The 288,358-nt window shown below is 38.3% G+C and overlaps 1 long non-coding RNA gene across 1 annotated transcript; it reads right to left on the bottom strand.

Annotated features, from left to right (window-relative positions):
• Positions 1–73,970: 73,970 nt before the first annotated feature.
• On the bottom strand, positions 73,971–261,291 carry LOC139075409 (uncharacterized). Its single transcript, XR_011525788.1, has 3 exons — positions 261,179–261,291; positions 169,810–169,908; positions 73,971–74,093 (listed from the first exon to the last, which is right to left on the bottom strand). It is a non-coding gene; the product is annotated as an uncharacterized lncRNA (long non-coding RNA).
• Positions 261,292–288,358: the final 27,067 nt, after the last annotated feature.

The following is a 288,358-nucleotide window of genomic DNA, read 5'->3' as shown; positions in this document are numbered from 1 at the left end:
GAACACATGTATTGTTTTAAATACAGCAGATGCTTCTGTGTGAGGCGTGGTTTTCCATCCTCTGCTTCACTCATGAGGCAGTTAGAACAGGGCAGTGCTGCAGCCTAGCTGTGCATCCCAAAGAGGAATACAGCCCAGAAAAAGTGAACGATGCATCCGCTACCCAGAATGTCTGCCTCTAAGTGCAGTGTGAGGTGGAGAAGACCTGAGCAAGGACATTCATTAGGAGATTCCTATACACGAAATGCACTCCTACACATGAAAGGGAGGAAAGGGCGCCCTTGATTTGTGTTTATGAGATTGCAAATCATTCTTCCAGAAAATATAGGAAGACTCTCCCTCGGATATATAATATAAATGCCAAAGTCAATTAACTCCATTAAAAGCATATGAATAAAAACTGAAAAATGCAGACATCTGTATCGATCTAAATCTGAGTTTACCTGGAGATATATATATATATCAGGTAAATTCCTCCTAAGACAAAAATAGGCAAAAAGAAAGAGATGCAAAATGTCATACTTGCATAGAATTGCTTTCATCAGGATTCAATTCTCACACCTAAAGAATGAGCCAAACTATTTTATCTTTGGAAAGACCAAGGTTAAATTATGAGGATCTTAATATTTTCTTTATCAAAAATATTTTTAATCATAATTGAATTCTCCTTTTCTCTAGTTTTATAGGTGGAACTTCTTTCTTTATTTCACTTCATGCAGAAAAGATACAAAAAAGAAAAAGAAAATTACCTATGTAAGCTTAGTATAAAGGTTAAAACATATACATTTTGATTCATCGTAAATGGTTGATTTTCCTTTGTTTTTAAATACTTTTGGATTTCGTGCTTTGCGGTAATTTTGAATATCAAATTCATCTTTTAAGATGAGCCAAGTTGAGCAGCCTGTGGCCTAAAAAATGATCAACTATACATATTTTAAAGTACCATTTTTCCTATCATAAAGCCACAAACATCTGCACTGATTACAATTAAAAACAGTGTAAAAGATTATTACTCCAATTATAGCTCCTTGTTCTCATCAAAATTCAGGACTGTCCTCAGACGGCAACATGTACGATGCCCATATGCTTTTTTCTCTGAAACGAAATTTTCCTGAGATTTTTTTTCCTGTGTCTTTAAAACAATGAATATGTGTAGTTGTACTCAATTTATCTGTATCAGAAAAATGACATTTTATTGAGACATATTTTCGAAACTCTTTGGAAGTTTATCTTTCTTTTCTGTATATGTGAATCTACTTAGAAGAAATGTGAAAAAGCATATTATGCTCCCCAACAAAAAAGTTTCTAGCTGAATGACATTTTAAGGAACACTACTCTTTATGGTTATCAATATTATCGACATTGAAAAGTGTAGAAAAGCTGCTGGATTTGAAATATGTATACATTAAACTAGTACAGATATTACGTTAAAAATTGGACGACTATTTCTCAGAATTTTATAAGTAGCTTCTTTTTACATATGGGAATAAAACTGAAGTAATATGTAATAATAATTGTATGTAAAAAGAAAATGTAAAAATTGAGTATAATTTTTAAGGTCGTTCAGGTAAGAAATTATATAAGAAAATCACTTTAAAAAATCATTAAACAGTTGAACAATAAACATATATACGTATACACATATATATCAGTAAATATGTCTTGTTTAGGATCTAATATTGCCATTTAAGGAGGAAAATTAGGGAAAATATTTAGTATTTTATGTCACATGAGTTTTCCCCCATAGTTGTCTAAAATCTATAAGTAAGGAGACAGGTGAAAACCCAGACTTGACCTCTCTTTAAGCACATTTATACTAAAATTTAGTACAAAGTGAAGAAATTAAAGAACATTCTGCTTGGTTTAGCATTTAAAAAAAGCGTCCTTACTTTAAAATATCTGCTCATGGTCTAAATTAAATGGTGGAAACACAAATGTTCAAAAAGAGCACAACTAAGGCAAATACATCCTATCAATCAGACAGATGTTAAATTCATCTTTTATGAATTTCTGTTTTTTCATAACTGAATCTTTGAAAGTGAATGCTATAACACATATGCCAAAAATAAGGAAAATAACCAATACAATTATTTTCCCACTGCAATATTACTGAAAAGGTAGGAAACGTTAAACTTCTACACTTCTTCAACAGGTACTAAATTCATTTACTAAATCCTTTCAAGTAGGGATGTTTTATGGAAAATATTTATGAGCCATTGAACACTATGCATATAAACAAAGTTACAACTTGAATTTCTTAATGATTTTTAACCACAGTAAAACATATATGATTCTTATGCCATGAGGTCTTCAAAATTCCTGTCTTATCTATATAATGCTTCAGCTCTTTTCAATAACAGCCCCTTTCATGGTTACTTAAAAACTTCAATCCTTGGTCCATGACTAAAACTATGCAGATGCTTGTTTATACAAATTTAGAAATCAGCTTCTTTGCATCATTAGAAAGCATCTATAACTCATCAGTGAAAACGCTATAAATCTAATCTTTTCACATTATCCAAGAAGGCAACTCTACATTCCCAGAGTAGAATGGCTTATATCTGGAGGTACAATAAATGTAATATTAAAAAGTGAATGAATGAGATCAAAAGGGAGAATTCCTATGCCTATGGAATAAATCTCAGATAGGAAAGACAGAGATGTGTGATTTTGGTTAGGTGCACTGGATACCAGTTGAAGATTGACTTGTTAGAGAAAGTTCAAGCACACATTCTATTCACACACATAGTGTGGACAAGGCCATTTGCATGACATTTTGCAAGGATAACAATGGAAAGCTGTATTTCTGAGAGCCACAAAAATACCTTAGCTTGTAAACAATACCTTTACAATTTGATGCTCCAAGTGCTGCTTGCTGGCAGAGCTCCGAGGAGTGGGGATGGAAGAGTGTCAGTGTAACTACTTCAGGTGTTTCCAAGAAGGTGGTTCTTTGACTTTATCACCTCTCATTATCTCAATATTAGAGCGCTGAACGGGACATTTTGTTGGAAAAGAAAGAAAGCCTGATAGACACAGGCCCAAAAATTTTTTTAAAAAAGCTTCGTCTTTGAGAAACTGAAAATCAAAACAGGAAATTTAAAGAGAAGTGGGGCAGAAATAATGGGATAGAATAGAATGTTAAGGAAAAGAAAGGAAAAAGAACCCTAATTTTTCGACTATATCCACCCAAACCAAAATGGCACCAAAAATTTAAAGCCGGTTATTTAAACTGCCAGGATGCCTTAACCTAAAATCTTTATGTTTTTCAAGCAAAATAACTCCTTGTTGCCTGAATTCTCTGAATAATTATGACAATTCTTCTCTTTCATTTGCCTTGTAGACGCTAAATACAAACAGGAAGGGTTCCTTGAGATCAGAGGGTGCTCGAGAGACTTCTCAGAAAGCCACTAGATGGCATGAGAGCACTGCACTGGGCCCGCTCAGCCAACGGAAGCCGCAACGTCCAGGCGTTTATTCTCCCGCCGAGAGTTCAGTGTTTAGTCAAGTAAGATGCATTTTCTTTCAGAGAAATCTTTCTGTGTCGCATGACACTTTTCAGGACACAAAGGGGATGTTCCACCCTTCCCCCCAACACACTCAGAAAATGTCGAATTAAATTTGGAATAGTAAAAATCATTTCAGTATTTACTGGGGCTTCCTGAGAACTTTACCTTTCAGCTCTTGAGGGGATAGTCTGCTATTTGTTATGCAGCCTTCCTTAATAGGTGGTTAGAGGGGGAAAGAAGTCCCTTCAGCATTCTCCCTGTGCGCAAACATCGGCAGACAAAGTTTGCATATTCTCAGTCATCTTTTCCTTTTCCCTGATTTTTTTTTCATCAAAAATTCTCTTTGTCTTTCTTCATCTGATATTGTGGGGTCCCTCATTAAGGATCGTAATATGAAAAGCTGGATTTAAAACTGCTGTTAGAATGGCGGTTGTCCTCTTTTAATATTCTTTACCAGAAAAGCAAAAGGAAATGTCTTTGTTCTTGCCGTTCAAATGCAATGTTTTTGCTTCATTTAATGTTTCTGCCTGATCACGAGGCACCTTCTAATCCACCCTCCAAACTGTGGGATCTACTTTTATAGCGGGTGGGTGTATTTCCAGCTCCCCAGTATATGCATAACGCGTAGAGCTCCCTGTGCCTCCGCAACAGGAACAATTACCATATTCCTGCGGATCTTATCACCATCTCTCTTCACGAAATGTCCATTGTAAAAGCTGTTTTGATCTTTTGGATAAGTGCCTTAATTTAAAATAATAGCAAAAAGGTAAAATTAGGCCTCTATGCTCAGCAGCGCATGAATGACAAATCTGTTGTAGTTTGGGGTATATTTTAAAAGATTCCTTTTAAAACCTCTTATAGCAAATTTACATATGATCAAAAATTATATTACACATTGGCAAACTGAACTGCATAATTTATTTCATGTGCTACTGATATAGCTATGTTTATACATATGATGGGTTTTACTGTTTTGATATATCATCTCAGTTCAAAATCTAAAAGATTTCTAAAAGCATGTTTTTAAATTTTGAGCTACCCTTGAAAAGTTTTTTTTAAATATATATAGTGTCTCAGAGTAAGATTATCATTTTTCAAGTACCTTCTTAGCTCTGATTTCAATGAATTTATGAAAACCAGAGATTGTATGAGGACATTCAATTAAAACATTTGGAAAAATGAGGATTTAAAAAATGTAATCACTTCTCTTTAATATACAAATATCAGACACCAAATGAACAACTTGGTAAAACTTGCTGCATTGGCAATGTTATATCTTGTTTCCACCCTGTGTGGTTCTGGTTTGTAGGACCGTAAGTTAATCTGTTATGTGAGTAGGTCCACGGGATGAATCCTGGGAGTCATCTTCTGATTGGCTCTAATATTATATATCACTTAAAATCGTCACTTCTCCCAAACTCCATTATTATTATACAATAAGTTGCTATAAAATGGATTAGATAGATAGATGGATAAGCTAAGATCTCTTGAAATAGGAGCCTTGTGTGAACAACTCATTTCTTTCCTTAGACATTTTGTGTAATTCATCGTTGGTCATAAGGGATATAACACAAGACTAATGCTTTAATACTTAAAAGTGAGCGATTTTATATACGAATCTAAAACAATTTTTGGAAGTTTAATTTCAACTGATTATGAATGGTCACTAAGGTTTTTTTTTTGTGCCATCTGACTAACACCAGTGGGGCATAAAGTCACTTTATGCTTAAAAATCCACCTGGAAGTCTATGTATGTGTTATAGACACTGCCCGCTCATTCTATTTGATCACTTGCTGTGAAATAATAGCTCTTCACTGGTTCTAAGAGGGGTATTGCCTCCATAATGATTGCAATGAATTATCTCAATGAAAACCTTTCTTTAAATTATTTTTTAAAATTTGATTCCCATATGAATAAATCACTAAATTATTTCCATAAAGTGGAAAATGGAGACACTTCCAAGTATTCATGGTAGAGGAATGGTAGGTGTAAGCGACACAGATTAACATTTTGTTTTGTTCTTTTTACATTCATATATTCAAAGAGTTTGATAAAACATATCATTTTACACAAAAACAACTGGGAAAAAGAAGAACTTTGAAAATGCTTTTGTAGACACAATAAGTCAAGCAGAAAAGCCTACATTCAAATATATTTTAGGTCGCATCAAGCAGACTTAAGTAATATTTGCAATGATTAGTAATGCATTATATTCTCATTTGTCATTGATTTTCTGTACTATCAGTATTTCTAAATATAGAAGAAAATCTATTGATCAGAATCTCACTTAAACGATAAAAGGTTTGTTTCTGTTTTTTTTCTAAGAGAGGCTTTGTTCCTTTCATATTGTTGGCTTATCTAGCTAACCAATTAATTGAATATCAAATTATTTAATAATTGAATATCACATTCATTCTGTGAAAATAAATTGCACGTATTAAATAGCAGAGTAGTGATTACATAGAAATAAGCTCCTCTGCTGCTCTCGCTTAGTGATTTTTTGTTTCATGCTTGTGGTGAAGATTCTACAAGCCATTGTATACCCTTAAGAAAAACTAAAGAGACCCACTAATAATTCGGAAACTGTTAATAAAATAAATATACTTCTTTGGGGAGAAAAACTCCACAGACCTATCCCCTTGTGATTTGGAGTATTAACTTTGAATTACACTTTTTATATGAAAATCTTAAGTTGAACAAATTAGGAAGAAAAAAAACTTAAAGAAGTCCATAGAAAGCATCTAGGCCATAGTCAACAAGGCAGCCACTGGAGGTGACTAAATCTTATATCTCTTTAGCATGCAAAATATAGAAGAAATGATTAAAAATTTGCCATTCATTTGGGGGAAGAATGCTATGTATTTGTTGGCTATTTCATTTACTTCCTTCACAGGAACATAAATGGTTAAGTTATCTATCCTAAAAATCAAGGCAACTACTTTATCAATATATTAATTCTAGTTTCGAAGTGTTTTCACAGTGTCTTCCCACAATGCACTGCCCTAAGCATTTAACCTGGGGCACTACCAAACCCAAAACGAGCGCCCCCATCTCTATCTCCTAGGCAATCTCTCCAGCCTCAGAACTTTTAATTTTTCACCAGTCTTCAACTAGAGGACCACGTTTCCACTTCTACTGAGTACAATACCCAACAAATAAAACAAAACAAAATAAAATAAAATAAAACCGTAGACATTTAAATACGCTTAATATTGGACCCTTATTATCTGATTACACCAAGAATAATATGTCACTTTCCTCCTTCTCTGATTTGCTGCTTGAGTGAATTGTTTACAAAACATGTAACATTCTGAAATGAACCGGGGAGAGGGGAGAAAGAGAGAGAGAGAGAAAGAGAGATAAACAGAGAGAAAGAGAAGGTGAAGGAGAGAAGGAGGAAGAAAGAAAGGATTCAGATAAACCAGAATCTAGAAATCTGAGCAGGAAATGCAATATGAGGGCCTAGCCTCCTTTCAAAGTTTCACTCAAGTCAACAACAATATACAACTTTATAAAACTCTTCTTTCTGCCTCTGTCTCTGTCTCTCTTTCTCTCTCTCACATGGACACATGTGCACACACACAGTCACACAGGCCTCTACCCCAAACTGAAATAAAGGGCGATGTGTGTTGCTAATCCTCATGAGCGACCATTTGCACCTGGCATTGGCAATGGTAACAAAAAGCCGACCGCTTTCCCAAAGCTATTTTCTACGTTGCAGTTCATTAAAATGCCACTGACAAGGGGCTCACGTGAAACAAAACGTGTCCTGTTCCCGAAGGAGAACGCAGGTAACCAGAACCAAAACAAGCCCTTGTCTCAGTTTGACTAAACTCCAAATGTATAAGTATGAAGCTGCTGCTGAATGGGCTCAGACGAGATGGAAGAACAGCCTGAAGCACAGAAACATTATGTGAAAAAGAATATGAGCAATTAATCTGATAGAATGTTTGAAGTACCATACATTTTGAAGATGTTTTTCCAATCTTCTTCATCAGTCCTCCCGATTTTCATCGTTTGTTGAATGGTCACACGATTGGGCAAGTACATAACCCATGAATATACTGCTGTGGATCACTTTTGTCATTGTCCAGAGAGAGTGAGAAATGAACATACTTGCCAACAACTTCTTCAGAAATCCAATGGCTTCAGTAGAATTAGAATTCAAGACAGCAAAAACCTGAGTACCCAATTTAATCCTTTAACCATTAGGCCACACTCTCTTTCAAAATCGTTCATAGAAACAACATTGCCCTTTTTGTACAGCTGTAGATGCCCTATTGATCTGTATCACATACCATTTAACACTGGATGATTTGGCTAGGAAAAGCAATGTTCACTGTTGCATGGCAAATCACACGACAATGCTGAGACCGGCCGTAGAGGCAGGAAAACAGCATAGGGAATGGGGAAACAAACCACCACAAAGAGCAAACCTCACCTGCTGGTTTTTCACAGCTATTTTTTACTCTACAAGAAAGCAAAGTAGTGGAGGGCAACTGTATTAAAAGTAAAACTATTTCTGCCTAATGCAGATGTGGATCATGGGAACGGAAACCTAATAAACCAACAGCTGAAGGCCACGTTATTGCCCTATCCGCCTCCCCTAGCTCATTTAGAAAATGACATGTTTTTCTTCACAATGTTTTTCCCCTCCTCTCTCTTTAGTGGCAGTAATGCTGAATGCTCTTGACATAATTCTTCGTTCACCCCTGACAGTCATTTTTTTGAATACTATCCCAGTAATAAAACACCTGACCTTGAGTCTTTCAAATGGCCATTGGCTAGGGTTACCCCAATTAGCTAGGCTCATTTGGAAGTATCCAGAGGAGTCAGGTGTCTTACTCTTCGCTAAACTCAGCATTATGAGAGAATACATCGTTTTATTCAGGTCAATTTATTTTTCGAGTGGATTTCTTTATTCTTGTATGATCTAAACATAGCAAAATAACAGGTTTAAAAAATAATCTACAAGTATGTAGAATTCCGATGCCAAATATTTCTGCCTTGGATGTCAAAAAGGACAGCACTTCTAGTTCCCTGAGAGTTGCTTTTCAATATTTAAAGGTAATTGAAAGAATTATGTGTACAAGCATCAATGAAGAGCTATTTTATTTACATACAAGGTAACTATACGTCTGCATAACTTAAAGAAAATACATATGCACTTGGGTGCAGAGCACACATCTGTGAATATTGCTGTGTCTGAGTCAATATATTTTTTGGGTATAGATCTACTAAATCAGCTCTTTATTAAAAACTCCTTAGGTCGGTAAGAAAATGTGTACCTCCAGAGATAAAAGTGTGTTTATTACATATTTGTGTGTTAATTAAATGTAAGATTTTGCCTCAGGAATAAAATTGGATGTTACTGTCAACAGTAACATTGAGGTTTCTCAGAGAATTTTGGCTAAGGAATATGAGCATTTTCAACATAAATGAGATGTTCAAACATAAATGAGATTTCAAACACAAATGAGATGTAAGAGAAATCAAAAGAGTATATTTAAATTATACGTTAAAGAAAGGCCCATTAATTTTTTAATTATTACAAACTAAAATGCATCTTTGTATATCTGATATAGCAGTCTCTTTGCTCCCTTTATTTTGTATTTAATATTTATCACTAGGCACAGGACTTCTCAGCAAGAGGATACGTTTTCTTCACAAATCTTTTAGAATTTGTGTGTGCTATGAAATTTTATCAGTGGTCACATTTTTATTCTTTCACAAAAAGGGTAAACCATGAGGTTTCTTGATAGACAATACTTGGAATGGAGTATGAAGTCAACACAACAAAGGTGGACAAATAATGCAAACCGAAATGCGTGTGTGTGTCTTCCAAAGGCTATGAGCCTCCTTTTGACATTCAAGCGACTCAGTAAGGAGGGAAAGAGAAATTGAATTTAGCTGATGCAAATGAAATTAAAACTAAATTGGTTGTCACATCAAACTGATGTTAACTATGTAAATGTTTTCTGTTTATGAAACTAGAGTTTAGAGTCTATAATGTTTCAAAAATAAGAATCTTTCCATGTTCATTTAAAATGAAAATTAAAAGACAAGTTGTAAAATTATTTAAAATCTTTGCCACCTACCTCTGTAATATTTAAGGGACTATAAACCATGAAAACTATGGACATAGAGTATTGAGATAAACATACACATACAGAGACACATCAGTACACATGCATGCTTTTCTGGCCAGGCGGTATCCCATTACATCATTGCTTCATATGCATTCATTCTCTTCAATATTGTTGGCTGTTTCAGGTTAACTACCAAAATCATTTGCCTGAGAAGCGAGATTTAATTGTCTTACAACTACCTCTGTGAGGTACAATAGGGATTACAAGTACCCATTGATTATACTATTGGGTAGAATAAGGGACTCTTATTCTTGCATTTCTCATTCATTTTGTCATTGCATTCTCTTTGAAAGAGACCAAATGGGTCCCAGCAGGTGAAAGCAAAGAAACCTGAAAGGCCCCCTTTGATGAATGACAATACCACAACCCCCTTCCCCCCCTGCATTTTTGGAGATTATAAAACCTTATTAAATCATGCCCTGTTAGATATTGATTGAGAGGGAGCTAAACTAAAACCAACAATAGCAGCATGGATCAGAGAACACTGCTTTCATCAATGGGCACTAAACACAGCTAAGCTTTCCAATCCTTTTTTTGGGGGGGGAGGGGAAGGGGCTTTTTTTTTTTTAACTATTTACTTTTGTTTAAACCATTATCCCAGAAAGTCATACAATTATAGCAGCTTTGTCAGTCAAGAATAGATCTTGGTTGTCTAGCACTTCATCGTTTTGAATGTAGCAGTGTATTGCACAAACAATATTATACTTGGTTAAGATTCAGGATTATTATTATGATTATTTGGGGGGGTGCAATTCTGGGTAATTATCATAATTATTCTTGACTCTGGGACCCCTTTGATGACAAGCCTGCTTTAAAGTAAACCACTTGGACATAACAACCCAAGATATCTGAAAAGAGGCTGCTGCCAGAATCAGAGTTGAAAACTCACCCACATTTTAAGGCTATCTTGATTATCAGGCTGTTTGCGTTCCTGGGCTGTCTTTCCCGCCATCTGTGAGCGCCACAGCAAACAACCCCTTTATGACAATCACCTCAGTATAACTCAAATATGGCTGCTTGAGAGGAGACTTCTGTAATAAGACTCGGTGCTAATTAACTGTCAGCTTTTTTTTTTAATCAGCAGAGTGCATTTCAGAAAGTAAAGACATTCCACCAAAAACTCCTAAACAAGAATTAAGCTTATGTCCTAGGCTGCAGCAACCTCTCCTGTTTTCAGGCCTTACTCTGAGTAAATCTGTTTGCTTTAAATATTTCTTGTGTGATAAAGATTTTCATTTTTCTTGCCAGTTAACTACAGGTAATAACATTTTCTCCTCCCTCTAGATAGCTACTTGATTCAATAACTTCAACCAAAAAAAAAGGAAGAAAAGAAAAAGGAAAGGGAAGGAAGGAAGGAAGGGAGAAGGAAGGAAAGAAGGAGAAAGAAAATATGCAGGTGTAAAGCCAACACTTTTGTGTTAGAAATAGTGGTTACACAGTTCAAAAAAAAGCAGCCGTTAGTGTTGCTATCGAAAACAATCATGGTTAAAAGGACCAGATACTAAAATGTTTAGTTTGCTTTCAAAGGTAAGTAATTTTCAGTTCAAGAGAAATAATTATTTGTGGAAATAGCATTATATGCCATGAAAATGACATTTGAAAAAGAAATCTCTAGCAACTATCATTGTCTTAAGAAGAATATAGAAATCAAGGCTTGTATAAAATAGAAACAGAAATTTAAATATCAAATTTATCTTGGTGAATTCTTTTCTCCTTGATGGATAAAAACAGTAGTAGCCACTTGAAAATAAAGCATTAATAATAATGTTTCTTTTTAAAAATAAAGCATAAGAATGAATGCAGAGGTTCTATTTTGTTGTTAAAATCCACCTCTGAATCATGGATTTCCAAAACATACACAGGAAATAAAGTTTTTAAGTTGGACACAATAAACATAGAGAATGAGGACATTATGAAATTATTTTTAGGAAAAATTTTATTTGTTTATATTGCATAACTTATTTTTACACAATTTTCAAAGTTTTAAATTGCATTTATAAATTAGATTTTATTATTGAATGACATAAATGTCACTCAAAACTTGATCTTATTGCTGATCAATATTTTCCATTTGTGGAGTCTCCCGGGTTTGTTAGCTTAAACTTTGAAATTAGGCATTACATTCCTTTAACATTTTTAAATATTTGGCATCAGATATTACAATTTATAAATCTTATTTTTGTATTTTTATTTCGACACTTTTCTAATGACATACTCTAAAAATTTTAAAGTTTTACGTATGCCTAATACTTTTGAAACAATATATTCGATTATTATTTTAAAGCACTTTGAACAGAACAGTTAACAAAAAGTTGCCAAGCTATATGTTGGATAATTGTCTCTTTTTAAAGCATGAGGATGTGCATGCATTTTTAAAAATGCTGCAAGCCAGTTTAAAAGCTTTAAATTTTCATATGCTACCTAATATAGATAATTAAATGACAAAATCTGTTGCTAATTTTATTTTCACTAGATTTGATTTTTTTTCTAAGTGAGTGTTACCTGTTAATTTTATACTGATTAGTTCAGTTCCTTTGCTGATTTGTGTTTGCTAAAAGAAACCTGAGAATTATTCTCATAATGTACGATACATTTTTAATTCAGTCATCAATTGGCGATTGTAGATTGCCCTCTATCTTAGGCAAGTAGCTAGAATGTAAAATAACTGACCCTTTAAGTTGTAATAATAGTATTTTTTTAAGTGTCCTTGAAGTACATTTTCTATTTTTTAAAATGCTAGAATTTTACCTCTTCTTTAAGTTGTTTGGGAAAACTATATTGAAACAATTCTATTTAATCATAAACCATTGTAGTAAGAAAAATATCAAAATTTTGCTCAGGATGCTGTCATATGTGAGAAGAATAATACTTGAGGTTTACCAAATAGTCATATCGTTATGTACTTGGAGGTGCCTTTCCTGAATTCTTTCTCTTCCATCACATTTAAAGATTGCAAACAAGTTAGAAATTATTTTGGTTTCAGCACTAAATTATAATAATTCCAATCCTTATCACTTTCCTTAAAATTGAAATTTAATTCTGTTTTCTCATTTTATTATGTGACTTTTTGTGGTCAAATTACATATATGGTCTCTTAGTAAGTTCTGCCATCTCTGTCTAGAATTTCGTATGCTTACATCTTCACAAACATTGTGCCCCACTTGTTACTTATTTAGCAGTTTTAACAATACTGCAAAATTACTTCAATTTTTATTAGAACTATAGTGAAAAAAAGTGACATATTTTGCCTAATTTTTTAAAACTACTGAGAATACAGAAAGCAGCCTGTATGACAGAAGTTTACTCTTCTTGTATGATCACATATATCTTTCTTTTTCTTAAATGACTCATTTATCGAAGTGCTAAAGAAAAATAAAGAGATTTTTCTCTCATATCTTCTAAACACTCTCCTAAAGGAAACCAAGCTGCGGGATTATAGTGATATATATATATGAAGCATTATTCCCTTCTACACTAGAAAAACATTGCCTCAAACAGTCCCATGCATCTGACATAAAAATAAAAATTAAATAAACTTTTCAAATTGAATAGCTATACTGAAAATATCCTGAATGCTATTAGAATGTAGTCCACAAAATAGTTTCTGTTGGATTCAATATGATTTATTTTTTCTAATGACAGGTGTCATGCTCACTTTATTATTTAGTGGGGGCAGGGCAAATTTTCATTTAAGTTGAAGTAATATTGATACTAAGAGAAATATTAGTTCAATGAAATAGATATTGGATTTTTAAAATTGAGTTGGTGGTAACATTTTAATACTTTATTTTCAGACATGTCTCACTTGTGATAATGTTTATTTGTGATGGATTCATGGGAACGAATTTTGACAAAATGTTTCAATTGTCATTTCTGAAGTTGGTAAGTACCCAGTATAGTGCTTTCTACACATAAGGATTCTCCTCTTTCAGAATCTTACATTTTCTCTATATTTTACTTTTGAAAAATTTATGAAAATTTAATTTCCCAGGACAGGAAATTTTGCAGTATTTTTCACATAGAACTTTGTAAAAGTGTGAGATTGCTTAACTTTGTTCCCGGAGTTTTCATGAGAAGATATCTGGATGGACTTGGCTATAGTTTCCCTAAGATTCATTGGGGTGAAAATAGACTATCAGTAGGATTCTCTCCAGTTTCATCAGAATATCCAAAAGATGTTTGTAGCTCGAAGCTAAAGGCCTTTTGGTTCATGCTCAGCTCATAGTAGTGAAGAACATGCATTAATTTCTCATTCAGCACAGGGAAATTGGAAACATCTGTTAAGACAATTCTTAGAAACCAAACTCCTTCTTAGAGGGAAAATCTGAGAAGAAAAGTCAAATCTCCTTACTTTCAGGCTAAATGTTAATGTCCCAGGTCCCACTGGGGGATTTCACAGGAAAATCAGTGAGCAATTCTTCTTTTGTCTCTTTTTACAAAGTATGACCACCATGAAGCAACGAGATATTTTGGATGGTCTTCTTGACAGCAGTTACCCTGAGAGTCTACACACGTTTCATTGAAGCCAGTGCCCTCCCCTCTCCCCATTGCTCAAACCATTTAGCAAACTCTTTGGAATTGCCTTCAAAGTAAGATTATTAGCTGCTAGAAAAATATTCTTATGTTATAATCATACTTCATTTTTAAACCCAAAGCAAAGACATCTATGTTCACCACGCTTAACTCCATATAAGTTTCCCAAAGTCAATTTTCATTTATTGGACAAAGATTTTCCATTATAAAAAAATGTTCAAAGGAGTGGGCAGTGGCATCTGAAGGCAGTTATCAAAAGAGGACATCCAATACTGGGTTTGAACAATGGTAGTATCATTGAAATGAATGTTTAACACCTGGCAAGATGACCACTTTGAAACATGTGATTTTGATAAATGTTTGGTTATATTAATCAAAATAATCACACTGCCCTGGAGTCATATCCCCGGTATCTGCCTGTCTCTCCTTTACAAGATCACAATCTCTTGCAGCTCTGCATGAAACACGACTTGAAAACTTACACTTCATAGTCACAGTCCCTTTGGATATAGGCCTTCTGAGTGACAAGGCTTCTTTGTTTATGTCCACAATAGATAAAATTTAAGACAAATCTTAACATATAGACTAATACTTAATATATTGTTCAGATAACATTGATTCACCACACATGTGAATTCAGTTGTTAATTCAGGTAAGTTTAAATTAAAGAAAAATATTGGGTCCAAAAAGACACAAATTTAGAATCCAGTTACGTGGACATTTAGTTAACATATCAATATATATGCACACATTTAAATTTGGTTTTTTTAAAGTAAAGTATATGCACCAGTTCTTCAACGTTTTCAAAGGATTTGAAAAAAATCATTGGATGATTTTAGTAACAGTTGTTTTATATATGCATTTTCTTTAAAAATTGAGTAATGTTTTCAATTATGTACAATTCTGTATTGCCAAATCTTGAGTTTCTGATTTTATTTTATAGTTAATTACCCTATTGTCAATAAAGACATATATTTATGATACACATTTTTCCCTTCTGAAAATTCTGTTACTGTCTTGTGAGTGCAATTTGCCACAGTAAGGGAGCTACATGATGTATTTGGTATGTAAGAATTCCTGGTCACGCCTGACAATGTAGGCGGACTCTAGAATCTTTGACTGTGCATGCTTGGTGTGTCTTGCCATTATAAACGAATTATTCCAGTAGAAAAAATGAAAGTGAATTCAGGTTTCTCTATCTTCATTCAGCACTGGAGTCTTCTCAGTGTTAACCTTGGTGCAGCTTAAGTTTCAGAAATGTCTACCACCTCTGCCTCTAGAAGATGGGCATCTTCTAGAAGGGAAATCATAAACGTCATGACCAAGAGACCCTGTACTAAACACGTGATAGGAACTTCTTCACTCTCTGATTGATGAATGTGTTGTCTTTTGTGTGGCCAATTCATTTTTTCTTATATGTCATTATGTTATTAAGGATTTTTAAGTTTGACTACAGGTTTTCATTCAATCACTGTTTTTCTCTATTAGAAGAAATCATTGTTTTTTTATTTGTGATGCTCTGAAATTATTCTTAGAGATTATTTTTTTACTAGCAAGTTAGTACCCAGTATTTTATTTGTATATTATATCATGGTTTAGAACTTAGAAATTAGTTCCTCCAAGCTTTGTTTCTTAAGCAATAGGAGTTTTAGTGAGCTCCTCCTCCAGTTTTGACTGCAAAAGACCATGCCACCTCTTGGGTCATTTTATTTCTCTTTTGACGTAGGTAAGAATCTAATGCTGAATCTTTTTAATAGCTTAGGAAAAAAATCATAAACTCTATTTCCGATTACTGCAATTTATTTCTGTGACATATTCAGTTTAGAAAAAGAAAGTTGGATCATTTGAGAAAAAAGTTCAACATCAAAATAAGATAGATCTGGATAACTGCTTTCTTAAAATACTGACATAACAGGAACACTGACTTAGTAATTAAGACAAAATTGGAGAATAACGAGTGGGAATTTGGGGACATATTTTCCTTAGGATACTGGAACTTCCCTGAAGGCAGTTATCCCGAAGCTTACAGATGTCACCTTCCCCAGCCTCTCTGGTTCCTTCTGCTGGTGTGTAGAGAACAATTTCTTAAGCTTCTGACAGGTCTGGTCTTTCTGCCTCCCCATTTTTGGCTTCCTTTACTTTTTCCTTCTTATTCATTTGTTTGTTTGTTGTTTGTTTTTACTATAGTTTAGCAATTGTTAATCATCAGTGTATTAAAGTATAGCTTGTATTGTATGCTGGTATTGGGTTGGTTCTTAGAGCCATGGGCTGGACTATCTTTCTGATATTGTGGCCCCAAAGCTCCTATTTCTAGTACAGTAAGAGATTTTCACCTCCAACATCTAGCATCTGTGATTAGTTCTCAGCTTCTACCACGTGGAGGGCACCTCAATATGGCTTTCTTCATGGGTAGTAGATTCTAAATTTCTGGAGGGCAGAGAGCCTTCCATTTACTTTTTCTCTTAATTATGTTTTATGACTAGGGAAATTTTGTTTTGCATATAGTAGGTGCTAGAGAACTTTATTGGAGGCCTCATCTGTCATTAATACTTCCATTGAAGTGAAACTTGTATAGCGTGTGAGGGAATCCAATAAAAGATATCCACTGGACACAAGACAGTTTCTTGCAGAGTCAGCTGATGAAAATTTTTCCTGTTTTGGTTCTAAGAGTATTTCTCTGAAATATTCAGAGTCTTCTAGACTCTGAAGCCTTCCTTTCTCCAGAGACAGAGTCATTTGATTGTGCCTATTACTCCCTGGTCTAGTTGAGAGGGCCAATCTGGACCAGCAGGCAGAAAGAGGTCTGGATTTATGAAGCTTTAGCCTGTCCTTCTGGGGAGTTACAGTCACCCCTACCAGCTCTGATCTTCTACCTCGGTTGAGTCAGGTGGCTCTGCCTTATTTCTCTGTCTGGGTAAATATCTCTGTCATTTCCCATATAATAGTTTGTTTGTTTGTTTTTCCAAAACCAGACCCTTCCTTGCTCTTATTAATGCCCCTTGAGGCTGGAGTCAGTCTTTGAACAATTGTGAGAATTTACCTCATGCAAATGGACCGTATACACTTTCAAGATAAAAGCCAAGATATGGAATTCCCTGTCAGATTTCCCCTGCCTGCCTTTGGAGACCATGCTCCCCCTTTGCTGGATTCCCTGTCCTGGGCTCCTCTTATTAATAGAGACCATTGCCACTTTGCAGATCCTCTGGGTCTGTGCCACGTCCTCCAGAGAAGGCTTCGGGGTTTGTGTTGTCGGTGCCCACCCCGTGGCTATCTGGTGCAGATAAAGATCTACTGCTAAGCGGGGGCCCTGCGAATCTGCTCTGTTTTGCCACTGTTATTGTTAGCCTGGTCGTGTCTGCGTATGTCTGCATTGATGCTGCTTGTGCTTCTATTACGCCTAAACTTAAGGCATTTGTGAACACAATATGGGAGCTTAAAAAGTTCTGATCCCACTTGCACCCCAGTCTAGTAACAGGCAGAATGATAGCAAGAACCCCAATGAGTAATAGCCAACTGGCTTTCTTAAAATAACGATCCCAGTACCAGGATCATACAGTCGATTTGAAAATTATTCCATATCTTGACTTTATGTCTAGACATGTTGAAGCAGTTCGGAGCAACAGAAATGCTGGCTTTCTGTCTCTTTATGCCTCCATGCCCGAACGTATAAAATGGTTTTTAAAAATGTAGAGGTTATTTTTTTAAAGAAATGAGGCACAAAACACATCTTTATATGCCAATCATTGATTATGTTACCCATAATAACTTTAAGCACCTGGACATTTGAGAGCAATTTACATCAAACCGGTGCTTTTCTGGAGAAACATTTACCATCTGCATAATGTAGGATGGTATTTCCAGTTAATATCTACTTCATATCTGGGGTACGTAGTAAGAATGAGAAAGATGTTGCTTATGAAAGGCCTGTTTCTTGACAGTATATGAATAGTGTAACCATTAGTTTGTGTTCCATTGAAATGATCAATAGAGAGCCAACTTTTTCCTACTTATAATTGCCAACAACAGAAATGATGGAAATTATTATTTCCGTTTGAAAATAAAACCTACTTCTGCAGTTCTATGATTCTGATTCCTTCATGTTAGATAATGAATGCTTCCAATTACAACACATAAGAAGGACCATTTTATACCTTATGTTTTCAAATAAAGTTTGCATTTGATCCAATTTGGACCTTAGCAAGAAAATACAGATGTTAGATATTTTTCCAGTGGGACAGTGTTTGATCACAGGCTTCAAAGCAATTTTATATGACATAGGAAATTATTACACAAAATGGCAAGATATTAAGCTATCAATGGCTCAGACAATTTTTGTTGACCAAATACTAGTAACACCTGATTCTCTGCATCCATGACTGCCACCTGAAGCTAAGTTTTCATCCATCACTCTTGATCTTGGACAAATGCAGGGCATGATATGTAAGCCAGTCCCACATCAGCTTCGTGAATGTTTTCCAAGATGGTAAACTAACAACAGTGTGTGTTTTGTGACGAGCAGAGTCCTGCTTACTCACTTCATTGTGACATTTCTTGAAATAGTTTTAAACGGAAAACATCTGGTGAAAAAATAGTCAAGCTGCCAGCGTCCATCTGCTTTGGTTCCCAGTTCATTTATTTTTACGGATTTTACATTTTGGCCAATTAACATATTTGGTTCACAATGTTCTCTTTTTTGTTCAAGAGGATGCCTGTACCCATTGTAGCTTCTCTGGCACTCACGCTCCAAATGAGAGCAGCTGGTAGGGGATCACCACAGCAACTCACCAATTCCAAGAATTGTCAGGACGCATTAGCTCATCCTGAAGGTTCAAGTCAGTTCACCCCTTCCCCAGGAGGAAAAAAACCCAACAGAATTCCTTTTCCTTGAATTGCTGATATGCGAAAATAGGAAGTTAAGAACAACTGAGCCTTCTGGTTCGTGCTGTGATTTAAGAAAAGGAAATAGTTTCCTCAGGAAAATCACACACTATTGTGTTTTCGCATTGCAGGTTAGGAAACAAAGAGATTAGACTGTTTTTTCAGAGGCAAATGGGAGAGTAAAGGGATACAGCTCTCGTTTCTATGCTCTAGCCCCTTTATAGAGAAAAGAACTTGTGTGATTTTGTGAATGATAACATATATTTAAATCCTATTCTCATTGGCGCTGACATCCACACTTCCAGTTTTTGTATTTAATTTCTGTGTTTTTGTCCAAAAATCTGTTTTGAAAATCAGTTAGTTGTTAATATAATATAATTAGAATAATTTATTAGTTTGTTACAAATGCCGTGGAGTGTAGTTTTCAAGTTTGGGCGTTTGAATTCATTTTAGAAAAATTTTAGAAAATATAGCTATCAAATTCAGCTATGTACTCTAGTTGTTTTAAAGGGTTAACTGTGTACCAAAAAACTGTCCTCTACTTTGTATTTTTTTCATCAGTCATTAACATAAAGCCATGCTGTGATTTTCTCCTTTATGACTTTCTTTAAATAGATGCACCAAAAGAAATGCTACGTGAGTCAGTCAGTCGAAAGCCTTCTTGCCTGTTCCATAATTAAATAATGCCATTCTTAAAGAGAGAAAAATATCTATTTTAGGAATTTGCTCTTAAGGAATAAAAAAACCTTTCATTCGAACAAAATGCAATCAATGCAAAAAATGGCAGTTTGAGATTTTATTATATGAATGATTATCTCAATTTTCCTTTTCATTTTCTTCATGTAAAACTGGTTTTTCTCATCAATTTACTTCAAAATCCTGAATAAAACATAGCCTATTTTATTTTCCTAATCTCTAAATAAAGATAATACTGATCATATAGACTATTCTGAGGAACAAAATGTTAATGATATCAATTTATTTTAATTAAAGTAAAGCAGCTCTTTGAAATAATGATATTCAAATATCAATTGTTTTGTACTCCAAGTCATGCTTTTGTCTTGCCTTTCAATTATTTGGTCTGTTTTTTGGTAAAAATTAAGAGTCCCTGATGATTTATTGGATGCAAAGATTTAATGTAATAGAAATGTCTAGATAGCATTAAACTTTTAGGTGACTGACTCAAAATTTTTAGTTGTATTTATATCTTAAAAGTTTATTTAAAAATAAATATTTACAACTGTTTTTAAGCAAGAGACAAAACACAAGAAAAAGCTATAGAGGGCAACACTTTAATAGGAAAAGTTGAGCGAGCCTTATTCGTGTGGCAGTTATTGGTTTGTCCTGATCTTTTCTGTCTTATATTCAAACTTGTCTTTTCAAACTCTCCCTCACCTGTGTTATCCGGCTCTCTTAGATCGTACACATGAACAGTTATTCAGGAGTGTTGTGTTGATACCGTCACCATTTAGTGAAGGATTAAGGTGGGATAGAAAAAGAGCTGCAGTAATCCCCATAATTAAAAAATCAGACTCTGTCTCCTTCTTACCAACCCTGACTGTGTCATCGAAATAGCATGAGCACCTCCCCCTCCCACCCCAGCTAGTCTCCCTTTCTTGACTCTACTGGGAAGTTACAAGAAAAGAATGCAAGGGAGGATATTTTAAAAAGAAAATGAGAAGATGAAGCAGAGCAGTGAATTAAGGCAAAAGATGGGAGGTTGTTTCTCGAATACTTCTTACCCACTTGAAGTGTGGGGAGTGGGTTTGGGACAACCAAAAGCAGAATTAAAAGATGGCTTTGTTATTGTGGCTATAGTGATCACCAGGGCTTGAAGTCAGACCACATGGTTTCCAGTCCTGCAACTATCGCTCTAGCTCTGCCCTCTCAAGCAAATTACCTATCCTCATCTGTAAACTAGGGACAATATTAGTCCGACCTCAGAGAGCTGTGAGGATTAAATGAGATAATGTGTAGAAAGTACCTATCAGAGCATATTCAGTGAATGCCACTATTATTACTGTACCTTCACTCATCAAGAATTGCACTGATCACAAAATTATAGACCTAAAATTATTATTTTCCCCAAGCACCTGAGTTACCAGACCTGGACTGGCTCCCCAAGTAAAAGCCAGTCTTTGTCATGTTTCAATGGCGACTCACTCTCAAAAGACAACAATAAACCAAACCAGATATATTGCTGGGGCCAAGGTAAGTCTGTCAAGCTAAGGTAACAGTGGGAGCCATCTGTTGACAACACTTCTTATCTTTATTCCTATCAGAGACACCCCCCCACACACAGGCCTTCAGGAACTATATGATTTTCTTGGAGAAAGGGGCTTTAGCTTTAACCAATTTCCAATGATGTGCAGAATGTTAATAAATTTGACTAACATCTTTACTTCAAATTAATTAGAAAGGGAAATTAGCTATGTTACCATATCCAATAGCCAGGCATCAGTCCCAATTGGTACAGACACCAGGGCTTCTCTGACCACAGGCAAGGTTCCCACGTTGATTCTGGAAACCCTAGATTCCTGCTAAGCAGGTGAATACGGGTGATCTGCTCTCTTCTGAATGGGGTTGATCTTCGAATATTTATTTTTTCCTCAAATAACCCTTTTTACCCCAAGGATTGTTATGGTTCTCCCCAGCCGGATGTGTTCAAATCTGCCCTTGGGGCTGCATTCACAGATCAGCATCTCCAGGCCTCGAAGGGCTTTTAAACTCCTTGGCTAAGGAGTTTTGGAGTTCCCTTGATAAAGGAGTGTTATGGGTCCCCACCTGTCTTAGGTCTGTGTGCCTCAGGCGAAGTCCAGATGCTCCAACTGTGAAACCTCATGGGCAATGAGACTTGCTAGTCCCACCACAGGTACAAAGAAGTATACGGCAGACGACCCAAATGCATGAACTGACAACTTTAAGAAACAGCTAGTATAATTTAATCTATAATTATTACTTGAGATTCAGAGAAAGGTTTCCCCATTTGCCACCTGCATTTTGATCCTGCAAAAATTGTCATATAGTTTTCCAAGCGCTTGATCCTAAAGTAAGAGCAGTCGTGTCTAAATTTACACATTTTGGAATTATTCACAGATAACACCTCAAAAATTCTATTTTGTAACCAACTGATATGCAAGAATCCCTAGAATCTTTGGTATAATCTCTTCAAAGTCATTCTCTTTCTCTCAAAATAAGGATGTTCTCTTTTTGAAAAAATCTGAAGAGAAATTAAACTCCCACATGGCTCAAATCAAATCAAGTACTATAACCAAGAGATTCAAACAAATTCTGAATTAGCGAATTCATTTTACCATTATCAGTGATCACCACGTAAAATGCAACAGCGAACTCAGTACCTAGACTAGTTTATTTTCTTAAATATGTTTTTGTTATAACTCACATATTTTTTGGTAGTGTTATAGAAGTATTGATTAAAAAGTATTTCCATGCTTTAATATAATATATAAGATACTAATATTACATATTCATGTGACTATTTTCTATAAATAAACATGCGCAAATAAAAGCACTATCTTGAATATGTATGTATATTTTTTAAATACGTGAGATTTTATCAAAACATAAGAAAAATACATACTATCTGGGATACAACAAAGCAAGTGGCATGAGGGAACTATTTCTTGAGCTCCCATTTAGATATTAAAAACATAAAATGAGAGGCTGACTTAGAGTACATCAATCTCTCGTCATTCACCACCTCCGGGACCACAATCTCATTCCTATTTTTCAATTTGGTTTCACTGAACTGAACTGGGGCATTTTTTAACTGAGTGAGTGGTTTGTGGGATCTACAATTTATTACAACCAGGTGAATTATGAAATTTGGATTCTTTAAGACATGAAAAAGTTCAGTTAATCCTCTTCTTCACTTTTTGTTATTAATAGTGCTTGACACAATAAGAACTAGCCTACACTTCCATGTTATTTTCTCTTGCGAGTCTTCAGCTCCTACTGTTATGTCTGTCTTGTCAGCTAATTAAACACATAAACCTGTGAGGAAGCTACTGTTAAATCCACGCTGCTTATAAAGATGATTTCTCAATAGGCCTAATGTCAAAATTGTTTGAGGTGCACTGTGTAACCTCTTCAGGAAGAAAAATACACGTTCTTGGGGCTGGCCCCGTGGCTGAGTGGTTAAGTTCACTCTCTTTGCTTTGGCGGCCCAGGGTTTCGCCAGTTTGGATCCTGGGCACGTACATGGCACCGCTCATCAGGCCATGCTGAGGCAGTGTCTCACATACACAACCAGAGGGACCTACAACTAGAATACACAACTATGTACTGGGGGGGCGGGGAGGAGGAGGAGGAGGAGAAGAAGAAGAAGAAGAAAAAAGAAGACTGGAAACAGATGTTAGCTCAGGTGCCAATCTTTAAAAAAAAAAAAATACATCTAGTCACTAGCTGCCAACCAACTTTCATTATTGATTCAAACTGGACACAGGTATTTAATCACTTACCACAAACATCTGTGGGAAAAAGCTTGAACTTTACAGAACAGGTTAGATAATCCCCTAAAATATTATATATCCAAAAGATGTGTGCATAGTTTTTGTTGTTGTTGTTGAGGAAGGTTAGCTAACATCTGTGCCAATTTTTCTCCACTTTATATGTGGGTCACTGCCACAGCATGGCTGACAATTGGTGTAGGTCTATGCCCAGGATCTGAACCCACAAACCTGGGCCGCTAAAACAAAGCACACTGAACTTAACCACTACATCAGTGGGTCAGCCCCAATGTGTAATTTCTTTAAATGAGCATTGACTTATTAGGTAAAATTGAAGCAGAAAATAGATATGCATTCAAATCATTTCTTTAACATAAAAATACTTGTTTTTCATGTCTTTCCAAAAAGCAGTTGTGGTTAGTTTCATGCCCTAACTTTATTAACAGTGTCCTTTGTGGCTATGCTATTTAAATCAATCTATCTGTTCTCAATATAATAAAGTATAATTAGTATGTACAGAAATATTTACTGTCTGCTATAAATATAATTAATTAGACTTAGTACACAGAAATTTTTTTTGCATGCTATAAATCACTTTTGATTTCAACAAATGGTACTACACAAACCTTAGTAAACTAAATGCCATTTGACTTATCATTGCTAAATAATTGAATAAAGAGAAGAGCTAGGTAAATGGTGTGGAAAAAATATCTAACATCACTCCTATCAAAATGAAAGTTGTTTTGAAAATGAAACACAATTTCAGTTTTTGTAGCTAGCGCAATCATTTTCTTACCTTTATTTCAGTAAAGCACTTTCCCCCTACGATCTACACACATACACAATCTACAGTGTAAGTGCCCTTGTGATGTCTCAATTCCAGCAGATGATGTTTTCCTTTTAATTGTCTAGCTTTATTTTTGGACATAGAACAATTGATTCTACATGTCATTAACCAAGCTCAAAGCACTTTGGCATGCATTATTATACAATATCATGAATTTAGGAGGTGCCTGAAGGGTTAATTACTAGGAGGTAAAATTGCTCTTGTTGATACAAATAACAGATCCATCATTGAAAATTGCAAGCATACAGTATTATGTTTTGGATCTTTGGGCATCAGATCCATGGAGTTCTTTTCATAATAACTCTTTTTTTTTTTTTAGCTAAATAATACATCCTGAATATGCTTAAATGTAGATTGGAAAGTTTTCAGATCTGAGGCAAAGAGTGAATCCTTCATTTTTTTGTATTGGATATAGTTAAAATGCTGTTAAGGAATTCTAAGTTTTGAGTTTTCTTTTTCAATATCTTGGACCTTTGGGAGATGCAGTATTCTTTTTCTATTGAAATTCCCACCATGTCTCATGCAAAGTAGTGAACTACACCCTCTAAGATCTCAATACATTCTATAGGGGTGGTTATTAACAAAAGAAATCACTCCCCAGACATACATAATATGGACAATCATAGAGAAATAAGGGGGATCTCCTTGTTTGTAATGCATTTCATAGTAGATACTTTCACTGTTCAACAGTTTTACCTTCCAACTTGATCTGATTTTTAGGTGATCATGGGATTTTCCCACTTCTATTACTGACCTATATTACCTGGTACATTATAAGAATAAAGTGTGACTTGACTAGAGTCTGTTAATAGACACTTAATACTCCCAGATGAGCTGTGAGAGACTTGCCCCTGAAGTTTACCTGAGGCAGGTTTGCAGAATTACAACTTAATACAGCTAGCAAAAACCTGGATTCCTAGGTAAGTATTAGGAAAACTAGCTCTTTTCTAATACTAATGCTCCCACACCTCTCTGTGCTATTATCCAAGTTTTGGTTCCATCCAAGGAAATAAAAGGAAATAAGACCAGTTAGAAGTGCCGAGGTGCCTAGAGAAAAGATTCCCTTGGGTTCTCACAATATTATGAAGAAATCTTCTAAGCTGAACACCCTCTGTGACTCACTTTCTTGAAGAAAATACTCTGTATGACTCCTGTAGTTAGAATCAGGCCACTTCCCAGTTATTCTCACTTGCCTATTTTCCATCGTGGTCCTCAGCCCCAATTACTTACATTTATATCTGTTGATAGAAAACTCCTAATTTCCTAAATTCTCAGTAATTTAACAGTCATTAGAGACTACTTGGGTTAAATTAATAGGAAACTCCGGAGATTAGGTATAAGTTACTGCTATTTAAAAGCAAACAACAAATTGTCTCTTGCATACACGTATATCTTTCCTCGAGAAAATCTGTTTTACGTATTATTTATGATATTTAAGTATTCACTAAATGCAACCACTGAGTGACATGATTTGAATGCATTATTTCATTGAGTCTCATAACAACCCAATACGGTAGAGAATAACCATTGTCCTCATTTTTGCAGAAGAGGAAATTGACCCGCTAAATTTTACCTGTGGATTAACCCCCAATAGAACCATCTAGAAGGCATTGATGAAACTAGAATCTCTCAGGAACAAACCAGCTCCCCAGAGGATTTTGATGCATACTAGGTTAAGAACCACCAATGTAATGGATTTTAAATATCATTGCTTATTGTATATCTACACATATCTTTACACTAATTCAATACATATTTATATTCACCTGTATTATCACCATTGAAAGCTGAGTAAATAGTGCTCATCTTGTGATTTTTTTAAAGCCAATGCATCATTACAGGTGATTCAATATTTTCCTTGAGAAAATCAATGATATCCAGACCAGTCTTTGATTCATAAGGCATTCCACAAGGCTAAGAGGCACAGATATGTTTCTATGAATGCTTCACTCTAGTGGAAAGCCACTCATTTTTTTGTGGCTAGGGCAAAAATTTTTTATCCAGAAAAAGTTATTTTGTTTAATTTCTATGGAACCTTCCATGTTTTAGACACTATAGTAGACCCCAGGAATACATGTTGATAAGAACAATCACTAGGAGGAACAGGTTGAGCCCAGTGGACTCCCTGAGTTGAGAATATGTGTCTGAGAATCTGGGAAGGAGATCCAGCAAAGGAGGTACAAAGGGCAGAATATCGGAGAGAACAAAGTTCCAAGGAGAAAGTACTCCAAAAATCTGCAGAGGGGCCCCCTTGAGTGTTCATCAGGGTACTGATCACTACATGCATGTAAAGAAACTACCCAAGGCCCAGGAAAGAATTACCTGAAAGGATTAGAGGAAGAAACATCCAGTACTCACAGGGACAGAAATAGTGCCAGTCCCCACCAGGCAAACTGGAAAACTTTGTAATCCATGAGGCATTGAGTAGAAGCGCTTGCCTCAGTAGTAGGGAAAAAAGAGCCTGGTCTTGTGTCACAAATCTTAAGACCCAAAGGGGCCAAAATTTGTCCCAAGTATCTCAACTGCAGGCAACAGCAAAGCTCAAGAAAACTTATAAGAAAACAAAAACATCCAGCCTCAACAAGGTCAAATTCATACTATCTGGATCTGATTAAAAATTTCCAGATATGCAAAGAAGTAGGCAAATATGATCCATAATAAGGAGAAAAACAAACCAATCCAAACTGACCAAGAACTGACACAGATGTTAGAATTACGAGACAGACGTTAAGTAGTTACTATGACTGTGTTCCATGTACTCAATAGTTAGAGGAAAAGTTGAACAAGTTAAGTACAGACATGGAAAATACAAAGAAGACACAAATTGAACTTATAAAGAGGAAAACTACAATCTGTGCAATTAAATACGCACTGGATGGAGTAACAGCAGATTATACACTGCAGAGGGAAAAATTAGTGTGCTTAAAGACATAGCAACAGAAACTATCCAAATTGAATAGAGAAAAAATGTTTAACAGACCATTGGTGGCCTCTGGGGAAAAATTAAAGCAGCCTAATAAGAATGTAATTGGAATTCTCAAAGCAGAGGAGGGAAATGAGAAATAATATTAAAAGAAATAATAGTTGGAAACGTTCCAACTTTGATGAAAACCATAAACCAGCAGATTTAAGAAGCTCGATGAACCCCAAGCACAAGAAACATGAGGAAAACTATACCAAGGCACATCATAATCAAACTGCTCAAAATCAGCGATGAAGAACCAAAGAGAAAAGATACATTATGTACAGAGAAACAAACACAAGGATGACAGATTTTTTGTCAGAAACAACCTACGTAAGAAGAGAGTGGAGCACTATCTTTAAAGTACTGAGAAAGATTTTAAAAAATATTGATCTAGGATTCTACACCCAGAGAAACTGTCTTTCAAAAAAGAAGGTGGAATAAAGATTGTTTTCAGACATAAAAAAGATGAAAAATTTCATTATCAGTAGATATGCACTATAAGAAACATTAAAAGGGGTCTTTCAGACAGAAGGAAAAGGGTTTCAAGACCTAGAAAGCAAAAACTAATAGAACTACAAGAAGAAATAGAATAATTGATAATTATAGTCAGAAATTTAAACATCCTGCTGTTAATAACTGTAAGATAAGTAGACAGAAAATCAATAGGGATTTGGAAGACTTAAAAAATACTATCAACCAACTTAAGAGACACTTATAAAACACCTCACTCAACAACAGCAGAATACACATTTTTTTTTCAAATGAGCACAGAACATTTACCAAGATGGATCATTCTCTGGGCCGTAAGACAAGTCTCAATAAATTTTTAAAAATTCAAATCAAAGTATGTTCTCTAACCACAGTGGAATTAAGTTAGGCATCAATAACTAAAAGATATCTGCAAAATCCCCAAATATTTGAAAACGAAATAACATACTTTGAACAAAACATGGGCCAAAGAATAAATCAAAAGGAAAATTGGACAGCATTTCTCACAATAAAAACAGAAACATATCAAAATTTGCGGGATGCAGATAAAACAGTTGGCAAATTACAGCCCATGGGCCAAATTCTGCCCATAAGCTACTTTTGTGAATGAAGTTTCATTGGAACATGGCCACACTAATTTTTCGCATAATCTCTAAGACTGCTTAAGCTTCAGCATCAGAGTTGAGTAACTGAGGCTGAGACCATGGGAACTGCAATGCCAAAATGCTTACTATCTGGTATTTTTACAGAAAAGATTTGCTGAACGCTGACTTAGAGGAATGTATAGCATTAAATGTCTATATTGGAAAAGGAGAAAGGTCTCAAATGAATGAACTTGGTTTGGATGTTAAGAAACTAGAGCAAATAAAACCTAAAGTCAGGAGAAGAAAGAAAATTTTAAAAGATCAGGCAGGAAATTAGTAAAATAGAAAACACAAAAGAACAGAGAAAATCAAAGAAACCAAAATCTGGTTTTGTTAGAAGGTGAATAAAATTGATAAACCTTTACCTAGACTATTCAGTATAAAAAGAAAAAGACGCAAATTACCAAGACTGTGCAAGACAGAGGTGATATCACTGTAGAATCCACAGATATTAGAAAGGACACTAAGGGAATATTGTGAACAACCTAGATTAAATGGGTAAATTCCTTGAAAGTCACAAACCACCAAAGGTCACAAAAAATATAGATAAAATGAATAGTGCAATGTCTAGCAAAGATATTTAATTTTAGAGTCAAAAGCTTTCTGACAAAGAAAACTACAGGCTTAAATCTATATCTATCATATGAACCAGCCATTCTACTCCTAGGTATTTTCCCAAAAGAATTGAATGCGTATTTCTATATAAAAGTGAATACATGAATGCTCATAGCAGCTTTATTTATAATAGACAAAAACTGGAAACAATCCAAATATCCATAACAGCTCAATGGATGAACAAACTGTGGTATATCCATACAACAGTGTAATGCTCAGCAATAACAAAGAAGGCCCTGTTGTTAAATGCAGCAACATGGATGAATCTCAAAATAATTATGCTGAGTGAAAGAAAACAGATTTTTAAAAAGCATATGTTGAATGATTTCACTTATACAAAATTCAAAAAATGCAAAGTAATCTATAGAGACAGAAAGCAGATCAGTGGTTGCCTGGAGATGGGGTTTAGAAGGGGAGGGCAGGAGTGGGAGGGATGGGTGACAAAGGGGCATCAGGAAACTGCAGGAGGTAATAGATACGTTCATTAACTTGATTGAGGTGAGGTGAAGACATATATCAAAACTTATGAAATTGTACAACTTAAATATATGCAATTAATGTATGCCAACTATACCTCTTGTTTGGGAAAAAAAAAAATAAAAACAGAAAGAAAAATTCCTGGCCTCCAAGTGCTCATAGCTAAATGATAGATGGACTCAGAAATAGACAATCTCAGTAACTGGTGGCAAAGTGGTACCATAGCACTGTGCACAGATGCTATGCAGAACAGGGGAGGGTTCTGCCTGAAATCTCCGAGAGGGGATTCTGTAGGAGGCCTCTGAACTGTGTGGGCAGTTATATCTCTGGAAATGACACAAACTTCTCACATCCCTCCTTCCCTTCTTTCTGGGCACGTCCTCACACCAAACCTCTCCCAACTTCAAATCCCCTTCCAACACATTTCCTTCTACATATGTAGGTTTCAAAGAGTCAAGTGTGAGTTAATGTACATCAATAAGATTTTTTTAAGAAAAGAAATAGCTAATTCAGTGTCTCTAGCAAAGAAACAAACAGAAATCCCCTGAGAGTGACTTTATTTTCCGCAGAAGAAGGATCGTGTGAATAAACCCATATACTGGCCTATGGACTAGAAATCCTCATGGAGTAACTCATTTGCAACAGGAATGCTGATGTATCGTAGTGGATTTATACTACCATTGCTCTAGAAAACAAGAGTGTGTCTACAACTGCTGGTTCGGACCGCAAAAACCAACTGTCAAGTGCAATGGCAGGGGATGGAGCGTACCCTGGTAGGTAGAGTATCCCTAGGAGGAAAAAGCAAAACAAAATTTGGACTGGAAAGTCAAAAAATGAGATTCTTTCCTTGATTTTGCCAATATCTTGTTTTTCGTATCCCAGTTTCTTCTCCAGGACTTAGTTAAGCATCTGATCCTGGAGAAAGAACTCCATATAATGGAGTTTCACATTCAACTTTATTGAAAAAATCCATTTGCTGAATATCTAAGCATAGAAAATCCTTACTCCTTCTGGATTTCTAGCTTGAATGAGGCTAAAGAATTATAACAGAAAGAGACATGGCTGGTCATAACTGTATCCATTTGCTATCAAAATATTGCTGAGGAAGATGATCACTATTTTACTTTTTAAATTTTTTTTAATCATAAAGGCAATATACGTTTAACATATAGTATTAGGGAGTATATAGTATATAAAATCAGCAACAGTTTTGTAGCCCAGAAATGACCATTGTTAACATTTTCATTTATGCTGTATTGGTCACTTCTGTTGCATCCATTAAGTTATTTATACAAAATTGGAATCATACAATACATATGTGTGCACATACATATGTATTTTTGAAAGACATATAGCATTCCATCATATAGCTATACCAAAATTAATTTTTTTAGTTTTCTATTATTGACTATGTTATTTCCAATTTTTTATTATTAATAATAATGCTAAATTAAACATCTTTGTAGATAAATCTTAGTGTGTATCTCTAATTGTTTTCTTAGGATAAACCTCTAGACGTGAAATTCCTGGATTATCAGTTGTCAATTGACAACTGTTGTGTAGGTATATTTCTAGATTTTTCTATTCTGTTTCATTAATTTATACGCCTATCCTCATAACAACACGATTTTGTCTTAATTGCTTTAGCATTATAATAAGTCTTGAAATAAGTAGTACAAATTGTTTCTTCAATCTTGTTTGGCCAATCTAGGTCCTTTGGATTTTTCTGTGTGTGTTAGAATAGACTTTGTGTTTTCTTTTTTAAAAAACTGTTGGAATTTCATTGAGATTGCTTTGGCTCTATGGATCAGTTTGGGAATATTGATATCTTAATATTGATTCTTTCAATTCATGAACACCATATATCTCTCCACTTATTTAGGTCTTTAATTTTTTTCATCAATGCTTTGTAGTTTTCAATGAACAGATCTTACACTCTTTTCGTTAAATTTATCCCTAAATGTTTCATGTATTTCGAAGTTTTTGTAAATGGTATGTCTTAGGTTATAAATCTACATATGTTATAGATATATGGATTGAGCCCATGACTGTTTTCATTTGCAGCATACTTCAACCAAATGAACTAATTGACAAAAAAAGAAATAAAAATAAAAGAGTCATACAGCAGATAGCACCCTAAATTGCTGTTATTATTAGCCAGCATATGTGCCAAATCAAATGGACAGTAGAATCCTCTAGAAGATATATATAAGTAGAAATGGAAGTGCTATCTTTCTGCTTTGGCTATGGTTTGGAGTTTCTCATCTTTAAAAAAAGTAATCAGTATAAAGTCCTTGACGTATAGCTGTTGGGTCAGAGATTATACACATTTTAAATTTTAATAACTATAACCCACTAGTACAGATGTATGTAGTGGGATGTTCTTCGTAGTGTTGGTTAAAACTGAAAAAAGTGAAACAACACAAAGGTGTGCCTAGAAAGGTTTGTTTAAATTATCTTGGGCAGAATTCAGTGCTTTAAATACCTGTTTTTCATCAAAAGAAGTATTTTACAGAAGCTAGATGTTAATTCCAATGACGTAGTATTGTTTAAAATATTATGGCAACTCAGAATTTGTAGAAGATGGACTTAGATTCCATTGAGGACAAGAGTGGTCCTTTGAGGATGGATTGGAATTGTGCTAAAACCAAAAATCATTCAGAGTCAAAACTGGCAAAATACACAGATTGAAAGATCAATCTAGGTAAGCCACTGGGTCAAAAATGTATGAATTTTTTTGCCCAGTGTGTGAACTGGCTTTGAAGAGAGTTCTATTAGTGATTATAAAAGATTTGAACTGACATTGCACAGGTTGCCCAGAACTAAGAAATATCTCATGAAGTGTTGTGTATCAGAAAGAGGACTAGACTAAGAAAAGGTAAATCCAGATTTTGTTTCCAACTCTGACAGCATCTACCTGCATGAACCTGGCATAAGGCATTATGTGAGCCTATCTGAGAGCCATTTTCCCTAACGGAAAAATAGTCAATTCGATGCACCAGGGCCCAGTCTGGTTCCTCATCAGAATCCCTTTTGTCACAAATATCTGGACTACACCCTGCAGATTCTGATTCAATAACTCTAAGGTAGGTGAGTCCCTGGAATTAGCATTTTTAATGTCCTATATGTTTTAATGTTTTGTGGCAACAAGTCTATGGACAGGCTTCAGGGATTATTGGAATAAATAATCTTTAGGATTCTTGCTAATTCTAAAGTGCTATGATTCTGTAAAGGCAATGAAAAAAATGGATTCTGCATCCCTTCTAATCAGTTTTTAGTGATCAAAGTTGCTGCTGATTAGAGTAAAAGAAGATTCATTGCAAATTAAGAAATAATTATTGAAATAATGAAAATAAGAGTCCTTAATATCAAGTAGTTGGTACAAGCAGCAATGAATAAAAGAAGATTCCATTGTTCCCCGCTCTAAAATTCTTAAGAATATTGACAATTTCCCATTCCTTCCTTTAGGGAAGAAGAAGAAAAAAAAAGATGAATTTATTCGGAATTCTATGTACTTTGCCCTTTAGAACTAGATGGTGTTACTGAAAGTAATATGGATCCAAGCACATTACAATATATAAATATCAGAACCTGAATATAAATGTGCAGTGCATCTTTGGCCTTTGGGATATTAAAATGCTTGATGAGCCATGGACCACCCTAAGTGGGGGAAAAAAAGGTAGCCCCTCTAAGTTATGTTATGAACCCACAGGGAAAGAACAATGTCTTATTTGATGTCCTCTATAGCACTTAGCATACGTTGAAGTTCAGTAGCCATCCAATAAAAAACATTAATAATACTTAGGATCATGAATTGTTATGCTGAAAACTAGTACTTCAGAAATAGGTAATGAATATTTCACAGTGAAGCAGATATAACTTTGATACCGCACAATATTTTATATATAATCGCATTCATAAACCATTTTGTATGTCTTATTTGTTTTTATTTGTACTTCATGTTATGTAATTAAGTCATTTAATCTGTAATATGAGTTTTCACAAGGCACTTCCCTGCACACAAACATACATACACACACACACAGAAACCTACTCTTTTCTTAAAGATTGCTCCACTTCTTTTTTCTCTTTCCTTTGATCATCCTAAATGATTTTACCAAATGTATCTCCCACCTCTTGTCCCATTGGTCATTCTTTTACAGGCTGATAAATCTCTTCGTCCCCAGGTCACATTGAATCATTTTCAATATCTTGACAGTGACCATCACATTTCCATCTCTCTTTCGCAAAATAGTTTCATTATCTCCTGTCTACTTTGATCTCCAAGCCAGTCCCCATGGACATTTATCCTTTCCCTGGCATGGAGCTTCTCATAAACCAGCATTCTATCAAGGACAGCCTTACTTTCCAAGCTTCTTCATTCCTTTTATTCAAGGCTTACCTCCCTCAAGAAAACTTCCTCAATTTGGAGAAGTAAATGCCGTCAAATTTGTGCCACTGCTGTCTCTCATAGAATTAGTGCACTCTCACAGAATTAGTGTATCATAGAGCCTTCCGTTGGTGTAATAATGACATGGGATATGACTAGATTTATTATTACATTGAGAGCCTACTTTGTATAGGACATCATCAGAATCTGAGGATAGCAAGATGTAAAACACAATCTTTGACAAAAAAGGAGTTTAAATCTATTTGGAGGTATATAACAAGGGATGGATAACAATCCTACAGAACATGGGCTGAGTCCAAATTAGTAGAATAGACAGAAATGTACAGTAGAGTCAAAATTTACTCACTACAACTTAAAAATACTGCACTGTACACGCACACAAACACACACACCTCTTTTCTTTAGCCGATTTCATCGTGTTCTTGTGCTTCTGTTTTCACTCAGCAGCAAAAATGTTTTTAAACATTAATTTACTAATTTAATGTAAATCAGTTTTCCTGATTTCATGTTAGGTGAAGGCTGTCGGGGAGGTTACTATGCAGATTGTGTGCTTTTTATTCTTCTTCTCTTCATTTATTTCCCCAGTGATATCAGGTCGTAGAAGGTCTTGCAATCCCAGCAGAGGGGCTCAGGTTTTCACGTGAAGGTCTCTGCTGGCTCTCTCTGACCCACAGCTGAGCTTATCACTTCCGGTTTGGAGGACTTGGCCCCTCTCCTGCGGCAGTGACCAAGAGCAACACTGCCCTGGAGTGGGCAATGCCTCACAATTGGTTCTGGAGAGCCGGTTGTCTTCCCACTGACCAGGCTTCCACTTTGACTCTTGATGACACAGCTGATACCCTGAGATTCATCAAAGTCCTCCTTCTATCCCCCACTAAGATGCTCCCTTGAGAATTCTTGAGGTCCTTTCACCCCAAGGTGATCCCTTTATAGGCACAGTGACTCAATGTCAAATACCTTTTGCTTATCCTATGGTGTCACAGAGGAAATTCTGGGTAGTAATTACATGTTCCATGGGGCCTGGACAGCCAAGAGAGGGACAAGGGGGAGGGACAAGGGGAGAAAAGAGAGGGAGGCTCACCAGGAAGAACAGGGAGTTTAATTTGATTATTGTGGGACTGGAGGAAGGAAGTTACAAGACTTAAGTTGGGGCCACATTGTAAACACCCCTGTATGCCTTGCTAAGGAGTTTAGACTTTATCCTAAATCCCATGATTTCCAACAAGAAAGTACATCCACCCGCAGAGATATAAGGGGAAATGAAAGCTCAGGAGTGGAAACTATAGATTGTCAATGGTGAGATCAGAGACCAGAGGCTGAAGAGACAGGGACAGGGGGATCTGTTCCAGGACAGGACCAAATCAGCTTTGCTCAGTGTTGTATCATCACTACTGAAACAAAGTAGAGACTAAAAAAATTTTTCTCGAATGAATGAATGATGGAAGTAAAATTTAATCAAAAGTCCTAAAGAGATGGCTTTTTCAGGCTTTCTTTGGGAAACTGGGCTCTAGATTCAGAGAACCAGTGAACTTTTTGGGAATATGAATAGATTCAGACATGTTAAAGATTTATGACATTTTTAGTGTAAAAAAGTCACATCCTGTAATATTTGAGTTTTCTTGAGTAAGGACCTGAATGGTCACGGCACTAAGGACCCGAGGCTTTATTCAGCTTGTAGTTTAAGTCCGTTGGGAGATGCTTCGAATTGTCTGCTGTCAGTTAGCACATACAAGCTGCTGAAGCCACTTCAGAATACAGCTGCCTTGCTCAGTGATGGCAGCAGCCCCCTTGTACCCTAAAGTCTAATTTTAATCGTGTAAGTGGCGCTTTCCAAAATGAGAGGGTGCAGATTAGTCCCTCCACTACCCATGAAGTCCTGTCAGCCTCACTGTCAGCAGTGTTCATGCTGAGGGATCGCAGCTTGAAACCTTATGAAACGCTTTGGTTATTTTAGTAACACAAGGCACAAGATCATCTAATTTCATCTGAATCTATTTTGAGGCTTAATCATTAAATTTCAAACATTAAAAACATCCAGGGAAAAATGTATGTGAATCTCAGTGTCTTCATATAATCACTGGGGTACTGAGTCATGGTAGTGCAGGTTTATTTTGCAAATCCTTTCCAAAACACACAGAACTCTCTTTCTGCCACCAAATGCCTGGTATTTTATATACATCATTTTACTTCATCGTCACAACATAGTAGCTATTATTAACTCAATTTTACAAGTAAGGAAGACAAGGAAACAGCCTCAGAAAGTTTAAATAACCTATCCAAAGTCATTCTTTTAAAAAGCTGGGAAGGCCTACCTCATGCCAAAGTCCTTGGCCTGCCTGTCACAGCCTCTAAGACAACCCCCAGGGTCACTGTTTTGGCAGGTCTGATCTCCTGGAGAAGTCTTTAAATGGCCCATTCTTGTTCACTTATTGTTATGAGCACTGCTGTTTTTCTGCCCTGAGTATCTACACCCATTGTTCTATTCTGTTATAAAGAGGTGGATATGAAAATGCTTCAGGATAAGAGGAGATGTGCAGAGGAATAGAATTGAAATGTGGCTTCTTTTTCTTGTGTCAAAAGAGCAAGAATTGGAGGGTGCAATATTGCATTTGAGTACTTTTCTTAATGATTCAGCAGACTTCTGGTTTTCCCCTCAGACCTGAATGTCTGCTTCAAGTGTCAAGTGTTAAGATTTTTGTTGTTCCTGTTTTATGGGATCAAAGTGATTCACAAATACGGGTCGATCTTCTCCAAGCTCTTTCAAGTTGTTGCTGTTTTAAAAACCACTGATTTGCAGTGGGTACAAATAAATAAACAAAATAGGATTCAATTTAAGGAAAAGGAAACAGGCTAATAAAACTCACACAAAAATCACCTTTTTCAGAGTTGAGTTAGAAACTTCTCTGCTGGGCTGAACTCTCTGTAAGAGCTAATAGATATGTAGGGGCTAAGGGCCCACCAAATAAAATATGTGGAGGGTCTTTTACCCTGACAAAGTCTTCTGTGTGCAGTTATCTTGGGACATTCCTATCTTAATCAGAGAACGTATGTTTCTTCCAGGCAAAAAAAATCAACAGCTCTTAAGTTGGATGGATAATTTATTGGAGAAAATCAGGGATAGACCGTAGAGCCTGACAAGGCTCTGACTAGGATAGAAACAGAACGTCCATCCAGAACTAAAGTGCTCTCTCTCCCTGCTCCTCTCCTTCTTTTTCTCTGTTTCTTATCCACATGGGCCAAACAGAGTCATTACAGGTCTGGTTTAAGCCACTTTACAGCTCAGGAATCCATCAGACGCACTAGGTTCCTCACAGACCATTTCCAAACACCAGGGAGAAGGAATCTGATTGGTCCAGACCTGGACCAATCAGCTGTGAGTAAGTGGGCAGGGCCGGAACCAGCCGCTCTGAGAAGGAGCTTGACTCTCTCAGATTTGGGTATCAGAGCCCTTGCCCGAGAGCCTGAGGGGCTCTTCCGTTTCCCAGCAGGCAGAGTCCATCAGGTTAATTACTCAGGAAGTGCATTCTGTTTGTAGTATGCCGTAATTAACTTCTGATGCCCAGAAAGACTAGTTTTACCATCATGTGTATACAAATCCCTCACAACCACTACACAGTAAAAGGATTCATTTCGGCTTAGTTCTTCAAATGGTACACGTTCCTTCAATCCACTCCCGTCACCACCACACATACACCATCTCCCCATCCTCCCTTCCCTTCGGCTGTCACCTCCCCTGCAGCATACATCAGAGACAACTGTAAACACAAAGAACCTATTATTGGCCTGATAGCAAAGAGGATAACAATATCCCCCGTAGCTTTCTTCGAAAGGATGTTGTTGACAATGAATATACTACTGTTTGTTGAGTGCTTTGAGTTTCTCAGAAGACAGTCGCTGTATAAATAGAAGGTATTATTACTGTTATTACCAAGTTTAACATTCGGTTAATAGTGGGAAAGTTCTTCTCCAGTCCTAACTGTAAACTATAGCTGTAAATTTTTCCCTTCTTCTTTAAAGCTGTTCCAGAGGCTCTGAACAATGATACTAAAGTAACAATTCAAGTACATCACTGTGCCTAATGAATAACAGCACTCTTGATTAATGGCACTTGCTCTACATCACACTGACAGAAGTATGAAGTGTTAAAAAAATGGCGCTTCTGCCTACTGTGATTTTTTTCTCTATTAAAAAAAACAGGCATCATTAGATCTGAATATTTTTTTAGAGCTAGATTTTTTTTATACCTTTTCCTCTATTCAACCGCAGCCGTATTTTTCATTCGACAAACACGCTGCTTTTGTCTCATGCTGGTGCTTGCTGTCAGAATGTTATAACTCAAGATATGTGTGGTAGGACGATCTGCCAAGCACCTTGGCAATCAGCAAGCCTGCTGCTGGCCGAGCATTAGCCCTGTGCCCAGGGTGGAAAAGGAGGAGAGTCGCGGGGGGAAGGAGGGCAAGCATTGCTGAAAGGCACACGCCGGTCACAGCTGACAAGGAACAGCCAGGTGCTGGCAATATCTATCACGCAGCCATTGGTGAATTGCAGGTGACTAGAGGCATACTTCACGGCGCTGTATCAGAGTTTATGTATTTTACTAACCTTATTTCATTGGGTTGAAGCTATACAGTTTTACGAGCCCCCCAATCCTCTACTAGTTGGAAATAAATTCCTTCTTGGCTGTATATCATTGGATGACATTGGCTGTTGGCCCATCTCTCTGGGCCAATGCTCTGCCTGTATTTCTTCCTTTTCTTTCAACCCCGGGATAGAGTGCAGGGGTGTGGAGGGAGTGTTTCTGTATGACATGCGGCGCAGTGGCGGGGGGAGCTTGTAGTTCAAGGTGAGGGAGGGGCAGCAACCCGAATGCCAGCTTTAGCCTCCTGTTACATCCCATCTTGCAAATTGTTCAATACACTGGCGATCTGAATGGTTAGCACGATTGTCAGCTATCTCTGCGCTCCAGCTTTTCTCTCTCCTGGCAGGAACATCTGGGACACACACTTTACAAACAGTAATAATAACCCTACTTTAGCTTTCACATTTTTGCAGTTGTTATTATGTCATCATGGTAAATGACCATAATTGACCCCTACAATGAAATGTTGCCAACATTCATATGAATAAAACTGCAATCGCACAGGCTAGCAGGCATGTGCTTTGCAAATAAAAATTTTGCTGAATAGCTGAAATCTCAGGTTCGTTTGGGGACCTGAGTGTTTCTGAATTGTAATAGAAAACGATTTGTTTCTGAAACAAGAGTGCCGCATACAGGAACCTAAATAGGAGGTCAGGGGTAAGTAAGTGTTAAAGGGAGCTTTCAGGATTTGCAGGAGCTCTTGTGTCTTTGGAGGCTGATTTAGATACAGAGTGATGAGTCATGAGACTCCACCTGAGCCCAGAGAGCTTGTAATTCTGTTTCTCTTCTAAAGGGCACACACACACACACACACACTATTTATACAGACACATACACACACACGCACACACTAGTGCAAAAGTCCACCATCTACACCATCCCAAAGTTAGCATTGACCTTTCCTGACCTTCTCCAGAACTGATAGGCAGTAAGAATATAACAAAATAGTGAGGCGAGAAGTGACAATGCCAAAACACGTATCAATTCTCTGACTATAACTGTGCATTTTAATATTGTGCTCAGGATGCAATTTCAGCTAAATTAGACTTGACAATTTTCAGCTGATTTGGTTGAGAAATCAGGATCATTTCAAGATGGTTGTTTCAATAACTGAGTGAATGGGTGAATAAATGAATGAAGTCTATCTGCTCCTATTTCCTAAGGAACCTATTTCATCACAGAATGCCTATTTTTTATTGGACTTTTTTTTTTCTCCAACTGGGCGTGTTGCTCTAAAATAGAACACAACCCAATGCAGAAAGCAGGGACCTTGAAATTAGCTTTATACAGATTTATGTAATCTAAAGAAACCTTGCTGGTTCCATCACTGTCATCCAGGTCCTGTTATAATTACTCACACAGGATTTTGAAAACTGCCCCAAAATCTTCTCTTAATTCCCTCATGTTCCAGAAACAAGCTTCTCTCCTGTTCTGCTCTTCTGCTTAGCGAGAACACCTTTGGGGAGAATAACATCATTGTAGGTATGGAAATTAAGGAAGATCATCAACTTCTCATTACAAACAAAAGATCATGGAAATTGTTCAACTATTCCTATGATTTCAAATTATAGGGAAATTGAGAAAGAACTTTGCCTGAACTGTTTCTAGCTTTTTAGATTAACTATTTGTAAGAGTAAGTTTCCTGTGGTATGAAGAGTTATCTCCCCAGGATGACCTGGGCAACCACAAAACCGAAGACAATTGCCTTTGGACCACTTCCACCTTCCTAAAAACTCTCCTGTTTCCTAGGTCCCCAATTGATCAGTGCCTCCATTTGGTCAGTGGCCCTTCAGTGTGGGTGAAAGACCCACAGTGTCCACCATGCCTCTGTATAACCCTCCCCACCCTACCCCCCACCCCCACAAGCAGATTTGCTCCCTTACTCCTACCTCTCTCTCAGCCCAATCAAAATTCCCACTACACTAGTGTGGCAAGGCTAGATATTACCGAAAACTTACCAGTCTCATGTTTTTTTCCGGGACTGTGACAACCTGTAATCTTACTAGTAAATATTTTTAATTTTTAAAAGCAGATTTTAACCCAAATGAATCTCTTGTTTGTTAAATGGATAGACAGAGATATTTTGTTCAGAGCAGACTTGCCTACAGGACTCCCCTGATTCTGCTCTGGCAGCCTGATACCTTATTTCTGAAAAATTCCCTGACTTGGATTTGAATCTCAAAGCTCAAATTAAAGTATGTTAATCTTCTTCTTAGCTTTCCTCTAAGGTGAATTAAAACCAAACAGAATAAAGGCAGAGGTACTTAACTTTTTCTAAATTGCATTTATTGTTTCTCTTTCTCTTCCTATTTTACCAGAACAGAAGGGCTAGGAAAGGAGAGGCCAGACAACCATTCGCTGATTTCGCTGACTTACTGTTGACCAAGCAAGGCCTGAATCATCTCCAGCTGGACTGGTTCACCATTGTGGGCAACAGAGGTGTTCCCCATGGAATTTGCAAGTGGAGAGAAGTATGTGAAACTGCTGCTTATGTTGAATTTTTTGAAGTTTGTAGATTCCATTGTTAGCTCAATGTGGTGTGGTTTTGACCGGGAAAGTATTAGCCATGAGCCTGAACTGTGGTCATCTCTCTTTCCAGTGGAAAAGAGTCTACTTTCCCCTCATCTGACCATGGGCTATCTTGTCCACCTTCTCTGTGCTCTAAGTCTCTTTCCTTGACCAGTAGTTCTTGCTTGATAGCTAAGTCACTACAATATTCAAATATGCAAAGAAAATTAAGCTTTTCTTTTTATGTGTTTAAAAGATGCTCAGTAACCCAAATGGCTACTGTATTTTTGAAATGTGGGTCATTTTATATAGTTGAGTTCATCTTACTTGAACACCTACCCTGTAAGTTATATATGTGAGAAATAGTATGTCTTACTATTTTCCAGTTTGACAATAGTCATTTGACTGTTTTCATTTCAAAACAGTCTATTTGGGAGTAATGCTCCGCTTCAGAGTTCTTTTGCCCCTGAATTATCCCAGGATAGCACTGGGGTATTTGGGAGGTGGATTATGTTCCTTTGTGGAAGTTTGGGAAGGGGGAGAAGTAATGGATTTGATTCAGAGTGCTTTATGCTGTACTCTGGACCCTGGAAGGATTTAGTTAAGGGTGACTGATCCAGGATAGTCTGGTTGAGTTTGTAGGGCCCTTTGCAATATCTGCTGAGGCATATGAAACGTCACGTTCCCATGGCTGATATTCATGGTCCTATTCATTTGCATCTAGTCTCAAATACCCTATACTACCCTATATAACCCCTTCTTTCAAGGCTATACCTCTGTTGGTTCAATGGTCAACTCATTGTATGACCATTCTTCTGGATTATCTACTTGCTATGTGCAGCCATGAGAAACCTGGAGGGTTATCTCATGTCTATTTAAATAAATATGCCTTCTGCTATGCTTTAGGTTGAAAATGGTTCTGGGATAAGCATTGGCTTCATCCTCTGGCCACTTTTAAGAAAAGAGGCCACTATCACAGATAAACTAAGATTCCTTCATTTCTCTCTGGATATCTCTACCTTCCCACCTTCATTCAATGCTATTCCCCAAGTTTGGCCCTGAGTGGGAAGTCTGGATGCATATGTCCGCCTGCATGCTTGGACTTCTTAGTCTTTCCAATTCCCCTTGCATCTGAAGTTTGGATTTTTACTATGTAGTAGGATCTTCCCATACATCACATTCATTGCACACGGTAAAGCTGGGAGCTCAATGAATTTAGAAAAAAAATTTTTCTCCTACGACTTTTATGGCTTTTAAGATTGTTTCCTAACTAGGTGCTGAAAAGTTCTACCTCGGTAGAGAAAACCTGAATTTTGGTTGTTTATATCTCCTCATGTTCTCCCTATTTCATGACTAATATTTCCAGATAAAAATAAATGTTTCTGGATGACTAGAAGGAAACTCCTGTATGTGAAAATGCAAAAGAGGAAAGAAAAGTGCAGTGATATTTTAAAACAATATTATTCTTGTTACATATGCTTAACATTTCTAGCTAACACCTTCTCTGCCATCATCTTAAGTGGCTTTTAGAGGTGATATTCTTATAAAATGTTATAATGAATGAGAATTTTCCCCAAAACCTCTCTCATTGTTAGTGAGTTAGAGGACTACTTGATACTTTTGTCTTATCGCGAGGATGTGAGTTCCCAAAGTGCTGGGAACATGTCTTGTTCATATGTGAATCCTCAGGATCTAGCATAAACATTAGTCATTGGTTGAAATGAATTCAAATTTTATTAAGTACCTCTGAAAATTAAAGTGAATGCTTTCCCTAGCCTGATAGTCAGTTTGAGATAGTTATTATTTCTAAAGAATTCAAAAATATATATTTTTTGTTTCTCTATATGTCCTCAACCATCTCATTTGGACTCATGGATTTAACACATTGATCCATTAATGATGCACAAATTGTATCTCAGCACAGATGTCTTCCTTAAAGTCCAGGATTTATATCCAATGGGCTACTTGAACTCTCCATATGATTGTCCAAGATAACTAACCTTTCCCTTCACTCCTGCTCCTCCCACAGTCTTCCCCATCTGCCCTTCTACCTTTTCAGCTTAGAAACCATGTAATCATCCTTGATTCCTCTTTCTCACACCACAAGTCCAATCCATCAGAAAATCCCATCTCTTTATCTTCAAATAATATTAAAAATCCACCTGGCAGAACCTAATAGATCTTTGCCACTGTTGTCTTGGTCCAAGGCACCATCATCTCTCACCTAGATTATTGCTATTGCCTCCTAATTTGTCTTCCTGCTTTTAATCATGTAGTATATTATCAATTAGATCATGTCCCTTAGAGAAAAAGCCTCTATCAAAGTGCCTATAAGGCCCTAAATGAGCTGAACTTTTGCTGCTTCCACTCTCTCTCTTACCTTTCAATCTTCTGCTTTTTCTACTCTAGTCTTCTTGTCCCCTTGATACATACTTGGTAAGCATGGTGCCACTTCAGGGACATTGCACTTCCTGTCCCCTTTACTTGGAATGACCTTCCCTCGGGTATCCAAATGGCTACTCCCTCAACTCCTTCAGGTATCTGATTAAATGTCCATCAACGAGGGCTTTGCCTAACCACTCTAAAATAACACTGCCCCTGACACTCCCTAATCCTCTTTTCTACTTTATTTTTTTCCATAGCACTTATAATCATCAAAATATTATAGTTTTACATAATTGCTTATGAGATGTTTCCCCTCCCTAGAAAAGAATTTACATTAGGATGAAAAAATTTTTATTTTTATCTTTTTTATTCACAACTGTATCTCTAGCACCCAGAACAATAATTGGCACATGGTAAGTGTTCAATGACGACTTGTTGGGTAGATAGAAGTATGGATGTATGGATCAATAGATTAATGCATAAATGGACAGATAGATGAATAGAAAGGTGGATAACTTTCCAGATGGGACCAGAGCACTATGGAGTACTAGTATTAATTGTTTTTTGCCAGCAGAGTCTATTGGCATCTGTGAGGTAATTTTCTGGAGGTATTCTGAACTAGAGAGGGAATATTTTAAATAAACTCCTACCTCTTTATTCATTGAGTATTTACTAACTACCATAACTTGAAGGTTCAGCAATCAACAGGATAGACATGATCCTTGGCATGAAGGAGCTTACATTTGGAGGTATCTTCCAAGATTAGAAATATCTTCCAAAGTACTCCAAGATATTAACAGAGTTAATATTGTTTTAAAATATTACTGCACATTTCCTCTTTTGTATTTTCATATACAGGATACAAAACCTTAGAAGCAGTGAGACTAGTTAGGAGCAATGGCAATAATCCAGGTGGGAGATGATGGTGCCTTGGACCCAAACAAGAGCGATGGAGATGTAACTAGATTCTGCCAGGCGGATTTTGAATATTACTTGCAGATAAAGGGATGAGATTTTCTGATGGATTGGATTTGAGGTGTGAGGAAGAGGAATGAAAGGTGATTACACAGTTTCTAAGCTGAAAAGGTAGAAGGATAGATGGGGAAGACTGTGGGAGGAGCAGGAGTCAAGGGAGAAGGTTAGTTGTCCAGTCTTGAACAATGCTTAGGACCTTCCAAGGTCAGGGTAAGACACAAATTGGGTCCTTGATTTAATAGCTCAGATACGTTTTCAACAAATCTCCAGCAAATGATGTCATAATATTGACAATAATAATAACAACAGTCAATACTCATAGATCATTTATTATGTGCCAGGCACTATTCTAGTCACTGATGAAAATGCCCAGCCAGAAACATTTCCTTCTGCTGAGTGTGGTCATTACTAAGTTGGAGCCAACGGGATGTGAGTGAAAATGATGTATATGAATTCTGAATTATCTCTGACTTGAAGACAGCCTGCGTTTCCTGGATTTGGGCTCTTATTTCCACTAAGCAGGACTGTTTATGAGACAGCAACCCAAACCCTAACTTTGTAAATGATGACGGAGCCACAAGATGAAAGGAATCCAAGTTCCTAAAAGTTGGTGGAGCACAGCTACCTACCATTCTAAGCAGGCCTGTTATATCAGAGATAAATAAATTTCTGTTTTTGTAAGATTGTTGGGGGGCTGGCCCTGTGGCCAAGTGGTTAAGCTCACGGGCTCCACTGTGGTGGCCCAGGGTTTTGCAGGTTTGGATCCTGGGTGTGGACATGGCACCGCTCATCAGGCAATGTTGAGGCAGCGTCCCACATGCCACAACTAGAAGGACCTGCAACTAAGATATACAACTATGTACTGGGGGGATTTGGGGATAAAAAGCAGAAAAAAAAAAAGAAGATTGGCAACAGTTGTTAGCTCAGGTGCCAATTTTTAAAAAAAGAAGATTGTTGGACCTCCTTTTTTATAGGAACATAGCATTCCCTCTAATTAATATGCAGTTTTCTGAGGTGAAATGATAGTAGCATTAACCAGGCACACATAGAATTTTATTTTTATATTCATTTCTACAATTATAAAAGAGTAAATTCCTTTATTGCATCTGGACTGCTGTCCGTCCATCAGATCTTTACTCCAACCTCCTTCCTCCACTGCTACCCAAGCTGGAAGAAAGGTGATATTAAAGGTGATATGATCAGTTGTGGGCGCAGTAGATGACACATGATGTATCCAATATATTCTAATAATTATCACTATTGGACACTGTTTCACCACTCAATTTCTAGAGCAAAACAACATTTCCCAATTTTTCCATTAATTCTCAATCTCTCATCCCGACTCTGAAAAGTGGACTAGAGTTTGCCACTCAGCTCTTATCTCACTTACCAATAAAGGTTATCTTTGCTTCATTAGACACTTGGCAGCTTTCTCTCTCTGTTCCTCTTGTGCTATGTTGCAAAGAACAACCTGTAATAAGTTGCTCCCACTTCACCACCAAAAATAAAATCTTTTTTTAAAATTAAATACTTTCATTTCAACTGTGATAATGCCAAATTTGGCACAAACCTGTGATAATTTAACAGTTTCAATCTCAAAATCTCCCCAAAACATTGGATTCAAATGAGTGTTTAAAATCCAGGCAATGTTTTGCTAGGGAAAACATTCATATGTTAGAAAACCCTAACAATTAGGGATCTAGATCCCACCCTTCCTGTCTCTACTGCTATCACCCCACCCCAGCTCTCAGCAACCGGTCTTTCCATGACTTTTCATAGCGCTCATGTGTTAGCATCATTCATTTGGAACTCAACATGTGATTATCATTATAGTTTACCTTTTTGAATGCAGGTTCTGCCTCCACATTTAGCTTGTAAGACAGGCACCCTGGCATAGAATCTGATGTAGCCCCAGCTTCTATCACAGCCACTGCGTGGACAGAGAGGGCTCGGTAAGAGTGGGCTGCTGTTGATAAATGTAAATACTGTTCATCTCATGGAGCCTAGTGTCTCCAGGAAGCAGGATTGGGAAGGGAAATTTGAAAGCAAAGGGGAACACTATTCTCCACTGAACACACACACATACGTATACATATTATTTAGTGATTAATAAAGGTTAAGGGGGCCCACAATTGTTTTTTTCTGATGGACCGGTATTTAAGCTTATGCTGCCCCCTCAGGACGTCTTTTGAATTGTAGTTCTCAATTTAACAGGCAGTACTTGAATTAAATGATCTCAAGAATATGAGATCAGAGGACAGATATCTAATATCTAACAAGGTATGGGGAGTATTTTATAAGAATATTATCGTGGCTAAGGTTCTCACTTCTACCTGTGTTCAGGTGGAAAAATATTTTAAAGCTTCTTTCCCATGTACTTTGCTCATTCTTAATTATCAGGTTTACCATTGTTTGTTTATATCTTTCTTTGGTTTACTTTGTCAAAAGTTTACTTTATGGTATACATCTCTGAAAATATAGGGAATGAAATACCACAATTATCTCACAATCCAGAAAGGACGTGAACCAACATAACATTCCTAACAGATGTCAATTTTATATAAATATCATTGTAGAGGCAGAAGTCAGGATAATTCAGGCAAAACAAAAATAAGTCTGCAATTAAAAACCCATCTGAAGGGCGCTTTTCCCTTTTGATGTAGTGGTTCAGAGCAATCTCTTTCAAGTTAATTTCATAATTCATCAGAAAAGCAATATAGCAAATGGGTTAAGGAAACAGGCTATGGAACCAGACTGCTTGGGTTTGAATCCCAGGTCTATCGTGTACCAGCTGTTAGAACTAGAGCACATCATTTCTCTGTGCTTCTGTTTCTTCAACCGGAAAAATCAAAAGGGAATAGCATCTATCTCACAGGGTGGTTCTGAGGATCATGTAAGTGAACGCATGCACAAGGGGTGCACGTGGACTGACATGGTAAGTATTCAGAGGATATTAGCCATTATTTGGGGATAACAAGTATTCTAGATGTGTCAAGTGCTGAAATCACCATTTGACTTTTCATTTTCTGATGAGAGGGTGTAAACCAACATTTTTGCCATATTTGAAGATTTAATTCCCTCTTGTCATCTCCAAGTGAGTTCCACCATAAGAAAAAAATGACCTCAATAGATAAAGATGTACTGGAAGATAGAAAAAAATCTGCAGAGATTCTTCCTTTTACAAAAGTATTATCCAAGGGTTTAAAAAGAGTATTCATTCTTAATATTGTGTCATACTGCCTACACCTTCATAGTCTTTAGGAGGATTGAATCCAGGGATAACCCTCTGATTAATTCTAGAAAAAGTGGTCTTTCCTATTGTGGTGTCATCTCCCCCTCACTAGGGATCTATCCTGGGTCCCAATTCCACTGTCTCAGAGACCATCCATGCTTGAAGAATGCCCACTAAGATGTTAATTTGGTGTTACTTCTTCTAGTCTCATTTTAGTAGAAAACATCTAAAAGGAAAAACACTGGGCTGGTTTAGGGGTACCTACTGTTTCATCCACTTATCACAAACCACATTTCTTTCTTATGACAACTACTTTCCCTCCTACTCCACTCACATTTCCCATGTCCTCTATGATCTTGCCTTCTGACCCAGGAGTTGGCACTCGGCCTTGGCTAGACCAATATCCCATCCTTCATATTTAAAACTTGGGGCAGAGAGAGGCAGAGCAGTTTCTCTCCTGGATTAAACATATAAGATAGTAAACCTGGGAAGCAGTGGTGGCCACATTTATATTATACAGAGAAAGCCAGCCTACCAGAAGAAAGAAGAATGACACTGATATATAGCAACTAGAGACAGAAAGAATTTGGGAAACATTAGAGATGCTGATTCCACAAGACTTATTTGGAGGAGTGGTGAGGAACGGGGCCCAAGCAGTTTTCCTGCCCTTCCCACAGCTGTTTTTAGCAGCTCTCTGGAGTCCAGAAGACACCTCTCAAGCTTCCCTTCAGAATCCTTCTGTTCTAACTTCTTTGGCGGCCATACTGTGGCCACTGGTTCGATGCAGGCTTCCATCAACTTCTTGAAGGTACATTTAGATGGCATCTCATGGAAGGCCCAAACTCTCTACTTCTTGCTTCCTACCTGGGGACTTCCGTGATGCCACAGTGTGGGAATCTGCTCCATACTCCTGTGTGCACAATATGGGAGTCTGAGGACTTAGTGCCCATGGAGCCACCACTGACCAATGGAAGCCAATGGATAAAGTCTTTCTCCTCTTGTCCCAGGCTTATTTCATAAGGGTCTCAGAGAGGTTGAGCACCAGTCACCTGATCCCCTGATGCAAGTTAGGGCGGCCACCTTAATAACTCTTCCTTCAATTGACTTTTCCTCTTTCCTTGTTTCTCTCCCTCTGCCCTGTACCCCTGTTCCCTGGCATCATATTCCCATATAAACTCTAAGGAGCCCTTTGTGTCAGGCTCTGCTTTTGAGGGAACCCAGGCTAAGACACCCAGTATTCTTTCAGCAAATTTCCCTTGGGTTAGATTTCAGTCATAACTAATTGTTATGGGTTAAAAAAGACTTAATTTCTAGTCCCAGCTAAATAGCTAACACACTAACTATGACTTTGGAGAAACTGACTAGTCCATACTTCAGTTTATTCATCTATAAAATGGTGGAATTCGACTCATTTTTAAGATTCATTTCATCCCTAGGATTCTGTGATTTGAAGACAAGGGCTCATGTCTCAGAGAAATAAATCTTTAGTGGTAGCAGTGCAAACACTGGGACAGTCAGTTCTTCCTGTATTTCTGGTCCCTCAGTGCTCATGTCCCTGGCAACACCATGGTAGAATTAGCCCTTGATTTTCATGTGTCCCCTAATCCAGGACAGCACGGAGGAACTGGTGATGGTGGTTACATGTAGGGGTGGAGTTTATAAATTATTTCCCTAGCATATCTGAATCTGTCAACTGCTCCAAACGAATCTTTGGGTTATTGTTGGTCTTAACTTAATTATAGTATTATTAAAAAATTAATTTATGAAAGAGAAAATCTATGAGAAGTTTTTGGAAGTCTCTTTCATCTGTGAAAATTTGAGTCTCATAGGATCCTGGAAGTTTCCTGCAACTTCTCTTGGTTTCAAGATTCTCAAACTTGAGATATTGACTTTAGTCCATTTCCCTGTCTTCCTCTTTCCTCACACTTGAGACTCTTTCCTCGGGACCTTCAGTTATTAAAGTGCACACATTCTCTGGTGACTCTTGATTAAGTATCCGAGGCAACATTGTCATCTTTAAAACTCTGTACTGTGAATTAACAGCTGACTTTCATGTCTTTGGTGAGGGCTGGTTACTCCTCCAATTCTTCCTTCCACTTTGATATCTCTCCAAAGATACAGCCAGGAGAAGTAAAGAGAGCAAAAAATTATATGGTTAAAACAAAACTATTCTAAAAAATCCTACATATTTGGTATTGAAGAAAAAATAAGGGTTAATGGTCTAAAAAAATCAAAATAACTGGAGATACCACTAAGAGCAAATTTCCAAAAGCCACTTCCCAAGCCACTTCGAAGGGTAAGAGTATTCAAAAGGCAATGAGAATTGACACGGGAAAATCATAGCAAGGAACTGAGGTTGGGCAGTAGAGGACATATTTAGTTCTCCCTAGTGTATCTGGGCAGAGGAAAGGGGAGATGGTGGCATATTTAAGAGTAGGATGAGAGAATGACTTACAGTAAAGAGTTTCTAGATGATCAAGGTTTTTAGACAACAACAAATTCCAAATTCGTTGCTTGACCCACCTAAAACCAGGGAGGTTTATAAAATCCTTTACACTTAGTGGCATTAGGAAGGCAGTGATTTGTGGCAAATATTTTTGTGGAGACCGTTTTGTTAAAGGGATATTACATTGCCAAGTTTTGCATCAATTTGTGCAGTAGAAGATAAAAACAGCTATGACCAGAAAAATTAAAATGCAGTTGAGAAATGTGTTTGCTTTAGAAACTAAGCTGATTAACCACAAAAATAGAGACAAAGAAACTTTTGCAAAGCATATGTCAGCTCTGATTTTTTTAAAACGGCTTTGAGATCTAGAAGAAGATCAAAGGAAAATGCAATAGAACCTACTGCTGCATAAGGCCTGTGCTGGCTTTCCCAATAAGCAGACTAGTCGCTCGTCTCAACAAAGCAGGGAGGTGGGGAATGAAATCAAAAAGAGGCAAGTTCCTCTTTGATGAATGTATCCAGAATTTTGCAAACTGAAAAATATCTATAAGGAAACGCTGTTCCTTTCTACACCACTTTAAGTAGTATCCTTTTGAAAACTAAACTTTCATTTTGAATTACATATGAAGATGGGGGTAGGGCCCAGTCTCTCCACTGGTGGCTCCTGTGAGGCCCTTCCCAGGGCCAACATGGAATCCCAAGGAACATACTGAAACCTCTGAACTGGAGAGAAGATGGAATCAAAGTGGCTCCAACCCAATCCGGTACCCAATTCTGTCCAAGCTAGCATTGCCTTTGACAACAAGTGAGGGCTCCACTTTCTGGAACATTACTTTTTGTTGTTGTTGTTGCTTTTGATTTCTTGTTTTTTATTGTGGTGAGAACATTTAACATGAGCTTTATCCTCTAAAATCTTTAAGTGTATAATATAGTATTATTAACTATAGGCACAATGTTGTACAGCAGCTTTCTAAGACTTTTATCTTGCATAACAAATTTGTGCCCATTGAATAGGAACTCACCATTATATTTTGCCAGTTTACAGTAGATGATGAAAATGGAGAGGTATTTTCTACTGAAATATTTTCTGTGATTATGGGACAAAAAAGTGATAATTTCTACATGTAGAAACAATTGAGGACTTGATCATTCTTTGCTCTGATAACTATAGCCATAAAAACTAAAAATTAACCAATTATGGAAACTTGGCGACTCAGTACATTTTTTTTCCATTGCCTCTATTCTCCTATTCCCACCCAAGAATTTTTCAAATAATCTTTTCCCTTTAAGGAAACAACTGGTGGAATATATCCGGAGGCCTTCCTATTTTCCTATAGAACACTAGGCATTTCCCCTCAGGAGAAAGAATAGCGGGGCTGGTGCATCCAATTCAGTATGACTAATACTGTGTTCTTTTACTGCTGAGTTTAGTTCCCAAGAAATCCTTTTATGTGCTAGTTTGGAGCAACTGCAACTATCTCATTCCTCTTGGTGATTGCTCTCTTGACTTCCTGTTGAGTTACGCATCAGCTATAAATTGTTCTTCACCAGAAAGGTGATCTTTTAAAACAAGAATTTTCCTTTAAGTTATTGAAATAATTATAGGAAATGGTTAAAAGGCATTAATAACATTTCAGAGGAGTTTACATCATGTACTCTACAAAACAAATGGTCATTCCAAAGGCCGAAAGATCGAGTACTAAAATTCCAATGACGTTCTGGGCCTGAACTAAATCCTCTGAGAAATAAGGAGACTGGCTTATTCTACAGCCCACAAAATTTATCACACTCCAGGGTGTAAAGCAAGGCAAAGAACTTTATTTTCTATGTTATGTATTTCAGTAAATATGTCTGTGTCCCTAAAAGGATATTAGTTTTAAGGCCCTAAAGACAGAGCTCCCTAAGACTTTGACATTTCAGGATGGTTGCGACTTGCCTATACAGGCAGAACAAAATCTGTTACTTCATCAGTTTCCCAGATTTACATTAAAAGCATTTGTAATAACATTTATAAAGTAGACATATAGATGTTGCAATACGAAAGTCATGTCTCTTATTTCCTTTTCTTTCTTATTGGGAAGAGAGACTTCAAGAAGTAAGAAATGGGGCTCCTCTTGAAAGAAATTTGATTAAGATAAGCCTTGGAATTCTATTTATTGTGTAAGCTCCCCTACTCCTGCTTCAGTGTCAGTTCAGAAACTTGGTGTGAGAAGGAGGTGGTTAAATATGAAAGAATCCATCCTGCTTTTTCTGAAGCCCCTGCTGTCATTGTTCAGCAATTCAATTTGAATCTTGTCCTGAGAAACAAGGCGAGAGCTGGCTGGAAAAAGTGACCAGGCATTATCCGCTCTGCTGGATAAGGGGAGAGAACCGCAGCGAGCCAACGCTCCTGCCATTCAGAATTGAGGTGGGACCTCCTGGGGGTTCCAGTTTTAGACTATAACTCTTTGGGCAATTAGAAAATCTCTGAGCATCTGTCTCCCCTGGCATTTAGGTAAATTAATAATATTAAGCATTTCTAAAATAAGAAGTGGGTTATACGATATGCCAATGTACCACCAGCATAATTTGCTCAGTTCCCTTTTCCCCAAAGGAGCCTCATCAAGGTACAGTCCTACAGCATTAATGCTTAAGAGCTCATAGCCCTGGAATATCTATTTCCCACAGATTCAAGACAATGAAACTTCATTATCATGCCCCCTTATTTAACTCCAAAGCCCAGGACAACGATTTGTTTTAATGTCCCACTCTAAACCTCCTGCAGCAATATTTTTTCAGGTAATAGCTTCCATTCATAATGCTAACAGCTCTTGAATTCTCCAGTCGATTCGGCTGTTAGGATCTCTCTTTCTTTGACTTCCTAAGCTTGACACCTTGCCATACGCAGTCCAAACTAATTGTTTTTTAAAAACCACTATTGTTACATGTGGCATTTGGGGTGATTAGATAATTCTTAAATCAACAGGAGCTTTGCTCTCAAGGTATATTTCTTCCGAGTTTTCCATAAACAAGAATAAAAGAATCTTTTTAAAGTTTCCAAAAATTTAAGTAAAACTCTTCTTATATATGATTGTTAAGTAAAACTCTTCTTATATATGATTGATAAGATTTTCAGTTCCTGGAAGAGAAAGTTATTTATTTATCACTTCAAGACTCTTAAGTTTCCCATAAGGTTCCTTTACTGCCTGAAATTTATGGAAGACAAAACCTAAAATTCTTTCCTGACGTAGATCAGATAACCTTATATATGTTTAATTTGTGCAACCTTGGGAGTGCAGTAAAATAGAATGACTCTGAGGATGTTAGGATGACCTGGATTTGATTCTCAAGTCACTACTTACAAGCTATTTGCCCTTGGGAAATTTTTCTCATCTGAAAAATGGGGTAATATGACCTAACTCACAAGTTTGCTATGAAGATTAAAGATTTTAACAGGCATTTTTAGTTGTATCTCTGGAATTCATTAATCATTTCCCCCTTGCCAATGCAGTGATTTCTAGGCAGGGCCTGTGTGGTTCCAGGGAAGATGATCCTACCCTCTGGCATGTGGTCTAAACTAAGCAATCAACATCTAGCTCCCGCTCACACAGATCGTTTCATGGGTGTTTTCAACTAAGAGGAATCTCAGGACTTTTGTTGAATAAGTCACAACAAAGAAACTCTCTTTCCAGCTAGACAAGAAACAGAAAGTATGTGGCTTTGGGTACTGTCAGCAAACATCTTAGGTCTACACAGAAGCCAAGCAAAGGGGTGAATGGTCAAGCCTTACCTGATGTCAACCCAACCTCTGGACCGCCCTGTCACATAACGTAATAAATTCTCTTTGTTTAAGCCGGTTTGAGGAAGATTTTCTTTTGATTACTTTTTAGCCAATGTGTTAAACATACATGGGATGTGAGTAAATGTGATTTTATGTTGTTTCCTATAATCCCTGGACATATTATTTAGTGGGTAGAAATTTTTCCCCATGACACTGAATGAAAACTCAAGAGGACCCCTGATTCCTCTGCTCACACTCAGGTAATAGAAAATCCTATAGTCATTTTAAGTCATAAAACAGTCTCATTTAGAAATGTTAACTCTCAAAAGTTCAAGATACTAAGCAAACCTTCAATCTTCATTACAAAGGAAGCCTTCTCCTCTCTCCAGCCTGTGATTGGCAAGCCACCTGCCTTCTCCACTAACCTCTTCCTCACCTCATTAGCTGCTCTCATTTTCTCTTCTGGGTCACAGGTAATGGGAGGAGAAGGATCAAGGGAAAGAATGGAATGGCTCTTATTTGGCTGATGGGTGGTAAATCGTATTTTGGCTTCCCACTCTCTCGGCCAGACATATGTTGAAAGTGGACTCTTTCTTTTGCGGCACATCCCTGAGCTCTTCAGAAGCCCCACTGACCATCTCTGACCACAGCCTCCATGACCCATGAAAGACACAATTTCTTTGGCTCACCCTTCGCCATCCCTCATCACTTCTGTTTCACCGGCCTTCCACATCACAGAGATTTCACTGTTGGGACTCCCTCCTCCTGTGGTAGGAGCCTTATCAACCCTATTTGAAATAATTTTTTAGGGTTTTAACATCACCCATAAGTATGAAAAGGTTGTAGGAATATAAACTCATATTTGGAAGCATTCATCTGCCACCAATTTGTAATTTCTTTAAAAAATCATGAAGATAGTCAAACATCACAGCAAGTCTAAGTGGCCTGAAAATTAATTAAAAAAATAAATAAATAAAACCATGATTGAGAGAACAAGTAACCAAAACTAAAAACTGATCTAACTGTTTAAAGACTCGTGAAACGTGGAAAATCTGATTCCGATGGTTCACCCAAATTAGCAATACACGAAAAAACTGCTAGCTGGGACTATTCATTTTTAACTAGATTGTAGTTTCAATTTGCTTTTGATGAAATCCCCTGGGACCACCCATGGACTGAAGATGGCTCTGTGACGTATGGCCTCCATCTCAAGCTCTCCCTGCCTTCACAAAGCTCCTATTGGACCTGAGCTTCAACTTATTCTGTAGCTTTACCCTCCCTTGAGACGTACCTTCTTCTGGGCCACTACCTGCACAAGTAGTTATGGAAGCCTTAGTTATTTCCCCAAACTTGTGCTGTTGTATACAGCAAACTCTCAGCAAAGCTCTATTATTTTATCTCAAATTTCTCCAGTCCAACGCTACAATTTTCAACTACCAATGTCAATATTTCCTTGATTCTATTTGAATATCAGGTTATTCCTGAATGGTATTTTCAATTTTTTCTTTCGGCTCCGTAACTTTCTTTTGGACACCAAAAGTGTGGCATCTTGGCTCACATTCATTTTCACCATGTAGCTTAATGGATTTCAGCATTGGATCCAGGAGCTGAAACATTCTTGGAGGCAGGTACACAAAAGCTAACAGCTCCCTTGTTTTGTGAGTCTTATTGTGATATAAAGGCCAAAGTAAGTCAAATATGGTCAATATTCTTAATTATTTGTCATATGCATTAATATCCCATCCCACGTAAAATATTCATTCCTCTACCTCCTAGTTTTAGCTAATTTGAAGGTAGGATAGGGTGCAAAGTGTAGATTCAGATTTTCCACAGGTGATTCCTTTCTAATCACAAGTGTGTATAACTTTCCTGTCCAAAGGACTAGGGAGGAAAGGGAACTAAATGCTAGCTTTTCCCCAAGGACTTTACATTTTTAGAAAAATCCTTGCTGAAGTCTTATTATTGCCCTGCACTTTGTAGACTTCCTTGTCCCTTATCCCACAGCTCCCTTCTCACCAAAGAAGCCTTCTCAAAGAAATATCCATGAAATCCACCAGCATTCCAGAGTCATCCTTCCCCTCTCTCTGTCACCGCAGCCACATCTTGCTCCCTTGGCAGATTTCACAAAGGGCTGCACACCAGGAGAGGGAAAGGTAAGGAAGTGTGTTTGTCTTATGGGGGCAATCACATTTCAAACGTGTCTACGATTCCAATAAATGAAAAGAATGGTGAAACCATAACAAAGCTAAATAAAAAGAAACATTAAACTGTAAAATGAATAAAAACTGCCATTAGGGGTAACCTAAACAGTCTGTGTGTAGTTTCTCGGAATGACAAGTAGACAATAAACATTAAATGTTGTCAAGTAGCTTCAACAAAAAGTGTTCCCATGCATGAGCAAAGGGAGCTGTGCTGTCACTGACGCCAGATCGCGAGAGCTTTGCAGGCAGTCATACTGCCGTCCACCTGCCCGATTGGCCTTTTTTGCCTCCTTCAGTAAGGTTGGCAGGAATTCTCTCTCTCTAATTGAATATCCAGTGGCCTTTACTCTCTTTTCGGCTGTTTACTTAACGCTTGAATGAATTGTTGGAAAACTAGTTCCCATCTAGATTATTTCAGTGGCAGAACTTTTTCAAAGTCAGAGAATGCAGTAACAGCATTCATAATAAAAATGGAACTCTCTTTCCACTCTACAGTGACAGAGTCATGCAAAAAGAAATACCTAGGTGATTTCTGATTTCCTCCTTTCCATGAATCAGCAGCTCCAAACTCCAGTGCCCGCTGGAACCAGGCAACTTACATAAATGACTGAAGCCACTGGGTGTAAGACAGAGTGTGCGGAGGTGGGGCCTTAGAATGGTGGACAGTGCACACCTGTCCCAGGGGTCCAACCGTTCTCAACCTGTAAAATCTGTGCTGCCCAAACAAAACATATCCCTTGGCTGAATTCAGCCCAGAGACTAGATGTCACAGGCCATTTTTAATTTTGATATAATCAAATTAAAATTAACCAGAAGAGCAATTAAGAAAGCCAATATTCTACCAGCCAGAGTTTTGGTTAAAAGTCCAAGTCAAAAGATAAGTCTCCTTTATCTTAAAGGAGATAAAGATCTCCCTACTTTCTGCTTATTTCCCCCAAAATAAAGCAAACAATAATTGATAATAAAATCCCCAAGTGTTTTGCTGACAAAACCACATATTTGAAAAAATATGCTCTCATTTAGTTGTGAGTTTTACAGTAACTCCAATTATATGTTGCTCCCGTGCACTAGTCCTTTTGATTCAAAAAACAGACCTATGCAGATAAAAAGGAAAATAATAATAATCTACATATTTTGTGCACTTTGAACATCTGGGCTGGTAAGAAAGTTCTCCACCTTCATCTTTTAGTGAATGAAATATTCATTTGCTCCACGAGGAAACAAATGTGAAATAATGTCTTTGTCATAACCTGAGCATTCTGCGTTGACTTCAGCTGTGTACACTGATCTTAGTACCAGGTACCTAGCAAATAAAACAGTGCCCAGGTCTAAAGATGTATGTCTTCCAAATGAAGAAGGAGAGAGTTCTAATGAGCTAGTTTTCTGTCATAGGTCACAGACTATTCACGTATGTTACCTCTTTTCATTACAATAATTTGGTTATTATAATGATTCTCTGAACATGGTTATTATCTACATTGACAAGGGGACTGAGGTTCAGGGAGATCAAATGATGTGACAGAGAAGGCTCTAAAACTCAACCTCAGCCACACAGGCTTTTATTTTCCTTAAACTATACTGATTTCCTAAGTTTGAAGGAAAAGTATTGTGCTTGTGACACTTCTTCAATATTTGGGTTCCCATCGTCTGTTAATGTTATTTGTAAATAAAAAATTGTGGTCACTGTCACTGTAGTAAGTCCAGACTCATATAGAAACACTTAAACATAGCATAACTAGCAAGCCAAGAGACATACCACTCTCACTTTCCTGATGCCCCTTTGGCAGATGTTAATCAGTAGTTGTGGAAGAGAGGGCAGTAGGCCACTGAGTAGAAGGGAAAACAGAGGCTGGTGTCCAGATGATGAAGTAGGCACAGAAGGGTCCATGTGGACTGATAGGAAAAAGCGGTGGCTGATTGTCAGAGAAGCTGCCAGCCTTCCTCCTTCCCAGGGGTTCAGGTGGACAGTAGTAGGAAAAACTGCACAAGGTGTGAAACTCCTCCTTGCAAAATCCTTGCACTTCAGCTGTTGGCCTAAGAAAACTGCAACCATGCTCATGGGAACCCAAATCCTCAGCAGGAAAACTCAGTTGCCACTTTATAGATAGGAAACATTAACAAAGAGAACTTTTCAATGATTTCTGACTTTTGTCTCACTGTCTTTCATATTTCTGCCTTGCCTGTCCTTTCTTTCTCCTCTTTTAGACTCAAATGCTCTATTTTGTTTCATATTTTTTTACAACATGAATTTTAGTTTCATTTCATCTATTTCTTATTTTTTATTGCAGTAACATTGGTTTATAACATTATATAAATTTCAGGAGTACAACATTATATTTCGAGTCCTGTGCAGCTTACATCACATTCACCAACCAAAGACTAATTACCATCCATCACCGCACACATGTGCCTGATCACCCCCTCATCCTTCTCCCTCCCTTGCTTCCCCTCTGGTAACCACCAATCCAATCTCTGTCTCTATGTGTTTGTTTGTTGTTGTTGGGATTGTGTATCCTTCTATTTATGAGTGAGATCATGAGGTATTTGACTTTCTCCCTCTGACTTATTTCACTTAGCGTAATACCCTAGAAGTCCATCTATGTTGTCACAAATGGCCAGATTTCGTCGTTTTTTACGGCTGAGTTGTATTCCATTGTGCATATATACCACATCTTCTTTATGCATTCATCCCTTGATGGGCACAAAGGTTGCTTCCAAGTCTTGGCTATTTTGAATAATTCTGTGATGGACATAGGGGTGCATGTATCTTTACGCATTCATGTTTTCACGTTCTTTGGATAAACATCCAGCAGTGGAATAACTGGATCATATGGTAGTCCTATTCTTAATTTTTTGAGGAATCTCCGTACTGTTTTCCAAAGTGGCTGCACCCGTTTACACTCCTACCAACAGTGTATAAGTTTCCCTTCTCTCCACATCCTCTCCAACGCTTGTTAAATAAGTGTTAATGTCTTGTTAATTATAACCATTCTGACAGGAGCAAGGTGATATCTCACTGTAGTTTTTATTTGCATTTCCCTGATAGTTAAAGACATTGAACATCTTTTCATGTGCCATCTGTGTACCTTCTTTGGAGAAATGTCTGTTCAGATCTTTCGTCCATTTTTTAATTGGGTTGATAGGGGTTTTTTTGTTAGATATATGAGTTCTTATGTATTTTGGATATTAACCCCTTATCAGATATATGGTTTGCAAATATCTTATCCCAACTGTTAGGTTGTCTTTTCATTTGTTGGTGGTTTCCTTTGCTGTACAGAAGATTTTTAGTTTTATGTAGTACCACTTGTTTATTTTTTCTATTGTTTCCCTTGCCTGGTCAGACACAGTACTTGAAAATATGCTGCTAAGACCACTGTCGAAGAGCGTACTGCCTATGCTTTCTTCTGGAAGTTTTATGGTTTCAGGCCTTACATTCAAGTCTTTAATCTATTTTGAGTTAATTTTTGTGTGTAGTGTAAGGTATTGGTCTACTTTCATTATTTTGCATGTGCCTGTCCAGTTTCCCAACACCATTTATTGAAGAGACTTTCCTTTCTCCATTGTATGTTCTTTGCTCCCTTGTCAAAAATTAGCTGTCCGTAGATGGTGTGGGTTTATTTCTGGGCTCTCAATTCTCTTCCGTTGACCTGTGTGGCTGTTTTTGTGTCAGTACCATGCTGTTTTGATCACTACAGCTTTGTAGTATAGTTTGAAATCAAGGAGTGTGATACCTCCAGCTTTGTTCTTTTTCTCAGGAATCCTTTGGCTGTTTGGAGTCTTCTGTTGTTCCATATGAATTTTAGGATTCTTTGTTCTATTTCTGTGAAAATGCTGTTGGAACTTTGGTAAGGATTGCATTGAATCTGTAGATTGCTTTAGGAAGTATGGACATTTTAACTATGTTAATTATTCCAATCCAAGAGCATGAAACATCTTTCCATTTCTTTGTGTCTTCTATTTCTTTCAACAATGTTTTATAGTTTTCAGGGTACAGATCTTTCAACTCTTTGGTTAAGTGTACTCCTATGTATTTTATTCTTTTTGTTGCAATTGTAAATGGGATTGTATTCTTAATTTCTCTTGCTGCTACTTCATTGTTAGTGTTTCTATACTGATTTTTATATGTTGATTTTGTGTCCTGCAACTTTACTGTATTCATTTATTATTTCTCAAAGTTTCTTGGTGGATTCTTTAGGGTTTTCTGTATACAAAGTCATATCATCTGCGAATAGTGGCAGTTTCACTTCTTCCTTTCCAATTTGGATCCTTTTTATTTCCTTTTCTTGCCTGATTAATCTTGCTAGGACTTCTAATACTATGTTACGTAAGAGTGGTGAAAGTGGGCATCCTTCTCTGGTTCCTGTTCTTAGAGGGATAGCTTTCAGTTTTTCTCCACTAAGAATGATATTAGCTGTGGGTTTGTCATATATGTCCTTTATTAGGTTGAGGAATTTTCCTTCTATACCCATTTTATTTAGAGTTTTTATCGTAAATGGATGCTGTATCTTGTCAAATGCTTTCTCTGTATCTATTGAGATGATCATGCAAATTTTATTCTTCATTTAGTGAATGTGGTGTATCAAGTTGATTGATTTGCAGATGTTGAACCATCCCTGCATTCCTGGAATAAATCCCACTTGATCATGGTGTATGATCTTTTTAATTTATTGTTGCATTCGATTTGCTAGTATTTTGTTGAGGACTTTTGCATTGATGTTTATAAGTGATACTGGCTTGTAATTTTCATTTTTGTGTTGTCCTTGTCTGGTTTTTGTATCAGGATAATGTTAGCTTCATAGAATGAGTGAGGAAGCTTCCCTTCCTCTTCAATTTTTTGGAAGAGTTTGAGAAAGATAGATATTAAGTCTTCTTTCAATGTTTTGTGGAATTCACCAGTGAAGTGGTCTTGTCCTGGACTTTTATTTTTTAGGAGATTTTGATTACTGTTTCGATCTCCTTACTGGTGATTGGTCTAATCAAATTCTCTATTTCTTCTTGATTCCATTTTGGAATGTTGCATGATTCTAAGAATTTATCCATTTCTTCTAGATTATCCAATTTGTTGGCATACAGCTTTTCATACTATTCTCTTACAATCTTTTGTAGTTCTGAGGTGTCCATTACAATTTCTTTTCTTTCATTTCTGATTTTATTTATCTGAATCTTCTCTCTTTTTTTCTTGGAGAGTCTAGCTAAAGGTTTGTCAATTTTATTTGTCTTTTCAAAGAACCAGCTTTTAGTTTTATTGATTTTTTTCTGGGTTTTTTTAGTCTCTATTTCATTTATTTCTGCTCTTTTATCATTTCCTTCCTTTTACTGATTTGGAGCTTTGCTTGTTCTTATTTTCCAGTTCCTCTAGGTGCACTGTTAGATGGTTTATTTGAGATTTTTCTTGTTTGTTGAGGCAAGCCTGTGTTTCTGTAAACTTCCCTCTCAGAACTGCTTTTGCCGTATCTCATAAAATTTGGCATGTTCTATTTTCATTTTCATTCGTCTCTAGGTATTTTTTTTATTTCTCCTTTGATTTCTTCATTGACTCAATTGCAATTCAGTAGCATTTTGTTTAATCTCCACATATATGTGGCTTTTCTGATTTTCTCCCCATAGTTGACTTCTAGTTTCATACCTTTGTGGTCAGAAAAGATGCTTGGTATTATATCAATCTTCTTAAATTTATTGAGACTTGTTTTGTGGCCTAACATGTGATCACTCCTGGAGAATGTTCCATGTGCCTTTGAAAAGAATGTGTGTTCTGTGGTTTTTGGATGGTATATTCTGTATAGATGTACTAAATCCATCTGGTCTAATGTGTTGTTTAAGGCCAATGTTTCCTTACTGATTTTCTGTTTGGATGATCTATCCATTGGTGTAAGTGGAGTGTTAAAGTTCCTTACTATTATTCTCTTGCTGTCTATTTTTCCATTTATGTCTGTTAATAATGGCTTTATATATTTAGGTGCTCCTACATTGGGTACATAGATATTTAAAAGTGTTATATCCTCTTGTTGAATTGTTCCCTTTATCATTATGTAGTGCCTTTCTTTGTCTCTTGTTACAGTTTTTGTTTTGAAGTCTATTTTGTTTGATATAAGTATTGCTACCTCAGCTTTCTTTTCTTTGCCATTTGCATAGAGTATCTTTTTCTATCCCTTCACTTTCAATTTGTGAGTGTCTTTAGGTCTGAAGTGTGTCTCTTCTATGCAGCATATATATGGGTCTTGTCTTTTTTTTCCTATGATCCACCCTCTGCCTTTTGATAGGAGCATTTAGTCCATTGACATTTAAAGCAGCTATTGATAAGTATGTACTTATTGCCATTTTGTTACTTTTTTTCTGGGTGTTTTAGTAGTTCTTCTCTGTTCCTTTTTTCTTTTCTTGCTCCCTTCCTTTGTGGTTTGATGGCTTTCTTTAATATTATGTTTGGGTTCCTTTCTCTTCATTTCTTGTGTATTTATTATAGGTTTCTGGTTTGCGATTACCATGAGGTTCATATATAATAACCTACATATATGGCAATCTATATTAAGCTGATGGTCTCTTTAGTTTGACCTCTTTCTAAAAGTTCTACTCTTTTACTCCCCTCCTCCCACATTTTATATTTTTGGTATCATGTCTAACCTCTTCTTTCATGTGTGTGTGTATCAGTTACCCTCTTATCATGGAAACAGATAATTTTAGTACTTTTGTCTTTCAACCTTCATATTGTCTTCACAGGTGGTTGATCTGCTACCTTTACTGTTTTTTTGCCTTTACCAGTGATTTTATTGATTTTTTTCAGATAATTTTCTTGTTCTTATTTGTGGTCTTCTCTTTGCCTCTTACATAAGTCCCTTTAGCATTTCTTGTAAGACTGGCTCCTTGGTAATATACTCCTTTAATTTTTGCTTGTCTGGGAAACTCTTTATCTCTGTTTCCATTCTGGATGATAACCTTTCTGGGTAGGGTATTCTTGGCTATAGGTTTTTTCCTTTCAGCACTTTAAATATATTGTGCCACTCCCTTCTGGCCTGTAAGGTTTCTGCTGAGAAGTCAGCTGATAGCCTTATGGGGTTTCCTTTGTTTGTAACTTTTTGCCTCTTTCTTGTGGCTTTTAGGATTCTCTCTTTATATTTAATTCTTGATGTGTTATTATTATGTGTCTTGATGTGGGCCTCTTTGGGTTTATCTTGTTTGGTGCTCTCTGTGCTTCCTGTACCTGGATGTCTGTTTCCTTCCTTAGGTTAGGAAAGTTTTCAGCTATTATTTCTTCAAATAGATTCTCTGTGCCTTTGTCTCTCTCTTCTCCTTCTTGGACTCCTATAATACAAATGTAAGTGTGCTTAATGTTGTCCCAGAGGTCCCTTAGACTGTTCTTGTTCTCTTTAATTCTTTTTTCTTTTATCTGTTCAGCTTGGGTGATTTCCTCTAGTCTTTCATCCAGCTTGCTGATCTGTTCTTCTGTATCTTGTACTCTGCCATTGAGCCCCTCTAGTGTCTTTTTCATTTCCAGTATTGTATTCTTAATTTCTTATTGATTTCTTTTTATACTTTCTAATTCTTTGTTGAAGTTCTTACTGAGTTCATCCATTCTTCTCCCAAGATCAGTGAGCATCCTTATGAATTTTTTGTTTGAACTCTTTGTCAGGCAGATTGTTTATTTCTGTTTCATTTAGTTCTTTTTCTGAGGTTTTGTCCTGTTCCCTTACTAGGAAGATATTCCTTTTCCTCCTCATTTTGCCTCTTTCTCTGTGCTTATATCTGTGTTTTAGGTAGCTCAGCTACCTTTCCTGATCTTGGAGAGGTGACCTTATATAAGAGATGCCTCATGAGGCCCTGCAATTTTCTTCCCTCTCATCATCAGTTCCAAGTGTTCCAGGAGTGACCACTGTGTGGGCTACATGTGTCCTTCTGCTATAGCAGAGTTGCTCTTGTTGCAAGTACCCAGGCAAGCTAGGCTGTCCCCTTGGCCAGCTGGCTGTAATGCACAGCTTTATGTGGCTGCTATGTACCCTTCAGTCACTTGATCAGGCATAGGGAGCCCCAACACAGTTGGCTGCGAGGTCTAATAGCACATTTCTGTTGCAGTTTTTCTGTTAAGTAAGTAGGCCCCCAGTGTGACTGGTTGCTAGTCTCAGGGGCTTACAATTGCTGCAGGCCTCCAGCCTGCAAGGTTGTTATCAGCTCTCTCAGGATTGCAGCTGAATGAAGCTTGCCCCAGGCAAGGGAGCACCCAAATATTTCAGGCTTTGGAACGTAGGGCCAATCTCTTATGTGACTGTTTGAGAAGCACAAGTCTTCTGCTGCTGACAAACCCCACTGTCTATACATACATCATCAACAAGGCCCTGCTCCATGCACATGCCCCGACCCCCAGAAGTGGACCCAGTCACCCTGCTGCAGAGGCCCCACACACTCCACCAATGCCTCACACACTCAACCTGCTCCTTTTGCATGCCTGCTCTGCAGAGGTGGACCCACTCACCTGGCTGCAGAGGATCCAGGCACCCAGCCTATGCAGGCCGACAAGTTGCCCAAGGGCTTGGTGTTGGGTGGGACCAGTCCTTAGGGTGGGCTGCCTGTCCTGGCTGAGCTGGATTAAATCAGTGTTCTAGTAGGTGGGGCAGACCCTGGGCTAATAGGCCAGGAGAAGAATTCCAACAGTGTCTGCCAGTGTCCGGGTCAGCACGCCTGTATTAGGTCACAATAATGGCTGCTGCCAATGTCTCAGTCCCTAGAGAGGTCTCACTTCTCACCAAAATGCACCCAAAGCCTATCAGGTGAGTCTCTTTTCACCAAAGGACTGTGCACCTTTCTTTCTGGTTATTTTAGGTTGCTTTTTGAAATGGGAGAATTTGTGCATGGGCCTTTCAGGAACTGGCTTTTTTCCCCTCATGTCTGATAGCTTTTCTGGGGTTATTCCCTGTTGTAGTTAATAGCCAGCAAAGCCAGGTATTCTGACACTCATCTAGATTGTACTGAGTCCAACAGCTGCTTATTGACTGGTATGCTCCCCCACTCAGATTCTTCACTCTTCCAGGGAAGGCTGTGTACCTTAGGATTGCTCCCAGTCAGCCATGAAGCACCATGGCTTGGGAAGGTGGCATTTTTTTCTCTCCAGAAAGGAATTTATGCCTCTTCCGCCTCAGTCAGCACTGTCCCTTGTTGTGAGGGTTCTTTTTATTCAGTTTTCAGTTCTCTCTCAGGGGTAATTGTTCCAAGGGTGGTTGTAAATTTGCTGTGTCTGTGGGAGGAGGTGAGTTCAGAGTCCACATATGCCACTATCTTGACACCAACTCCTCATTTCATCTATTTCATTACGTTTAAAATTCTAAACTTGTACAGGTTAAACTGTTTATTAGTATTCTTGAAAGATATTTTTAATAGAATCTCTTGGACAAAAAGCACTCTAAATGTCATAAATACATGCTATTTCTGAGTGGCTAACACATGAGTTTTGGAGTAATATGGAATTTGATTCACAGCCTATTTCTGACACTTCTAAGTCCAAGCTCTTGCCATTTGGTAGCCATGAGACCTTAGTTACAGAAACTTCCTGTGTCTCCTCTCTAATGTGGCAATAAAAAATAATAAAAATTTTCTGAGCACTTAAATTTAGAATGTAAAGCACTTAGGACAATGCCTGGGAGCACATAGTAAATTTCTGTAAAATGTTTGTTATTATTACTGCTAATATCTGTGTAGCTTTATGCAAGTTACTCAAACTTTCTAAGATTCCATTCTTTAATCTGAAAATTGGAACAAAAGTACTTTCTTCATAGGTATGTTGTAAATTCTGACTGCTGTAATCTATGTAAAGCAGAATTTCTGTCAAACGTGTTCATGTAGACTCTACACCCTATAAGTGATATATTTCCCTTGAAAATCCCAAATCTTGACCTCCTCATCTCTGAAGATCTTCACCTCCACATTACCTCATCAGCTTTCTTTTACACTCAACCAGTGGACCTGGTCAACACGTGGAAGAGAAGAATCTCTACCGTTTTAGATTCTAACATCCCTACTCTCTGATCACAGCTTACCTTGCCCTGTCATTGCTCTGTTTGGTAAAACCCTGATGTTGATCAACTTGCCAGCCTTCCTGCCCTCACACTGAGGCAGCCAAGTGCCTACAGAGAGAGCCACAAAATGGCAAAGATTGGTGCCATCAAAAGGTTATAATTTCCCACTAATTGGGATCTTAACAGTCCCTGGCAATCTTGTTGTTCTCCTAGTCAGTGCTCTCTCTTATGCCTTTTGGTGATTATTCAAATCATCTCCACCTTCCTCAAAACTTTCTCTTTGCCCTTAGACTATAACTTACTTAACAAAACAGTAGCCGTTTCCAAGCAGGAACTCAACTAGGATGAGCACAGGTAAGTGGACAGGGTCTCAAGTAATTTTCTAGGGAAGGTGACATATCCATGTTCTCCTTCTTCACTTGGCGATCCCTTCCCCAGGACCTGGAATCTACAACCTGAGCTCTTGCTATCTCTCAGATGTGACCTCTATCCCTTCCTGTCATGGAGGAAATGCTGTTCCTCATCTAAGAATAAAGAAAGCTAACCTCTCCAGCTGGACTCTCAACCCCTTTTTTCTTCTTTCTCCTCAAGGACTTTGCTCTACTCCTTACTTGTCTCTTCTTACTACTGACTCTCTCCCAACAGAACTAAAATATGCTCAGTTTTCCCTGATGTTAATGGGATAAAAGCCTTTCTTTTGCAAATTAAAGATTTCTACAAATTCTGATCCTCTTCAATCACTGAGTCCTGCTAACTTTACTTCATTAGAAGCTCTAGATTTCCATCAATGTGTCCATCCTCATTGTAACTGTATTTCATCATTATCTCTACCTAAATTACAGCTTGTAAACTTTCTTCCACTCTGGTCTTCCTGCTCCCAGATTTGTGTCTCTATAAAATATTCTTTGCCTTCTAATGAAAATAATACTTTCAACTAAAAATATGGACATATCACTCCCTGTTTTAGAATCCCATAATGACTCTCCATTGTCCACAGAATCAAGACCAAATGTCTTAGCATGCCAAGCCAGTCTTTCTTTCTATTGCCTCTGGTTATTTTACTAGCCTCATCACTCACCACCCCACCCTCACACTTTTGGCTTCAGTGGGACTCAGCCATTTGCAGCTTCCTGAATATGCCATGTGCTCTTTTGCCTCAGGATCTCTGTACTTGCTGTTCACCTTGCCTAAATGCCACTTTGTCCTCCCAACCTGTCTAGGTCCAACTTGTCTTTCTGTTCTCAGCTTAAACCTTACCTCCTCTAGGAAGCCTTCACTGACTTCCTATGACTGAGTTAGATACGCCTATGTTCTCTGTAAACCTGTAAAACTTCCAGGATTATGTTCTCTGACACGGTATTACACAACAGTGCAACTGCCTGTCAACTTTCCTGAGTCCCCGTTAGACTCTGAACAACTTGAGGACACAGATAGTGACTTGTGCATTGCTGTAGCCCTAGTGTGCTGAATGGTCCTGAGCACACAGCAAGTGCTCAATATACTAGTTGATTTGAATTGAATTTCTTGTCTAGAGATCTGGGCCTCGTATAGTCTGAGTTGTAAGTCTGCTTCACCTCTGTGTCTGAGTCCCTTTCCTTATAATTGATTAGGAAGATGGTCCCTGGGAGTGGGTCTATATCTTACCCTTGCCAGTTTGTTTCTCTAGGCCTTGAATCTTATCCAACACCACCATTCGTTTAGCTAGAGCCATACTCCCTACTGACAAGCTTTTTTTGGTGTTAGCTACTGGTCTCTGCATTTCCAATGCCATTCAGGGTAGAGGAATAAATTATGGATGCCAAACACAAATGGATCTGGATGTTAAGCCCATTCCAGCATTTGCTTCCTCTGTGAATTTGGGTAAATATCTTGGCTTCTCTGAGCCTCAATTTCTGACCACATGAAATAGGAGTAAGAAAATTTATAAGTTGCTGGGAGGGTAAAAATGACACGGATATGTCCACTGCCTAATTCAGTGATTCAATAAATACCAATTTCCTTCATCTCTGCCCTTCCTCCTGCTGGATTCTCCTCAGCAGCATATGCAATCCTGAAGAGATCCACTGTACTTTTCTCTAAATCTCTAAGTTCTCAGATTTCACCACTTACCTGTCCTTCCCACTATCCGTTGTTCTCATAATCTTTGGATTCTACATTCCACATACCAAACTGGTTCTGACGTGTACATCCCCGCCTCAGCAAGTGGGTCTAGAACTAGGTCCTGACCCTCAAAATTCCTGATTCTTCAATAGTTAGTAAACGTATAACTGAGTTAAACTGAGGTATGTACTTAATAAACTTTATCTTCAACATTCACTTCAAAGAGAGTAAAGGATACCTTTGGTTGTTGGCATTCTGCACTACACCAGTTAGTGCATTCTTTCACAAACCACAGAAACTCGGACTGTTGTGATTTAAATAAGTGAAGGTTAGCTTTTCTTAAATAAAAAGGAGTCCAAAGGTAGACAGTGCCAGGCTGGGGTCGCTCCTTAGCATTGAATTAACACTGCCATCCGGATTCCAAGTCGTCTTTGTCATCTCAGCGTGTTGTTCATGTGCTGGTCAATTCATGATTGCAATGTGGCTGCAGCACTCAAGATACCACAAGCATGTAATGAGCAGAAAGAGAGGAAAGAGGCAAATGGCAAATGGAAAGCAGGAGCTCACACAGAAACCTCTCGCCAAACAAGCTTCTACTAACATCTCAGTGGCCTTTTCTCACTTGGGCACCTGCAATGTGAAGTGCAGGTGGCTAAGATAAAAGGAGTAATGGGTGAGCATTGGGCAGGCTAGTTAACAGTGTGCAAAAGCCACCTGCAATACTTCAAGAAAATAATATGAGGGGAGAGGACCTTCAGAACGACAAAGTAAGAAGCTCGTCAGACTTTCTCCATAAGAAAACAAGAATTTAATTGGTGAAAATTAAAAACCAAACCAAAAGATGTGTTTAAAGTCTCCGGAAATTGTCCTAAAGGCATACAACAAATGAAGAAACGTTCATTAAAGAAAATCTACCAGTCTCAGTAAGAACAGCCGTGGCATCTGAGCCACAACTCTTCCATTTACCCACTCGTCCCAAGCTCCATGTTCAGGAAGTCTACACTGGGCATGTGCAGCTAAGACAGGAGTCCTGTCTCCTCCAAGCAACCCGTGAGGGGCTACATTTTAACCCCAGGAGAAACAGGCTGCCAATTTTCATACGCCCTGCCCCATGTTGCAGAAGCTCTATTCCAGGTAGACATAAAAGAGAGAACTGGTCCCCCAGCCCACACTTTTAGGAGTTAATTGGAAACTCCACTCCAGGTTGGTATCAAACCCCATAAAATCATCTTATCCTCTTAATGGGCCTCTGAATTTGCAGAAATGCTCAGGACACAAATATAGCCTGAAACAGTTTTCTGAGACTGAGTGATGTAATCCAGTGATCTAAAGTTTCCTCTTGCTTAAATATGGGAATTATGGTTCACATGGCCATGAGTCCAGCTAACGGTGATTAGTCATCCCTACATCAGCGCCCTTTATGTGTCCTCTGAGTCCTCCTATGAATGAGACATATATCAGATAAAATTTTATTGGTTCCTAAATCATGCCCTTTACTCTTTAGCATTTTTGTTGTCGATGCTGGATACGAGAAGTGGCCAAGGACATGAGAAATGCCATGGGAGGAAAGAGCTCCATGGAGTGGGAATAATGGGATTACTTTTCATTATTCTTGGAAATTATCCTTTTTTCAACCCACTTCATCATTTCTTTAGTCAACATGTCCTCACATTATGTAAAAGAAGGAAACATAACTTCATGAAAGGCAAGTGAGAAATTCATAAACAAGTGTTTTTAAAAAGATTAGAAGTATAGTGTTTAATAGACATACACAGCTACTCTCTTTCCTTCAGCAATTGCTTTCCTCTACACACAAGGCTTGAAAATCTCATTTCTGCTCCCTTTTATTCCATTATTATAACTTTTCATCATTCTTTGGTATTCAGTGCCACTATTGGTAAGTAAACATAGATGTCCTAAAAAGTTCACCAACACTGTAAATTGCTGCATCACTGGTTGAGTATGTTATGTCCCAGTTTATGTTTGTTGTAGTCCTCATTAAAATTAAGTGAGGCAAAGTTGTGCTCTGTCATAGCCAACCTACTCTGTAAGTAAAAGCAAGGAAGTGTCAACATACAGAGCATGTTTAGTGAGTATGAGCATGGGAACTAAAGCAGATTTCTCATATAAAGGGTAGAACCAATAAAGTTCTAAAGGGAGATTTGGCCATAGTATAAAGAACCTTGATTGTCAGGGTCAGGAACACAGTTTATTTTGTAAATCAGTGCTTCATTAAAATGACTTATTTGGGATCTTAAAAATTATGGATACTGGCAAGGCTAACAATTACCTGGTATTCAGGGCCATTCTATCTTTTTTGCAGCCAGTGTCCATACTGATTGGTCAGTAAAGTGTTGTCTGATTGGTTGGTGTTCTGTCATATCACTTGTCAAATTCTTTGAGTATCACCCCTCAATGCTTGGGCCCTCCCCCTAGAGTCTCTTTTATTTGGTCTGGGTGAGACTTGGACGTAGAATGCTCTAAAAACTCCCCAGATGATTCTCCTATGAAGGCAGGGCTGGAAAACACTGTTGTAGATCAGTGGAAGCCATTGAAGGTTTTCCAACATAGCAGTGACATGATGAATACATAGTTTTAAAGGAATAATTAATCTGGAATGTGTTGAAGGAGTGATGAAATTGAGACAGAGAAGTTACTCATTCATTAATTTGATAAGCAATTATTATGTGTAGTTCTGGGCACTGACCTATTGTGCCAACAGAGTTGAAGAAACGGGAAAGGTAGTGCCAGAAAGAAGGGATGGACTTTGCAGGTAGCAAGATCGAACAGGCAGTACTATAGGCAGTCAGGAAAGGAGAGGAGTCAAAGGAGACTCCGAAGTTTCCCTCCTAATTAATGGAAGGAATATGTAAGAAAAACAAGAAGCAGAGACAAGTCCAGGGAAGTGATGAATTCAGTTTAAAACACATTAGACTTGAGATAATGGGAGATCATCCAAGAAGAAATGTCTAGCAGGCCTTTGAGGGAGCGTTAGCTGGAATTTTGAAGGCTGAGGTGTAGATTTCAGTCATCCAGATAGGGATAGCAATTGAAACCACTAAGCGACTAAGATGAAATATGAGGGGTTATAAAGCAAATAGAATAAGGGCTAAGTACTAAGGTTTAGAAAAGGGATGAGGAAGACACAGAAGGAGAATCTAGACTGGGTAGAGTCAGGGAAATTAAGGGAGAGAGATTTTTACATGTTGAGAAAAGTCAATGAAAATTCAACTGAAGAGACCATCGTATAGCCCTACAAGGAGCCTCAGATTTACTTCAAAACTCAAATAGTGGCATCAGAAGTCAAGCATGTATGTTTGATCTATACTTAATATTAAATATACAGATATGATCACCAAAGATTAGTTTCTGTTATATAGCTTTACTGGCATCAGAATGATACTGACTCTAATTCAATTCTTCTTGGCTAAATATGCACTGAGAAGTTGACAAGATAGCCAAGGTTTACTATTGGATGACAAATAAAATTTGGACAAATTTAATATAAATTTGGCATAATTGGCATAAACCATAACCAGTCAAGAAATAAGAACACATGCCAACTAGCCTGGCATCAAAATTCAAGAATGAGATTGCTGGTTTTCATCAAGGGCTAAAGGCCCACTGCATATCTAAAACACTGAGTTTCAGATGACAATAGTTTTCTAATAGCAGTTACTCATGGAAATCAGGGAACAATATGATTGCCTATCTAATTCCTAACTCCACCTAGATTAACAAATCTGTAGACTGAACCACTCTGGATATTCCTTTTCTCAACTTAATCCATGGTGGTGTAGACACAAGGTGAACCAGACAGAACCCCAGAAGACAGAGTTTCTGGCACCAGTTCTGTCTTAACTTGTGGGATTCTTTGTGCCCAGTTTCTTTGCTTGTAAATGTATTTTAAATATGCGAAATAAATTAGAAAGTAACTCAGAGGAAAGGCCATCTTTTTCATTTCAGCCCATGAAAATCTACTTTAGCTTTGGTAGCTATAGGTTTCTTTTGTCCCTGGTATCTTTTAGTATTTTATTGGTCTTTTCTTAAACATTTTCTTTTGAGTTACTGTGACTAGTTTTGCAGAGAGGACTGGAAGAAAAGACATTAACTGACTGTATTAAATTATATTCAATAAAGTTTATTGAGCACTTACTTTAGGCTCAGTTTCACAGGAGATGTAAAAGAAGCATCTGCCCCTGTCCTTGGTAAGCTATATTACACATATATAGTGGTATTATCTATATGGTATATATATTAAATATATATATATATTTGGGAAGAATGAGATCAATATACAAGCAAATATTAACTTAACAAATCAGTGTATGATTAAGGACTCAAAAAATGGCAACTACCATAAGAGATACAGTTGATTAAAAAAAAGAGAGAGCCCAAAGCATTCTAGAAAGGCATCATAGAGAATTTGATCTTGACACTGAAAGATGAGTATGTTTTGAATAAAAAGGAGAAGGAAAGACAGAGCAAAGAAGAAGAACCAAATAAGCAAAGGAGTAGAGCCTGAAAAGGGCTGGGGGAATTCTGAGCAGACCCTTCTGGAAGGTCAACCTAAACCCCGTCCCAGGGATTCTCATGTTAGTTAGATTTCTGGTTCTTGCCTCCTACCGTTTCTGACCTCGTAAAGAATTTTAAGAGGGCAGAAGGCCATGAGTAGAGAATAAGAGAGGTGAATGAGCGTGACTCGCACTGTGGTATAGCGGCTCCTCCTTTCCTTATTAGGCATTGGTACGGTGTCATTCTCACCAGGTGTTATGCATGGTTTTAAGAACGTTCACAGGTTAGCTCATTTAATCTTCATAAAAGCCACATAATACAGGCAGCATTTTAATTTCCATTTTACAGAGGAGAAAACAGAGGCACAAAGAGGTTAAGTAACTTGTGCAAGGTGACACAGCTTAGTAAGCAAGGGAGCTGGAATTTGAGCCCAGATATTCTGGCTTCAGAACCCTGGCTCCCATGTAGGATGGAGTCATATTAGAGCAGGCTTCGAAACACAAATGTAGGAGCTGGCGGTTTACTCTGGGAGCACAGGGAAATCCTTGAAGGTTTTGACATTTCTAAAACATGATAAAATTAATCTGGCACTGGTGTGTGGCGTTGACTACAGAGGAAACTGCTGCTACATTATTTTTCTCTCTTTTTTCTAAAGTGCAGTTTCAAATGTGCAATGTAGTTGACAGACGTGAATCTGACCCCCAGTTCTGGTTTAGCTGAGGGACTCTGGCCTTTGAATGGTGCTTGTCTCCTTGTTCCAATGTTTGACGTTCAACCGTGGAAACATAACACAAGTGCAAGGTAGTGATTAGTCGAGTTTAGTTTCTCTGGATGGCTTAAAGCACTCACACTAAAGCTTCTTCCAGGGGACTCTTGCCTCTTGTCTGTCTGCCTGCCCTCTTCTCGGCTTACACAAAGTGCTGTTTTTCCCCAGCTGCCATTGCCTTTTCAAGCTGAGCATGCATGCCACACTTCCATGAGGCAATGTGGGCAACTGATCAAGAAAGGTCTTGGTTCATCCAATTAAAAATTGCTCAATAAACATAAAAATTCAAGCACTCAAAGACTAAAATCAAATCCCTGGTGGGTTGTTGATAGACTTGTTATTAAAGGTTTGCCAAGCTTTACTAAGACTGATAACAGGAAACTGCAAGTCTCTTCAAACTATTCTGTAAACATTTGGATAGGGCTGAGATGAGGAATACGGAGTACATGCATTTCACTGACCTGTTCTTTCTAGCTGGCTTTCATGTTACAAAATCAGCAACACATGTCGGCAGATCCAATTGACCTTCAAGCCAGAGTTTGAATATCTTAGGTGTATGCCACCTCATCTCTGGCTTTGATCTGCTGTAAGAACGAGAAATATAATTATTAGCACATTGTTCTGTGCAGCTGACAGAGCATCTGGTATTTTAGAAATGCTTTTGAGATGCCTAAATTGATTTGAAAGTCGGTTGTAAGGGAGCATGGAAAAGATACAACATCTTCACAGCATTGGTAATTAAGAGAAATCAGAAGCAAGTTTGATCAGCACAAAGTTAGAGCTGAAAATAAAATACCTAAGGATGATTAAGGAAAAAAGTTAAAAAACTATAGCACATAAGGCTCCCTATGTATGATTAGTCAACTCTCTTCCTGATATAGACAATTTAATTACATTTCCTTGTTGCAGCATCGCCATCCACCTGACCATGGTGACTGAATTTCCATCGTGAACTATTATGTCTGAGTTTCCATTATAAACAGTAATTTTTGAGGTTTAAAATCTCAGTCATTTAAAACTACTTCAGATTTTAACTTGGCATATGGGCTGTTAGTCCAGCTGCCATTATGGAAAAGAAAAAAAAGTATTTGAAGTCTTTCAAGACAGTTCTGAATAAAAAAATAAAAAAGTATACAATTTTCATGCTTCTTTTGTCAATCTCTAGTTTAAAAGAAATGTGCAAAAGAGTTAGTCTAAAAATGTTTCAATACTGGTTTTGATCCAAATGAATGAAAAATATCTCTATTCATTTGAATGGGGATTACTGTCATAACAAATATTTAAAAGGAGAGAAAAAGTGCACTGTTCTTTCAAAAAAGAAGACAAAATACCTGTAAAATGTCAGTTAGAAATGTGGGTTTTGATCCATTTCCCAGCATAGGAATAGTTCCTAGTGTATTTCTAATATGACTAATGATTTCTTTCGGCAATTTTACATTCATCTTTAGAAGTTTTAGGAGTAAATCTCAAAAATTTCCACTAAATGTAAAATTCTGGAATCTCATGTATGTTCCATTCTTTATGTAACCTTCTTTTTCATTGATGATGTAGTTATTGACAAATTGATGCACATTTCTGACTTGGTTATTCTTAAGGACCGTTCATTTTCTGTTACGAAAATAGTGCCAAGTCCAACATCACACTACTACTCATCTTGCTTTGTAAAGCATTTCCATGTCTGTGGCTGAGAAGGAAGTGTAGTGTTGGTCAACTGTTGCTTGTGTATCTGTGTATTACCCACATTACGACAGATATGAGGGAAACACTTAATTCTCCTATGGCCATTGTCTGCCTTCCTTTCCCAAGCTGGGACTGATGTGTTTTCAGGAAATACAAAGCAATATTGAAACCAATTCTTTTCTTTCAGGAAAACTTCAGCATATAAACTTGTGAGGGTTTTTAAAATTGGAAAATCTCTGATGTTGACTTAGGTACTCTACATTTTGTACTGTGAATATATTTATCACTCAAAATAGAACACTTCAAGCTTGGTCATATTATTAGGGTCCTGAAGGCAAACAACATCCAGTAGCAACCTTTGAACTGTAAAATTAAAAAGTCCAAACACTTGAAGAAGTTATGCTAAACTAAGGAGTTAATGCTGGTTCCAAATGTGGCCTTTAGGAAATGTGAAGAGTAGCTTTTGTGAACTCACAAGGGATAAAACTAAGGTAATCTCACAGCTCTTGTTCATTCTGTAATATCAAATGAACTGATACACACTCATCAATGAAATTCCCAAGCTCAATCAATCTTTGGAGGGAAGGATTCCTCACCTAATTACTGGCCTACCCACTCCAATCCTGCCACCGACACATCCATATGTACACACACAAATGGAAGGACAGAGGAACAGATAAAATTTTGTGAAGAAGCCCATATAGAATCAGTAACGCTCTGCAACTCAATCTTTGTAGGTAAACGTTTAGAGAAGATGAGAAGAGGTGTGAGTTGTGTCCTCCACTCTCTAAAAGTCACAATTTAAAAACTCAGAATATATAGCTCTGACTCATGTACAAGGCTGGTGGATATCACAGATGCTCTTGGACACTCGGCTCCTATTTGACAGTACAAATAGCTGTTTGCTTTCCATAGACCATGACTATCTCTTGTGTTCAACCACATTTACTCTGAATACTGACTGATTTTCAAAGACCAGATATAAATAGATATACAAAATAGGGTTTTTACCCTCAAGTCACTAGCAATTCAAAAATTGGTCAGGGTGAAGGGTTGGGGAGAGGTTTTCCGAGGGATAAAATTCCCCTAACATTTGGGGGTGGAAGTTCTTTAACCTGAATGCTATATCATTCATGGTTTCTCCTGTGCAGAAAAAATCAACAGCAAATATAAAGAGCAACTTTTTGAAATCTGGTGGCACCTTTGTCGTTATTAAACATGTGATTATCCTTGAGTAATCTGATATAGAGGTGGAAATTCAGCTTGCTGGCATTTGTCTAAGAGAATCGCGTAAGTGGGGAAGGACAAGGCAGAGAAAAAAAGATAAATCTGATGGAAAAATAATAGACTCTATTTCCCAACCAAATATAAATCACTTATCTGCCACACACTATTTTCAGGTAAACCTCTCAATGAGCATGGATAATCAGAAACAAGATTTACATATTTTATTTCAAAGTACAAATTGTAGCTTACAACCTTAATATCCCAACAAAATACATCGAATCTAATTTTTAAAATACTGTAAACCTTTCTATAATAAAAGCATTTATTTTGGTCAGATCCTCAAAGCTAAAATAAAATGACTGTCTAGTGAATCTGAAGATATTTGGGGCAGTCTATTTGGCTATCTGCACAACCCCAATTCAACATAAACTTGCTAAGATTGTTAAACCTACAAAAGACAAAAAAAAGAATGCTGAGATCCTTGATACCTGACAATTATTTGCCAGGTTTATACAGATGACTTCTTCAAGTTGCCTTTGACACCAATTTTTCATAAATATGATGATCGTCTCTCTAACTCCAGTATTCGCATGAATTGTTCTCTTTGCACACATCACAATTTCAATATGGAAATTCAACTGGTTATTAAAAGAAAGAGCAACCAAATTTCAGAGAGTCATTTTAAAATAATGATTGACCTCATACTACATTAATATTTAGTATATTGTGTATTGCTTGAAAGAAGATAATATGGTATTTTTCATTTTCCTTATGACAGTTTCTTTATGTTCTTAACTTTAGGGAAGAGAAATACCCAAGCTCTTTTCCCACAGAAGGAACCTAAATGGTGAGTGTGGTACTGAGAATTGATGAAATCAAGTTGCCAAAGTGATTAGTGAATGAAAGGAAGGAAAGAAAAGAAAAGAAATGTTTTAGCCTCCATCTCTGTTCCATGACACTCTAGTGTGCTCACATATCAGCATATCAGATTTAACCCAAACCTCTGAGGTGAGGTATGATTCTCTCATGAGTCTCAGAGGAGGAAGCTGAGACTCAGAGACTGAATCAAAATCTGCAGAAGGTCACACAGCTAAAAAACCAGGATCCAAATCCTGGATGAAGCTTGGTTGGAACTCACTAAAACAAACGTGAAGCAAAGTGATTCTGAACCTGAGAGCTTGGGAGTTAAAGTGTTAATAACCATCAGAAACAGAGGCAGTCTGGATTTGAACAAGGACATTTGGCTGAAGACAGTCAACAACAAAGAAGCTGCTCGAGAGTTCCTGCAATTATTTTCTAGAGAAAAAAGCAAAGTCTATACCTATTTTGCCATTCACATTCTTTCCATCTCTTCCATCCATCAGCTGCAAATTCAGCAAGGGTTTTGAAGACTGCTTCAAAGCGGTCTTCACTTACAGATGGACGGATCTGACTAGTTCCTTGGAGTATTTATGGAATGCTGTTCTTATCAGATGAAGACAGGTTCACTGGACTTTTATGGGACTTATTCCACAGAGACAGTCTCTAAAAACCCTCAATTCCGAAAAGGAAGTTCTCTTAAAAAGTGTGGATCCCTTCTCTACCCTTTCCCCACCACTAATCCAAAGGGTTCTTTGGTTCAGTCCCCATTTTGCAGCCTAAGTATACCTGAATCCTAAACTCCCGCCAAGTCTTTCTGTAAGTGCCAGCGTCCTGAGGAGGAATTTCCACTGCATTGTCTAGAAAATTCTGTGGAAATAACTGGCCAGGGAAAGGAGTTGACCAGTTCTTTATCACCCAGTATTGCAGCAAGATTAACAATAACAGACCAAATGACAGGCGTATCATTGGGATCAAGGTTAGAGTTACCTGGGTGGCTTGAAATCTCTGAATTTTAATAAAGCAAAACACCAAGATTTCAAAGAGGAGGAATTTATTTTAAGTATAGTTCAGGTGTATTTTGTAAAATTCCCCTTTCTATAAGGCAATTATGGTATATATATTTAACTGTGAGGCATTTAATCCAGTAACAAATTATTAGCTTTATAAAATTGTGTGGTCCTTTTGTGGGTGAAGGGATTGTTAAGTTGCAAGTAATATTATCATGTATCTGTTGATTTCATGTGAGTTCCTCTCAAACTAGGAAAGGTCTCAATTATTAACCTACGATTAATCCCATTCTTTCTGCCCAGTGCTTGTTGTAATGGCCACTGGTGAGTGTCATAGCTGCCATCTTAGATAAAATGCTCCTCCTGAACAACGCCCAAATATGCCGAAAACTGCAGACGACAGTTGTGAGCTTTTTTGCCCGCTTATCTGTCTGCCTTCCATGTGACCCTAAATTAGGCCTCAGAAGGTATAATGTTTAATACAGATTCCGGGCACAATATACCTTCTCACAATTAGTTGAAAGTGCTGTTTTGTAATTAAAGGGTGAAGTGGGGCATGATGAACATATGGAAAAGGAGACCCTTAATAAGTGATGGAGCCTTCAAAAGAAATTGCTAATTAGTATGCATTTGATGTGCACTATACCAATTTTAAGACTTTGCCTTGAATAAATTGCTATGTTGGGTGTTCGAAGGAGTGGTGAGATTAGCATTTACAAAGGGGGCAATTTTCTGTCTTCTTGACTCTGTTAAATGGAGGAAATAACTTCCAAGACTGGAGCAGTAGTTAGCCCATCAATCATTCTCACAGCTGGAAACTGGGGATCCCAAATGCGGAGATCAGTTAATCCGTCAGCTAATAAGTTCATAGTGGCACCATATGGCGCAGGGCCACTCCACACTGGGACAAGGACAGAACTGTTTACACAGGCATGCTGCTTTCTCAGGTAGCTCCCTGCTGACAGAACCCTTTGTTCTGAAGGATCAATTTACTTTGCACAGTAAATTGACTGAATTGATCAGTTCAGAGCATATAATTGTTGGCTAATCCTGTGGAATCATGTCCCATCTATGTGAGAGGGACAAAGGGGTGCTGCCCATGGCCTGGTCTGGGGCACCATCCTGGGGCTATTCTCATCGGACAGGCTGGACACTGATTAAAGGACCGGTGGACGGTAGGTAGGTAGTAAGCATTGACTTCAAAAGCCAAAGGGAAGAGAAACCCTGTGATGCTCAGAAGGGCTTTTCTGAGTGTCTTTACTCAACTGGTATCACTACTTAACGTGGAATAAAAACAGTCAGTCTGGGAAATTTAGCTGCAGACCCTTTTTCAAATATTCACCTGGGAGAATGAAAAAGTACCGCTCCCTCTCCAAATTGAATAAGTCACTGCACTCATGCTTATTTCTAAATTTATCTACTATTTTCTTTAAAAAAGGACAGGAACTAAGAAGGAAAAGGAAGTTCAAGAGGTATGTCCAGGAAAGCATGAAAACTGCATGTTAATAAGTGACACATTTCCTGGGCATCGTACAAAAGTGGCTGAGGCATTCCCTGTTTTGCCTGTGTATGGGAAAATGCACTGGGGCTTTTCAGAGCAAATGAGAGTAGAATCTTCCCAACCCTGTACATTGGTGCGAACCCTGTTGTTTTGTTCTACAGATGTGTTTGATCTGACTTTGTTTTTTCCTTCTCACATGAAAAATAAAAGAATAATAAATAAAATGAAAAAATTCCACCAATAGAGATAAATGTTGGACATAGTTCCCTCCAACTAAAGGTTTTCTTCAATAGCTAGTGTCAATAGAATCATTTCACATCAATGGTTTGAAAAGAGAATTGTGTTCAATAGGAACTGAAGCTATTTGGAATTGCTGAGAGGACATTTGCTTATTAAATGTCTGAACAGTAATGAACTTTATACAACCATACCAAGAGTTTCTACCAATTAGAGAGCTATTGATCTCTCTATTTATTTTATTGAGAATGTCTGAGATTAGTGTAATAAGGAGAAATTACTGCAAGTTTTCAGTTTGACAATATGTGGAATCTTAGGTGTTATTATTTTCTCTTCTTTAAAACAATATAGAGAAAGGAGCACACAATTTAGTGGCAGTTGATGTATTTTATCATAAAAATCTAAAATTAACAATTCACGTATCACCGGTGTATCTTCCCAAATTCCTATGTATCTGCAATTTTATACCCCCCGTGGAGTTTCTCATTTGTCTATTACCACACGCACAGTACCCAGGATTCTGCAGCATTAAAAAAGAAAAAAAAAAAGCAAAACCAAGGAGCATTTGTATGTTTTATTTTAGGAACTGCCATAATGAGAATAAGATAAAATATAAATAATGCTGTAGAAAGACTTTTAAGTAAAACTTGTGAAATGAAAAAAAAAGCAGAATATGTAAATTGTATAAAGAAAACATCATAAGCAGGAGTCTAATGTGAAAGCAGGCACTTTGCCAAAAGAACTCTTTTTAGAGAGCAAAAGGCCCTTTGTGATTTTTTTGGTAAAATTTTCTCTCTAGAATGTTGTTATCAAATTGGATTCTCTCTCTCCCTAGATTGCATATTAGGCAGGCTTGAACTCTTTCTGAGTCATTCGTGTGCCAATTTTCCATTTATTTAAACAAAAATTGCCTAAGTGCACACTCTGAAGTCGACTTGAATTCCCAGGCCCTGAATCACCAAGATCAAATCCATCCTTTTTGCCCTATCCTGAATCGCGCCAAATCTCCGCCCCACCCCCATCTCGGCATTCACCACACTGTGAGACAAACGGCTCACATTCTAAACTAAAAGATAGAACTCATAGTAACTGAAATATATGTTTTATTTTGCCTACTCATGGCATACTGTATAAATGGAATCGAGTAAAACTTCATAAATTTAAAATTTTTCATCTTTAATGATTTTTGAAGTATAAGATGTAGATTTAAAGAGGTTATAAAAATTACATTCCACCAACATATTGCCCAGGAGTTTCCACCATTTCTTCATTTCATGGGTACTTATGCCCTTCCTCTGCTCTCTAGACTCTCTATCATTGTTACACTGGACATTTCTGAAATTTTTTATAAATCAGAAAGTGGAGAATGTGGTTTGTGGCAATATGTCCTAACTTTTAAGAGCGATTTTGAATTCGTTATCTTAAATTTTTTACATAAAATCTTCAACATGTTTAACCTTTTATTTTTTGAGCAAAAAAATAAGGAATCAAGGGAAAATATATGCTTTCTTCACCCCTTTGTTACTGCTGACCCTCTCCTCCCTGAGCCTTTCTTGGTGAAGACAAAGGAAACTTCTCTCCCATCTCATTACAGAGTGTCCCCTCACGGGCTCTATCTCTTAAATGTGTCCTTAGATGTGTTTTCTTTTTTCTGTAGTTTCAGACTAAAGAAATATCTATTCAAGGGCTTTGGAAATTTGCTGTTTTTCAGAACTAGCTTTGGGTGCTTGGGTTGGTTAGTAGAGCGCTTCACAAATTGAGACAAGGCAAAGGTCAAGACCTTGGGTGACTTCTCTTTATGGCTGCCGCAATTTCTCTATCTACCCATCTAACATTTTAATCTAAAATTCACAATATTTCCCTTTTTTACTTGATTTTATCTCCTTAGCAATGATCCCTATTTATCATATTATGTATTTTGCTTATTTATCTAGTTTTTGGTTCCCTTTCCCAAATGTAAGCCACATGAGGGTAGAGATTTTTGTCTGTTTTGTTCACTTCTGTGTCCTAGTATATTGAATAGCACCTAGTGCATAGAAGGCCCTTAAAAAATATTGTTAAATGAATGAATGAATGAATGAAATGAACCTACAATCATTGCTTGAGACTCTTCTACCAAATTAAATTATGAAAAATGGAATCAAATATACTAATTTCTGCCAATGAAGGTAAATTATTTACAAGATTATTTCAAATCTTTTTGCAGCTTTGCTTTAGTATAATTCTATAGATGTTTATTTTTCAGATTGTGGATTATATTGACTTTATTTTTATTAAAGTATAGTTGACATACAATATTATATTAGTTTCAGGGGTACAACATAGTGATTCGACATTTATATACATTACAAAATGATCACCACAATAAGTCTAGTAACTATCTGTCACCATACAAAGTTGTGACCATATTATTGACTATATTCCTTGTGCCGTAGATTACATCCCTGTGACTTACTTATTTTATAATTGGAAGTTTGCACCTTTTAATTCCCTTGCCTATTTTCCCATCCCCTCATCCTCCTCCCCTCTGGTGACCACCAGTCTGTTCTCTGTATCTACGAGTCTGGTTTTGTTTTGTTTTGCTTGTTCATTTGTTTTGTTTCTTAGACTCCACATGTAAGTGACATCATACAGTATTTATCTTTCTCTGTCTGACTTATTTCACTTAACATAATACCCTCTAGGTCCATTCATATTGTCACAAATGGCAAGATTTTATTCTTTTTTATGGCTGAGTAATAGTCCATTGTGTGTGTGTGTGTGTGTGTGTGTGTATGTATATACATATATACAATGTGTATATACATGCACTTATATACATATATGTATACATACACATCTTCTTTATTCATCTATCGATGTCACAGTGTCATCTATCAATGGACACAAGTTGCTTCCATATCTTGACTATTGTAAATAATGCTGCAATGAATGTAGGGCTGCATATATCTTTTTGAATTAGTATTTTCATTCTCTTTGGATAAATACCCAGAAGTGGAATTGCTGGATCACATGGTAGTTCTAGTTTTAATTTTCGAGGAACCTCCATGCTGTTTTCCATAGTGGCTGCACCAATTTACATTCCCACCAACAGTGTACTAGGGTTCTCTTTTCTCCATGTCCCCACCAATACTTCCTATTTATTGTCTTTTTGACAATAGCCATCCTGACAGATGTGAGGTGATATCTCATTGTGATTTTGATTTGCATTTTCCTGATGACTAGTGATGAGCATCTTTTCATGTGTCTATTAGCCATCTGTGTATCTTCTTTGGAAAAATGTCTATTCAGGTCTTCTGCCCATTTTTTAATCAGATTGTTTGTTTTTTTAATATTGAGTTGTATAAGTTCTTTATATATTTTAGATGGTAACCCCTTATCAGATACATCATTTGCAAATATCTTCTCCCATTCAATAGGTTGCCTTTTTGCTTTGTTGATGGTTTTCTTGGATGTAGTCCCATTTGTTTATTTTCGCTTTTGTTCCCCTTGCCTGAGGAGACAGATCCAAAAATATATTGCTAAGATCAATGTCAAAGAGTTTACTGCCTATGTTTTCTTCTAGGAGTTTTATGGTTTCAGGTTACATGTGACCTGTAGGTAAGGATGGAAACAAAAAAAAGTAGGAAAAAGTGATATCCTTTTTTTTTTGTTACTTGTTTGATGCTTTAATTAAAGATTTGATATAATGCAAAAATTAAAGCCTAATAATAGGGTTTGGGTATTTCCATGAATTTAATTTCATCCACATAATAGTGCCTGTTTCTGTCACCATGAATTGCTAAAAATTGATTCTTTATTTGCTATAGAAAGTTTAAGGTTTTAAATACCCAACTTTTAAAAAGGCCCATGTAGCAAATTTATTATAGTTATATATTATAGGTTACACAAAATCCTTTTCTTCTAAAAGTTTGCATTCTAGTCAGCAGTGTGCTGGAGCCAGCTCTTACTAGCTCACGAGAGCCAATTTTATGCATTTCTTCCAAATTCTATGTTCAGTAACATCAAATTGGTAGCTTGAAAATTGCTATGGGGAGAATACCAGAAAAATCAGTAAATGCTACGAATAGAGGTTGTTAACATTTGTCAGCACACCGCTAGTCCTATCTGAGTCTGATGAAACTAAAAGCCAGCATGTATACTCCTAAACAAAAGAGAGAGAAAGCTTCCCAATATAAAATGCTTTCGATTCATGGTAACCTGAAAAACAACATTAGAAAGATTTCCCAACTCTCTTACCTCTTCGTCACCCATCTATTTCCTCTTTTCCTATCAAGCCATGAAGAATGCATGCAAGTATTACTCTTCAGATGAAGAGGTTTGCCATAGCAACTACTATTTTTCCAGGTGTCCAATGGGTACTTATTATATGATGAATGATGATGGTATACGAGTAATAAATCTTAACCCAAGGAAAGGGAAAAAGCTGTTTTATTACTCCCCTTGAAATGCAGGATGTCAGGCTGTATGGGGTACTTTGTGCCACTCCCCTCTTCCTGGTACTTCTGTACAGATTATTCAGAAATGAACAGAGAAACAGGAAGTTGTTTCTCATTCATTTGCAACAGTGGTCTGAGTAATACATTTGTGTAAAATATACTAGAGGAAACCATGAGACTCTGATGAATTAAGAAAAAAATCTTTAGTAGGGCAAAGAAGACTGGCATATATAAAAATGACAAAAGAAGCCATGAAGGTCCAAGTTTTAGTGCTTCACTTATGGGATGCATGTAAGGGACTTGTGTAATTCCTTGACCAAAGGATAGATCGTACGTTTCAATTCCTTGGTTTTTGTTTATGGATGCCCATATCTTAATTTTTTTCGTTTCTTTAAATATCTTTAAGTGTGGTGGGTTCTTCTTTAGAAAACCAATATTATCTAATTACCTAGGTAAAAGTTATTTTGTTTACTTTCTGTGTTTAGAAAAAAAAGATCTGGGCAAAGTAATATTTGTGAAGATGAAGACACTACACAGTAAAATCACATCAAGAGAATGTTATCAACCTCTTTTTAACTAAAAGAATGAAAATGAAATGAAAAGGAATATTTCATTGACCTCTTAAAATTAATCAAAGACTTTAAAGGTATGCACTTACACACTAAGATATCATAGAAGCTTAATACTGTAAAAGACAGAAATTATTTGACCCTCGTGAGTAAATGCAAGACATGCATGTTAACATTCACCACCCTAAACCCCCATGCAGATACCACTAATCGATCACAACATTCTTTGCCTTTGTTCCTAAACTTGGTTTGACATCACGTGTAGCCCAATGCTCCAGATGACCACTACCAATTATCAGGAATAGCTATGAACATGAAACCTATTTACCAATCCTAATTGTGGTGAACTCTTTCATTTTAAGTTTTCCTACATGGCATATTGAGCTAATAAAAACTACCTTCTGATCTAGTTGTAAATACGCAATTGCTGGATAGAATGTTTAAAAAGAATTTTAAAATATATGGCTGAGCTCTGAAGAAAGGAAAGAAATTCTCAGACACCAGGAATGAAGAAGAAACTTAAAAACAGATATATACTTAGGTTAGTTGACTTAAAAACAAATATGTACTTATATTATGTACTTATAATATGGTTGACACCATATTAGGCCAGGGAGGTAGTCATTATAAACTCTTATTGTTAAGGATTCTGGTCTTCCTACTCAGAGAGTTTCAAGACATGTGGCCTTGGACTCAGTTGAAATGTGGTGCTGAAACTGAATGTGCTGCATAAATCTGGTATCCTGGGACAACTCCATCCTATGGGAAAAGAGAGTTGTAAAATCTCTGGTCTTAGCCTTAAGACAAAAGAAAAATAAAAAGTGCCATGAGAAAGAATATCTCCAACCCTTTCCCACACATAGATTTGCAATCCGAATTATGCTACCTGTATTATTGTGGAATCTCACAAAAAGGTATTAGAGTAAAGACTAGTTAAAGACCAATAAAACCTCTGGGGTGCCTGCGAGAGCTAACACAAAAATACTGAATTTGGACGCTTCCAAAAAACAACCACAACTGAAGATAAGTATACAATCAAAAATTACAAACCACACAGTATATGATTTACCATGAAGGAAAGTTGGCAGGGCTAAAATAAGACTAGCACTCCAAGACCTTGGCATAATAAAATAACCTGAAAGAGACCACAAAACAAGTAGGTTCACAACATTAAATAGAAACTATAATAAAAGAACACACAATGAAGAAAAAAGCAGTTGAAACTGAAAAAGACTCAAATTGAACTTGTAGAAATGAAAAATAGTCACGAGTTAAACATTCAGTAGATGGACTGAAAGCTAATTAGATACGACTAAAGGGAGAATTTGTGAACCAGAAGACAGAGCTGAGGAAGTTAGTCAAACTACAGCACAGAGAGTCAAAGAGATTGAATATACAAAAAACAGACTAAGAGGAATGGAGCAAGATTGAGAAAGTTCAACATATATCTCACAGAAATTCTAGAAAGAGAGAATAGAACAGAAGAAAGGTAATAGCCAAAGATATGGCTAAGGATTTCAAAAACATATGAAAACCATGAATACTTAGAATAAGGAAGTGTGATTAACCCAGGTATAAAAAAAGTAAAAATAAATTTATATATACTTATATATTATGTTTATTTATATATTTACATGTGTATATATGTGTATATACATATGTTTATATACATTATATATGTACATATGTATATACATGAAATATACATATATGTAACTTAAAACATCAAAGACAAATTTTTAAAAGCAATTAGAGGAAAAAAGATGTACAAGTGAATGACATTTGTACTGAGAAAAGGTTTCTCATCAATTATGATGGATGCTAGAAGAGAATGGAATAATATCTTTAAAGAGCAAGAATAAATAACTGCTAATCTAAAACTATCATTCAAGAGGACAAAATAAACATATTTTCTATTTTAAAAACTGAGAGAATTTACCATTCCTAGATTCTAAATACTCTTAGCTACTTTTAAGTGAGAAATTAAAACTAGAAAGAGGAAATTTGAGCAAAATATTGAGAAACACAAATACATGCCTGATAAAGCATTAGCTATTAAAGAAATTACTACAATGTATATTTTACAGGTTTAGAGACAATAATGGACAATAATAACTTGGAAGATAAGATAATGGATAATCAGAATCAAATAATTCAAAGAGCCTTGTACTGTTGGTAAGAAGGGAAAAAATATTAATCGTAGACTTTGTTAAATCTAGCATGTATGTGAATTATTTTAAAGATATCCAATTAAAAACTAGAATACAAACATTTAACCCTCTAGAAGAGAAAAGGGAATTTTAAAATGGAGAGAGAGACAGAGCAGGAAAAAAAGAGGAAACAAATTTTTATAAAGCATGATAAGTAGAAAATGTATTTATAACTATAACATAGATAAATGTAAAACAGACATTCTCAGATTGGGCAAAAAAAAAAAAAATCCAACCATAAGCAATTATCAAGACCCATCCTACAGTTGACTAATAATAGATAGCTTCTTGCATACTAGGCTATCTTCTAAGGACTTTACATTTAATACTACATTTGTCATCGCAACAACCCCTAAAGCCTTATTATTAGGAAGTTGTGGGAAGGGACTTTAAAGTCAAGCAGTCTGGCTCCATAATCTGTATTTAACCACTGTGTCCTACTATCATTTTCGTAAGAATAAAATAGCCAGCATTTGTTGTGTATTTACTGCGTGACAGGCAAAGTGCTAAGTAATTTTCCCATACTAACATATTCAGCACTCACAATAATCTATGAAGTAAGTGCTATTATCATTCCCACTTCTCAGATGAAGAAACTGAAGCATAGAGAGGTTGAATAACTACCCCAAGGTGCACACACAGCTGTAAGTAACACAGTCAGTCTTATTCTGGAAGCCATGTTCTTAACCACAATGCTATACTATCTTCTATGATGGCACTGAAAGCTTGAAAGTAAAGGATAGGAAAAGGGTTGGAAAAGAATATACTCCAGAAAACTACTAATCTAAGAAAGCTGGTGTCACAATATATGTATTAGACAAAGTGGATCTTAAGTAAAAACGTAAGATTAAGAACATAAGAGTTATCATATAGTGGTAAATAAACACATTCACCCATAAAATTTAACAATCCTGAATTTTCATGTGCTTAACAACACAGCATCAAAACAAACTCAATAGAATGACAAGGAGAAATTGACCAATTTATAATAGCAATGAAAGAGTTAAGGACTCTCTCTCAGAAACTGAGAAATCAAGAAAACAAAGAATTAGTAAACATAGAGACCAACGTTCCAAGAGATGAAGTTAAGAATTTAGGGTCACACTGCTAGATGGTGGTAATCCCGATGGCAGTCCAGAAACAGAGTAACAATTTTTCCTATTTGGATAATTTCTTTTATTTAAAAAATAATTTCACACATAACATGGTTTATTTCACTTCCCTACAACTGAGTTTCCTCAATACCACTGAGTAAACAGACTCTAAGAAATTAAATAACCTGTGTTGAGGGCCAAGGGAGTTTCCTTTACATGTTTGTTGGCAACAGGAAGATGAAAACTGGAAACACAGGTGACAGCGGAGAATAATATCTGCTTTTGTACGAGAACCCCCTCGCCCATCTAGGCTCACAAACACTGACTAAAAACAATTTTATTCTAAACATCCAGACAAACAATTTTTACATAAGTAACATACTAGAGAAAACCTGCCCTTGCTTGATTAATTAGAAGAGAATTTTTTGATATCTTCATTATAGGGATTTTGTTATACTGAATGGAGTCTGGGTTTTTCAGGTGCAATTCAGTTACCAGAAGTAATGAAAGGAATGGAACCGGCAAGGAACCGAGATACAACCTGCTCTCAAGGAGGCTGGACTAGGTCATTCCAGATTTGCATCAGCTCTGGGGATCATGGCAGTCAGACTATGGGATCTTACCCTAGTGCTGACCATTAACGTAAAACAGTTCTCTGTTGGTCTTTGGTTATTTTTCTGTGTTTTCTCCTCCACTTCTTACCATCTGGATTTACTCTGCATCTTTTTTCTACCTCACAGCTTTTCCTTCGTTGTAGCTCTAGTGCATGCCCCTTGGCATCACGATAATCATGATCAGCTGCTACCTATTTGATACTCTTCATATGTCCCAAATATCTCTAAAAGTGTGCATCAGATTAGTTTAGCTATTTTCTACTTCAGAATACCATTTTACCCCAGGCTACCTCATAGGCAGCTGTCCAGCCAGCTGATTATTGTCTTCAGATCAGGCACCCACTTAGCCAGCTGTAGCCAAGGAAGATTTGCTAGCATAGCCTAAAACATGTCCACTTATTACAGACTGTTCCTTTTTTTGTGAAGAAACTATGCATTTAGCACAAAGGTGATTTTAAACTCAACATTTTACTCATATAAGTTTACCTAAACTCTAAAAGGTAATAGAAAACTAATTTATTAAATGCAGAAATCTTTTTCATGTTACTACTACTATAATCTATTCTTTTTCTATCCCAAAAAGTTATACTATTTTTCTGTTTCTGTCAAACTCACAGAACCAAATAGAAAATAATCAGGATTACCAAGTTGTAATATTTGCAATATATCTAGAGTTTGGAAGGATAATTCAGGTTGATTTTTTTTAGGTTTATTTTTTTTAAATTAATTTTACTCAGATCACAGAAATGCTAAATACAAGTTTTTAAGAATGAAAATTGAGATTAAATTGAATGAGTGACAGGAAGAAAAGCCAATGGTGTAATGATTTCTGGCAAATGTCCACATCGGATGTTTCTTTTCGTGTTGGAGTCCCTAGAGGGCAACAGATACACAGAAAATGGGTTTGACTGAAGTGACACAATGTGTCACCATCTTGACGCAGAGTCCAGAATGGTGATGCTATGGATGAGCCATGGGTTCAAAAGACTCCAAACTGTCTAGGAACATTTCCGAAATTTTATTTACAGCGTTTTGTGACAATATAAAAACATGAATTTTTTAACAAGCTAACCTACATAAAATCAAACGCAATGGAAATTGGCTCTATTTCTTTCAGAGTTCTACATAGGTAAACATACTCTGCAAAGCTCCCTCAAGCCCACCATTGATGTCTACAGGAATTAGGCTTCTGTTTCATAATTCTCTTCTAGATTTTCTGTTTTCCTGTTTTACCCAGCCCGCTCTTCAAAGATTGGCTCCTTCCTTAAACAAAGAAAGCCCTTGGCTGGGACAGCGTAGCTGGAGCATCAGACTCTGACAGATTGAAAAGCTACAAATCTGCAATGAACCAACAATAGGGCTCCGTGACCTTTAGCACCTCCCTGAGTTGTCTGACCCCATTCCTTTGTCTCTCTCACTTTTAGTTTTGGATATATTACCTACAGCTCTTTCAAAGATCTGGTGTCATCTTAACATGTTTCTGCAGAAGTTAATTTCCCAATTTCAGATCCTTTGAGCGAAAGTTAAATCAATTTTTTTAACTTTTCTTTCACCTTTTTGAAGACTTATACATATATACACATTTAAAGTATACTCTGATTTCTGAGAATTTGTCTCCAACTGGATTTTCTCAGTTCCTTCCTATTGAAATAGAAAAAAATTTGTATATGTAAATATTCAAATATTATATTTATATACAATATGTTCATATATATGTATATCAGAATGGCAGGCTCACTAAAAATTTTTCAGTTTGCATAGTACATAGCAACAAGTGACCTGTTAAATGAAGACAAATCCTTTAGATTATGGCTTTAGACCTTTAACCTTTTGACTTTAGGTTGTATCCAGGGAGCAGTCTGAGAGGAAGAATGCAATAAACTGCTTGTAATCTAGTGGTCTCAAAAGAAATTACATCAAAACCAGCTGTTGCACCACTAGTCATTAAAGACTGACAACATGTTAACTAAAATACGGCCATTACATTGAAAAAGACTTTTCTCCCCACCCCGCTACTGAACTGCCAGAGGTCTCTTGCCTCTGTTAACAACATCAGAAAATGTAGCTGCAACAAAGCAAATTCAACACTTACACTTAAAGTAGGAAGAAGTAGGTTGCATTTGATTGAGACACGACCTCTTTATTTTAATTTGTTTGAAGGGTCTGGCCAATTTTGAACTTTGTGATCTTATAGACTGCTGGCAGATATTTGGGATTTTACATGTCTTGGCAGGTAGCATGACTTTTTTCTGAATTGGTTTTTAAAAAAGTGTATGTTTGTGTAAGACTGCACCTGTCTTTTTTCCCTCTGCTTTTGATAAGAAGAAAGTTGGTGCGGGGATTTTAATCATAAAGTACAATTCCCCAGGCACCATTTTCCAGCTTCCTTCCACTTGAGACGTTGAAGGACTTTGAGCTGGAAGTCACACTGGTCTATGTCTGACAACCAACGGCATGTCAAAGCTGTGGCATAAAAGCTTGAAAGGTAGTGCACATCTTTCTGGGGACTGTCATCCAGCCATGCCAGCATTTAAAATCCAGCAAACAGTACCTGTAGGCTTCAAAGATGAAAGTCAAAATCAGTGTGGGAAGCACACAGCAGTGGTTGAAAAACATGGGGTGGAAAACATGTTGCTAAGTGCCTGCAACAAACACAACCTGCACAAAGGAGAGAGTGCCAAGGGCATCCAAAGAAGAGAAGATGCCTTTCCCCGCCTGGGAAACCGAGCATTTGAGCAAGAGCAACACAGCTAGAGTACAAATTCAGCAAGGGGCATCATTCCTGGGGCATCTTTATGACCTCGTTCTCTCCTGCAGGGTTCTGCAAGGAATCTCTTCGTTAGAAAAGGCTCCGTGTTGAAATCTACTCAATAATTTCAAGGTCTTTCTGCGTTCTTATTCTGAGTTCTACACGAAATTTGACTCTGATTTTTCTTTAGTTCAACATATTCTAAATTGCAAAGGAGATTTAGTCAAAAGTTAAAAATTCATTTTGGACCAATAAAAAAATAACAAATATGTGGTCTTATTAGGCTAGTAAAATATTTTTTATCTGCAGATGCGAGGCCGAGTCCTTACCCACTGAGAGAGTCTGGGAGTTTTCCTATTACTCAGGCCATCTAGAACAAATATCCAGCATGCTCCTGTTTGTTCATTCATGTGCTGTATAATTGTCAGCCAGCCCCCACCTCAGCACCAGGCCTGGTCCAGCCAAACACAAGGCCAGGATTTAGACTCTTGCTTGTCGCTTTTAAGTATTGTGGGATGGAACAAAAGGCAGTGAAGTCGGGGACTCACATTTGAATCATGGCCCAACTGCCTGTGCTTGATTTTGGCACAGCTTCTCCAGGCTTCAGTTTTCACATCTGTAAAATAGAGTTGATAACGCCAATGCTCTCAAATTTCACCTATCGAGTTTTTTGAATGAAAATTCAATAAAATAATATGCATGAAAGGGTGTTTAACTTAATTTAGTTTAAAAGGATATACAACAGAAAAATGAAGACTTTTTTTTTTGATAAGGAGGATTGTCCCTGAGCTAACATCTGTGCCAATCTCCTTCTATTTCTTGTATATGGGACATCATGACAGATCTCTTGATAAGCAGTGTGTAGGTCCACACCCAGGATTGAAACCCACGAATCCCGAGCTGCCAAAGCGGAGCACACGATCTTAACCACTATGCCACTGGGCCGGCCCCCAAAATGAATACTTTTATTACCTCCTGCTGCCATCTAAATTGTCCAGTAGAGTGAGTGGTGATCATGCTTCCTGGGATTGTCTGCCTCCACTGTGCACAAGGTCAATCCCAAACAAACTCTCTGGCTGCTGGCATCTCTGACGCTGGCCCTTTTAAGGGACTCAAAAGCATTCATTAGTGAGGAAAATGTCGGTGATGCCCACTTCCCAGGTCCTCCTTGCGGTTGTGATAATAATGTATTTCAGCACTGTAAAGTTTACAAAATTCATTGTGTCATCAATAGTAAATAGGGGAAAAGCAGATCCTAAAATTTACAGGGCCTCTAACTTTGCTTCCCATTGTTAATTCACATACATATTCTGAAAGGGGTTCTAACAGCTTATTTCCATGCCCCGTGGCTCTGTTAGACTCCTTCACCCTTGTTAAGAAAAAGCAATTCTCCATATATTGGAGATACTTATGTCTTCTTTTTCCAGTGAAAATCCTTACCCTGGCATGCTTTCTCTAGTTTATATTTTTAGAAAGATTCCGTGTTGAACATGGCTCAATACAGTATACCCCTGTTTGTGATACTCGGCGCAGTTCGCAAGGATTCCTGATTTACCTTAAAATGGCTTTCCACAGAAATGGGCCCTATGCCAGCCAGCTTATATTTCATGACTAGGGCTGACTAGGCCAGGGTGGTCACCTCACCTAGCTTCCACTAATCAGATCCTCTTCCCCTAATTATGCAATTATACTTAGAGACTATTAGTTAGATTATTTCTACATGTTGCAAAAATCGTGACCTGAAATTCAGGGGTTGTGAGAGATGTGTTTGGAGAAATAGAGAAAGCTGGACTGTAAAGATAGGAGAATGAAGCATGCGCTTAAAAAGAAGCCAAAACGAGAGGCTCATAACAGTCTCTGGATCACAGGCTTTCCTAACACGTGAGTGTAATGCTGTTCTCCTGTTTCACAAGACATTCCTGTATCTTTATAACAAATTTCATTCTTTTTTGTTATTGTTGGCCTACATCAAAGTGATTTATGCTTTGTGCAAAGTGTTAAAAATATTTTGAGATTTTTACTCACTAATATGTTTAAGACATCTTAATAATCTGAGGAAGGTGATGAAAATAGAGAGAATGTGGAAGTGGAGAAGATATCAATAGGAAATTTTTATAGATTTATCATATGAACTAAAATAGAAATGAAAGTTTTCTGCAAGATTTAGTGATATTAAATCTATTATATTAGAGGTTCATTGTATTTGTCGATTAGATTCTTGTATCCATTAAAAGTCAGACCAGATGACAACTAAATTGTTGTCATTCCATTGCCAGACTTTTTTTTCCTTGCTGAGGAAGACTGGCCCTGAGCTAACATCTGTGCCAGTGTTCCTCTATTTTGTATATGAGACACCACCACAGCGTGACTTGATGAGCGATGTGTAGGTCGGTGCTGGGGATCCAAACCCATGAACCCCAGGCCGCTAAAGTAGAGGACGTGAACTTAACCACTATGCCACCAGGCCAGCCCCTCATTGCCAGATTTTTATCCTAGAGTTGACCAAAAAATCATCCATCTATTTATCCAACTAGCTAGCTACCTAATGTCGTGATGTTTGGATAATAAAAAGACGCTTTTATAGGGCCAAGAAACAATGACACCCAAAAAGCAACGAGCACACCTAGTCTCTAATACTAGAACTCCTTAGAGAAGCATCTTATTTCAGGGCTGGAGCAGAGAACATACAAGATGAGCCTGGAATATTTTGTTAGGCCAGAAAGTGTCAAAAAAATAATGATGGAATATGTCACAAGAACAAAGAAGTCTATTTGAAGGGACTCCCACTGCCAGAGCTTGGACAGTTTGTCAACTAAAATAATTAAGAACAGTAATAAGTTAAAAAACTATTAAAAAAACAAGAATTCATGAGTCCATATCAATAATTCAATAATAAATAGATAAATAAAAAGGAAGCGATCTTGCTTAAGGTTGAATGTCAATTGCCAACTCATAAATGTGGTAAGAGTGCTGAAGTTGAAAAATCAGCATTTTGCAATCGTTACAGAAAATATTGGGGCAGACAAAAATTATCAGTAGATGCTAAATCTAGAGGGGAATTTTGACAAGGAGAAGCATATTTGCATCATCTTAAATTATGTCCCCATAGACTGCTTATTAACGGTAAGGAAGAAAAAATAGCAATTACACAGTGGAGAAATCAAACAACTCTTTGACCATATAAACAAAAATATTATCACCAATGAGGAATAAAAGGGCATCACACATGTGCAGAGGTAATACCCTGAGAAGGACACAACATTGCCCAGGAAGTGTTCTGGCCAAGAATGAATAAACTGGATCTGAAGTTTCCTGAAGAAACAACCACACAAACCCAAATTGAGACATGTTCTATTTTAAAAAGAAGGGAGAAATCAATGCTACTACAGGCAAAGAAAGACTGTGAAATGCTCCAGGTTAAAGGCTAAAGAGCCATGATGATGAATGCGTTATCTGACCTGGATCCTATACTGGAGGGCAAATACTGTAAAGAACGTTATGAGGTCAATTTTAAGATTTGGAAAATGGACAATAAATTAAAGTACTGTCTCAATGTTAAACTTACAGAAGTGGCACCATGGATATGTGAAAGAATATTGTATTAGGAAATACACCCCGAAGTATTTGGGAATAAAGAGCCATGTGGTATAAAACTTACCCTCAAATGGTTCAGAAAACAGTATTATTCATAGATAGACGATAGAGCAAATGATAAAAGAAATGGGGCAAAATGTTCACACAGGTGAATTCTGGGCAAAAAGTATTCTTTGAACTATTTCTATTCTTGCATTTTTCCTATAAGTTTGAAATTATTTCCAAATAAAAAGTTTAATCTTTTTCAAAGACCCCTTCACGGACCAGAACGAGACTATGGAAAATGCTGATCAAATAGATCTCAAATTGTTCTAAGAGATGTTAACAGGTGCTCTGAAAAGTGTAAGTATTTCGTGTTTAAACAAAGTTTCAAACGTTTGGTTAAAAAGAAAAATAGAAGGTTCTTTCCTGAAGGGCTTCTTGGAGCCTTCCTCACGTTGTTGATGGGGATTGTGAACCCCCAGAAGAGAGCTGTACTTGAGGTTCTTACCAAATAGATTTGGGCATTGAACTTTTTTGTCAATATCCATTTGTTCCCTTTTTTCTTCTTGTCTAGTCTCCATACTTTGTAGACAAAGAATTGGACCTCACAGAAGATAAATGATGTTAGTTTTACCCGAGGGGATGTAGCTTGTAAATGAGAGTCAAAGTAGCTGACACCTCTGGAGTTCATACCATGTGCCAGTGTGTTAAATGTATTGTTCTTCATTGCAGTCCTCCTGCATTGAATAGACACAGCTCAGAGAGGTCATACGACTTGCCCAAGGGCACCTATCTAACAAGTCCAGAGAGTAAGTTGAAGCCAGGCTGCCTGGCTCTGAAGCTGTGAGTTTGATCTCATCACAGTCCTGTCAGCCCAGGTTAGGGCCCAAACCTGGAGCCTTCATTACCAGTCCAGACGTCTCCCTCTGTGCGAGTCACTAAATAAGGTCACCTAATTTATTTTCTATTTAAATTTTAAGAGTCAGTTAAAGAGTTGAACTGCACTATTTGTTCTTCTGTTTATGGATCGTTCATTTTTATATTTTAAAATAAAAAGTAAATTACTTGTATTTCCTGATACACACATGTATGACAATTATCTCAATGAAGATTAAAACACATGACTTACCTTCAATACTTTGAACTGCTGAATTGGTTGTGCATGGTTTCAAATTTCTAATATACAGCATTGGCCTCGCACATCTAGGAACTTCTGAATATTAGTATTAAGTAGCATTTGCATAGCACTTTATATTGCAGAATGTTTTGCAATTAGTTTATCAGTTGTGCCTCCCAGGGCCTTCTTAATATGGGGCAGCAGTTTGTGATATCCTCTGAAGAGACCATAGATAAAAATGGTTCAAAATGTCAGGTATAAGTCTAGTGGAACTGTGTCTAAGTTGCAGGGCAGGGCCCCTCTCTCAGATGGTACCACAAGCAGGCCCTGTCAAGGACCCGGTCCAGGAAGCACGGCCAGTGAAATCACAATCAATTCAAAGTTGTTGATAGACCTAAAGAAGAAAGCTGCTGAATCATGTCTATGCAAGGAGAGAAATTGCGTCTAAAGCATTTTTACTCCTGATTAGTTTCTGAAGTTAGTTGCACATCAGCCTAATTTTCTTTCCACTTATAATTTTCAAGTATCTTCTCCACAGGCCAGCCTTCTAATTCCCACTTTAATGGAAGTTCTAAGCTGCTCCTTGCTTTGATATGTGTTGCAATAACATCGCACGAGAAGAACACGGATCTGTTACTTAATAATGAAGAATTATGGTACAGACGGCAGAGCTCGTCTCAGTGACCACTGAGGTAGAAATTGACAGCTTTCAGGCGGCCATCTCCTCCGCCCGACTTGGCTGATAACTGCTCCAACTAAATGACAGTTTGCCAGCATGCAAAGCCACTAGACATGCACAGCTAACTGAGTATCTTCAAGAACAATGTTGTACATCTCAGTTACTGTTTATTTTACTAGCTTAAGTTTATGAATCAAAATCTACCAGGAGCAGAGCCAGTGAAAAAGCCAGTTAAACTGGTGATTTTGGGTCTCTGCTGTCTCATCCTAAAGGACAAAATAAAGTGTGGACATTCCCATTAAGTCTAAATTATAAAATCCTGACATGATTGATTAAAATTACAACTGTGTCCAGTAATTAGATCAGCTCCTAAAAGGGGATTAGAACCAACATCTAATCCTGGGAAACATTTCGTGTGTCTCTCTCCAGCCTGCCTGTCCAGCCTCATTTTCAACTACACTGAGCTCTGTAGGTTCACAACTCCATGGCTTTGCCAAGACTTAATGCTCCTCCGTATTCTGTTCTCGCTTCTCCCTCTCACTCTGCCTGTCTCGCCATCTTCCTGACAACTCTCTACCCTTTCTTTTCAAACCTTGCCTAGGCCTTACTTCCTCTGCTCAAGTTCTCCTTAACTTCCAACTCCTACCCCGCAGTCATAGGTTATTCTTCTTTCTCCAATAGCCTTTCTATCCTTTTCATTTTTATATTATTGTATGGATTTATAATGATGTGTTTACAAGTAGATCTCGTCCACTAAACTGTGGCTACCTGGAAATTGGAGACAAAGCATGTCTTAGTCTTTCTTTTATCCAAAGGCCTACTAGTGTAGGCTATCAATGAATGCTAAAATGATCTGTTGAACTTTAACTATGTCCAACTAGAAGACTTAACAGCAAACTGATTTTTAAGAAGCACGTTAAGACATTTTTGAACAGCATACAGTATTTTTATAGCGTAATTTTTTTGTAAAATGATCTAGAGTATTTTAAAAAATTTGAACAGTATAGAAAAGCCCAGAAAGAAAGTCACAATCACAAGGCTGACCAGCTATCCAGAGATAACTAGGCATACAGACATTTATAAACACAGGTATACAATTTTACAGAAATGGTATCATTCTACACAAGCTCTTATGTGTAATCTGATTTTTTTAACTCAATTATATGCCACAGACACTTTTCTGTGTCAACAAATATCATGTAAATCTCATTCTAGCAGCAACAAAGTAGTTCATAATATGGATATAACATACTTTAACATATTGATGGACATTTAGACTATTGTTTTTCATTGTAAATATTGACACAATGATTTTTGCTAGAAATATATATGTTACAATGATCAGTGAGGCAGAACATCTTCTCATAGATTTATTGGTCATTTGTATTTTCTCTTTTGTAATTTACTATTATAGCCCGTTGTTGCAGTGTTCTGATAAGTGTTTCACAAATGATTGTCAATGCTCGAAACATAATAACGTAACTAATGCTGGAAATTCAGGTATGGAGTGAAGGGAAGGATGAAGACTTTTTTTTGGTAAATCTGCCTTTAAGTGTCCTTTAGATCATAGACCTTTATGAGCCTTTGCCAGGAATAACAATGACACTGTGTCAGATGTCCAAATTGTAGAGACGGGAGCTTCTCCTTAGGTTGTATTCCATTGTGAGACAGGAGTTTAGAAAATCAAGGTATTTGTCTATTAAATTTTTTGCTTTTTCTTCAAAGTTATCCCTCACGATGTTCACTGAAAATGCTTATGACTAATTGACTGAAGTCAGAGATTTTATTTATGGTTTACACGGCACTGCACCATCTGTTTTTCCCACAGGAATTTTAAATACACAGATTAAAATAGAATTTACATACTTGAAATTACAATTTAAAAACCAGTTTATTTTCTGAAGATTTCTATAGCCTTTATTTAACCGGAATATTTGACACAATTTATTTCCCAAGCCAAGCTCTACTTTTCGGAAGTCTTTAATCCTCCAAGATAAAATAAGACAGTTTCAAGCAGAGATCTAAATACACACTTGTGTATCCCTTTTGTGTCACAATTCATAGTGGCTTTGTTGATCTCAAAGGTACTAAAATAAATTTGATGTTCATGCTATAAAGACCATTATTCTAAGCTATTGAAAGATTAGTAGGTGAGAGTCTGGGTAATGTTGTTTCTGTGCAAAAACGGAAAAGCAAAGTTTCAGGATCAATTTTTGTCAGATATGTGAACACCCGTTCTATAGAATTCAGCTCCTGTTTTGACAGCTTATTGAATACTCTCCCAACTTTTCCCGCCTGGTAATGTCTCCCATTAATTAATACCCATTCTCTGTTCACAGTTTTGATAGAACAGCAGTAGTTGTTAACACAACACTCATAATCACAATTGTTCAGGTATGTTTTTGTCTGTGTTATGTATAAGCCCCAGATATTAAGTGTTGCGCAAAGAGAAAAGTAAGGTAAAATTTTCAGAAATAAAATTGTTTTGTAAGACGAATAAGAATTCTGTTTGCATTTCACTTTTTTTTCTTTCCTCATGGTGGTACCAAACTCTTAACAACATCTTCTCCCTATCTTTTCTTTCTTTTTTTTTTTTGTATGAATAAGCCTATAAGAATTGGATTTTTAAAATTCTTTATATATTTAGAAAACAGTATTTTTACTTGGTGGCATTGGAGAGCAACTTTTTACTACAACATCATAAATAATGGTCATCAAGAGAGGTCACATGTTCAAATACAATTTTTCCCTCAGAGTGCAGAGTAATTTAGAGATATTACCTTTCAACATTTTTAAAGTTTACAAGACTCTGGTGCAATGTTCCTCCAAATTATTAGCATACACAAGAGCATTAAGATTCTCAAAAACAACTACAATTATCTTACTAGAGGAGTTGAAAATAGTGACTGGTATAGATCTTTACATGTGTTTTAAAAGGTTATATGTGTGCATTAATAAAACTTGACAACACAAGAAATTTTTGAAAAACAGTTTTAATACTGATACAAATATTTTTGACAATTTTGTTTTTCCTTCCAGCTTTTTTTCCTGTACGTAGATTGCATAAGTGTAACGTTATATCATAAGGATTTGCCTGCATTATTACCTCTTTTTCAAAACCATTATTTCAATGTCTGAATAAAACGTTTTTGAGTAGATTAAGTAAACACTGAAATTTTACTTAACCATTCATCTATAATTGAGCATTGATTTGCTTTATCTTTTTCAAAAATATAAATAATACTCTAAAAAACATCATAATACCTATACCCCTACCCCTAAACTTAGAATTGTTGCTTTAAGACAAGTTATCAAAAGTGTAATTATTGGGTCAAAAGATATAAATATGTGTATATGTGTGAGTATCTGTATGTACTCACACCCACACACACACATTTGTGTGTGCTCTTACAGAGAAAATACATAATATATATGCATTCTTACAGCATATGTATTATGCATAAGTATGTATGTGTATATATATGTGTGTGTGTGTAGAGAGAGAGAGACAAAGAAAACCAATTTTTACTCTGCTAACAATGTATAAACTAAATTCTGAATTTCATAGAACCCTTGCAAGCATTGGGGGTATAATTTTTTTCATCTTGCCTACTTGATTGGCCAAAAAAGGAGAGATATCTATCTCTTCTTTTAATTTATATTTATTTGATTATCAGATAGGTTGATGATTTTGTTGCCATATTTTTATAGACTACAGTAAAGATTTAACCTAAATATAATGGATCATACATTAGACTAACAACAAAAGATATGAAAATTGAAACCATCTGAGTTATTTATAAAGTATGACTGAAATTACAATTAAAATTACTGAAGCCTGCTAGCCTTGTCCATAAAGCAAATCAAAGACTATCTCTCCAAGAATCAGTTTGGGGGATAACCGAAGGAAAATCATTTTCAAGGCAACTGGCTAGACACAAGTTTTTCCTGGTTATTTGGTCAACTTGAACTGCTTTACTCCTAAAATCCATTTTGTTTTCATATCAGGATTGAGGAAAATTTTTCCTTTTTCTATCAAAAGTTGCTAAGAGAAAAACGAAATCAAGTTTTCATACAAAGACACAATAACTTAAGCGTTTTTTAAGAGAGCAGTATAAAACTTTGGTTTTATTGATTATAGATTTAAAGAAGAGAAAATCTGCAGAGATTTACAACAATTAGTTAAACAGTCTTTAGTTCAATGACATGATCAGTTAAGAAAAATAGATGAAGGTGGGGGAAACAGGAGAGGAAAGATTGCATGAAAAGAACACAGAAGAAATAAAAAGACAAGAGATGGGTGCACAAGAAAAAGAGGGTGATAACCACAGAAAAAGAGAAACACAAACAAACAGCCACAAAGCAAGGAAAGAAGGAAGACAGAAGTGTGGTCAAAGACTCTGACGGGAGTGTTAGTTCCAGCAAAAGAGAGGTACATTGGTCACACTGTAGAGTGTGCTGGGACCTGGACCCCTGATTGTTAACTTTTGTGGTCACTGCTTTTAAATGCGGACTCAGGAGCAGAACACTGATGAAGTGATGAACTCTCCCAACGTGAGATCATAACTGGGTCTCCATAAATGACCTCCAACAGTTGGGAGAAAGAAGAGGAGAGCAGTCTCTGCAATTGCGTCAAATTCAACTTGGGTTGACTATGGAAGATCCAGCCCAAACAATTTCTTAAGCACTAAGATCAGCCCACCAACACAGCTATCTGCATAAGTAGCTCCTGGGCAAGTGTTGCTGTCTGGTTTCACTAACATAAGGAGAAATTATTTGTCCATCAGCTTGAAACAATAGTGATGCACAGCATCATTTATTCATCTTATTTTCGATTACTTTTTACACTAAGTATGTTTTACAGTATGTTTTTTCCCTTCCAAAGCAAACCGCCAGAGAGGCCTCCTTTTCACTGCATTAATATGGCGTGCCATTCTTGGCGGGGAACTGTAGGTGTTGCTGAAGCTACATAGCTGAAAAGGCTAAGCCAGGCCTCCAATTCGTTGGCTTCTTACAGTTCTATTTTAGCCCCATCCTCTTCCTCCCACTCAAATTCTGTACCCCAGCATGTGTTTGGAGATGCTGCATTCTCCAGTTCTTCACACTAAATATACTCTTAGAAACCACAAGTGAAAGTTGCAGATGAGTCACCCTCCCTGGAAGCCTCTGCACCGTGGTGGACAGCTCGTAAATTGGAATAGATTCAGTTGGAAAGGGGGAGTGGAGACAACAGTAGCTGGTTCATCGTGTTCTGCAAAGGGAGCCAAGGGGGTCTGGGTGGGCGGTTTCAGAGTAAATTGAAGCAAATGCTCATATTACACTTTCAAGAAAAATTGGTTAAAGAGCAAATACTCTAAAGATAATGCCCTAAAGCTTAGAATTTGTGTTCATCACTCGTTTTTTGGGTCAGGCACTTTTTTTTCTTCCTCTTCCTTGTGTTTTTTGTTATCCTTTGACCAGTTCTCAGAGCATAATTTGTTTCCAGTCTTTTTGTTCTAGGAGTGAAAAGGTCAACGCCCTTTGACATGGCATGAGCTGTTCAGTGCACCAGGGGAAACATCACCAGCAGTGCTGGGCTTAAAACAACTTCAGGGCAACCAGAGTCAAACACAGGAAGTGTTGTTCAAACCCCCAGAGAATACTGGCTTTGTTGATTAGCCAACTTACATCTCGTTGAATTGCTAAATGCCGCTATCTTGAATGAGCAGATATATCAGAGACTCCAAACCCAGATGAGGTATTTGCAGGCATGCTATAACAACATCACTCTCCTAAAGTGTCCCCTACAGGAATCTAAATACAGAGTGGCTATTTTCTTAAATGGGAAAAGTTCCATCTCAGGTCCCCATAGTCCAATACATGCTAAATGATTCTACAAATGAACAAACACTGCTTTGATGAGACAGTAAATTTAGTGGGAGAAATAATCAACCAGAAATGCAGAAAAAAAATGTGGATTTCTTTTATAAACAGTCTAATCAGGAAATGAATTACACATTCAATCTTGTACTCACAGGACTTTTTTTTTTATTAATTTAGCCCAGGAAACACTGACCTGCTCAAAATAGCATGAGAAACATTTTTATTTACATAGTATGTGTAAATCTCTAAGCGTTCAATGAGTTATTAACTGTGACTTTACTAGTACAAGATAATGTTTTAACTCCATTTCACAGATTAATTGAGAAAGAAAGGTTAAGTGTTTTGCCTAAGGTCGCTCAGCAAACCTAAACCAGGGGCACATTTAGTTCCTTGAACTACTGGCTTCCTGTCTTATGTTTTAAGTCAGTGAATCATTTTGCTTATAAATATACTGGAGGAGATTTACAGTCCAATGGAAAAATTATGTAGCAGCCCCCCATTTGGAAATAGAGGAAATCTGGATAAAATGCACATCAACCTTATTCTACAGCATTAAGGACAGTATTAAAGAGGAAAAAAATGCAGCCCAAAGATTGAAAAGTCCCAAGTAGGTACTAAATGGCTTGCCCATGCAAGGATCCATCTCTTTACTTTCAGAGCAAGAGTCAAGATAGTTGGGCCCTGGTCCCAACTCTGCTCTGCCATATCTTTAGCTGGATGGATCTTAACCTCTCTGAGACTGATTTTTCTCATCTGTAAAATGGATGTAATAAGACCTTCCCTCCCCTGAGGAGTCATGAGTTTCAAATGAAAGTATGAACACGAAAGAGCATTTTAGAGAATACTGTAGGTTGTAAAGTGCTGCACAAATTCCATTAGTGGTTGTGGTAGTGGTACTATTGTTGCATTAGAAAGGAAATGACAGGAAGCCAATGAAGAAAATAAATGTCACCTATTTTATGTCACCAGTCCCACTGAAAATTGGATGAAAATCATGGCATCTCTTCAGAAAAATTCCCATTCAAAAATATACCCAAAATTTTAATCATAATTTCAAGAGACTCACAGATCATCTAAATCTTATGTATTCATAGAATTCACATTAAGAACACTTGTTTAGAGAAGAAGAGAAATGGCAGATTATCTGGAAAGCAAGGAGTCAAATGGCAAAATGAACGTATTAGCGAGCCTAACAACCTCGTGACATAAATCTGTAAGATGGTTTAGAGTCACTTGGAAGTGAGATGTGGACAGATTGCTGATTGGAGGATAGTGTTAACATTTCCTTGTCCAGGAGGGAAGAAAATTCCTTATCCATTTCCGTGAAAATTCTAGGAACATTCTCAAAGAGGTGCAGGGAGAAACCAAGAGATGTGTGTGCAGGGCGGGGTTAGAGGATGAAGGCAGATGGTAGCCATAGATTCTGATTGGGGCAATTGGAGGAAGGCAGAGGCAGGGTTGCCATTGTTGCCTGGCAATCAGCCCAGGTTGCGTTGCCTCAAAAATTAACAGTAACTGACAGTACCAGCCTCTGCATTCCTCTGTTTCTCCCACCTGTAGGCTCAGCAGGAGACCACACTTGGACTAATCCTGGGTAGGCCTGGGGTAGGGAGGAAGCCAGCCGTGGTGGTCTAGTGGTTAATATTTATCTCTCACAGTTGCTGCCCGGGTTGGTTTCCTGGTCAGGAAACCACACCACCCATCTGCCGGTTGTCATACTGTGGCAGGTGCCTGTTGCTGTGATGCTGAAAACTATGCCACCAGTATTTCAAATACCAGCAGGGTCACCCAAGGTAGACAGGAGTGTCCAGAGCTTCCAGTCTAGACAGACTAGGAAGAAGGAACTGGCCACTCACTTCTGAAAAAATTGGCCATGAAAACCCTGTGAGCATTATCTGATACGGCACTGAAAGGTAAGAGAATGGAGCAGAAAGACTCGACAGGGTTCAGCTTTGCTACATGAAGCGTGGCTAGGAGTCAGAATCCACTCGACAGCATTAACAACAACAAAAATGGGGAGGTAAGGGTCCCCAGCTGTTGAGAGCACTCACCATTAAATCCTCCTGTGGCCGACTTGGTTCTGACTGGTTTCCAGGCTCTCTGTGAACAAGTTGTACTACTTGCTGCTGCCCATAACCCTTTCCTCTACCTGGACTGACAGCCTGTATCTTAGATATGACTTCAGACTTGTTCAAAGGGACTCCGATGTGTCCCACATGTCTCTTTGCCTTATGCTTGTCTCAGATCCACCTTCTAGGTTGATATATCCTGTGACATATGATATATCCAGATACTCTAGTCTTGACTGGGCAGCAGATCCCATCTCCTTATAACTGAATTTAGGACAGATTTTGGTTATAGTCCTCCCTTGGTCTGGCTTAACGTTTCCTCTCCTCATTCCTGATGTGAACAGTGTAGGAGAAAAAGGTCAGAAATTCACGGTGGTATCACTTGTTATGTGGAATTGCGAATTTGTGTAATTCCGGTAAATTGCTGTGAATTTTTCTCCACTCTTAGATACCTCCTGAGTCACTGAGTCACAGAGTAGGGACCTCCCAAATCCAGAGTGCTTCCTCCAATTTGCCATATGTTAGATGCCTCGAATTTCACTAAAGTTTCTGAAAATAAAGTCGTCAATAAGAGATAAAAATTGGGTACTTAATTGTTGAACCATCTTTCATAGTGAAATTGCAGGATGGTACTTTTGCTTATAATAGTGCTCACATGCCTGCACACACACGTCCTTCCATTTTATAATGATAAGTCACCTTGGAATATACTGTTATCCTAGAGTTAACTTTCTGTACTCTGAGATTTACTCTTTTTTTTGTAGCCCACATAAAATTTCTAACTGTGTGTTCTATTATATAATGCAAGACTTGGTTATATTCTTTTCAGCACTCACCTCTGCAAAATTCTCAACTGGGAAACAAAAGTATGAAGCTCAAAGAGGGAATTGGAGAGGTGGAATTAATAAGTAAGGCCAGACACCTCTGACTCCACTGTACTTCCCTGAATGTTAGAAATGGCAATCTATTTTAGGAATCATAAATTTACTCCATTGTATGCAATTCTGAGCAGGGAACTTTCTTTTGAGTATAAGCTATGAGAACCTCAGCGAAACCTCTTAGGGATCTATGTTTTATATGATGCTTAGAACGGTACAAAGAGTCTAGATTTGGACAAACATGTTATTCTATTAATCTGGAACAACGATAAATCATTTGGCATATACCATAAAATATTTTATGGAAAGCAAAGATATTATATAACCTTACGACCCCTGTCAGGTTGATAACCTACAGAGCTATTTCATTGGATACTTAATGTGTGCTCTCAGAATGCAGTTTGTTTTTGTTTTACTCTCTCACATAAGTGCATCAACACTTAATTTAAGATACAGTAAGATATAAGCTGTAATAAATCCCTTAAATTTCCATATGGGATTTACACGTCTTTAGATGAGCATCTTTTGAATGAAGCAAGCCTTATTTTTCTATTTACAAATATTGCAGGGAATATTAACTAGCAATTTCAAAAATACTTTCTGAAGACAGTAGTAAATATTATGCTGAAATTTAGCACTAAAAAAATAGAAGTTTATTTTAATCACATTATCTGAGAGTACAATTATAAATATACATGGTTGCAATATTTATGTGGAATAGGAGTAAAGGAATATGTTTTTTGAGGGCACTGATTTTCTTTGATTGCCTCTGGATGACAAGTTACACAATTAATATGATATGGATGTTAACTTGTACTTATATTGTCAGACCTTTAAACGAGAAGATAGTTGTTTTGGCAACAACCTCAGTTATCACATACTCACTTGGAGCAATCTGGGAAAAGGATGTGTTCTTCTGAAAATCTTCAATCTGTAACCTATGGTGGGGGGCAGGTATTGGGGACATTTGTATTGCATCCATACGACTAAAGTATAAGATCTGACTCACCCTATTTAGCAATTATTTGTTAATCTGTCTAGCCATTCATTTATTCTCTTAAACCATAAGGCACTGTGCAAGGCTGCAGAAATATGGAGGTGAATCAGACATAGCTCCTGCCCTCAGAGAACTTGAAGTTATTATGAGAGGAAGGCACTAAAACTTATGATAGGTTGAAGAATGACCTTTAATAATAAATGCTGTTGCTAGGAAGGATATTTAATAGTTTATTCTACCTAGGGGAAGTAAAAATGAGAAGAAATTCTTTAAAAAGGATGGTATGAAGCATAACCTTGAAGGATATGTATGCATTCTTTATATGAGATAATGTTTTCATTTTAAAACCATTTTTAGTTGGATATTCTGTTACTTGCAGCCCAAAGTTTCCTGATACAGGTTTTAAGCAGTTCTATTATAGAATTGGTCTTTTAATAGGTCAAAAGCAGTCCAATATCAGCAATTACATATGCTTCGACCTTAGAGCTAATATGAAGAGATCAGGGTTTTAAGTGAGGGATTAACATGGTCAAGATTTGCACCTTAGAATGGTCAGATGGACGGCAGAATATAGGATGGATTTATGGTGGTCTAAAACAGTAAGCAAGGAGATCTGTTAGAAGATATTACAACAGCTGAGTTGAGCACTCCTGGGGTACTAAATTAGGGTAAGAGCACTAAGGATGACATGGTATAGGAGTAACAGGTGCGAGAGATGTTAAAGCGGTAGAACTGACAAGTTTGGTAAATTATTGCAATTATGATGTAAGAGATAAAAGGATACTCCTAGGAAGATTTTCTGGCTCAAGTGGGTAATTACACATCTACTGTTTAGTGTAATTGATTCTAACTCTGTTGCTTTTCTCTTCTGTATCTTGATTCAGGCCGCTTGTTGGTCCTGGCAAGCCCTGGCCCTTCCACCTTAGCTAAAACCCTCCATCTGCATTTAGTCCTCTGACTGCACTGATATCTTCCCTCAGTGACTTGTTTTGGGGGACTTGTTTTCTATACCACACATTTTGATGCTCAAAAGCACACGACTTTGTCCTATTGTTATTTGGGGGCAAGAGGCATACACATTGACAAGCCTCCCCTAATGGAAGTGTGAACTCTTTGTAGAGAGGGACAAGACCCTGCCTTCTATTTCTTGGTTGTCTTCACAACACCTGACATAGACATATGCCCAAAGAAAACAAAATTGACTTCAATTATGGCCGATCAGATGCTTCCTTATGGCAAAGTGGAGGGAATTTTAAAGAAATGTTGGTTAATTATAGGAAGAGGTGACAGCTGTAACATCCCAGCCTAAGCTGCCCAGTCCCTTCTGATCCCAAGTTACAGAACCATGCTCAGAGCCTCATGGGGTATCAGACATCTGCCTCACCTCCACAATCCTTATGCCCACTCTATTTGGAAGATAAATAAGGAAATTTAAAGGATCTGACATGCCCTATAATTCTAAGAGCTTTGTTATTAGTGTTAATAAATCTAAGAGTGGGAGTGGTTGTTAAATAATTTAAATTTTAAGGATTCTTACAAGTAACAAATTATTTTGCTTTTAGAGAACTCTAGAAAGTGAAAATAGAATCAAAATTCATCTGACTGAATATTATTTTTATATCATGATCTAGAATTGAGCATATGTACTTTACTGATATATGATTTTCTTCTCAGATTCATTATATAAGAAAAATTCTCCTAAAAGATAATAAGATAACGTATATTATTTAACAGAGTCAAACAATTTAATGTTTATTCCATTCTTTTGTTCCAGATGGTTTGGCACAATTATGCACGATGTAACAGTTAAATATTTACCTTTTGATTCTTTAGACAAATAATGTAGATTCTTCTTTTCTGTGCTTATTTAGGAAAAAGACAAATCTTTGATCCTAAAGATCTTTCTACAGTTCTCTTTATGCCTATTCATGTAATTTTGCCATTTTAATATAGTCTATCTACATTGCATATGAAACTGCAAAAATTGAAAGATGAAAATGATCTATTCAAATTATCTGCTATTACACAAACAGGTTAATAACAGTAATTAAAAGAATAATTATGCAACTACATGCCACTCAAAGGAGTCATTTAAATTATGCAAATCAAGCATAAGGTCACGTAATGCTAAGAGAAAAGAGCTAAAATATGCAAAATAGTGTACTCTCTGTTGGTGGTTCCAGTATTAGAAATATTCATATCACAAGCATGTAGTGTGCATCTCAATTTTGAACCTTTGTACCAAAAATCAAATTAATTTTCTTACTTATTAGATACACTCAAACTTGAGTAGTAAAAAATTTTATAGATAGGCTGATTTGATCCAAGGGAAGAATGTTTATTTTTCACTTGTGCACTTTGTTTTTAAAACATTGATTTTTTTCTATTATAGAAATATTTTGCATTGTAAAAAAAGATTTAGAAAATACAAAATTATAAAATATAAAATAAAAAACACCTATAATGTTACCATTTTGAAATAAGCATGATCTCATTTTTGGTGCAATTCTTTTCCTTCTTTTTTAAAAGTATTTTCCTTTTGGTCATAATAGGTATCAGATCGTGTTCTTGTCTGTGCCATGTTTTCTTCTGTATTTCATTTAATGTTATATCATAGACATTTTCTCAAATGGTTCTTGAAACTGTAACTTTTAATGGTGGCATAAAACTTTTTACATGTATATGTAGTATTTAACTATTTCATTATTTTTGTATTCTTTTCTTTGCCTAATTTTTTATTATAAATCCCACTATAGTAAATGTATATTAAATTGGATCAGGATTACTGATTACTTTATTTGAATCATTTGCTTAAAGTAGATTAGGAAATAGTGATTATGGCTATGGATAGAATTAAATTTAGATTTAGGATTAGGGAGGCAATAGATGTGAACTTTTAAGTTTCTTCATGTATATTAACAAACTTCTTTACAGAACATTTGTATCAGTTTGCACACCTATCAGCAATCCAGATCACTATAAAGTTTCCAATAATGATGAAAATAATCTCATTTTATCAGTATTTCTTTGATTACTACTGAAGTTGAATGTTTTTCCATCTAGAAATGGCCCTTTTGTTTTTCTTTCTCATTTACGTACCTGTGCATGACCTTTATTCATTTTTCCACTAGGTTGTAATTTTTAAATCATTTTCAAGAACTATACTTTTTTCACATTTTTCATAAATATTTTCCCAGTTCATCATTTGCTTTGTATTTAGATTTAGACATACATAAGTGTTACGTTTATATGTGGTCAATTTACTAAATATTTACCTATATGGTTTTGTCCATGTTTTCATGCTTAAAAAATACCTTGCCATTTAAGAATTCTTTTGTAGATTCAAATAAAAATTATGTTGGTAAATGATATAATGATTTGATTTTTTTCCCCCAAAGAGCCGATTTTTCTAACATTTGTTGAATTACATTTCTTTTCTATTTGTTTCATGTTATGTTAGCTTACAAATTAGCATTTGTTTTAAAATTATCTAGCCTATTCCACTGAGCTGTCTGTTGATTCTTATATACATGTTACATTCTTTTAATTATTTTCATTCTGTACTACATTTTAATATTTGGGAAGGCAAGCAAGTCCCATCGTTTTTATTTTTCATATGTCATGTATTAATCTTTCAGATGAACTTATCGTAAGAATTTCAGCATTTATTCCAAAAAGATAAACATTTATTTATTTTAAATCCCCTCTTATTATCTTTGAGTATTTCAAAAAACACTTCTTATATTTGCACCTTATACAAAAGAAAAGAAAGAAAATATTGTAAAGTACCTCTTATGTTTCTTCCAAGGACTTGCTAAACACATTCACGTATAGTTCACTTCATCCTCAATCGCTCTGTGAACATAGGATTAATATCCTAATTTACATATAATACTTGGAGAATTTAAGTCTTACCCAGAATTCCAGTAAAAATGTAGTAAAATTATTCCAAGCTAATGCTCTTTTCATAATATTACATATATCTTGTCCCTTACTTAAAAAATGAAACCCTTGAGTTTATAGACTATCATTTTATTTTAAATGTATATATCAAATTTTCTCTTATTTTATGTTATGTGTTTTTTTCAAATTTATTAGCCTGATGATATATTTTGAAGTGAAATATACCAGGAGAAAAGGCACAGAGTCTCTAAAGGCAATCACATAAACTATGGTTTGCTCTCGGACCCCAGTGCAGCTTCAGGTAAGTCACTCGATTTGAATTTGCTTATGGGTAAATAATGTCTGTTCCTTGTCTTCTCAGAGTTGATGATAATTATAGACCTACATATATTTTTCACTACTTGAGTAGGAGCATAGAACACACTGGAATGAAATTACCATATTGAAATTCAAGAATTAGATGTGTGCAAAGTTGCAGTCTAATGGGAAGATCCCATTCCTTTAGTTTTCTCCAAGTCGAATCCACAGCTATTCTAGAAATCCATTTCTAATCTAATCTTTTTGTCATCGCATTCCTGAATCTTATACTTTCAGCTAAAATAAATTGTTAGATAGTGCGCATTATCAAGATTAATCAGGATTCTTTGATTGCAAGTGATAGGAACTTTAAAAAGCATAAGCAAGAAAGGAAATGGTTTGGCTCAAGTAACTGAGAGGTATAGAGACATCTGGATTCAGGCACAATTTGATACAGATGTTTAAAAAAATATTGTCACAAACTTCTCTCTCTACATACCCTTCTAGAAACCTGTATGTTGATTTTTTTATATGGAAAGCATCAGAAAATGACAAGTCTGAGATTTGACCCAGCTTGTAAGCTAACAAGTCAATCTGCCTCAGTTACATAATGTTGACAGAAGACATGAGACTCCTGAACAGACAAAGGACTTTATTGCCCATGGCACAGCCAGCAGTATGAACATAAGCATATTTCTGTGAATCTCCCGTATCCCCAAGTCCCACAGGGGTGACACAGACAAGCCCAGGTAGATGCCTGCAAAGGCAGGATGTTGTGTTACAGGAGAAGAACCCTGAGCTTGGGGAAACTGAATCTTTTATAATAGGCAGTAAGCATTCCTTTTCTTTGCTCTGATCCCTAACCCTCTCTTCCCAAGGCTGTTTACTAAGCAAACATATATAAAAATATAGTCGGAACAAAGAATGATCAGTATTTTGTCCACAAGATGTGCAGAAACATGAGAGACCCATGGAGAATTGTCTCCCAACAGAAGGCGTTCTCTATTAGGTAGCAAAGAAGCCCACCAATTGTATTCTACCATCTGAGTCACCTTGGCAGGAAGAAAAAATGTGCTTTCTCTCAAAAGTCCCGGATAACACGCATATCCATGGACCACTGTAACTCTGACTGGCCAAGCGTGAGTACTATGGTCCTCTTTGGTCACCTGAAAAAACACATAAATTTAGAGCTGGAGAGAGGTGGCTGCCCAGAGAAGCATTAGGGTTGTGTGAACAGAGGAAGGGATATTGATGGAAGGCAAACAAAATGCAGACAAATTCTGTATCACTTTCCCTTTACCTTGTCTGAATCTTTGCTTTTAGTCTTCTCTCTGCTTTTGTGTCCTCTCTTCCTCTTTCACCTCTATGTGCCCACGTCCAAGACATCCGGCAAAGCCATGCCCAAGTGCCTACTCCAGCATGAAGACTACGATGTTCCCTTCCCAGCTAAAGAATTTGCCTCTAGATTCATTCATCATTTTCTCTTCCTCAACTGTGGAACTTTCACTTCCTACCTTCAATTACATTAATCTGTTTAGACGCCTTAACCTTCCCAACGAGGCTGGGATCTCCTTCTGAGCAAGGTCATGTCTGTGCCTGTCTGTATATCCTATAGGTCGAAGCATATTGCAGGTGCTTAATATACATGTACAAAATAAAGCGAAGGATATTAGATTGAATTTCAATCACTTATATCTCTTAACTAACAATGATGGAACAATTATTAGACCAGGAGATCAGAGACTGATTCTCTGCCTATTCTTACCACACACTGGTTGGCAACCTTGAGCAAATCTGTTTACCTCTCTGAGACTCAATTCTCTTATTTGCAAAAAAGTGAAACAATGTGCTCTTCCTCCTATGGTTATTGAGGTAATCACATGAGAAAATGCATATGAAATTACTTTAGAAATGTAAACCACTGTAATAATTAATGAATTCCATTTTCAAATAACAAGTGAACCATTTCTGTTATATGAATTCAGTGTGTTTAATATTAGCAGAGTAGTTATATAAAAGTAAGTAGATGTAATTTGAAGGATGCTTGCAAAACTTTTGTCAGTACAAAAATATATATTCCTTAGTATTTCTAATTCCACCATCACTTTTTAATTTCTCTGAATTAATTTTTGGAATGCTTATCTCCAAAAGTCCTCATAAAACTGTAAAGTTATCAATAGAGTTATTATATTAAGCCATTATCTGGTGATAAAAAACTTACATAATTTTTACTGGCTGAGGGGCAAAGAGATATACACAGGTAAGTTTTGAAAGGAAGAGGGACAATTTAGAAAGAAAGTAAAACTTTGCCATGAACTTGCCTAGAAGATGATCAGAGGAGGAAAATACTGCCAAGAAGGAAAAAGCACTTAGGGAGAGATACAGATGTTGTCAAATTAAAAAATTTCCTGGGGCTGGCCCCGTGGCCGAGTGGTTAAGTTCGCGCACTCCGCTGCAGGCAGCCCAGTGTTTCATTGGTTCGAATCCTGGGTGCAGACATGGCACTGCTCATCAAACCACGCTGAGGCAGCATCCCACATGCCACAACTAGAAGGACCCACAACGAAGAATATACAACTATGTACCAGGGGGCTTTGGGGAGAAAAAGGAAAAAAATTAATTCTTTAAAAAAAAAAAAAAAATTTCCTGGGGGCCAGCCCTGTGGCCAAGTGGTTAAGTCTGCGTGCTCCACTTCTGCCGCCCAGGGTTCACAGGTTTGGATCCCAGATGTAGACCTACTCCACTCATCAGCCATGTTGTGGAGGCATCCCACATGCAAAATAGAGGAAGATTGGCACAGACGTTACCTCAGGGCTAATCTTCCTCAAGCGAAAAAAAAAAGAGGAGGATTAGCAATGGATGTTAGCTCAGGGTGAGAAAAAAAAAAAATTCCTAATTCAAAGCTTTGTCTTGTAATGGCCTTCTCAAATGGGTCAATTTTCTGTACACCTATTTGTTTTAAATTCACAATTTTCTCTTTCAAAATTGAGCAAGAAAACAGACTGGAACTAAATAATCCACTTGTTAGAGAATTTTCTTCCTTTAGAGGAAGAATTCCACAACTCTTGGAAGTGTATTCTTGCTATATTAACCATTAGTTGGTTGGAAAAGCATATTTTTTCCTGGAAATTTTTTTCCTATAAGTTGTGGTTTCCTCCCCAATTTTGAATAGAATCTACAAATACTCAAGTATTGAAAATTAACCCTCCTAAAGCTATGTGCTTCTTCCATCTGTCATATTTCCATAAAATGCCCTCCTAATTAACAATGAACAAACGCCCTATGAGCGAAATTTTAACTCCTGGTATTAAATATGATAGATAATGGTAGAATCTATCAGAGAAGAAACAAGAAACCATAACATAAAGGACTTTACAATTAAACTATAAAGTACGAACCTATATAAAGGCAGAAATGAAAGAAATGATATTTTCTAGATGGTAAGTGTTTAGAGGTTTAAGATTCAGGCAAATGTTTGTGAACTCAACGCAATCAAGGCTTGAGTTATGGAACTGGGAGAATCCTTTACTATAGCGTCTTATGATTAACAGAATTTTAAAGTAGATCTTAATCCTAATAAAGCTCAGTACACCAAAAGGTAACTCACATACCATAGCATGAGGTTAAAGAAATAGCTCAAAGATGATTACGTATGTTCCTATGATGACAGAATGATGAAAAGGTTGTTCTTAGGCTTAGTCGCTGGTACAGTTTGTGAAGGGAAAATGGCTAGTTCCTCCCAATCTCCCCATATCAAAAATAACTCTGGTATCCTTTGGACACAAAAAGTTATATAATGCTGATAGCTTGAATCATTACCTTCCCAGAGATATTTGCATTTTAAGAGGTTTCAAAGTGTTATGAAAAGAACTATCACTATCCAGTGGATAAGAGAAGATTCGGGCGGAGGGTGACAGGCTTGCCGAGGGTCCCTGAAGATGCTTGGTCTCAAACTCTCCCACCAGAAAAAGTGAATTTAAACCCCTGGTGGCCTGTGAGCTTAGCCCAAACTGGTCTACCATCTGGTTAATGTTTCCTTAATATCTCAATACTTTAGCATAAAATCCCACATGAATTTTGGACTTCACTCTACGCATTTGTTTTTAAAATAAAAGTAACAGGTCCCCAATATGGAGTAAAATTGGCACTCCAGAATGATTCAGCAAAAACATAAAGTCACATTTGTCGTTTTGAGTATGCTCTATCCAACCCATGCTGCCTCGGCATATTGACAAATGTCTGTAATGTTTGTCTCAGTGGGAGAAGAATGAGTATGCTATTTTCTACTAAAATGACAATATAGACAGAAACATCCTGTCACTGTGAGTCAGTCAGCACCGCAACAGAACCAACAGGTACAACATGTAGAAACCACTTCTTTTGTTTTGTTTAAATGAATGGTGGCCAAATGCACTATGTTCTACTTAATCATTAAGACAGGCCTTTGGAAAATATACTGGCCACTTCTATTCTGTGGTGAGCCAATAACTGTGTTTAAATACGACCAGAAATGGTCTCTCTTCAAGCAACAGAATTGAGCAATTACAGTGAAGTTAGACAACATAGAAAGTCACTTGAGATAATTCAGTCTCAAAAAAGTCCTAACAACGTATTTGTGTGGTGTTTGAGCTTGAAGATCATTGCCCAAACTTCCAATATCTCCATAGAGGTTCAAATCAAGAGTTTCAGAGGCAAAAAAGAAAAACATCTAATTTAGTATAATGTCATGGAATGGAAAATTTGCCAACAAAAGACAGAAGGTGGTCACGTAAGTTAATATATTTTCTTTGGAGTTTTGTTGAGTTTTATTTTATTATTTTAATTAATTTATTGATTTTTTTTAAGAAGATTAGCCCTGAGGTAACATCCACCACCAATCTTCCTCTTTTTGCTGAGGAAGATTGGCTCTGAGCTAACATCTGTGCCCATCTTCCCTCTATTTCATGTGTGGGACGCCTGCCACAGCATGGCTTGATAAGTGGTGCATGGGTGTGTACCCAGGATCCGAACCAGCGAACCCCAGACCACCGAAGCAAAGCAGGAGAACTTAAGTGCTATGCCACCAGGCTGGCCCCTGTTGAGTTTTATTTTTAAGGCACATATTATAAAAGCCCAGAAAAGTACCCAGACTACAGATTAATCTACAAAAAGATCACAGCCTGGGCACTGGCTTCCCTATAATAAAATTCCACATTGCAATGGGTTTCACATCATGAGACCACATTGAAATGTTTACCCAAAGAAAAGTCAACATTTCATAAGGAGAGGGAAAGGAAGTTGCTCCTAAATTATGACAGCACTTGATAACATGCATGCAGTAGTCATGACCACATCCCTAGGAGTAGAAATGAAGTAAATGTTCAGATGCTTATGCAATGTGCTGGAACATTAGCACATCCAAGGTATTTGAAAATCATTAATCCAGGGCCTATTTCAGTTCCTTTTGTCTTGTGTCACCCTTGGATAGAAGAATATTAATACCACATTTCCGAGAGAAAGCAAAAACTAAAAACGAGTGCCCGCTACCTGTCAGACACAATCACATACCTCCGTTATTGTAAACCTGCCCTACAATGACACGATCACCATTCTTGAGATGAGCTTTAGCTTCAGCTAGAGAGGTCAAATAACTTGTCCAAGCTCGATCAGCAAGCAAACGGCCCAGTCAGAAGTTGAAGTGAACTTGAAACATGAAGGATTTCTGCTCCATTGCCCATCTTTTCCTCAACGCTGCCTCCCAAAACGAGAAACATAGGAATTCTCCAGAGGGGAGAAACCTGTTGTTTTCTGTCCAAAGAGTGCCAACTTTGTGTGAAATTTCTCTTCATTTCCATCCCATTTGTAGCTCAGCCACAAGGACAGCAGACAGACTATGATAGGTCATTGGAGTTCTCTGAAGTAGTTGAGTGAAGAGTTTGCATTCATTAAAATCACAGAGAGAGTTTATTTAAGATACATATTCCTGGAACCCAATTCAGATCTACTATAACCAACTTCTGGAGGTGGGCACAGGCATGTGCATTTTTAACAAATGCTTCAGTGGTTCTTTACACAGTGTAAAAACCTCTGCTCTAACTGGAAGAGATGGCCCAATCCCAAATCAATCCCAAATGGGCAGCTGTCAACAATATCCTGAAATGGCCCCAGAGCCAGACTCCCATCTCTTCGGATAGTCAAACTCTGTTTGAAGGTGTATTCCAGGAGTTAAGTGTCCCCTGAAAAAAGGAATCAGCACTAACATGGCTTTCAAGTTCTCTTCAGATTAAAACTAATCTGAAAATTTCTAATCACAGAATGAAAACATCAGGTCATATAAGGCTTTGTAAAATTATCAGGTGCGTCTATTGCTGTAGTCCTACACTGAATGAACTATGAATAGACAAGCAAAGTAAAACGTAACTAAACAGAATGAACACCAAAGCAAAGGACAATCTCTTTGCATCCTAGAAGAGAATTTCAAAAAAGTGTGTAAGTTCCTTGGGATTTTCCAAATAAATAAAATCAGGAGCTTTTAAGATAGGTCAGATAATTTTGCCTGGTATTTTATAACGAGAATATAAAGATTTAAAATACATTCTGAGCATTATAGAATCTAACTTTTTATGATATCAGGATAAAAATATCAGAATAGAAACTTAAGAACTCAGCTATAACCCAAAGAGAGAGTACAACCCAAGTCATCCTCTACTTAAAGAACCGTAAAAAGATCTTGACATGGCCCCCGGTGGGTCTGCCACAGCCATTGCATTTCTGCTAGAATGCTGTTACCTGAGGGAATGGTGGTGGATAACACCGACTGAGGAGAAAGAGGCAGGATCTGGGACCTACTCTGCCGGGGACAAACTGGGTTTCTTTTAACAGAACACTTAATTCGGCAAGACCTTGGTAGTAATAAGAAAACATGTGGAACTACTTAAAGAGTATAAAGTAATTTATCTGATTTCTTTGACTCTAAGTGTTTTCACTAGGAAGACTGTGCTAATCATATTAACACCTCTGAGAAAAGACACTCAAGAAAATCAGAAGGGAAAATGGTTTTACCAAAAAAGACTTTTAAAGATATATGTAAAAAAGAAAGATTGCACAGTGTTTAATGAATGAACATCCAAAATGCATTGCCAAGGATACAAAATGTAAGTAACACATTCTTTTAATTTTCTTCAAATTATCAAATAGAATATTTTCAGTAAAGATAGTCATCTGCACAATGAAGTGTATTCAGAAGGTGATAAATAATAATGCTGACCCCAAACCACACAATGTTATAAACCATTATGATCTCAATAAAATTACTTGAAAAAATACAATCATCTGCAATTTGATTTTGAGTAATCTTATTTATTCATTTACACATTACTTTATTCCTGAAAAGATATGAATTCACTAAGTAATTTGTTGTACACTTTTAAAAATCGTAATTGTTTGAAAAACAATTGAACAATAATTAAAACAACTGAAAATTAAAACAAGAAATGTGTGTAGTTTCTGAAATATTATCTTAAAAGATAGTCCAGAAACAAAATCTAAAATTCCCATTTCTTAGAAGATCCAAGTACCAAAATAAATCTCCTGGAACTAATTAAAATTTTGCATTCATATATGCCGTATTATATACAAACTTACTTTTCTCCAACTGAGAGAGAAATAAGGGGTGATCTAAAGCAGGCTTCCAACATCTGAATAAAGACCAACACTTTACAGAGCCGGGAAGTGTCTAAGCCCTTTAGATGCATTATCTTGTTTCATCTTCTCAGCTATCTTAAAAGGCAAGTACCATTACTATCCCCGTTTCGCAGACAAGGAATCTAAGAATTAGGGAGGTAAGTACCTTGCCTAAAGTCATACAAGTTATAAAGGTGAGAAAGCTAAAATATAAATATAGCTTAATCTGTATTTGCCCTTCTAATTGCCTCCTTGTCCTGCCTCCGTTTCACCTGAGGTTCTGAGAGCATACCTAGCTACGACAACTCTCGCCATACACGGCTGCTCTGATTAGGTATTTTGTTTTTTGTGATGCTTCAACAAAATGAAGAAATTCTGCCACAGCCTTTCTGGCTTCTTGTATCACCACCTCCTTATCCCCACCCAATTCACCAAGATCATCTCAGGAGGCACAGAGCACTTTTGCATAACGTGGAGCTTCTTGGAACTGTCACAGTCAAGATATGAATAGGAAGGAGGCTCCAGGATTCCACACCAGGCACAAAACGTGGGGCAGGGACAGGTTACTATGGCTCTCCCCTAAATGTGAAAAAGGGGACATTAAGCCTGCTACTATGTTGCTTGTTCTCTGAGACGTATTGCCATCACTGAAAGAAAATTATTTTCTCTAGGAAACCAAATGTGTTACATGTAAATCATTCATGTACTGTTTAAAAGATTTGCATATTGATGAGCCCAAGACTTCTCATTTTCCTTCCATTTCTACAATGTCCCTCTGGTCATGGCTTAAAGCCCATCACACAAAAAGCCACTTGGCAGTATTTCACTGCTAATTCTAAAGATACCTAAGTCATGTCTCCTATGCAAGGTCATGTCCTGCGATGGAGAGCATCCATTGAGGATGAGTTATCTAGCCCAAATGGGTAAAAAGGCAGCATCTTATTGGTAATGTCTTATCACCCTATAGAGCACTTTATCCAAATATATTCCTGTGAAAACTGTTAGAAAAGGAGAACTATGTCATATACTCAACTGATCTGTTGGAGAACCAGGTCCTATAATTCCCTTTCTACCATGCTTCACCAACATTTGGCAGGAGAGGAAAGCGTGTAATAAAGTAGCACCTTGGAGTGAATGAGCACAGTTATGACTGTGTGGAAGTATGTTGAGTGCTTTTGCCATAACCTAGGTCCCAGGGCATTTCCCACCACAATTCCAATTCCAAACTTGCTCTGTAAAGGAGTCCGATAACTTGTTTCTCAGTCCAACCTCTCCCAATGCCAGCACTGAAGCATGGCTGCCCCAGTACCCAGTGGACCTCCATTAGCAATGGCTCCAAGAGTATTCCACATTGCTTGCATCTGTGGTGTGAAATACCTTTAGTTTCTGCTTCTAAGTCAAGTGTGCGTGAGCCTACCAGTATGAAATTGGTTGAGTAATTCATTTATTTATTAAACATATATTTCCTGAGTGCCTGCTTCATGGCAAAAGCTGAACTAGATGCCAGGAACGCAAGAGTGAGCAAGATAAACCTGGTTCTGTTGCTCATGGAGCCTCCATTATAGGGGGAGACAGAAAATTAGCCAAGTAATTCCAGTGGAGACAGTCATAGATGTACTTAACTTACTCATTGTCACCTATACTCATGCAGATCAAAAAAAAAGGGAAAGAAGAGGAAGAGTTGGCAGAGGGGAAAAGAGAAACATAAAAAGTTTTAACTCTGCCTGCCTCTCTTCCCATTGATAACGTGTCTGGAAGTAAACATGATCCAGAAAATATGAAATTTCAATTACCACCTGCCATGCATAATGTGAACACCTTGCCATGAATGATCTGAGTATTTTGACGCCTTGACCATCAAACACAAGTCACTGCCTTCATTTTATCTGCAATCAAATTAATAGCAGTCTAGAAAACAAATAGGTTGTGGTAGATTATTAAAGACAGGAGGAATAAATATATCCTCCAATGTGCTTCCTTCCTATAGGATTTTTCAAAGGTAATTTTGACCTTGTGTGAATCCTGTTTACTGAAATGTATAAGCTATGTCTCTACTCCATGACAAGGTGGTATATGATAGGAAAGAAAAGTTCCAGGCACTTAAGTGGCCAAAATTTTTCCTGTTTGATTTCACAGATCACAATACATGTACACAAATGAAGTGCAGGGGGCGATGGTAGGGTTGTGTTTTCTGCCAAACACTGTAAAGGTCATTCTCTTTTCTTTTAGCTATAACTGTTGAGTATTGCAAAGCAATTTTGAGATCAAAGCATTTTACCATTAGGACGAGATCTTTTCTTGCCTGAAAGAATACTATATTTAATGGCAGTGCAATGCTTCTTGACACAAATGAGCTGGATTCACCATCCCCTCCCGCATAAAAAGCCCTTGACAGTGTCTTTGCTCTTCCTTTCTACTGGTAGACTCTCAGGATGAGACATTAGACTATTTCCTTCCAGTTTGTTTCCTCACTGGGCATTGCTGGCAACCCTGCTCAGACGAACTGGGTTTAAGACTCTTTGGATGAACGTGCTCCATGTAATGAAAGAGAATGAGAGTATAAAATGAAAGCAATTGGCTGCATAAGTCAAGGCAAAAGCTCATTTTTCTCTCTATTACCTGGATACTTGGAGTGGTGGAGAGGCAGTAAACTATCCAGATAATTGCATTATTTCTTTAACTTGTAGCATCTTCATACTCAACTTCAAAGTTTCTATTTTCTTCTTGCAAATAGTTCAGTTTCTAAACTTAATTGAAATAAATAACAACACCAAATGAAAGCATTATCATTCAAAGCCTCGATGACCCAGAGAAGTCTATCGGTCCTATAGCAAAATGATAGTAGTTAACTTTTGCATTACTGTTGCATTACAATATTGCTTAATTGATATTCAAAAACATGCAAGCCCATGCTACTTTCCCATAAACTGAAGTAGAAAATGTTGAGATGGAAAAGAACAACAAGAATGCGTAAATAAAATATGAAAAGTTGTGTCATGTTCTATTAAGGTTTTTCATGTTAGCATCCTATTACATTAGTTTTTGTTTTCACTAATATGATATGAAAATTGCTAAAATGATTGCATGGTCATATCTTGTTAGGCGACAAATTCTAAAATTATACGATTCTAATATAAGATGAAAGAAAATTGCTAATATTATAAAAAGTTTCTAATGCGATGTGAAGGCCCATCTGGAAAAAAAAAGTTTAAGTTACTTCAGTGTGATTTCTTGGAAATATTTTCCTTATAGGAACCAGGTGGTGACAAAGAAGGCGAAATTGGGCGTGAAGACATCCTTGCTGGACAGATTCATGAATGGAAAATATTTCTTTCAGGTAGATAATATATCACATGAATTTTTTTTATCCATTCTAAACAATTATGAGTATTGATTAGTAGGTTGAGTTTTGTTGTTGGTGGTGGGTTTTTTTTAATGCAGGAGGTAGCTACAGTGATTTTGTTTTTCTGGTTATTTTTTTGTAGGGAAAGCCACTATTAGTAATGTTTCCCTTCATAATTTGCTTTCATGTGAAAGTTACTATTAATTGCTAAGCAATAAGCTTGATATATGCTATGCGAGAATAAATGAAGGGTGTTGCTTAAGTAAAGAGAACAGTATTTTAGTGCTTACTGAAAAATTTTAATTTATTGAGCTATTAAATGTGATAAAATATCATTCAGTAGTTTGCTTTATTAAATAGTGTAGAAACCTAAAGCTTACTTTCAATCTGGGCATAAGGATGTTACCTTGGGGTATCAGAAGTAATGTGCCTAATGTGACTTTAGACTCAAAGTAGACTTCTTTATCAAAACCTATGTTTCATGTTGCAGAAACCTGGCATAAGGAATCAAGCTGAGAACAGAAAGAAATGTTGGAAGAATAAAATAATTGAATGTAAAGGATGTTATTTACTCTTTTAAAAATACTGATTTTGAAATTTGATAAGATTTCTTAAAATACTATATTTGAATGAAGATTGCCACATTTTAATATTTATCTTAATGTAACATTTTATACACTGAAGAAAGATTTTTTTCTCGAAGACGACATTATCAATGGTTTACAAAATGCTTATGATTGCTTGAAGGGTTTGGCTTAGGAAATCTAGTCCTGACATATATTACTTTTATGGAAAAATAAATTTATCTCAATTGGCTCTTAATGTCAGCTGGAAAGGGGAACCATTTAAAATTAGCTGCCAGACACAAAAATCATCTTAGTTGAAATTAGAATATGTTTTATAAGAGAGACAACATGACAAAAACGACTTTTGGATAGGGCAAGGCAACTTTTTTAATATAGTATATTTTATCTTAAATATGGCATGGATTGTGTTTGTCAGAACCAGACTATTTCCATCTCTTTCTCATTTTCTCCAACTCCTGGGGTTCAACACTGTGTTCCAATTTTTCAAAACTGATTTTGGATAAGATCCATTCTGATGTAAACTTCTAGAAGGCCATTTGGAGATCCATCCGTGGAGAAACAATAAAACAAATTGATTACAGCTGAACTAATCATGAGACTGTTTAAAATGATGACTTGAATTAAAGTTTTTTTAAATGCCAACGAACTTAGCTAATTACCATATCTGTCCCAGCTTGAGTATCCAGGTCTTATCATCAAGTCCTCTCTTGCCTGAGGCAAAGACAATCAAGTGGAAGAAGTTCCTGAAGCTGGTAATAAGAATTGGAACAGCCATATCATTTTGCGATCCATTCCCAAGACACTATGTGGTCAAAAGATCAGATTCAGGGGCCAGTCCGGTGGTGTAGTGGTTAAGTTCCCGCGCTCTGCTTAGGCCATGCAGGGTTCAGATCTCATGTGCAGACCTACACACCACTCATCAAGCCATGCTATGGCGGCATCCCACATACAAAATAGAGGAAGATTGGCACAGATATTGGCTCGTGGACAATCTTCCTCAAGCAAAAAGAGAAAGATTGGCAACAGATGTTAGCTCAGGGACATTCTTCCTCACCAAAAAAAAAAAAAAAAAAAAAAAAATCAGATTCATCTTCAAACCAGAAACTTTCCCATTTTTTTTTTTTAAAGAAGGAGGGGCAATAATAAGAACCTCAGCTCCACTGTATATTTTTCATAGAGAATGTATTTTCCTACTTCTATATTGCTAGGGTTTTTTCAATGCTGGGAACGTTATACTTATCTGTGCTGTACTTAATCAAGATGACATAATCCATCCTAAAGTTAGACTTTATCCTAAGCAACTTTTCTAATATTTTCACTGACTTTCTTTAAATTGCCAGCATGGTGAAGACGTAATGTGTCACCAAGGCCCTTGTCTTTATTTCCATCTAGCAGTGGTAGAAGCTGCAAAACCTACACACTGTATTATCTATTGCAATGAGAATACTGCCAGCCCCAAATCAAATGCCTTTCTTTCCTCAAAGCCCCAACAATGCTGCCCTCCCCCCCATAAATTAGCAGTGTTTAGAAGGAGACTTGCCCATACTCTATAGATTACTTTAAGGAAAAGCTCCATCATCCATAATACATTTGGGTTTCTTTCTAGTTGAAGATTTATATATTTTTTTATTGATGGGTTATGAATATTGACACAAGAGATATTCATTGTTTATTGAAGGCTTGTTTACATAAAAGATCTTCACAGGCTACCCCCTAAGTCTAGAGGTCCTAAACCAGTGTCAGGGAGCTGTCTGGGCATTTTTTCCCACGTATTGCACTGCCATTGTACCAACAATAGAGGCCCATTAACGTTTGGCCCTTCAAGTTACTGCAGCCCAAGCCTCAGTGGCAGGACGTCTGCCCAATATGTAAAATAACGGAATGAATGGATTCCTTGGAAACAATGATAACAAGACCTGGCTGAGCTAACTGTGACAGCATGTGGTAATTTTCCAGCCCGCTGGCCCTGTAAAGGAAACTGGAACACAAAGCCGAGACTGCGGGGCGGGCCGGCCTGAATAGCTGCGGACAAGTGCAGAATATCTGATGATGTCATACGCACAGTTTGACAGATGGGGCTGGACAATTTTTCCCCCTTCAAACGTGTTCTTAACTATTTGTATTCCATCGGCTTCTCACTTGGGAAGTTCAATCCTGTAATCACCTGCTTGAAAGACTCAACAAACCTTAACTGTCACGTGCTTGATTCAAGTACCACTAGTTTTACGAAGAAAAATGATATCCATTATTAGTGGCTGAAGGCTGAGGGGAGCAGTTGGGGAGAGGGTGTTGCTGTGGATTAACGCATCATCTCTGCTTTCAGCCGTGGGCCAGGTTTTGAGTGTAGCTCTGACTGAATCCTGCTGTACACTTTGAATAGCATAATGAAGTATTGTTATTGCCTCAGTCTAGTCATTACATCAGGGAAACAGACATCTAAAGTTATCAAAACTGATTACTAGCTGAGCTTTTGTGTCGATAAAATAAATGCATTAAAAGCAGTGGGTTTTTTTTCAGTCTTACGGGTGTTCTCTCAAGGTTGGATGTTTTAGTGTTTATAGCACTACGTGTCACTATATATAAGTTGGTGCCAGGGTGTGTCTGTAGATAGTGCTCTCCCAGAACAACGGTGTAGATCTGCGTGTGTGTGTGTGTTTAAGTTGGTGCATGGGAGACAGAGAAAATGAAGATTGACAACATTTATAAAAATGAGACACAACTCAATTAAAATTCACCGAAAATAGTAAATGAACCGGCGTCCTGGGTTTAATTGTAATGACACAAGACTGTCTTTTTCCTCCCTTCAAAGAAGTAGTTGCTCTGGATCTCACATGTCTTTGCCATTTTATTCATGCGGTTCTTTTTGTTTACTTTTCAAAGAATTTATGTAAATATATGTAGGCTACAAAATGGGTCTCAGATACAGCTTTATTCTTTAATCTTTTCATCAAATAGCTAACCAAAGCAGGAGAGCCAAAGGATTCTGTTTGTGGAGAAGTGATATCTGCCCCACAGAAAAGTACGGCCCACTGCCTAGTCCGTAGAAACGAGAATAACAGCCACAGCATGATGATATAAATTAACCATCAGGATGCACCACATACCTTCTCCACGAGGAAAGCACCACACGCTAAACTACTTTCTTCGGAGTCTCCCCGATTATAGAAGCTGTACAGAAGCTATGCTCACTTAACTTCTCCTGTTTTACGCAACTTAGTTGTTGGGTTGGGAAAAAAGGTGATAAACATAAGCAAGAGGAATTCTGCCCCCATCCTTGAAGCTTAATTATGACCAACTCACTCTGCCCTCAACCTCTACCCTCTCATTTTAGATATAAAGGGAAAAACATATCCCTCATATCCTCCACCATTGCCAGCTCACCTAGACATAGTCAGGCTGTGCTTTGGTCATCTTTCATGCATTCATCTCAGAGTGAGTGTCTACAATCTGCTTGGTTCTGAGCAATAGCTTTATTCTGTGCAAATATAACAACTGAGATCATTTTACTTTTTAAAGTCAGTGTAGGAGAGTTGTTTGTACTTTTACACCAGTAACTACTTTTCAACAGCAGAGTTGTGGTTCATAAGTAACCACAATCTATTCCTAAGTCATGCCTGAGTTGGAGGGCCTAACGGGCTGCCAGAGCCTTTACTGAGTGACAAGCTCATCCCAGGGCAAGTGGTTCATGAAGATGAGTTCGTCTCTGCTTCCCACATTTCTCACTAGCACCAAGGGCATCCCTCTACATGTTTACACCAGATGGAGCTCCCCATCTGTTACAAAAAGCCAAATTGTTTTATTAGTAGCTGTGGTGCTTGTATCCCTACCGGAGACTGAGAAGGTGAGAGGAAGGGAAAAGAGGTGACAATAGGTAATAAGAGCTTTCCACTATCACAAGTCATAATCAGAAGCTATCCACAGCTGTTCTTTGAGACCTGTTTCTGATCCATCTATGTCAGCAGCCTAGGTGGGCCTCTCTTAGAAGGTCTGGAGATCGTAGCCAAGAAGTTCAGCTGAGGAACAGCGTGATACTGGTTAGGAAGGAAAAACAGAATCCTTCTTTCCCATTGTTAACACCGAGTTAAAAGTGTGTTAACACACTGGCTTTCTCAAAGTCTTCACCTCACCAAAAAGCCAAACTACTGAGGTTAGTCAAAGGAATATCAGCTAGAATGACAAGCATGATAATATTTCATAACGACTATGACCTGGCAGAATGTTTGAAAGAAATTGATAGATGAAGTTTCCACACACATTTAGTACAACTTGTAAAAATATCAGTAAAGATAATGTCTTATTAAGTCAGACCAAGGATCATTCAGTCCAATATGCCACAGGCGTTTGTACTATGGAAGGACATACGTCATTCAGGTTCACACCTCCAAAAGTAATTTATTTCTGCAAATGTAACTAATTCCTTAACAGTGAACTATAGGTGTGCCAGTATTTAACCTACCTGAAGATTTCTTGAATCTGCTGAGAATTTAAATCTATCGTCACTTCTTGGGGTAACAAGACTCATATATATATTAGGCACCTTATAAAACCATGCTTCCTGTTTATCTGACACTTACAGTTCAGTTCACTTAAATAAATATTTATTAGGGAATTATCTAATGACTGGAACTATGCAAGAACAACCAGAAATGCAAAGGTGGGCAAGGAAGCTTCAGAAAACAGATAATCAGTTAGAGGGAGACATACACAGACACAGTGTCTGCAATGATCGTGGAGCAAGAAATTTGCTGTGGAAAAGTACACATAAGCTGTATATAAAGTCTAAAAGAAGTATCCCCTAGGGAGAGTGCTGGGGTCTTGGGAACGTGTCCACATTTGCCCTAGAAATATTACATAACAACTTTTTAACTTTGATCAAGATGTTGCCCACGTTAGAGCCTTCATCTTTCTAGACTGAAGTCAAATTTTGTCTTTTAGTTTATCTGCCTTCAGAAAACACCCTTTAACCCTTTTATCATTTCAGTGGCTCTTCTCTGGACATTTTCCAGTTGCATTCACTTGTTTCTCACTTTCCATTAAGTATGTTTAAGTATAAACACACTTTTGAACTTGGTATGTAAAAATCTTCATGAAGGAAAATTTAGTCAGATCTAAGTCCAGAGTAATATAGGCCAAAACTTTGAGTTAAGAAAAATACTAGGGGCTGGCCTGGTGGCTCAGCGGTTAAGTTTGCATGTTCTGCTTCGGTGGCCTTCGGGGTTCACCGGTTCAGATCCCAGGTGCAGACATGGCACCGCTTGGCAAAAGCCATGCTGTGGTAGGCGTCCCACATATAAAGTAGAGGAAGATGGGCATGGATGCTAGCTCAGGGCCAGTCTTCCTCAGCAAAAAGAGGAGGATTGGCAGCAGTTAGCTCAGGGCTAATCTTCCTCAAAAAAAAAAAAAGAAAGAAAAATACTAATTAGAACCAATTTTTTATGTCCGTTGCTCCTATAGAGCAGTTCAAGAAAAGGTTCCGTTAGAGAAAGGGATTTGAAGATGGAGGCAAGGAGCTTCGTGCGGTTTTTATTGATTATTTAGCAAAAGCATTGGGTGGAATGCTATAATCTGTCATGACACCTAATTCTACCATTAACTGTTTGTGTTAACTGTAGTTAATGCATGGCATAGCTGGCATAACATACGATTGAACTGCTGTACCTGGCTGTGAGTATAGCTGACCCATTTTTGTCATATTCTAAGTGTGATGTTTGTAAAATTACTGCTCCTTTCTGCACATTGTTTCTTTATTGGTAGAAGAGAAATCATATCCATGTCACAGAGCTGTTAGCTCAACAGCTAGAATATAATGAGTTCCACAAACTCCACAACTGGTTGTTCTTGACAACAACAAAGTAATAAAATAAGGGCTCTCCTTTCCTTAATTGTAAAATAGAAACTTTTGTGTCCAAAGTTTGCAGTTTCTCCTAACTCTGAAATTCTGCTTCTGTAAAGCAGAAATCGATAATTAAATAAGATGATAAAGACCATCTTTTGCTTATTTATTTTAAAAAGGAGACATAACTTGGAAGACAAAAATGAGGCAGCAGGCGTAACAGGAAGGCAGAGTCTCATGTTGGGCTCCAGCTCAGGGTCTTACTCATTGAATGACCCCAAGCAAGTCAGGGAAGCTTTCTAAAGTCATCCACAGAGATGGATTATTAATGCTTGCCTCAATATGGAAGCCCCTTGTGAACGTCAACGTGCTCTAACACCATCAGTTATTATTGTCTTAGAACACCTCAGAACCTTTATTTGCCTCAACAATATGCCCATAACACCTCAGCTTCTCCAGAGCTGTTTCAGCATTTTTATTACCAGAACAATTAAAGCCAAAAGTCAATAAGAATAAACTTCTAAAATATTTTATGCAAAATATCTACTTACATTGTTTAAAATTACAAAATCTCACGGAATCTCTTCTTTGAAGTGTTTATTTACGACTGTTATTTCCTTGTCGTATTAAACTATATGCTAAGGCAAAGTCTGCTTTCTGAACATACTCATCAACGTCATTGCATATTCAGATCTGTTTCTCAAACTAATTAGAATATGTGGGGAGAGAGTCTATTTCAATTTGGGATGTTTTGTTAAAAATATTCTTGAAATCAATTCACCAATATTCATTAAGTCCGTTCTGAAAGAAAGGCATTGAGATAGCGTCTATGATAAATACAAAACGAATGAGATTAAGTCAGCGACCTCAAGAAACAGCCCAACTGGTAAAGAATAAAACAGGTACACAAATGATTATTACTGAGGATAAGATAAATTCTCTAAGAGAAATAAAAATAAAGTTTTATGAGAGAATCACAAAAAGGAAAAGGTACACTTCTCCTGGAGAATAATTCCATTTGCAATTAGAAAAGTTCTTTTCAGGACGGGTCTGCCAATAACTTGCAAATTAAATATCTGAAAAGACTATAATTATAATGCAAGGTGGCCCATTTAAAGAAGTCCCACTTAACAAAATGTGATTTCAACAGTAATAAGAGAAAGAGTACATAGTTCAAGCGCATATAGATCCTCGTTTTTGAAGGGCACAAGGGATTTTTACTGTCGAGTTTTTTTAAATGGGTCATCCTATCTAATAGGATCACAATATTTTTTTAAATAAGGTAAATTGGAAAAGATGATGCAAACTTCCTGGATGAAATGATCCATTTTCATTTGTTTTAGTGGACACTGTGTGAAGTCCCATGTGTGCGGTGCCCTCCGGCATTTCTGCGGCGTGTTTAACTCTTTCAGCCATCAGGGCACCACCAGGTCATGCAGACCTCCAGGAGGGAGGTGGCCCCCAGGGAGGCCCCTTTCCAGGAGATCTTTCTTCGGAGTCTAGTGGCCCTCTCTAAAGGATAGGGTCCCTCATCCGTCCCTCATCCCTGCTCCCTGCCCTCCCTCAGTCTGGGTCTGGGTACCATTAGCGCACTGGAGCAGTAATTTCCCTAAATTGTACCTTAGTGGTCCCCTATTACAAAAGGAAGTGTGAATACTGCCAAAGCCCTTTCCTGACTGGCAATGGAATCACAGGTCAGAAAACATCTTTAGGAAGCATAAATTATTAGGCTCGCTATAAAAGAGAGCTGACAGATGAAACAGGCATTTCCATGAGTGAACAATACAGCTTCAGTTCAAAGACTGTTGATTGGGTGTTCAGCCTTCCAGCATAAACAGCTATTCAAATTTTAAACTGTAACCAAGTGAAGAAAGAGAAGGAATGCCACAGCCACCTTGGGTTCTTCAGAATGATTCAACAACGGATGTGATATAAATAAAATGTCAACCTATAGGTTGAGTATTTCTTCTTCTTCCCAAGGGTGCTTCACGGCCCGTGAAACAGAAGGCCAGTGTTTTAGACGAGAGGCCGCTCTGGAAATGTGGAGAGCCGAGTTCCCCCACTGGCTGTCCCTGAGCCTCTCCAGGAGATGGTCACTGAGCACATCAGTCTCCCTCTCTTCCTCCTGTCTGTCTGAGTCATTCCCAGCCTCCCCTTTTGTAAGATGTTATCTGTATTCATGGGAGGAGGCTGTTGGGGATGAAGTCACAAACATGTAATTATAAACCTCGTAGCAATGCATTCTACTCATAAGAAAAGTAGACACTGTCAGTGTCTTGCTGAGATGCCACAAAGGCAGAGCGCCTCCCAGAGATAAAACTATATGTAGTTAACAAAATGAAAAGCATTTATATCCATGTTTTGCCAAAGGATGAAAACCCCAGATGTTTATAGCCTCCTAGCATTTCTCAGGAGAATGTGATAAGAATCTAAGACCATCTGCAATCTTTGGTTGTATGTAAATGTCTGGTTAAAACAGCAGCATGTAGCGGTGTATACCCAGTAACAGGAGACTCAAGGGAGCTTAGTGCTTGCTAAGTGAGAATGCTTCACTATTTTACCAACAGAGCACATTTTTTAAGAAATGCCAAAATATTAGATACTTCCATGTCAAGCTTAAATGGTGTCCCCCTGAGTTTCAGAGGGTCAACAGAAGTAATTTAAGGCACAAGTAACAAAGGAAGTGATCTGGAGTTTCTTTCCTGAGGGGCCTTGGGTCTGCCTTCTGAAAGACCTACATGCTGAGCACTCTGCCCCCAACCCTTGCCCCTGGAAGGTTGGTTTAGGTCTCTTTTCCTACACAAAAAGGGCACCTGTTGCCACAGAAACACTTGCTTGTCAGTGATGGCTCCTGGACCAATTTTTCAGTAGTTTCCACTTAAGCTGAGAAGTCTTCCAATATTGATGATAATCCATCCAGAGAGGCCCCAGGTCTGTGGAGAGCTCTGATTGTTTTTAACGAATCAGAGCACACAAATAGATCCATTGACATTGAAGAGCTCGTCAGAGGAAGTTAAATTGTAACTTATATACATTTTCCATCTTGATAGGTTTACATCAGACCATAATTGTAGAATGCACCGGAGGCCCAGAAGTCACTATTAAATATCTGTTTGGGGATGATGTTTCTTTCTTTCTTTTTTCTGAGGATGATTAGCCCTGACCTAACATCTGTGCCAATCTTCCTCTATTTTATATGTGAGTTGCTGCCACAACATGGCTGACCAAGTAGTGTAGGTCCACACCCAAGATCCCAACCATAAAACTCAGATCGAGGAAATGGAGAATGCCAAACTTAACCACTACACCACCGGACTGGCCCTCAGGGGATGATGTTTCTTTACATAGATTGGAATTACAAAAACAAATGGGCCTTTCTGCTCTGAACTATCTGTCTAACTTCCTTGCCTCCTGGAGTATGCTGGTAACATTGTTTTTAGATGTTGAGGATAAAGTCAATTATTTGCAAATAAACAAGAACTCTACTGCTGAGAAGAGCTACTCTAAAATGTGCCATAAAAAAAGAAGAGTGACTTTAAGAAGGATAAAATTGCACGAGTGTAATTAGTCGTCTTTTGTAACCTGTGACCTCAGATTGAGTTCTCATTCATATAGTATCCTGCCCATAACTACAGTTTAAATAAGAGTCTAAGTGATCCATGTGATTTTAAGAAAGAGTATTTCCATGACCACCATCTGGCACTGTTGTAGAGAAACCACAATGTGTGAGAGTCTTTTGTTATGAAAAATACCTCTGCCAAGGTGGTACTTGAGGCGTGGCGGTGTGATAATGCCGTGTAGAAACTAGAACTCTCATGTAACCTGCCAATAACGGGAAGATGCTAAGCTCCTGTCTTGTTATTGGCTTGTTGGCTTGTGATTATTTTGATGACCAATGACTGTCAATTTTTAGAGCAACATTCCAAAGGATTCAAGTTGGCTTAGTTTTCTATACTCTAACCCAGTAATTTTGTTTTTAAACTACAGCATTGGAGAGAAACTTTCTTCCCTTACCCTGGAAGGAGTGTGCTCCATTACATTTCTTTCTGCTGTAATATATTGGAGTGAAGCAAGTGCATACATATCCTGATCCAGAGAGTTTTCAGAGAAAACCTGTACATTATCACCCACTAATTGTCTTCCATTGATCTTTTTAGGCAAGGCAATTTAGGAAGTGAATTTTATAACTAGACGTAACCTTAATGATAAAAACCTCAACAATAAAATAATAACCTTCAAACCTGCTACTTTTACGTTATAAATTTTAAAACGTTTGCATCTATTCTACATAGATGTTTGTCCATGATATTCCAAACTTCCATTGTAACACATTTACTTTTTATCATAACAGTCACTATCTTGTGATTACATGTATTCAATGTCTTTTCTCTTAGCCAATGGTTCCCAATTCTGGGTGCACATTAAAAAATTCCTAGGAGCTTTTAAAAAATTTCCAGACCAATAGAAACTGAATCTCTGGGGCTGGCCCAGTGGCACAGTAGTTAAGTTTGCACGTTCCACTTCAGTGGCCCGGGGTTCACCAGTTCGGATCCTAGGTGCGGTCATGGCACTGCTTGGCAAGCCATACTGTGGTAGGTGTCCCAGATATAAAGTGGAGGAAGATGGGCACGGATGTTATCTCAGGGCCAGTCTTCCTCAGCAAAAAAGAGGAGGATTGGCAGCAGATGTTAGCTCAAACTAATCTTCCACAAAAAAAAAAACCTGAATATCTACAGGTTTGTGTGTGTGTTGGAGGAGAGGGGAAGGAAGGACTCATCTTGTTTTTTTAAACTTCCAAGGTGATTCTCATGTGCAGCTAGAGACAAAAACCACTGCCTCAGATTGTTACTCCACGAAGAATAGGACTATTTCTGTATCTTGTTGCCTAGAAAATAAGGGTACTCAAAAATTCATGTTGAATAAGTAAACGAATATCACACTATTGTCATGTGCAACACACTGCTTTGTCAACAAAGCTCACACAGAAATTTCAAGAACCTCCCATATTTGAAGCTAACCTTGGAAAATTGGCCTTTGAGAGTTATTTCTGATGAAGCAAAAATTGATGAAATTATAACCTCAGTTCAGGCCTTCCTCTTTAAGCTTAAATTACCACCACGTGGCAGCCTCAGCTGCAGAATGCTATCCAGCACCTTCTAACCACCCCCTCCCTGCCCCCAGATTGCACAGGCAGGAGAAGGCATGCACCAGAGGGGAGGGCAAACAGATATGCTTTTCCTCTACCCGCCCCACATTTTCAGGTCCATGAGCAGGGAGTTATGCATGAATGAAGCTTGTTGTGTTAAGAAGAGGAATGTTGCCTTTTTCATTCCTTCACATCAAAAGACGGTGAGACATAAAATCGCTGATTTCCTACTTAGGATATGAAGACATGTGAATATGTACAGTTAGTGCTATTCCTGGCCCGTGCAGGTTGTGGGTCTGCGTCTAGAAGAAACACCCAGGGAGACATTGACGAAGGGCAGGATCTGCTCACCTTAACATCAAAATTAAAAATTCATGTCTGAAGTGACTGCTATAAAAGGACAGTGATTACTTCTGGGGGAAGAAGGAGGTAAGACCAGGATGAGGTGCATACAGGGAAGGTGACTGACAAAAACTTCTAGTTCTTGACCTGGATGCTGGTTACAAGATTTTTGCTTGAAGTAAGTCATTAAGCTATACATTTGTTTGGTGTGGTTTTCTGGACTTGTGTTTTATTTTATAATAAAAAGTTTAAATTAAAATGAAAATGTATTCCTAGTCAACCAATAGTTTATACCAATTTTAATTTAGAGTTATTCATCTCACTGTAAAGAATAAAAGTGTAAAAAGCATTTAAAAAAATCCATATCTGAATTTAACGTATCTTCTTACATCTATTTACATGTAGTTATTACCACCTGTTGGACTGTTGCGCTCTCTAAATGGGCTCTTCCCGGCTTCCAGGGGAGTTGCCTTCAGTTCAGCTGTGGGGCTCACAGGAGAAGTTTGTACTTTCTCAATAGAAACCATCTGTGACATTAGTGACTTTTATCGTGTGCCTATTCCACCTCCCCTTTTCCAGACAGAAGAGCCCAGGCTCTTCAGTCTATCATCATAGGCCAGCGCCCCCATGCCCTTGAGTACCTTAGTTCTCTTCTCTAGACGTGTAGATTTAGTTAGGGATATAGAATTCCGGAACAGTTTCAGTGGTTTCTCCCAGCTTCATATATCTTCCACCATTCTTTTTCCTCCTAAGTAAAACTTTAGCTCTAATTATGGAATAATTTGGGTGGCTTTTTTTTATTTCTTTCAAACCCCTTGATTTCTCCTTGAATCTCCTTTGCGTCTGTCAGTCAGTTGACATTTCCTGAACATCCAAGTCTGTGCTTTGTGAATTTTCCCAGTTTCTCAGTGATTCTGGCTTCTCAGGGCTTTCTTCTTATTTTATCCTTTTACACTTCCTTCCTTTCCTCTCTTGGTAAATATGTCTTCCGACCCCTCCTTTTCCTCCCACTGTTTCCTGAAGGAATTAATGAATATCTATATACTCCCTTTGTTAGTCTTCCATCCTCATACCTACTTCTCACCCCTGCCACAGCCACGTATTTCCTGAAGTAAATTGGATTACTCACTGCATCCAATTGTCATTGACAGACATTCAAGTTCATATCCCCTCAAGCTTGTTTTAATTTATTAGCTTGAATTCTAACTTTTAGGATTCTATTTGACAAAGAATACATTTAAATCCTTATCGATGATAATCCTAATAATAATTCCTACTCAAAGCATATTTCACTCATGAAGTACACGTATTTTCTAAATAAAAAAATGCATTAATCTTCTTAATCCTCCAGTGAGCCAAAGAGAAAGTATAATTATTCCCATTTTGCATATGAAATCACTGAGGTAAAACAACGCATATTTCCCCTGTGGCCAAATGGAACAGGAAGGAAATAAATGTCAGACTCCCAGTTATCTGCTGGGCCACAAAGAAAAATAGTCTCGAAACTCAGGAAAATTCCAATGAACCCTTCGTGCCAATGACTTACCATTGCCTCCCTTGAAATGATTATAGTGAATATTTATTCAAGAAATTCTGAGATAGCTCATGTATGTCATGCTACCCTGAGGAGGAAATGTCAAATGACTGGGAATAAGAGAAATGCCAGCAAGAACATGACCCACAGAGGTGATTAATATGGAGTTTACCCATTGAGATATAAAATTTAAATGAAAATCTTTGACTTAATGTAACCTGAGGATGAAGAATCCCTCAAGATACTTCTAAGACCTGAAACTGTGCCTTTCCAGAGTTCAGAGACCTGACTGAACTTTCTCTCACCCTCTTTCTCCACAGACAAGGCTGCCCTGCCTTGGGAAGCTATGTCACATGAGGTGAAAAGAAAAAGTCACTCTTAATTTGATTCATACAGGAGAATTGGGGGAAAATAGAAACGATTCCCCAAGCAGGTCTGTGACATCACGGGTACAATAAGTGTAGAATTGATGGGGTGAGGAAAAACAAGAAAAAAATTACAAATTGAAACTTTATCCTTAAACTCAAACAGTTTTGGATACAGTCTCTGGCTATAACAACACAACACATAGGCAAGAAGCCTACAGAAAAATCTCTTGATACAGGCCAAATTGATATTAGATTTCTATTTTTTGTTTGCTGGATCAATTCAATGAATTAAATACCTTTTTTGCATGGACCAGTTGATTCCCCCAGTTAAAGCAGCTAATCCTATTTAACTAGAATTTCCTCATATCCAGACACTGGGTCAAAGTACCTGACTTGCTCACGGTTCCTGTTGAGTAACCAGCCATCCGCAATAGCGGGTTGCCTCAGTTGTAACTCTTATTTCTCATATTTTTTACGAGGATTTTATTACTATTATTACACACTCTTGTGTACCAGTGCAGTCCTTGAAGTCTTATTTCTTTCTCATTTTCAGGAGGAATTCACCCGACCTTTAACCTTCTCTCTTTTACTATCCTTTAAACCATAACCACGGTCAATCTTTGCCAAGGAACAAAAGGAGCCTCCAGAGGGCTTCCTCCCACCTTGCACACACTTCTTGTACAAATCAAGATGTTATTCTCCTGAGTTCCTGTCTATCGACCTATGAGACCCATTAATAAAAATCCAGATAATCAGGAAAACATTGTTTTGCTGGACCTTTCCAGAAAACTACGTTTCTCTTTGATAAATTCAAGAAACTTAGGTAAGGAGGAAGAATTTTTAGGCAAAAGGATAAATTTCCAGGAGGTGTATTATCGCCATGGGCGATTCCTCTGAAGAAAGCTTCAAGGCGATAGTTGCAAGCGCATGATAAGGGTATTAAGTAGATCAAATTGATTCGATGTCACTGTTACGTTCCACTTACATTCCACTTCCGGACTCCTTACCCCATTCTCTGAAGTCTTAAAAAACCCTTTGGTCCTAATAACTAGTCTAGGTGCCATTATACCTTTCAGAGACGTTAAGACTCCTCTTTGGGACTGGATTAGTTGGGATGCTGGCAGGAAAAAGAGCCAGGCCCAGTGTGCATATGCATATTATGCAAACGTGTACATCTATGTTGCAAAATGAGAAGAAAGGAAAAAGAGAGTTGCAGAATGATCTTTTTGTGTCTGACAGGGTACCATTTCATTATTTTTATATTGAGATATCATCTGACCTCTATCCAAATATAGGCGGTCATAGCTTTTTGCTATGAACACGGAAAACCATTAGTGCTGACAGGCTGATCATATTTTCAAAAGGTCAGAATCTGCTGTAATAGTGCTTTTCTTTATCATTTGTCTTTTTTGTGGGGTCTTTTTAACTTTGGTGTCAACATACGTGTTCCTCACATCTGGGTTGACATCCTTACTTCAAAAGCAGGTTTTATCCCTGTTGCTTCAAATGCATGAAATAAGATAACCTATTTTTAATAATTAAAAATAATTTTATGAAGAGCCATATCTGTAATATAGAAAATGCATCAACACACTGATCACTGTTTTCCTTTGAAGTCTATCTGGAATTTCTTTCCAAATTTGGTGAGGTTAAAATCATTAGTCTTTGGCGAAATGAAAATGGGCAGGTATCACCAATTGCCTTTAATAGGTGAGGCCACACAGAAGCCTCACCTGAAAGAGCCATGTGGGGATGAAAGCTAAGTCTTCTCACTCTCCGTTAATGCTGTCATAATTTGAATCAATGCCTGAGGAGTGTAACGTTGGGCGTAGCCTAGCACAACTTCAAGTTGTGATACAACTTCTCCCGCCAGTTTCAGTTCAGGAAAGTAGATGGAAAGAAAAAGAATGGAAAGGACTTGATGTCTGATTGAGTTGGGGGCCAGAGTTGAGGGAGGCCCTGATGTTTCTGGCTTTCATAAACTTCCATCCCAAACGTTTTGTTCTTCCCATTTCCCAACAATGCCTTTTTTATTCCATTTCTAATCCTCAATTTGCCAATCTATATCGTTACAAATATTCATAATATAATTCAAAACTTACCTTCTGCGGAAAGATTTCCATGCCAGTTACTCCTTCTACAGAAATCAAAGCACTGTACCATTTTCCAGATACTTTTGTGTACATCCAAGAGCACCTCAAAGCTGGAAGGGATCCGTGAGATCATCTAGTCCAGGTCTAGTTTTTTAAAAAGAGGACCCAGAGGTTCCGAGAGATGAAATCATTTCCCAGACTTATGCAACTGTAACACAACTCCTTTGACTATGTCCTCAGTGATTTGTCCTACTACTTTTTTTAAAAAAAAAAGATTTTTATTTTTCTCCCCAAAACCCCCTGGTACATAGTTGTATATATTTTAGTTGTGGGTCCTTCTAGTTGTGGGATGTGGGATGCTGCCTCAGTGTGGCCCGATGAGCGGTACCATGTCTGCATCCAGGATCCCAACTGGCGAAACCCTGGGCTGCCGCAGCGGAGGGCAAGAACTTAACCACTCGGCCATGGGGCCGGCCCCTGTCCTACTGCCTTTTTAAGGAAATGGTTTATCTATTGCTTTTTGTTTTTTGTTCTAATGGAAATGAGGAAAATTGCCACATTTATATGCCAGAGGGTTGTTAGTGATCCCAAGTCACTCAGGGACAAGGATGGAGCAGAAGCCGTCAGATCCTGAAGATCCTAGCCTGGCTCAGGTTCCACACAGCCTGAAGGGTGACCAGAGCCTTCTCCAGAGGAAGAACATGGCACGTTGATGACTGTATTTGCCTGAGAGAGAACCATAGAGTTCTATGCTTTAAAAATATCCCTATCTTAACAAAGTCAAGGACAGACAAGTGCCATTCAGATACTAAACTATTTCCAACACCTCCATTGTCCAAAAGCTTCTGAACACTGAAGCTAAAATTATTTTCTGTCATTGCTCTTGAAATAAAAATGCAAGAGAAGATTCTTGAACTGTATTGCAAGATCATTTTACCCAACTCCTCCTAAAACAATAGTTGCCTTTTCCCACTCTGCTTGAGCTTGCTATTTTAACAAGCTGGCAATTTCCAAATAGCCAAAATTTATTTTTTATGGCTTTAACCATCAAATCTCATGTCCACCTTCCCAAGTTACAACCACAAAATCATCAAGACACCACTCATACAAATTCCATTTCCCAGCTCAAAATGGGAATGTCATAGACAAATCCAGAAGTACTCTTGCTCCCCTTGGAGATTCCAAAAAAAACCCATTGCTCCTAAAGGAAGAGTGCTTTCAGGGCCCCAAGACCTTGAGACCAGGCAGGAATACCTAACCCAGATCTTTCTAAATAAAGCATTATTGCCATCTTTGTACAAACTCAAGCCATGCCTCCCACACTACACAATGAAAAGCTTACCTGAATAGCAAAGTAGAATTCCGGACTACATGTTCTGTTTGGTTATTTTTTCAGCCCTCCACTCAATTGTTTGTCTGCATATCATTCCAGTTATCAAATGTTCCCCAAGCAGCAATTAATAATATCTGCTATGCATTCTATTATAGGCTATTTGGGGCTGAATGTGTCCCCCCCAAATCCATATGTTGAAATCCTAACTCCCAATGTGATAGTATTTGGAAACACGGCTTTTGAGGGGTAATTAGGTTTAGAGTAGGTGGGATTAGTCCCTTTAAAAGAAGAGGAAGACATACAGATGGCTCCCTTTCCACACCCATGCAGCGAGAAAAGGTCACGTGAGCGCACAGCAGGCAGGTGGCTGTCTACAAACTAGGAAGAGAGTTCTCACTAGAAACTGAATCTGCTGGCACCTTCGTCTTGGACTCCTAGAACTAGACAAACAAATTTCTTATGTATAAGTCACCGAGTCTATGGTATTTTGTTAGAGGAGCCTGAGCTAAGTCACAGGCACTATGCTAAGCATTTTACATTCATTATCCCATTTAAAATTTACAAAAATCCCATTAGGAGATATCATTTTCCCCATTTTACAAATGAGGAAGCTGACAATTAGATTAAATAGCTCTTCAGCCTGAAGAAAATGCAGTGGCAGAGCAGGATTTCAAATATAATTCTTAACCCTAAATCATGCAGCTTAGTACGCAATCAACACCAAATAATTACATTGAATATCTCCTACTTCTTCTACTTCAGCACTTTAAAACCGTCAGTTTGTGTATCTATCTTCATCAAGTCGTTAGAGTTTCTTTGAGGGTCAAGACTACTGTACTCTCAGTGTCCAACACATAGCATGTGCTCCATAGCAGGATGACTGAATGAATGAATGAATGAATCTAGTCTATGTGAATCCATAATTAGTGGGTATATTAGTTTTCTAGGGCTGCCATAACAAAGTGATACTTGGTACTTTGGCTTAGAAATGAGAAATTTATTGGCTCACAGTTCTAGAGACTAGAAGTTCAAAAGCAAGGCGTCAGCAGGGTTGGTTCCTTCCAAAGACCATGAGCAGAGGATCTACCAGGCCTCCCACCTTGGCTTAGAGATGGCCAACTTCTCCCTACGTCTTCACATCATCTTCCTTCCATGTATATCTCTGTGTCAAAATTTCCCCTTTATAAAGACGTCAGTCGTACCAGATTAGGGCCCACCCTAATGACCTCATTTTACCTTGATTACCTCTGTAAAGACCCTGTCTCCAATGAGTTCACATTATGAGACACCAGGAGTTAGGACGTCCACATATGAATTTAGAGGGGAAGACAAGTCAACTCACAACCACAGGTGACAAAGATGTTCTCCACAGGGGGAACAGCTGGCCACAATACAATCCAGCTGTTTCAAGGACATGGGAAGCATGTGCAGGGGCCTCTGTGCTTCACAAAATGGCCTACTCTCACAGCAAAAGAGCTAGCATTAGAATCTGTTTAAATGATAGGTTAATTTATGTGCAGTAGACTCTAACCCTCTGACAGTCAACTTATAAAATAAGCTACAAAACATGTTAAGGCATCATTTTTATAATCAGTCCTACATCACTACTTCTGCATTCAAGTCGGCTCCTAAGGTATGACAGAAATGGTCATAGGCACTTTCTGTTCTTCTCGATTATTTTCTCCATATCCTCTTTTGCTTTGGGAAGATAAATTCCACTCACAGGACAGTGTTCTCTACAGTGACTCCTGAGCTACTCAGGGAAAAATCTGTCCAGCCTATGTGCTCAGCTTTCCTGATTTCTCCTAGACCTCATTGTGTCCTAAAAAGTAATGAATCTCCCGGGACCACTTATCGACCCCATTCTTCCAGGAGAGAGTATTTGTTATCCCTTTAAAACTACACTTCTTGGTGATAAAGAGGAAATCTGACTCCATGTTCCCTGAATTTCCACACCAATGGGAGGAAAAAAGAAGCATAGGATTCCTGTGCTTGGCTCCCAGCCTCAGGCAGAGACGGCTATCACACAACAATGGAATAACTGTCCCCACCCACCATGCAGGCACACGCACGGTCTCCAGCTCCTCTCTTGTCACACTGCAGAGGAAAGAAAGCCCCCCCCAAAATAGAGATTTACACCCTCTCTGTCCCTCTGCTCAATGTTCGCACCTGCTTCCTTCACTTGTGTCTTTAGGGGACACTAAGCACGTGGGTGCATCTTTCTTTTGTAGCAGAGGCCTCAAGGAGACTCTTGGAGGGTCTTCTTATCTGCTCTCCTTCGTGGGACAGCATCTATCTCATCTCTCACCTCTTCTTTCTAGCTGTGCGACAAGTGGCAACCTTAAGATTTCATGTGACTTTGATCCCATCATGTCTTCCAGAAATTGGTTTGATTCCCCAGTTGATCTTCCTGTTAAATTTTTCCGCACTTTTCCAAATGCTTCTTGTTCAAATTTAAATCCATTCTTTCTATTCTTATCTTTGCTAACTAATGTGAGTGGTTTCTTCTCCTTTTGGAAACTACCAAGGTGTGCGTAACTGCATTCATATTTTCTTGTGTGTTTTCTCTCATACTTTCAGAGGTTATCACAAATTCTGAAGAATAAAACCTTGCTTTAATTAAAGCATATACACAATTTCATTCTTTCCCAGAACCTCCTTCCATGTTTGTTTTACATAATACTTGTCCTTTAGAGAGATGCAGAAGTAATAGGAAAGATGTTTCTCAGATACTGTTTAACACATGCAGTGTATTATCACAACTATTATCAAAAGTCCACTATTGAGTGACTTGATTATGGAAATTGAAGTAACTTAGCCTACAAAGAGATTATTTGACTTCTTTACAATTTCTCAGAAGGAAATATTCCCCAAATTCTAATTTCTTTAATAAGTTACTATAGTTTGATCTACCATTTATCTGATATGTGATGAATACAGAAGAGTCACTCTCCATGTTTCCTTTTTAGGAGTTTCCTTCTTATGATTTTAACAGACACAGAGTTGAATTACATTGCTTATAAACTAATATAGCCAATCAATTAACAAGTATTTTTCAATAATAATTAACAAATATAACAATTTAAAAATTTAAAATAGCAATTAATTAATGAAACCAATTAACAAAGTATTTACTGTATATGTAATACTGCTAGAAACAAATAAGGATATAATAAAAATATGTTTTCTTTTCTCATCCCCTTAATCACAATACAATCTTCAGTGACAGAAATATCCCTGCCATCTTCTTCCTGATCCTCAAATTTCTCATCCTGTCATCCCAAAAATCAATCACTCTATCAAACGACCACACCTTGACCCATGTGGAGCTCCTTCTGACAAAAGATAAGCACCTTGCTTCTTTCCCCACAGACAGTAAATCTACTGCATTCTACCACCGTAGGGCAAATTTCAAGTTACTCAATACTATCAATGCCCCCCTAATGCCACTCACTCCTGACCTAGACCAGGCCTCTGTCCCCTTCTAAACACACTCAGCTTCACAACTACTGACTCCATGAGCTACCTCGGTCACCTTCGTCACTCCACCCTGGACTCTGGGGACCATTCTGTTGACCTCCTCATCTGTAATTCTATATCAGCATTCTTCAAAAAGACAACAAGAACCCTTGAGAGTACGTACCAATTTTTCAAAGAATACACAACCAGTTATGGTTTTAAGGGTCATTTTCCAGCCCCTCACCTTGCATATATGTTCTTTTATGAACTTGATCTGTCTGAGGACGGCTTTAGATGGAAGGCATCGTGACAGTTCTCCTTTCCACCTCATTTTTTTCAATTCCTCATTTGTCCTTTTCCCACGTAAATACATACATATAGACATACATAGGTAAATAAGTGAATAAAATCTTTCTCATTCTAATTTTACTGTATTGCAATGCTTTGAGATATTGAAAACCTCCAGGGTCCCAAAGAAAAAATTCAAAAATATGGGTACTAAAGCTTCCTTTAATCAAGACTTCATAAATCTTGGGTAGGCTTCATGTTTTTCTTTGTGTTATACATATTTCTGTTGAAAGCCAAGTGTGGCATAGCCATAGGAAGTTTCGGGCTCCGTAGGGATGTCATGGATTTAGGGGTTTTACGCAGCGCAGCAGAGGGAGTGACAATGAGTTTAAGGACTTCATCTCTTCCATCACTCAACTATTTACCGAAAACTGCAACACTGTTAAAGGAGAGCCTAAGAGAATAAAGCATAGAGGGTATGGGTAAGCAATATTGAAAACAGCGGAACGTTTTTTTGTTTAGGCAACAAACTCCGAGTAAGGCTCTGTGACTTATCTATCCTAAAACTAGCATTAAGAAGTGAGATGTCAGGGCGGCCCGGTGGTGCAGCAGTTAAGTGTGCACATTCCACGTTGGTGGCCTGGGGTTCTCGGGTTCGGATCCCGGGTGCAGACATGGCACCCCTTGGCAAGCCATCCTGTGGTAGGCATCCCACGTATAGAGTAGAGGAAGATGGGAACGAATGTGAGCTCAGGGCCAGTCTTCCTTAGCAAAAACAGGAGGATTGGCAGCAGAAGTTAGCTCAGGGCTAATCTTCCTCAAAAAAAAAAAAAAAAGTGAGATGTCAGGCAGTGTGTATTAACAAATTTATTCAAATTGATAAATAAAGTCAGATTTGTCTAAAAGAAAATAATCCTAATTTACATGATTGGTTTGATAATGAAAACTAGCCTTGCCTATTTGGTTATAGACAGATACATTCCATAATTTGAATGAGGTGAATCTGTACTTCCAAAGTTTTGATGAAAAAAATATGTAAACCATGTGATATAATAAATGCAATTTACCAAAAAGTTACAGAATTGGCAAAAGTATACTGAAATTAACAATGTTTCAATGTTCCCAAAAGTTTCTGAATATGTCAGTTGTTTTTTAAAAGTGCCTCTTACTGAAAGTGAAACAGGTACAATTAATAGTTACTTAACAATTAATAGTTACTTAACGAGTCTCAGTGAAACATTTTTGTTACACTCACCAGAAATTCTGAAACTAAATAAACATAAAGGCTATTTTCCAAATTCTTTCACAATTCTTTGCTTTCAACAAAACTGAAGAAGAACCTATCATGCTGACAGATTATTAAAAACGATTTTTTTGTGATTTATTACTGTGGTTTTTGTTATCTAACTCAGAATGAATTCAAATAATTGTGAGAGATTGTTATGAAAAGTAAACAAATTCCTTTCATTCCAATTCAGGCCTTCCAATCCATTCCATGCTCGCTCTATATTGGGAATAGAATTGATATGGAACCATCTTTCGTTCCAATTATTCATCTCCAAGAAAAAGCTAACCACTTGACTTAAAAATGCACTTCTAGGGGCTGGCCCCGGGGCCGAGTGGTTAAGTTCGCGCGCTCCGCTGCAGGCGGCCCAGTGTTTCGTTGGTTCGAATCCTGGACGCGGACATGGCACTGCTCATCAAACCACGCTGAGGCAGCGTCCCACATACCACAACTAGAAGGACCCACAACAAAGAATATACAACTATGTACCGGGGGGCTTTGGGGAGAAAAAGGGAAAAAATAAAATCTTTAAAAAAAAAAAAAAAAATGCACTTCTAATAAAATTTACTTCTAATGCTTAGTAATTTTATATCAAAATTCAAAATATATTTACATATTACCAATTGCGTATTAATAAAAGATCTTAAGGATAATTTAATCTTGAAAAAAAACATTTTAAGACTTAGAACATTATGGTTATAAAATAACCAAACTTTTTTCAATTAGTATACCATTCTATGAGGAAAACAGAATAGAAATATAGGTTCAAAGAGGAAAAGAAGTGATATAAAAGTGGAATTAAAGAGAAAGATTACTCATGAATTTTCTATTTACTTACTTTTAATCTAAGTGTACATCTATTCAGCATATACTCATAAAAGTATAAAAATCTTAAGTGTAGCTCAAGAAATTTTCACAAAATGAAAATGTAAAATAGCACCCAGATCAAGAAGAAGAACATTACTAGGACCCCAGGAACACCTGCCCCCTCCAGTTCCTACCCCCTAAAGTTAAGCACTATCCTTGCTTCCAAAATCCTAGCTAAGATGTGCTTATTTTTGAGCTTTACATAAATGGAATCATACAGTATGTGATTTTTTGGTCATCTTTTACTGAAGATTCTGTTTGTGAGGTTTATCCATATTCGTATATTGTATAATGCATTACGAGGGGTATCAAATATTTATTTTTAAACTAACAATTTTATCACATGCAAGAAACTGTATATTTGAATCTATTAAACATGCAAAGAAAAATGTGGATATCAACTCAAAATTATGTTATTTAATGTCCACAGGCCTCCAGTTTCTCACGTGTAAAATGAGGTTAATACTGTTTTCCTCATGGAGTTGCTGTGCGATTATGCACAGAAAGTGCTTAGCACAGTTTCTGCCACATTCATCAACAGCAGCCGTGGTTGTGGTGGTGGTGGTGGTTGTTGCCTTCTAACTGGTCATCCCAATTTTCATAACACTCTCTCCGAATCCCTTCTCCTTACTGACTCCCAAGTGACATAACTAAATATCAACAAACATGTCCCTCTTGTGCTTAAATTAACCTTGCTCTAGTTTTTTATCACTTGAAGTGTGTGGTCCAAGCACTCCTGTATGACGTGCAATGACAACCTAGACCAGCCCCCTTCCCTACCCCCTCTGTAATTTAGGGTTACCAACTCCTTTCCACCAGACTGTTGGAAAAAAATAACTGGGGGAACAAAGATAGAAGAAAAAAAGAAAAGCTTAGTCTGCGTCTGTAAAGCACTCAGCATGAAGCAGGTGGATAACAAATGGTAGTTACTTGGGAAGGAAGGAAGAAAGGGAGGGAAACAGGGAGAGGAAAGGTGATTGCCCGGTCTGATTATGTTGGTGTTGGAAGGTGCCCGTTATGATGACAGGTCTGTCTTCGCCAGTTGCTCTTGATACCCATTTCCTAGCCATGGTAGTGATAGGGCAGAAATGACATAAGTGACTCAAGTAAACTAAGTAGGATATGTGATTTTATCCCATTTTGTAGACGAAAAACTGCAATCCTGAGAAATTAAGTGATTTGCCCAAGGACTCACTGGGAATTAGTGGCAGAACCAGGATTCTCATGTGAATCTGTCCAATTCCAGAGCTAGGATTTTTTTTTCCTCCATTCCGTTGCCTCTCTGAAATATCCTAATTTTCAATGGTATCTGAGATACACTCTAGTCATAGGAAGAGGTAATTTTCAATATTAGCCTCTCTGAGCCTCAGGGTCTAACCTGTGAAATTGAGCTAATAATAATAATTGCCTTTTAAATGAGTTAATACACGCAAAGTACCTAGAATAGCACTCAATAAGTGTTCCTTTGTTGTTGTTGAAATTTTAAACGATCAATTCATTGGCTTTCTGATTTAAAGAGAAAATCAGTGTATGAGACTTTGGCCAATATAGGTCAGATATCTCAGGGGAGCATTATCCCTTCCACGGAAGGTAAACACCAATGTTCTGATATACTCGGACCTTTTCCTAATCACCACTATAGGTCTTTAATATTCCTATCAACTCAAGCCCCAATAATAGGTGCTAAATAAATACTAATTCAAAAATTAGTTATCAAAATCCCTGCTCTTAGAAAGCTTGCAGCAAAGCTGTAGAATTAGGATACGATTCAAAAAAAAGGAAAAAAAATTAACCATGCTTTCCATGGTACAACTCTATTCTCATCAAATAAACTTGCCATAGTGCCCTATTTTTATAAACTCAGCTTCTCCCCATAGTTTTGAAAATACTGCGATGCTCAGCTGGACATATGAATATTTTCTCTTATTACTGTTTAAGTAATAAAAATAATAATGATAATATCTGAAATCCTATAACATTCCATAGTTAACAATGAGTTTTTACATTTATTATTGCCTTTTTCTCATGAATATGTGTTTGATCAGGCATATTATAAATATAAATGCTGTCATTCATATCCATGGCAAGGTGAAAATGAATGGTTGATGTCAAAGGATGATTTAAATTATCCTTTATACTTATAATATGGAAAGAAAAGGACTTATCTGGGTAGAGTCAGTACAATTCAATAGAAATTAACTGAGTCTTTATCACAGCCACAGTAGATTAGGCAGAAGACACAAAGATGACTTGGACCCAATCCCTGCCCTTTGGGAGAACGCACCCCATAGGGGAGGAAGAAAACATAACATACACAGACACACACAAAACATGCAAAGTCTACACAGCACAAATTCAGAAGGTAGGTGAACAATATCCACGTGGCTGAGCTGAAATATTTAGATTCTCAGGGCGCGTAGTCCACATAGCTGAAGCAAAGAGGGAGGATTCCAAATCAGCTGGTAATTTAGAAAACACGACGGTCATGAGAAAGCCCTGTGGGGCCAGTGCTATACAGCCTTGCTTCTCAATGTGTCGTCCACATCAACATTACCTGTGAGCTCGGTAGAACTACAGAATCGCAGGGTCCACATCTCACCTTCTGAGTTGGAATCTGAACTTCAACAAGGTTCCCAGGTGATTTGTATACCCATCAAAGCTGGAGAAGCCCTCATATAGAGTGGTTCTCGGTGCTGCCTGCACGTTAGAAATACTTGGGGAGTTCTCTTAAAAATGTCCAAACCTGGACCCCGCTCCAGGCCTATGACATCAGAATCACCCAGCTTCATCATATCTCAGCTCAAACATCACTTTCTCTGGGAAGTCTTCCCTGACCCACCTTCAGATCAGGATAAATTCCTTAATTATGCATTCTCAAAGCACCCTTAGCTCTTACCACATTTTGTAATTAAACATTTGTTTGTGTTATCAAATGATAACTGTCTCTTAAATTGGCAAATGCTCTACAAGAGCAGCAACTGCTTCTGGTTTTGCTCAGCATTACACTCTGGTGCTCAGCAGAATTCTTGTCACATGTTAGACATTCAATAAATGCATTCATTCATTCATTCATCCCACATTATCTATTGAGAACCTACAATATTCTAAGCGCTTGAGATGTATCAGTGAATGAAACAAAGATCCCTGAAGGGAAGTGACAGATAAATGCATTGTTCTATTTCTAGCAAGAAGACAAAATTAATAATAAGAATGAAAAATAAAAGTACAATGTATTATGTTGAAGAGATGTAAGTGTTACACAAAAAATAAGAATGAAGTCAGGGTAAGGGGAACTAGGAGCACTGATGGGGATGGGACAACTTGCCATTTTAAATAGGGTGGTGAGGGTAACACCTCACATCTTTAGGAGACTTGGAGGAAGTGAGTTAGCCCACAGATAGCCTGAGAAAAAGCACGCCAGACTAGAGGAACAACATTGCAAAGGCCTAAGGGAAGAAGCATGCCGGTGTGTTCCAAGAACTACACAAAGGCCAGTGTGGGCACCATGGAGCAGTGGCGGACAGAAGCAGATGGGAAAGCTCAGGGAGAGGAGTAGGAGATCACTACACAGAGCTAACTGACCACCAGACCATGTAGGTTCTTGCCAGCGAGTGTAAGGACTTTACCTTTCACACTAGGTGAAGCATGGAGCCATTGAAGGATTTTGAGCAGCAGAGTGATATAACTTGACTTAATTTTAAAGAGAACATTCAGGTTACTATGTTGAGAATTCATTAAAGGGGATCGAGAGTAGAAGCAAAGAGAAAAATCAAGAAATATTGCAGCAAGTCAGGTGAGAAATAAAGGTAATGATAGTAGCTTGGACCTGGGGGTTAGCAGTGGCATTGGAGAGAATTGGTTCAGATTCTGGATAACATGTATACAGACATATGAATCCAGGTGTTATCACAAAGTGAACACACCCATGTAAACATCACTCAGGTGGAGGAAAAAAAGGCCACTCACATCTCCTCCTCCACAAGGATAACCGCTATCCTGACTTCTAACACCGTTGGTTCACGTATTTTCAATCTTTATGTAAATAGAATCAACAATACATATTCTTTTGTGTCTGTCTTCTTTCTTCTTTTGAAATCAATTCATGTTGTTACATGCAAATGAAGTTTATTAATGTTTATTGCAGCACGGCGTTTAAGGGTATAAATATGCAGAATTTGTTTATCCATCTTAATGTTGTCAAGCATTGGTGGTTCCCAGCTTGTGGCTATTATGAATAATGGTACCATGAACATTCGTATGTATGTATTTTTGTGTCACTATCTATTGAGCGTGTTCCTGGAAGTAGAATTATTATAAGTTATGGACACGTACAACTTTAGTAAATAATGTTAAGCAATTTCCCAAAGTGAGTTTTATCAACTTAAACTCCTACCAGCAGGATATAAAGTGTTCCATTTCTCTGCATCAGTCTTTGTAAGTTTTAGGCAATTTGTTGGATATGTAGTGGTATCATAGAGTGGATTTAATTTACATTTTCCTGATGACTTATAAAGTTGAGCACCTTTTCATACGCTTATTGACCGTTTGGAGATGGTGTTTTGTAAGGTACCTCTTCAAGAGTCTATTGGATTGTCTACGTCTTTTTCCTACTGACTTGTAGAAATTCTTTCTATATTTTGGGAGTGAGACCTTTGTCAACTGGATGTAGTTCAAATATCTTCTCATACTATGTGATTGACCTTTTTTCTTTCTTCATAGTATCTTCTCATGATTAGAATGTCTTAATTTTAATGTAGTCCAATTTATTAATATTTTCATTTATGACTAATGCTTTTTCCTCTTGTTGAGAAATCTTTCTTCATGACGAAATCATGAAGATCTTCTTTTATGTTGCCTTCTAGAAATTTTTTTAGTTTACTATTTATATTTAGCTCCACTATCCAACTGTTCTTAATGGTGGTATAAGATAGTAGTCGTTTCTTTTTTTTTTTTCCGTATGAATATCCTACGAATTGACCTAGCACCATCAATGGAAAAGACCCTCTTTTTACTTCTCTCCTATATTGTAAACTTTATCATAAACCAAGTGTTCATGTTTGCGTATGTCTAGTTTTGGATTCTCTATTCTGTTCCATTGGTCTATCACCAATAGCTATGGCTTTTAGCTAAGATATTCAGTAACACAAGCTGTCCACGTTTTTCTTCTGCTTTAAGAGTATTTTGGATATTTTCAGCCCTTTGCATTTCCACATAAATTTTAGAATCAGCTTGTTAACTTTCACAACACTAATGACAAAAAAAACCACTCAACTTTTGGTTGTGATTTAAATCGATAAATGAATTAAGGGAGAGTTGACATCTTTACAATATTGCATTCTCTAATCAATGAACATGGTACATACATCCCTTGATTTATGTCTACTTTCTATCAATAATGTTTTATAGATTTGGGTGTAAATACCTTACATACCTTTCCTTTAATTTATATTCAGGAATTTTATATTTTCATTGCTACTGAAAATAGTCACTTTTCTGTTATATAGAAATATATAAAAATTTGTATATTGATTGACCTTGTACCCACAAACCTTGCTAAACTGATTAATTACAGAACTTGTCTGTAGACTATTTTGGCTTTTCAATGTATGCAATCATATTGTCTAAGCATAACAATATTTTCATTTCCTTTGAATCCTTGTGGCTTTTAATATTTCTTGCCTACAAAACAATGTTGACGAGAAGTCAGGTCTTTCTCACTCATTCCTAGCTCAGAGGAAAGCTTGCAACAGTTCTCTTTTAAGTATGATGCTTGTAAATTTTCTGTAGATGCTCATATTCAGATTAAGGAACTTCCCCTCTATTCCTAGTTTGCTGAAGGTTTTTATCATGAATATATGTTGAATTTTATAAAATTATTTTCCTGTATCTGTTTTACTCTTTTACCTTATTAATGTAGTAAATCACACTAATTGATTTGCAAATGTTAAACCAACTTTGCATTTCTGGGTTAAAATCTATTTGATCATGATATAACATCCTTTTAATATATTGCCAGATTCAATTTGCTAATATTGTTTTCAGATTTTGGTATCTATGTTCATGAGTGAGACTGGCCTGATATTTGCCTTATACTGCCCTGCTCAGGTTTTGGTGTTACGGTTATGCTGGCCTCATAAACACATCGGAACGCAGTCACTCTTCTTTATTTTCTGGAAGACTTTGCATAAGGTTGGTGTTATTTTTTCCTTCTATAGTAGGTAGAATTTTCCAATAAGACCATTTGAATAAGAAGTTTAGTTTTTGGTGAAGGTTTAAAATGCTGATTAAATCTGAAAGTTATAGGATGGGAAGGAAGAACAGCAGGCCCGAAAGTCATTCTTTCCTTTGACTGGGAGACACCCGGGTGAGAAGAAACGTGACCTGGTCAGGTGAACTCCTCAAGCCCACACTCAGTCCTACTGCATGCTTCAGGCGCTCAGTACCTCCTCCCCGATAGCCTGATCTATGGCAAGGAGAAACTTATCATTTTCATAATTGTTTTTCCTTGATTGTAATACGAATTAAATTTCGTTATTGTGATTGTCCTTATTCCTCTTGGCTTAACTGAAAACACCTCCAGGCCAAGTATTTTTTCTAGTGTTCCCTTTTAATCACCCTTCAATGTCCAACATAACAGGGTGGAAAGGGTAAAGATGGTCAAAGGGCATAAACTTCTAGTTATAAGATGAATAACTTCCGGGGATGTAATGTACAAAATGGTGACTATAGTCAACATACTGTGTTGTATATTTCAAAGTTGCTAAGAGAGCAGATCTTAAAAGTTCTCATCACACACACACACAAAACTGTAACTATACGAGGTAGTGGATATTTTAACTAATCTTATTGTGGTAACCATTTCACAATATACACATATATCAAATCATTATGTTGGACATTTTAAACTTACACAGTTATACGTCAATTTATCTCAATAAAGCTAAAAAAAATGCAAAAGTTATTTGAAGGTGTCTTGTACTTAGCAGAAAAAGCAAAACTGCTGAGTCTTGAAAGGTGAAAACAGTCCAAGTCTTTTCCAATGTCACACTCGCATTCACCCATATTTGGCCTCCCATGGGAAGAACCAAGAGATAAATAAGATGCACGAGTTGACAGTTTGATATGGGAAACACTTAATCTTGTGATGGTTTACCTCAGTCAGAATTCACTGGTTATTTCCCATGTAGTATAATAACACAAAAGGTAAGCAATCATGTCACTGGTATCACGCCCTTAGAAATGCAATTCAAGACAGTCACAGTGCTCTTCAACATGTTTTCCTCTTTCTTTGATCATTTTTAAACTGGGTAACTTACTTTTGAAGTGACATTGAGAATGATTTTTTTCTTTCTTTATACAAAAAAAGAGAAGGGGGAGAACCGTCCCAAGCTTGTGCTATGAAGTTCTTTTAGAACAAACCTAGAGTTTCTCACGTAAGTGTTAATCAGTATTGCTGTTAAACAAATTATTTTTCCAATGAAGATATAAAGGATATCCTTCTATTTCTGAAAAATTTTAGAAAGCCCCTTATGAACTCTCTTGGGTTATGACATGGGCAAAATGATCAATAAAATCATAGCCTTTATGCAAGCCTCCAAAACATCCTGAACTGAGCCATTCTGACCCTCCATGGGCACAGCTCCGCCATTGTGTTAGGAACCTCTTTAAGCTGCTGGTATTCTTTCAGTCTGTTAGTGTTTTATGCAGTCTACAAATAGAATTTTCTTTATTTCATGGTAGAATTGTATGTAACTAAGAAATTTGGCCAGTTGGATTTAGAACAGTTGACCTTCATACCATAATATTAAAGAGTGGAGATATTAAAGGGGAGAGAGATATAATATATAAAGGGTAGAGACACTTAGAACCAGCTTAACAGACTGCTAGGACAATACATACTGACATGGTTTGTATGCTGTACATTTCTACTGCTGTCAAATAGCCCAGGCCACGGTGTCTATTTTCTAAAATGTCTTAGGACATCAGAAAATAATGTGCTTTCTAAAAGACAGATAACTTATAGTAGGATATACCCAGCACTGAGAAACACTGCCTTTATATCATTAGCACATATTGTATCTTTCTATCATTAGCAAATTTCAGGCTTAATAAGTATTTGAGGATGGGAAGACGGAAGGGACTATGGAAGGAGTTTACTAAAGGTAAAATATATCTTCATGCTTAAATGGGGTTTACTTGGATGAGCTGAACACATTATGAATTATTGAGACAGAGTGCTTGGCCCTAAAATATTACAAGGTGGCACCATTTAGCATGATTGTCAATCTGCAATTTACTTACACAGAATGCATTTTTTTCATGTAACGCTAAGTTATATTTGAACATAACGTATACGGGTGATGGTTGAAAAAATATGCATTCATGATGAAAAATATGGGAACCACCATTGCAACACTAATTTACAAATATGTAAAGACATAATAAAAAGTAACAAGACTACTATAATTTTTTCTTTAGTTGTTTTAAGAATGCTTTGTTTCGTGAAAAATAGACTTATTTTTGTAAGAAGCCAGGTAGAAAATTTTCAGGAGACTCTCAAGGACATTTTTAAGTGATTTAGAGGTTGAGATGGTGGTCTCAAGGGGTAATTCTTTCTGAAAGTATTTCTAAGGAAATCTGGAAAAAATTTGTCTCTCTGAAGGAAAATAATTTTGTTTTACGATGTTGAGAAATCAGAAAAAGATTTATATGATCATCAAGAGATGAATAAAGAAGTAGAAAGAATGTTTGGGTCAGATTCTCCCCTATGTTAGCCATCAGGTACTGCTCTCTGTCGGGAGGTTCTTAAATCCCAGCCTGACTTGAGCAGATTCCACAGGAGGGCCATGTGTCCCGTATCAATGGTGGCCACAATCTAAACGTTGAATCTAATTGTTTTCTAGTGCTTGCATATTTTTAGAAGGAAAAAAAAAATGATGGTATAAAGTCTGAGAGTAAAAAATTACCAAAACTTAATCCCTAATAATAGGAATTCATTAAGTAAATCATATACATATATATGTATTTTAATGGTGATGACAAAATAACCATAAACTTTTGCATCAAACTAGAAAAATTTTAGGAGAGCAAAGAGATGCTATTAAAAATTATCCTAGGAAAAGTGGTATGAATCAGACTGTTCTAGGCATACCAGGGCTTATAAAACATTATAAAGTATATATACGCAATTGATGGGTTGCAGAAGTATATGATGCATATGAACTTCATTAGATTATGCCAAGGTGTTTTCTAAAGTGATTGTGCAGTTTATCATATCTTCTCCAAATCTTGATATTACAATACCTTTACATTTTACCAATATAATGGGTGTAACATATATCTCATTGTGGTTTGCGTTGGCGTATCCCTGATTGCCAATAAAGTAGAACATCTTTTCATAAGTTTATTGGCTGTTTATTTTTCCTCTTCTGTGAAATGTCTGTTAATGTCCTTTACCTTCTTTTCCAGTAGATTGTCTTTTCTTACTGGTTTGACATTCTTTTTATGTTCTGCACACTATCCTTTTTTGGTTATATGTGTTGCAAATATCTTCCAGCTTGTGATTTGAAATTTCCTCTATTTTGGGGGGTCTTTTGCTAAATTAATATCATATTTATCACTTTTTCTTCATGTTTTGTGATCTTGATGTATTGATTAAGAATCCGTTCCTATGCAGAGATTACATATTTACTTCTGAAGTGTTGAAGTCTTGCCTCTCCTTTAGCCATCTGGAATTGACTTTTGCACATGGTGAGGAGAGATCCTAAGGGGAAGGGTGGGAGGCACCTGCCTCTCACTTTAGTGACCATCCTGAGGTCCTAATACACGTCCTCTGAGTGTGGCAAGCACAGTGGACTGATGTCAGAATCATGCCTAAGCAATCTAAGGAGAGGAGTTTGTTCTAGAGGCCTCTGCCAGCAAAGCAGACTTTGTGCAGGGTCTGCGAGGTGATCTTGATGCCTATACAGGCCTCAGACTTTGTTGCCTGTTCCACACATGCAACTTGAACAAATCCAAGTAGGCTACCGGGAAATGCAGATACTCCCCCTCCGCCAAATGCCCAGTACTGTGCTCGCTCACATCTCTAGATTCATGCTTTCTCGTTTGGCCTTCAAAGATTTCCCTTCAGCTCATGAATTAGCCATGCATTTAGAAATGTGTTTTTTGTGTTTGTCCCTTATTCAATGTTCTTCCCTAAGAAGTGTTCTCCCTTTATGCACCCCTATGTTCACTGCAGCATTACTCACAATAGCTAAGATCTAGAAGCAACCCAAGTGCCCAAAATACGATGAACGGATAAAGAAGATGTGGTATGTATATACAATGGAGTACTACTTGGCCATAAAAAAAGACAAAATTGTCCCATTTGATATAGCATGGATGGCCCTTGAGGGTATGATGTTAAGTAAGTAGAGACAGAGAAAGACAAACACCACATGATCTCACTCATATGTGGAAGATAAACAAACACATGGATAAAGAGAACAGATTAGTGGTTCCCAGAGGGGAAGGGGTCAGGGAGTGGGCAAAGGGGGTAAAGGGGCACATATGTATAGTGCCGGATAAAAATTAGACTATTGGCCGGGACTTGCCCCGTGGCCTAGTCAGTAAGTTTGCGTGCTCTGCTTCGGCAGCCCCGGGTTAGTGGGTTCAGATCCCAGGCATGGACTTAAACACTTCTTGTGAAGCCACACTATGGTAGCATCCCACATATAAAAAACAGAGGGAGATTGTCACAGATGTTAGCTCAGGAACAATCTTCCTCAACCCTCCCCCCCCCAAAAAAAAATTAGACTATTGGTGGTGAGTACCATGCAGTACATACAGAAACTGATAAATAATAATGTACACCTGAAATTTAACAGTTATAAATCATTGTGACATCAATAAAATAGAAAAAAATAATAAAATAAACTTAAAAAATAAAGAAATATTCAAACATCTACTCGGCCATGTTGCCTGCAACAGAAGTCTATAATGTGACTTCAAGATGCTTTTAAGTGGAATCTAGGCTGAATGAACACAAAACTAAAGTTTGTACTAAGATGTCAGCATTGTCTCTGTTTTATATAAAGAAGAAGTGATGCTCAGAAACATTAAATTTCTTTGCCAGGGTGACTCCAATTTTGTTTCTGAGAACATTATTTTCTTTTTTTATTTGTCTTTTTTCTTAGGGTTGGCAATGGTATAGTTCCCTTAAAATCTCTGCAATGTCTTTTCCTGGATTTTCTGACAAAGCTCATTTTAGTGAAAGACCACTCCGAGAATTAAAGAGTAATTGAAAATTTCTGATTATCAGTAACAAACTGCTAATTACAATTGGATAACAGCCACTAAAAATTTAGTCAGAATAATCAATTTAAACATATTTTCATGTTGATATGCTTAATTGGAAATGTAACTCTTCTCTTTGAAAATTGAATTTTAGAACACAATACATTATGTATTCACTTCGTATTATGTATCTAGCTCATTATTATTTGGAGGATAACGATAATCTCTCATAATCAAGATACAAAAACAGTGTTTACTTAGGCTGTGTTTTCTAGAAACAGATTTGAGAAGGATGTTTGCCTGCAGGAAGTTTACTGGGAAACGCTCTAAGGCACAATATGCGTAAGGAAAAAGGGAAGGCAGAATGGGACAGAGGGAAGTGTTGAACTATGAGGCAACGGCACCAGAGATCTTAGCTTTTCCTATGTGAGCTCTCGCTGCAATGGTCCTTCAAGAATGTCCTGAATTGAGAAAAGGGGATCAAGGCCTTGGACGCACATGGCCCTATCATGGGATGAGGGGTGCCATGGAATTGGGGCAAGGCATAACCATAATCAAAGTGGCCTCCTTTGGCCAAGAGCAATTCCTATAGAGGGAATTCATCTGTGAGTTATGGCAACCAACACTCTCAGCAGCTGAGACAATGCATGCCTTGGTCCTGATGGGGGACCTGGGGAGAGATCTCCCTTGGGAAGAATCTGGGTAGCATATCATGGCATTTTTACATAAGAAGTATGGTTCATCAATCAGTGTTTTCTGACATTGACTTTTCTGCTGATTTAATTATATTAAGGTACTCCAAAACCATATCAATTTCTCTAATTACTTCAAAACTTGAAAAAACTTTAATCTAAAAATCAGAGAAAAGATGATTAGAAATTTAGAAATTGCAAAGCTTATGTGCTTTGGTTTTTTTGATGAAGTTTCAAGTTACTTTCTTATAAATGAGAACACTCACTTTTAAGAATAGTACTAACACAAAATGACACAAATCAGAGAAAAATTTAAAGAATGCTAAAGCATCACTTCCTATGACGTGAGTAGTGAATGCTGTGGTGTGTCACCAAGACCCCCTCCAGGACCATGACATTTATTCCCCTATCTGCCAGGGTGTTGGCTATTGATTGCTTACAATCAAATTTTTTTCTGGAAATTGCCTTTGATAGAAGAAAGCCACCTGCCCAAAGTTTCACTTTATCTTTAAAGGTAGCCTTCACTTACCATCTGGTTAATGTGTGAATACAAAAGCTTGGCCTGCCTGCCTCAAATTAGGACAGCTCCAAATGGCCATCCCAGCTGCAGAGCTCCCCATACAATCAGCTGAGGCCCTTCTTACAACTACATTGCAAATCAATCTCTCTTTTTGCCCAATTCTGCTTCCTTTACTCCTTTACATATCTTCCCGTGCTCCTTTACTGGTTCAGGAACACTGACCAGTAAACTTCCTGAACACATATCTCTGTCTTAGAGTCTTTTTTCCAGGGAATTTGATCTAAGAAAGCTAGTACCAAGAGTAATTCTAGGAAGCAGACTCTAAGATGGAATGTTGGAGCTGGATCACCCACTGGCCAATCGGCAATGAGGACCTTGTCACTGGGGCTAGATGGATTACTGGTAGCCCCTAGCAGGCTATAACAGTTCCATTGGTATAACTTTCACCAATGGCAAACTGGTGGAAGCGAATGCAATAGTGTGGACAATATGTCAGGTATTTGAGAAGCCTGGAGGATTTAGTAATGGAGATTATCATGAAGGGCTAAGGATAATTAACCATTAATTTAAGGCTAAGTTTGAAAGCCAGAGGGGCTCCTTGGCAGCATATAAAGGGGCTCCAACCTTTTGCAGCCAAAAGGCAAGAAAAGTTAAGTATCAGACCCAGTACTTATGAGGTAGCATACTTCCAGAAAATGCTGAATTTTCAGCCCCAATAGGTCTGCTATTCCAAGGTCAGGGCCCCAGTGAGGAAAGAATAGGACCATGAAACATGAGATGGGAACGTTTAGGTTGACGCACTCAAAAATTTGGAATCCTTAAGTTTTGCTGAACCTTCTGGACCTGCATAAGTGGCCCATTCATTCATGTTAAAGGCTAGTGTTCCACCCTTCATTGCAGGTGTTACAGAGCCTCTACCTTGAAAGACAAGACATTCCCTCCTCAGAATCCACCCCCTCTTCCTTCTCTGGCTACCAAAACACTTGTTAGGGTCAAGTCACCACATAACCTGGCCAAGAAAGTTCTGAGCTTATTGATGGAGAAAAGGAAAAATATGCTGAAGGAGTTACAGGGCCTAGAAAACATACTAGTGGGAACCAGGAGAGTCGGACTAGATCCTGATGGTGCTGGGTGAAGGGAGTGTGGAGCATAAATTTGCATAAAAGAGAGTTTGTTGTTATAGAAGCATTCTCCTCTGATTCATGATTTAATACCCTGGCAAGGACCGTGGTAACAGTGCAAAGATATTCCTAGATGGCGCTTAGAAGTCCCAAAATGGCTATGATCCATACTAAGTAGAGTAGAATGCCAGGACTGCCACGGCAGATGTGGCAGGAAGGATCAACAGGTTCAGGGACATAGGCATTCTAGAGTAGAGAGACCACATGAGGATGGAGAACACACCCATGGACTACATTCCATGGGAGGGCTTAAATAACATGATAAAGAATGTGCTGGTTAGAGGGGCCCCAGAATCATTGAAAACATCAGCGGTGAATATCCTCTGTAGGCCAGAGCTAATGGTAGGAGATTCTATTATAAACTTCTCTCCCTGAAAGCAGTAGAGATGAGAGAGTCCCATAGGGTTGATAGGGGTGATAATAGAGGCCAAGTGATGATGCTGAGCCATCAGAAGCAAATTGGAAGCTATTAGCATTGTGAGTGGGTAATTACTCACAAGTTGCTATGGGGGCGGTTCAAAGAACATGGTATTCCTAAGAGAAAGAGGTGGGCAACCAACAAGTATATTTCTTAATTTGTAGAACAAAAAGAAATCAAGGATGGATAATCAAGATGCTTAGGGCAGCTGCCCCAGTAAAAAGCCAAGTTTGTAGACCTGAGCCAGTTCTCAGACCTAAAATCCAATGACTGGAAGAGACACTGGGTCCCTAGGAGAAAGAAACTTGCAACAGCACAGCAAATGTATATGGTAGTCCTTGCTTAAAAGAACCTATAACCATTTACTCAGATAACCATAAACTTGGAAAAGAGAAATACCCATACTTTTTCAGGACTGTTGGACACAGGGTCCAAATTAGCAATGATAACCTGAGGCCCAAAGAGGTATCATGGCCCCCTGTTAGAGTGGAGATGTATGTGAGCCACGTACTAAGTAGAGTCTTGGTCTAAGACTGGCTTACCACAGGTCTACTAGGTCCATGATGGTCATTGCCTTGGTCTCCAGTGTATAATCGGATTGGACACACTTAGTAGTCTACAGAACAGAACCTCCACATCTGGTAAAAGCTACCATGATAGAGAAAGCCCAGTGAGAACTTCTGGAACGTCCCTTCCACAACTAAAAGTATTTCATCCTGGTGGTAGTAGCAGAGGTTAGTGCCACCCTTGTGGACCTAAAGAATGCAGAGGGGCCAGCCCCGTGGTGTAGTTGTTAAGTTTGGCATGCTCTGCTTGGGCAGCCCAGGTCTGTGGGTTTGGGTCCCATACATGGACCTACACCACTCGTCAGCTATGCTGTGGCAGCTACCCACATATAAAGTGGAGGAAGATTGGCAACAGATGTTAGCTCAGGGCTAATCTTCCTCAGCAAAAAAAAAAGAAAGAAAAAAAAAGAATGCAGAGGTGGTAGACACCATCACATGCCATTTAAATTCATCATAGCCCTAAATGAATTCTACAAAGTCAGATAGATACTGTATATGATATTTGACAACCACAAACAAACAATTGCAGCTTCTGTGCCGATGTGGTATATTTACTGCAACAGATTAATATAGCCTCGGGTACAAGCTATGTAGCCATTAACATCGCAAATGTGAGCTTTTCTGCTTCTTTCAGGAAAGAGGATCAGAAGCAGTTACGTTTACATGGATGGACAATACATTTAGTTGTGTCCCAAGGCGATGTTAACTCTGCACCCTCTGTCAGAAGACAGTCCAAATGAATCACCCGGATCACCTGGACATTTCATGAAACATCACATTGGCCCGCTATATTGATGACATCATGTTAATCAGCCCAGATGAGCAAGAACTGGCAACTACGTGGGAGGCCTTGGTAAGACACATGTGCTCCAGAGAGTGGAGACTAAACCTTACAAAGATGCAGGGACCTCCCATAACAGAGACATTTTAAGGGGTCGAATGGTCTGGAGTATGCTAGAACATCCCCTCAAAAGTAAAGCACAAATTATTACATCTTGGAATTCCCACCACTAAGAAAGAAGAATGGCACGTGGTATCCTCTTCAAGTTCTGGAAGCAGCATATTCCATGCTCTGCCCAACTTTCTACATAAACTTGAAAGGCAGCCAGCTTTGACTGTGGCGGAGGACAGGAAAGAACTCTCCAGCACGGCAATGGGCTGCAGGCAAGCAGCTCAGCCTCCGAGGTCGTGTGATCTGGTAGGTTCTATAGTATTAAACTTTCTCAAGATTTGAAGCAATTCTGAACATTAATATGATTTTGCAATAATTCCATATAGGTAAGTCAGACAGAGAGCACTGGTTGCTTGGAGCCTGCCATCCTTCATGTTTAAAATTTGGTAACTGGAAAGAAAGACATCATTTTCCAAGTTAGGACTGATGCGACTACTCGCCCCCATCTATATAAGGACAATGTCTGGATAATGGATACAAATAGTCATAATGAAGGGATTTCTCAGAACCTTTCAGAAGCCAAAATAATCACTTGAAAAATGAAGGATTTGATTAACTACATAGTTATTTCCTCTACATAAAACTGTGGCCTTCAACTATTAGATCTCATAAGGACCTTCCAGGTTGTCTAGTCCAATGCTTCAATTCTACAAATGAAGAAACTGAGGCAAAAAACAAAAAAGGTTAAGGAATTTGCCCTAATGTATTTTCAATTTAAATTTTACCAAAGCCTAATTTACGTCCAATTATATTCCCATAAAACTAAGTCTAATCAATTCCATATTTAACAATTAAAAAGGAAAATCAATCAAATCTAAAATGCAATCATGTAAAAGAGATTCATATATTAAATCATAAAAAATAGAACAGGTGATTAAACAAGGAGTCATTTGCCCAGCCATCTCCTTATCTGGAAACATAGTTCACAAGTCACGTGGTCTTAACTCTTTATTTCTTCTAAGAAAATCCTTTACACAAACTTGTAATGACACAAAGTTGCTAAAATTTATGTCCCCATTTCCCCTGATTAATTTATAGACTGAACATTATCACTTTTAATCATTTTATGAGACTGGTATTTTTATGGCCAGAAAAGACCTCAAGGTTATTTTTTGTGTTATAGGATTTGGTCTCTAAGCTCTGTGAGTGCAAACTTGATGGTCTGATGAGCCAGAGGAAAAAAATAACTTACTCCTCCCAAACCTATATAAAGCTAATGGCTGCCATAAAAGTCAGAAATCATTCAAGTAAAGGTTTCTGTCGATCAAATCCTAGAGACTCTTTTTAAAACAAATCTCTCTTGGCCTCTTCCCTTAAACTTGGGTGCTCCCACTCCTTGGCTCAGTTAATTACTCTCCGGATTCCATTTCTACCTCTCTGACCATTTCTTTTCAGCCTCCTTTACTCACCTCTGCTCCACCCTTAAATGTTAGAATGCCTAAAGATTGTACCCTCACCTTCTTTCCTTCTTTGTACTCTACAACAGAGATTCTTAACAAAGCAGAAGTGAATTTGAATAGGAAAAGTTAAATCTTTGTTTCCACTAACCTCTAACTCAAATTCAGTATTGTCTCCAATTATGAAGGTATACAATAAACTATGGTAATATTACAGTAACTGTCGCTCTGTAACCATTTTCTAAAAACCACAGATTGTTTTATATCAAAGATCTCAAAGTAGCATTTATACTTATTTCCTCCTTCAAAAATACTGTAGGAGAAACAATCACATAAAAACATAATATGAGAGAGTACAAGAATCAAGGAGAAAGTAAAGTTTCATGGAAGCAGGGGGGATAAAGTATGTAATTCTCATTAGGAGAATTGGGGAGTGTTTTACAGAAGTGACATAGGACATTGGCCTTGAAAGATGAATTGAGATTGTCCAGAGGAGAAAAAGGGGAGAGGTCTTTCCCAACAAAACAAAAACATTTCAAGGACCCTGAGTTGTGAAAGAGAGGGGTGAAAGGTTCTGTTGCACAGGAGCAATGGAAGTAAGTGAGGGAGGGAAGGAAAGGGCACAGCAGAGGCACATAACCAAGCTGAGAAGTAGGGGAAAGAATGTCAAAGACTGTGCATGTTATGCTAAGACGCTCAGATCTTGTCCTATAGGTAATGATAAACTACCAAAAGTCTTAAGCAGAAGAATTTCCATATCTTATTTACATATTAAAGTGCTAAATCTAATATCAATATGGAGGAAAAACTGGTGGCATGGAGACTAGTGAAAGAGCTATTGCGATAGTTCATGCAATAGATGTGAATTGTTGCCTTGGGAGATAAGAAAGCAGTAAAAATAAAAATGGGATTAATTTTCTGACTTAGATGATAGGGTAATGGTGATGCCATTAATGAAAAGAGGAAATATAGGAATGTGAACACAAAATCTTAATTTAAAAAGAAGATTGTATACTTTGGGAATGATTATCCAGCTTGATGCAATGAAGAATGTGACTACCAGTGGCTTAACACAAATAAGGTTTATGTTCCTCATTAAACAAGAAGTTTGGAGGCAAGCAACTACTGGCATTTGTTCAGCAATTTGATAGTATTTTGGCTTCACCAAAGAAGAAATATGGATGGCAAATAAGCACATGAAAAGTGGTCAACATTATTAGCCATTAGGCAAATGCAAATTAGATCATGATGAGATATTACTATGCATACATTAGAACCGCTAAAATTCAAAAACTGACAATACCAAATGTCAGTGAAGACACAGAACAATTGGAACTCAAACATTGCCAGTGGGAATCTTAAACGGTACAGCCAGTTTGGAAAATAGGTTGGCAATTTCTTGCAAAGTTTTATGACGTTAAACATACATTTACCATATGACTCAGGAACCCCACTCCTAGATATTTACTCAACAGAAATGAAAGCTTATGTGCACACAAAGACTTGTATATGACTATTTATATCAGCTTGATTCATAATCACTAAAAACTAGAAACAACTCAAATATCAATTAGCCAGTGAACAGATAAACAAATTGTTGTACAACCATAAAATGGAATATTACTCAGCAATAAAAGGAACAAACTACTGAATATAACATATTTATTATCTAAGTGAAAGAAGACAGAAACAATCATATGAATTAGTCACTTATATGACATTTTGGAAAGGCAAAACTAAAAGAATTGTAATCATATCAGTGGTAGCCAGGATATTGGGAAAGGAGATTGGGAAAGAGGTATGAGGAAATTTTATGGGATGACGGAAATGTTCAATATCCTGATTCCGGGGGTGGTTAGATATTTACATAAGTATTTATCAAAATTCATGGAACTGTACACCTAAAAGACTAAATTTTACTCTATGTCAATTATACTTCAATGAACCTGATGTTTGAAAAAAACCCAGATTACAAGACTATTGCTTATTTTCAGAGAAAAAATTAAAATGATAGTCTTATGGGACTAAGGTGCTGGCCTTCACAATGAGCATGATGTGGAAGAAGAGATAGAGAGTTAATATCAAATAGTAGTGCCATGGTCAGAATTTTTAATGTTCAAAGATGTGGTTCTTTTAGATCTATGGAAAAATAGTCAATGGACTTGGGGGATGATATCATTTTTTCTCTTGATGCTGTGTAACCATAGATTTCCCTAATATGCTCTAATTTTTCAGAGTCTTTTACTTTCCAACTCTTGCAACTTTGAACAATTGCTCTTTCAACTACCTGCCTTTACCTTTATTTCATTGTTTAAATTTTATTCTTTACTACATACATGGCATACTATCTTATTTAATAAATCTATAATTTGTCATTATGGACATATTGTAATAAGTTCATTAAATAAAAGACCAAAAATCTTCATAAATCTGATCACATCCTCACATATAATATATAATGCCACAATATTTTAATTTCTATTTTACTATGTACAAATTAACTTTCAATTAATGAAATTTATTATAGCAAAATTCTAACTAGATAGATAAATATAAGTTTTTGGATAAGACAGTAGTTGGAAACTTTGCATTCTGCTATTGCTAAGAAATAAATAGGATTTTATCTATTTTTCAAAATTTCCTGTGTGCACTGCTAATGCTAACCATTCAATTTTTCTAATTATGTCAAAATGGTATCCTGGAAGACAATGGTTCGATTCATTATGAATTCACAAATAGCATTGACTCAATAGAACTCCACATCAGACCTTTTCTCCCATTTTCTCATGGCAGAATCTCTAGTTCATGAATACAAGTCTAGGATACAATCAGAAGTAAGTTCAAGGACAACGGTGAGTTTTCTGGGTTAATACACACTGGATTTGTGAAGTCATCTTTGCCTGAGTTCTCACCCTAAGTCTGCTGAAAGACAGGCATGCCTGAGCAACATAAAAACACTGGCGATTTGTTCTCAGGTCAAATTTCTCTCCTATTTATGGATGCTTTTTTTCACGGAGGTTTTGTAATGTTTGTCCTACACAATTATTTCTCTTCTGAGTCTGCCCCACCTCCCTGCAGGCCTGGGAGACTCCCAAACAGAGGTTGTGAATGCACCTCAAGACCCACTTTCTGACCTCCTCTCTACACTGTACATGACTGTTTAATTTCCTATTTAAGACAAATTAATCGTTGCATGCTCTAATGAGGCTGCAAAGGATCCCGCTCCAGTCCACAAGCTTGGGAGAGGTTACCCAGAGGTTGTCCAGATTGATGGTTCCAGGGTGGATGACCTGAAAATGAACTTTGACTAAACTTTGCTCTTTGTGCATTTGGCAGTCTGCACTTGGGGAGTGGCAATTGTCTGCAGCAGACGCTTCAAAACTTCAGCCTAAGATTTTGTTTGGAGGTTAGCCTTTGGGAAAAGGAAGGGGAAAAATCTCAGCTCTTTGTCAATCTTTTCAAAGCTAGTTTTATTAAACTTTTCTAAGTGTTTTATTCTTCTTTATAACATCCAAGTTACATTTGAGGATACAGTGTTAGCCTAACTAAAAGTGTCTTTTTTTCTTTTTCATTTCCTCTTCTCCAGGAAAAATACAAGTTAGAACTGTTTTGTGACTTGAACACAATCTACTATAATACAACTTCTATGATGCCTTTCACTTAAGAATTTAGATAATATTAATAATTATCTTAATTATTAAATAATTAATATGCTTAAATAATAATAAAAAATATGCTTAAAATAATATGCTTATAAATATTGTTTACCATAATCTGGAGGCCATATATTAAACCCTTTTACTGATTAGATACAATTTTTTTTTTGAGGAAGATTAGCCCTAAGCTAACATCTGCTGCCAACCCTCCTCTTTATGCCGAGGAAGACTGGACCTGAGCTAACATCCATGCCCATCTTCCTCTTCTTTATACATGGGACGCCTACCACAGCATGGCTTGCCAAACAGTGCCATTTCCACACCCAGGATCTGAACGGGCAAACCCGGGGCCACCGAAGCGGAACATGCGAACTTAACCGCTGCCCCACCAGGCCAGCCCCTGATTGGATACAATTTATCTCTGGTTTATGTTGGTATTGAAGCCCACTGTGTTGAAATCATTAAGTTTCAACTCTGCAGTACAAGACGACAATCTATCTATCCAGGCGACACCCCCTAAATTAATTGTTCTTTAAAACGAATGTGAGAGAACCTTTTCCATTAATGTGCCAGCACCAAGTGACAGGACATTCTGAAATAAATTATTTTGGCTTAGGCTACTCTGGCAGCTGGGCTGGACTCTATAAAAACACCTTTTGAACAACATGCAACTATTCTCCACTTAAAGATACATAAATAACAGTATTGTTTTATGTAATATTCTTCACTGTTTCCTCACATGCAATTGATGAATATCACACTATTCTCATAAGGAATCATGAATAGAAGTGTCATCTCCTTATGCGAGATGGGAAAAGGCTTAGATTATTTTATGAAACAATAGATTTGGAATAAGAAGTCCACATTTCTTACTTTCTGGCAATTTTTCCTTTCTCTTCATCCTCTCATCTATTTTTTGTGTGTGTATGTGAGGAAGATTTGCCCTGAGCTAACATCTGCTACCAACCCTCCTCTTTTTTGCTGAGGAAGACTGGCCCTGAGCTAACATCCATACCCATCCTCCTCCATTTTATACGTGGGATGCCTGCCACAGCATGGCTTGATGTGTGGTGCATAGGTCCACGCCCAGGATCAAACCAGCGAACCCCAGGCTGCGCCAGTGGAACATGAGAACTTAACCACTGTGCCACCAGGCCAGCCCCTCATCTAGATAATCCCACGTGGTCTCATGGTAGCTTTAAGTGAAAAAAAAAAAAACGAGAGAGCTCTAATCTACCCTTCCATAGGTGGGTAGGAAAGGAGTTTGCATATGTCTTTTTCCTTGAGCAAAACCCCTAAAAATGTATAGGAGGCATCATAAAAGGTCACCACACACTTGTAGCCAGAATGACATGGATGTGAAAGACTCTCAGTCTCCCCCTAAAAGCCTGTGTAATCTTGCAATCTCAGTCACGCCCTGGAGAAACCAGATTATTTCATTTTAGGTGTATTGTTCAGGTCTTAGTTGAACTGGGAACTTTTTTTAGGTCCCTTTAGAATACGTCGAAGCCCCACTGGGCTCCAGAGCAGATCACCATTGCCTTTTTAAATATCATCCTTTCTAGTGCTACTGTGCACTCCTAAAGCTAGGCTGCTGAGCCCAGGGACAAAGTGACCGGAGATTGCCAAACCAATTACCCCGACGCTTCACTAAATTTTTTTGGCTAAAATTCTCTAATATCAACCTATTCCCTTGACTCACAGAGAGTGGGCAGGGGTCAAGGAAGGCACCTCTCTGGACTACAGCCAATCAGCACATTATCATCAGCAAGACTGGCCCATGGAACAAAATGGTGTTTTATGGCTTTTAATGTCTCTTGAAATTACAATACCCTTGGGTAGATAGGATTTAGGAAGGAGCGTTGATAGTAACTTGCATCAATAATCTGCCCTCTCTGCTCTTTACTTCCCGTCACTGATGCATTGGCAATCCAGGATCAGGACTGGAAACAGAACTTACAGGGAGACATAAAATAAAAGTCTGAGAGATAGAACTCCAGTGGCAGTGTTTCTGCAATACCCAGGACACCTGAAAAAGCAACAGGCTAAGTAATCCATGGTATATTGGCCCAATCTACTTTGCAAGAATAGAGCTGGATTATTACGCCCCAACCTAAAGGCAAATCTGGAGTGAATAAAGCAGAAGCGGGTCCTCTGATGAACAAAGATCCTCTGAGCTAATGTCAGAAATGAAGGGAGCAAAATGAACTGGGAAAAAACAATAACCTTTTGACTTGAAGAGGGATAACATTTGCCAAATAGAATGTCTTTCTTAATTTAACATGAGGCATCACCAGCTCTTTTGGGGTCATTTCAAATCACACCAGGTGGTGCTAACTTGACTCAGAGGCTGGAAATTGCAACACAGCTATGCTCAGGTACCCATTGCAGTTTAGGATGCTGTAGAAAATGGTAGTATGATGACCCGTTCTCCGCTGCTTCCATTCCTCACAGCTTCCACTCTTTTACCTTCTTCCAGAGAGTGATTTAGTGTTAATGATGTTGTTGGAATAAACTTTTTTTAAGCCACTCAGTTATCTTTTGGTAGAAATTTAAGATGTACCTCCACTGCTCCTTTAAGATGATATTGTAGACTTAGTGGAGAAGAATGATTGATAGTGTGCCTTTTGAGAGTGATTTTCAGAGTGCCTTCCAAACTAAATTTTATGTCAACAGTTTCAGCCATCTGAATTCCCAAGTCATTCTACACAGAGAGCTCTAGGTGCCCTGCAGGCCTCTCCACTGGCCGTATGACTATTCCTTTCCTTTTAAAACAGTTTAGGGAACAGAGCCATTAACAAAGCTAAGACCACAGTGCAACCGAGAAATATTAGGCAAAAGCTAATTCCATTTTCTTCTACGATCAGTGTCCCTGAACACAGGTCACAAGCAAATGAGAGTGTAGCCTAGCTTGAGGTTAATTCCTTCATCAAAATAATTATGGTGAATTGGTTCTGTACTGTCAACTCTTACTATATTTTCAATTGATTTGCTGCTAAAACAGGAAAAAGCCTGAAAGATTAAGGCCATAAAACCATTATGGGAATGAAAATCCTTTACTCTACAAAGTACATTTTTTAATTGTTAAATTTAATAACAGGTTTTGAGTTAAATAATTGACATACTGGAAGCATTTGGAAGGTGAGATTTGTTCTTCTAAAACATATTAGTCTATTAATCATTAAGGCAATCCACACATATACAAAGAAAGACTGCTTCAACTCATATGTTTGCGCACATTGATTTAAAAATGACAATAATTTGGGGCTGGCCCCGTGGCCGAGTGTTTAAGTTCCCGCTCTCAGCTGCAGGCGGCCCAGTGTTTCGTTGGTTCGAATCCTGGGCGCGGACATGGCACTGCTCATCAAACCATGCTGAGGCAGCGTCCCACATGCTACAACTAGAAGGACCCACAATGAAGAATATACAACTATATACAGGGGGGCTTTGGGGAGAAAAAGGAAAAAATAAAATCTTAAAAAAAATGACAATAATTAAAATTAAATACTACAAATTTTTCATTAGTCTATATTTTTAATAGAAAACATGTAGGACCTCAGACTCCTCCTTAGAGAAGACTTTTCTTTCTAGGGGGCTGTGATGATATACAAGGATCTATGAGCCTCTATATAATCATGGTATTCACTCTTCTTTTATCTTTTTTATGCTGACTCCCTTAGGTTTCTCTTTGCTTTTCCTGTTTAGGGAAGGCAGAGTTCCTTTGTATTGTTCCCAACAGTGTTGAGGTGTGAAGCAAACACAAGACAATCAGATACCGGCTATTCATCAGGGTTAGGCGAAAGTCAGAACTAGTCACTGAAATTAACAAGAAGGGATGTAACAAACCCACCTTCTCACAATTCATTTGAAAGTCAGATGATATCAATTAGCATTATCAAGTAAGCCTGGGCAGGTGAGGGTGACAATATCTTACTTACCTCGCCCAAACATGTGATGATGAACGACTCACTCATGAAACATACTGAGTCAGCATTTCCTCAGCATTCACAGACTAGGTTTAAGCACCTCCAAATATCCTGAAAAAAACAGAAAAACTCAGTTGTGGAGCCACAATTGGGTGGACACAAGCCCAGGATGCTTAATACTTCACCAAGTTCGAGTACTAACCTTCTAGCTGCTAATGTCCTAGGAGATAAGCGTTAAATAAAGTTGACCTAGACTCTATTTAATTCAGTTTCAGTACAAAACACATGTTCAGGTTAAGAATATTATTCTTTTCTAAGGAGCTCCTGGGACCCTCTGCAATTAATTCACACTCATTCCTGCAAGGTGGGTACCATTAGACCCACAATAAAGAGGGAAAACGAAAGCAAAGAGAGACCTTAGAATGATTTGCCTAAGTGAAGAAACTGAGTCTAGAAACCCACTTGCTGGCCCCTTAGGGCAGCACTTTATCCACTGTCTAAAATGTCTTCTGCACCAATCCACTTGCAGAAATACTCCTCACGTGTCCATTAGAGTCATCACTGTTGCTGCTTATCCAGGCTAATGTAGGTCTACTTGGCTCTCACCAATATGTGAAAACACCCAGAGACAGCCGAGCAGAGTTTCAGTTCAGGAAAACACGGACCTCCTTCTCATGCCTCAGCTTACTTCTTAGTAAGTCAGGCTTCCTGCAGTGAAGGAAGAAACATCCTTGGCCCTGCAACTCCTGGCATGTTCAGTTTAAGTTCCCTAAGAAAGTTCAGGCTGCTTATATTTTATTTGAACATTGGATGTCAATCCTGAGGTAAGTATTAGGAGATTGGAATGAAGTGTTGGAAGCAAATTTAGCTGGGAAGGTATGATTAATTTAGGTTATATCTATAAACTTGAATACATTGGCTTTCTTAGCCTTCCAGTAAAATGGATAATGAATGCCCAAAAAGATAATTGTCTACATTAAATGGTTATAAAATTGGAATTTTGTGGGAAAACTATTCAACTCAGCTTGGTTTTCTTTTCCCTTTATTCATTCATTAAATGCACAGATGTACATGGAGCACCTGCTGCCGTACACTAGGGCTAAGAGCATAGTGACTAGGCCTTGTGCTGGGCTGAGGACACCCTCTGTCCCCCCTGCTAGAGGAGAGCCGCGAAGTGCATTCAAACAGTCCCTGATACACAAGACGACAGAGTGCAGTGAATGGGGTGCTCCATGGAGGCCCCTGACCCACCAGGAAGGGCCCAAAGACAACCAAGGCAGACGTCCTGGTGGCAAGAAAGAGATGTGCATGGCTTCAGGACATATTTAGAAAAGTCATTTGATTTTAAATGTAATATGAGGCTGGTTTTCGTCTCATATTGTGGTGGTGATGAGAGAATTGGGGAGAAAAGAGGGAGAAGTTAAAGGAAAACTTTCAGACTTCATAGACATGGCCTTAAAATGCCTTCTATTTGAAAAGTAAATGGGTTTAGTGAAGATGTAACTGATTGAATTTTATGAGACATGTAAATGATTTTTCTGCGCATCGGTGGTCCATGCGGGAGAATTCAGTGAGTGTGTGCCTTAACGCTACTTTCAAGAAAATACACGCAGCGTAAATCACAGATTGTCAGGATACAATTTGATTCAAAGTGTTTCCTCACAAATATGCAATGAAGCTTCCAAATAGCACCCAAGGATATTTAATTGGGCAAATTAAATTAAAGAGATAATAAAAGTGAACAAATTAAGTAGTGGTAGGGCCTAGAGAACTCACTGGAAATTTGTATTTTCCTTTTAAATAGCAGAATTTTTGGTTGAAAGATCACAAACACTGACAAATTTGAGAAATTCTTGTCTCATTATGATGCAAATGGGAGATAATTAGAACTTCAGAACTGAAAGTTCAAAAAATTAAATACTTAGAAATAAATCTAATATGTACATTTGAAGTTTGCATTACTTCTTTAGTGCTGCCGTGACAAAGTACCACGAGCCAAGCGCCTTCAACAACAGAAATGCATTATCTCACAGCTCTGGAGTCTAGAAGTCCAAGATCAAGATGCGGGCAGGGCGTGTTCCTTCTGAAGTCTGTGAGGGAGAAATTTGTTCCATGCTTTTTTCCAGCTTCCAGTAGTTGGCTGGTAGTCATTGGTGTTCCTTGGCTTCTGTGTCACCCTAATCTCTTCCTTCATTTTCACATGGCATTCTTGCTGTGTGCCTGTCTGTCTCCAAATTTCTCCTTTTTATAAGGACACCAAGCATATTATATTAAGGCCCATCCTGATGACCTCATTTTAATTTGATTACTTCTCTGAAGATTCTATCTCCAAATAAGGTCGAATTCTAAGATTCTGGGGGTTAGGACTTTGATATATGAATTTGGAGGGGGATACCTAACAATGCTGAAAACGATAAAGCATGGTTAGAAGAAATCGATATAAATGGAGAGGCATACTGTGTTCACGGACTGGAAGACTCAGTATAGTAAAGTCAATTCTTCCCAAATCGAGCGGCGTTTATAACACAATCCCATCCAAATCCCAGTAGAATTATATATATATATATAGACGAGCATATTATAAAATTTATATGAAAAGGCAAAAGAATTAGAACAGCCAAAACAGTTTAGAAAAGAGTAAAGTTGAATAACACTACTAAATTTGAAGACTTACCATAAAACTACAGTAATTAAGATGGTGTGGTACTGGTAGTGAGATAGATGCATAGACCAACACAACAGAACAGAGAACACGGAAATAGACCCACACAAATGTTTCCCATTGATTTTGACAAAAAGCGTGGAGGGCAATTCAAGAAAGAAAAGATAATCTTTCAACAAGTGGTGTTGGCATAATTGGACATCCATATGCCAAAATACGAATCTTAACCTACATGACACAGCTTATACAAATCAATTCAGAATGAAACAAATCTAAACATCAAATTCAAAATGATAAAACTTTTAGAAGAAAACATAGGGGAAAGTTTTTGTGATCCAGCATTAGGAAAAACGTTCTTAGATATGACATCAAAACCTCAATTCAGAAAAGAAAAAAAAATTGACAAATCAGACTTCATCAAAATTTAAAACATTTGTTCTGTAAAAAACAGTGTTACAAGAAAGAAAAAATAAGCTAGACTGTGAGAAAATATTTGTACACCATATATCTGAAAAAGGAGTTGTACCCAGAATATATAAATGGGCTAAAGACTTGAGCAGACTTAATCAAAGAGGCTACGTGACAAGCAAATAAGGATAGGACTGCAGGATGTTTTCATTCTAGTGTTTCCTCCCGTTGTATGTTAATTATACAAGCGATTTGTTTCCACTTTACTTGAACTAATTTCCTCAAATTATTCAATTTTTATTATATTTACTTATAGTCAATATCTGTTTAAAGACACATTTACAAATTTATTTGCTCAACTTTCTTACATCTTAGTCCTTGTTCTTAGGTTCAATTTCCTTCTTACTGTAGTAGATGCTTTTTTCGTTTGTTGCTGATATATTGTTCCCTAACTCCTGGATAGTTAGGAGTTTAACCAGATGTATATTTCTAGGTTGATGGTTATTTTCTTTCACCATTTTGCAGACTTTCCATTATCTTCTGGCTTCTTATTACTGTCGAGAAGTCTACAGTTTAGTCTAGTTGGAATTCTTTTATAGACAATCCCTCTTTTCTCTGTTGCTGTTTTCAAGACTTCTCTCTTGGTCTTTGGTGTTTCGAAGCTTTACTGTGTTGTCTCAAGGTCTGAAAACACTTTTATTCATCACACTTGGGACTCACTGTGCTACTGGAAAACTCTCCCCCATACCTCCATTCTTTCCTTCTGAAAGTCCTATTAGGCATAGGTTGAAACTTCTCATTTATCCTCCTTCTCTCTTTTATAATTTCCAACCTGTAACTCGCTTTGCTGCATTATGGAGAATTTCTTTAGACCTGTTGCCTTCTCCACTTGGTGGTTTATCACTCACCTTTGCAAGAAGCACGGGCCATGGTTACACATTCTAAAAAGCACTCTTTTATTCCACCTAGAATCCAAGCCCAAAGAAAATGGCAGATGTTTTTCTATTCCTACTTTCACTGAATTTGCAGCCTGTTGAGAATCCTAAAATATATGGAGATTTCAGTTTCAATACGCCTCTTTGGACAGGCCCAAATCGTACTCTGCTTTGAGCATCAGAAATAAAGTCCTGTGATTTCCATGTCCCATAATCTCTACTACCCAGTTTATCTCCCACCCCTACGCCTAGTAGCTGCAGCATCAGCTATTGGGCTCACCACTGAGGTTAATTTCTAAAACGCAGTGATTACTTTCTTGTGAGAACAGTCATGCCTTTAAATGTATGTTAGTTATTTTTCAGTTCTTTGTAGTAGTAGGATTTTTGTGTTTTGTGTTGTTTTGTTTTTGTTCTCTAGAATAGTACTTCTCAACCATTTTTTCATCAGGACTCATCTTTTTAAATAATATTTACTTGGCACTCTGAGGTTAAACAGAAGAGACTAAGCCTGGCTTTGCCATTTACTAGCATATGACCTTGGACAAGTTGCTTAACCACTCCACACCTCAGTTTCCCCATCTGTAAAATGGGCACAATAACAGTACATACCTCATGAAGTTGTTATGGGAATTAATGAATTAGTATCTGTCAAGTGCTCAGAACAGCATCTTTCACTTAGTAAACAATGTTTAAGTATTTGTTATATAAAAATGAAAACAAGAAAATGTCAGTAGTCTTCTATTAAATTAAAGTGTATATTTAAAACAAATCAACTCCATTTTGCTTTAAAATCTGTTGCCTATTGTGTAGATAGAGGGGGAACAAGAAACTAAAGTATTTTTGTTTAAAATCACTTGGATGACACACGTGAAACCGAACAGTAACATTGACCCAATTCGGTTCTCATCACTCAACAACACTTTCCTCCTCTATCCTATATATTCACCTTGTCACTCACATGTCTCAAATTCCTGTAAGCAAAAAATTGTAAATGACAAGTAAAGTGACTACTGCATCTCTCCATTTCCCACCCAGAGAAGCACTCAGAGTCTCTAGGAAACACAAAAATGCCAAAAGGAAATGACATCAAGGGATTAAAGGGACTTGCTTTTTATTATCTTCCTTCTAACTTCCCTGCAGCAACCACTTTGGCATATTGCTTGTCTATATCAGCAGCACTGGTCCGGTGGAGAGTAACTTCCCAAAGAACACACTGAGATTTCCACCAATCCATATATTTCTGCATCTTTGTAAAGAAAGCCAAATTTCCAGTTATTCTTGTAAAACTATTAAGCTTAAAGTCAAAACCTCTTCCTTTGATTTGAATGAGCTTCTAATACTTGCATTTCCACTCTCGGTCTGGATAACAATTACTCAACAGCTAATGCAGTGCTGGCCTCATCCTTTCCTAGGATCTCTATGAAAATCTTCCTTTCTTCCCCTGTAAAGTATTCATTTAAAAGAAGAAAAAATCGTTAGCCTTTAGGCTAAATCTTTTCTAGTTGTGGATAAGTTTTAAAGTCTAAACAGAGGAAACATAGTCACAATTACCAGAAAACATCCCACAAATTAACCACAAAGTAGAGTTAAGTGACATCTCTCGGTAAGTCCAACACAGGCACTTCCTGTACTGATTCCAACAATTATTTCCTCAGTTAAGAACCAGATGATGGAGTTGGCTTGTAATTAGGAGTCATGTCATTGGAAAAAGACGGATATTTAAACACTAGAGTTACAACCAGGGCAACAAAAGGTTCACGCTAAGAGAATTACAGATTGCTGTAGCCAGCAGGGGGAACAGCAAACTCACACCTAATGCTCACTGACTGTGGAAGAGTAAGGAGAATTACCTATTAACTACCCTTCCTCCCTTCCCCGGAGTTAAGTATGAGCAGATTTTAATGTGCTTTGTATCCATGATGATGGAAAACCATGGTCTTGCTGGTTTCCAACATATTTTTTTTAATTTCTTTTAAAACAAAAGAACAGGTGGCCGGCCCATGGCCTAACAGTTAAGTTTGGTGCAACCAGGCACTGACCTACACCATGCATCGGCAGCCATGCTGTGGTGGCAACTCACATACAAAATAGAGGAACATTGGCACAGATGTTACCTCAGGGCAAATCATCCTCAGCAAAATAAATAATAAAAAGAAAGAACAGCATTTGGGTCAGTGACAACTCAAAACCGATCTTAGATTTCACAGAGGAACAGTCTATAAAAGAGGGTCATAAAGTAGAATTTGGCATAAATGATATAATCTCTAGTTTACATGCTACTAAATCTGCTTATTGATGTTCAAAATGGCTGAACATTTGATAGTAGCATTATTGTTTTCAGAATATTAGAAACATTTTTTCATTTAAGATCTTCAGGCCTTTTGCTAAAAAAGACATTCTTTTAATACATCAAAAAAAGAAAAAAATGAAATTGTGTGATTCAATACGTCCATGCCATACTGGTTTTCAAATTGTTCTAGGGAGCCCCAGAGTTTGAGATTATTCCAGATTCCAAGGAGACATGATAGCTGTCTACAACTATATGAATGTCAGCCATTTAGCAGAAGAATTTAGTTTCCTGAAACTAGGGTCAATGATTCAAATTTGCAGGAAGGCATATATTAATATGCAACATACAGTATAATTTTTTAACAATTAGAGCTTCCAGAGGACGAAACAGGCCCTCTTTTGACATAAGGAATTTTCCATCACTGGATTTACAAATAGAATAACAGTACATGAAGCATCTGACATAGAGTAGATCCTCAAGTTTTATAAACTTAAATCATCCCCAACCTGGGTGATTCCCTATCAGGGCACTATGACTAGGGATGAATTGAATGAGCTCATTTTTAAGATATCTTCTAGTTCTAAAAGTCAATGTTAACTAGTAGAAAAATTTGTTTACTTAATTATTATTTCATTTCTCTACTTTTTTTTAAATATGTGTTGAGCTTTGGGCTCTTCCAGAAGTCAGGTATCAGATCAAGTCAGCCAGCTGCACAATGCAAGTTGCAATGTGAGAAATGGTTACAACACAGTCTGAGGTTAGCTAAGGAACCTCAGCCAAGTCTCAATGGTAGGAGTTCTAGATCAGGCTGCAAATTTGGAATACAAAGCAAGCCAACATCCTTTGAAATCAGAGTAAAACAAACTATCACCTAATGTGGTGATTGTGTTTGCAGTTCTGCTAAAAGACAAGTTGTAATTGCTTCAAAAAGCCACAATTTTTTCTTATTCTGGAAACTGATGGCTTGGACTTTATCCTCTTGGAAATAAACCAAGATACTCGAAAGTCTCTGAGATCTTTTCCAAATTTGCATTTCTGAGCATGGCATATCAGTGTGAATTTCATGTGGTAGATATTTCAAGATGTCTATTAAATTGAATAAATTGACGTCAATTTGATTTGTCCCTTATTAAAATCATAAAGGCAGATGACGTTATGTTGGGAAACATTAAGTACCATACAAATACCAGTATTAATTGAATTAACAAGCATTATTATTATTACGTTAAACTGACCATAGTAGTTTTTATATGTGCATCCACTTGGGAAAAAAATTATGAAATGGGCCCTTTTTCTTCTATTTGACTCCTTTTTTAGCAGGGCCTTCTGTGCCAGCCCAGAATCAGCTCCTTAATTGCATCAAAATTGTGGTAGCATGCTAAAAGGAAAAGACTAGCCAGATCCTTTCATTCATTTGTTTATGTAATTATTTGTTGGCCAAGTATTAATTAAGTACCTACTATTCTTAGAAGTTGCACTACTAGATACAAGGAATACAACTGCCAGCAAAGCAGGTGGGTCTCTGCCATCCCAGAGTATACTCCAGCAGCAATATCCCCTTCAGTTTCTACTGGTGGGAACTTTCAGCCTGAATGGAGATCTCCCCAGAAGGTCATTAGGAGAGTTATTTGGAGGAAGTGGGGCAGAGTGTTCAGAAAGTATTCAGCTGATGACAATAGGCACATGGCTGCCTGCATGCACAAGCAAAAGTTCTATCAGCACAAGAGTTTGTGTCCAGCATTTAAATTCACTCTTTGCATTGTTTAAAAAACAAAAATCACCCAGAAATCAATTCTTTGGGAGACTAAGTGATAAAGTCAGAACATCAGTTCTCCCACAACTAGACCTAGACTGTAAAAATGTTATGGCTGGGTTATATATCCATTTTTGTTTCATTCCACTGTTACCCCACCCACCATCATGACTAGCTTAATGTCTTGGTTCACAGTGGGACCTCTCTAAATATTTGCTGAATTGATTTAAATTGAAGTGCTTTCAAATTATTAGGATAATTAAATAATAATTTGACTGCTTTTCAACTTATTAAAAATAATCCATGGTAGCATTGTGAGAAAAAGATCAGCTCAATTTAGAAGACCTCTAGCAAGACACTTTGGGACAGGTGCATATATTATGTGTAAGACATGGCAAAGCAATCTTCCTCTATACCAGGGGTCAGCAAATTTCTTCTGTAAAGAGGCAGAAAGTAAACATTTTAGGTCTTGAGGGCCTTTTGGTCTCTGACACAACTACTCAACTCTGTCATCATAGCATGGAAGCAGCCATGAACAATACATAAATAAATGAGTGTGGCCAGGTTCCAATGAAACTTCATTTACAAAAACAGAAGCAGACCACATATGGCTTGCAGGCAGTAATTTACCAACCCCAACTGTATATCACTGAGCTACAGATAAATCTACAAGGTCAAAGAAAAATACATGATTTATCCCTAAACTTTTAATAGAGGCAAATCATCTAAGAAGGCCTTTTAAAAGGCTATGAGTAAATTCAATGGAACAATTGGTTCATATTTGTTTGTTTAGCAGAGTAATAAACATTTGAGGAAAATAATCAGAAAATACTAAAGAAAGGTAACCCTAGCTCCTGGATGTGACAAAGCAATTTGTCCGATTTTCTACTGATCTTTATCCTATGCACGTTTTATGTTAGACGAACTAGAGTTACCTAATGTATATACAATTTTGTATGGGTTTTTTAAGTTAACATTGTAACAAGAATATTTTCTCATTAAAAACTCTTCATAAACATCATTTCTAATGACCAAATAATATTCCAACACATGGATACCATAATGTACTTAGCTTTTTCCTAATTTCGAACAAATATTTATAAATTTTACGTTTTATAAAAGCAATTTACACTATAGAAAATGCAAACGTGTAAAAAGCATCCATGATCCAAAAAACAAGATCTCTAAGAAGAAACTGAGCCTTCCCATTAGACGTGGTATATGAACACGCTTGCCTTTTCTGTTTCCTCCTAAGATGGCAGCAAAGGAATATAAAAGACATAAACTCACAAGGATGAACAGGAGGGGAGATGACAGCAGACAAGAGATGTCAACAAGTTGAGAAAGGAGGAGAGAGGACAGATGAGAGGTACCCGTGACTTCGCAGGTACTTGTGACTTTCAGAGAAAGCAGAATGGTAGAAAAGCAAGGTACTCTGATAGCTAACATTTCCACTGTGTTATCATTCCTGATTATTTCATTTGGTTACTCACTTCACTAATCTCCTCAAGTGTATTTTATCATGCTTCTTTTCAATTCATGGTAATTCTGCTTCAATAATCTGCTTTAGATCACATAAGTACATATATTGTCCAATTTGTTTTTACATTAGTTAGGATTAGGCCAAACTGCTATTACAGAAAGACCCAAATATGCAGTGGCTTAAGGAACATGGACACTTACTTTTCTCATTTAACAGATCTGGGGAAAGCAAAGGTCAGCAAGGTAGCCCTGTCCCACGTGATTGTTCAGAATACCAGATCCCTCCCATTGTGCTGCTCAGCCAGCCCCAGGTCACTAGAACTCTCTGCGTAGTTGAAGATGGATAGCCACCAAGTCAGGGTCCAAGCTAGCAGAGGGAGAAGGAAAGCCTGGAGGAGGCATGCCCAGCACCTTAAGACTCAGAAATGCAAGTAGCTTATATCCCATTGATGAAAACTTAAACACACGGCCAAACCTAACCAAAGGGGAGGCTTGGAAATGTTGTCTAACTTATAAGAAGAGCAGAATTAATTTTGTAGAAAGCTAACAGTAGCCACCACCGTGGTCTTTCTTTTTTGTGAATTATACCTCTCAGGTATCTAGTTATTTTCACCTGTGAGTTCATGTAGCCCTGGATATACTGCTTTCTCTGTCTGACAGTGCCATTGGGGGAGAGCTGAACACTAGGAGTTTGAGGTGAAAGAGTAGAAGAGCGAATGTTTGAGTGACCAAGAGCCAGCACACACTTTCGTCCAGTCCTCACCACCGCAAGGCCTATGCCCTGCCATGTTACCACTCAGCGGACTCCTGCACTGGTAAAAGAGCCATGCCACTGATTCCTGCCATGCAAGGAAGTGATGCAGTGATTGCCCCACAGAGGGGAGAAGCAAGAGCTGAGTTTAAGACTTCCTCCCACCTATCCACGGTCCTGGCAGCCCAGGCTGCAGGCAAGCCTTTTTCTCTCTCTCTCCTGTGTGTGTGCGTGTACATGTGCGTGTGTATGTGTATTCTTGTGCAAGTTATTTAAACTATTACATTATCTAAGACTAGTTTCCCAATCAGTAAAAAGGAGATAATAGTAACTACCAAACAAGGGTTATTTGAGGATTAAATGGCACACGTATGTAAAAATCTTACTATCCTGCTTGAAACACATGAGGCGGTCAATAAATACTAACTATTATGTTTCCCTACCTCACAGAGCCTCTAACAGAATGTTCAAAGATCTGAAATCTGGTCTGTGACAAGGTCACTTTGTGTTTTTGATTAACTCCCCTAACCATAAATATCTGGGTCAAGTCACAGAAACCTAGATATATCTAGGGAGCCGACAGTAAATTTGAGGGCTCCTTTCTAGCCATCACCTTCTCTGATGCAAAGTGAAACCGATTAGTGCGATCTCCATTTCCAGGACATCCTGGAGGCAGCCATGATACATTTTGTGCCTGAGTGAACTACCTTGTCAGAACGTTTTGGAAAAGTTTCTAGAACTCATCAGTAAAAAAAAAGACTACAAACAACTTCGGTCCCCATCACCACTGCGCCAACAAAAAATAGAGAGAAAACAATTTGGACTAGTCTGTTTGAGAGAGAAAGAGACACAGACAGACAGAGAGACAGATGGCGTGTTACTATACAGAGTGAAATTTCTGAGATTTCATCCTTCTTAGAGTTTTGGTGTTAAACTCTCTTTCCTTTTATGAAATGATGATGTCAGTAGATGTAGCTTTTGTTGGTGAATGTCCTCAAAAAACGTGAAGCCATCCTCTATGTTGTTCCTCATCATTTTTAAAATCTTACCGTCCATAAAATTCAACATCCTGAGAACTATCACTTAATGACTGTAGAAGATAGACAACTCCAACTGCCCCTGCGTGGAAGAAAGAGCGATTCAAGATTCCTTTTTGGTTGCCCAATATTTTTCATGATTCTAAGATATATGGTCTTATATACACCATGCCTGCTTTCTCTAAACATCCTCAAAACAGTGCCACTGAATTTTAATTGACTTCCATTTGAAGGAAATGTTACAGACCAGACATCCTGAAAAAGTTCATAATACAAAACACATATATGATAGCAAATATCCTTCTAAATGTTTAGCTGAACTCACAAGGAAAAACAAAAAGCACGTCCTCAGGGGCTCAAAGCAAAAAAGCTGAAAACCATAAGTTACAACAGTTTTGAGAGTGTTTGCAGCTACACCAGGGGTAGGAGACATGATCTCGAACCTGCAAAGATGAAGTGTTAGGGCTGAGGACCCCAACATAAAGTTTGGACGTTGGCAGAGCTCCATCCTTAGTGAAAAAGTGGACCAGAAGAAAAAGTCTTTCCACCAACAAAGAAAGTGAAGAAAATCTATCTATTTCAGCCTAGGTGCAGAGTGGGGAAAAAAATCTCTCCTGAGAATGTGTGGGCCTTGCTTCATACAGATTTGAGGTTCAAATTTATGCTACCCATGTGGCCCAGGAAACTCCAGACTGAAAATTAATCTAAAGTGGACTTGGCACACTGGGACGCTTGAAGGAAGCAAAGTCAACCTCAAGCTAGGTCTTACTGGCTTCCCAAAGGTAAGACTCAGCCAAATATAATCTCACAATCTAGAGTTGCACGTAAAGAAGTAAGTTACCATGAGAGAGAATCCACAGAAACATCAAACAGTACAATTAGACTCCTATAAACTTTACATAATTGTTATGATTAGATATAAAACTTAGACTATTAAATAAACATGCTTAATATTAAAGAAATAAAATATGGAATCAAAAATATGACAAGGAACAGGATAGCATTAAAATAAGATCAAGTATATTTTCTTAAAGAACCAATGAATCATGTAGAAATGAAAAACGTGAGCATTGATTTATGGTCGCTCTTACTTGGAGTGGCGGGACAATTCCAATATGTGAGTAACAGGTGTTATAAACATGTGCACGTTCCTGTCATGTGCTGGTTTATATTTGCCCCAACACTGTCCCATGTTTCTGGCCTTATCCACTTTTATACTGTGGAATAATCAGACACAGTAGATAAAAGACCTACTGTAATTTCAGCTTTTTTTTTTTTTTTGATACTCCAAGATAGTAGTTTTCTTTCTCTCTTTTTTTTTAAGAACTTTTTCCAACAAACTTAATATACAAAACAAATTCAATTATAATTACACTCCTAGATTGAGGATGGTGATGGTAGATAGAAAACGGGAGAGTAGTTAGGGTGCATCCTCACCAGCACGAGCCCCACATGACAGCCCCCGATCCCCAACCCCTCGGGATCCCCAGAGCCCAGTTTGAAATCTCCCTGCTCTGGGGCAGCTGACTGACGCACTGCCTCCTTTACTTTCTCCCCTTCATTTCCTAAAGGTACAATTCCAGGGTGGTTTTATCATAAGAAAGAGTTATCTTTTTAGCAAATGACTAAAAGATTTTAAGTGTAAGGTATTTTTGTTTTTATTCCCAAATGTCCAGCCATTTTAATATCATTTGCCTCTAAACTAACACTATTAAATATAGTTAAAGAGGATTTCTTTCTCCACGATAGATGTAGGATTTATTAGAATAACTCATTGTTCCCTAAAGACAGCAATACACATATATTGCAATTGTAGCAAATCACATAATTATCATCTTTCTTAGGATTTTTTTTCCTACTGAAGCCTTGTTTTGCACAATCAAAATTTAGCAACTTCATTAAATGCATTGCCTGATGCACCTGTTTAGACTCTGGGTATCATTTTCTTTTCTCCAACACATTTTTATTCAAGATGTGCTGAATTTCCAAGAGGCTGTCTGGGAACTTTGAGACATCTGTACCCAGCAGTTTGCTTAAACCAACAAAAAGTATTGAAGCAAAAATCAAACTTTGGGCCATCAATTTAACCATTCCTTTTCAAGTATCCTAGATTGATGGAATATGTCAGCCCTGATACATGCACCATCACTGTTCAATGCTTAGAATAACTATTAAAGCAAAACTGACTGCACTCTAATGAAAGCTGTCACTGGGAGTGGTATGCGGACCGTGAAGAGAAAACAATGCAGGAAATTTTATGAAAAACTTTGATTGGAATGGGATGATTAGGAGGAAAACAGTTCAAATACCAGAAATAATATCGTTCAACTAATTTAATCTATACAAGTAATCGTGTACAAGTAATTAAGCCTACAATAAAGAAACAAGCATCCGACAGAAGCGAACGTAAGATCAAATCTTTACATTCTCAGCATATAGTTCACTTCTAGGATATCAATTTTCACAAAGTTTCCCTTTATCATGTGTGAATGTGTGGTTGTCATTTCACTGGCTCTGCTCAATTAAGTTAATAAATTTAGATTTGGAGAACTGCCTACAACCAAAATGGGTAGAAATAATGGAGAAAACAAAGGGGGAAAAGTATGACTAACAATTGGAAGTTCTTTTTCTAATATTGACGAACCCCTCAGAAGAGACAATTTTTGGTCTCTGAGTCTCACATCAGTTTTGCTGAATCAGATTGTTTTTAAAGGCATGCTGGGGCAGTGGGAAGCAGGTAAGAAACATGAACACGCAAGATCATGACCAGTAGGGGGCAGGAAGACTTTAATATTTATATTAAGAGTATTTGAGAGGCCTCCAAATGTATTTGCATAGATTCTGTGATAGATGGGTTGCAAAAGTGGCTGAAATTCATTACTCCTCCCTGTATCTATGTCCTTAACAATCTGTCATTGACGCTTCTCCCATGTAGAAAGAGAGATTATGTCCGATCTCGAATCTGGGCATGCCTTAGTGACTTGCTTTGGCCATTAGAATGCAGCAGCAGCCATGCTGTTAAGTTCTGAGCCTACAGCTCAAAAGGCCTTGCACATTGCCACTCACTGGCTCTCTTAAAACCCTGCCATTACCATATGAAACAAGCCCAGCCTGGTGAGTGACAGATGAGTGAGGCTGACCTAGACCAGCCAGACTCCAGCTAACCAACCAGCTGACCACCAGTATATGAATGAGCCCAACCAAGATCAGTCAAGCTTGACCGGAAGAACTATCCAGTCAACCCACAGACTCCTAAGTTAAATAAATCTTTATCGTTTTAAGCTACTGGGTTTTGATACAGTTTGTTAACAACAATAGTTAAGTGCTCAGTCTTGAAACAAAATGTCATTTCATGTCACCTTTGTCATATATATGTCTATTGAGTCATTCATTTATTCATTCACTTAGAATTTTTTTCAGTGCCAATTCTGTGCTGGCTGTTAGGGCACAGATTATTCAACAGGCATTTATTGAGCATCAACTTAGTGTTATAAGCACATAGAATGGAAAAATGTTGACATAAAAGGATGCTCTCAAAAATTTAATTTTCTAGTAGTAAAAATAGACATTAGAGGGTGGACTACAAAGGAGAAGCACAAGAGAATTTGGGGAGTAATGGAACTATTACGTAAAGAACTGTAGTGGTACACACAGAACTCTTTGCATCTGTCAAAACTCATATAACTGTGCATCACACAGTGAATTTTGCTATGTGTAATTTTTTAAAATGTACTAAGATATGAGAGAATCCAAAAGTAAATGCAGATTATGAAAAATTAGTCTAACAATATAACAAATAAATCACATAACAACCCTGAAGGGGGTGGGGAATAATGGGGCTGACCTAAGCAACTCTGGAAAACAGTGTTTTGACTAGAGATGGTAAGAGAAAGACAAAAAGAACTGTGCCCAAACATTGTACTTGTGTACTCTAGTTGATAAGTCTTCTTCTCACAGGGGTATGGAATAGGAATCCTAAAACTGCTTTATGTGAATGATAAGGTTGAAAAAGTAAGTAAATGTATTGTAGTATTCAGAGCTAAGTTTCTCACTGTCAGAGAAAGAAGTTATTTATAAAGGGGAAAGACTAGAATGAACTCTGTTTCTTTTCAGTATGAGCTCGTCAGTATGAATGTCATCATATCAGTACCAATTCATGCTTCTTTCTTTTTAAAATATATACGCAGATAGAGAGATGCAAAAATAAATATAGATGTGTGTAGGCACAGGTAACTATACATACATACATATTCCTAGCTCTGTCTACTGGGAAGACCTAGAAATAGTGACATCCCAGTAGGAATTAGCACATTTAGTATCCAGATCTTGGTTTCTAAGTACCATTTCTAATAAAAAGAACAAAGCATCCTTGGAACAGTGGTTGATTCCAAGGCTGGGGCAGGTAAAATACAAGCTAAGCCGGGAGCATCCTGTGGAGCCAAAAATAGAATGGGGCATACAGATACAGCAAGGATACAGGAGCCAACAAGAAAGTATCCCAAACAGCCAAATCTACAAGTTGAACAACAAAATAAATAACAATAATATTGGTTTATAAACCAAAAAATAAGTACCCTTGATTTAAGATATTTATTTGCCTAAAAATATTTATTTATAATGGAGCTCCATTAAAATGGAGCAGAAGGGACAACTCTTCTTTACTTACTTACTTGCAATTAATAAATGTACAAGAAATAAGGGAAATAGAAAATAACCATTAGAACACCACAGTAATAATTCCTGCAGGCAAGATCCAGTGATGGATTCTAAAATCAGGGGGTAAAAGTTAAGGAAAACAGAATATTTGCATAATTTCAAAGTTCCTCCCTCAAAATAAATATTTGTTAATTACAAAGAAAAAATAGTAACTTTACCATGGAGAAACATGACAGACAGCTCCTTAACCAAGTGACCAAAATTAATATGAGTAACAAGACGCATTTACATAATGTACCCCCATAGCATGCACTGAGAAGGACATATAAACATTATGGTATTTTTCCTAATATTGCATAACCTCGATATAATCATGAAAAAACATCAGATAAACCCAGCTTGAAGGACATTCTCCAAAACACCTGACTAGTACTCTTCCATGAGAGTCAAGGAAAGACTGAGGAACATAGATTGGAGAAGAGTAAGCTGATACGACAACTAAATTCAACATGGGGTCCTGGATTAGATCCTGGAAGAAAAACGATGTCAGTGGAAAAAAATGGTAAAATCCAGTCTCTTGTTTAGTTAATAGTACTGTACAAATGCTAATTTCTTCGTTTTGCCAATTGTGCTCTGATACCTTAGGGGAAGCTGAGTGAAGAGTATATGGAAACTTTTTATACTGCCTTTGTAACTCTGCCAGAAGTCTAAAATTATCTCAAAATAAAAAGTTTAAAAATATACATCATAATTAATTCCTTTTAGAAGAAGACACTACTAAAATAGTTTAGAGTATCTCTATGGGTTTATATACACCAAATTCAAACAGGTGGAGTTTTAATATATGTTTATATTGTTCAGACTGTCAAATATACCAACAGAAATTTGGACTAACTTGCCAAGTTAGTTGGATCAACTAAATAATGCTAAATTTCCATTTGTGTATTATATTATACAAACACTGATCAAAACAGATATTAGTTTTACCAGTGTTTATTGCACTTGGCATTGAATCAGAAGAATATACTTTAAAATCTCTATTCCATTCAAGCACAAGAAACTAAATTACAATAAATAAAATAAAATAAACCATGCGCACGTAAAATGTGACAGGCACCGTGCTTGGTACCAGGATAAAGTAGTAGGCAAAACAGACCAAGTCCCTGTCCTAGTATAGATTATATTTTACCACTGAGATTCAGTTCTTTGAGTTTCTTTTAAATCTTGGACAATTAACAAAAAGTCTATAATTGCACATGAACTTCTCAAGGTCAAGAATTCTATCTTCTTCTTCCTTTAAATTCAACAGAATGTGTTACGTATACTACTTAAATTCTCAGTAAATGTTCTTGGCCAACTGACCAAGACCCAGGATGTACACATTGCAGGGGTATTTTTGTTCAAGTCTGTGAGAATCATGCATGCAAAGGTAAAAGACGGTTTTTGAAAAATGTTCTCCATGTTGCAGATTGTAGCAAATTACTCATGTTGACCATCCAGCTTACCTTTCACCATGTTAACTAGAAGACCAGCTGCAGAATTGTCAGAAACAAATTACCTATTAACATGCCTACTTCTGCCCACCAACGACCGAAGATTCTCTCTCCTCTTTAGTGATTTCAATCGTCAGATATTGATAAACATTATTGGGTAATAAACTAAACAAACTGACTCATCTATTAGTACAACTGAGATCTGTGATTCAAAGAATGGGAATAAATTGAAAATCTTGTCTGTTATGGAAATTGTTTCTAAGGCAGTTCATTCCCTACCAAATATGTCCTTTTATTGCACTCTGGTATTATTTTCTAACTTGTACCATTCCTAGTTCTGTGAAATATGTACAATGCAGCTAACTCTCACTTTGTGGAAATAAAGAAAGTCTGAGTAAATCAGAACCCCAGGAGAGTAATCAAGATGTCAGAGAGCTTGAAATCCTGTCTTAAGAGGAAGAGTTGAGGAATCAGTTATGTTTTGTCTACTGACCTAGGCAGGATGGGGCAACAGTCCTCAAATATTATGTTTCTCGTGGGAAATAGATTTAGACTTGTTCTATACTACATAATTCATAAGAGTAGATGGAGGACATATGAGTGAAAGTTACATAGGAGCAGTTAGCTAACAATTAGAAGCAGGTTTAGCTGTAAATAACATAGAACCCAAAATACAAACTACTTTAAAGAAGAGAGAATTTTGTTTCTCCCAAGTAAACAAAATCTGGAAATAAACAGTTCAGTCTCTTTGAAAGAGTCTACAATCAGAGACCCAGGCTCTTAACAACCTCAACATGTGGCCTCCTCATGTCTAAGATGGTTGCTCAAGTTCTAGTCATCCTACCTAGATTCCAGTCAGCTGCAAAGAAAAGAAAGGTGGAGGGGGAATGAGAAAGAGTTACACTCTCTCTGTTTAAGAATATTTTCTGGAATGTACATACAAAATCCAGTTATATTCCATTAGGCAGAAATTAATAACATGTACATACTCAGTTTCAAAGGGGAATATATCTTTAGTCCAGGTAGTCACGCATCTGGCTAATAATCAGAGTTCTACCACTTAAAAAGGACAAGAACAGATATTGGGAGACAACCAGTGGTCTCTGCCACAGGGATGCCAAATCAACATAAGGAAATGTTTTCTAACTGATAAATAACTCTAGAATGGCAGAGTTTCTTGAGAAGTTGAATGTTCCTCACCACTAGAGCTATTCTCAGCAAAAGCTAGATGGTCACGTGCCAGGAATGCCAAACTGGAATCTAAGCACCTTTACAGGTAGGTCACTTCCAACGTTGTAGTAAACCATCAAATATTAAACTACAGTTAAAACAGAACTAGAAACCACCGAATCAACCATTGGATTTACATACATTCCCCAGCCTAGATTTTACAAACATTTACATATCACCAATCATGCTAAGTCATTTCAGTCTTTTCCTCTTACATTTGTTTGTTAGGGCTGCCATAACAAAATAGACTGGGGGGCTTAAACAACAAGCAATTAATTTTCCCACAGTTTTGAGGGCTGGATGTTCAAGATCAAGGTTTGCTTTCTCCGGAGGCCCTTCTCCTCGGCTAGCAGACAGTCACCTTCCTGCTGTGTCCCCATGCAGTCTTTCCTCTGTGCATGAGCATCCCTGCTGTCTCTTCCTCTTGTCATGAGGACAGCAGTCATATCGGATTAAGGCCCACCCTTACTACCTCATTTGACATTAATTACCTCTTCAAAGGCCGTGTCTCCAAATACAGTCACATTCTAAGGTACGGGGCGGGGGTTAGGGCTTCAACATAGGAATTTGGGGGGACACAATTCAGTCCATAACATTCTTCATTCTTCTCCCACCTGCTCTGTTGACAAAAAGTCAATGGATACTAACATAGATAGCAGGAAGTAAGAATGAGATAGAAAAATCCAAAAGTTTCGATAATCTTACTGATTAATCAACATCTAACTGTATTGATGTAGATTGTATAACAAAACAAGAAGCATTCCCAAAAATGTAGTGATAGGGGTTGGGGAGATAGCAGAGGACAGATTTTTGCCAAATCCAATTGTACAATCTTTTTCTCTAAGTATAAATCTGTTTCTACATCCATTTCTAAACACTGAATATCAGAAACCTGACTAATATGCCTAGCTTGGGAGAAAAACCAGAAAATGTATTAATTACTTTCATCATGGACTTTGTTCAAAATAACTAAATTTTCATTTAGCTAAGCAATTACAATATAATTGTAACATAATGATACATGAGAGTTTTTTTAGCTTCATAAACATATTTGAATTTCACAACTCTGTCCTTTACAACAGTGAGCCAAGCTTAGCCACTCAATTTCTGTGCGAGCTTTCCTAATTAGGGCATATATACTGTCAACATTTATGAATTTCATGGATTCCTTCATTTAACAAATATTTATTGAATGATGCTTATATGCCAGAAACTGTGTATACGGCGGTAAATGAGATCTTCCAGTCCCTTGCAGTCCTGCTCTCAGAAAGCTTGTAATCTGGACAGATGTGCAGACAAGAAGATAAGCAATTGCACACCGGGTGATCGTGGCTCACGGGGATGTGCAGGGTCCCTCCCCTGGATCTGAGAGGCCAGGGAAGGGCTCCTGATGGGGCAGTGGTTAGCCAGAAGGGAAATGGGATGAAGGTCCCAACTTGCTGCTATTTCTACGTTCCTTTTATTCCCAACTTCTTTTTATTTTGGAAATGTCCAAAGCTAAAATTTTGTTTTAAAAACTAAATAAACATTCCTGTTTCTTTCACCTAAGTTCACTAATTGTAATGTTTGCCACTTTTGCTTGTTCTGTCTCTTTCTCTCTCCACACACACCCACACACATTTCAAAATGTGAACATCATTTGCCTCTATCATGATACCCTACCCCTAAGTACTTTAACATTCTCTATAAAAATGTATCACATCCAAAAAAAATTAAAATTAAATCAATGATCATCTAATATAGAGCCCATATTTAAATACCCTCAGTTATCCTCAAAATGGTATTGATAGCTTTTTTGTTCTCTTTTATCAAGGATCCAATCGAGGTTCATCCTTGGTGGCCTGTCACTGAGCTGGCAGGAAGCAGGGCCAATCTCTCCCTTCAGAAAAAAAGACCATACCCCAACTTCACTTCCCAAGGGACGAAAGGTCCCAAAGCTCTAGGTGTAGGAAGCTGACATTTCTCATCTCTCCCCTAAACAGCTAGCACCGATGCTAGACTCCTCAGCTCCTGAGCTGAAAATACTTACCTCCCAGGCCTCCAACCACCATCCCATGGGCCACTCTCACATTCACCTCATAAAAAGTGACAGTCTAGAAAGGATGGGGTCTATCTCCTGGTACACAGTCAAACAGGGCTATATCAACAGTGCTCTGGCCCAAATGCACCCTCCACAGCATGCAAGAGACTCAAGGAACTATGCACTCGATGATCAGTGCCCAGGAGTTCTAGCCTGCCCAGGCGACTAGTATTAGCCCACAACCTTCTGCATGAAACACCTTCACAAGTCATTTAAAGTAATTGTGGTGTGTTTTCCCCATTCATCTTTGTATTGAGCCTAGCACAGTGCCTGAAATATAGTGGGCCCTTGATAGATGTTTGCTGAATAAGCAAATTACAAATGAAAGCATACCCGTTTATCATCTTTCAAATGACTCTACAAAGCGTTGTTGCTTGCCAATAACAAGTGTACATTCATAGGTATTTATGAATTTGCATCATATTACAAACATGCGGTTTTAACACCAGTGAATTTCCTCCATCCCAGCTTCCAGGGAATAAAATGTCAGTGTGTTTTCCCTGCCTCCCTGCATATGTTGGTAGTAAAATATTCACGACTTAGAGAATTATGCAGTGTGTTTTCAACAGCAGCTTTTGAAAGCCACTTTTTCCATTAAAACTGTCAGTTTGGTAATACAGCCATGATTTCAAAGCAAAGGAGCATTATGGCGCAAATCAAAGATAGATTACATATTTTATGTTTACACATCCCAGGACCTTCACGGTGTAAAGTTGTTGGATTTTTTTTTTAGACTTTATGTAAGTCTCATCCATTTTGGAATTGGAGTGCATCACCTCTATTATGAACCAAATAAAACTAGTGTATAATATATGTGGTATTGCGAGGTATTACACCTGTGCTATTCACTAGCAATAGCAGAGAAAAGAGCGGCAGTGAGAACTGAAGAAAGCCATTCCTTGTTGCTTTAATTTCTAGTTAACTAATCCTGTATATCTTCCATCTTCCTTATATTCTGGTAAGATACGCAGATATCTCCCAAAATGTCTATTATTACAACTAATTCCTGGTCAGATAACAAAGCTAACAAATAAATTTAAACCAAAGGGTCTTAAAAGTGAGAGGAAGCTCTGATGTCACTTTTTTATTTGGAGAAAATATATTAATATCTCTGACAATTGGTTGCAATAGAAAAATCTTACTGGGTTTGTGGTGCGAAGGAAAAATCGCTTGGAAATAAGACAGCCTGTATCTTAATTACAGATAACAATGTGTACTTAGGCATGCTTGGTTTGCAGGAAAATGAATAAATAAAAGGAACTAAACCTCTTTAAAAACCAGCATTTGTCCATAAGTGGTGAGATTCTTCAACAACACACGAAAGTGACAAGATGATAGCCTGTCTAAATACAGTTAGATAATATGCTCTGAGATTTCCATCTTTAGCAATACAGTGGCAAATAAGGGCTGTAGAAACTAAACTAACATTGGTACAGTCCTGCAGTCTTAGATTCAAATTTGATGAGAACTATTTTATTTAAGCATTTCTTCCGGTCACCAAGACTCCATAAAGGAAAAAATGAGCTGAAGAATTAGAAGCAGTGTAGCATCATGTTTAAAGCAGGTGGGCTCTGGAAGACCCTGAGTTCCTATCCTGGCTCTGCCATGTACCAGCTCCTTAAAAAGCCATGTAGCCCCTCTGTGCCTTGCTTTCCTGGTCTCTAAGTGGGAGCAGCATTGAGTCAGGCTAACTCAGTGCCATTCCTAACATCTTTCTCCTTTACCTACAGAAGGTGAAAGAGCTAAGGACCTGCTTACCAGACTCCCGGAAAGTTAGGGCTGGTCACATGGTGTCATTCCGGCTAGTGAGACAGAACCAACAGTCTGTGGGAGTTACTAGGGAAGTATTTGCTTTCCTGTAAAAGGGACCATGGTAGCTGGCTCCACCCTTTTGTCTACCTCCTTGCTTTGAACACAGAGGAGATGTCTGAAATTGAGGCAAACATCTTACAACCTGAAGGAAATGCAAGCAGAATCCCAGAGACACTGGCCTGACATCATTGAGCCACAGAATAATCATCCATAACTGCTGACTGCCAAACTCCCTTTTATGTAAGATAAACACTCATTTTAAGTTATTATAAGCTGAGCTCTCAGTTACTTGCAGCTGTTAGTATTTCTAACTGATACAATGGGATTAGTAATAGTACCTATTCCAGAGAGCTGTTTGTAAAGATTAAACAAAATAATTCGTATAAAGCACTTAAGCACAGGACGGGCACATAGGGATAACTGAGTAAACTGTTATTAGTTAGTAGTGGTACTAGTAGTTGTGGTAATAGTAATAGTATCATCATCATCATCATTATTATATTTTGAAACCTGCTAGGAAAAAGAATATACCTCCAACATGGTAAGCACACTAAGCACACTACCTTTGGAGTCCTGAGCCTGGGGTAGAGAACACTCAAGGATTCAAGCATCCTTCTGGTTTAATTAGGCTACAAGAGAAGCTAGAACCCCAAAAGAACTAATGTGGTTGCCAAAGGGGCATTGTCTACAATCATGGGTTACCCAGGCATTGAGAAATGTAGGCCAGCACTAAAGTTCATTAAAAAAGAAATGAAAAGAAAGCAAAAAGCAGAGCATTGCAATTTGGAATTATAAGAAATTTAGTTTATATGAAATATAGAGTTAAACATTATGAAAGCAAAATGCATATATTAAGAACAAGGCCACTTCAATGTAGTCACATATCAAGAAGAAATTGACATGTAATTTATCATTTTATTTTTTTAAAAGTGTTTGTATTTTAGAAAATTACTTCTTCAAGAATTGCTAATTAAAAGGAGTTTATCTTCCTCTCACCTTAGCCTTAAAAGAAGACAAACCTTTGCTTCTCCACAATCTCAACTGTAATTCATGCTAATCATCAAAAGCACACCACTAGTTTCATTTTGGCAAAGATTGAGCAAAATTAAGATCCCTGAGAGTCACCAAATAACCAAAGGCAAACTCCAGGATGTCAAAGCAAAAAAAATGTTTTAAAGCCATCAAAACATAGCATTTTGTTTCAAAGCTGTGAGTCCATCTCTAAAGGACAGCGAGCCTAGTTCTCTGATATTCTTCATCCCAGTGTTTACAAGACAACGCTCAGGTTCTTGCTATTATTGCAGGTGGAGGAAACAGAGGGCAGCGACAGCTAAGCAGCAGGGCAGGAAGAAGAGCTGATGAAACCTGTTCCGGTTCTGCCCACATGGTCACAGAGTGACCACTTCCATTTCCAATGCCCTGGGCTGGTCCTTGCCCCTGACCAGCAGGGTACTAGAGATAGGTTTACTCCAAAAGCTTGCAATCACTCAAGTTGATAATGTGCAGTGTGAAATAAACTACAGTATGTAGTTCCCCAATACCAAGTCGGCCTTTCTGGAGCAGAATAGATCTATTTCCTGTCTTCTGGGTAAACAATGTACAATTCAAATTCTGTGCTGGCCCATTAGACAGAGCTGTCCTAGTCGGCTGGCAATACAACTATAACGAACACAGTGCCCCTTTCTCCTTCCCTCTTATTCATAGTGGTGTAAGGATGAATTGTTAGCTTTAACTTTGAGCTTCCTGGCATTGGTCCATTTGTATCACCACCCTGGCATTATTTAAACACAGAGTGCTTCATATTTATGAGCTTACATAATTTCTGGTCTCTCGCTTCTGCCATTCTTAAGAACTATCAAGGGAAAAGGGTGTGACCATAAAAGCTAGTGTGTAACAAACCTCATTCAAATGCAGGCAGTGTATTGGGAATCTTAATTCTATTAGAGCATGGACAATGAATGTATTTGTGTTAGTTACTTTCCCACTTTGAGGTTAAACAAACCAGTGAATGGGACTCCGGGTGGCAGCAGAATGACATACTGCATTGGATGACGCAGGCAGACAAATGCCAGGGAGCATTTTAAAAAACAACAAGTCTCTTTCCTGCCTTCCCATGACTTTTCGGCAATTTGGATTCTGTAAATGGAAATGAATAGCTCCAGTCTTCCAATATCTTCATTCAGCAGGTTGGTTCCGAGGGTCACGTGATGCATTTATCTCTATGGCTGCTTCTAAGAAAATCTACCCCATTCAAAGAGGGTCTGAATTAACTATAGTAAATGTGTTCCGTCTACTCTTAAATTGATATCCTTCCCTGAATCAAGTTCTAATTTGCAATAATTGCCAGACTGAATAACTTGATGCAAACCTCCTACTAATGTCACCACAAGACTTGTTTCCCACCAATGCAATTAACTGAACAGAGTTGTGTTTAAAACACCACACATACACACACGCACGCACGCGTGCCACACCTTTGACGATGGTATAGGCTCCTAAGCAGGTCCCCCTCCACCTATCTGTCCTTACTGAGCATCACTTACTCTGAAGGGGGGCTGCCACAAGCTGCCTCTATCACCCGCCCAAAACTTTCACGGCACACAGCTACTAAGCAACCGGCATCTGGCATGATTTTTAAGCAAACCTGGAGGATTCTGGACTCAACTTGCTTGTTTTTCTGAAGATTAATCTCTTCAGGTAGAGGATCTGGTAGAGGATCTGGGCACTAGAAATTTGAGCGGCACCCCCTTACCACACTCTATCACCAGGATCCTGCATTGTGGGCCTGAAGCCATGATGAGCACAGTAAGCATCATTGAACAAGCATCAGAAAAGCACTAAGAATTAAATCCTTCCAAATGAGGCAGGTGTTGACTGATCGGACTGAATACAGACAAGAGCAATAAGAATCAAGTGAGGAGGTTAAACATGGATGCCTTGGTGGGACAAGATGCCCGGTGTGTCAGGGTTTTCACAGGCCCTCAAGTCCAGTAGAAATAACCATCAATAAAATCGTCTACCCCTTGCTTCAAGAAACCTCCTCCCATACAAAGGGGTACTCATTCTATTCTTAAAATCTCATTAGAGAAAGAGAATATAATACAAATAATCCTGATTACCTGCACTGGTTCTAATTTGTAATAAAATTTATCATAATTTCTTCTGAGACTCTTGGCCCTCACTAGTTCTTATCTACCTGGCATTCAATAAATATTTATGGTATTGCTGATGTTTCAAAAACTTAAGTAAGTTATTGATGTTAATAAAGCTTGTTTTCTATTTAGGCCTTGTCAGGGTTCAAGTCAAACTTTTATCCTTTAGATTTGCTAATCACCTTTGGTATCACGAGGGCATAGAGAAAACACCAATTGATGTTTATCTTCAGATGGTCTCATGGGAATTCTCCCACTCATTTTTATCAATAAAGATTTAGAAAAATGTATCATTTTCTCAATGGGCCTAAAAAACTGACCAAAGGTATGAAAATATCTCTCTCAAGAGATGATGAAATACTTGGTTTCATATTAGACCTCAGAGTTCCTATATTTTCTTACTTTTGTCATTTCAAAGAACTATGGCTATAAAACGTTTGCTATTAGATCTATAAAGAAACAGTCTGATGAGCTAACTGACAATTTGTAATCACAAAAAAAGATTCAGGCTTAAAAAGGAGCTGGGAGGCCCACGATGATTAAAGTTGAGTTAAAGTTTGTCATTCAATCCAGTCACTTTCAATAAGTTAGAAATAGGTTCAGCAATAAACTCCATCAGGATAGAAAATAAAATGACCTAAGTTGATATGCTCTTTCTTAAGTGAACAGAGACCAGATCTACAGAGCAAGTGAACAAGAACTGTACAACTCTTATTCACAACACATCTTTGTCTGAAATATCCAGTTAATTTATACAGAAAACCTCATCATACATTGGTGGTGGAAAACTCTCCTAGGAGTTCAGGGTGAAGAGATCTGAGTGTCCTGGCTTCTGACCTTGACCGGTCACTCTAGGGAACAAACTTTTCCAGAAATGCTTATAAATATAAACACATATTTGTAGAATTGTGGAAATTATAGAAACAAAAGTATTTAAACTAGGTTTAAACTAAAGCGTCTCATCACCATTTCATAAATTCCTAGAAGCATTAAATACTTGTCTATATGTCTTCTACCTCCCAACTCAAAAAGGGCTGTTCTTCCGGTCAAAATATCTAAAATGTTTGGCCATTAGATATCTTGTACCTGCCAGTTTTATGGGGATTCGGAGCCTATACCACGATTTTTGTATGTCAGTGAAGAAAAGCCGGATGCAAATACTTTCTGGGCATGATAGAATCCTGTTGCAGTTAGACTAATAAATTTAAATTTTAATATCTCTTGGGTCTGAGAGTGTCTTTAGGCATGTCTTTTCATGATATGTAACAATAAAAACACGTACATTCATGAACCTAATAATTTTTCATTATGATAGAAGTCTTAAACAATAAAATCTTCTTACACAGAAAATAGGCAGAACATGAAGAGTGACTATGGCAGTTTTCGTTTTTTCAACGAAGTCAACCAACAAAGGAAGGCCTGTACTCATCAGAATGAGAAAGTATTTCGGCCCCAGTTCCTATTTAGCCCTTGACCTCAAATGTGACTGACAAGTGGAATGGTGATTTGGGAATGTGAGCAGACACCTGTCCACTGAGGAATGGACTGGAGCCAACAGCTCATTATACAGAAAACTACTAAACAGCCATTGTAGAACAACGACTTTTCATCACCTGGGTCAGAGACAAACCAATAACCTAGAGGTGAAAGGCTGTCCATCAATTCCAATTCCCACTTCCCAGGTCCATTCAATTCCATCTATTCAATTTTAAGGACTCTCTTCTATAGGTTTGTGCAAAAGAGGCCATGTGATTCAATAGAGTTCAGACTGTTATTATTTATGGGATGAACCGAAAGGATTATAGATTCGATCACAATTAAGTTCTCCCCTAATGAATCTGCAGGCTTTAAATAATCTTCTCAAAGTGCACATCACTTTTCTTTTCTCCTTAGACGCTCTTGAGAGAAGGCACACTGGGTGATTTCAATGGTAGATACTCTCAGTCCCGAAGTGGATTTGACATGTAGACGAAGCTGTTAAGCTCAAGACTGTGAAGTCCACACTAGTTGCAGTGTTCCTGATGTGTGAGCACGTATTCATAAATTAGCAGCCCAAGTGTTTAATTTTCATGCAAGTACTTATGTGTTTACTAAAGATTAGCATTTTAATTAGTCTATATTTTTCTCTCAGACAATTGGCACGAATAGTATTTGCAGATACCTGACTAAGAGGATGCAAAGTAAAAAATGGGGGTGGGGGGGCACATAGTTCTATTCAAAAATCCTAATTAGCTAGTCATTCCCTCAGCATGAAGGAAAATGACGTGAAGTATAAGTTAGGTAGCCACTGAGATTTTGTGTGGTTGGTTTGGTTTGAGGCTTTGTCTTTTTATTTTACTTTATTTATTGATTGGTTATTTTCGTTGGGTTTTTTCTTCTCAATTATAGCTCTCTACAGAGGGTTCGGCAGAAGTCTTTTCTCTCAGATCTCTGTTTTGTGTATTTGGGTCATGTTTGGAATATTAAACATTTTGTCTCCTCCATTTTGAGTTCTGATAGTGTAACATTACGAAGTGGCTTTAATTCAGCTAATTTCTAAGAGACACCGAGAGAAAATGGTTAAGATCCTTCAGGTCTGTTTAAAGGCTTTCTGTTGCACTTGCTTGAAATGTTCATTGTGAGACTTTTTTAATGAAACCTCTGAAAAAATGTAAAAGTTGCCAAAAACATGACACAAGAATCCCAAAAGAAGCAGAGGGGCTTCCCCTGGAAATGCCACAATGATGGTCGTGGCAGCAAAAGTAGTCCCTCAGGATTCCTCCTAAGGTTTTCTACAGATCTAAATGCAGCAATTCCGAGGCCGGCTGTAGCCATCACGGGTCCCCAGCAAATCAAGTCTCACGTGACTTCACTTTCTCCCCTGTTTCAAGGTCACTGTAAATTTTTTCTTGCAAATTTTCTAAAATAACATGCTTGGGAGCATTACTTTATGCTTACAAATAATTTATTTCAGATGGCGTGGAATTTATGCATTGACCACTAGAGTTGAATAGGAAAAATCTGAGATTTTAAAGAATGTATCTTTAAGTCCCAAAAACGTAATTTTGCTTTGAATTATCTGTTTTCCATGTAACGGTTAATTTGAAGGGAAAAATAGGGATGACTTTAAAAATTAGCACCACAGAGATGAGCATGGGAGTAGCCTATGATGTAAATATCATATAGAATTTTTTAAATGTTTTATGGAATCTGATCATCTTCATTGACGTAGTTATGACTAGCCGTCACATACATATATTTTATGGTGTTATATATAACAACGTGATGTTGTTATAACATACAACACGACAGACTTTAAATGGCTCTCTGAAGAGAAGAGGGCACAGAGATAAGAGACATCAGAATTTTCATGAAAAATAAAATAAAACAAAACAAATGGAAGGGCAAATGACTAAAAAGAGAATAGTTATTACGATCTCTCTTTCCTTTCATAGGATCACTCAGAAAATAAAGCCTCCAAACTTGGGGCCCTTCAATATTATTTTTAAAAACTTAAATGTCTGGGGGAAATTTCCACCCTATTGTGAAGTCCCCAGCTACTTTACAAGGTACAATGACCCCACATTTCTAGCATTGACGGGGGCTAAGCTTTTCCGCACAAGCGAAGCTCAATACCAAAGCTTTTCTTGTTGACCTCAATATTTTTTTTATAGAACTCCTTCTGAAATGTAGTTCATACTTCCTTGCCTTCTCAAATTGATTATACTGATGTAATCATCATTTTATTGATGCCTTGGAATCATCATCATAAACATCAATTATAGTGCAATAAGACTCTTATTGGCTATTAATAATGAGTTTACTTGCTTTGAAAAGAAATTCTTCCATACGGCTATTTTTTATTTCCATATATCTGATATTTATGTATGTTTATCTCTGTGGGCTTTCAGCTGTTCCTACTTACTGCTATCAATATTCCTGTGTCCAGTAGTCATTTTAATACGCTAATATCAAATTCTAATTGGCTAGGAAACCAATAACTTAACTTTGGAATTATGTGAGGTAATGAGGCATTCTCCTTATCTTTAATATGTGAAATATAGTGCAAAGACATCTTGGCATCTGTGTTCACTTCTCAAAAATTTCTTTGCCTACCCTTGCTCTTAGCTGCATCCCCCATTACTTTCAGTAGATGAATAAATGATCTCCTGATAAAAAGGTGTTCCTGCATTCAAACCTCTAACTGAGTCTGTAGGGCAAATGGAACTAGGACAGCTAAATTCAATGTGCTTTGTGCTGACCACCTGATCTGGTCATTTTTAATGCCCCAAAAAGTCAACCACCTCACAACCTTCTTTTTTAACTGCTACATTTATAGATGATTCCTATCTTAGTATTTAGGGAAAAAATCACCTATGATTGAGGTAAATCTTAATCTGCTGCTCATGCAGTCACTTTCAAGACATTGAAGGACATCTTGGGACCTAGGCTAAGAAAACATAAAACACACAACCAATGACAAAGCTTTGTGTGTGCAAGCAGTCTGCACCTACATATAGCATTAGAACAGTAACAATACAGAGCTTAAACATTTTGAATAGTCTCTGCAGATGAACATCAAAGTGCCAAAACCAAAACTCGTATCAGACAGCCTTTCTTCCCCGGCCATTATTTGGTCCATAAAGTAAAGCATAAATTATTATTTCTCTAAGCACAAATAATTTCTCATGTAAGATGACTAAGAGCAATTCACAAGGCTCCCTACAATGAAGTGCTTATCCAAGAGATAAAGATATCTGCCACATTTACATAAGAAACAAAATGAATAAACGTTTGGTAATCCAAAAATAGCTAAATGCCCTATATAATACCACTTTGCAGCCAGACTAATTACTTGTCATCTTTCTGACTCAGTTTCTTTCTTCATGTGTGGAGTTGGACTACTTAGAAAGGGACAATGCTGGTATTGTCTACTCTGCATGGCTGTTTGGGGAGTTAATGACTGATTTGAAAATGTTGTGAATTTACCATATCAAATGAGATAATATATGCAAAAGGGCTTTGAAAACTTGTTGAGCATTATAGTAATGAGTAAAATCAGTATAATAGAAGTTATCAGTCTATAAAATATGCTTTGATGCAGATACATGTGGATGTAAATATTTCACTGCTTTATATCATTTCTACGCATAAAATTTTAATTGTAAATGTTATAAGAGTTATTTTGCACAACAAATATGTACAAAAAAATTATATTGATAAAAATTTGAAATGAATTCCAATAATAATAGCAATAAGAAGGTGAGGGCAAGAAAAACTTTGTGAAAGTAAACCTCTTAAGCATGTCTCCAAAAGCTTTATAAAACTTCAAAAATGGGTTCAATAATTTTAACAGTCAAAAAGAAATTGCTTCTGATGAAAGGAAAAAGAATAGCTTCATAAAAATAAGGTGAGCAAGGTTCTGTCTCCTGCAGAAATACGTTAATTCTTCCAACACACATTCCAGGAAAGTTTACTACATGCCCCTTTTCGCTATCTCTTGGCCATTTTTCGGGTCTCCAAATAGGTATCCCTCCCTCAGGAGCCCACTCCTCCGAGGACAGACTGCATCTCTTCTACCACAGCGTTTCTCACATGATGGCAATTGCTTCTTTCTCTCCTCCATTGGCCTAGAGAAGACCTAGAAAGCCTGAGTTCTTGTCTGTCTTGTTGCAGTATCAAAAATACATTTGTTAAATTAACAAACAATAGGCCCTGTACTAGAAAACGGGAATGCAAAGAATAGAGCATGGTCCCTGACCTGAAGGAGCTCACAGTCCTGTGAAAAGGGCCCACACTCAAACAAACAATGGTAATATCCATGGTAATGGAATGAAGGCAGGTCCCCTGGACTGGGGAGAGCAGGATGTCAAGGGAGGCTTTCTGCACAAATGTCATGGGGAGAACCAAGAGCCAACCAGCAAGTCACAGAACCCACCTGGACTATATTCTTCTCATAACAGAACTCCAGGAAATTTAATTGAGATCATAGATGTCAATATAAATATTTAGAATTGAATTACATGAAAACCTGAGTTTCAGAAACACTGAAAGAGAAGCTTTAGAATTATATTTCTACATAGTATTTCTCAAAACACCAGCAACCTGGTAGATTGTTAATAGTTACTTAGTGAATAAAAAATAAAAAAGAGTTCCATGAGCAAATATAATTGGGAAATGTTACATAGTTTACCCCAACAGGGGGATTCACAGGGCTCAGTAGATTATTACAGGCTTTAAATCGCCCCACAAGAAAGAACCTGGTTAAACTTTCTTTAAGCTGGGTTCTCCAAACTTCTTTCATCAGGGACGCTTTTTGCACAGACCACAGTGTCATCTTCATGGATACAATTTGAAACCATTCATCTAGATATCCATAAGTTAGTTACATGTTGCCTTTTCCATCAACAATATTATGTAAATTATTGCTTTTATTAGAGTATAATATTTCAAAAGATGCATACAGCACCAGTGAGAACCACCTCAGAAACAGCAGCTAGTCATAATTGGATCAAACTCAATGGTTACTTTCTCATATGCTTATAAAGGAAAGGGTTAATGATGATTAAACCTATATACATTTTATAGTTTATATATATATATACTATATGTAGTATTATATACACCCTACATAAAAAACAAGCAAAGATTGAGCATTTACCAAAGGGGATGTAGGACACATGTCCCCAATTCCATTTTCATCTCTAATACTGAGATAATGGAGGCACACTTTCAGTGACTTCCTGTGGAGCCCTGAGCAAGTCCCTCATGGTCCGGCCTCTATGAGAAGTGGAAGGGCTGACTTGGATGGTCTCTGAATATTCTGGCATCACAATCATCCCTCAATGATGCCTAATATACCTTTTCCTTTTACATTGCCAATTTTCATCTTTGAAAATAAGATGTTAATTTTTAACTGTTTCTTTTCATCCTAATCACTCCTTTAATGTTAACAAAAGTCTCCAGTGGATAGAAATATTTAGAAAGAACTTTTGATCCTCTTAATTGATTGCCTATTCCTGTATGACAGGTGTGTTCCAAGTGTCAGTTCACGGTGGGCTGCTTTTACTCATGTAGGAAAAGTTTTCTTATTTCTAACAGTGGGCCAAACTACTGAACATTTTTAGTTTCACTTCACTTCAGTTCTGGAAAAACTGTATTTGTTCCATCACAGTCTTTAAGAGTAGATTACATAATGTGTTCCTAAATTAAGTTATAAATTGAACATCTAATCATGTTGCACAGAAAATCAGGAACATGTCTTCAGCTGATAGGAAAACTTAAAAACAGCCCTTTAAGTATAGGTTGTTCACCATCCAAAAGGCAGCATTTAGTTTCTCAGAGATTATCATTCTGTTTTTCAGAGGGCACCAGAAGTTAACATTAAATGACAAAGGATATGAGGCCTATAGAAATCCTAAAAGCTGAGAACATAGTGAAGACTTCGGAGAGCCAAGACAAAATCTGAAGAAGCAAGCACACCAGTTGTCAGAGAACAATTAACTGGAGGAGAGGAACGGTCCTTGTCATCCACTCGACCAACAGTCAGTATGACAAATTCATGTTTAGGCAAATTGAGGTAACAGTTATTTTTGAACATTTATAGATTATGAGTTTCAAAGCTGGAAACGTTTGGGTTGATGCATTGGAGGCCCATAAAAGAACATCACAGTCTGTTGCATTCCTGTGAAGGCAAGGCAGGTAAGCTTCCATATGGCCCTCTTTTTTTTTTTGAGAGTTCTACACTTGGGAGAAGAAATAAAATTTTGATTCTGGCCCATAAATCCAAAGAAGTTTTTCAAGGTTTGCAAATCTTATTCTTTTTGAATTACAACTCTGCCCTGCTTGGGTATTGGAAGGCATTCATGACTGCTATCAAGGTAAGACAGAAATTGATGAATTGAAAGATCATGTTCCTTAACCTGTGTCATCGGGAGTTTGCTGGAGAGAGCTGGGATTTATGACACATTCATCAGTTCTAGGACTATGGGCCATGGTTGGTGCCTTTTTTGTTAATGAATCCCCTGATACACTTATGAGATAATAGAAGTGAGAAAACCTAGGCAGCCTGGCTAACCCTTCCTATAACTGAAATAATCTGCATCCTACCAGTGTCCTCCTTAAAAAGTAGCATTGTTTAAGAGTTTGAATTCTTCCACATTTGCCATATTCAGAAATAATGTGGTAATAAAGAAAGCCTAGAGTTGTCAGTCTTAAAAAAAAAAAATCAGGGTATTGACAATTATAAGGAAAAATAAATGTTCTAAGAGTAAATGAAAACCTTGGGAAAAAATTTGGCCTACAAGATTAGAGGAAAGCCATACCCACTTTTATGGGAAGTATCATAGGAGAGGTAAAAACCCCAAGGGGAAGAGTCCATTAATGGTTGTCATAGCCAAGAAAAGGGCTGCAGGGTTGAGTGTAAGGAGCTGGAAACAGAGGCCGTGGAAGGTGTTTGGAGAGGTCCCTGCAGCCTGGCTCTAGAACAAAGGTTTAATGGTGGCAGAAAATTCTTGGTGAGTTTATCTTGGAAATTTGAGAGTTGCAAATCATGAAGAAACTGGAATGTGATGAAACTATTAGAGTTTATCAAGCTCTAACAGTCATGCAGTGGACTCCACAGTCTTAGAAAATTATAAGCCAAGGCTAATGTTCTAGTCATACCCAGAGAGCTTGGCGTGTATTTTTAAATACTGTAGGGTGAATTCGAAAGAGGAGTTAGAGACCATACGGAAAACAGGAGACAGGTCAAATAGCGTAGTTTATAACAGAGGCTCTTGACCTTCTTTGCTGCCATTTCAATCACCGGAGAAGCTTCAATACGTACTCTATCCCCATCTCCCCCAAATTTGGATTTTGGATCCAGGTTGGGGCCCGAGATATCCCTGCTTTTTAAATGATTCAAAAGCAAGTGATTCTAAAGTGCTGCCAAGACTGAGAACCCCTGAGTGATCGCAAGGGAATCTTTAAATTGAAATATGATCATTTTCAGAAATAACAAACACATGACAAAACTGGTTGCCCTAAATATCAGAGTCAGGATCTAGCTAGCTCTCACCTACCTTGCCGGCCTTTTGTTTTGCACGCACTCCTCACTCTAGTCATTCTTCCTGCTGTTCTCCAGATACACTCAGCTTGCTCGTGCCTCCACCCTTCTCACGAGGACTCTTCTGCTTCTCGTACATTTTACCTGCCCTGCTTCCTCTTCTCCAGCTGGTGAATTTTACTGTGTACAGCGGTCGTTCGAAAGTCACCTTTTCAGTGACATTCTCTCAGGAGACTTCTTCCCCTCTCTTCGTGATTCCACAGCCCTTTATTCAGCCCCAAAGCCTACGACTTCCTGTGACTCTGCTTCCGCCAGCCATGGTTGATTGGATCAGGGCAAGCACCTGATGCAGACGCACTCCTCACAGGATGACCCGAGACCCATGAGCCAGGAGTCAAATGCAGGTGCACCAAATTCCAAAATCTGTGCTCTTTAGGCTGTGTTTCACTGCCAGTTTCTTTTTGTAATAAAAATATCTATAATAAGAGTGGGATGGATCATCAAAAATAACACATTTATCAAGCGAAATTTAGAAAATAAAACCAGCTAAAATAAAATTTAGATTGCCTATAATCCCATAATCCAGAGACAATTAAATTGTGAACTTTTAGGATGTGACAATTAAATTGTTACCTTTTGGGATATAGATATAAAACTGTCTACATACATGTATAAACACAATTGTTACACGAAAAAATTTTATATCTATATATCCCCCAAATTAACAGAGAGAGAGAAAGTTAGATGTAGACAGTGGGGAAAGGATATTTTTTACTTGTATATATAATTAACAGTCATTAGAGAATGAAATATTCTTTTATAAAATAATTCAGAATACTATATAATAGTCTATATTATGAAGTTACCATGATTTATTGTTGGACATTTAGATTATATCTAATTTTTATAAACAATATTGCAAAAATATTGTGGTTAAATCCTTGTATTTATTCTTCGCTATTTTAAAAGATATGTTAATAAAAACTGAATTCTGTGTTAAAGAGTATACATACTTTCAGGACTTTTCCATAAATTGTTTGATTAACTTCTAGAAAGTCTGTGTGCCTATTTCACCACATTCTCTCCAATACTTAATACACAAACTTTTTAAATCTTTGCCAGTTTTTTACATGAAAAACACACCTCATTGTTTTAATTTTAATTTCTTCTATTATAAGTTACTTTGAGCATTTTTCTTTTTCTTCTGAGGGAAGTTGTTTATGTTTCTTCATTGTGAATTTCATATTTACTCCTTTCCCTTTTTCTCTTCTTGAATTGGTTTATTTATTGATTTGTAAAAGCTCACTGTGCAGTGGTGGTATTAATTCCTTTGTGCCAAATATGTGGAAACATTTTTTCTTATTTTATCACTTTTTTATTTTCTTTGAGATGTTTTCTGATCTGCAGAAGAGTTTGTTTCCTACGGAGTTAAATCTGTCAATTTCTTCTCTGTTGACATATGCTTAGGGATCAAGCTTAAGAAGTTTTTCCTGGGGGGCTGGCTCAGTGGTGTACGCTGGTTAAGTTTGCATGCTTCGCTTCAGCAGCCTGGGGTTCACAGGTTCAGATCCCAGGCATGGAACTACACACCACTCACCAAGCCACACTGTGGTGGCGTCCCACATACAAAATAGAAGAAGATTGGCACAGATGTTAGCTCAGCAACAATCTTCCTCCAGCAAGAGGATGATTGGTAACATGTGTTAGCTCAGGGCCAATCTTCCTCACCAAAAAGGAAGGTTTTCCTTGCCCTAAAATAACATAAATACTCACCTTATGTTCTCATACCATCTTAAATTCTCATTGTTAACTTTCACATTTTTTACTATCTGGAATTGATTTTTTTATGTGTGATGAAAAAGGAATGAATCTAGCTCCATTTTCTCCCAAATAGTTCACAATTCTCATAACATATTATCAGTAATTACAAATGCCAATTTTATTATATATTAAAATTATATTAAAGTCTCATATATATTAGGATGTTTCTGATTTTTCTGGGTTTTTAATTATGTTCCATTGATCTGCCTACATTCCTGTGCTGACCCACTGTGTTAACCATTGTAATCTTGCTTAATTAAATCATTTGAAGGATTCTTCTCCCTTCTTAATACTTTTTGTAAAAATTAGCTATTATTGTTTGCTTGTCTTTGCATATAAATTAGAATGTCCTAAAAATGCCTTAAATGTTTTAATTGAAATTTAGTTAGATTGAGAAATTAATTTGAGAAAGAACGTCTCATTTCTATCTCCATCATTGAAGACAGTGCCAGAAACACAGCAAATCCTAAGTGAATGTTAAATACTTACTTGATTTAAGCAGATCACTGCATTTTTGGTTTTAGTTTAGATACTTAGTACGTTAGGTCTGTCCCCTACAGGGATATAAAGTATATATCTATATTTGTATATCTTTATTTATATTTATTTTTATATCTATGCCAATAAAAATACTGAACCAAACTGGCATGATTCTTTTGGAATGTATAAGACTGTATAAGATTAAATAAAGTAATTCAGTAAGTGCTTTGATGTTGATCATCAAGGCAAAGGCCAAATTTTTTTGTTATCACTGATTCCTTTCTATAGAAAAAAAAAGGAAAAATTGAGGTAATCCCACTAACTCAGATTTGGATGAACAATATTCTTGGTGAGGTAGGCAGAGCTCTCAGATGGCACTCAAAATTTCTGCTCCCAACCAAATGTTAGTCAATTGCACACTAACCTAGGTATTGCTCTGAAGGGCTTCTGCAGATGTAAAAGTCCCAAATCAGTTGACTCCAAGAAAGATTATCCTGAGTGGACTGACCTAATTAGGTGAGCCCTTAAAAGGAACAGGGCTTTTCCTAAAAAAAAGAGATTCAAAACGTGAAAGGGGTTTGACACGAGGTAGATTTGCCATTGCTGGTTTGAAGATGAAGGGAGCCACGTGGCAAGGAATGTGGGGTGCTCCAGGAGTAGCAAGCAGTCCCCAGCTGTTAGCCAGCAAGGAAACAGAATCTTCAGTCCTGTAACCACAAGGAACTGAATTCTGCCACCACCATGTGAGCTCGAAAGAACGCAGCCCACAAACCCCTTGATTTTAGGCTTATGACATGCTGAGCAGAAAATCCAGTCTTGCTGTGCCAGACTTCTGACCTACAGAGCTATGAGCTAAAAAATGGATGTTATCTTAAGCCGCTAGGTTTGTGGTAATTAGTTATACAACAATATAAAATTAACATACCTAAAATGCAACCTGACTCATACTTCATTTTTATCCCAGATCTGAAGGTATTAATATGACTTAAATCCACAGATAACTAACTTACTTGTCTTATTGGTCAGAATTGAGTAAATCAAGAATTACTATCCAAAGCAATATAGAATATGTACAGTAAGGCAAATTGCACTAGGCTAGAAGGGACTCAGTAATCCATATTGCCATTACAATGATAGTACGTGTCAATGGTATCCATCATATTCTAATGTCTTTCATAATGAAAGACAATATTTGAGCATTTTTAAAAACCTCTAGGTGCTCAGCACCTAGCCAAGGCCATGTTAGTTAGATGTGTGACGTTATCTCTTATCTACCCTCCGTACCCTACCATGGTCTACCTCATTGAATGAAATTTAGAGAAGAAATACTGGAGAACTATAAGTCACACTTTGTGTAAAATGTGTTTCTAGAATACTGACATCTCTGGCTTCTTAGGCCCCTGCAAACATGTGATTGACAAAAGCCACTATTCAAGAAGACTCTCATCTTCATTACACATTAGAAGTCAAGGACCAGTACATGGAAACAGAAGAGTTTTATTTCTATTTGGAGAATAAAAATGTTTCTTAAGATTTTATCTGGGTCAAATGATTTCAATCTTCTTGTATGGGAAAACGCAGAGAAGATTTACCAATACATAAGCTATCACAGAATCAGTGAGTAAAAGTGACTTATTCTATTGAATAGAGAAGTATCTCTTACACATAAACACATAGCTTGTGTACGCATATGGAGCAGCTCAACAAAACCTAGATGAAAAAGAAAATGACTGTGGAAAACTTGGGCACAGTATTTCCTTTACGCAAAGCATGGTTGGTTCTTTTGGGACTCCTCCCAAAAATGAAGCCATCTCTTTAATTGGCTTAGTTGTGTTTCAAACAAGGTTATTTTTGTAGTGGCAAGTTCATGCTTTCTCCCTTGGTAGAGTAGTTCTGAAAATAAAAGAACTTTCTTTAGCCAACATCCCTCTATTAGTAAAGAACAGGGTAGCCCGTAGTCAATGACCTTAACCTCTCGTCTTCATTTTCTGGCCTTTTATGGGGATTAGTAGCTCTCTGAGTTGAGTCTCTATAGTAGCTTATCACCTCTAACAATGGAAAATCAGAACTTAGAATCCTCTTTTGAAAGGATAACATAAATATCATCTTTATGGTGCAAGTTTAGGATACTGGTACAACCCAATGTGTATAAGGAGTCTTTTAAACCTCTGTACTGCTTCATGCAAGCTCCTGGGATAAGAAAATGACTTTACTCTGGCTTTCAACTAAATGGCAGCAATAGGATCTGCCCTAATCACCACCACCAGATCAGCCAAAGAAATGTCCTGCTGTGTGCAGACTAACCTTGTAAGTATTTCAGCAATGTAGGTGAAGGCAGGAGGAAGCCATCCCATTTCTATACCATAAATTCTTATTCTTCTGTCAAGGAACAGGATGGGGCCCTGCCCAAATCCTCTTCAACCATCACCCAATCTATGTTGACTCATGGTATTCTTATAAAGTCATAGAATAACTCTGGAACTGCCCTAAACATAACTTTTTAAAAAGTCATCCTACTATAATAATGCCTTCAACTGCGTGTTTGAATAAACGACAAAAAGGAGCAAAATTGGACTCAGGCAGGAATTTTTTTTATTTCCCTAATACTTTTTTTTTAATCTAAATTGAACCTAAATCACGTAATCACATTGACATGGGTTTTGAGTCCAAGTGAAAATTTAACAACATTCTCTATATTAAATGCTGCATGATTAAATAAAAGAAAAAAGGAGGAAGTCAAAAAAAGTCTGGTTTTCTTTCTCTCCAAAATCCTTTATGGAAGATGATTGGGGTGACGTGCAGCCAAGGTAAGGGGAGAAACAACAAAGAATTACTCGTTGTTGGTTTGAAAACCTACCGCTGAGCACTACGGACCTGAAGAGGCTGCAAGGCCTCACAGGGCACTCACAGAGCTCCAGGAAAGGGCTTTGGGATTCGAATCTATTTCTTTTTTTTTTTTTTAACATAATAGAAATGATGCCTGTTCTGTGTTTGTGAACATTTCCCTGAAAATCTGGGGAAATCTGTGCCCTTGGTCAGGAATTGAATCTCAGCATCGTTGCTTGCTGATGGAACTTGAAAGAATGCCTCCATGTCTCCTGAATCCTCTAAAGTGAAATCTGGAACAATGGAAAAAGAGAATCAGATGTAAATCAGTACCAGGAAGATGGTCTCCGAAAGAATCTGGACATTTGCACTAAGAAACTGAAGGATAACAATAGCACTCGTCAGAGAGCACCTCTTTAAAAGAACAGCCTGCCTTACATGAAACCACACAAGAAAAGGGGTCATATGTTTTTGTTCCGCTTCTCTGTGCCAGGCCCTTTGTGTACATGAGCTCATTTAATTCTCACAATCTTCCTGAGAGGTAAATAGTATTATCTCCACTTTACGGAAGAGGAAACGGGCTCAGGGAAGTTAAATAACTTGTCCAAAGTCACACAGCCTGTAAAGGGCAGAGGCAAAAGTTTAATCCTTAATCTCCTGCTCCTGATTTCACAACATGAGAATTTCCAGAATAAAGGTTTCACCCAAATCGAGCCTTAGATACATGTAAAACAGAAGGCCATGCATCAGCCTCCACACGGCATCGGACCAGAGAATTGGAGGAATACGTCGGTTCTTAGGTGAGAATAGGAAAAGGTGCTCAAGTGAAACAAATTATACCAAGAAGTACTGATAATGAGTAAAGAATCAAAGAGGCCAACGGAAAGAATTGGAGCATATGGCAATAAATACGCAATAAATAAAAATAAAATAAGAAGCAAATAAATAACATTACTTTTTAAAAAGTGGTAAATATAACATTGTTCTTAAACTTTTCCCCTTTATCTCCTCTGCCTCACCATGTTATCTAGAAGTACAGTGACTATATATTTCATCGAACTGGGATATTTTTGAATGTAGAAGTAGGCCCTATTAAAAATCCTCTTGGTCAACATGTGTAAGCCAGGACCTTTAAACACTGTGGCAATGAAGGGTGATGAGAGGTTTCATTCTATGGTAAATAGTTGCCTTTGCGGTAGGGTTGATAATAAGCAAAACACATTTCTTATATCTTTAGTACTAACTTCCCTACAATTACTGATTTTTCCCCCTGAAGCTGGGTTCCTCTGGCTACAAAATATATACTTTAGGGAAAAAGATCCTCTGAGGCATTAATGACTGAATATTTTAGCCTCCCAGGAGTGTTTACATTTTAACACAGAACTATTTCATAAGCTAAAGGAATTAATTTCTAACCATAGAGTATTAGGTATAAGCAGCACAGGTATTTGAGGAATCCAAGAGGCTCCTCAGCACTGTTAAAACACACCATCCACCGGTAAGAAAAGCCTTACTTATCAATTCACCTCCAGCCATAAACACAACTGACACTAAGTCCAGAGATACATCTTTATGAAAGACCAAGGTTACGTGGAAACAGACATTGAGCAATTCCATTGAAGTTGTAAATAAAAGCCAGAGGAAACCTTGCAGGTCTCAGCTCTCAATATTTTTTTCCATTGACAACTTGAAAAGTTGTCATCAGGGAAATGGTGGTGGTGCTGAATTGTCCTTCCTATTGAAGAAAGCCTGAATGCCCCACCAAAATGAATCAATCAACCTAGAAGAGGATTCTTTCAGATGAAGAATTCTGAGATCAAGCTAATTCAAAGGACAAGGGAATAGGCATTTACCCAGGACCATGGTGGCACAGACTAGACCCTGGGACATGTTTAATAAATTCAGTAAGTAATGAGTGAGTGAGTGAGTAAGTGACATAACGAACCTACAACTAGAGGCTGAGTTAGGTCTCTACTCAGATCACCTGACCCCAAGTTACGAACTCTGTCAACCATGCAGGAGCCAATCTCAGGCTCTGAAAAGTGATAGCATTATACAGAGGACAGTAACTATGAACACCAAGCAAATAAAATCTGCAATCAGTAAAATTCTTAAACTAGAAAGAGGAGAGAAATAAATTTATAAAAAGCGAAGGGGGAGAGAGAAATTGGGTTTTAGAGATGAATGCGTTCATGAAATAGAAAGCAAAAATTACTGCTGAGATTGGAGAGCTGAATAAAAAGATGAAACGCCTTAAAAATGGGGTAAAAATGTAAAGAAGCTTGAGTAGACAACAGAGAAGTCAGACCGAAAGAACGTCTGTTGTTTTTATTTTTACTTAATAACTATAACATGAATGCTTCTTTCAAAAATAATTAAATGAAACAATAGGACAGAGATACAAACACCACGGTTTGGAGAAAAGAAGAGAGAGGAACATCAATGCGAGGAAAGAAATGTACAAAGTTAGAGCATATAGGAGGAAGAGAGCAAGAGAGAGCTTCCAAATGTGTGCAGGTTGATAACGGAACGCAGCATCAGCAAACGCAATGTGACTCAAAGTCACAGATAAGCAACAGAATCTATGGGAGAGAAAATCCAAGCGTGACATTTTAAAATTAAGCGTAATTAGACTGAAGGAACGCAAACATCAGAAATGATAAAGGAAATACACAAGACCAGGCACAAAACATAATGGTAATAAAAGAACTAAGTGCCAAAAGGAAAAAAAATAAGGGGAAAAGAAAACAAAGTAAATTTTTTTCTTCAGAAAATTCAACCCTAAAACTTCCCATTTCCATACACACACTTGTAAAGAACCAGACACAACTCTTTTCTCAGACATTGAGAATGTCTTTGCCCCCAGACATCACCCCTGAGCCCCCCTTACAAAAATTCTCCTGGGAAAAGCAACTGTTCAGGCAGCAGGGCCTGGGTTGGTCCTTCATTAGAATAGTTCCCACAGGCATGTGTCCTCGCTAGTAATACACAGGAATCCCATATGGCACAATCTGGATCTCGCAGAGGTGGAATCTGCATAAAGTAGGACGAAGCCAGGGCCGGCACAAAAGCAGAGACATGCATGTAGCGACATTGGCTCCGTGCCCTCTGACCCAGCTCTGCGCCTGTTCCCACACTTCGTGCAAACTCAGGCGAGTGTGTCCGAGAGCCTGGAGGTAGCAGCAGTCTGTCACCGGGTGAGGGATGGGGCTGAAAGGAAGCCCAGAATTAGTCCCTCGACAGTGCACAGATCAATTTTAAGGCAGTGGCCCATCATCCAAATATAAAACCTACATGTGGCTGCAATTAACCCTGTTAGCATGTGTCTAGCATTGTCCTACTGCCAAGAAGATGACCTTGTAGGGAGATGACCAGAGCAGAATATTCCTCTGATATCTAACTCCATTGTCCACCATTTGTGACTAGAACTAATGGACTTCACTAGTAAAGGTTTTTTTGCGTATGTGTGGGTGTATGTTTTGGGGTGGAGTGGTCTTTGTTGTTTCTTATTGTTATTTGCATTTTTTTGGCTTTGTTGTTGTTGTCTTCATTTTAAGTCAATCGACCTTGAAATAAAGTTATATTTATATCTGCAATTCCTGGGAAAATAAGCAGATTTCCAAGGGTTATGAATTAGATAAGTACACATAATGGTATTGTAAATTATTAGAAAAAATATTTAGAAACATAAATGTATTGACTAACTGGCATCTCATAATAGAAGCCACATAAACGTACACACACACACTGGACACCACTTCTCAACTGTTCAGTGCAGGAGACTGAGGCCAAATCTATCCTCCCAACTTGGAAGTCAGCTCTCCAGCTCGTGCCAGTGTTTGTGTGTTACTTGGTGTTCCCTGAGTGAAAGAAACTAGAAACATTAAAACCGCGTGAACTGATCAATGCTTGGTACCAGCCATTTACTCCATAGTTGGCATTCTTATAATTACAATTCAAAAATACATGACAAATTATGACTATGGTTCATGTTTACATTCAGGGATGGACCTTTTATTTTTTGAAACAAAAGTGTCTCTTCGATTTTCCTAATTTTTTCCTATGTGCTTTTTAAATACTTCAATGCAAAGGGCTTAGGTGAGGGCCAGGGGACGTACAATTTCAAACTTCCCCATTCAACTTTTTTCCTTCTCTGGTTTGAAATAGTAGGATTATTTCAGAATCTTTAGTTTGATGGGAAAGAAATTTTAAACCTTCTCCAGCAAGGGTTTTTGATCTCTACTGCATGCTTGAAAAGAAGTAAGGGCTCGGAGGAAGTGCACTGAATTATTCAGGAAGAAGGAAAAACAGCTCTCTCCTTGCCAGGCATCCTGGGCTCCTAAGAAATGGCGTGGTGGGCCCTCCCCACGCACATGCCCGCCCAGAGCTCTGGATTCTCATCTGACAGAACATCTTTATGAAGACTATGCCGTCTTGATTTGCTACATATCGCCCCACATGACCCAAAATCCAGGCAACCTGCCTCACTTGAATTTTAAGAAATACCACTCACAAAGTGGCAAAAAAAAAAAAGCTGCTCTGTGGGCCACTAAAAGACAACAGAAGGTATTTGTTATGAAGCTGAAGCACGTTTATCATAAACGTCCACGATGCCTACTCCATGTCAGGGGACAGCTGGCAGGGCTGCCAACCACGGTGTTCTGAAGTTCAGCCTCCCCGCTCCCCAAAGCTGGGAGCTGCTTCAACCGGAGCAGGAACAGGATAACAGCGTTCATGTTTTGCCAGAATATGTCTGACTGATTGCAATATGGGGCAGATAGTGAAAGGGGAAAACCAGAAAGGAGCGGGTAGATAGGTGAAAGAAAATTAGGAGCCCTGTTTTTAACATACTTAAAAATAATGTCTAACTTGAAATTACATAAGGGACTTGTTTTGGTTTGGTTTTCGGTTGTTTTCTGAATTGAACCATAATCACATTTTTAAGCAAGACTACTGCTTAAACATTGTACCATTTTAAGCGAATTTTCAACATATCATATTATCCTCTAATACCTTCTAATGCTTTTTAAAGCATATTATATTGATTTCTAATCAGAGTAAAATGCTATTACATACATATTGCCTATCATTGTCTTTATCAAGAGTTCCACAAGATGGTTACTAAAAATGGTTTCTAACCTAATGTTATCTTCTGTTATCAAACAACTTAAATTTAAAACATAACAAGGCAGCGTCTGTAAACAGGCAAAATTCTACGTCCAAAATAATAGATTTTCACTAAGTTGAATGTTCTGATAAAAATGTGATGTGTCATGAGGCCTTTAGCGCTCAATTGACAGACGGAGCATGGGTATACTTCTAGGCAGTTTGCTGGCATGAAATAATTTGAAGGGTCCCGGGCTTGGCCCCCATCAGAATAAATCTCCTTCACTGGAATGTCCAGAATGCCATCACTAACATTGTATTTCTTTGGGTTAAATGATAGCCGCTCCAAGTGTCTGTTTTTAAGATATAGATGCCCAACTGAGAAGACCAGAAGTGATATCTCTAACACTGTAATATTAATGACAGGCCTGAGGGTACTGCTTACCTGGGAGTGGATCTGTGAAGAAAGGAAGCAGGACCCAACCCTGAAAAGCATTAAGATTCACTGAGGGCAAACGATGCCCACCTTATCCTTGTGCTTGAGGGTATTCAAGTTCTCGGTATAAAACTGCAGTGTGACCTGGGTCACCCTCATCCAGGGCTGACGGCAGGGGCACGGGTCATGGGCCAAGAGTTCACTTACCTACAGCATCCTGAGGTAAGCCTGTGAGGATAATTTTTTAGTCTGTCTAGATAAAACTTTGAAAGATTTTTTAATAGTATTTAGGGGTTTTTTTTGTAGTCTTGATATTTTACAATATAAAACTCACAAAGTTCAAATTCAATTTTAAAGCTGTTCCTTTTTTTTAAACCGATGCCCATCTCTTCACAGCTGTTTTCAGATGAAAACAACAAGCGTGGTCTCCTCGCTGACAGTGACGCTCCCAGTTCCTGACTCGCCACATGCTCTAAAACCAGGAACATTTCAGCCAGGTGTCTTCATAATCTGTCCTAGGATTTCTCAGTTTTGCTCTTGACATTTTTCCATTGTATCAAATGCTCTTTTAACAGAAAGCATTTTAGAACAGGGAAAAGAAAAGTTCACTTCTTTTGGAGCATCACTTGAAGTCACACCCTCCCTAAAATTCCATACCTGAATCAATTAACAGATTGATTCTAACGCACTGAGGGATTCGTCCTTTCTGTGTCACTGCCCTGAAGGGCTCTCGCAAATTCAGAAGGCAGCCATCTCTCCCAGCTCCCATCCCATCACCTCAGCAACAGAAACCCTCGGATGCACAGGTCACTCCACTATGGCTTTGACAAGACCACATTCCCCATGGGTGGTCTGGCTTTTACAAGCGTTTGGGCACAAATACATTAATGTGGCATTTGTTTAAGCAGTTGATCCTTCTAGGCTTCCATGGAAAAATCATCACACCGGTTTCTCTGCTTTCTAAAATACTTTTCTTAAAATTGAGCAAATCCAAATACCGCACAGTTTCATATTTCTGTTGATTCCCGATTCCCATCACCCTGCTGCCATCCAGGCAAAAGCTTATGCATTGTATTCATGTTTTCAGCTCTGCTGTCCTCAGAGCATCTCCATGCTTTGCTGCACTGCAACGATATTTAGTGTCCTGTCAGTTCCCCGGTGGCAAGGAGTGCAACCAAATGGTTTGCTACTTAATCGGCACAAACTGAGAGCGCTTAGAAACCAGAGACAGGAAGGGCTATTCCTGACTCCAATTCAAAACGCTTTCTAAATAAGTAAAATTGCCTTAGCCTATTGACAAGCAAAATGTGTTCTTAAATTTTTGTTGTAACTAAGAAAAAACAACAACAGTCTTTCAAAAATCAGCTGTATATCGATATCTGCAAATGAAGTTAGTTCAATTTAGATGAGACACTGGGTACTTTTTCCACATAACAGGTTGTTCAGAGTCTCAGAAAGTATTAAAATATTTTCTTCATGATTGGAAGGAAACATTATTTGCAAAAGCTGTAACCTGAAGGCGAAAATGCCTAATTCACTCGGAGATTATTAAAAAGCAGCAGGGCGTACTCAAAATGAAAGGCCCTTAGTTCTTCAGATTGAGGTGACTAGTTAAGGAGAGAAACAGCAGGACTTTTCAAGGGTTCTTTTTGAGGTCTGAGTTCTAAGAAAGTTGCAAAGGCTTCTTAAAGTTCCGGTGGCTCAGGAAAGAAGCTACCAAATTAAATTGATTGCTTTTAACGGGAGGGAAAGAAGAGAGAGCGAACAGTGAATTATTCACAAGGCCCCATTAATGAAAATGTGTGTGTGTGTGTGTGCGTTTTTAACTAAGTAGCTGATTTTCACAAAAAAAAAAAAAAGGTGAGTCGACTCAAAAGGAAATCTAAAGTGAAGGGCAAGTGGACATAAAAGCCTGTTTTCGGTACCTATCCACCCACTCTTGAACTTCCGGTCTGCTATTGAAAAAGCCCACCCACCTCCTGTTTCATGACGCAACGTGTGTTTCATGCTCTGCCTCCTTGTTCCCGGAGACGTCCTTTTTTTCTCCTTTGTTCTGTCCAACTTCTGTTTTACTTTCTTCTCTTCCCTGTGACCTCTGCCATTCTTCAGCACGCTCTTGCTCCGTGCCGGGACCTTGCCTGTGTTGCTTCAGGTCAGGGCTCCTTGAACTTCTCCATGACCCTGACTCTTGTTCTGGCTTCGTTCATGTCCTAGAGCTGCTTGCCAGAGGGCTTCCTGGCAGCCTTCTCTTAGGATGGGGGCGGTGTCAGCATGGCTAAACAGCCTGATCAGTGCCCATAAATCCCTTATCGACAGCATCTTCCCAGAGGTGGAAAGTGTGAGTCAATTCTGAACTTGAAAATTTTGCATGGTTTCCAAATGTCCTGAAGGTATCCTCCTGTTTCATGTGATTATCGCTTTGCAGCATGCTGCTGGCTACCTAAATCCCATGCAAATCACTGGGAAGATGTAGGCTCGGTGAAAAATGCTCTCCCACATGTACAATTAGAACCAAGCATTATTCCCTACAAATCTAGCTCTAAGAAATGAAAAAAAGGAGGTTATTATTATTTTTAATATTAACAGCAACTATTAACCATTAATTTAGCCTAAATCATCTGCAAGGGAAATCTGTGCTGCTTGCTTGTTAGTTGAGTGGAGAGCCTGATAATATTCTGTTGTGTGCTATGTGGCATACTCGGTTGCTAGGTTACCCAGAGCATCAGGAATTCAGGGAACAATGTACTTATATCTTTTTCAATTTTGAAAAATAAAATAGGTATTGACATAAAATACAGTGTGGCACTGAAGTAATTTTGTAGTGGGGAGATCAGAGGAAGGGGGCCTTTCATCTCAGTGACAGCAGTTTACTCCTCGTTGTGACTTACTGAGGGCAGTGGCAGGACAGCACAACAGGATGTCAGTCTCTGGAAGAATGCTTGTGGTCCCTGTACCCCAGCAACTGTTTCTTGAGTCAGGCTCCCCAAAGCCATCCAGCAGCTGCTGCTCTGAGCTGTGTCAACTGGTCCTACAGAAACCCGTGACAGGCCCAGTGATGTATGGGCCTGCAAGGGAACAGCCAGGCCTTTCATGTTCAGAACAAATATGACAGATCCGGCGAGGGTCCTCAGCCGGCCGGGGACATGCCGGGAGCTGTTTTTTTTTAATGATTATTATTATTATCACCTTCCTACTCAGAGATAATGTCATAATTTACAGTCAGGCATTGTGTGACCCAAATGATTGATGCCACTTGGACATGAATTGTTGGGGTTAATAATGGTCTTTCAGTAGGGCCCAGCATGAGAGGAAGCTCTCTCAGAAAGGCCGCCTTCACTTTGATATTCTGCTCAAGACAAGAAGGTGGGCTTCTGGGAGCCAACACTCCATCATGCTCTACTTCTGAAAGCATCCCCTGGGCCCTAGTGAAGACTAGAGGTGGGGAGATCTCAAAAGTTCCTTTCTGTTCTTTCCAGAAGTACTTTTGATTTTGTTTAACCTTCAGCAGTGGATGTCACATGGAAGCTCCATTGAGATGTGCAGCCTTAATTCTCTGACGAAACAACAAGTGCCCTTGGAAGGTACGTATCAAGACTCCAGATGAGGAATCTGCCCATTCCCAGCAGCATTATCCAGTAGGAGCCCAGACTGGAGTGGGTTGCTTCCATGTTCCTTAGTCTATTCATCAAGGCATTATTTCAAATGCCTAGAGTCAGACATTGGGTGAAATGCTGAGAGGGAGTCAACAATGATTAAGATTTGTTTGTTTGCTTTAACAATGATTAAGATAGCGCTCTTATCTTTAAAGTGATTCAACCCAATTAGGGATGCTGTAACAAATTTAAAGAAAGAAAAAGCAGAATGAGGGAGATTAGCATTCATTTTATACCCATGTGGTAGGTACTTCAATGCAAGTTTTAAAACTTGAGAAAATTAAAATTGAATCTAAGGGATGCTCAGTGGAGCACCAGGATTCTAACCCAGATCTCTCTGACTCTCTGCCCTGCTCTACATCTCAGCGTAAAGATAGCAGTACATGATGAGAATAACTTTTCAAAATCTAATCCAATGTACCATGAAAATGAAAGAAAGGAAGTATGCCTTCTGGATGAGGCCATCGGAGACATCTTCGAGGAAGGAATGGGGAATATGTGGACCTTGAAGGATGAAAGAATTTCAATAGATGGAGAAGAGGATATCTACCACCATAGAAATCACATTGTGAGCTATTTTTCTATTTGGAGTCACTACACCTTTGTTTCTAACCTTGCCAAAAAAGAGAACTACTCTTTAAAATGATTAAACTTGGGCAGCTTGTGCCATTAAGTGGCAACGTGCGTTTTTCTCACACTCTGCAGCTCACCTGTCCCTCTGAAACACATTATTAAGCCATCACCACATAACCATCATTCATCTTGAATTTCCTTTTTAACTTTATACCCACATCCAGTAATACCTCTCCTCCAAAGGCCCTAAAGTACTTTAAAAACACAAGATATTATTACTACCTTATTAGCAATGACACTGAATCACATGCACTATGTCTAATACTCTTGTCCGTGGAATTATCAACACGTACTAGCAATAAAGATTATTCCTTATGAGCCAAAAAAACGCAAGTGCAGTGAGGCTTCCTAAGGAATGAAATGAGGCAGACTTGATTTACAAATACACAGTAGGTATGCAATAAATTGTGACTAAAAGCAACTCTAACAATGTATCAATATCCTCAAAAGCAACTTGGCTGAGGGTCCTGCAGCTTTAAATTCTGAATCTATTAAGCTAGTCAACTTTCCACAGCCCTCCATAGCTAACACAGGAGAGCCCAAATTCATCAGCCTGGCATCCAGGGTCCCTCCATAATTTGATCCTAATCTGGATTTACATTTCCAGAAGTCTATTCCTTATATGATTCTGGGTGGGTTGGCCACAAGAGAAAGTTTCATGCGATTTGGAAGCCAAAAGTGCAACAGCAGCCATTATGCTCTGAAAGTCAGCCAACGTAGGGTACCAGGCTCCATTGTCACTCCATACATTGATGCCGAATCTTTGGATCACCTTATTGTCCTTCTGCAGGGCACTCATGTCATCAAGGTTGGAGGTGGTGATAGATGCAGCTTCCACACAGCATTTGTCCTCACTCTCACCCTCTTTACATCCAGCCTCTCTCCCCAATTGCCATTCCTGCCGACCTAGAAGCAGAGGCAACAACCTTCCATAGACTCTTTCCCTAGCTCCCAAAATTATGTGTGGTCCAATCCCTGTAATAAATCCCTTATTTCATATCACTCTTAGTGTGCCTCCTTCCCTGACCAAACCCTCATAAATATACTAAACTATACACCCTAACCATCTTTATATCCCACTCTTACTTTCGCATACCACAACTCAAGGAGAACCTATCTTCCATTTCATTCTATCACTTCCCCTAGGATGCTATTCCTTGCTTCCCTACTTTTGAGATAACAATAATGGCCAACACCTACCTAGAAATTATTATGTCCTAAAAACTGTTCTAAGTGCTTTACATATTAATTTATTTAATCCTCACAGCAACCTTATGAGATAGAAACTATTACTAGCCTGATTTTAGAGATGAGGAAAGTGAGGCTCAGAAACATTAAAATTAACTTGCCAAAGATCCCTCATCTAGTACATGATGGCACTAGGATTTGAACCCAGTCAGGTCCCAGAATCCCTGCCTTTAGTAACTATTCTATGCTACCTCTTACCTTCCATATAGCCTATATATGAAGCATACTGTGTTAATAAGTGAAACCCAAAATCTCAATGGTTTAACACAGTAAAGTTTATTTCTCATTCATGCAAAGTGAAACATGGGTCAGGCACCTTCCTCACCATCTGGAATGGGCCCTAAAGGTTGCTACCACAGAGAGAGAAATGGCCACAGGATTTTGCAAGACCATTTTAAGGGCCAGGCCTACAAATTACTTTCATCTCTTCTACTCTCATCCCATTGGCCACAACCCAGTTACATGGGCCCAGTCTAACTGCAAGGGACTCTGCAAGATGTGCAGGTGTGCATGGATGCTTCCAAACACTGACAGTCTCTGCTCCACTCATCCTCCTCCAGGAAAACTGCCTTGTAGGCAAAATGAGTCTCTGCTTCCTCAATATCCAAGGCGCTACGTTTGCAAATCTATTTGATAGCACATAGCATCTTTCTAAAAACATTATTTAACTTTTTCATCAAAATAAAAAAAGAAAGAAACTGAACATTAAGTCAATTGATCCTGCTACCTTAGAATGAAAAACAGTCATCTCTCACCCCAGCTCTTCTAGAACGCTCCATCCCCTGCTCCATTCCAGACTGTTCGTCCTGTAGTCCCGCTGCTTCATCATCAACCCAGTTGTTCCCTCCTCTTCTTCCTGTATGGAATCCCTGTGTCCTCATTCCCATATCTTTTCCTATCTTAGTTAACGCCTTGGTTTTGTTAGAGCAAGTCGTAAGTGGCTTCTACAAATGGATGCTTTGAAGGCAAATTTTCTGAGATCTTGTATGTGAAATGTGTTCTTTCTGCTGTGTACTTAATTTATAGTTTGAATGGATATAGAATTCTAAGCTTCCATTGTTGCTACTAAGAAGTTTGATGCCATTATAATTCTCAATGCTTTGTATGTGAGCTACTTTTTCTTTCCTACATTTTGAAGAATCTTCTTTATATTCTTGTTGTCCTGAAATTTCCCAGTAAGGTGTGTTGGTGTAGATCCTTTGTCAGCCCTCATGCTGGTCACTCAGTTGGCTCCTTTATTGTGGAAATATATGTCTTTTAGTTCTAAGAAATTTTCCTACAGGATTTCTTTGTTCATTTTTTCCCATTGTCTTTCTGGAAATTTTATGAGTCAGATATTGGTCTTTCTGGATTGGTCTTTTTTTTTTCCTTCCCAAAGCCCCAGTACATAATTGTTTATCCTAGTTGTAAGTCATTCTAGTTCTTCTATGTGGGATGCCACCACAGCGTGGCTTGATTAGCAGTGTTTAGTTCCACACCTAGGATGGAAACCAGCAAACCCGAGGCCACTGAAGCAGAGCACACAGACTAAACCACTCAGTCATGGGACCAGCCCCTGCACTGGTATTCTAATGTTCTGATCTTTTCTCATTTTTTTGGCCATTTCTTTGTCTTTCTCTTCCACTTTCTGGAAATGAACTTAACTTGCAAACTTTTTATTGTTTTTTTACTATTAGTTTGGCTATCTTATATTTAATTTCCAAAAGCTCTTTTTTGTCTTCTAAGTGTTCTTTTTAATGGCATCTTGTTCTTGATTCACACATATGCTATGTTCTCTCAGCTCTCTAAGGATTTTATTAAAGGCTTTGAAGCAGGAAATGTTTCCCATCTTATCTATATTTTCCTTTGAGTTCTTTTTGGTTTTCTTTCTCTCCTCCTTCGGCTTTCTTGTTGGAGGCTATCCTTAGATATCTGCTGAGTTCTAGCCCATTCATGTTTAAAAGTGAATAACTAGAAAGTTGTTTGGAAACTGTGTAAGGTGGAATTTGTTAATTGGTGGGTTTCATTGCTGGCTAGAGACGTCACCCTTTAGATGAGAGATTTAGATAAGTCTATGTAGACAGATATAGACAGACACTCCACAATAGTTCAGAACCTCCAGAGAAAATCTTCCCCTCTCCTGCCTGTAAGCTGCTTCTTACAGCCAAGCAGTTCAAGGAGGTCAGAGAGTGCTACCACTCAGTATGACGTTCATTTAGTCCTCCTGTTTTCAGTACAGTATCTTCCCGCCCACCATTCCCACTAGCCTCTCCAGCTCAATCTTTTCGCAAAATAAAACCGTTTTGTTGTTAACATTGGAGAAGGAAGGAGTTCTAGTTTCTCATTATAGAAATTTCCGAACAATTCTGTTTTCAATTCCATGTGTTATTCCTGTCTTAAATGAAACATTACAATATACCAGATATATTTAATTTCTGAGAATTTCTAGAGTCCTGTAGCAGAATTTGATTGGTTTCTCGTTGCCAATACCACCTGTAGGTGCTTAGAATCAGGTGTTCCACCTCTGCCAACTTTTCCATCCATTTCTATCTTCTAAAAATGGCCTGCTCTATTGTCGCGTCCTCTCCCATTCTTGTTATCTTGTCAGTTCATATTCTCTTTACTCTCATTTTAGTGGTATTTCAGGAGGTACCAGATGGACATACGTGTTCAACTCACTAAGTTTAACATGCCTGTTTTCTATCCATGCACACACTTCCTTTACCCCAATAGACTGTAAACTCCTTCAAGGCAGATACGGTAACTTATTCTGCCTTCTGTCTCCCATGAGGTCTTGCACATAACAGGCTCTCGATATATGTCTATTTTTTTGGAGAGTTGGAAAACTACCTGAAATTCTATCCAGAAACTCACAAAACCTATTTCCCTTCAAGGCACTTGACTAACATTTTTTTTTTTTAGAATAAAACGTTTAAATAAAAACCTGTCACCAATCCCTGGAACTGTGTAGACTAGCCTTTATATCTCTTCTCTTCATTGTTTAGATTTTTTCATTGGCTAGATAAGTGTTTTCCATTCAACTTCTACTTTTTGACCAAAAACCCAAAACATAATTTCAAGTGAAATAAAAGTCAAAAGATCTCTGATTATCACAAAATGTTAAAGATAAAACCAGCCAGAATTTCAGGGTAAGTAGCATTCTTACTTGACAGAAAAACATCTTTTGCTCCATGAAGGATTTTCCTCTCAATCTTTAGGTTTCTATTGGCACCCTCCTGTTGTAATGGGCATGTTCCTGTCATCAAAATACTTAGAAGATGGTGACCCAATGTCTCAGTGATTTTTTTTAACAATGGTATAAATACTGACTGTTTATACAATTAGGAATGAGATAGTGCATACAAAATAAGAGATGACGATTTAAAAGAGCAAAGTATAAATCCACATCTGTTTTCTATAACACAAGAAGATTATTTTTAAATTATCAACATTTTCTTCTTCACAGCTTCTTCTGTGTGTGTATACATATATATCTTTTTAAATTGCCCTTCCCCATTGGGGCATCACTTTAAGCTGAGATTTTTCAAATATGTTATTTTAACTGCTGCTGTTTTGTTTTATGTATTTTAATTGAAGTTTTAAATTTTGTGCTTGCACCCCATGGAGTAATAACCACAAAGGGTACAATTTTATTAATTGAAAAAATAAATTTGAAAACAATGTCCTAAATAAGTTAGACAACTAGGTTATAGATGGACTTCTAAGAAATATACCGATATAAGTGTGTTGGTGGCTGTGTGCATCCTTAAATACATGAGAATCTTTTTATATAACAGCAACAAATAGAATAGTAAAATAGTCTAAAATACTTTCAAAAAAAGAATTATAATCTTGAACTAGTTGAGTGATAAAATGTTTCAAAAGGGAGAATTTCACAAAGATTATAATGTCATTGTTTGCAATCATTGAGTAACCACTGTGTGCTGATACTGTGCTATGAACTAGAGACAAAATAAATGACCTCAAAAATAATTTGCCTTCGCCAAGTTTGTGATCAAAAGACAGACACACAAACAGTTGCAAAGCAATGTGAAAACTGTGAGAGCATGGCTTGATATGGAGTTCTACAGGAATAGAAACAAGGGAGCCCTTGAGCTGAGACTTGCAAAATAGTTAGGAAGGTAAACGCTGTAGTAGGAAGGGTACAAGTGTGCAGAGCACAGAGAAAGGAACCATTCAGTATAGCTGGGAAACAATGAGAGATGAAGGAGGAAGAAGGAGCTAGAAAGGTAGGCAGGGACCAGACTATGAAATACTCTATATGCCATGCTAAGGAGCTTAGACAGTAGGCAATGGGAAGTACTTAGAGGATTTTATGTAATTGAATAACAAAATCAAATCCATATTTTGGAGGGGTCACAGTGATATGAAGGATGAACTACAAGGGGACAAGAACAGACGTAGAGAAGTCATGGCACCACCCAGGAGAGAAAGGATGAGGCCTGATAAGGCGCTGGCAGGAAGGCTGGAGAGCAAACTTGGACTAACTTTAAGAGATGGAATTGACAGGACCTGGTGACTGATTAGAGCAAAGGTATGAAGAAAAAGGAGGAGTGGAGGGCGGCCATGACAGTTCTAGCTTGGTGCCCATATGGATGGTGGTTCCGCCTGCTGAGAAGGGAAATAAAGAGAGAAGAGAAGTTGAGGAGTGAGAGGAAATGTAAGGAGTTTCATTTTAGACATGCTCTGCTTAATGTGTTGATGTTATACCCAGGCAGAGATTCCAACAGATGGCTGGCTCTGTGTGTTCTGGCCATCGTCTGCCTCTCTGATCTGTGTCCTTTCCTCGCATTGCACCTGCACTCCTGTCCCACTAACCTTCCACTATCGTGCGGACACTCCACGTTTGCTCCTGCCTCAGGGCTATTGGACACTGCATGGCTGATTCCCTCACTTCATCCAGGTTTCCACTCACAGGGCTCTCAGAAAGCCTTTCTTTGCCACCTCATACAAAATAAACTCCAACCCCGACATCATTCTCTAGCCCCATGCTCTTTTTTCTTTCTTTATAACTTGTATTATTACCTGTAATTACATCATCCATTTATTTGCCTTTTTGCTTTTTGGCTGTTGGCCCTAATAGAATGTTTCACAGGGAAGCAGTCTTACCTGATATATTCTTTTCTGTATTCTCAGTGCCTAGCAAAGCTCCTGGCACATAGTCAGGGATCAACAGGCAGTGTTGAGGGCCCACCTGGGAATGGAGGTCATAGGATTGTAGTGGCATCAGCCTTGGTAGTTAAAAAAGTGGCCAAAATGGCATTCAATGGCATCCAGACTAGATAAGAAGGGAACTTCATTGGGACCCTGGTTCAATTTTGCTTAGGAAAAAAAAGGAATTTGCTGGCTCATGAAACTGAACATTGGAAGAATAAATGTCTCTTTAGGCATATCTGGTTTTATTTGCTTGAACTGGAACCTAATGCTATCTCTCAGCTCTGCTTTTCTCTGTCTGTGTGGGCTTTATTCTCTGAAGGTTCTCCCTAAATGATAGCCAAAACGATCAGCAGCAGGAACAGGCATACACTTCACCAACGCAGCAACCCCATGGGAAAATGGATGCTTCTTCCCCAATAATGCCAACCGAATCTGGATTGACATGTCCACCCTTGACTCAGTCACTATGACTAAAGAAATGGAGTATTATAATTGGCCAAGCCTGGGTCACATGCCCACCCTGGATCCAGGGAATGATATCAGTGCCATCTAATCCATAAGCCAAGATTAAGACAGGAGTGATTCCTTCAAGGGGTACTGAGCAGACAAAGAACATGTGTGCACATCAGAATATAAAACACTGAGGCAGCCGGCCCCATGGCCAAGTGTTTGAGTTCACGTGCTTCACTTCAGCGGCCTGGAGTTCACCAGTTCAGATCCTTGGTGCAGACCTATACATCATTTATCAAGCCATGCTGTGGCAGCATCCCACATAGAAGAACTAGAAGGATTTACATCTAGGGTATACAACTATGGACTGGGGCTTTGGGGAGAAAAAAAACAAAAAGAGGAATATTGGCAACAGATGCTAGCTCAAGGCCAGTCTTCTTCACCAAAAAACATATACTTTAAAAAAAACATACACACACACTGAGGAACCAATGGGGTGAAAGGAATCAGAACTTTCCTTCTGATGCCTGGTGCTTGAAGACCTTGACAAGATCAAAGAGCATTGTTCAGGGAGGGAATGAAAGAATTTGCAAGATGTAGACTGTGGACAGTTGGGAGCAAAACCTCAGTAAATATGGAAGAGTGATCTGAGAGTCAATACATAACAGCATAAAATAAGGACATAGGATGGTAAAACCGGGTTCCAATGAAATAACTTGTCCATTGTCTGAGCCATCAAACCAATTCTTTCTTTTCTTTTTTGGTGAGGAAGATTGTCCCTGAGCTAACATCTGTGCCAATCCTCCTCTATTTTGAGTGTGGGACACTGCCACAGCATGGCTTGATGAGCAGTGTGTAAGCTCACACCTGGGATCCGAACCTGCACACAAGCAGAGCACACAAACTTAACCACTGTGCCACTGGGCTGGCCCTTCAAACCAATTCTTTACCTCAATCTATTGTTTGTTTAATTGGGCTGATTACTTAATGGGGCCAAAAAAATAATTTTATATTTATATAAAATACAGTAAATATTATGTAAAATATAGTAAGTAAGAAGAGGGATTTTTGTCAAGAGTAAAAACAACATTTATATCCCTTAGAGGTTTCAGGGAAGCTGCTTACTATGGGCCAAAAACTGCCTGGATGTGTTTTGTCCTGGCTCAGTTTTTTCTGTTAACGTTAATCTCACATCAGTGAAGTATTCAACTGTGGGGTGATATTGCAGCCTCCACATAACTGTTAATCTAACTATTTAGATTAGGGACTTTGTTCCCATGTGTTATGCAGTTGAAAATGGCAAAGTAATAATATACAACAATTTGTTTTATCTAAGAAGCTAACCATTTTTAACCTAATTTTAAAGTCTTAAGAGTGTCTAATAAAAGTTGCAAAATAAACATACCGTTTGGTTAATATTAGAAGTATCACCAGAGACAGAGAGAGAAACAACAAAATTGCTCATCTTTGATGGCCATCAATCATCTGATATGTGCACACATCACATCATCTGTTCAGGAGTGTTAGAGAGGAATGCTCTTACCCTATTCCTTTGGTTTCCTTGAAGAAGTAATTTTCCCCAAGCACTCACACCTTGTAGATTCCCCTTCGTTCTCATCATGTAGAGAAACTTACCTGTTTGCGGGTATAGGGCGAGGTCAGAGACGTGCGTAGCTCCTATCTACCGTAGGAAGCTGGTATTCTGCTCTGCTCCTCCGTGCTGGAAGTTGTACAGGGGCAGACCCCATGTGGCGAGGCCTACTCTGATCTGCTGCTGTCTGCTGCTGGATGAGCAGGGCTAATTGTGCAGGATGACAGGACGAATTCCATTGTTGCCCACGCTCTCCAACATCAACTTTACCAATGAAAAGGAGGCCCTCTCCGTCTGACTATTTTTTGTTTTTGCTCTCGAATAATTCCATACTCAGGCTGGGAGAAGATATTACACACAAATCCCAGAAACGTATATCCACGTTTAAACAAAATATATTTCAGGAGCTCAGAACTTAAAGTAGCTTGCTATAAGACAAAATTCTATGCATAAGCTATTCTCTTTATTGATTCAGCTATTAAATATATGGATAAAAATAAAAAGAAATGAAATATAATCTTAATTAACAAGCACATAAAGGAACTACAGAATGCAAGAACCTTACATGAAATACTGCTCTTTCATATAACTCTTTCACTACTCTCCAAATACGTTCAACCTGTCAGTACTAGCATCCCAAATTGCAACTGTCACATAAAAACTTAAACAATAAAAACAGGTGAAAAAAATCCTTCTCTTTAGTATTACCTTTACTCCTTTCTGGAAAAGAAAGGGGGAAAAACTATTCTCCAGCCAGTTGACTAACATTTATTTCTCCAATACATTCACCAAACATCAATTGAGCATCTGCTAAGGGCAAGATAGTATCTATCAACACTATTGCATACAAACCATCACAGTTTCTATGTTCCCAGAGCATGCAGTAAGTAAACTGGGAGATGGTACATGTGTACAAGTACCTAGCACAAGGTAGGATTTGCTAAGTCCCATAAGAAGTAATAAAAATCATACGGATGTTTACAACAAATAGAGACCTCTCTCGGAGGAGAAAAGGCTGTGTAAATTAGGTGGCATTTTCAGTGGAGATAACGGAGGAAGGTATAAAACGATGAGCAAATGTGTGGAGTTTGGAAAGCACAAGGCAAAGAGCTTTTGGGGAGGAATGAGAGATGAAACTGGAAAGGTATTTTGGGGCCATATCTGGAGCGGGGCTTGAATCTTAAAGAAAGTTAAAAATGTTTGGAAAAACTGCTGTGTGGGATGAGCAGTGAGTCAGCAAGAGATGAATAAAAGAAGTGCTGAGCAGAAATGACGGCTCAGTTAAAGTGAACGAGCGTGAATTTGTGGCACACTCAATCAGGACAGCTTTCTCTAGCAGCACTCTGCAGCCCAGCAAGGAAGCAATTCGAAGTTCAAGGTCAGTGGAGAATTTTAGGGAATAAGCAAAGACACTGCTGAGCTGGCTGGCCATGGAAAGCAGGACAGACAGGAAAGAATTGAAATCAGAGAGAAGCTAACAGACAAGAGGAAAAAGAGCAGAGGCAGGGTTGTGAGGGAAGTGAAGATCCGGGTCAGTACAAGTAACAAATTAAAATGACTGACATTAAAGAGATTATGATAAGAGGCAAGATACTCAGAATTGGAGATTGTGGAGATAGATGACGTGATCCAAGGATGGAGTGGCGTTGGGGATCATTGGTGTCAAGGAAATAAGGAACCGTGGAGTTGCTGATATGATAATAAGTGATGGACAGGTTAAATTCAGTGAGCAAGGAAAAAAAGTACTACAGGGCTTAGTATCCCATTGCATCTAGGATAGAGGGATGGTGCGTGAGATAGCTGTAAAGAGGAGAGATTGCTGAATTTCAACAGCCAGCACAATAATTTAGAATTGTCAGTGGAGAACAAAGGATGTTGACCCTTTTCTTTGTTCCCCATGTTAGTGATAAAGGAAGGGAAGAGGCAAAGGCTGTACTGGGAGGAATTTCATGGAAAGTAACATCATGAATGAGAATGCCAGTTTCACTTATAGAGGAGCAGTAGAAGGAGCAGTTGTGAGAAAGAGATAGAGGCTATAGGAAAGTTTCGTAAAAATAGAGGAAAAATCGCAGAAGCATAATCACAGGACCTGGTACCACCAAAAGGCAAAGGCCACATCTAGGACTCATTAGGGGTATTCACAAATATTCTGATTCACAAATCAGACATAATGTAGACTTGCTTTGGCCAATTAAATGTGATCAACTGACATGTGTCACTTCCAGTTGAAGCTTTGCAAGCTGGTACACAATTCATCACATTCTATAAGACCTAAGGCAATCTAGAAGCATGTGTCATAATAGAGCTCCAGTCATCTGGGAACCTGAGTGACTCTGAAAAGCAGAGCCCCTTGCCAACCTATGATACACATGTTGCATGAGTAAAAAATAAACCTTTGTTGATTTGAACCACTGAGATTTGGGGGCTGTTTGTTACAACAGCCTAACCTGTCCTGACTGGTATGCAACCCAAGTAACTAGAACCAAGAAACATTTTTTAAAATATACTTGAGATATGTTCTACTCACACTTCTCATCAAATACAACAGTATTTAAAAATGTCAAAATTTCATCAACATAGAAAGTACTATGAGAGTTTAGGCAAGAATACTCCAAGATTTGGATACCCTAGTGCTCATGGATAGTTTAGGACCAGCAGCAGCACCTCAGACCTGCTCTCTCTTCTCCAACCTCACGGCTACCCCAACCTATTCACATCATTAAGCTTATGCTTCAGACTCTGGGAGAATGCAGGTGCGAGGGTCACTCTTGGGAAAAGACCTGGTCTGAGCTTGAGACGGATGAGGTAGCAGAAGGAAACAGTGTGTGCCTGGATGACGTACAGAGAATACATGAGACATCAGCACGAAATTGGTACAGAGGTTAACCAGACATAGAATCTACAATCTCAGAGAGAAGAAGCTAACTAGGGCTCATCCAACCAGTATTTCACAGTTTGGCACCGACCAGAAGGCAGAAGTTGGTGACCAGAGGATTTCAGGAGCTGATAGGATCAACCAACTCCAATATTAGATGGGTAATCTGATGTTGGTTTTCATTTTGTTTTTGGTTCTCTCTTTATATTTTTTTCACAAACTGGGAGCTATGGTGAGCAGGATTTGGTGTGTCTGTAATGGTTCCAGTTATACCTTCCAGCAACTATAGAAAATTTCGTCAGTTCACCACATTTTAATTTTTTAAAATAGCCTGGCAGTGATGATGCTGTGTTAAAAATTTTGTCTCCTAAATCAAAGAAGCTCTCTCAATCTATCATCCATCTCTATCTATCTATCTAGTTAGATCCTCCTTTTTCCATTTTTAATCAACTCTCTTAGACCTGCTCCAATTTCTAGGCTTATGGACCCTGGTTCGTCTTCCTGATGACACAGATGTTTGGTGGGGTGTCAGTCCCCGCCTGCCATGGGATGATTTCAGCAGGACCTGGCAGACTCCCAAGCTGAATAGTCTCACTCACAGCTGTCATTTATGGCTTATTATATACAGTACACTAATGACTTCGTGACACTGTTATTCCTTTCCTTAGCTTCTCAAAGGACACCAGGCTCAACTGAAAAACTAGCTTATTTTGTCACACTGTAGGTCATTCCAACCCTTAGAAACAGGATTGAAGAGAGGAGGGAGCACCATGCAATTGTTGCACCATTACTCCTAGCCCTGGAAATGCAAGGATACAGAGGTTCAGAGATGCAAAAGAGACTGCTGGGAAGGTTGGCTGCTTTCTTAGATCTGACAAGGATAATTCCAGAGCCTATGGCTTCTAGGAATAAAGTTTCCTATTGGCAGCATTTAGACATAGCTATGTTATTGACAGTTTTCTTTAGGTTACACTAAAAGCTCTCAGGAGTTAACACTATAGGCCACAGTCTAGAAGATAAAATGCAACTCATTTATGCATTTTAGTGAGATGTGCATCAATAAGAAAAAAGGAGGCAAAGAGGGAGAGAAATTTTGCATTTGAAGATTCTGAATAAACATCACGTATCTATTATTGTTACCATTAGATTATTTTTCATTTATTTAGCATTTGCAAAGCCAAACACCATACCATGGGATTTCTTTTAGTGACTTTACATCTTCTGTTTTTATAAATGAGTGGGGTCTGCCATTTTAATTACATAGAATAATATTTCTTCTCCCTTTCCACTTAAATTCTGTTTATGCCAAGCATAAGGTACTACTTCCATTTAAACAAATTAGATTAATGGAGTTTTGATAACTCAGCCACTTTTATTCAGAATAGACCCAAATCAGACATATGTGGTGCCAACTCACAGCAGTTTTATTTGGAAATTATGGCTTTGGCTAGATAAGATTGTTTCCCAATTCTTACACAATACTTGCTTTTGATGTGCAAGCACTCGTCATATGCCTTTTTGTGATATAAAACCTGGACTATGGCTAAGTTTTTCCCAGACAAGAAATTCCAGTGGACAATAATTTGTCAGAGCTCTGTCCACAGCATGGAATCTTTTCTCTTTTATTATCTCTTCGAGGTGCATACCAGGAAGAGTTTGGGCATCAACCTAAGTAGTAATTTCAGCTCTGCCTTAAAAACAAGGAAGAAAGGACACCCAGGAATCCCAGGACATAATCATGTAGCAGGACACGAATGTTCTACTTGTTTTCGTGTGCAATACACTGCTCTGTTTACCTTCCTCCTACTGCTGCATTGGAAGGATGAAATAGAGACATTTCCATTCTTCTCCGAGGAACATTTGAAAACTAAACCCTACATGGATTTGAGGAAGGCGGACAACGCCTGCAGGTGATTCTGGTTCTAGGCGTTATGGATCGTTGAAGTCTATCAAGAAAGAAGACGAAAGGAAAAACTTCTTTTAAGAGTGAAGGGATAGATTGGAAGGAAGAGTGAAAGAGGTTTCACCAGATGGGCTCCAAGCACTCATCTCCAGATGTCTGATCCTAGAAAGTTAGCCCCAAGGGAGAGGTGCCCAAGAGGAGCCAGGCACGGGAATTAAAGAGCTTCTTGCGGCCGGCCCGGGGCCAAGTGGTTGAGTTCGCACGCTCCACTTCCGCAGCCTGGGGTTTCGCCAGTTGGGATCCTGGGTGAGGACACGACACTGCTCGTCAGGCCATGCTGAGGCAGCGTCCACACAGCACAACCAGAGGCACTCACAACTACAATATACACCTATGTTCTGAGGGGCTTTGGGGAGAAGGAGAAGGAAGAAAAAAAGATTGGTGACAGATGTTAGCTCAGGTGCCAATCTTTAAAAAAATAAATAAAAATAAAAGAATAAAGAGCTTCTGCTTACACACTTGCCAGAATGCCCTGGATTGTGGAGGGAGAAAAGCCTTCACTGCCAACCACTCAGGCTCAGGCCACTCAAAGCAGATCGCCTGTATTAGTTTCCTATGGCTGCTGTAACAAATTACCACAAATGTAGCAGCTTAAAACAATACAAATGGATTTTCAACAGTTCTAGAAGTCAGAAGTCTCAATAAGTCTTACAGAGCTAAACTCAAGGTGTCAGCAGAGCCAGTCTCTTCTGGAGGTGCTAAGGGAGAATCTGTTCCTTGCCTTTTCCAGCTGCTGGAGGCTGTCATCCTTTGCCTCATGGCCCTGCATCACATCACCTTTTCTCTCCCTGCCTCTGTCATCACATGACCTTCCACCTTTGACTTTCTACCCTCCCTGTTGTAAGGACTCTGGTGATTACATTTAGGGCCCACTTGGGTAATCTGGGATAACCTCCCCACCACAAGATCTTTACCTCAATCACATCTGCAAGGCCTCTTTTGCCATTTAAGGCCACATTGACAGGTTCTGAGGATTAGGATGTCCATATCTTTGGAAGGCCATTATTCAGCCTACCACACCACCTATGTGGTTGCTCCATCCTCTGGTGCCTGAGAACCCTGCACTCTCTCTACACATCACCTCTTCCAGGGACAGCTCTGCAGAAGTGATGTCTGCCTGTGTCAAAGAACCAGTTAGTTCTTCAAATATTCCCCCATGGCCACCCTAAAAACATATAATGCTCTAGGGTACTTGTAAGCTCAAAATGCAGGAAACTGGGACATATAACAGAGTAGCATAGGAGAAGCTACAACCTTGTATTTGGAAGGAGCGGAGGACACAAAACACAACAAGCTTACGATCCCTGAGCAGGGACAATAGTCAATAACTCCACTGATACAATAGCATCAACCACTTATTGGGAACAAAAATCAATTTCAACGCACTTGAGTCTCAGGAACGATGTCCAATGATGACGCCAACTTTAAGTGGTAGTGGACAGCTAATTTTCAACAAGGCAGCTAAGAACATACAATGGGGAAAGGAGAGTCTCTTCAATAAATGATGTTGGGAAAATTGGACAGCCACATGCAAAAAATGAAAGTAGACCATTATCTTACACCAGGCACAAAAAGTCAACTCAAAATGGATTATAGACTTGAATGTAAGACCTGAAACCGTGAAACTCCCAGAAGAAAACATGGGGAGTATGCTCTTTGACATTGGTCTTAGCAGCATTTTTTCAAATACCATGTGTGACCAGGCAAGGGAACAACAGAAAAACTACAAATGGGACTACATCAAACTAAAAAGCTTCTGCACAGCAAAGGAAGCCATCAACAAAACAAAAAGACAACCTAACAATTGGGAGAAGATATTTGCAGACCATATATCAGATAAGGGGTTAATATCCAAAATATACAAAGAATCCACACATCTCAACAACAAAAAACCAACAACCCAATAAAAATTGGGCAAAAGATCAGAACAGACATTTCTCCAAAGAAAAGATATGGATGGCCAACAGGCACATGAAAAAATGTTCAACATCATTAACTATCAGGGAAATGCAAGTCAAAACTACAATGAAATATCATCTCACTCCCATCAGAATGGCTATAATTAACAAGACAGAAAACAACAAGTGTTGGAGAAGTTGTGGAGAGAAGGGAACCCTTATACACTGCTGGTGGGAATGCAAACTGGTGCAGCCACTATGGAAAACAGTATGGACTTTCCTCAGAAAATTAAGAATAGAACTACCAAATGATCTAGCTATTCCACTGCTGGGTATTTATCCAAAGAACTTGAAAACACAAATGCATAAAGATACATGCACCTCTATGTTCATCGCAGCATTATTCACTATAGCAAGACTTGGAAGCAACCTAGGTGCCCATCAAGGGACGAATGGATAGACAAGACGTGGTATATATACTCAATGGAATGCTACTCAACCATAAGAAATGATGAAATCCAGCCATTTGTGACAACATGGATGGATCTTGAGGGTATTATGCTAAGTGAAATAAATCAGAGGGAAAAAGTCAAATACCATATGATCTCACTCATAAGTAGAAGATAAAAACAACGACAAACAAACACATAGCAACAGAGATTGGATTAGCAAAGGAGAAGGGGGGAGGGAGGAGGGCAAAAGGGGTAATTAGGCACACATGTGTGGTGATGGATTGTAATTAGTGTTTGGGTGGTGCACATGACATAATCTACACAGAATTCGAAATATATTACAATGTACACCTGAAAGTTATATAATGTTATAATCCAGTGTTACTGCAATAAAAATTAATTAATTAAAAAATAAATAAATAAATTCCAATTAATTAATTGAAATTAAAAAATCAGTGGTAGTGGAATTATAAGAGAAACATTCTAGTGTCCCGGGTCCCCCTAGTCCATTACTTGTAATTGATTTAAATACCTGCAAATTATTTAACGGAAATAATGCAGGTTCTCTAGAGGAAGGAAAATAATTCTTTTGCTATAATTGGTCATAGAAAAACTAAACAATTTAATGCCCACCCAGACTGGTTCGTGGCATTGTTGCCTGTTAGGTTTGGTGGGCGCAGCAGCAGTGTAAAGTTGGTCACAGATTCCCATGGTCCTAATCCCTTTCTAGCCAGGACAGCGGCTCCTTGTCGGTGACCTTGGAGAGATGTAAATCTGAAGCACAAGTGAGCTACCATTCCAATCACACCAGATCCTTTAAAAAGCTCAACACTCAAGAAGGATGCGGAAAAGGTTATGTCTGAAGACAATGCATAGCACAGGCATCTTATAGCAAATTTTATTAGGTTTTTAAAGAGAATTATAGATGATAATGGATCCGTGGGATAATGGATAGTCCCAGAGGAACTACAAAGCTGTGATGCACATGAAGGCCTCCAGCAATGCCATAAACAGTGAAAGTGTAGGCCCAGCAGTTTATGAATAGCCAATGTATTCAAAGAAGAAATTCAGCTTCATATTAAAGTTGATATAATCTACTGGTATTTAATTCTCAGTAATGATTTTTATTGATTTCCATTTATTAGTAATGCAAGCAAATAAAATGCCTTAGAACCCCAGAGATGCTATTATGGAAAGAAAAGTATTTTTATTCTTATAACTAGGTTATTGTGATAGCTTTTCATTCATTTATTCATTCATTCATTCATTTGTTAAACAAATCTTTTCTGAGTATCTGCTCTCATGATAGACGTTGTGGAGATATAAATAATGGTAATTAATGGTCTATAGTCTTACAGCCTGCATTGTACTTTTTCAAATATTATTCCATTTAATAGCTCAAAGAACCCTGTGAGGTAGGTATTTTTACCATCACTTTATGGATGAGGAAACAAAAGTCTCACATAGTCAAGTATCTTCTTAAAGGTCACATAGTCTGGGGGAACTGACAGAGCTGAAACTTAATCTCAGTTCTTCTGTCTGCAGAGCCACCACACTATACCATATGATTTGCTTGCTGTCTTCTGAAGTCTAACTGTTTTCAAGGGGTCTTGTCCGTAATTAATTGCAATACAGGTAAGAAGTCATCTATACCACAAGCTCAAGAATGTGCAAGTATTTTCCCAAGCTCCTGGCTATCCTATAAATCACATTTTCTGGAGAATTACCCCTTTCCCATGCCTCTCCTCAAACTGAAAGTTAACTACCTTTTCAATTTTCCTCTAAAGTTTTCTCTCTCAGGGCCAGCCTCGTGGCATAGTGGTTAAGCTCATGCGCTCTGCTTTGGTGGCCTGGGGTTCTGGGTTCATATTCCAGGTGCGAACTTATACAATGCTCACTGGGCTGTGCTCTGGAGGAGGATTGGCACAGATGTTAGCTCAAGGCCAAAATTCCTCATCAAACAAATAAGAAGGGGAGCCAGCCCAGTGGCACAGCAGTTAAGTTTGCACATTCCTCTTCAGCAGCCTGGGGTTCCCCAGTTCGGATACCAGGTGCAGACCTACACACCGCTTGTCAAGCCATGCTGAGGCAGATGTCCCACATATAAAGTAGAGGAAGATGGGCACGGATGTTAGCTCAGGGGCAGTCTTCCTCAGCAAAAAGAGGAGGATTGGCAGCAGATGTTAGCTCAGGGCTAATCTTCCTTAAAAAAAAAAGAAGAAGAAAGTTTTGTCTCTCAATTAACAGACATTTTCCACAATGGAGCACACAGCTTTTAATGAGTTCACAAAACTTATGGCCTATATTACAACAAAGAAAGAACAGTGAAGCCTCACTGAGGTCTAGATACTATACAGCATGTGACAATTCCCAGTGAAAAGGTTTACTACTGCACACCCAGCTTTGCAGTGGACAGGATTGGGATTGTACCTCAGCAATGCTGAAAATGCCCTTGAATTGGACCTTTGTGGGGTCTTGTGAGTAATCAAAATTCAAAGGTCAAATCCATAAGTGGTCAGGTTCTATAGCATACAGAAAGTGCTGAGGAAGTTGAGAGAGGAGAGAAATCACAGCTGATGGAGGGAAACTGGGAAAGCTTCACAGAGAAGCAGCCTCAGAACTGAGCGTTGACGTCTAAGTTGGCATCCAGTGGGAGATGGGGGAAAAGAGATTCCAAGATGAGGAAATGTCATGAGCAAATGTGTGAACACAGGGATGAGCTGGGTCTGTTCTGGACTCACTAGATAGCCACGAGAGAGTAAAGTAGGAGAGAAAAAGAAGGAGCTGGATTATACTGTATTCACTGGCAATAGAAGCTACTGAAAGTTTATGACCAGAGTGATGACATTCTCTTTAGAAATGTACTCAAGGAAGCACATTTGGCAGAAATGCAGGATGGATGTAAATACCTCTCTGAGAGTTTTCCCAGTCTTCCATTTTCTCACTAACAAATATAAGGGCTAAAAATAGCAGATACTCGTTGTCCTGGCTACACTTGCAGTAGGGCAGAGGAAAGCGATCCAGTCCTGGCTAATAGGATGTAAAGGGAAGTCTTCCAAGAGTTATCTGAGAAAGCTTTCTCCCTTGATCAGAAAGACACATGAGGAGAAATTCTCCCTCTCTTTTCCTGCTGTTAAATGTTCTCCTGTGAGGACCTGATGCTTGGAGCTGCTGCAGCCATATTATGGCCACGGTGGGGTGAGGCTCGGGGCAAGGGAGTCACAGAATGGCAACACAGAGCCTTGGTATTACTGAACTATTAAAGCAATCCTGGAGCCCCCTACTTAGGATTTTCTTGATATGGGTGGAAAATTAAGTCCCTACCATTTAAGCTGCTTTAAGTTTGTTTTTCTGCAACTTTTCTATTACTTTTTCTGTTAATTTTAGCTAAAAGCAGCCTGATACAGGAGGTCACCACAATGATGCTGGTGAAAGGTAATGCTTGCCAGGATGGTGTCAATGGATCTGGAAGTAATAGGATGAAGAAAGATAAATATGTCAGGTTAAATATAAATCCCATGGACTGATTGGCAACATTGTATATAATAAGTTCTCTCATAGTAAAATTAGGAATCATCAACCCATAACAGACGCGTCCTGTTTGGAATCTTGGCAAGTAAAATAAGTGTGTGTAAAGGTGTCGCTAAGGGGACCTGGGTGTAACCAAGTCTAACCCAGGTATTAACCCAGCTGGCAGACTTGGAATATGATTATTATGAAGAAAGTTGCAATTTAATCAATTGTATTATGCCTGTCTGAATTTTAAAATTATTCCCAAATTGGAGTGCACAGCCAGGAGTCTACATTGGAAAGCCAGAGAAGAACGAGTCAGCGTTTACCCTGCTCTGTCTCAGGAGAGTCCTGGACCTGCAGGCTGTGGACAGCTCTAGGGCCGGACTTGGAAGACGTTGAGCTCAAGCAATTGACTTTCCCTGTAGGCATTGGTTGGGGGTGGGGGAGACGGTGGGCTTCTACTCTGATATACCAAATCAGTTCTCCTAAGCTTCAACAAATTAAATACAGAGAACGAGAAAAAGAAAGTGAGTAAAACCCAGCCCATAGTCTTTGGACCGGTTACTACAGAACGGTAATTTCAGTAACAAATAGGGAATTTGCGAAGGGGAAAAAATGGGCTGAAAAGTTAAATGCGGTTTGGGCCAAGTCAAGTTTTAGGGGCAATCAGGGATACAAACGTATGGCTCTCCGGAAGGTGACTGGAAAGGCAGGTCTGGAGCTTACAGGGGAATGCTGACTAAAGGCAGACCCACTTTATTTAAGGCTATGAAATCAGTCAAATTGCCAAGAGAATGCAACAGAAAGCCAGGGTAGGGGACATTGCTCATGTTTGCTGAACAGCTAACATGTATTGGGCACACCATTAAGAGTTACAGGTGTCAACAAATTTAACCTCACAACAACACCATAAGGAAAATACTACAAATTCCATTTATAGGAGAGCAAACAGAGGCTTGAAGAACTTACGCATCCTCCAGGCTACAAGGGCGAGCACAGGCAGGATTCCAATGCCAGACAAAACCAGAAGGGGCCAGCCTGGTGGCGCAGTGGTTAAGTGCCCGCTTCTGCTTCGGCGGCCCGGGGTTCGCTGGTTCAGATCCCAGGTACGGACATGGTGCCGCATGACAAGCCATGTCGTGGCAGGTGTCCCACATAAAAAGTGGAGGAAGATGGGCACGGATGTGAGCTCAGGGCCAGTATTCCTCAGCAAAAAGAGGAGGATTGGCAGCAGTTAGCTCAGGGCTAATCTTCCTCAAAAAAAACCAGAAGCCCTGGTACCTTTCTCTTTTATCACACATATTGAAACATTTAGTTGTAAAACTGCTAACATGCTTATTCTTATTTAAATTTTATCATTACAAAATCATTCTTATAGGACTCGAAGGATAAATATAAACTTTGTATGAATAGCATAGAAAATGTATTATTCTTCCAATTTCACATTTTGGGAAACATGCAGAAGGTCATATACAAAACCACTCAATGAATCATGAGCTCAATACAAACATTTGATAAATGTTATTGATTCTTTACTATATGTGGGGAATGGAAGCTACTGGAAGACCAGGCACCCTCAACAAACTTTCAATCTAGTTGGAAAGATGATTCAGATACACATATGAAAACTGCAATACCAAATACTATAAGATAAACTATTAGAGTCAGATACTCACATTTTCACATAATTATCTTCCCAACAAATCTCTCTTGCTTTTAGATGTTCTCCACAAATAAGTCACTGAAGACCAAGATGTTTAATAAACTTCGTTAAGTATGTATATTCAAATCTATGTTATTTTCTCATGTGGTATTTTCATAGTAATAGTCTAATGTATCAACAAAAAATCACAAAAGTTTTCATGGAGTGTTTGCTTTCACCCATGCCATATTTACTTACCCAGTCATGCCTATTTACTCTTATTACATCACCCTAAGTCATTGGTTCAACATTTCAGGAGATATGCACCCAAATTCCGCTAGACTTCGCGCTAGGCTCCGGAGCTAGAAAGATGAGTAGAGCACTGTCTTACTCCCACGGGGCTCACAATATCATAGGGAGAACACAACCCCAACAGTTACCAAATTGCTCACTGGAAACACACCCCACAGTTTACAGTAAAATGTACATTTCCACTAAACACACGTCTCAACATGCTAAAAAAAAAAAAGAGAGAGAATGTATTTGATCCAAGGAAATGGCAGACTTCTGATTGGAGCCAGTATTAATGAGATGCTAAACTAAATTCTCCCCATCGCAGAAAACTGAAATCTTTTGGTATTTTCTCCACCAGACTAAGATTAAAAAATTATACAAGAAAAAAACTTGCCATCTTTAGGCAATATTTTAAATTAATCCTTAATGAACATAGCGGTGTATTTTCTGATTGAAATACATCCACTGAACTTTTAAGAATAGAGACAAGCATTCAAATGTGTACAGATGTGAAACCAGGAAATCCAAAAGAGAGAAATTAGAAAATAGTTGAACACATCATTCAGCCATGAGAAAGAAGGAAATCCTGCCATTTGCAACAACATGGATGGGCCTTGAGGACATTGTGCTAAGTGAAATAAGTCAGACAGAGAAAGACAAATACTGTATGATCTCACTTCTATGTGGAATCTAAAAGAGCCAAACTCATAGAAACAGAGATTAAAGTGGTGGTTACCAGGGGCCGAGGGGTGGGGGAAATGGGAAGATGCTGATCAAAGGGTACAAATTTCCAGTTATAAGACAAATAAGTTCTGGGGACCTAATGTACAGCATAGTGTCTACAGTTAACAGTACTGGATTATATACTTGAAAGGTGCTAAGAGAGCAGATCTTAAATGTTCTCACCACAAAAAAGAAATGGCAATTAGGTGATGTGCTAGCTAATACTATGTTGGTAATCATTTCACGATATATACGTGTATCAAATCAACAGGTTGTACACCTTAAACTTACACAGCATTAAATGTCAACTATATTTCAATAAAGCTGGGGTAAGAAAAGAAAATAGTTGAACAAAAAGCAACAAAAAATTTTAGAGTCAAGAATGTCAAGATAATATAAGAGCAGGTTTCTGTGAATACATTCATCATGCAAATATCGAAAGATGTGGCTGAGCACCTTTAAGTTGTTGCTAAATACTCAAAATATTTCACACCAAATGTGGTCCCCATCTTTACAATCGAAGGAAAACTCTCTTTAAACTCTAATGAAAGAGTCTATATAGTAATAGGGAAACAAGGAATTAAATCATGTCACACTTGAAATTGACTTTAGCACAACTTTTAAGTTCCCTTTGAAGAGAGAAAACCCATGAGGCCTCTAATAAAGGTGTTGAAACATTTGTACAGTAAAGTAATGTGATAAATGTCCCTCTCTCTTCCCTTTTCTGTCTTCTTCTCTCCTCTTTATTAGACTCACTGCCTTGAACATCTTTGATTTTGGTTGAATCTGTTCAAAACAGGAATAAAGGAATCTGATAAAAATTATTCACACTGAGTTGTTAAGAGAGGACAACAGCAGGAAATAAAAATACATTCAACATATGGAAATGAATCACTTAAGTTGAAGTTTAAGGAAGCATTGGAAGACATCTCTTTGTCCAGACACCTTTCGGATTCCCCCTAAGTTATACCCACCTATGTGACTACCTTGTATGCTAATAAACAAGGACTGCCTTCTCCAAAAATATAAAAGGTTACAAAATGAATAGGGGTAACAATAAGCTGTGTCTATACCACCACACTCAGAGAGGACCAGACAGAAAATTTGAGTCAACATGATTATACTGCCATATTTCTTCGATTTCCCAAAACAGTCCCAATAATAAATATTCTGTCCATTGTGGAAAGTAATAGTAAAAATGCCCAGCAAATATCAGTATTTTGGGCAGTTTCGCAGACTACTTCTCACATCTGGAAGGAACAAAAAATTTCTCTGCCGTCCTAGGTTTTCCAGTTGAGGCTTAAGAAAATTTCTCACCATATGTGAGCCACACAGCAGAAATACAGTTAAGAAAAATCAGTGAGAAGTCAGCCAATCACATCAAAGTCCCACGTTTAATTCATGGTGGTCATACCGCCTGATCATGGACAAGAAGTGCCAGAATTCCACCTAAAGATCACCATAATAAATGTGAATCTCAGATCTTTACTAGGTCTATCTTGAATTATTATGGTGAATGCATGCTCAGTTACTAAAGTTCAATAATGAATGAAGAATCATAAACCAAGGACCCAACAAAAAAGCACAGTGTGGTCAGAATGTATCCAGAACACTGTGACACTCAGAGTTGTGCCCAGTCTAACCTGCATTAATGGCTGATAGAAAGGATAAATAGAACAAATTGATAACTCAACTGAAAAAACATTATAAGAAATTTGAAAAGAATTTGTCCCTGAACAAAAAGAGAGAGAGAAAGAGAATTCAGGAAACTAAAGAAAAACAGATGTTTTCAAGAGAAAATTAAAACCAACTCATCAGCAGAAAAAAGATTGTGCACTGAAGGTAATCCAAAGAGACGGAAAGGTGGGAAGAAATGCATTGTTAATTGGTGGAATAGAGGAGCTTCATGCGCTAACCAACCCCATCCCAAATCTTTTCCCTTCCCTCATTCATTCAGCTATTGCAGAATGCTCAACATTATTGCAAGTTGTGTTTCTCACCTCTTTTTCATTTGGCACTATTAAAGATGGAGGGTGAGGGAGAGAGATGGGAAAAGAGTACTAGAAATGAAATTTTATTAGGTTCCCTCCTAGTAAAAGCCACAAGAAAGGATGAGTATCAGTTGTGTTTCTAAGACTCAAAGTAACCACTTGGAAAGTAAAAGTCCAGTCAATGAGTTGTTTTATCTGTGTAGTACCAAATTCAGGCAAAAAGCATGAATTTCCTCCATGATATGTGGGTGCAAGAAACATAGTGTGTGTGCACATGTGTGTGTGTATAATCAGATGGATCTGGCTCTGCCCGTATCAGTTGAAGTCAAAGGAAAATTCAAACCAAATTCTGTTTTAGGAGTGTTTCCTAGGATCATATAAGAGAATAGTCCAGAAAATTTGAGGAAAGATCACCAGTCTTGAGTGTATTATGTTCACCAGGCCCATATCATCCACTCAAAGGCAATTTTCAAAGATTGGGTATGGAGACCTTTCTCCAAGGCCCCCCAAGACTCTAGAACCTAAGATCCACTCACCACTGCCTGACAGGTCCTGCCCCTTCACAGGGCACTGAGTGGCAGGGTGGCCCGGCTCTGCTCTCTCACACATCATGCCACCTATAACCTTTCCCTGTATTCTGGGGAAGCCCCCTTGAGAACCAGGAAAATCTGCTATTCCCCTCTTAAACTCGATGCAGATCACCTTCTATCCCTCCCTGCTCGAGGGCATCAGCGGATCTGAAAAACAGAAGAAGAAAACTGAGCAAGAGAACGCCAGTAAAGACACCTAAGATCTTTAGAGATGCTACTCTGGATTCTTCTTCCAGGAGTGGAGAAAGGAATAACTTTTTTTCTCTTGGGAAAACTGCAATAGAATAAACAAAAATAGGGGGAAAAAGTTCAAGAGACCATTTAGATATTAGCTTGAAACATACAAAATGTCTATCTTCTTAGTTCAAGATGTCTAAATATCAGCAAGTTCATGTGGTTCAGCCTAATATTTTCTTCTTGATAACTTACCCTATTATATATGATTAATTTGTATTAAATTTTTTAATCAGTTATTTGAGGGTCAATGTCTACCTAAACATAAAAACATGTAAGTGATTTATCAACCTTTCTCTAGAAGCCATTATGATCTGGGTCAATTCTCATAGACATTTCACTACAATGCTGCCTAGTGTGTTGATCTTTCCAGTGGTAGTAGGTGCCTACACTCAGGCTGTCATTGTAGTTACACTGGCCCAGCAGATGGGGAGAATCAAAAGAAAAATTGAACTCAGCTACCTGAATAAACTGCAGTTTTAATCTTTCCCCAAATCTTCTGAACCTCAGAAAGTAATTTTTTAAATGAGAAGGACTTGGCACATTTCCATTCTCTGTGATAACATCAGAGTAGTTAACACTATGTCAACAAGAAAAAGGCTGAAAGGAATAAACAGAGAAGTTAATTTTTCTATTTGCTGCTGATACAAGATGCTTGATTTCTCTTGAAAATTAAATTATTTTCAATAATCTCTTGTCTTTTATTTACTTCAAAAAGAAAACCTTTATATATAGAAAACCCTAAAGAATCCACCAAAAAACTATTAGAAATAATCAACAAATACAGTAAAGTTGCTGGGTACAAAACCAACTAACAAAAATCAGTTGGATTTCTATACACTAAGAACAAACTAGCAGAAAGAGAGGTCAAGAATACCATCCCACTTACAATTATAAGAAAAAGAATAAAATACCAAGGGATAGATTTAACTGAGGAGGTGAAAGGCCTATATACTGAAAACTATAAGACATTATTGAAATAAATCAAACAAGACATAAAGAAATGGAAAGATATTCTATGCTTATGGATTGGAAGAATAAACATAGTTAAAATGTCCATGTTACTGAAAGCAATCTACAGATTCAATGCAATCCCAATTAGAATCCCGAAGACATTCTTCATGGAAGTAGAACAAAGAATCTTAAAATCGCTGTGGAACAACAAAAGACCTTGAATAGCCAAAACAATTCTGAGAAAAAAGAACAAAGTTGGAGGTATCACACTCCCTGAATTCAAATTATACTACAAAGCTGTAGTAATCAAAACAGCATGGTACTGGCACAAAAACAGACATACAGATCAACGGATCAGGATTGAGAGCTCAGAAATAAAACCACACATCTATGGACAGCTAATCTTTGACAAAGGAGCCAAGAACATACAATGGAGAAAGGAAAGTCTCTTCAATAAATGGTGTTGGGAAAACTGGACAGTCACATGCAAATGAATGAAAGTAGACCATTAACTTATACCATACACAAAAATTAACTCAAAATGGATTAAAGACTTGAATACTGAAAGCTGAAACCATAAAACTCTTAGGAAAAAATATACACAGTACACTCCTTGACATCAGTCTTAGCATCTTTTCAAATACCCTGTCTACTCAGGCAAGGGAAACCAAGGAAAAAATAAATAAACAGGACTATGTCAGACTAAAAAGACTCTGCACAACAAAGGAAACCATCAACAAAGCGAAAAGACAACCCAACAACTGGGAGAAAATACTTGCAAATCATACATCTGACAAGAATTTAATTTCTAAAATATATAAAGAACTCATACAACTCAACAATAAAAAAACAAAAAACCCAATCTAAAAATGGGCAGAGGGGCCCAGCCTGGTGGTATAGTGGTTAAGCTTGTGTGCTCCACTTCCACAGCCCAGGGTGCATGGGTTCAGATCCCTGGTGTGGACATACAGACCACTCATCAAGCCATGCTGTGGTGGTGCCCCACATACAAAATAGAAGAAGATTGGCACAGATATTAGCTCGGGGACAATCTTCCTGAAGCAAAAAGAGGAAGATTGGCAACAGATGTTAGCTCAGGGCCAATTTTCCTCACCAGAAAAAAAAAGGGCAGAGGACATGAAAAGACATTTTTCCGAAGAAGATATACAGATGGCCAACAGACACATGAAAAGATGTTCAACATCACTAATTATTAGGGAAATGCAAATCAAAACTACAATGAGATATCTCCTCACACCCATCAGAATGGCCATAATTAACAAGACAAGAAATAATAAGTGTTGGAGAGGTTGTGGAGAAAAAGGAACCCTCATACACTGCTGGTGGGAATGCAAACTGGTGCAGCCACTATGGAAAACAGTATGGAGATTTCTCAAAAAACTAAAAGTAGAAATACCATATGATCCAGCTATCTCACTTCTGAGTATTTATCCAAAGAACATGAAATCAAAAATTCGAAGAGATTTATGCATCCCTATGTTCATCACAGCACTATTCACAATAGCCAAGATGTGGAAGCAACCCAAGTGCCTATCAACAGATGAACGGATAAAGAAGATATGGTATATATATACAATGGAATACTACTCAGTCACAAAAGACAAAATTGTGCCATTTGTGACAACATGGATGGCCCTCGAGGGTATTATGTGAAGCAAAATAAGTCAGACAGAGAAAGACCACACGATTTCACTCATATGTGGAAGATAAACACCCACATACATAAGAAGAACAGATTGCTGGTTACCAGAGGAAAGGGGGTAGGGGGAGAGCAAAAGGGGTAGAGGGCAACATAGGTATTGTGACAGATGAAAACTAGACTATTGGTGGTGAACACAATGCAGTCTATACAGAAACTGATATATAATAAGGTACACCTGAAATTTATACAATGTTATAAGCCAATATGACCTCATTAAAATAATTTAAAAAAAAGAAAACCTCGATTTGGTTCCACTTATCTCAAATGCCTGATAATTTCCCATGAAGTTAACAGTTTAAAGGCTCTCTAGCACAGACAGCAGGAGTCTCCTTTCTGTCGAGTAGAGGAGGGAGAAATCAGGAAGCAGCCTCCTGATCACCTGGGCTGGGTGGCCGTTTGCTGGTAGTCTACAAATGGCCAGACCAGACCGGTACTCATTCAGATTCAGACTGAAATTCATTCCAGAGCTCTTTCCTTAGAATGATATAAACCAGACTTTGATGGATATTTTAGCATTCCTTTGCCAAAGGCTCAAGGGGTGTCCCAAAACAGCACAGGATCCAAAACTTCAAGGTCATTAAATTCCGCAGTTATCTACACTTATCTAGATCTCTTGCAGTACCAGAGGCAAGGTCTCCCTATTTAGGCTTTGGAGAGTGTTCCCTGTGGACACTGTCCCTCCTTTTCTCTTAGCTTTCTCCCAATCATCATTAGGTTCCCCACAGCCATCTACTCTTTAGGTCCTCTCAGCACAGGACATGCCATTCTTCCCCTTAGGAGACCTGAGACCTGGGCCTGGTCTCATCTTCTGTTTTGCAAACTCTGCTATCTCAGACTTTGTTGGGAATTAGAGAGGTCTGTCTCTGTTTAAGCTTCTTCTGAGTCAGTGGTCCATGAAAAGTGTGGGTATTTCAAGGTCATTTAGGATGCTCTCCACCACCAATGTTGCAACTCACTTCCCTCCTAAACACATGGAGGTTTATACCCCATATCACAGGGAGGGTTCATTTTCTTCCAAAGACTCCATGGTCTGGTCTCCTTGAGCAAGGCCCTGTCTAGTCTTCCTGAGGAATGTGTATATCAACTATTAACATGACTTTGACCCCTATTCCTTATGAAATAATGCCTCTAACCCTATGATATTAAAAGCTCTTGGCTTTCCTGGCTTGGCTTTTATTACAGAGGACCACCACATTAACTGAAAATTCTCCTGCCTGAGTCATTCAAGAAGAATGTTGCCAGGCTCAAAGAGTGTCACTCTGACACCCTAGTTTCTCTCATCACAGCAGATGTGACATTTACCTGATACAGATCTAGCTGACTCTTGAAATCAAGCTCAAGTATGTATTATCTAGGAATAACCCTAAAAAAAACAGGAGCTGGTTTATATAGCCCAGGCATATCTTCCATATCCATATCTCCTGTTTTCATAACTCTGATATCATACTTACTCATACTTACTCTAAGTGTCTGAAGAAAAGCATACCTATTGATCCAGAAGATTATTAACCTAGATCAGGGGTCAACAAATTTTTCTATAAGAGTTCAGAGAGTAAATACAGCCTCTGTCCCAACTACTCAACTCTGCCGTTGTAGCTTGAAGGCAGCCATAGACGATACAGAAATGAACCGGCATGGTTATGTTCCAATAAAACTTTATTTACAAAAATAGGCAATAGGCCAGATTTAGCCTTCAGGCAGTAGTTTGCCAAATTCTGTTCTATATTTTCATTCTAGATTGTAGATTTTAAAACAGACTTTAGGTTTACATTGATTCAAAAATGATTATCAAAGGTATCTACCAGGATGGATCTATTTACATGCAAGCTATGATGAAGAAAATAGCCACAGAATTTCAAAAATTCAAGAAAACTTAGAACGTGTAGTTTAGGTACCTTATTTTACAGATGATAAAAATTCACAAGAGATTTTAGTAAAGGAGCAAGTCCACTGATCCCCCAATCCAAAATTAGCACAATCTAAGAAATTTATCACAAAATTGAGAAAGCAAAACACAATGTGGGCGTGAGTAGCTCTGGGGATATAAACCCTATCAGTTATATCATAAAGAGTCTCTGGCCTGCAGAGCTGGATGGGATTCCAGCTGCTTCTCCAGTTCCTTACTCAAGTCTAAAGAGGCCTTCAAATATTAAGGAAGAGCTGATCCCAGCGAAGCTCCCTGTCTCCACCCTAATATACACATAAGCACACACACATCATATACACAGTTGTTTTGGTTTCCACATTTCAGCCCAGACCAAAATAGGCATAAAAACTCAACTGAAATATACCTTGACACTGGCCAGTAAGAGTTATTTCCACAGTTAAAAAATAATAATAATGAAGGACACCGAGATGTCAGAAACAATAATACTTAGAGTTAGGGCAATGGAGACTTAAAATACAACATTAAAATGTTAACAGTGATGGGATTTTTAATAAGGTATATTTTACTTTTTGTAATTCTTTTCTGTATAATCTAATATTTTTCCAATTTGCATACACTAGTTCTATAATCCGAAAAAAATTACTTGACACAGGACATACTATGTAATAAGAAAGAACTCCTTGAAAGAATGACTTAATGTCATATTCAACTCTATATCACCAGTTCCTAGCAAGACATACACAGAAGATGTTCAATAGATGCATATGTGGTAGGTAACTCGAGAACATTCTCTGTTAAACAGGTAACATTAGTGAGAACATCCTCAGTTAACAGGTAAACACTAAAAAATCCTAACGAAGTCATTCTCATCTTTATTTGTAATATCCATTATTGCATGCAAAGCTATTTGGCTTTATTACACTCTAAAGTTATGTCGCACATCTGTGTTTTTGTAGCCGTGAAATTTAGTCCTCCGATTACATCTTAGCTGTTTAGATTTTAGCTGTGAAATCGGATTTTGTTTTTTGTTAGCTAGCAAGAAAACTTTTGTTACATCAGTTTCAAAAATTGTCAAGTCAGAAATAACAGCTTTAAATATATCAAAATGTACCTTGCTTTTTCTTATGTGATAATAGCTGCCATGTAATAATTAGTGAGATTGAACAGTTAAAATACTTAATTTTTTTCCATAGAAATTTCTGTTATGTTCTGTAATAAAGAAAACATCTGATCTAAGGAAAATGGCACCGGGTCATTGCTGCTGCTTCATTGACAAAGTACACAGAAAATTCTCTGTTCTGAGGCAAAGTTCACATGTACGTGAGCACAAACAAATATTTTGCTAAGGAACAAACCAACCCATGTGCGGTTTCACGTGAACAGCCAATACCCATGTGCGAACCAAGATTTAACTTGCTTAACAGGGCTATTTGGGGACTCAAGAGCACTGCTACCCAAGGAGAGATCCCTGGACCATCACCTGGGAGCTGTTCAGAAATGCTCAGTCTCTGGCCCCGCACCAGAGCTCTTAAATCAGAAACTGCATCCTAACAACCTTACAGGATTCACGCTTACACCAAATTTGAGAAGCACCAGTCTACCGCTAGATATTTTCAGCAAGAATTTAGGACATAACATGCAAGCTGTACCTCCAGACACTAACGAGACTAGTTGGCAACAAATGTACCAGAATTTTTGTATTCAGATTTGTGTCATTCTTAGGTGGTCACATTTGGAAGTTATATACTTATTTCCCTGACATGCCATCCCTGACACTATATTTGGAAATCCCCTTTTGGACTCGGTAAGACTCACAAAATCAGTGTCATTACTTTATAATTTCACCTCCTTTTGGACCAAAAGCAGCTTTTCACACTGATTTTATTCCTAAAACTAAGCCAAATAACACTGGGCTCTTTCCAAAATCAAATCCATTTTCAAATATAAATATTTGCTCTCTTTGGGAGTAATAAAAAAGATTGGGCTGTAGGCTCTGAAAACCTGAAGATGAATTCAAAAAAAATGTTTAAACAATGGCGGTATATTGTAATAACATACAGCAAGTGACTCCTCTAAAAAGGGCAACTCTCACTTACGTGTACCATTAAGTTTTGGCATTTTTATTTAAACTGGGCACCCCACTGAAGACTAATTAACAGGATAACCTGCTGAAGTTCTAAGTGGTGCTTTGTTAATGACCCTTAGCAAGAAGATGCCGTGAGGTCTCCCAACCTCTCCTTGGGAGAGGGAATTTTCATAAAGGAAGGGAAATGTTTCCAGATTGTGGAAGCAAATAGACATTTGCGTCTGTATGGTGAGCTCTATTGTCAGAGAAAGGAGGAGAATGCATCCTTTGTTTGGGGCCAGGGAAAGGGAAGACCGCTGACCCCTGTGTGTGAATCCCCCGGGGGCTGAATGTGGGACAGTGGATACCACCTAGCACGGCATTTTGCTGGTGGGTCCATGGATGAATTTAAAGGATGGGCACCAAGATCTGAGTCCTGAGGAAATCAGCCTCATTCAAAGGAGCCTCCTGACCTAGAGCTCTGTGCAGCACAGTGTGGTGACAGCGTAACCACAGGCCCACCTGGAGCCTGTTCGAAAGACCTCATCTCTTATCAACAAAGTGATTAAGGATTGTCTTTCAGAAAAACTGAAAAGTCACGTAGCCAGAGCATGTGCAAAAGAAGAAATCATGACCTGAAATGACCATGGAACCAAAGATCCTCCTTCCCATGGAACCCAAGGACGGGGACAGGACCGGAACCTGAAAGTCGGACTTTTATCAGAAGCCAGGGGTACCTCATTCGGGAAGATCTGGCATTAAAATTCCTTCCCCACCTCATCAAAAATGTTTAGAACCCTATGATAAAAGTTTAGGACCTCATCAAAATGTTTAGAACCCTGTCATAAATGTTTAAAACCTTACCATAAACGTTTGAAGCCCACCAATCAAAACCTGTCCCCCCAGCATTTCTGTGTGCCAGCCTGTTCTCCCTAAACTCCTAAATTTCACCCCAAATCCTGAATCAGGGAGACAGATCTGAGGGCACATGCCCCCTGTCTCCCTGCAGATCCATCTCACAGAATAAAGCTGATTTCTCCTCCAAAACCTGATGCTGTAATTAATTGGATTTTTTAATGCTCATTTATGCTCATTGGGCAAGAGAACCCCAATTTTGTGCAGAAACAACAGGAAGCAATGCCACGATGGCCACAGACAACCCAGGGCACAAGAGTTCTCCTGGGACCAGTGGGCCCAGGGGACTTCTTTAGGGACTCTGTAAACCTTCAGAATTCTTAGATAATCCAGAAAAGGAGCAGAGGTGTTCAGAGGGTGTGATATTGAAGTTTATGCCTATCAAAAAGATAAGATTTAGGGCCGGGCCCAGTGGTGTAGTGGTTTGGTTCAGATCCCAAGCTCAGACCTACATGCTATTCATCAAGTCATACTGTGGTGGCATCTCACATACAAAATAGAGGAAGGTTGGCATAGATGCTAGCTCAGGGCCAATCTTCCTCACCAAAAAAAGTAAAATAAAAATAAGATAAGATTCAAGCCAGTTCTGATTCAACTCAGAAGTATAAAACAAAACGATAGTGCCTGCAGCCCAAGAGTTGTAGAGCAGATCACACACATGCCACTAATTTCTGGTCACAGCTACTAAAGACGTTAAGTAAAGGCTCTCACAGGCAACTGGTGTCCAGACAGTCAATTTCGGAACAGTCACTTTAGAAGTCAGTAATGTGAGAGAACAGAGTAAAGTGGCACAATCCTCATCTGTGGCGTGGGACACGATGGGCCAGAGGAGAGAACTGTAGCCCAGGCAATAGGGAACATAGAGATCCAGTCAGTCTTTTAACTATGTTCATGGATCTCCTTCCATAGTAGAGACACGGGGCCAGGCACAAAGAATCCAAAGCAAATAACTGCTTTTCTGAAGTTCATTCTGTTGAAGAGAAAGAGATACCTAAACATGCAACCTAATATATGGGATCAACGGAGGAAGCAGAGCAAAGTGGTTGCATTTATGGGTTTGGGGGTCAGACAGATCTGTCCGAAGATTCACTACCCAAGTGATCTGAGCAAGTTACAGAAAACCTCTGAATCTCCCTTCCTGCATCAATAATAGAATTGTAGCATTTAAGCACTCAGTAGATGTGAGGTGTTATTGTTGTTGTTAAAGTATATATTAATAGAGTGATATATTAATTCTTTCTGTAGGATTATAAAAGGCTTCATCAAGAAATACATTTGAATTTTATCCTGCAGGATGAGTGCAACTCTCCAGGTAAAAAGGACGGGATCAGGATTCCAGGCAGAGAAGACAACACAGATAAAGTCATAAGAGAATGAAGTACATGGTCCATCTAGGGATGAAAGAGGATTTAAATACAATCATAAAAAAAAAGGTCTGGGGAAGGAGACTGGAATGAGGATGAAAATGTAAAACAGGGCTGTGTGTAGCAGGCCACATAACCCGTAAGCAACGAGGAACCATCAAATGTTTTAAACCAAGGAGGAGCAGAATCAGATACATGTTTTAGAAGGGTATCTGTGGTGCCATGCAGAGACTGGACTGGAGGAGGACAAGTCAGTATGGTAGGACATCCGGGACAGGAAACCTCTGATGAAAAGCAAATGAATATACCATGGAAACCTTCGGGAATTGTTGGTGTGGGAGCTGGGGAAGCCAGACAATGGATATCACTTTCTTTCTCCCTCTTTTCCATACATACACACCCACAAACAGGCGTATTTATGGGTTGGTCATATAACCTCTGTGCCTCAGTCTCCCCATTCATAAAAAGGAGATAATAATAAAATGTTGTAAGGATTAAATGGGTTGATAGAGGAAAACTCTCTGGCACGCAGCAAGGGCTATATAAATGTTGTTATTTGGCTCTTTCCTATCATATCAGTCCTTTCTCTCTTTTCCCTAGTTTAATCACTGTCCCCTTCCCATTGTCAACCACTTTCATGTCATCAAAATTCCAGTTATAAATTTGTACACCCAAAATGTTCAAGGAGTTCCACAACTTTGATTGAATTCAATACATTTTACCTGCCTCCCTTTTATGTTAGAAGAATTTCCAGACATGGGAGGGGATAATCCATGGATAAAAAGAATCATCCTCTTTTCCCTGCATGAATGAAGTTCACAATACATTAGGGGAAGATGAGAAGTACATAAAGTAGTAAAATGTAGTGTGGAATAAAGCAAAAGCTAATGAGAGAAAGCAGAACCAAATGCAAAATGGAAAAGCACTTCACTGGGAGTCAGAAGACCCATTTTCTAATTTAGGACCCAACACTGAGTGGCCAAGTTTCCTGAGGCAAGTTGCTGAACTTTGGCTTGGCAGAGAGGTGTGATGGTTAAGCACTTGGGTCTGGAACCAGAGCGGTAGATTCTCCTCTGACTCCACGATTTACTCACTCTGTAGCTTTGGACGGGTTCCGTTATCCCTCTGTGCCTCTGCGGTTCAATCTGTAAAATGAAGATGACCATAACAATATCCACTTCCTACAGCTCCTATCTAGACCAAATGAATCAAACACGTAAAGCTCTTAGAACATCGCCTGTCACAAAGAAAGCATTCCATAAAGCGAGCTATTTTCGATATTTCTGAACCTCAGTATCTTTTACTATAAAATGAGGATAAATAATTGTCATCACCAATCTATCTTATAAAGTTATTGTGCGATAACTTTTCACGCAGTGAGATGATTTATGTGAAAGTGTTTTGTCAATCATTGAGTTTATAATATACAAATTTATAATGTTATTTATAATACAAAATGAACACTAACGCCATTAGGTAATAGATAATTCCTTCTCGTAGTATCCTTTGGCCACCTTGTAGATGTGAACTTCATTTGGAGTCCTTCCTAAATGTATCAGAACTAGAATGAAACCTTCAGATCTATCTTACTGGAATTCTAATCAATGAGAATTTGGGACACTGTGGAAAATTATGAAAAGTGTTGTTGGGTGTTTTTTAATAATCACTTGAATGGGTTGTCTTTGCCGATGAACCTGTAGGCATTGATGACCATATTTTTGAGACGATGTTAGAGTAAATACAGGAAATTCAATCTTTTTTAAATGTTACCCACTTGGGATGTCTATTGACATTTTGCAAAGCAAACCATAAATGTACTTAAACCGATGAGTAAAACATTAAAATTAAAAATCAGCCTATCTTTTCTCTGAGTACCTTTTTCAAATGGCACAGAGAACTTTACACAAGCTCCAGGCACCTCTATATTTAATTCCTAGGGGCAATGGTATTCATCAGTGCATTAAGCAGCCTGGTCAGGTACTGCTGAGTCAACCCCGTTCTGGGACTTTCCTTGCTTGTGAATGCAGCACACAGGCCTTGAGATGTCATTATTCCAACATTATGATAAGGCACTCACTTATGCTGCTTTACAGGAGAGAGAACCAAAGTTTAAAAAGCCAGAGCCACTGGTTTATATTATGCTACTGTAACACCTCTTGAACAGAATCTCATTTTAAAAAACAGTGCCTGGAAGAGAGAAAGTTTCACAGGCTTAACCCACGATCATGGAATTGGTGGTCATTGAAAGGTGTCTCTTTTCTTTTTTTACCATCAGCAGTTTCATTTTCATTAGGAGTCACACTCTTGGTACAAAGGCTGCACCAATTTATTTGTAGCATAAAGCACGAAGGTGATCTTCTCTTAATGGGAGAACAACTGGGAAGTCACTGGACTGATGATCTTCAGAGTCCAGCACTTCTTAGCTTGGACATGTTTACTAAACACAATTTCAGCAGTAATGACAAAAGTTATAAGTGCATGCTTCTACATTACCTAAGTTTAATAAAGGGCTGCAAATTATCTTATTTGGAGGAAATGGCCACTTTCTCAAAATCTTCAAAGTACACCAGAAAACATGAAGCTTAGGTGTGTTGTAATTAACTTAAACTGGAAAATGGTAGATGCCTCCATCAATGCAATTTGGCATGATTAATGAAAGAAATCTAGAACAGCAAAGCGCAGGGCTCGTAAAGTGCTTCTTGCTGAGGGAATCTTAAAATCGTAAGTAGCACCATGTTTACTCCTTTGCCCTTTTATAAGTGAGAAAATTGTGGTGCAAATAAGAAAGACTTTTTCCCAAGGTCTCACAGAGACATAACAAAGCGAAAATGTGGCATCTACATCCCTTGATTTATAACCTCTCCAACCTTTACTTAAGAACTTATCCAAAGTAAATTCCAAGCACCTATGTTACTAACTATTCTTTCAGTTGTCTGGTTAAATGAACCTTTTGTTTCCGGAGTCATTTGCCGGAGGGGCATGCTGATTATCAGAACTAAAACTAAGGATGTCATGCAAAGTCTCATATGTAGTAAACTGGGTACAGTTTTAAGTTAGAAAAACAGCCTGTTTTAGCAACAGAACAAGGATTAAAAACAGCACTCCTTTGATCACGACACTGTGATCTCTCTTTACAGCTGGGATTGTCTTCTCTCCTCTAACCACACCCAGAAAGTAGTCTATGAATGTTTGTTTACTTCTCCCCTTTCCATCTTGCACGTTAATACTGGGACAGCTAGCCCTGTCTTTGTCAGGACTAGAGGACTAGAGGTTTTTAAAATAAATAAATAAGGCTTTAAGTAGTAGGTAATTCACAAACAATTGATATTTGACTTTGCAATTCTGAGGCATACGCTCAGAAATGCTTATATACCCACACAGGTTTACATACTCTGTTTCTGACCTCAGCACCTACTCTGCCCAGTCCAGCCGACAGCTTCTCAGGGTCCAGGTGAGATACAAACAAGAGGAAACCAAATAAGAACAGACCAAGATCTGGAATTACTCTGTATCCTTACAAATGTTTAGAACTCCTAGACTAATGAAGCAACATTGCCATCCTGTATCAGAAGGGTGGGAACTCAGCCTGCCAGTAAAGCTCAACCTGGACCTCCAAGAGCAAAGGTCAATCCTTCAGCAAGGATTTGGGAAATATTTGGAAATAAGTCATTGTTCCACACTTGGAAACACACAGATGCTCAAAGAGCTAGAAATCTAGGTCATCAGTGGCACACATGTAAACTCACACGTGCTGATCACCTGCACATCTAGTTAGTCTCTCCTATTGCACTCGAGATAACTAAATCAGTTGCCAACTTCCAAATGACTGAACATGTGTGTTTTTCTCTACATTTGGCTGGGTAGGTTTTACCTAGCCCCACCCTGCACAGTATTTAAGATCAGATTACAGAGTTGGCCTCCAGAGAGAAATAACTGAACACGTTTATCAATATAATACAATAACCATAGATCCACATTATACATGACAACACCCTGAACAACGAGTCCAGTCCCTGGAATCAAGAAACTGTACACCAGAAACAATGCAAATGGCCTTCAGCTGGTAAAAGGATAAACAATCTGTGGCATGTTCATGCAATGACCTACTGCTCAGCAGCCAAAAGAAACACAGTATTGATAGACCCGACAGCATAGATGAAGATCAATTCATTAAGTGAAAGAAGCCAGATGCAAAAAAACAAAAAGGCCATATACTGCATAATTCCATTTATATGACATTCTGGAAAAGGTAAAACTATAGAGATGGAGAATAGATCAGTAGTTTCCAGAGTTTAAAGTTATGGGGGAGTTGACTACGAGCCAAGAGTGACTACAAAGGACAGCACACAGGAAATTTGGGGAGGGCAGAATGCAACTGTTCTGTTTCCTGCTTGTGGTGTGATGACATGACTCTACGCATCTGTAAAACTCATAGAATTGTACACCCCCCAAAAAAGAGAATTTTCCTATATGTAAATTTTAAATGATATAAAATGTATAAAAGCTCAGCATTTCAGTGTGTCTTGAATATTGCTGTTAAACTTGCTTATCACTTCAAGAACTTAGCTTCAATGTCTGTCACCTCTTCAATAAAGCTTTCCCATGCTTCTCTATGTTCCCTCATCTTTCTTTTTTTTTAAGGAAGCAAACACTACTCATATAACTAAAACCCATGTGGTCAAAGGATCCCTCTACCCCAGGGGTAACCTCCATCCCAAAATGTGCACGCATCCTTCCTTGTTTCTATAATTTTACTACATGGTTATGTGCCAACAACTTTTGTATTGTGGGAGCTTTTTAAAAATTTTACATTTTAATAAAGATTAATATTACATCAATATCACATGTATTTTTTTAATTTGCTTTTTTCACCCAACATTGATTTCAAGACAATCCATTCACTTTTAACTGCTGCAGAATATTTCACTGCAGGAATGTGCCAATGTACTAACTCATTGTACTCCTGACAGACATTTAGGCTGCTTCCATGCTCCACGTTATACTGTACCACATTTATCTGTGATGTCTCTTCTTCCTGCAAGATGATGAGCAACTCCAGGGCAGGAATTGTCTAGAATTCCTGTTCCTCTCCCTAATTTCCAGTATACCTGGGAATCACAGTGTGACAGACTGTGCTTTGCATGGAAGATGATGCTATGTACCTGGCACTCAATAAGCACTCCACAAATGTGTTGAATGAATAAACGCCAACAAAATATTTTTTCAGATCTTGTGCTCTCTCCTTACTTCTCCAAGGTGTAAGATTTGAGGGGGAACTGACTCAATTCTTACAAGAAATTCCTTTAAATATTCCCGTGTCGAAGTAGACATCTATGAAACAAGGTCACTTCACAATTTTCCTGCTTTCTCATTAGAGGATCTCAAAGCACTATACAAACCGCGATTTTCTCCAGTGACATTTTTCCCTTCAGTGTGCCTCAAGGTCAGTTCAGAGCAGTATTTAAAGCTTGAATACCCTTTACCGGTGGCTGTAAAAAGGCCAGGAAACCAGAGTCTGGATGTAAATTACAGTAACAACCTACTGTTCCCAAGTCTTGTTTTTGCTTCGAGGATTTGCTTTTCTTTTCATGGGTCCCCGTTTGTGCTGAGTCTGCTCACCGGTGCCATTCAAGGCGCTAACATCAAACTGCACACCTTTAGCAGGTCTTGCGCTACCACTTGCCCCCTCCCCCACCCCACTTCTAACTCTCTCTCTACTAAGTAGATCTAACGCTGTTTGATCTCATCTACAATTCTCTGCAATTTAAGGAGCTGTGTAGCCTTGATGTACAAGACAAATACACACTGTAGCTCTGGGCTTACAAAATCATCTATCATCATCCTGCCTTTGGACATGGCCAGTACGCTGTGTGTTTCAGAGAAATTAATCTGGTGTTTAAGAGGAGAAAGGCATTTCAAAATGAGTCTGCGTGCAGAACCTTCCCGCAGACCCTGCGGAGGCATTTTCGACGCCTTTCGCCCCTGCTCAGCAAGCCTCAAATTTGACCTTCGAGAGGGTTTCAAGGGTAGTGCCTTCCTCCCTTTCCCTCGGCTGTTCCAAGAACGCGCGCGTAGGCCTCCTTCTGGGAAACAGCTGCCCGGGACCACAGCTCCGAGAGCTGCACGTCTAGGCGCGCGGACGCGGCGGGGAAACCGGAGGAGGCATCGGCGGGAGGCGGGGGCAAGAGAGGGGGAGGTGGGGAAGGAGGGAGGGGGCAGGAGAAGATGGAGGGAGGAGGACGATTATTTGCATATGCATGAGGCACCCTGCACTGCCCTCTTCCCCGGCAGCTGCTCGGGGCGGGGGGCGGAGGAGGGAGGGGGAGGGGCGGGGAGGAAAGTGGCGGGGGCGGGGAGGCAAGTGCAGCCGCTAAGGCGGATGCCAAGTCTGGAGAACGGAAGAGGTGATTTGCATGGCGCCTGGTGATTGGCTGAGAGCCGGGGGCTGGGTCTGAGAGGCGCCTTCTGAATGGTTTAACGGAGGAAATTACAGGATTAATTTGGCTAAAGAAAGCCAGAGAGGGCCAGGTCGGCTCAATATGAAGCCTGGCCGCGAGGGGGCGTGATGTCCCATCTTTGTTCTTGTTAAAGGTTCTTTTTCTCGCCTCCCCACCCCACCCCCCGTCCCTGCCCCCACCACCCACACACAGACACACGCGGAAAGTGCAGAGAAACCCTGTGATCCAGTCAACTGGCTCTGCCCCGTCTATTAAGAAAGATGAACACTCCTTTCTCTTCCATCTCCTTCATGGGAGAGCACTTTTCATTTCGGATTATCACATCAATAAATATTCTTAGAGGAATAAAAAAGGCACTTTGCCAAAAGATAAGAGAATATATATAAAACGTGTGGATTATAGAGAAAGACAATACATGTAGGCAAGGGAATAGGCACACATATGTAAATACGCACATAATCGCCCTGAGGACACAAAACATGGGGGGAGGCAGAGACAGACAGGACACCCCGGGAGAACACACATCACTCACAAGGTGCTGGTAGGCTGTCCACACTCTCCTACACACCAAGGCACACACCCCCTGACCAGCACACCACCACCACCATTCCCCTGTCCATACACACCCACGGACCTCAGAAAAGGCATCCAAGTGAATTCACACGCAGTGGAAAGACTGCCGAGAAAATATGAGAGAAGAATTTAAATGGCTCATCCCCTCCCCCTCCAAAAAATACTCAAGGGATTCTATTTGCATAATACTAATATGCGCAGGACGCAGACACGGGCAAAAAAAATGGCTCCATTTGAGGAACACACCAGAAAATGCGTGTATCCACGCACACGCACGCGCGATTGTGGGCGGGACACACCCACAGTCTGTGTCATCCGCCCACGGGCACAAGCAGAGCACAGATGCCATCAACAGCGCAGTTTTCCAGAAAACACTAACGCGAGAAAAACGTAAAGAAACCCACCCTGCTCAGCCACGAAGCACCGTTAGTGAACCCAGGTTTTGTAAACACACACACACATGCACACACATGCACACACACGCTTGTCAGACAAGAGAGTTGAGTTCAAAGAAATAATGGATGCACAATAGATAACTGAGAGCTTGAGTATGTCATCAGCTTAAACAATACTTTGAAATTACTTGAGCCTGAAGATGGCTTTCTGAGATGCTCCTGAGAAATCCTAAGAAAAATAAAACATTTTCATTTATTCTGCTTTGCCTTTCTTTTCTTTTTTTTCCTCCCCTTTTCCTTTCCTTTTCTTTTTTTTAAGACAGGAGAGAGGGAAAATCCCCCTTCCCCAAAGCAGGGTAGCCCGTTTTTGTTTTGCGAGCTCCTGAGCTTTCCAGTTGATTTCCCAGCGAGCAAGGTGCCAGGGATCCGTCCTCTCCGCAGCCACCCAGACAGACGGCACCACAAAAGGCATTATTACACATTCCAAATAACAAGGGCTGTCTATATATTTACAAATCTGTTCAAATATTTAACCTCTTAACTTGCTAAATATCCTCCTCTTCTCGCTTTCTTTCTCTCCTGCGCTCTCCCCTCTCCCCCTTTCAGCCCTCTCTCTCTTCCTTTTCCTTTCTCTTTCTAAAAGCAGTGGGGACGGGTAGTGCCCTTCTGGGGTCCAAAATGTGGCCAGGGGCGCTGGGCTTTACCTGACCCTGTGTGAATGCCAATTTCGTTTCCGGGCAATTGCTTCTTTGCCAGCCCAAAGATCGGGTTTGAATCACCAGGGCTACGTTTTTTAAAGGAGAAGCCTTGATGTTGCCTCTCAGTTTTTAAACTGCCGCCGCAAGGCATCTCCTAAACAGGAGGGATTCTCCTGACCCCTTAGAGTTGCCAGGGCCCCCAGTCCGTGATGTTTTCCTCCGCGTGGCACCTCCTGCTCGTCAAGGAACTGGTGGAGGGGCAACTATGTAAGTGAGCACCTTCTACAGACAGCCAGGGAGTTTCGGCAGTATTTGGAGACCCAACCAAGGCCAGAGCTGAGGCACACGCCTGTTACAGGACCCAGTTTGGAACGCCATCGTTGAGAATTCCTTACCGCCCAAATCTTTCTTCATGGGGCTAATAAACTCATTCTGAGGACCAGTGTAAAGGCAGTGGGCCTTTAATGCAGCAAAAGAGTTAGATTCATCCAAAATCCAGGTGTTCTCACTTTGACGCATACAGGGAAAGGAAAAGTTGTGCGTGGGCACAGCGGGAAAGGTGTAGGCGACCCCGTAGGGGCACAGGTGCTGCCCACGCCCTGCTCTCCAGGCAGGTGACCTGGGTGGGCTTCCCTTCGAAGGACCCACAAGCACCCTTACCCGGGGGTGTTCCGGCCTCGCGCAGGACTCTGCTGTGACGCAATTTAAGGTCCCCTGAAGGGGCTTCCTTGCGCCATTCTGGGGTTTTCTTTTCGTAAAGAAAAGAACGGCAAGGAAAATCCGGCGCATGTGAAGTTGCCACAGAAAGGGGGCACTTCCTCTTGGCACGTTTCCTCTGGCCTCGAATAATTACTTTATTTATGCATGTATTTGTTTGTTTCGGGGTGATTCAAAAAGTGAAACTGCAGTTTGGCGAGACGAGATGTTTGTCTCCATGTCAGATTTCTTCAGTTGACCATAATATTTCAGCTCCCACCATCTGTTCTCCTGAGACCCCCCTACCCACCAGGGCGGAAAGCACCTTCGAAAAGCCAGTCCTCGCCTGGGAGCCTAGTCCTCAGCACGCTCAAGTGGGGTTACACTTCTCACTGGTCCAAGAACGCCTCGCCCCCGGGTATCCGCCTGCCGCTGACTCTCCCGAGGTGCTGAAACGCACCGCTCTGCGTGGTGATGACCTTTGCTCGCTGCTGTCGGGGCTGGCACGTAGCACCCGCGGCGCTCAGGGCTGCCCAAACCCTGGGCAGGGGGAAGTAGAGAGGAGGGAGTGGCTAACGTTTATGTTTTAAAGAGGTTTGCTGAAAACTTTTACAGATGCCAAATAAGAGAAGGAAGGAAGGCAAAGTGAGTTTAAAAAAAAAACATGTTTAGTCTTTGTGCCATGCCAGACCCGGGAGGAAAACGTTGGCACTGGATTTTTTGCAGTATATTCTGTAAAATGCCATCTATTTGCATGACTGCGTGATGGTCAGGACATTTCTCTCCCCTACTGCACAAACCCCTTAGGACAACTGCGGGCAGTTTAAGAGTTTTCTAGTGTTTCCTGATTGGAAAAGATATTCAGCCAGAGACACTATCTAAATCTGCGAAAGAATGAAGGCTGCTTGTCATGCGTCCTTCGTCTCCAGTAATGTGTGCCACCCAATTAGAAGCAATTTAAGCAATCAAGGCCGTTATGAGAGAAGGGGGTGTTAAAAAATAGATTTCCTATAGCTTCAGAACTCTAATTCGGAAGAAAATCTAAAATTACATATGTATCATTTCTTTATATATAATAAATATATAATCCGAGTGTCTCCTGTTCGCTCTTTCTTCCTCCATGGTCCCTCCCCCAACGCCTGCCCTCCTTTTGGGAATTCATAACAGAGCGAAGTGTAAAGCTCCGAAGAACAGGGGCCAGGGTCCTTCAAGTCTTTCTGAGACCAAACGAGAGGATTTAGGTGGGGTTTGGCCCAGCCTTTCCCCGGCTTCTCGCTGCTGTTGCGCCCTCGATAGTGGCTCCCATCTGACTTCCATCCACTGTGGGCGGAAAAATCCCAAAAGTAGTGACCAGAGATGGAGGGACCCCATCCCTGGAATCGAGTTGTAGGACCCCGGATTTCCGGGGGGTAAGAGCTGGCGGGCTGAGGCGGCGGGCTCAGGTCACTGAGGGGAGTCAGGATAGCTGTGGACACATGCCCTCGTCTTGTGGGTTCGGGGTGCAGAAAAAGGGCAAAGAGGATGTGTTGGGGAAAAGGTGTAAATAAAACCAGGTATGTTTCCAAGCAGGACGCGAAAAGTCGAAATCAAAAGAAGTCAAACAAAACAAAAAATAGCCCCGAAGCGAGAATGTAGACCTCGGGGCGCCCCATCTCACCGATTTCCGCGTCCCCAGCATGCGAGCGCAGCCCGGGGGAGGCCTGGACCAGGGGCCGCACGCAAAGTGGCCGACCCCCACGCCTCTTTCTTTCCCACCCAGCCTGCGCCTCCCAGCACTGCGATTTGTGGGGCAATTTTCTCCTCCCCAGCTCTCCGGAGAGAGCTGGTTCGCAAATGGACAAAAGCAAAGTTGGCAGAACTTGCAGGAAGCGAAGGGCCAGTCCCTGTGCCTCCTGCAGGCGCCGAGTCCTGAGCCTTTGATCCCTGTGGCCACGCGGGCCCAAGTTCTCTGAAAGTGAGTTGTGCGCGAAGCCAAAAGCCTAGACCCTGAGCCCTGACAGCCTTGGCAGGGCGTGGGGGGCGGAGAGGAATCGGACCCTGAGCGGAGCTCTGGGCCCACAGGGACAGGGGCACCGAGGGAGGCAGGAAGTCGCCCTGCGGTCCTCGAGCGGACACCAGGCGGGTCACAGCCTCCGGAGTGGTTATTAGTCACCTGGCCGTCACCCCCTCCAGAAGCCCGTCTTCTGGAAGGAGCTTAAGGTCAAAGCAACATTCCCTCCCCTAAGCTTCCAAGGGTGGAGGATGAGGCAGACGTGGGGACGATTCTTGTCTCTCATGTGCCACTGTTGTTTCAAAACAGTAACTGTTCCAGAGGAGGCAGCAATGCCGCAACAAGACAAGCGGAGGATCAACGTCTGGGTTTCTCAGAGTGTGAGCCACGGACCAACTGCCACGCACGCAGACGCAGATGCCAGGGCGCCCCTCCACCCCCAGGCGATTCTTCACAGAAGGTTCTTGCACAGAGCTACGATAATATTGCAGCGTTAAAATCCTTCCTAATAGCACCTAATTTATTTCCTATTTGTTCTGCTTGTTTGGATCTGATTCATGAACTGAAACCATTTGATTTTTAACAAATTGATCGACTTAACAATTCAAAAAGTATTTCTATTTTCAAATAATCTTCCCTGGAAAGTAATGTTGAAATTTCTTCTTAAATTTAAAACCTCATGAAAATTAATTGCTTCCAGAATTCTTTGAAAAAAACAAATACACTATATTTTTACATATTTGAGTTAGAAATAAGCGACATTTTAAAAAATGTATAGATATTAAGAATATTTGTACTAATGAGGTTTTCTGATTTAATAAATATAGATAGATGCATTTCTGAATTTGACTCCTCATTTTGCTACATAATGCCCTAATATGTTGGGGTAGAAATGACAAGCAATGGCAGCCTTTAAAAGCTAAATTTGTCCTTTATGTCTACTCTTTTCATATAGCAATTCAAAAGTTTAGTACACATAAGTACATTCATAGAACATAACATAGCCTTTTCTCCGCTATAAACTAGCTGGATGAACTTGATTAAGTCTTTTCTCCTTACTGAGTCTCAGCTTTTTTAATGTTGGAGATAGAACTAAATAGTCTACAGTTACAAAGTGGTGAGTTTTATGAAATATTTTACTTCAATATATTTTGCAATTACAGAAAATAAGATGATGTTAATATCAAAATAAACATATTTCTGGCTATTTTATACAATTAATCTGTATTTAACTGTCTACTCTATGTAATACTCTATGTTTTAACTATCTAGGAAGACTTCCCATCCTGGCCCACCAGCCCTAACAGTTTGAGGGTCCATGAGTATGCAGGAAAGTCTATAAAGAATTGTGTGTCCTTATGCATATATCTACTTTACTGTAAATGAGGTCATATCTTTCACTAGATTCCCAATGAGATTCATGATTCTAAAAAGTTTAAGAACCATTGACCTATACAGAAAATGTTCGCAAGCAAAAACACAACAATTCCAGCAATGATTGCATCCACATTCTTTTGCATGCATGAAACAGCTGGTTCTTAAAGTATTTAAGGGCACCAAATGCATGTGAACTTCTCCAGTAGCACCCCTTTTAGTTGTAGGAAATGAAGATCTCAGGAATGGTGTTATCTATGAGAATTTTATGCCTCTGAAAAGAGCTTAAATTTTTCCTCCAGCTACTGAAGTTGGTGAATACCCAGTCCCACCGAGGCCCACTGTTCCAGGCTGACGCTGAGTTTGTGTAGTCTGAGCAACATTTTCAGGAATCATCACAGCAGATTACAACACGGAACATTTTTTTTTCAGTTCGGCCCCAAGTCCCTGAAATGAATTTCCATTTCGACAATCACAAGACTTCCCTTGGAAATATCAGTGACTGCACAAGCCATAGACAGATCAAGTGGAGGTGCTCCACCATATGAATGGGGTTGGGTTATATTTTCAATTGGAACAAGGTATTAAGTGATTAAACCGTGCCAGCAGACATAGCACTTTTATCAAGCCCTTTTCTACCCAAGCAGACACAAGGATAGTCAAGCCCTGGCCCAAAAGTCTCCAAGGAAAACTTGGAATGCTTTAGGAAATCATGTTTGCAATTAAAGCACTGGTGTTTTTCTTCTCATCACCGAATAAAGACTGAATACCATTTTTGAAACTTTACCTTTTTTTTAGTTCAATAAGCTGCTTAAGATCCTCTTGCATTCATTGACAGGATTTTTGGCACCATTCTGCTGCACTAGTCACAACCGTTTAATTGTTAAATGTTAACAGATTACAAGTGACTTAACGGAGACACATCTAGAATTCTGGATAGCATTATCTTAATTCCTACCACGGCTCGCATTCACGTGAGACAGAAAATCAAATACCAATTTGGGCACCTCATCTTGCCTGCTTTTTTGTAGACAGAGTTAGAACACTGGTATGTCTTCACCTTATTCCTATCAGCATACCTGGCACATGGTTGAGAGAATGAGTGAATTAATTGGTGAATAAATAAATATACAGGATGCCCAACATCTATTTGGAACCTTGGGAGAAGTGGCAGCTTTTTAGTGATTCCTGTCATGGTTTCTATATTATAAGTGCTTCTAAATGAAAAATATAAAATGAACACAACAAAATACTAAATACATATCATAAACTTGAAATAAAATTGTTAAGCAGGGCCATTATCATAAAATTCTTTTTAAGTCTTCCAACAGATGGAAATAGGGGAAATAAAAACTAAACTTCCTCGGAAAGACCAGAAGATTAGAGTGTCAGGCACTGTTCTTTGTGCTTTGCGTGGATCAGCTCATTCGATCTCCCAGGAAAACCCTCTGAGACATGAGCAATTATGACCATTTTACAGATAAGGACAGCGAGGCCCAGAGACGTCAACTCACTGCTCAGAACATACGATGCTGCTGGCTGCTGGAGCCAAGATTCAAACGGAGGAATCTCGTCCTAGAGACAGAGCGCTTAGCCATCAGGCAGTACTTGACACAAAACAGTGTTAAATTGATGCTCGTATAATTTGAGGTTTGGGCTTTTATCATGCAATTTGTTGAAAGAAGTATAAGAACACAGGAATTAAAGAAATATTTAGAAAAAATGGCAAGTGCTTTCAAGAATCTAAAGACTACACTCATATTGCTATTGGTAAGTGAATGAACGAATAAATAAATAAAATGGCAGCGTAGCACAGACTGTAGAGTCAGCTGAGATGAGTTCACATCCTCAGCTTCCCATTTTTTAATTGTGAGACCTTAGGCAAGTCACTTAACCTCTCTGAGCCTCAGTTCTTTAACTGTAAATTGGCAATAGAAATACTAACCCCACGGAATTGCAATACTTAAGTATAATGGATACAAAGTACTTGATATAAAACAAGTATATAATAAATACCAAGTTATTATTAAGTAGGATATAGATTTTGGGATTAAATTGAACCCTAACTATAGCATTGACTCGATTTTGAAAATTGAAATGCCGGTACTCAGTTAGATTGGGTCCCCCAGCTACTTACACAACAACCTCACTTCTGTTTTTCCTATCCCGTTATTTTCAGAGAATGTTTCTATTACACTTAAAATGAAACCAAACAGTTATGTTCTTTGTAGTTCAGAGATAAATTTGCAAACAATCTCCTTGCTCCCATCAAAAGTATTGTCTTGGAAGTATTAAGAATGTCTCATCTGGAGGAGGCCTGAAACAGGAGGAGGACATGTGCAGGGGGAGAGAGCACTTGAAATGAGTAGACAGTCTGTTGTTTTTTTTAAAGATTTTATTTTTTTGCTTTTTCCTCCCCAAAGCCCACCAGTACATAGTTGTATATTCTTCATTGTGGGTCCTTCTAGTTGTGGCATGTGGGACACACCCTCAGTGTGGTTTGACAAGCAGTGCCATGTCCGTGCCCAGGATTCGAACCAACGAAACACTGGGCCGCCTGCAGCAGAGCGCACGAACTTAACCACTCGGCCACAGGGCCAGCCCTGAGTAGACAATCTTTTTAATCTGGTCATTAATTTTCCTGTAAGAGGAGTTCTCTCTGTCATTTATTTATGTATTTATTATGCTTTATATTTAATTACATATTTACATAATATTTTTAATTTTTATCAGAGTAGAGCACATACATGGCTTAAATAGTAGTACAGAATGACTTACAATGGAAAACCACAGTCTCCTGCCCTAACTTTCTCCGCTTCTCCACCTACAGTCCCTCATAGAGAGTCACTTTAAATGTTTAAAACTGTTTCTGGTTTTCCCTTTTCTGGGAATTACCACCATATTGCTAAATAATATATTTATATATCTATTTTTTGTCTATTAATTTTGGATATTGTCATAAACTTCCTGCCAGGTGAAATGCGAATATAGCTTACCTCTACCACTTCCCATACCTTTTCCTAATCTAGTTTCATCACTATTTTTTTTGTTTGTTTCTACATTATCTGCCTTTTTAATTTTAAATAATACATTTTCACATGTATTGGTGCATCAACCACAGATAATATCCTTTGAATTCACACTTTGTCTCCTCCAATCTTTTGCCACCCAAATAGCATTCTTTGTGTTTTGAATTTGTCTTACTAAAACTGATAACATTGTATTTTCCTTTTTTTAAAATTAACTTATCTACTTTTTTATGTTAAATATAAAATGGAAAATCCATAAAGTTTTTAAATTGTTTTGACAATATAAATATTGTTTATTGCATAACCGTAATTATATTTCCTTTTGTATGGCTTTCTGTTTTTCCTGGAGTTTCCTATTGCTTTTATTTTTCTTGAATTAGCTATCTTTGTTGCCTCCGTAAGTTTTGGAGATTCTCGAGTATGGTATCAAATCTTTGGAATCTACTATTTGTCTAAAACCTCCCTCCATGAGCCTTCTCATTTTCTGCTCCAATCTTAACAAATTTTTCTTCAAGCTGTCTGCACAACAGATAGGCTGAGACATCCCTTCATTCCTCTCCTAGATTATAGCCAATAGTTTCTGCAGTGGGTCCCACGTCATTCTTTTTTGCATCACTCCTCCTTCCTCCCTTCATTTTGCTCAAGTAAAGTCCTAAGGTTGAGCATGTGGGAGACAATTTTTCTGAGTCCTTTCTTGACTAAAAACGTTCTTTATTCGGTTTTCACACTTTATTGATAATTTGGCTGGGTGTAGAATTCCAGGTTTAAAATGTTTTCCCTCAGAAATTTTAAGACATTGATCCGCTGTCTTTTGCTATGGCTGATGGGAAGACTGATCCAGTCTGATTCTCATTCTTTTGTAAAACTTCAGCCTTTCTCCCCCTCTGGAGATTTTAGAGTCTTCTCTTTGTCCTTAGTGTTCTGTAATTTTAAATTATAGATCTAATGTTGGTCTTCACTTATTCATTGTTCTGAATATTCAGTGGATACCTTCTAATCACTCATGCCCTTCAACTCCAGTTCCTCTCTTTAGTTGCCTTTTTTTCTCTGTTTCTGAATTTCTATTAGTTGAGTCTTAGCCTCTGAGATTAACCTTTTCTCCCTTGCATTTCTGTTGTATTTTCCATTTATTTTTCTTTGGTTTTACTTTCTTTGAAATTTACTTAACTTAATCGTTCAACCATTCAATTGATTTTTTTTAGTCTGACAATAACATTTTTAAATACCCAGAACACTTACTTGATTTATAATGTCTTTTTTGTAGCATCCTGTTCTTTTTTATAGCAGACCATTCTTATTTTACTGAAGCTTTACGTTGTCTAATCTTTCTGTGGTGTGAATTAGAATGTTTAAGGATTTTGTTTTTGTTGTTCCTGAATTAACTGTTTCCTTCAGGGTGTCGCCGTCTCCCTGGTTTTTTGTTTTTTTTTTTTTTAATTGTTTTTCTTGGCCTTTCTCATTCATATTGCTGACTTTCCTCAAATGAATGGAGATACTTGGTTTCTGTTTATAACTAGGGAATAGTAAAATGGCGGCCTGGTAGCTCTCTGAACACAGGTACAGTCTTATTTACTGTCTGTTCAATTAATGAAATGTGATTGGGAAACAGCCCATTTTATTGAAGAACACGTACTTGTCTTAATCCAGAGGTCTTTGTTCTGCGGTGTCAGTGCCTGCACAAGCCTCCCTGGACCCATTTTGGCAATTTCTCTAGAGAAGGTCCTTCATTATAATTGCATGTAAAATGGTACAAGGCCTCAACTCTACACACTGGGTGAGGACCTTGATAGTTTCATATGCAATCGATTAAATGGCTGTTTTTAGTCGCACATCTCACTTCCATCCTTCCCCACATCTACCATTTCCGAATTCTGAGCCTTCCAGGGCTCTATAGGGCAGACTGGCCCCCTCTTCGCCTGAGATCACCTCTTTACATGCTGTAGGTAGTGGCTCTTTCCTCCTTGGTTCACCAGTTGCTGCTCTACCATCCATTTTTCAACGTCCAGAACTTTTTCAGAATCTCTCTTTTGCTGTTAGACTCATTATATTCTTTGTTTTATACCCTTAAAGATAGTTTTCTATAACTAATTAATGTTTTAGGAAGGTCAGACTGCCACATTGAACCAGAAGCTTGTGTTTAAAAAGTTAAAAACCTTTTTATATTGTTTATACTTTACTTATTTCATACTACATCTGATTTATTGCTTTTTATTGGCAGTTTCTACTCAATCATGAACCTGAGTTTAATTTACAGTAGAAATTGGAAAGAAAGATAGTTCTAAGACACAGCCTTTGATGATACGAAGGACCAAACATAACTCTTTTCTTTTCAAACTTATGATTTATAATGTGAAATGGATATGAAATGTTTATTTCCAGGAGATCCTATGTCAGTATTAAGAGCCTAGAAAAGACAATGTTGGGTTTACTGAAATTTATTTATACCACACATCTTTTCAAAAGCTACTTCAAGTAACTATAAAATTCTACTTGCAGCAAAAACATACACCCCAACAGCTGGCATTCCATTACTAGATGTAAGTTTGCTTACCAACAAACACAAAAGCTTAGATTTTTTTCCTCAAAAGTATCTTTAATATCCTCACAATGATCACAGCGTGATACTTGATACTGTACATGATACACATTCTCTGACCCTAATTCATCTCTTCACCTTATAGTTCAGCTCCAAAGGGGCTGTGGTCATTTCTGTTTTCACCACTGCATTTCCAGGGCCTGGCATAGCTCTTGCACCTTGTGGTCAATTGATAAACATGCATCAAGTAAATGCTGAGTGAACTATGTGTCCAGACAAGGTTCTGAAACTGACAGTCAGGTTTGGGAATTAGACGTATTAAGATGTATTAGGAATAAGCGTCTGCAGTGTGTGATAAATGTCAGAGGGGTCAGCTGAGCAATTGCAATAATAGTCATTCAAAGGAGGGCAAGATCGCTTTAAGCCAAGATGATTGCAATATCCAGCAGAAAATGAGGGCTAGGATTTTGATAGGTAGGAATGAGAAGGGAAGAGCTTTACATGGCATAAAGGGTTTAGGTCAAAATAGTATTCATCTTATAAAATGCTTGCACTCATTCAATATATTTAACTTAAAAACAAAAGCCTGACCTACAGAATTCAAAAGTAAGTTTCATAAAGAAGCACTAAAGATAGATTGTTTTTCTTAAATCAACTCTATAAAGTTACTGAATGGACATTAGACATAATTATCTTGGTATGCAAAACCACATTCTTGAGGCAAGGTTAGAGAGTTTCCTACCATATCTGTTTGGCTTTGGAGCTGAATTAAAATATACTACTAATTCAACATGCAAATATCCCTCATGGTTGATTGTCTGCTTAGGAAATAGGGCAAATGTCTCTCATTCCTGATTATTTTACTTGGTTTTGGCAATTTCAACTCGTAGCTCTTAGATTTTCTTAATGAAAACAGAATGCTTGAATATTTTAATGTTCTGTTTACAAATATGCAGGTGCTTGCACTTTAATCAAATAAAACACAAAGTGGATCAGGCAAAACTAAATGAATCTGGCCGAAACACCCCAAGAGAGGCCTACTGGGGACAGACTGTGACACTCAGGGTGGGTGGGGGAACACACTTGCAACAGTGTTATCCGGGGCCCCCTTCAGAGCAGAGAGTTGGCAGTCACCATTAATTCCAATTTTCCTGGTAAGAGAAAGCAGCATCTCAGAAAAGACAGGGGTGCTGTTTGGAGAAAGAATGTAAGCAAAGAAAGAAGAGGAGGAAATAATAAAACGAATGACAAAATGGTCGTAAGAGTCAAGCACTCTGAGTTCTTCACATGTATTACTTCACTTAAGGAGAGAAGAGAAGAAGGAAAGCAGAGAGGGGGGAAATACATTTATTTTCCTAGAAAGTCCTGATCTTAAAATGAATACAATGTTCCCACTATTGTCTTCGAGGAAGCATGATGAACTGGACTGTCTGCCACACCGTGTTGTTGCTCTGAGGTCTTGGTTCTTGTCAGAAATCAATCTTGCTTTGTATTTTACGTGATGAAAGAGGCATTCACAAAGGCATTCACTGGACTTTCGACCAAGACAGCCAGATGGGGAGAAATGCCTAGTGCCTTGAAATTTGGGGGTGATGGGCATTCAAATTAACTGAATTAATCAATATCAATGCAAATTCTATATTTTTATGCATAAAAACTGAAATGCATTGTTTTAAAAATTATTTATAAGCTATACCGTAACATGTTAAGTCCTCTTCTAAAAGGGTGCATTATGCTCTTAAACAGAATGAATGACCAACAGCACAGTGGTAATCAGTATACTGGTAAGTGTCTTGGCAACGTGGACTCTAACCTCAGCTCTGGCAAGAATCACCTGTGTGAGGTAACCCCAGGGAACAAGGTTTTCCAGACACTCTTAATGGGGCCAGATACATACTAGGGACCTGCTAAATGCCATGCCCCACCCCGCCGCACACCTTCTCCCACCTAACTGGTTATGCCTTGAACTGACTTTTAGACATTTAGCTTTGTTCTGATTTCAGATTACCTTCATTTTTTTTTTTTTTTTTGGATAAGGAAGATTGTCGCCGAGCTAACATCTGCGCCAATCTTCCTCTGTTTGGTATGTGGGATGCCACCACAGCATGGTTTGATGACTGGTGTGCAGGTCCACGCCAGAGACCCGAACCTGCAAACCCAGGGCCACCAAAGTGGAGCCCGCAACTTAACCACCATGCAACCTAGCCGACCCCCGGATTACCTTCTTCTTAATGAGCTAGGGGAGCCCTACAACTCTAGTTTTAAAGAAATAAAATGTTGTGCCATTTACAGCCGTCATGTGGAGGAGCCTTGTGCTATTCAGGCCACCTCAGCTGTGTAAATCCGTTTTAAAAGGCAAAATTGCACATGAGCTTGAGTAGATCCCTACATCACAAGTCAATATCTAAACCACCTGGTCATTTTAAATTTCAAAGATTATGCCCTATTTTTCCTATTTTATATAAGCAGGGCTTACTGTTGCTCTAAAACATACAAATCAAAGCCCAAGAAAATAATGCAAGCTAAGGGCAAAGCAGAAAGAAATTATTAAAACCTGCTTTTACAAAGTTTCACCCTCTCTCAAAAGTACCAACTTTTTTAACGTTAGTCTCTGTGTGTCTCAAAGTGACTAAAAGGTCATTTTCTCATTTTGAAGTGTCTAAGCCACCTTGCCCACTCTTATCCCACTTATTTTCCACTCCCTGTATGCCTATGCCCAACCAGACACCAAATTGACCAATAGTCCAGTTGTTTTTTTAGACCAATAGTTCTTAATTCTGGCAAAGCTGAATAACAACAGGAGGCTGCTCGCGAGTGTGCAGCTTTGCCAAAATGACACCCACGTGTGAACACTACTTTTGTGACACACAGGTCTCGGGAAGAGAAGCTCTGCTGCTGTTAGGGATGAAGCATCTCTGGGCAGGAACGTTCAGAGCCCCCGCGTGTAAGGAGCGACACCTGGGAAGATTATGAGAGCATTTGCAGGCTGTGCATAGTACTAAAAGCTCTGCCGGATCGTTCCACTGCTGCTCTAGTCAGTAACAAATTGAAGCACTTTATAAAATTTGTAGCTCTTCAATAATTTTGAATCACTTTAAAGTGCTCATGCTCCAAACCATAAAGCCTTTCTTAACCACTGCAAATGTATAAAAGGCACATCATCAAAATGACAGTAATCAACTCCTTCAATTTTAGATGTGAAATTGTTCTGTGTTTTTTCTACTTGTTTTTGTTGTTCACCAAGCGCAAAAAAAAAAATGGTCATAAGGACCCAATGTACAAAATCTCCATTTTTCAACAGCACCAAGTAATCAAAATTTTAAAAAGTTCTCAGATAAAGAAATTTAATTTTAGATACGATACCCTAAGGGGTGTGTGTGTGTGTGCACGTGTTACTTCTGTCCAGGATCCTAAATGATCTGAGAGACGCCATTCATAGGTACAAAGAAGACTCTGCTGATGCAAGAGTTTGAGAATGTCCTTGAAGTAACGTGCATGACGCCGTCAGGGAAAGCAAGAGATGGCACGGCACAGGAAACGGACTGTGCCCTTGATAGGGTATGGGTTTCTTTTTGCATTAAAATAAATTTTGTATGGTTCAAACCACTAACTGAAGAAGACTAAAACACTGTCATGTTGACACAATTTTCTGCTTTGTGCTTGTCTTTAAATTATTGAATTGATCCCATTCAGATTAAGTCCTTCTAGGTAACAGATCATGTCAGCCCTAGTTCAAACTTGTTCACACCCAAACCAAATAAAACCACACCTTACTTTTTAAACAAGGTGTTGCACCAGACTAGTGTAATAATACCTTGCATTTCTTGGGACAGCTGGAAATTAGAAACATTCTACGTCCAGAAAACGCAAGTCAAATTTGGTTCACTTGAAAGCATGCACGAAAATGAACATATCCGTACAAATTTGGGGTTGCGGTGACACACGTCACTTCTCACAGCTCTAGCTCACTCTAGTTGGCAGGAGGAGCCACATGGCCCTGTCTAACTGCAAGAGAGCTGGGAAGTGTTGGGGTACTCACATACCTGGTAAGCCGAATATATCTCCGCTACGGGTTCTACTCAAAACACAGCAAATGCACCACCTAATTTTTTGTAAATTATTCCATGTGTTCATACAGATCTTGCTCTCAAATCTAAGGGGGTCTTTTTTTAAAAATGTAGCATGGGTTGAACGTTATTTCCCCTTCCTATATTTGTATAGTAGTGAAACTAGGAGCAGATTTTTTTCTCCTCTGAACAAGAACTCAAATTCCTAAGGGCAAAGCACAAGCAATTGGAAGCTAATTAGGTCAAAGGGTGAAGTCCCCATGAGCGGAATTAGTGCCCTTAGAAAAGAGACCCCAGAGAGCTCTCTGGTCCCTCTTTCCACCATGTGACGACACAGTGAGAAGATGGCAGTCTATAGCCCAGAAGACGGCCCTCATCAGAATCCAACCATGCTGCCACTCTGACCTTGGACTTCCAGTCTCCAGAACCATGCACTCTGACCTTCCAGCCTCCAGAACCATGCACTCTGACCTTCCAGCCTCCAAAACCACGCACTCTGACCTTCCAGCCTCCAGAACCATGCACTCTGACCCTCCAGCCTCCAGAACCATAAGTTTCTGTCATTTATATATAAGCACCCCCGTCTATGGTATTCTGTCACAGCAGCCCGAACGGACTAAGACAGGGATGGAGAGAGAGAGAGCTCTCCAGTCGAAGGGCATGGCTGCTTCCCACTGCAGGCAGGCTGCTATGCACACCAGTGTGGAGAAGGGGAAAGAATTGTTCCAACAGCCTGCGGGCCTTGAAAAAATGTGGCCCTTCCTTGTCCAATCAGGGAAACAGCAGCACAGCCTTCAGCACATCAGCAGGTGTGACAGGCTCGGGCTGCCAAGAGAGCGAGCCCTCCACCCATCTCTGTTCATGAGCCTACCAGTGGAGCCCTGACTTTTAACTGGAAGCTGACTTGCCTGAACCCAGCCTACCATTCCATGAAAATATACAGCTAAAAAGCCAATAACACACATTTCATATATGGCATTGGGGCATTAATTTAAACATTGATTACACAGTTGCTTCAGATAGGTCTGTATTTATGGCTTACAAACTTCAATTAATTTAAGGGGCATTTCAGTGACAGAAGAAAATCTCTTTACAAAGCAGCATTTAATTTTGGGCCTCGGAAACCCAAAGTAAGATCAACAGGGGGTATTTACCAAGCCAAAAAGGATGTAATTTTTCTTGATCAAAAAAGAGAGCACTGGGACTGGACTGGTGGCACAGTGGTTAAGTTCATACATTCTGCTTTGGCAGCCTGGAGTTCGCCAGTTCAGATCCTGGGTGCAGACCTACGCACCACTTGTCAAGCCATGCTGTGGTAGACATCCCACATACAAAGTAGAAGAAGAAGGGCATGGATGTTAGCTCAGGGCCAATCTTCCTTAGCAAAAGAAGAGGAGGATTGGTAGCAGATGTTAGCTCAGGGCTAATCTTCCTCAAAAAAAGAAGTAAATAAGAGAGTATTAATTTGACAAGCCTAACACACTTGATGTAGAACAGCAGGTGGTAAAACTGTTCCCTATGATTTTTCCTGTGAATTAGCATGAACCTAAGAATGCACGGTAGTCCCCTCTATTGGTGGGGGATACATTCCAAGACCCCTAGTGGATGCCTGAAACCGTGGATAGTACCAAACCCTGTATATACCATGTTTCTTCCTATATATACATACGTATGATAAAGTTTAACTTATAAATAAGGCACAGTAAGAGAATGACAATTTTTTTTTTGAGGGAGATTAGCCCTGAGCTAACATCTGCTGCTAATCCTCCTCTTTTTGCTGAGGAAGACTGGCCCTGAGCTAACATCTGTGACCCTCTTCCTCTACTTTATACGTGGGACGCCTACCACAGCATGGCTTGCCCAGCGGTGCCAAGTCCGTACCTGGGATCCAAACTGGTGAACCCCAGGCCTCCGAAGCATAACGTGCGAACTTAACCACTGTGCCACCGGGCCAGGCCCAAGACTGACAACAATTTTTGTTGTTAGTGCCCTTGAGTGGATTCTGACTCCTAGCCACCCTGTGTCCAGCACAGCTAAGCCCTGCCTGGTCTTTTTGCACCATCCTCTCACCGGTGCCATATCAGACAATGCTCCACTACTATTCATAGGGTTTTCAGAGCCAATTTCTTTGGAAGTGGGTTGCCAGGTCCTTTTTCCTAGCCTGTCTTAGACTGGAAGCTGTGCTGAAACATGTCCACCGTGGGTGACTCTGCTGGTATCTGAAATACGGGTGGCATAGCTTTCAGCATCCCAGCAACAGCAGCCACCATAATATGACACCTGACAGACTGTGCTGTGGTTCCCTGACTGGACACGACCCTGGGCCATAGCCGTGAGAGCGCTGGATCTCCACCACTAGGCCACCAAGACTGGCTTTAAACAGCAATAACTAAGAATAGAACAACTATAACAATACCCTGTAATAAAAGTTATGTGAACGTGGTTTCTCTCAAAATCTTATTGTACTGTGCTCACCTTCCTTGTGATGATGTGAAGTAAGATGCCTACGTGAAGAGAGGAAGTGAGGTGAATGACGTAGACGGCGCGACGCAGTGTCGTTAGGCTGCTACTGACCTTCTGATGAGCGGTCAGGAGGATCACCTGCTTCGGCCCGAGGTTGACTGAGGGTGACTGAAGCCGCTGGTACGGGGCAGGGCTGGATTAGGACACAGCTGTCACGCAGACTGCAGAGAGCTCGGCGGGTTCTGGACTCGGGGAAGGTTGCCTTGCTAGGAGGCAGCTGGAAATGTGTAGGAGTGCTTCGTGTTTGCTTTTTAATTATCCCAAGTTTTTAGTAGGGGACCTCTGGTGGCAATAGCAAGTGGGGGGCCAGGGATACAAAATATCTTGCAGAGTGTGGGACAATCCTACCAATAAACACAAAAGCTTACAATAAAAATAAGAAAGCACTGACTCTTTTTTTATATTCCTCTTCCAACAAAGCAGAACTCTCCCTATCATATACCCAGAGAAATAGATTAGTCTGGAAAAAGACATAAAACACATCAAGAGGTTGGAGGAACTTGAAACAAAAGTCAATAAAATCTTGTTAGGTTTTATTCAGACATTTAAAAAGTAACTTTTGACGCCTTCCTCTTCCTGAACAACGCAGTCATTAAAGGCACTAGGTGGCATGAGTATCGTAGGCATCCTTGCTGGCAGGAGAGGGCACTGACATGGTTGTCAATATTTATTGCTGGATATGAAAAGCAAGCTAATTGTAAATGTGTGTATGTACGTATGTTTCCATGTGTGTGCACTTATACTTATATATTCCGTAGCTCTGTCCACTGAAAGGGTCTGAGAACAGTGACAATCCAAAAGCAATAAACACACCTAAATGCTCAACTCCCGGTTTCTAAATGCCATTCACCACTAAAAGAAACCAGGGTTTCTTAGAGAAATGACTGATTCCAGAGTAGGGAAAAGTACAAGATGAGTCTGGAATATCTTGCTGTGCCAGAAAGTAAGGCAGAGTTCAAAGCATAATGGAACATGTCAAAAGGTCGTAGGAGCCAGCTTGAAGGAACTTCCACTGGCAACATCTGGGACAATATGAGCATCAAAATAAATAATGATAGTAACAGATAATAACCCATTTAATAAACATGAGTCCATATGATTTAAATTAATTGTAGTTTCGTTAGGACCAAGATATTTAACATTGTTTCAAGGTACCTCTCCACAAAATACTTGTTAACTGCAAAAGGATAAAAAACATCTTTACGGGTGGCAGACACCACCTTAATCAAGGGATTAACGTAAACATCAACAGTAACTGTTGGCCAGCTGACAGGAGGCAATGAGAAAAGCAAGGTGTCATTTCTGTGAAAATCCTGCCAAAAAGGAATAACCTGAATTTACTCATAAGGAAACATCATATAAGTCTCAACTGAGGGTCATCCTATCAAATAATTGGCCTATAGTCTTCAAAATGGTTAAGGCCATGAAAGGCGAGAAAAGATTAAGGAGCTGTTTCAGACTAAAGGCCATGATAACTAAATTCAGCGAGTGATTCTGCATGGCATTACATAAAGGACATTGTTGGGTCATTGGCAAAAACCGACTGTGGCCTAAAGTTTAGATGGAAGACATGTATCAGCAGCAAATTCCTGATTTTGATGGTTGCATTGTGTTTATATGGGAGAACGTCTTTGGCAAGAAAACACACTAAACACGCTAAAGTATTAGGGAGTGAAGGGAGCATTATGTGAGCAATTTACTATCAAACAGTTCAGAAAATTAAAAAAATGTCCTTTGTACTGTACATGAAACTTCGATATAAATTTAAGGTAGTTTCAAAATAACTAATTGTAATAATAATCTTTTTTTTTTTTTTTTTTTTGCTGGGAAATATTAGCCCTGAGCTAGTATCTGTTGCCAAGCTTCCTCTTTTTTTTTACCCCCTCCCCAAAGCTCCAGTACATAGTTGTATAATCTAGTTATAAGTCCTTCTAGTTCCATGTGAGCTGCCACCACAGCATGGCTTCTGACAGACTATGACCAGTGGTGTGGTTCTCTGCTCGGAACCGAACCCAGGCTGGGATGCCAAAGCAGAAACAGCAGAACTTTAACCACTAGGCCATCAGGGCTGGCTCATCTTTTTTTTTTTTTTTAATGACTTGCTATAAATCAGGCTGTTTGCTAAGTCCTAGGGACACAGTAGCAGGAAAAAAATCCTCAGTTCCTGCCACCCATGCTTATAGCCTGGCAGGGAAAACAAGAGTTGAATGAGTAATTATAAGTGCAAGAGAAGCTGTTCAACTGTAGAGACTGAGGGGAGGGCCCCTAAGAAGGTGATCTTTATGCTAAGGATGTAATGATGCATAGGATTAGTTGAGTGATGGGTGAATGAATTTGTGTGCTGTAGGGCATGGGGATTTTGGCCTTTGGTAATGGAATATCACTGGTATGATACAGCTGTGTAAAAACCACTAGACACACAAAGAAACTGATTATTTATGATGTCCACCATCAATATTAAAGGACTTTAAAAGTGCAGAGAGCAGTATTCTAAGCTCCTCAATAAATGATTAAAACGAATTTATTGAGACATCCTTATTGTTAAAATGTGTAAAGAGCAAATTTTGAAAGTGAAATATGCTACAACATCTTGATTTTAAATAGATCCTTCTTTCAAAGAAATTCATCATATTTTACTTAGACAATTTTTGAAACATTCTTAAAACGAGAAGTGGTTTATCACTACTGTTTTACACTTGGGGAAACTGAGGGAAATGACTTACGCAAATTTACATAACTTAAGTAATTTTATTGAGATTACAATGGTTTATAACTGTGTAATTTAAGGTGTACATTACTGCTTATCAATTCCTGAATATACTTCATTGTGCTCCTCCCCAGTAGTCTAATTTTTATCCATCACCATACATATGTGCCCCTTTGTCCCTTTCACCCACTCCCAACCCCCTTCCCCTCTGGTAACCACTAACCTGTTCTCTTTATCCACGTATTTATCATCTTCCACATATGAGTGAAATCAGGCAGTATTTGTCTTTCTCTCTCTGGCTTATTTTGCTTAACCCCGCACCCTCCAGTCCATCCATGTTGTTGCAAATGGGAGAATTTTGTTCTTTTTTATTGCTGAGTAGTAGAAATACCATATGATCCAGCTATCCCACTACTGGGTATTTATCCCAAGAACTTGAAATCAATGATCCAAAGAGATTTATGCACCCTTATGTTCATTGCAGCACAATTCACAATAGCCAGGATGTGGAAACAACCCAAGTGCCCTTCTGCAGATGAATGGATAACAAAGATGTGGTGTATATATATATGCAAATTCACATAATTTTTAAGGTGTATGGCTAGGACAATATCCTTAGTTTTTAAACTCCCATCCCAATGCTTTTTTTAATTACTTGCATTGAAAATATATTAGCCATGTTCTCATGGCATAAAAAAGAGGAAAATATTTTATACTCTTCATCATAGAAACGAAAATATATTTACAAAGAAAGAATAGTACAAAGTACTCAGCACAAATATAAGAATTACTTTGTCTAATCAATACCAACTTGATTGTTTTTCCCACTATATCCTCACTCTAATCTCTTCTGTCCTCTTTTACTTTTTTTTTCTTTTTGCTGAGGAAGATTAGCCCTGAGCTAACATCTGTGCCAATCTTCATCCACTTTATATGTGGGTTGCTGCCACAGCATGGCTGACGAGTGGTATAGGTCCACACCTGGGATCCGAACCCACAAACCCAGGCTGCTGAAGCAGAACACTCTGGGCTTAACCATTACGCCTTGGGGTCAGCCCCACAGCTCTTTTACTTTTTGATAACTATTCTACTTAGAGAAAATTTCAGACTTTTCCCTTTGCATTTCATTCTCAAATACAAAGGAGCTCCTATTTCAATGATTCTTAATCTATTTTTAGTCACAGATCTGAGAATTTGATAAAAGTTATGAACAACCTTCTCCACAAAATCTTCACAGAAACATTTACATGAAGTTTTAAAGAGTCTGCTGAGCACTGTCCCTTCACAAGGACATTCATGTACCCCAGATTATGAACCCCTGATCTTGTATGTGTCAGTCATTGATTATTCCCATTTTATTTTCGTGACAACCCTGCAGGGAAGATATTGTTATCCTCCCAATACAGCAGAGGATTGGGCAACTTCAAGCTGTATAGCTGGGATTTCAAGCAACGTGTCTTACCTCCCCTAGATCCCTTTACCTACATATTCTTACCTACAGAGTAGCCCTCAAAACTCACCCAACTAAACCTAGTCTTACATTCAGCCTTCACCCATCCAATCAGCTTCCTCCACATGCCAAATCTTTTAACCATTTTCCCACACATCCGAGAAAAACCAAGTCTAGGAAAGCTGCCACACCTCTCAGTAGGCTCACAGAATTACTAGTTAATAGTTATCCTCTTGCTATGTGGTCTCTGGAGACAGCTTCCTAAAAACCAGTCCAGCTTCTAGGGTCACTGGAAGCTATTTTTAAAAGTACCCCCATGAGGAAGGGTTCCTTTGTCCACAGCTTCTGCTTGTAACCACCAGGCTGATGATAAATAAGAATAAATTCTCAAACCCCTTCTTCTGGCCTGCTTCCCTCCTTGGTGACAATGTATCCTCATCTCTAGGCCTTTCCTCCTCTCTCAGTAGACAACAAAGAGGGAACTTTATGGTATTCAGGGTTTTGCAATAACTGGTTACACATAACTGAAACTCAGGCAGGTGAAAACACTACCTCTACTATGCAGACACTTTTTAAAAATTTGTATGTCTGGAAATGAAATAAAAACTTTATCTTCTTATACTTCTATGCACCAGCAGGCAGATGGACAAATTATTGTTACTTGTTTGTTTGATTGATTATTGGAGCAAAAGGGTACAAGAGTTGAAGTCTCAATAGATGAGTTAGACACGAGTAGATTCAGGTTTTCTGGATCCTGAAGCATAAACAATTTGGGGGAACTCTATTTAAGAAAAATATGTAATTATGTATGCAAAATTAAGTTAAAAAGTGAATACTTAGAATGAAAAATCACGTCAAATCACAAGTATGACAACATTCAAAATAACAGAAATGTCAGAAAATCCAGAAAAATAACAATATTTTTATTAGGTGGTGCACCTCTGGCCCTGGATCTCATATGCTGGATGAGTCAGCACAGTAGGAGTTAGGAATATTGTAGAAGCCAGTCCTACACTTGGATGGCCAGCAATAACTATACATGGACGTGACAGAAAACCACATAAACACACCCTACTAAACCTGAATGACAGGCGTCTGCGCTTCAGCTCCTGCTCAGCTGGATGTCCCAGGCAGTTCGACACCACTCAACATCAAGAGGGCAAGTCTGAGTATGAGTCAGCCATCTGAAACTGCACATTTTGCAGAGAATGTTAAAATCAGAAGAGATCTAGGAAAACAGCTGCTACAACTTTCTTCATTTTGCTTAGTGGCAAATAATTATCTTCGTCGGACACCATCTCACGGTCTTTGCTTTGGCCCTGAATGTGAAGGATGCTCTGAAGCAGCTGGATGCCCCTCACCTCTCATCCCTTCCTCCACTGTCCCTGATCTGACCCCACCTCCAGGCTCCTCTAGCTTTGTCTCTGGAGAAATGTATGCTCTATACATAACTCTTATCTTGATTATTGGTATTGGTATTGGTAACTCTTATCTTGATTTTCCTAACATTCAGCCACATAGACTTCAACTTTCAAGGCAGCTTTTGTCCTTCATAAAGTTTTCCCTAAAAATCAAATTTACATTAAACCTTAATGAATGACTTACCATACTGTATGGCAATCATGTCTCTCAACTTCAAGGAGGCACTTCAGGGCAAAGATTGCCTTGTTCACATTTTTGCACAGCACACATTGCCGTGGTAAAGAGTGAACACTAAATGTTTCCTGGGCAAACTAATGCACATTTGAATGAAGGATGCACATTACTAAAACACGCACTTAGTTTATAGAGGTATGACCACCAATGGGAACATTTGGAACTTCACTTTGCTTTTTTAATGTAACTGCTATCACATGACGCAATAGCAGTTGTATAAGTCGATGGAGGTTTAAATTATTTTTAGATAATCTCAAAAGGTTAGTCAGTGGAACTTCCAACTCTTATAATCTAGGAAGAAAACTCCCCATTCACTCCACTGTAAAACATAAAGAGCCATAATTAACCTTTTTGGGTTCCATTATGGAGAGATTTCTACCACTCATCTTCTGAATCCATTGCCCTGAGGGGCCATACTCTCCAGGGTCTTCATTTTCTACATTACTGATAAGAGAAAGTTGATGAAAGCCTTCTTTTCTTGGATTTTGAAGTTTGGAGGATCCTGGCACTTCCTTTTACCACTGGATGCCAGATGAAATTGTGGGAAATCTTTGCTTTTATTTTACTTGGTTCCTCTGCTTTTATTTCCTTTGCTCAAGGGTGCCATTTAAGTACCAGATACCCATCTAGTCTCTTAAAAATATGTAGAGGTAGATGTAAGAGAAACACCATAAAACAATAGTATTTTGGCTCTCCCTGGCATGAGGAGCAAATTTCCGAAAGTTTTCAGGAAGTGAATGTAAAGGCTGTAGCTCAGACTCTTTATTTCAGGGCCGAATAATCAACTTGTTATTGTGTGGTGTTGTAGTAAACCAAATCTACTATTAGCATCATTTAAAGGCAAAAGATATTCTAATATCACAAACTCTAGAAACACTCAGAGAATAAAGAAAAATCCTTTAAGTTACATCAATTTAGCTTCATGAAAAACTTTATCACATTTTTCTACTCTCCTTATCTTGCTACAGAAAAGCAAACACTCCATTACATTCAGAAACCTGACTAGGAGCTCTGTTCAGAAACCTCTGACTAGGGCATTCCTGGTGTCTAAGATTTATATAATTTTAATAAACTGTAGATAAACTTCATATATATTTTTAAACAAACTTTTTTTTAGAGTAGTTTTAGAGTTACAGAAAAACTGCCAAGGTAGTAGAGAGAGCTCTATGTACCCCATACCCAGGTGCTCCTACGTTAACATCTTACATTAGTATCGTACATTTATCACAACTAATGAACCAATATTGATACACCGTTTTTACCTCAAGTCCACAATATGTTCAGATTTCCTTAGTTTTTACCTAATACCCTTTTTCACTTCCAGCATCCCATCTAGGATACCACATTACATTTAGTCATTATGTCTCCTTAGTCTCCTCTTGGCTCTAACAGTTTCTCAGAATTTCCTTGTTTGGGTATTCTTGAGAAGTACTGATGTTTTGAGCAGTACTGGTCAGGTATTTTGCAAAATGTCCCTCAGCTGAGATTTTTCTGATTATTTTTCATGATTAGACAGGTGTTACATGTTTTTGGATGGAAGATCACAGAGGTAAAGTGCCATTCTCATCACACTATGTTAAAGGTACATATTATTAATGTAGCTTATTTTTGACACTAATCTTGATCACTTCGCTAGGGGTGATGTTTGTTAGGTTTCTCCACTGTAAAGTTAGCTCTTGTTTTCCATGCATCACTATGCTGACTAGCGTTCCGTTGTACACATATACCAGTGTGTTTATCTCTTCTACTATTGATGGACACCTGAGCTGTTTCTAGTCTGGGACTATTATGAATAAAGCTACTATGAATATTCTGAAGTCTTTTTGTGGATGTGTTTTTATTTCTCTTGGGTAAACACTTCAGTGCAGAATTGTTGGGTTGTTGGGTAGGCATATTTTTTAGTTTCATAACAAAACTACTAGAACTGTTTATAAAGTGGTTTTATCATTTCCAATGGTAATGAGTGGCTGTATGACAACGTACGAGTTCTAGTTGCTTCATATACTTGTCACCATTTAGCAGTGTCAAGAGTTTTTGAGGAAGATTAGTCCTGAGCTAACTACTGCCAATCCTCTTTTTGCTGAGGAAGACTGGCCCTAAGCTAACATCCATGTCCGTCTTCCTCTGCTTTATACGTGGGACGCCTACAACAGCATGGCTTTTGCCAAGCAGTGACATGTCTGCACCCTGGATCCAAACTAGCAAACCCCGGCGCACCAAGAAGCGGAACGTGCGAACTTAACCGCTGCACCATCGGGCCGGCACCAAGCGACACATCTTTTAAAATAATATGTGAACGTAAGGTTGTCTCTAAACAGACTCTTGGTGGGGAACAAAAGGTCTCTGGTAAGAAATTAAAACTTGGAAGCTGGGGTCTTCCACTTCCAGTCAAGGAGAAGTTAATAGGGACCAGATGTACGTTCCCATCTTACAGAACTAAAAAGCCGAATAAAACCCATGAAACAACAGTTTTAAGATACTGAACAGACAGCATAGGACAGAGATCCCTGAAAGAAGGAAAATTATGAGGTGAACTCTTTGATTGCTCCAGCTTACTGACTGAAGTCCAAGCCACAGCACAGGGAAGAAGAAACTAAACTGAGGCCAGTGGTCTCCCTGAGTTGGGAATCCGATGAGGCAAAGGCAAGTAGAAATCAGAGAGAAGAGTATCAGAAAGGGGAGCTGCAGAGAGCGCGAGCTCTCGAGATTGGCAGAGAGTTCCTTCACGTCTTCAGCTGAGTTCTGATCAATTTGAGGAAACTACCCAATGTCAGGGAAAGAACCACCAGAAAGGAACACAAAGAACAATCTTCAGGACCCAGACAAGGGTGAGAATAGTTCCTGTTCCCACCAGCCAGTGAGAAAACTTGGTAACACATGGGGCACTGGTGAAGGACTCAGAAGGCTATTTCCTCAGTTGTGAGCAAAACTTAGCACTAAATTAAGGGCTGCTTCATCTTAAAAGCAAGCCTCAAAAGAATCAAAACTGTTTCCTTGGTTTCCTAGCAACTTAGCTGCATTCCAGAGCAAAGCTCAGGAATATTTAAAGAAATACTAAAATATCCAGTACCCAACAAGGCAAAATTCAGTGTCTGGCATCCAGTCAGATTTTCAGGAATGCAAACAAGCAGGAAAAAGAGACCCACAATGAGAAGAAAATTCAATCAATAGACACAAGTTCCAAAATGACACAGAAGATAACATTAGTAGACAAGGATATTGAGTCGGCTACTTTAAACATAATGTTCAAGAAATTAGAGGAAACTATAGACATGTTAAGGAGAAACATGGAGGAAAAAAGACTCAACTTGAACTTCTAGAGATTTAAAAACGAAAAAGGTCTGAGATGAAAAATACACTACATGTGGGGCCAGCCCCATGGTGTTGTGGTTACATTGAGCATGCTTTACTTCAGCAGCCCAAGTTCAGAGGTTTGGATCCTGGGCGTGGACCTACACCACTCATCAGCCATGCTGTGGCAGCAACCCACATATAAAGTGGAGGAAGATTTGCACAGATGTTAGCTCAGCCCTAATCTTCCTCAAGCAAAAGAGGAGGATTGGCAACAGATGTTAGCTCAAGGCTAATCTTCCTCAGCAGAAAAAAACAAAACAAAAACAAACCCAGACTAGATGAGTTAAATACCAGATTAGACACTGCAAAAAAATTAGTGAACTTCAAGACATAGCAATAAAAACTATCCAAATGAAACAGAGAGAGAGAAAAAAGAAACTGGAAAAAATGCATAGAATGTCAATGAGTTGTGAAACAAATTCAATTGTTTTAAAATAACAAACAATATTTACTGCTTTACAAGCTAGCAAAAATTACAATAATTAGCTGAATAATTACAAATATGGTACTTCTAAATTTTCAAATGGAGTGACAAGACCAGAAAGTGCTCTTCCACTTAAAATGTTAAAACTGAAATCCACTGTTTCTGCCATGAACTTTAATATTCTCAAGCAGAATCAATACTTAAAAAAGCAAAGAAAACTATTACAAAATTTACTGCATGGGTCTGAATGTGTAATTGAAAAGACTTTTAGGCCAGATCCAGGTAGTGCTATTAGTTAACATTTTATGTAACTCTTCTAACTTTTAAGAATCTAATATCCTTTTCTTTCAACACATTCTTCTGCAGAAAGAGCTGTCAAAAAAATTACTGTAAAATCCAACAATGCACTGCCGCTGTATTTCTACTTCCTCAGGATGGAAAAATCAGTCAGTCTTCAAACTCGATCTGAGATACAAACCTAGTGATCTAAGAACCTCGATGAACTCAGTACAAGAAATATAAGAAGAATCACGTGGCTTTTCGTCAACTGTGAAGTGTCTATTTAAATTTCTTGCCCATTCTTTAATCTTCTTTTTTCTTTTGGTTGTTCTTTACATATCCTGAACACCAGTTCTTTGTCTCACATTTTGCAGATATTTTATCTCAAGCTAAGATATGTCTATTTTCTTAACAGGTTTTTTGATAAGCAGCCTTTAATTTCTGTGAAATCTATTTTTTTTTTAAAGATTGGCATCTGAGCTAACAACTGTGGCCAATCTTCTTTTTTTTCTTTCTGCTTTATCTCCCCAAATCCCTCCCCGTACATAGTTGTATATCTTAGCTTCAGCTCCTTCTACTTTTGGCATGTGGGACACTGCCTCAATGTGGCCTGATGAGCAGTGCCTTGTCCGCGCCCAGGATCCGAAGTGGCGAAACCCTGGGCCGCCGCAGCGGAGTGTGTGAACTTAACCATTCAACAGGGCCAGCCCCTGTGAAATCTACTTTATCATTAAAATAAATTTAATGGTCCTTGTTGCTTGCATCCTAAGAAACCTTTGTCTACCCCTAAAATTATCAAACTATTCTCTTATGACTTCCTCTGCAAACTTTATGGTTTTAGCTTTTACAATGAGGTATATGGTCCCTCTTGAATCAATTGTAATGATTAAAATATTTTAAATAAAATTTTTTGGTTTATTCCTAGAATTCAGTTCTTTCTCTGATGTTGATATTCAGTTTGAACAGACTATTCAGTTGACAGACTATTGACTTTAGACATCAGCCACTTACCCAAAGCAGATACATGGAGTACCTACAATAATGATAGCAATTCACTTATGCAGAAAAAAAAATACATTTCATACTCTAAGGAATTGTTAA

This window comes from Equus przewalskii, chromosome 13 (genome assembly GCF_037783145.1).
Source record: "Equus przewalskii isolate Varuska chromosome 13, EquPr2, whole genome shotgun sequence".
NCBI classification, from domain to species: Eukaryota; Metazoa; Chordata; class Mammalia; order Perissodactyla; family Equidae; genus Equus; species Equus przewalskii.
The sequence above is the reverse complement of the archived record's forward strand: the minus strand, read 5'-3'. Positions and strand labels throughout refer to the sequence as shown.